The sequence below is a fragment of the Scardinius erythrophthalmus genome, assembly GCF_964197995.2.
Source record: "Scardinius erythrophthalmus genome assembly, chromosome: 5".
NCBI lineage: Eukaryota > Metazoa > Chordata > Actinopteri > Cypriniformes > Leuciscidae > Scardinius > Scardinius erythrophthalmus.
This window is the reverse complement of record NC_138225.1, coordinates 15,447,383-15,721,388: the sequence shown is the minus strand read 5'-3', so window position 1 is coordinate 15,721,388 and position 274,006 is coordinate 15,447,383. Positions and strand designations below refer to the sequence as shown.

General features: G+C 37.1%; 20 protein-coding genes and 1 pseudogene across 52 annotated transcripts; 12 read left to right on the top strand and 9 right to left on the bottom strand.

Annotated features, from left to right (window-relative positions):
• Nucleotides 1-2,333: 2,333 nt before the first annotated feature.
• Nucleotides 2,334-3,541, top strand: sox19a (SRY-box transcription factor 19a). The gene is made up of 2 exons (XM_081365529.1): nucleotides 2,334-3,057; nucleotides 3,167-3,541. Exons 1-2 carry the CDS (start codon nucleotides 2,411-2,413, stop codon nucleotides 3,411-3,413), a joined length of 894 nt encoding a protein of 297 aa, XP_081221655.1. The 5' UTR covers nucleotides 2,334-2,410; the 3' UTR covers nucleotides 3,414-3,541.
• A 7,923-nt stretch (nucleotides 3,542-11,464) lies between these two features.
• On the bottom strand, nucleotides 11,465-17,237 carry mpdu1a (mannose-P-dolichol utilization defect 1a). The gene is made up of 8 exons (XM_081365530.1): nucleotides 16,832-17,237; nucleotides 16,513-16,578; nucleotides 16,091-16,223; nucleotides 15,896-15,981; nucleotides 15,694-15,812; nucleotides 15,454-15,564; nucleotides 13,397-13,548; nucleotides 11,465-12,608 (listed from the first exon to the last, which is right to left on the bottom strand). Exons 1-7 carry the CDS (start codon nucleotides 16,941-16,943, stop codon nucleotides 13,402-13,404), a joined length of 774 nt encoding a protein of 257 aa, XP_081221656.1. The 5' UTR covers nucleotides 16,944-17,237; the 3' UTR covers nucleotides 11,465-12,608; nucleotides 13,397-13,401.
• Nucleotides 17,238-22,618: 5,381 nt separating this feature from the next.
• On the top strand, nucleotides 22,619-26,916 carry tm4sf21a (transmembrane 4 L six family member 21a). Its single transcript, XM_081365534.1, has 5 exons — nucleotides 22,619-22,957; nucleotides 23,397-23,462; nucleotides 24,545-24,681; nucleotides 24,762-24,948; nucleotides 26,553-26,916. The coding sequence occupies exons 1-5, from the start codon at nucleotides 22,781-22,783 to the stop codon at nucleotides 26,559-26,561; spliced, it is 576 nt and encodes a 191-aa protein (XP_081221660.1). The 5' UTR covers nucleotides 22,619-22,780; the 3' UTR covers nucleotides 26,562-26,916.
• slc25a15b (solute carrier family 25 member 15b) lies at nucleotides 26,804-35,144 on the bottom strand. 4 transcript variants are annotated; one of them, XM_081365525.1, is made up of 7 exons: nucleotides 34,743-35,144; nucleotides 34,036-34,120; nucleotides 32,470-32,728; nucleotides 31,114-31,251; nucleotides 30,813-30,988; nucleotides 28,384-28,542; nucleotides 26,804-28,256 (listed from the first exon to the last, which is right to left on the bottom strand). In XM_081365525.1, exons 2-7 carry the CDS (start codon nucleotides 34,088-34,090, stop codon nucleotides 28,135-28,137), a joined length of 909 nt encoding a protein of 302 aa, XP_081221651.1. In that variant the 5' UTR covers nucleotides 34,091-34,120; nucleotides 34,743-35,144; the 3' UTR covers nucleotides 26,804-28,134. The 4 variants fall into 4 exon arrangements, with proteins under 4 accessions (XP_081221651.1, XP_081221652.1, XP_081221653.1 ...); XM_081365526.1 differs by having other exon boundaries at nucleotides 26,814-28,256; nucleotides 35,042-35,125; XM_081365527.1 differs by having other exon boundaries at nucleotides 26,814-28,256; nucleotides 32,470-32,616; nucleotides 34,743-34,929.
• Nucleotides 35,145-35,899: 755 nt separating this feature from the next.
• mrps31 (mitochondrial ribosomal protein S31) lies at nucleotides 35,900-38,683 on the top strand. The gene is made up of 7 exons (XM_081365507.1): nucleotides 35,900-36,079; nucleotides 36,369-36,797; nucleotides 36,984-37,136; nucleotides 37,660-37,806; nucleotides 37,896-37,969; nucleotides 38,081-38,218; nucleotides 38,309-38,683. The coding sequence occupies exons 1-7, from the start codon at nucleotides 35,949-35,951 to the stop codon at nucleotides 38,533-38,535; spliced, it is 1,299 nt and encodes a 432-aa protein (XP_081221633.1). The 5' UTR covers nucleotides 35,900-35,948; the 3' UTR covers nucleotides 38,536-38,683.
• A 1,694-nt stretch (nucleotides 38,684-40,377) lies between these two features.
• Nucleotides 40,378-48,298, bottom strand: LOC308690814 (uncharacterized protein). 4 transcript variants are annotated; one of them, XM_081365503.1, is made up of 10 exons: nucleotides 48,065-48,298; nucleotides 47,036-47,095; nucleotides 46,265-46,927; nucleotides 45,284-45,916; nucleotides 43,114-43,244; nucleotides 42,906-42,999; nucleotides 42,397-42,445; nucleotides 41,454-41,528; nucleotides 41,132-41,284; nucleotides 40,378-40,993 (listed from the first exon to the last, which is right to left on the bottom strand). In XM_081365503.1, the coding sequence occupies exons 2-9, from the start codon at nucleotides 47,074-47,076 to the stop codon at nucleotides 41,141-41,143; spliced, it is 1,830 nt and encodes a 609-aa protein (XP_081221629.1). In that variant the 5' UTR covers nucleotides 47,077-47,095; nucleotides 48,065-48,298; the 3' UTR covers nucleotides 40,378-40,993; nucleotides 41,132-41,140. The 4 variants fall into 4 exon arrangements, with proteins under 4 accessions (XP_081221629.1, XP_081221631.1, XP_081221632.1 ...); XM_081365505.1 differs by having other exon boundaries at nucleotides 42,906-42,990; nucleotides 48,065-48,292; XM_081365506.1 differs by having other exon boundaries at nucleotides 42,906-42,990; nucleotides 48,029-48,282.
• A 2,468-nt stretch (nucleotides 48,299-50,766) lies between these two features.
• On the top strand, nucleotides 50,767-57,836 carry capga (capping protein (actin filament), gelsolin-like a). Its single transcript, XM_081365524.1, has 9 exons — nucleotides 50,767-50,892; nucleotides 54,292-54,485; nucleotides 54,652-54,806; nucleotides 55,336-55,497; nucleotides 55,650-55,799; nucleotides 56,832-56,918; nucleotides 57,111-57,243; nucleotides 57,325-57,416; nucleotides 57,493-57,836. Exons 2-9 carry the CDS (start codon nucleotides 54,293-54,295, stop codon nucleotides 57,556-57,558), a joined length of 1,038 nt encoding a protein of 345 aa, XP_081221650.1. The 5' UTR covers nucleotides 50,767-50,892; nucleotide 54,292; the 3' UTR covers nucleotides 57,559-57,836.
• Nucleotides 57,837-60,043: 2,207 nt separating this feature from the next.
• On the top strand, nucleotides 60,044-69,004 carry LOC308690334 (E3 ubiquitin-protein ligase TRIM69; the record flags this gene model as incomplete). Its single annotated transcript, XM_081364738.1, has 10 exons — nucleotides 60,044-60,068; nucleotides 60,275-60,399; nucleotides 60,553-60,633; nucleotides 66,647-66,757; nucleotides 67,174-67,305; nucleotides 67,400-67,528; nucleotides 67,957-68,008; nucleotides 68,192-68,218; nucleotides 68,308-68,334; nucleotides 68,454-69,004. 10 exons carry the CDS (start codon nucleotides 60,044-60,046, stop codon nucleotides 69,002-69,004), a joined length of 1,260 nt encoding a protein of 419 aa, XP_081220864.1.
• Nucleotides 69,005-69,796: 792 nt separating this feature from the next.
• tp53 (tumor protein p53) lies at nucleotides 69,797-80,780 on the bottom strand. 3 transcript variants are annotated; one of them, XM_081365509.1, is made up of 11 exons: nucleotides 80,328-80,780; nucleotides 79,568-79,645; nucleotides 79,274-79,316; nucleotides 79,004-79,174; nucleotides 75,966-76,149; nucleotides 75,747-75,859; nucleotides 73,842-73,951; nucleotides 72,892-73,031; nucleotides 72,684-72,781; nucleotides 71,137-71,240; nucleotides 69,797-71,005 (listed from the first exon to the last, which is right to left on the bottom strand). In XM_081365509.1, exons 2-11 carry the CDS (start codon nucleotides 79,621-79,623, stop codon nucleotides 70,909-70,911), a joined length of 1,116 nt encoding a protein of 371 aa, XP_081221635.1. In that variant the 5' UTR covers nucleotides 79,624-79,645; nucleotides 80,328-80,780; the 3' UTR covers nucleotides 69,797-70,908. The 3 variants fall into 3 exon arrangements, with proteins under 3 accessions (XP_081221635.1, XP_081221636.1, XP_081221637.1); XM_081365510.1 differs by having other exon boundaries at nucleotides 80,352-80,535; XM_081365511.1 differs by lacking the exons at nucleotides 79,004-79,174; nucleotides 79,274-79,316; nucleotides 79,568-79,645; nucleotides 80,328-80,780 and adding an exon at nucleotides 77,200-77,238.
• A 9,248-nt stretch (nucleotides 80,781-90,028) lies between these two features.
• Nucleotides 90,029-96,363, bottom strand: gps2 (G protein pathway suppressor 2). Of its 15 annotated transcripts, none has more exons than XR_014030202.1 (14): nucleotides 96,196-96,336; nucleotides 95,794-95,864; nucleotides 95,318-95,435; nucleotides 95,024-95,133; nucleotides 94,792-94,904; nucleotides 94,334-94,413; nucleotides 94,114-94,193; nucleotides 93,770-93,944; nucleotides 92,509-92,592; nucleotides 92,356-92,402; nucleotides 91,777-91,853; nucleotides 91,591-91,686; nucleotides 91,361-91,444; nucleotides 90,029-90,739 (listed from the first exon to the last, which is right to left on the bottom strand). XR_014030202.1 is itself a non-coding variant. In XM_081365516.1 (13 exons), exons 2-13 carry the CDS (start codon nucleotides 95,794-95,796, stop codon nucleotides 90,647-90,649), a joined length of 1,125 nt encoding a protein of 374 aa, XP_081221642.1. In that variant the 5' UTR covers nucleotides 95,797-95,864; nucleotides 96,196-96,336; the 3' UTR covers nucleotides 90,029-90,646. The 15 variants fall into 15 exon arrangements, 10 of the variants coding, with proteins under 10 accessions (XP_081221642.1, XP_081221640.1, XP_081221643.1 ...); XR_014030205.1 differs by having other exon boundaries at nucleotides 94,780-94,904; nucleotides 95,794-95,841; nucleotides 96,196-96,329; XR_014030206.1 differs by having other exon boundaries at nucleotides 94,780-94,904; nucleotides 96,007-96,327.
• Nucleotides 96,364-100,664: 4,301 nt separating this feature from the next.
• On the bottom strand, nucleotides 100,665-102,665 carry gabarapa (GABA(A) receptor-associated protein a). The gene is made up of 4 exons (XM_081365535.1): nucleotides 102,526-102,665; nucleotides 101,775-101,853; nucleotides 101,557-101,675; nucleotides 100,665-101,394 (listed from the first exon to the last, which is right to left on the bottom strand). The coding sequence occupies exons 1-4, from the start codon at nucleotides 102,613-102,615 to the stop codon at nucleotides 101,314-101,316; spliced, it is 369 nt and encodes a 122-aa protein (XP_081221661.1). The 5' UTR covers nucleotides 102,616-102,665; the 3' UTR covers nucleotides 100,665-101,313.
• A 56-nt stretch (nucleotides 102,666-102,721) lies between these two features.
• ctdnep1a (CTD nuclear envelope phosphatase 1a) lies at nucleotides 102,722-114,854 on the bottom strand. 2 transcript variants are annotated; one of them, XM_081365532.1, is made up of 8 exons: nucleotides 113,997-114,612; nucleotides 112,168-112,234; nucleotides 111,575-111,693; nucleotides 110,775-110,846; nucleotides 110,494-110,610; nucleotides 110,255-110,366; nucleotides 109,972-110,056; nucleotides 102,722-102,822 (listed from the first exon to the last, which is right to left on the bottom strand). In XM_081365532.1, exons 1-8 carry the CDS (start codon nucleotides 114,099-114,101, stop codon nucleotides 102,786-102,788), a joined length of 714 nt encoding a protein of 237 aa, XP_081221658.1. In that variant the 5' UTR covers nucleotides 114,102-114,612; the 3' UTR covers nucleotides 102,722-102,785. The 2 variants fall into 2 exon arrangements, with proteins under 2 accessions (XP_081221658.1, XP_081221657.1); XM_081365531.1 differs by lacking the exon at nucleotides 102,722-102,822 and adding an exon at nucleotides 108,140-109,103 and having other exon boundaries at nucleotides 113,997-114,854.
• Nucleotides 114,855-115,624: 770 nt separating this feature from the next.
• Nucleotides 115,625-129,891, top strand: pdha1a (pyruvate dehydrogenase E1 subunit alpha 1a). 4 transcript variants are annotated; one of them, XM_081365499.1, is made up of 13 exons: nucleotides 115,993-116,128; nucleotides 117,607-117,627; nucleotides 118,659-119,285; nucleotides 120,323-120,391; nucleotides 123,678-123,851; nucleotides 124,025-124,151; nucleotides 124,380-124,471; nucleotides 126,222-126,314; nucleotides 126,545-126,700; nucleotides 126,813-126,884; nucleotides 127,140-127,207; nucleotides 128,336-128,444; nucleotides 129,398-129,891. In XM_081365499.1, the coding sequence occupies exons 1-13, from the start codon at nucleotides 116,072-116,074 to the stop codon at nucleotides 129,560-129,562; spliced, it is 1,830 nt and encodes a 609-aa protein (XP_081221625.1). In that variant the 5' UTR covers nucleotides 115,993-116,071; the 3' UTR covers nucleotides 129,563-129,891. The 4 variants fall into 4 exon arrangements, with proteins under 4 accessions (XP_081221628.1, XP_081221626.1, XP_081221627.1 ...); XM_081365500.1 differs by lacking the exon at nucleotides 117,607-117,627 and having other exon boundaries at nucleotides 115,958-116,128; XM_081365501.1 differs by lacking the exon at nucleotides 118,659-119,285 and having other exon boundaries at nucleotides 115,983-116,128.
• Nucleotides 129,892-131,848: 1,957 nt separating this feature from the next.
• On the top strand, nucleotides 131,849-150,214 carry rps6ka3a (ribosomal protein S6 kinase a, polypeptide 3a). The gene is made up of 22 exons (XM_081365498.1): nucleotides 131,849-132,249; nucleotides 137,379-137,414; nucleotides 140,914-141,030; nucleotides 141,139-141,220; nucleotides 141,335-141,415; nucleotides 141,654-141,733; nucleotides 142,591-142,697; nucleotides 143,269-143,306; nucleotides 143,444-143,586; nucleotides 143,715-143,785; nucleotides 143,858-143,946; nucleotides 144,054-144,118; nucleotides 144,722-144,824; nucleotides 144,918-145,048; nucleotides 145,136-145,261; nucleotides 145,880-145,969; nucleotides 146,071-146,229; nucleotides 146,829-146,990; nucleotides 147,994-148,070; nucleotides 148,211-148,328; nucleotides 148,422-148,562; nucleotides 148,726-150,214. Exons 1-22 carry the CDS (start codon nucleotides 132,187-132,189, stop codon nucleotides 148,846-148,848), a joined length of 2,202 nt encoding a protein of 733 aa, XP_081221624.1. The 5' UTR covers nucleotides 131,849-132,186; the 3' UTR covers nucleotides 148,849-150,214.
• Nucleotides 150,215-150,290: 76 nt separating this feature from the next.
• On the top strand, nucleotides 150,291-156,352 carry eif1axa (eukaryotic translation initiation factor 1A X-linked a). The gene is made up of 7 exons (XM_081365533.1): nucleotides 150,291-150,516; nucleotides 152,073-152,156; nucleotides 153,768-153,871; nucleotides 154,217-154,267; nucleotides 154,366-154,447; nucleotides 154,686-154,777; nucleotides 155,834-156,352. The coding sequence occupies exons 1-7, from the start codon at nucleotides 150,501-150,503 to the stop codon at nucleotides 155,837-155,839; spliced, it is 435 nt and encodes a 144-aa protein (XP_081221659.1). The 5' UTR covers nucleotides 150,291-150,500; the 3' UTR covers nucleotides 155,840-156,352.
• A 1,812-nt stretch (nucleotides 156,353-158,164) lies between these two features.
• map7d2a (MAP7 domain containing 2a) lies at nucleotides 158,165-178,542 on the top strand (the record flags this gene model as incomplete). Its single annotated transcript, XM_081364737.1, has 18 exons — nucleotides 158,165-158,207; nucleotides 160,337-160,447; nucleotides 161,414-161,512; nucleotides 161,669-161,746; nucleotides 163,215-163,378; nucleotides 165,914-166,013; nucleotides 167,157-167,246; nucleotides 169,411-169,536; nucleotides 169,806-169,918; nucleotides 171,081-171,196; nucleotides 171,328-171,686; nucleotides 172,448-172,598; nucleotides 173,790-173,961; nucleotides 174,349-174,453; nucleotides 174,722-174,772; nucleotides 175,031-175,085; nucleotides 176,928-177,774; nucleotides 178,284-178,542. The coding sequence occupies 18 exons, from the start codon at nucleotides 158,165-158,167 to the stop codon at nucleotides 178,540-178,542; spliced, it is 3,039 nt and encodes a 1,012-aa protein (XP_081220863.1).
• A 3,261-nt stretch (nucleotides 178,543-181,803) lies between these two features.
• ercc6l (excision repair cross-complementation group 6-like) lies at nucleotides 181,804-190,498 on the bottom strand. Of its 2 annotated transcripts, none has more exons than XM_081365400.1 (4): nucleotides 190,422-190,498; nucleotides 189,448-189,489; nucleotides 186,298-188,050; nucleotides 181,804-184,326 (listed from the first exon to the last, which is right to left on the bottom strand). In XM_081365400.1, exons 2-4 carry the CDS (start codon nucleotides 189,462-189,464, stop codon nucleotides 182,068-182,070), a joined length of 4,029 nt encoding a protein of 1,342 aa, XP_081221526.1. In that variant the 5' UTR covers nucleotides 189,465-189,489; nucleotides 190,422-190,498; the 3' UTR covers nucleotides 181,804-182,067. The 2 variants fall into 2 exon arrangements, with proteins under 2 accessions (XP_081221526.1, XP_081221525.1); XM_081365399.1 differs by lacking the exon at nucleotides 190,422-190,498 and adding an exon at nucleotides 189,632-189,807.
• Nucleotides 190,159-210,778, top strand: arap1a (ArfGAP with RhoGAP domain, ankyrin repeat and PH domain 1a). Its single transcript, XM_081365402.1, has 29 exons — nucleotides 190,159-190,615; nucleotides 191,546-191,581; nucleotides 192,326-192,405; nucleotides 192,528-192,629; nucleotides 192,764-192,833; nucleotides 194,768-194,888; nucleotides 195,012-195,208; nucleotides 195,296-195,405; nucleotides 195,887-196,086; nucleotides 196,173-196,258; nucleotides 196,388-196,570; nucleotides 196,669-196,843; nucleotides 196,961-197,068; nucleotides 197,417-197,552; nucleotides 197,655-197,757; nucleotides 198,688-198,862; nucleotides 199,098-199,307; nucleotides 199,979-200,194; nucleotides 200,300-200,405; nucleotides 200,667-200,826; nucleotides 201,045-201,113; nucleotides 201,311-201,394; nucleotides 201,503-201,620; nucleotides 202,088-202,198; nucleotides 202,815-202,945; nucleotides 203,113-203,195; nucleotides 203,323-203,358; nucleotides 210,277-210,340; nucleotides 210,479-210,778. The coding sequence occupies exons 2-29, from the start codon at nucleotides 191,570-191,572 to the stop codon at nucleotides 210,506-210,508; spliced, it is 3,276 nt and encodes a 1,091-aa protein (XP_081221528.1). The 5' UTR covers nucleotides 190,159-190,615; nucleotides 191,546-191,569; the 3' UTR covers nucleotides 210,509-210,778.
• A 3,828-nt stretch (nucleotides 210,779-214,606) lies between these two features.
• On the top strand, nucleotides 214,607-216,452 carry LOC308690332 (E3 SUMO-protein ligase ZBED1-like; the record flags this gene model as incomplete). Its single annotated transcript, XM_081364736.1, has 2 exons — nucleotides 214,607-215,548; nucleotides 216,018-216,452. The coding sequence occupies 2 exons, from the start codon at nucleotides 214,607-214,609 to the stop codon at nucleotides 216,450-216,452; spliced, it is 1,377 nt and encodes a 458-aa protein (XP_081220862.1).
• An 8,868-nt stretch (nucleotides 216,453-225,320) lies between these two features.
• LOC308690586 (globoside alpha-1,3-N-acetylgalactosaminyltransferase 1-like) lies at nucleotides 225,321-246,848 on the top strand. 5 transcript variants are annotated; one of them, XM_081365144.1, is made up of 9 exons: nucleotides 225,323-225,358; nucleotides 225,594-225,685; nucleotides 232,757-232,792; nucleotides 233,527-233,553; nucleotides 234,602-234,649; nucleotides 237,562-237,628; nucleotides 238,627-238,656; nucleotides 238,771-238,908; nucleotides 245,948-246,765. In XM_081365144.1, coding segments are annotated over exons 6-9 (861 nt in total). In that variant the 5' UTR covers nucleotides 225,323-225,358; nucleotides 225,594-225,685; nucleotides 232,757-232,792; nucleotides 233,527-233,553; nucleotides 234,602-234,649; nucleotides 237,562-237,626; the 3' UTR covers nucleotides 246,639-246,765. The 5 variants fall into 5 exon arrangements, with proteins under 5 accessions (XP_081221269.1, XP_081221270.1, XP_081221267.1 ...); XM_081365141.1 differs by lacking the exon at nucleotides 237,562-237,628 and having other exon boundaries at nucleotides 245,948-246,817; XM_081365145.1 differs by lacking the exon at nucleotides 225,323-225,358 and having other exon boundaries at nucleotides 225,530-225,685; nucleotides 237,559-237,628.
• A 19,319-nt stretch (nucleotides 246,849-266,167) lies between these two features.
• On the bottom strand, nucleotides 266,168-268,338 carry LOC308690331 (putative inhibitor of apoptosis; annotated as a pseudogene). Its single transcript has 2 exons — nucleotides 267,803-268,338; nucleotides 266,168-267,263 (listed from the first exon to the last, which is right to left on the bottom strand). The product of its transcript is annotated as a putative inhibitor of apoptosis (transcript).
• Between the last annotated feature and the right edge of the window lie 5,668 nt (nucleotides 268,339-274,006).

Here is a 274,006-nt window from a genome sequence, read left to right as displayed (position 1 = left end):
ACATCAACACGTTTCATGCCCTACTACTTGGCTTTGCACCATCACATTCTTTTAAAATGTTTTTTACAATGGCACTTACTTATATAAACACAACAAATCTAACAAATGAATTTCGCAAACTTATATTTTACGTTCAGGCTCCATTAGCAGAATGACTTTCGGTCCCCATTAGATTTGTTGTCAATGATTAAACGGGAGAAACTAGAACAAAGGAGAAGAGAATGGAGTATAGAAACTCCTCCTTATCCTCTTCTTAGAATGCTGAGGATCGGATGAGTTTGTTCACTCATGAAAATGTAATGCCGACTATTGCTTTAAAAGTAAACTAGTAACTTTTGTAAGTTGTTAAAATGACCCTAATGAAGTCATTTTTATAACATCTTTTTTTGGTAGGCCTTATAGGAACCATTCATATGATGTGTTAGTACAAGCTAAACTCAGAGGGGGGGAGTTCATTGTCACACTTCTTACTGATGGTCAGTCGTAGTCGTAGTGTTTGGGGATGCAGGGCTCACAATAGAAGTGTGAAGTGATGCCTATAGAAACTAATGTGTATGGATGGCTGGGTGATAAGGAGTAACTACTCACACCTGCGGTCATTAGAGAAGACGACTCACTGGGGTAGAAGGCATCCGAGTACAACAGCATCAGTGAAGATGGCTAAAAGAGAATGAAAATAAATATCAGTAAAGTTTTTCAACAATAAATATAAAGGTTCCAAAGGTGATGCCATAGATGAACTACCTTTGGTTCCCCCAAAAGCTTTAAGTAATCAGTTCTTATAATAACCTTTTTTTTTCTTAGTGTGAAGAACATTTGAATAATCTAAAGAACCCTTTACCCCTATAAAGAACCTTTTTTTTGTTTTATTTTTTTTACATTGGAACGGTTCCATGGATGTTAAAGGTTCTTCATAGAACCATCGATGCCAATAAAGAACCTTTATTTATCACGAACCTGAAAATGTACTTCATGTGGTAACATCTAAAACAACTCAAGTCATGAATACAACTTTATGCACCAACAGAAGCAGTGCCCAATTGCAACAAACTTTTAAAGAAATCTCTAAAATTATAATTGGTATTTTTGTAAATATTATCAAAAAGGATTTTCTTAACACATAATATAAACATAGAGAATATGTCAGAGTATGTCTTATCACATAAGATGTGATATATACAATATATATTTATATATACTATTTTGTCCTTACGTTATGAATACCATCATAACTCCCCTTATTAGAAGACATTAGATGTACAATTCCACAAATAAAAAACTTTGTCATGACAATATTCTTTCAGAATGTGTTCTTTTCATAGACAAGTATGTCTGTACTTTTTTCAATCACTCTGGTTATATTTTGTGGGGGTTGTCAGTAGGGGATAATCTTGAGCAAGACAGTGTTACTTTGATTTTACACTAATTATAGAGAACTGGATATTTTTTGGGGGGGGGGTGGGGGGTGGACAAATAAGCACATTGTAGTGTTGTGACCTTAAACACAGCTCGGCTAGTAACTGTAAGTCCCATACTTTTTAATTTACTTTTAAATAAGCTTTATAATCCAACCTATATTGAAATTATTACATTTAGCATGATATGGCACAATGCACCATTTATAACATAGGCCTATGTAAAACATTTCCTTTAAAAATCGCCTATTAAAAATAGAATAGGAAACAATTGCGTGCAATGACCAAAATAAAAATGACTGACTGTCCAAAAGTTGCCTTTTCAACAGGTAACAATAATAGAGTATAATAGATGATGTTGTTTTGGTCAGAAAAACAAGACTGAAAATGGTATTCCTTTAAACTGTGGATAGATAAATAGTTCACAAAAAGTGTGGATAAATAAATCCAACTTTAATGAACTAAATGTTATTGATGTCTAATGATTTTGAAGAGAAAAACCATAAGATGGCCACAAAGTGTTATATTGTAAAATCAGTTTAAAGTGTTGCAGGTGAAGACAGAAACTCTTCTCCCCAAAACGGAATCCTCCTCCTGCTCTTGGCCTCTCTACATTCACCGCACCCCTTCTTTAGTGATGCTAATGTGGAGAGAAAGAAAGCAGCTGGAGGCGGACAGTGATGAAATTCTATTATCACTCAAGCACTGAAAGAGTCGCAGGCAGGACGCACAGTGAGTTCAGCTCGGACCTGTTTCACTTTTAAGAAAAACTAACGTCACTTCAGAACTTGTTGATTGTCTTTAGCCGTTTACAAACACTTCTCGCTATAGTTACAGTCAGTTCGCTCTCGTCTTTTGGACTTAGGCTACTTGTCCATGAAATAGGCGCTTAAACGTTTAGCTTCGCGGACACCGAACGTCATTTGATTTGATTTAAAGTCATTTAGCCGTTTACGGTGATACTTACGTATCACCACTAAACTCTGTGGTCAGTCATGTACAGCATGCTGGAACACGATATGAAGTCCGCCGTGCCACCGACGCACCAGAGCGCGCAGGGAATGACCCAGCTGAACGGTGGAGTGACTCACGGATCCGGCAAACCGACTGTCAACAGCCAACAACAACAGGGTGGCGATCCTATGGACAAAGTTAAGAGGCCAATGAACGCGTTTATGGTCTGGTCTCGGGGTCAGAGGCGCAAAATGGCACAGGAGAACCCCAAAATGCACAACTCTGAGATCAGCAAGCGCCTGGGCGCCGAGTGGAAGCTGCTGACGGACGCGGAAAAACGGCCGTTCATCGACGAGGCCAAGCGGCTTCGCGCACTGCACATGAAGGAATACCCAGATTATAAATACAAACCCCGCCGTAAAACTAAACCCGTGCTGAAGAAGGACAACCCGGCTGCTAAGTATCCCCTATCAGCCGGCAACTTACTGGCGGCAGCCGCGGCTCAGGGGTCAGGTGGAAGCCCGCGGATGGACAGCTACGGCTGGGGTCACACAGGTGGCTATGCTGGCATGCAGACGGACGCTCTGGGTTACAGTCAGCAGCTTCACCGCTATGATCTGTCCGCCCTGCAGTATCCATCCGCCATGGCCACAGCACAGTCTTACATGAATAGTGCCAACTCCTACACGTAAGTTTATAATTATTCCAACAGGTGTTTGTGTGTGCACTTCAATAACATGCTCACTAAATCAAATATTTGTGTAGTCTTTAACACTTTTTCTTTGATTTCTCTCCAGCCCCATGTCTTACAGCAGCACTCCACAGCAGCCCAGCCCGGTCATGTCCATGGTGAAACCGGACCAGGTGTCTCACTCTCCCACCGGAGCCCACAGCCATCAGAGGGGTCCTTTACAAGGAGACCTGAGGGACATGATTAGCATGTATATCCCTGGTGGAGACACCACAGACAGTGGAGCACAGAGAGGCTATTCCAATATCCAACAGCATTACCTCACCGGTACAGCACCTCTCACTCACATCTGATCAGGAAACTGTCATTACCTTCCTGTTTCAGCTCTGCATGGAGGGCCAGCAGTGTCGGTTGTAGATGCGTGAACATTAACTTGATATGTAAAAAAGAATGAGGGTGTGTGGACACATGGTCGAACTGGATATCCCAAGGCAGCTGGACTTCTGGCCTTGTTGAAGTGCCTCAGAATATTGTGTGGAATGTGTGTCGCCCCTTTCTATCACGTTTTTTTAAGGTCCATGTCTGTTTTCTGCATAGCGTTCGATGATTATGTCATTGAGGCCTGGTGCACTGTTGATGGAATTGCTTATAGTAGTAACACGGCACATTTTTTTTCTGTAATCGACTGGCCGTTGTTTTTAATCAATCAGCTGACTGGTTGATTACTGCTTATTATTTGCATAGTAAACCAGCTAGTTTAATATGTCACTGACTACTGACTTTAAAGGGCTGTAATTGCTAAATAGGGAAAGAAGGGAACTGAGCACACATTCCCTCAGTCGCTGCTTGTCTCGATGATCTAAACACCTCAAAATGAATCTCCCGAGTTTTACTTTTAAGCTTTCATACCACAAGACTTTGTAACATTGTGCTGCTCTTCATTGTTTAGGTAATGCAAAAATATGAAATGCACAACGGTTTAGACATTTTTGTTAGAGTAGATACATTTATGCCCAGAGCTTCGACAGATTTTTGTTGCATTAAAAAGTGAAAATGAAATAGAGATCCTGCTTAGAGGGATTTGACTGTATTTTCTATAAAAAAAAAGAACAATTAATTCTCAACTCATTTGAGAAATAGAACTTTGTGAATAGAAGTGTTGTGTGTATAAAAGGGAGTCAAAACGTTTTGAATAATGTTCATTAAAAACGAAAACTTTATGAGCTTGTTAAAAGACTGTTTGACTAAGAATGTATTGTGAAATGTTTTTTTTAAAGCCCTTATAGTAAGGGTTAATAATCTTGTATGTGACTTGACAACCTTGATAGAAAAACAACAAAAAAAAATTAATAAAGTATTTTATTATTTTTGTACACTTGTCTTTCTTTGTTGTCATTATATTCAAATATGAACCCAACTATTTGTCTTAATGTACACTGAAGTGCACAATAATGTCATACTCAGGTAAACTGTATTTCAGCATATAAAAATAATTTTGATAGAATGTTTGTTGCAACAAACATCTTGAGATATGAAAACCTTCGGAAATAACTTCTCTCAAAATTATTAGGCTATAAGAATTTTCTAAACGTAACAGATTTGATGCAACAGGCCCCAGACTAAGTCCAGGGCTGAAGCTGCAAGTTAGTTAAAACATGGCACTTGTGTGATTAGCATTTCAACCTGTTCTTTTCCACTTGCACACATTTTACAAATTCAATTCAAACACAAGATTGTGACGTTCATAAGTAGGCTACTAAACGCTGGAAAGAAAGTAAGCCTCACGTTTGTTTAATGATAACATGGCAGGTGTTGCTCTCCTATGGCGCCACAACCTACACACTTTCACGCATTAGACGATAATGTGATAAGTGCAAGACAGCCCAGCCCAAACACATCGGCCTTTATTGCGAAATTACTGAAACGAGCTTTTTCCAACGATTAATCAAAACTCATATGGACCCACTTTATAAGGCATGCCTGCCCATTTAAATGCGACCAGACTCGTTTAATTCATCGTTAATACGATAGCGGGCTTATGGTCCAGACATTAACGCATTTAAGTCGATATGACTAATATTATAATTAGCTGAAGCGCACCAAATGAAGCAAGAAAAGAGAACAATGAGTGCAGAAGACACTGATTTTGGGAGGGACGGGGTCTTAATTTTGGCGAGTGCTGAGGGGACATCTGACCTCCGTCACCTAACCCCGAGAAGAAAGTGGGTCGATCGATTAAAACTGATAAAAGTTAGGAGGATCAAAACACAGAGGTCGGAAGAATATCCCTCCCTTTCTCTCGTTTTTTTTTTTCTTCTTCTTCTTCTTTTTTTTTCATACTTTGCCCGCTTTTTCCAGGAGAGAAAGTGAGTGGCTGTCCGGCCCGTAATTGGCCGTTTCGGAGTCTCATTGTCCTGCGCTTTTGAGCACGCAGGTGCGCGCAGTAAAAGCGCGCGGTTCTCAGCGCCTCTTATGCTCGCCTTTGTTCTCCTTTCTCTCGCTCTCCTACCGGGCAGAAAATTAGCGTTGCATTGAGTGCCTCGTCTCCCCTCTCTCAGCAGTCCCGAGCTTAACCCGCTCGCTGCTCCCCGCTATTCTCATGGTAATGGTGCAGTCAGGACCGGCTAATCGGGGGTGGAGGGGAGGGGAGGAATGGGGGGAGATGCCAAGGAAGAGTTTTGAAAGGGGGATGGGAGTTAGAAACACTCACGCTCACGCATATGACGACAAATATAGTCCGCCGGACCCATAAATGCTATAGCAGGAAGCTGTACAGAGAAGGAAGACGTCCATAAAGTCAATACAACTGTTTCAAATACTTTTAAAAAGCAGAATATCTATTGAAAAACATTTTTTGGCTCCGATGACGTCATGCTTCTCATTTTTTTCCCTTTTTTTGTCAAACTGAAAAAGTTTGCTATAAAAATGCAATCCATACAAAATAAGTTGGATACATATTTATTTATTTTGTATACATACTCTATCATGAATATGTCAATTAAAATCAAAACAGATTTTTTTCTGTAAAAATATAGGTGTAGGTGGCTATAGGTGGTGTGTTTGGAGAAAAGGTCTAGATAGGCCTACTAAAATTCTTTAAAAATTATATTTATTATTTCAGTAATGCAATTTTGATTTAAAATATTACTAACATTTAACATTTGTCTGCCAATTTGCCAAATCAAGGTCAGTGTGGCATGACCAATATACAGGAAGCCATTTTGTTGTCACGTGACAAGGAAAAGAAAACACAAAGGACCCCTTTAACCTGTTCATAAAAGTATTTTATGAAAGATATTTCAACCTTTTCATAAAAGTGTAGGTTTTGTTCAGGTTAAATTAAGTAACTATAAGCAAACAACTTGAAAATTCATTATATTTGTAAAAAAAAAAAAAAAAAAAAAAAACTTTTATTAATCTTAAAAATATGAAACCATTTTTAAAATGAACGATTAAGATGTACAATCAATTACAGTGCAAAGAAACAATTTATTACGTTTAGCCTACTTTTTACTTGATGGTTAAACAGTCTTATTTAATGAGTTTAAAAATATATATATATTTTTAATGTATTATATGTTCTATATTTTGAAGATCAGTACTAGCATGTCAATAGGGAAAGGGTGGGAGATACATTAAGCCATGTAGAATATCATCCAATCGTGTAAGATTTGTTTTGATATTAACATCTTATTTTCAGAATTAATCAGTTGGCAAACTCCAAAACTGAGTGGGCATTGTGCTTGTGTGTGTGTGTGTGTGTGTGTGTGTGTGTGTGGGGGGGGGGGGGGGTCATTTGAAGGGGGAGCCAGATTTTCTTGTTGAAAGCATAAAATCTCCTAGCAACAAACAGAGGCTTCCACAGGTTGTTCCCAAAGCAACAGCAATCCCCCAAACTAACCCCAAAACTCAACCCCACACCCACCAGAGAGAGAGAGAGAGAGAGAGAGAGAGAGAGAGAGAGAGAGAGAGAGAGAGAGAGAGAGAGAGAGAGAGAGAGAGAGAGAGAGAGAGAGAGAGAGAGAGAGAGAGAGAGAGAGGAAGGAGCAGACTCCACAATTTTAGTTGAACATTGAAATGCCCATGGACTCACTCAGACAATTTGAGAAACTTTTCATGCACATTACACTATTAATTTATCCAATAAGTTCACAAACTGGTTTGATAATATCTTAATTTAATCATGGTTTAAAGATACGCTGACAGTCAAAATTTAGGAATAATTTTTCTAATGTTTATGAAAGGAGTCTCTTATGCTCGCCAAGGCTGCATGTATTTGGGAAAAATACAGACAGTAATATTGTGAATTATTATTACAATTTGAAATAACTGTTTTATATTTGAACATTTTTCATTTTAACAGCCATTACTATAATTCAGTGTCTAATGATCCTTCAGAAATCATTTTAATATGCTGTTTTGATGCTCAAGATACATTTCTTATTATCAATGTTGAAAACAGTTGAGCTGCTTAATATTTGTGTGGAAACTGATATATTACCAAGTTGTTTGTACCATTTAAAAAAAAAAATAGAAATCAATATTTCTATTCAACAAGGATGCATTAAGTTGCAACAGTATATACATTTATAGTGTAATAATTTATATTTCAGATGAATGGTGTTATTTTGAACGCCTTTATTCACCAAAAAATCCTGAAAAAATTTATCACGATTTCCACAAAAATATTCAGCAGCAATTTCATCATTGATGATAATAATAATAAGAACCATTTTAAAATGTAATAATATTTCACAATATTACTGTTTTTACCGTATCAAATAAATTCAGCCTTAGTGAGCATAAGATACTTTAAACATTAAACACAAAAAAACATTAACCATCAATATATAACTCTTTAATTTCTGATGAATCATGAATATAACAAAAAATAAACACAGTAGTTGAGAAAACTGGTTTCAAAGTCTTTTTGAACTGATTTTATATCAGTTTCCTCTGAATCTGAGCAATGTTGAGTCAATCCGTCTGTAGGACAGCTCATAGTCCAAGAGACTTTTCACAAATTGTGTTTTGCCTTTTGCAGAATGTTTACTATTATGTTTTTTCAGAATAATAAATATTCATTAGCATGATAAAGTTACCAGATAAAGTTTTTAACCAGGCAGTAAGAATCTAAGTTTGGCTCTAATGCGTGTTTTGAGGCTCGATGGGACAGGGTTGCTATGCTCCAGTTCAGAGCTACAAACAGAGCAGGACCAACTGCATACTTATGCACTGCTGTCTGCTTGAATGCCACCTAGAACATTATTATGGTTGACTTACATGCTCAAAAAAAAAAAAGCGAGAGAGAAGAAGAGCAGGTTTGTCTGTACAGAAGTCAGATTGAGGTGTGGTGCTCGTTCGTGGGAGAGTGATATAACAAACGTTTGCCACCCAATCGTGCAAGAAAAATGAGCCCGATGACTGACGAAAAAACGAACGAGCAGAATATCGTCACAATTGTCTTAACTAACGTCATACAGCGCACCTACTGTTAGTGAGTCACCAGAAACATGTCAATTATTTGAGCATCAATCATCAGTTATAATCACACAAGTGCTGATCTATCATCAGCTCACCTTTTTCCATATATTGACATTTATAGAACTACAATATTCTTAAAATAGATCAACACAAACTACGTGTAATTCAGTAAATCTGAATCAATCTTGACTTCAATAGGCAGTGACTTTCTTCAGATATCATCATTTGAGATGCCCGATATATTGGTACAATATCAGATATTGTTGGAAATTGAATATTTTTGAATTGATCAGTATTAGTTGATGTTGTATATTTATTTGTGCATGCTCATTTCCTCTGCTTTTACATAGATTTCCTTAATAACACTGTTAAACCTCAAAAAGATTTTCCGTTTTTCATACTGTATAGATCATAACGTTGCAATGCTTAAATTCACTTGCAAAATGATTGGTGTTAGCTGTTATGGCGCTTTTCCACTACACAGTACCAGCTCGCCTCGGCTCGCGGACTCGGCTTTGTTTGGTTTTCCACTGTGTAAAAGTTGTACCTGTAGCTGCTTCCAGGTACTTTTTTTCGTACCACCTCCGGCGAGGTTCTAAGCGAGCTGAGGCGATACTAAAATGTGACGTGAAAACACGGCAGACTGCTGATTGGTCAGAGAGAATCGTCACTATTCACTGCGTCATCATTGCACGCGCCAGACGGAGTATCCTGAATAAAAAACAGCAAAAACAAAAACATCCAAAAACAGCATACACTCGATTTCCTCCAATGTCCTGTGTGTGTGTGTGTCTCACGTAGAAGATTAAGTCACGGCAGTTTCCTGTGGCGTCGCTATGACGACCAGGTACTATTGTGGAGGTACTATCTGCAATGGAAAACGGAGCGAAAAGCGAGTCGAGTTGAGTTGAGCTGGTACTGGTAATGGAAAAGCACCATTAGTGTTTTCTTTTTACTTTATTTAGACACAATTGTATAAAACTTTAAAATCAGCCAAAGGCCCGTTCACACCAAGGACGATAACTATAGCTGCGTCCCAATTCAAAGTCTGCATCCTTCGAAGGCCGATTGCGTCACAACAGCACGACGAAAACTGTCCCAATTCCAAAAAAATGCGTCCTCTGTTTCCCGGTCAATGAAGGATACAACAGATGGATCCTTCACGGCCTAGTCTACCCCAGAATCCATTGCATGCTGATAACGACAGTATTTTTTTTTTTTTTTTTTTTTTTTTTGAGAAATTGTGGGATTAATCTTTAAAATGTAAGTATTAGGTTTCAACTTACTTGAATATCTAATGATACAAAAAAAAACATCAACTTTGAAGCGGTTCAAATGTTGACATAACTTACTAAAATGCAATTTTATATAGCTTATACTCTTTATTATGTACATAAATGGACCAAGGTGAACAAATTTAGACAGTTTGTGAACCCGGTTTTGTTTTCAGACAGTAGGAATATAACTTTCCAAAAAGTCCAGTACAAACATTGCAGTGGCTAAGCGACAAGAACAATCCTCTTTGATGTAAGAGCTTGAGCACTTAAAATGGCCGACGACAAAATGAAAAATTCAAACATTACTTCTCTGTATTTAAAAATGGCAAAGAAGAAATACCATAAAACACTACTGGCAGGTGATAAAAGTGTTTCGGTTTAATAAAAAGAGAGTTTAATAAAGCACCACACAGTATATATGTGGATGAACGTGTCTGCTAAAGTTTTAAGAACTAAAGCTGCTTGATAAACTGGATTTCAATTCTATTACTGAGTTCTACCCAACTTTCAAGTATGAAAACACATTCCTTTCACTAATTCTATGTGAATCCAACCTGACGGGAAAAAATTCAAGAACCATTGCAGGTATGATGGGTGACAGGTGATCTTTCAACACCTTTCGTTTGCTATCTTTCTTTAACTTGCTCACTCTCGCACACACTTTGTTTGACCATGTAAACTATAGTAATTTCATTTTTTTCAGTCAGGGTATTATTTTTGGTAAGCACATTATTTGCCAACATCTTTGTGAGCTCACGGGAGAAACTGAGGAGAAGGAGAGTGTTTTGACATGCTGCACTGAACTGCAGAAGGATTACAACACTCAGATTGGAGTATTGATCCACTGCAGCTGCTCTTGCATGGTGGATGAAGAGAGATAGAGAGGAAGACAGAGAGAGAGAGAGAGAGAGAGAGAGAGAGAGAGAGAGAGAGAGAGAGAGAGAGAGAGAGAGAGAGAGAGAGAGAGAGAGAGAGAGAGAGAGAGAAACATAATGCTTAAGTCTTGCAGTCTGATTTCTGAAATAGTGTATTTTCACTTTACTCAAAATGACTGCATCAACTTGGAGCACTATTGGCCATGTGGACCAAGAAACCAAACTTTTCAACAATATTTACACTCACACTGGTTCATTATAATTGTCTACTAAAAATGTTTAACAGTGCATACACATCACAGGGGAATTTTTCTTAAAGTCATGAACATTTCAACCACAGCCATATCTGACATGATTGTTTTTAAATGAATTGTTAGAATAAAATGCCTGACTTTAAGCCTAATTTCAAAGCAAGTATATTTTATAATTTTGCAAAAGATGTCAAAATTACAGCTTGAAAATTATGCATAATAATTTGCACATCATGTCTCTTATATCATCCATGCTTTTCTCTCATACTTTTGTCTTCTTTGGTAAACATGTATTATAACTTTTGAAAAAACTTTATTGGGGCGCAAAATTGCTGGTCATGATGGAAATATGACACCACGTCTGAGAGACATAATCATAATTGGGGTAAAAAATGTTTTATATAAAATCAGTAAAATTTTAAATCGATGTATTTAGCAAATTTTTATAGGGTACAATATATTTATTTATAGATTTTCTATAGGGTCTGGGACAAAGGTAAACCAATAAAATGTATTAATGAAAAGCATTTTAATGTAGCAATAAAAAAAAAAAAAAAAAAGACATGGCAAAAGTTCCAAAGAAAATGAATTGAAATCTGTTCATTGTAATAATAATAAAAAAAGTGCCTGAAACACCCCTACCTAAATGAGGTTTACTTCATCTGCACTCATTCATAATTGTTAATCGTTCATGTTTGTCCAAATCTCAGAACACCGTGAATGACTATCTACAGTCGGATCTGTATCATCAGCCACTCGAGTGCGGCCCACACAGATGGAAATACTCACCAAACACTATGAGCACATTCTTAAGATATACGGAAGAATTGCATCAATGGGCTGCTTATCAGACACAAACAAACAACACGCATCAAAGTGATCCGATAATACAGACACAATCAAAATCTCTAAAACTTGTGTAAAAACATATGTAAAAAGTATAAGTTAATCACTATGTTTTCAACATAACTCTTTCAAGCCCTCTCACACAAACACACACGATTCTTTCAGACTCTCATGGGCAGGGCAAACAAACACACGCACGGTGTGGCGTTTCCACACAGACACACAGATTAGATCATTATGATGGTAGATTGAGGTCTGTCAGACAGGTAGATAAGGAGCGAATCACACGCATGCACAGACGCTTTATGACTCATGTTTCAGCGAGTTTTCATTGCTCCGGAAACACACACAGCCCCGCAGAGAAGACCTCCCACAAAGCAGACAGAGCCAAGACTACACAACCAGACCCGACAAACAAACCACACCACAGCATCAACACAGCGCCTAAGCAACACCCGGGGACATGCCGTCTGTCATTTCAATACCTTTAAACTACTTGTTGACTTCACTACTAATCCCCAAGATACTTTCACCCAACATGAGTAAAAAAACTGATTATGTAAAAGGAAAAAACTACATGTTAGAGTAGCTTTAACAACATTAGAAACACCCTTTATTACAGAAAAAGATGTCTGAATATAGCATAACACTTAATGTTGAAAAATTAAATGAAATCACATCCTGAGACTTTGAAAATACAAAAATTTCATGAGACATTGGATGATTCACATCCTCTTTTTCCAGGAGTACAAATGCACAATCTGAGATGTAAATCCAAGTCAGAATGTACCTGACCAAGTGACAGAAAAACAGATCTGAAAAAATAAAGAACAACATATATTTACTGTACTGGAGAAGGTATGAAGAGTAGAAACTCAATAATACGCCATAGAAGAGTAAAAACTACTCTTCTGCCACCTAGTGGTGCCTTTTTGCAATCTTCACAAGCACTCGAGTTCATTACTACTGCCACACAGAGGCTGACTTGAAAAGCATTAAAATTTTCTCATCTTTAAACAAAATGATAAATGAGTCCTATTCATTAAAAAAACTTTTTTGGTTTGGTTTGTAATTGGTTGGTATCACTTTGTAACAGAGATGGATCAGATGACCTTATTCATCTATTCATGGCATTGACAATTAACTGAAGTGCAGCATTTGCCCAAGCAAATGAATATCAATATAGTTTGATTAGTGCTGTAAGCCAAATATTAAGATTTTGCAAAATTAACCTAATTTGTTTGAGGTTTGTGGTTTATAATAAAGCCATTACTAAAAACATACAATTCATTTGATTACCATCAGAAAGGGGTTCTATAGTCTAGATAGTCCAGGCAGCTGAAACACTCTTTCCTTTGCCACACAACTCATTCAATAAATGGAATTGTGATCTTTTTGGTAACAAAAAATTTAACTGGACTTCACTATGCACTAGCAGGTTTTGACATGCATATGATATTGCTATGACAAGAGGTTTAATGGAGATAAAACAATTCGATTTCACAATGATTTTTGGAGACATTCAGTGAATTAGCGCTCCAAAACATACTGTACTATAGGGGACACCTGGGGACATTCTGCATACAAGAAGAGTTTATTTTACCTCTTTTATTCAGCCTTGTCTTTCTGCACTTGCCCTTCTTTCTCACGGTTTGTCATGCATTTATTCCAGTACATCAGGACCTGTAAAAGCATCAGCCCACTGCCACAACAGGCCAGTGCATGCATCTGACTTGACATAGATAGGCCTGTGTCCTTTAGAAAGAGAGAGAGAGAGAGAGAGAGAGAGAGAGAGAGAGAGAGAGAGAGAGAGAGAGAGAGAGAGAGAGAGAGAGAGAGAGAGAGAGAGTGATTAAAAAAGTGAAAAAGAGATATTACAATTATAATGGATAATATTAACATTTACTACATTTATTTTCTGTATGGGAACATATCTTAAGGTCTTGGCTTAAAAAGCTATCAAACATTTTTATTATTATTGCCCAGAAAAAAATACACTGATCATTAAAGACTGATCTTTTGTGACAACATGCTCTAATACCAGAGCATGTTGTTACACTACAGCGTAAGTTTTCATAATGGAAACTGTTAGCATTAGGTTTGCAATGGAAAGTAAGTAGTGACAGATCTTTTTCTTACTTATTGTGATGTCCATATTGAAATGTACTATCAAAAAGATTGTAAAAAAAAAACATAGGGTGAAACACTATTCTATCTGAATAGGAATCTGAATTCTATTCATCGGCTGAATGATTGAAGAAGAAGAAGTCCAGAATACATGTTACCAGAGAGAGGTATGTGATTAAGTAATAATATTTTAATTAAAAATTACAATGTCAAAAGGTTTTTTTTAAACATTTGCACGGATGAATTGTTCACGATAAGATCTAAAATATGCATTTTAAAAAATCAATAAGGTGAATTTTACTTTCATGCCGACTATAGACAGTAAAACAGCCACATTTTTGCAAAAGAAAAAAATAAAGAAAAAAAATCATACAATAACAGACAATTTTTTGGTTTTGGTCAATACATATCATTATTAATCAACTGCACAAATGTTTAGAATTTTATAATATATATAAAAAAGGTTTTTTTAACTATCATTTTAAATTGAATAAAATTGTGACAGCTTGCCTGACCTGACATTAAATTACTCTAATTATGAGAAATCTACCTTCATTATATTGTTGACCACTATTTTAATGTATGCCGGTGTGTTTTTATTGTGTTCACTTGTTCACTCAACTCTCTCAGAAAAAAAGGTACAAAAGCTGTCACTGTGGCGGTACCTTTTCAAAAGGTACACCTTTGTACCTAAAGAGTGAATATTAGTCCCTCAAAGGTACATATTGGTACCAAAAGTGTACATATTAGTTCCAAAAGTGTACATATTAGTACGTAAATGGTTCATATTAGAACCCTTTTGAAGGGCACTGTCCCAGTGACAACTTTTGTACCTTTTTTTCTGAGAGTGAACAGACATAGCAAAAATTTAATTTTATGTTAGTAGGATAGAATTCACAAAATTATAATTTAAAAGGAGTTTCAGGTATTTTACTTTTGAGAGCCAACATATAAAACCACTGCTAGAGAAAACATTTTTCTCACAAGCATTTGTGTAATAGGACATTTAACTCAAAACCACAGTTATTAAGATATAGACCTTGAAACAATATCCATGTGTGACAACCAACCCTAGTCTCCATAACATTAAAATTTCTGCCCTAAACGAGTGTGTGTGTGTGTGAGTGTGAGAGAGAGAGAGAGAGAGAGAGAGAGAGAGAGAGAGAGAGAGAGAGTGTGTCCTGGTAAACCCCACATTATAGGGACAAAATCCTTGTACTAGTGGGGATATGTTTTGGTCCCCATGAGGAAAACAGCTTATAAATGATCCTAAGTGATGTCTTTTGAAAATTAGAAAGTGTGATGAAAGTGAGAAAACTTTCTGTGATGGGTGGGTATAGGGGTAGGGTTAGTGTAAGAGGATAGAATATACAGTTTGTACAGTATAAAAAGTCATTATGTCAATGGAATGTCCCTATAAAACATGAAAACACAACACAAGTGTGTGTGTGTGTGTGTGTGTGTGTGTGTGTGTGTGTGTGTGTGTGTGTGTGTGTGTGTGTGTGTGTGTGTGTGGTGTGTGTGTGTGTGTACCTGCAGGGAACTGAAGATACGCCCCAGAGAGCCGAGAAAGGCCAGGAAAACTGAGAGTGCAGACAGCTGTCCTGTGTGTCCACATTTAAAGTTACTGCCTGCCTGGAAGAACTGAACACACACAACATAAAATACAAAAAAATACAAAATGTTTGTTTTTTTTTATAAAGAAAATGTACACATGGAGATCTTTTTTGGGGGGGTCGGGGGGGGGGGGGGGGGTAAAAAGTCCTGTCTCACCCTTCCAGCAATAACCAACAGCACATTCCACTCATGCAGAGTCCAAACCACTGAAGCAGGGGTCAAAGGTGAGGCCAGGAGGAACATAAAGCTACAGTAAAGAGCAAGAAAATAGATACCTGCATGAAAAACCCAAACAAACATTAGATTAGGAAAAAGGAAATTCTCTCCATCCTCTCTGTTTAAGCCTTCTTTTTCTAACCTTTTATGGTTTTCCCTCGGTAGTGCTGGATGAGCAAAGCCAGAACAGCAATCTGGATCATTGCAAAAAAACTTTCCCCCCAGGCTCTGCACACACACACACTCATGTCTTAGCATGACTGCATACACATTTAGCACATTCTTCTCTACACAGTATATATGTTAGCGCTTGACATTAATGCAAAAGCTGTTTTACCCAATGGGAAAGTTCTGAGTGTAGCAGAAAGCTGCACGAGAAGAGATGGCCAACAGCTCCAGAAAAATAGATGTCAGACACAGTCCATTAGAACTTCCAGACCAAAGAATTTTCCAGATCTGAGGCAGTGGAGCTGTGGAAAGAAATTAAAATGTTATTTTTATTAATATTTGAATACGTTTTTTTTTTTTTACATTTTCTGTTTTCATTCGTGTTTTTGTAATTTTAGTAGTTTTGGTTGATATATTTTTCAATATACATATATTGTTTTGATTTAGATTTAGTTAACTATAATAACCCTAGGAAGAAGCAGATACACACACACTATAAAACACAGTGTCAACCGATAGAGCAGAGAAAATATGAAGTAACTCTGGAGGATATGAATATGCAGGGCTGATGTCAAATAGACTACTACTTACCAATAACAATTCCCATCAAAATCAATATTCCCATAGTCTGTTTCATGATAATCTTCAGGCAAGGTACTAGAGAACAATACACAGTGTACAGTAAACAAATATCGTGTCTACAGGCCAAACATACTCACGGTGGACACTGAATATATATGTCAGTGAAACACATTAAATATCATAACAACAAGTCATCTGTCATGCAGTATTATGTTAACTAAAATGCTACCCATTATAAAATGAATTTGTTTAGTATATTGTTTAAGACATGTTTGGATGAATTCACTAACATTTTCACATGTTTATTCGAGATAAAGCTGTCTCTCACCGTGCAAAAAGTTGAAGTAAATGAAAAAGTGGTCATAACATTTTTCTGGCATGAAGAAAGTTAGCAAAAATTCTTTCAACGAAGGCATCGTCCCTTGGTCAGACGTGTCCATGGCTCATGTATTCCTGTCGGTGGTCGTTTATCGTGTCCAAACCCAAATCTTCAAAACGGAGAATAGTCAGTGAATTATTGACAGATTCCTCTTCACCTGGCTAAACTAAATAGCCGTCTAACATTCGATACGTTACTTTTTTTGTCGTCTTTTTGTAACGTCTAAGCAGAATCTTTTTTAAACTAGTGACCATTTATAACAAAAGTCTTGGTAAAATCCACCAAAAGTGCCTCTAGTTTGACGGCAAAGCAAGCCTCACCAATGATCTGTAAGTTTTAGAGGGGCGTGCATGTCTCTGGATTTAGACTAACTTGTGTTTTTAAAGCTCCCGAATGGAGAGCCCTTTCCTAGAAGTGTTTTAATGCAACTAAATTATCTAATAACCAAAGCCTGTTCAGTTCACAAACGAAACGTTTTTGTATTTCCACATTTCTATGCTTTTATCATCAATAGCCTATATGCAGAGCCAGAGGCACTGAAATATGTGTTCATACAGGGGGCGCTCGCGGCTCACTGCCATAGAAACATATGGTTAAAAACAGTAAGAGCAGTTTGCTAGAATGAGAAACCCGGAAATGTGAAAAGGGTCACTATTCCCTATTGTGAATGTCAACTTTAACACGAATGATACTTACAAAAAAAACTGATATCAGATGTAATTATTTTATACATTCTGTAAAAAAAAAAAAAAACAAAAAAAAAACAGTTGGCTTTTTGGCCCAGGTAAGGGCCATTTAGGCTACATTCTTTTCAATTTGCCTCTGTTCTACAGCTATTTTAGAAAAGCTTCCATTTATTCCCCTAAAATAATACACAAGGCAAGAATCATGCCTATGCTAAACATGTAATCAGTACATTTATCATGATGGAGATGTTTATGTTTGGCTTGTGTTGCCTCTGTCATATGAACTTTTTATGATGCTGATTTATTAATACAGCATTTATTTTTATTTTATTTTATTTTTTATTTTTTGTTTTGTCTTAAAAGCTCTTTCAATTATTTGTGTATTCTCACAAATTTCATTTGATAATTTTTGGTGCATGCATATTAGTTTTTTTTTTTTTAATTGCTTACACACAATTTCTGAAACGGCACACAAGCCACAAAACGTGCACACAGCATGCAAAACATCATAGATCTTTTGCAAAAGCAAATAAATTTTTTTGTACAGTAATTCTACACACAAACCATCAAATGGTTAGCCATAAACACGTAAAACTACACACGGATGTCTAAAATGTAAAACACTACTATCTTGTCATTCTTGTGTCTTTTGCTTGTTCAGTGTGCACAGCAGTTTGTCACATACAAGTATGTGCACAAATATACTGTATATACAGCATTTTTAGTCACTGAACTGAACTGAATCAACACTGAACTGACTTGAGCTGAAAAATTACACTATTAGCTGTTAAAACTTACTATATGTGAAGCCACTTTGAAACAATATAAAAGCGCTATAAAAATAGAGGTGACTTGACTTGCATGCATATTCAGTAGGCTATATATTTGCAAAAGAAACTCCAATGCAAGGGTGAAAAATGTATATCATTAATCGAGTTAATCAAAAATGAAACGTTTGTATGATCGTAGGACGTAACATCGTTCTTTCTGTGTTGGCGATTAGGTTAATTGTTGCCCGTTGTTTCATCTCCGTTTCTAGATTCCGGTCCATACGTCATTATACGACGGGAATCTGATGAAAATATGTCATCAGTGCGCCAGAGAGAAGGACTAAAACCCAGTTCACGTGAATGTCATGTGCATTTGCTTAAATCTTATTATGTGCGGGAGGAACGGTTAGCCTATATCTCCTCATAAAACAGAATTGCTTTATCCGTGGATCAGAGCTCATCACGGGACGAGTTGCCTTTGACAGATTAGCTAGGAGGGGAGGCCTTGGAACCTGAGAACTGCATTACGTGTCCTCGGTGAAGTAATTCAGAAACTTTGAGAAATTTGCCAACATTCCTTGAACCCATGGTTCGAATTACGTGGGAGCCAGTGGGAGCTGAGCTCCCATAGAGAGAGGATGAGCTCCCACGAAAGCAGTAAAATCATACACCTGTGGGGGTCTCTAAAAATCATCAGCACCATTATTTTAAATTACAAATAAAGCACTTTTTCCTTCAGACTACTGTAGCATGACTTAAAAGATAGGACAAGATGCCAAACACATGGATCTCGCGGGATCTCGGATCGTCATCACACTGCGGTACATCCTTATGCTTAAATCAAGTGATAAAAGTGCCGCTGCGATCATTGGCGCGGATACTGTGTTTGTCTGTGGCTCGCGCACAGTCTTCACTCGGGCGCGCTTCAATCCGTTGTGGAGACTCTCTATTCGTTCCAGTAAAATTGCAAAACAAAATGCACACAAACGTGTCTCTGCCTGATATAGAACCACTTATAAACATAATCGGATTTGATGAAAAAAAAAAAAAAAAAACTGATATGAGTGCGGACTCGAACCCAGAACCTCTGACGCGTTTGGCAAAAGTTACACCACTGGACCACTTAATTACACGGTGAATTCTGTCGGATCTGTTTCACTCACGTGAAAATTCTCAACAAATTAAACCAAATGTACTATTTAAATTGAATTGTGTTACCAACGCTTTTTTATTAAATTTGTATTATATTTACACATTTTTATATTTTTATATTACATTATTAAGCTACCGCGCCTGCTCATAGGCTACTTTTCTTTTTTCTTTTTTTTTAAGAGACCCCCACAAAGATGAAATCATAATTCGAACCCTGCTTGAACGTCTTCCTACAGAAAAGCGTTGTGAATTGGCTGAGTTAATTCGGGAATGTTCGTCCTTTTTTCTGATGTTAGGCTACTTCTCAGACGCACAACATGACAAATTTGTGGGTGATTCCCCTCCGACGTCAGCGCTTTTGAGTAGCCTACCGTGGAAAAAGAAAACAGCTGGAGTCAGAGTGACATCCATATGCTTGGACACAGTGTACTACAGTTTCTTGTCTTCGGGTCGATACCTGTGGCTTTAGATGATCGAATCTCGGCTCATTTTGAGGAAGAATGTAAAATAAAGCTCAGATATTTTGCAATGTAAAGGTATTCGTCTCTCCTTATTTGATCCTTCTGGATTGCAACAAATGGGAGGGAGGTAGTAGGCTTAAAACAAACACCATCTAAATGTGTATATTTGAAGTTTTCTTTCCATTAGAGCTTAAGACATGGAAATTAAATTAGAGCAAAATCTCAAAAATAAATAAATAAAGTATCCTGCCTTAAACAGTAACTTCCTAATATTAATAGTAGGCTCCTCATCTAATAACTAGGCCTATCCAATCACTTAGTTTGTTCTATGCTGATAGATCTTGAAACAGGCAGCCCTCCCTCAAATGTGAAACCAAGTTCTTGTCACCATCAGTTATTGTGCGTGTGTGTGTGCATGCAAGGTGTAATTATAATAGCAATAATAATGTATTTAATCAATACATTAATGTATTCACTATTCAGTCAAGTCAGTATTCTGTTGCTTGGCTGCACAATGCCAAAAAAGAAAGAATGCATAAAAGGATGGAAAAGGAGCACCAGAGAACAGCTAAGAGTGCATGCACATTGCGGCATAGCTTCCTTTGCTGTTGCCTGCTCTTGTGATAAACCTAGTGATTATAGATCATTGTCTCTGTGTGAACTGATTATTTTGTAGATATCTGTTGAGTATAAAACAATTTTTGTGAGAGTGAGGGAATTAAAATAAATTGGTAAGTAAGTTAGAGTTGTATTATTTAACTTTTTTCTTTTCTTTTTTCTAATTAATAAATAATTATGAGAAGTGCCCTTTTTTCCCACTTAAGCCCCTGCCCCCCAAAATGTCTGTGCGCGTCCCTGATAAAAAGATATGCAAGTTATTCTCAAAATATTTTTAAATGAACAAATTAAGTATAAATGTTTTCACACATGATCACTGGGTGTAGGTAAATGGCAATGTTTTCCAAATGAAACACAAGAGCTGTTTTTTTAATGTTGTGTCTACTGTAAAGAACTGTGTTTAGAGTTTTGCAAAAAGTTAGTTTCACAATTGCAAACTGAGTGTAAAGCAGATAATGTGCTTGCAGTTTTGCAGACTTGGTCAGAAGAATAGGTATGAATGATTTCACTGAGTGGGCCCCAAGTACTTTATAAAAAACTGAGTACCGGAGAGCAAAACAAAGGAATATTTTTTTATTTTCTGAATTGAATACAATCATTATGCTGTCATGCTAATCTGATTGAGCAAATTTGTGGGAATTGTGTATGTGGAAGCATTTCATTTGACTATCACGTTAAAAATTAAAGATCATGAAAGAATACTGAGATAAGATGCCAAGATAAGAGGGCTTTTTAATCTTTATATATTGGTTCATATTCTTTTAACCCTGAATAGTGTTATTCTTTGTCTGATCTTAGGTAAACTATGTAAAACACTCCAAAATAAGGGTGTGCTATGGGGTATAAACACCTAACCACTAGCGCTCATTGGATACATGAGAGGTATATCAGATGAAACAACCTTTTATTTTTTTATTTAGCCTACATTGGAAGTTATAATGATGTTTTGTGAAGTTGGCTGCATGGTTATAGCCACTCCCAATGATGATCCATTGATTACTAATAGTTTAAAGAATGCTTGTGAAGAAGGCTATATCAATCCGAAATGCGAAGTCGCAATCTTTTTGACCGTGGTTTGCCTAAAAGGGTGTGTGTCAGTTGGTATGTTTTAGTATGCTGGGGTTAGAGGTTATGAAAAGCCTTCAAAGGAGAGGTGTGTTCTTTCCAGAAACCATGACTGAACCTCTCCTCAAACATAAACTCTGCCGAACATCAAAAACTAACTCACACTGTGTGACAAACAAAATCTGTTTTTTATCACGCATTGCAGATTTGTTCTAATCCTTTAGTGGAAATATTAGCACAAAATGTTCAAAAGTGTAGGAACTGAAATAAAACAGAGTTAAAACAGCAGAATCAGTATATGTCATAAATAAATATAGGCTGGGCACTATAGGCAACTGTCGTTTAATAATTCGTCTTTTATACTTGCAAAGAATATGACATGGATAGATTTTTAGATAACGCTATTTGTTTTACATTGTCACTACCATGGTGTTTTTGTCTCACTACGGAGACGGTCCAAAGTCCGATGCATTTGGTTTACAGCACCCTGTTCAAACATAATTTAGTCAATACAACACACACATCCCACACACACATTTCCCCACAGTTCATCATTTCTTCATCATGTCAGATCTCAGGATGCAACCGAATGATTATGTACTGTTTGTTATGACAACCAGAGTGACATTTCTAAATCTCCACAAAAATGTAATCAAATGCATATAAACATAGATTTGTATAAATGGGAAATAGACTGTCGTTTTTAATGTTTGATGGTGGTTGTTTTAAAAGCTATAAAGTCCTGCTTTGTTTGTTAAAAAAAAAGTCTGTGTGATTCCAGAGATATCTTGGTAATAGGATTTGCTTCAGTTAAAATGTTAACTATCACAAGTCTCTCATAAACAAGAGAACATAAAACAATATATTTTTATATTGTAATATTTAGTTATAGATTCTCCAGAAAGGGTGTGGTTAGAGGAACTCGATTCCATGGGCTGGTCTTATCTTAACTCAATAATACATGGCCAGCAGTATTTATAAAAACACTGCACTCTGGTAGATACACAACTTCAGGGTGTGTACGAGACTCAGGGGCAACGACCAAACTTTTCGTCAAGTGCTTTTATCTAGGAGTTTTTTATATCAAATACTCTACAGATTCCAGCCGTTATTCTCTGACTTCAGGATTAACACCCACCTCGCAGCATGTGTACAGGAAAATGTGCGTTTTGCGTCGGGACAAGTCTGTACCCGTTGGCGGTCATCTCCATAATCTGTAATATTATTCTGTTTTTTCCTGGCTGGGATGTAAAGTATGCGCAGAACAAACAAATTACAGAGGAGGTCAAATACATGGGAGGACTGGTTGGAGGGGGGATAATGGTGAGTCTGGTGGTTATGTTTAATTGTAAACTATATATCAATTCTATTTCTATTTAAACATCATAGCGTGCATAGGATCATATATATATTGTGTATATGCTTCTCAGTTTAGTTTGTAGTTTGTCAGTCACATGATTACAACAAATAAGCTGCCTTTGTGAGAATATGCAGAGTCTTAATTTGATTTGGGAAAGGAATGTAAGAAAAAAAAAGGAATGCAAGGAAAAGATGTTGCCTTGTTTTAAAAGAAACAATGAGATAATATAAAAAAATATTTATCTTTATGATCTTTATGAGTCAAAGAGTGTGATTCTCTCTATTGTTAACAGGGTGACCTTGAAACATAAATGTACAAAATGCATTTATTGTGAGTTAGAGTCAATGCAAAATGTATCAAATGACCAAAATGATTAAACACACTGCCCTTTCTGTCCTCCAGGTGTTGATTCCAGCCTTTCACATTCACCTGACTGGAAAGCAGGGTTGCTGTGCTAATCGCTGTGGGGTGAGTGAGCAATCCTGCCACTAACAAAATCTTTATTTTTAGACTTCAGTTTATAAATATCTACAATCCTTTAGAAATTAAGTTATGAAGAGGATTGTCCACTAGACCTTTTCAAGCTCAGGAGAAGGGATGCATTTTGTCACTTTTAAAATAGCAAGGGTGCCAAATCCCGTTCCTGGAGATCTACCTTCCAGCAAAGTTCCAACCCTGATCAAACACAACTGAACCAGCTAATTAAGATCTTCAAGATCTTCAGGTTAAGAATTAGCACACAAAAAGAACAGGAAATACCCAAGACACCTTTAGAATTAAAGTAACATTACAAAGAACAAGAAAACCACATCCAAAAACACACAACCCAACAAAAATGTTGCTTGGGCAAAGACCTAAATCTACAAGCCAAATGACTTTAAAATCTATTTATGATAAATAAGTGTATTTAGAATGTAACTAAGTTCATGTGATGTACATCATTTGTCATGTGCTGGACAGAATGAAGCACAGACCTGTTAGAAAACACACAGGCGATCCTCTGTTGTGAAAAAAAAAATCTATAAAAATGTGACTCATGAGCCTTAAAAACATGCCTTCGTTGTGTCTTTTTGCAAATATTTGCATTCTGTGACTTGTAAGAACCTGAACAGTTTTACAAGAGTCACTGGCTAACAACCTCGTTGAATGGTGACAAATGTGTAGGAGTTTCCAGGCATGTTGTTCTGTGATTGGGAAATCCTTAAAAATGAAATTTGGGGAAAATCATTTATAATAACTGCATGCAGTGTACACTGCCCTCTACTTTTAAATTATTAAAAACTGAAGTAGGCATTGCAGATACTAACTGTATTTAATTACAAAATGTAATAAAATAAGTGTACTTACACTACCCAGACAAAAGCTTGAAATAATTCAATATAATATTAAGAATAATATTTTTCATATTTTTTAAATAAATCTTGTATTTTTTTAATCAAATAAATGCGGCCTTGGGTGAGCATAAGGGACTTCTTTCAAAAACATAAAAAAATGATTCCAAACTTTTGACCAATAATTAAATCATTCTCATGAATCGTTTTCTATTTCAGATGTTCCTGTCCATTTTATTTTCAGCAGTGGGTGTAGCCGGCGCCCTTTATAGTTTCGTAGTGGCTCTGATGGGTCTAATCAATGGACCATACTGTAAATATGCACTTATCTTTTGGGGAACTCCATTTAAAGACGGGTAAGAGATACACCTCAGCACTGTAAAGCATGTGATAACACATTTTTCTGTTTAAATATGTTGTTGTCTATATCTCTTAGAAGCGAGAGTTACCTTAAGGACCCTAGCACGTGGGGAAAATGCACTGAGCCAAACAATGTGGTGGAGTTTAATGTGGGTCTGTTCTCAACACTGCTGGTGACCAGCGCAGTGCAACTCGTCCTCTGTGCCATACAGATGATCAACGGCCTATTCGGCTGCCTCTGTGGAACCTGCAAAGAGAAAGGGGTGAGAGGCGCCATTGGTGAATGAGGAATACACGAAAAGTTGTGGCACAATCTGATTGTAATACCTCAGAGTGAAAAAAAATGCCATTTTAAAATACACTTTTGACGACGGTGAACAGTAAAAAATATCAGAACACTGAATATCGTGACTGACCAAGTAAAATAGTAGCCTACCAACATATCTTGTTTGAAAATGTACTCTATTGCCTTGCTCTACCTCAAATTTCTTATCCTGTCTTCTTAAGTGTTTTATATATGTATCCCCTCTGATCTTTGTTCAATAAAAAAAGGGGGGAAAGTAGCCTACCAATGTGATGTAGCAAGGTTTACAAGGTTTAGGCCTGGTTTCACAGACAGGGCTTAGACTAAGCCAGGATTAGGCCTTAGTTCAATTAGGACAGTTAAGTACCTTTTATAAATGTGCCTTAGAAAAAAACATTACTGATGTGTATCTTGAGACAAAACAATGACACTGACATATTGTAAGATATGTTTGTGCAAGTTGCTTTCAGTTAAAACAGCTCAAACATGCATTTTAGTCTGGGACTAGTTTAAGCCTTGTCTGTGAAACCGGGGGTTATGATCTTTTTAAACATTTAAAACAAGGAAATGTTAAGAAGTAACATGAATAAGAAAATTGAATATTTAAGATTCTCCAGTATTTCCAGGTCAGTAATCCAGTAAATAAATTTGATCATGTGAACTCAGATGTCCTTGTAATCACAAGATGCTCTGTGGAGCTCAAATTGTGGAGTTCATCAAAGATGGACTTGGAGTTCATGCAGCCTAAAGACTACTGTAAAAAAAAAAAAAAAAAAGGCAAACAGGGGACCAACTTTGAGTTTATATTAAATTTAAAAAATATACAATTACATTAATTAAAAAAAAAATATATATATATATATATATATACACACACACACACACACACACAAGAATTTTAACAAGGTTGTCTCTTGCTTCTAAACCTCACCGTATTTAAAATAAATTAAAATTCAGTTAAGCAGCATTAGCCACATTTTATGCTGAATTAGCCATTTGTTATGCTTTTTTTTTCATTTCCCTTTCTTTTAACACCAGAACTCTGCTCTTTAATTCAATTCAATTATACGATTTAATTGTTCACAACTTCACACAACAGGTAACACTAAACAGAGCTATAACCCCTATTAAAGGGATAGTTCTCCCAAAAATGAAAATCATTTACTCACCCTCAAGTTGTTCCAAACCTTTATGAGACTATTTCTTCTGTTGAACACAAAAGAAGATATTTTGAAGAATCTTGGTAACACGACAGTTGACTTTAGCCATTGACTTCCATTTTTTTCCACCCTTGTGTGTAAGTCAATGGCTACCGTCAACTGTCTGGTTACCAAGATTCTTCCAAATATCTTCTTTTGTGTTCAGCAAAAGTAAATGATGACAAAATCTTACAATCGAACTATCCCTTTAATTACAGACCGATTCCATGTCTTCTAAAGGCTTGACTGGCCGTATGTTCATTTCTTTCACCTTAATAATGTATTTAATTAAGCTTAAGAGCATAAAAGCGCTATTGAGATTGTATTTTATGCATTGTCTTACACTTTCTTCCATGTTTTTTAGCCGCTGTAAGCCCTCACTGCTCCGGGTGCCAGGGAGATCATATCAACCATCCACATCCCAGCCTCCCTCCCTGATCAGTTAACAAGCGCCCTCTTGTGGAAGATGCCCTTGAACATTGAAATAGAGCTTAATTTGTACTTTCTGTGTGTTGTGTACACTAATCTTGTTGTCACGTTCACCGTTTGAAGTTTATTGCTGATGTTTAATACTTTTTTTCAAGTAACAGCTTATGTATAATGACTTCCAGATTGAATAATATTTTAAAGGAAAAGTACTTTAATGACATAGCATTTGTTTTGTATCTATCTGTATTTTTATAGTTTAGAAGTTAAATAAACATACTGAAAATAAAAAAAGGTTACACAATGTGCGGACTATTACTTTAATCCACATTTAATATTAATTATCTCCAGAAATCTATGATTTTGCATCGAGTTAATTAAAAAATCACTTAAAACATTTAAAATGAGTCAAATACATATGCATGTAAAAAAATACCTGGTTTTACAATTCAATTTTGTAAAGGGGGTTAGGGTTCTTTAAATATAGAATATGAAAATGTAATACTGCAATACTGTATTGGTTGCATCAGTAGTTTTAAATGATTTGAAAGATGGATGTAGGCCGGGTCTGTCTACTGTGTAAAGGTTTTTTGGCAGAATGACTGAATGTAACAAGCATAGGCTGACAAACATAAAGATCAACATACAGTGGGGTCCAAAGTCTGAGACCACACTCACTGATCATCTGGAATTCACATTTTACAAGATTTCTCTTTTTAAGCATTTAAAACAAAGAACATTTAAAATAAAAAAGAAAAGTAAAATGATAAAGAAATATAAACACGATTAGCCAGTTCTAGATCATTAACCAAATTTGTAACATTGGTTACTACTGTAAATGAAGCTAAAAATGAAAATATATTAAATTTAAAAAATGCAAACTAGAACCCTTTTCACAAGGTTATCTCAGACTTTTGAACCCATCTAAATAATGAAACACTTTAAATTATGAACATTCTCACCTCATCTCAAACACGACAAAACAAAACGCAAACATACAAAGAATGCCAATCTTGACTGAACAAAATAAATACAGACTACAAAGTGTAATCCTAAAATCAAAATATGATAGACAGTTAGCAGTCTTGTCATTCAGGTTTAATCTCAAATGTTCCCTTTGTCTATTAGTGTTTAAAAGTTAATTGCATAGTTACAGTATATTCTACAGGACTTTTAGATTTAAGAAAATGGCAAAATTACAGCGAGGTAGACTGCGAATTGAATGTATGTGGACTACAGGGTTCCAAATGCAAATAATAGGCATGATGGGACTAGCACAATGGAGACCACTTTTTCTGTGGCTCAAGAAGTAAACTAATACTGATTAAAATGATAATAATGGTAAAACTTTACAGTAAAGATCAATTTGTTAACATTGTGCAGTACATTTTTACATAAACCAAAACATTAACATTTCATGTTGTATAAATGTACATGAATGTATTATGAACAAATTAATTAACAATGAATAAAATGCTACAACCCAACAAGAGAAAAGAATGTGTACTGTTAGTGAGGGGTTAGCTGTCAAACTGGGCCATCATGATTTTGCGGCTAGCTTCATAACCTAAAAACAAAGCACCATTGGCCGGAAACGTCCGGATCATTGTGGGAGTCAAACCAGAATATAGAGCCCTTACACCTGAAAATGAGGAGACAAAAGCAAAGTCAATTGGGGGTTTCAGGTAATGCATTTAAAACAGATTGAAACAGTTGTGTAATGTTATACATAATAATAAGTAGCATACTAAAACACATCTTTCTCTTACCTTCCGTTCTGAAGATATGCATGAAAGTCTTAAAGAAGCCAGACTGCCTGCTTGTCATTGACATGACCTGTATCCTGGATTTAACACAGTCCATTGGGTAAACCACAAGCCAGAGACAAGCTCCTCCGATACCTCCACTGAACACAATGGGGGCTACACCTACAAAACACAGACACGCCAACTCATCATACATGGACACGTCACATCTCAGAATATATGCCACGCACTTTACCAGTGGTGGACGACAGTAATGCAGTATTTATATATAATTTTTGAGTACTATCTGAGTGTTTGTATTTTGGGAAACATTTACTTCACTACATTCTGAAGAATATCGCAATTTTTACTCCACTACATTTACTTGTTATTTTGATTTGAAGAAATCCTCACCCGCTCCTTGACATGATAGCAGTGTCCAATTTGTGAACAAGCTGATTCTTTTCAATTAACCTGCTAAATCAATTTGCGAATCGCACTGAACGATTCATTTGTGAACTGGACCGATCCGATTGCATCTGTTCTGGAGTAAACAACTCACTGACTCAAAACATTCGGTCAAAGCGAGTCTCCAGTTAAAGGAACACGCCGACTTCTAAAGACACAGCCATCTTCTAACCGTATACATACTGGGAACTATATTCTCAGAAGGCGAAGCACTGCTACTTGGGCGGAGTGATTTGCTCGCAGCACCTGAGAAGCCCTGTGGTGAGGAGCAGAGAGTTCGCTCAGAGTTGGAGTAAATCACTCCGCAGAAGTAGCAGTGCTTCGCCTTCTGAGAATATAGTTCCCAGTATGTATACGGTTAGAATATGGCTGTGTCTCATGTGACCTTGTTATTTGTACACGCTGTGACTATACAAATCACAACATGTAAATGGGAAAATGTTGGCATTATTTTGTCACTTATTGGGAGCAGAATGCTAGCTGGAGCCGTTTACCTCCAGTATTTGTGCTAAGCTAGGCGAGCGGTGGGTGCGTCAGACAGGGTTACGGCACGCACGGAGATGAGAAGGGTATGTATGGACTTATCTAACTCTGGGGGATACGGGGAATGAGCGTAAGTCCCAAAAAGTCGGCGTGTTCTGACTCAAAATGAGCCAAGATCCTCAGAGCTTGAGTGTACGCGTGACTTATGGCGCGAAAAGTATGTTATTTTAGGATTAATTACTGTAAATGAAAATCATATTTAGGTCACGACTATCAGTGGTTTGTGAACTAAATCTGCTGTAAAAGGGCGAGCTGTTTTCAGCATTAAATACTTGAATGTGGAAATGTCCATATTTGTGTGTATTACTGTCTGAAAGGGGTAGGTTTTAGGTAACATCTTCCTCGCTGCTGTAGCAGTTTCAAATAATGTAAAACTAATATGTTTGCTTAGCGTTCCTCTTAAAATGTTAACACATTTAGCCCTGTGACGTTTGTTTTTATAATGTATGTCTATATTTGACAACACACATTTAGTTTTTTCTCATTTGTATATACTATATATATATTTTGTTATAATCACACTTGAATTATCATTAATTAGCAGTAGTAGTTATCAGTGTATGACAAGTTTTGGTAATGAAATAAAACTTTTAGGTGTCGTCCACCACTGCACATTAAAAACATGAGCAAAGAGATGCAAACACAAGAAACTTGAGTATTACTAGAACAACTAAAACAAACACTGAACTTACACTACAGTTCAAAAGTTCGGGGTCAGTAATATATTTTTTTTTAATTTGCAAAGTCTCTTATGATCACCCAGACTGGACAGTAACAGTATGACAGTTTCATGTTGTGAAATATTATTACAATTTAAAATAACCGTTTTCTATTTGAAGATATTTTAAAATGTAATTTATTCCTGTGATGGCTGAATCAGTCTTCAGTATCACATGATCCTTCAGAAATCATTCTAACATTTGTGCCATAAACTGTTTTTCAGTACAGTTCAAAAGAACAACTTTTATTTTAAAATGGAAATCCTTTTTTGTACCTAAAATCAATTATAGGCTACATTTTTAACTGTTACTTGATCATTTTAATGCATATTTGCTAAAGTATTAAATTCTTTAAAAACAAAACTTACTGACCCCAAACTTTTGAAAGGTAGTGTATATACTGGCTTTTTACCTGAAAGAAGGGACTCTTACAGCCGAGCGTTATGATATTTCACATTAACATTCCTGTCACTATCGACCAGAATAAACTGAATGACCAGCTCTATTTAAAACAAAGAGTTCATTGTTTACTGTCTCATTTTAATGTTTGTCCTTCTCCTCCTAATGACTGACTCTGGTATGCCATTTCATTAAGTACACACCAGAAAATACCAGCCCAATCAATGAATGAGAAACAAAGTATGCCGTTAGTCATCATGTTGTCATAGACAAGGTAACTTTAAAGATAAAATGTAGAAACTGTAACTACAGCGGTTTCCGTACCCATGTCATCCTTGGCGCAGTGCATGTACTCAGCAAAGAGAGAGCGACAGAGCTCGTATGCTCCAAAGAAACAGAAATATCCAGGCACCTCACGGGCAATAGTGGGGGTTAAACCCTGGAAGAACCCTGCAGGACCCTCATTATGCATAATGGACTTTATCACCGACCAAACTGTGCTGAAAACACAGACAGATATAATGAGACAGGAGATAAACAATAACATCATGAGTAATACTAGCTCTTAAAAGTAAATGGAAAAATACGTGCGCAGTATCCGCAGAAAGGAAAGCTCAATCTTTACTTCTGACTTTGCGCGATCTTGCCGGAGGAGGTCATCTCATGCATAGCCTGCAGTCGGCACTTCACCAGCTCAGTGGGACATAAGACCAGAGAGGAGAAAATAGAGGCCACAGAGCCTGCGCACGCTTTCTGCATGTCACTGTACAGAATGGAAATGCATGGAAAATTAAAAATGTATAAAATTGTGACGTTCTTACATTTTTTGTATATACAGTACCGGTCAAAAGTTTGGAAACATTACTATTTTTAATGTTTTTGAAAGAAGTCCTCTATGCTCATCAAGCCTGCATTTATTTGGTCAAAAATACAGTAAAAACAGTAATATTGTGAAATATTGTTACAATTTAAAATAATGGTTTTCTATTTCAATATACTTTAAAATAGAATTTATTCCTGTGATGCAAAGATGAATTTTCATCAGTCATTACTCCACTCTTCAGTGTCACACGATCCTTCAGGAATTATTCTAATATTATGATTTATTATCAATGCTGGATAATAACACAACAGTTCTGCTGCATAACATTTTTTTTGTGATACTTTTTTCAGGATTCATTGATGAATAAAACGTTCAAAAAGAACAAAATAGAAATCTTTTGTAACAATATACACTACCGTCCAAAAGTTTGGGGTCAGTACATTTTATTTTCTTTCTTTTTCTGAAAGAAATTAATACTTTAATTCAGCAAGGATGTGTTAAATTGATAAAAAGTGATAGTAGGATTTATTTTGTTAGAAAAGATTTCTATTTAGAATAAATGCTGTTCTTTTTAACTTTTTATTCATCAATGAATCCTAAAAAAATATTACGCAGCAAAACTGTTTCCAACATTGATAATAACTGATAATCAAATCAGCATATTAGAATGATTTCTGAAGGATCATGTGACACTGAAGACTGGAGTAACTAAAAATTCACCTTTGCCATCACAGGAATATTTCACATTTTATAATATATTCAAATAGAAAAGTTATTTTAAACAGTATAATATCATAATAAAATAATAATCATAATAATATTTCACAATATTACTGTGTTTTTTAATCAAATAAATGCAGCCTTGATGTAAGAACCATCTCTGCATCACTTTTCAATTCAAGCAAAACAATGAAAAAAAAAGGCTATTTTAGAAACGTTTATTTTTATTTATTTCATGCGTTTGATTGTTGGCAACTATACTACATACTATTCCAATAGCTCAAACAGTAGAGCATGGCCAAATTCATGGTTAAATTTCCAGGGAATGCATGAAATGATAAACTTCAATGCAATCTAAGTTGCTTTGGGTACTGTACCGGCAGCTTCCAAAGTGCATAAATGTAAATGTAGTATTTGTGACACACAGATAGAACTTGCCTGAGCACAGCCCCTTTCTCCTGACCAGACATGTAGCGCACCACCTCTTGGCAAAAGCCGTAGCACATGAAGAGCACAGAGTTCTCCGCGATGTTGGCCATGAGGGCTGGCGAGGTACCTTGATACAGCCCTCGAAGGCCCACCTGTCTGTATGTTGACACAAAGCAGTGCACAAAGCCTCTGTACAAAGTGGGGAATGTCTGCATTTTCACTTTAGCCGTGTCCAAAGGCTGACCACTAAATACACAAGCTGTGCCCCCTAAAGTGGAAAAAGAAGCGGGAGAACAAAAAGAAGAGATCTTTTTTCTCTTGTTAATGAAAATTAAAAATAGACTGTAGGAATGACATATTTACCCTTCAGTACCCTTTGTAACAGAAAAAAAGAGCAATACACAAACAAACATATTTATAAAATGATTTTAATTGGTACTATTTGGGCATTATAACTTTGATCCCGTGGTTTAAAATGACAGAATGAAATAAAGTGTTAAAGGGATAAAATTATGTCATTAATTACTCACCCACATTTACATATATGCATTTGGCAGACGCTTTTATCCAAAGCGACTTACATTGCATTTCAAGGTACACATTTACATTCTTATCAGTTCTTGCTTTCCCTGGGAATCGAACCCATGACCTTGAGCGCCAGCGCTCTACTGTTTGAGCTACACGAATGCTACGGGAAGCTCATGTCATTCCAAACCTGTAAGACTTGCGTTCATCTTCGGAACACAAATCAAGATCTTTTTGATGAAATCTGAGAGCTTTCTGATTCTTGAGAGTTTATATGTGAATAAAAGCCTCAGTTCAATCTTTTCATCATATAAAGTGATCGAATCTCTTCAGAAAATTTGGACTAAACCGCTCAATACATATGGATTAGTTTTACGATCTCCTTATGAACTTTTTAAAGCGTCAAAGTGTCAGTTGCGTAGCTGTCTAGGGAGGAACAGAAAGCTCTAAGATTTCATCCAAAATATCTTCATTTGAGTTCCAAAGATGAATGAAAGTCTTAAGGGTTTGGAAAGACATGAGGGTGAGTAATTAATGACAGAATTTTCATTTTTGGGGGAACTAACCCTTTAAAGGAGACATAGTATCTGAGTTACAAAGCAATGATCTGCAAATAATCCACAAACAGTAGCATGTATTACAAACTTCCTCACTCCCTTAAACTTATTAGTAAGATCTAAGCTGAACAGAACAGGGCTGCGTTTCTCAAAAGCATCGCAAGCTAAGTTGATTGTAGAGACCATTGGTGACAATGGTTCTAAGATCTACTTAGGCTTATGATGCTTTTGGGAAACAAAGCCCTGGTCAGTGAGTGTGTGTATGTGTGTGTGTGTGTGGTGCAGGGACAGCTGAAACAATAGGTCTAGGCTGTGAAACCACAGAGGTAAGCAAAAACACACAGCTCAAAGGTCAGATAAGGACTGACAAAAGAGAGGGTTTACATTGTAGATGGTGGTGCAGAAATAAAGTGTGTCCTACTCTATCATCATAGGGTCCAGGACAATGTTCCTGAATGACCCTCCAAAATGAGATGATGCAATGTGAAGTTACCTATAGCTCCGGCAGAGAGGTCTATTATTGCCTGAACCACCGGATGTGGTGCCATGGTGAAATGTGCCAAGTGCTCCAAGAAATCCTGTTTCAAAAGTATGTGCAAAAGATGAGACAGAGAAAAGAAAATATGAGAATACTTAAAACTTTCATTTAAACAATGTAAATGTACTTTGATTTGTATAAAGTAGACTCCAACATAATCCCAAACTGCTTACTGTGTAACATTACCCCTCCTGATTTGTTGCAGCACGTTTAAAGTTTAACTTATAAGTTGTATATAATCAATGTATGAAAGTTATGAACAAAAGATACATAGGCAGACAAAATGGAGCGGAATCTCAAGTCACAAGCCACAATGACAGACCATGTGGCATTGAAAAACTCTCTCTCAAAGCCATGTGTTCTTTTACCACAGCGATGTTCGTTATCTTCCCGCCTCTCCAATGCTATATTTTTTTCTATGTGGCTGTCTTTTATGGGACGCATAATAAAGTAACCTTAAAAACTGCTTCCTTACAGTCTGTATACTGTACATGTAGTGTTCAGTCCTGGTGATGCAAGAACACTGGGTAACTTACAGACAGATGTGTTCTTGCATCACCAGAACTGAACACTATGGATCGCGAGATTGAACATCTTAAAAGTAAAAATGTGACAACGTAAATTTCACAATTAAAAATTCACCAAGCATAGCCCATACCTACCGTATTTCACGAAAGCGCTCAAAACGAAAAAATGTAGCGAGGTTTGATTCATGCTGGCTGTTTACTGAACTGACACACATTTGCGATCATGCGATCAGATGAGTCATGACCTCTCGTCAGGGATCCGTATGTGAAGCGATATCTAATTCGTATTTCGTATTGTTCAATTGAGTCGAATCATTTCAGTGAATCGTTTGAGCAAAACCATAACGATTCGGTCACGACCAGGGGGAAAGCAAGGTTATCTTACTGTCAAACATACCCTGAACTCTAGGTTGATTAACCCAAACCTTGCTTACTCGAGGTATACTGGTTCCAAAAACGCGTCCGGTAGGCCTACGCGTCGTGTAATATTCAGTTCCTGTGAAAAACTGTTACAATGGGTGGAATATACATTATATTTCCCCTGTTGGGGGCGTGGCCTTGAGACAAGGCAGACGAATGGAACTGAAAATATTAGTGTATTTAGTCTATCTAGTCTAGTGTATCTACTCACACCAGCCTAGCTTAGCATAATATATGGTACTATATATATATATATATATATATATATATATATATATATATATATATATATATATATATATATATATATATATATATATATAGGCTATATATTATTAGGGCACAATATATTTTTAGAGGTTTATATTCTAAACCACATCTCTGCCCAATTAGCCTCATCAATAGGGAACTCTGGAACAATTACAATGTCTAACCCTTAAACATACCCGGGTATTCACATAACCTGCTTTCTGGGATTCCTCCCTTGATGTCAAAAACGTGATGGTGTAATGACTTCATGACGTGAAAGAATCACTGAATCATTTTTTAACCATTTCTTGGAAACGAATTGTTCTAAAGAACCGATTCGCACAAATGGCTCAGATTTCCCATCCCATCACTAGAGGAATGAGACCGTGGCAGCGGCAGCGGCAGACCCCTCCCTTGGAACAGTTTTATAAGCTCTTCCCCTTTTCTTGTTGCTATCCGATTCAGTTGTTCTGTAGCAATGTATATGATACAGACTGATTAAAACAAATAAAATCACTGAATGTTTGAACACTGTAAAAAAGTGGCAAATGAGCAATACATTTACTTTACTGGATGCAAAAAGACACCCGGAACTTTTATACGTCTCAGGCACCTTGCCGGACGGTTGATTGTGCTGCACAGGGAAACGTGCATGGACGACATTGAGGTCTTATGAGAGGGGCAATCATGTACAAAAGATTATTAAATATATATCAGGTCCGAAATGGATTAATTCATACTCAGAATACACGACTACCATCCACAAAATGTAAAGAGAAGGAGCGTTTTGCTCCTGTTATCTGGTAAGTTACAGATTTAAGACACTGAGAGGTGACAGGTCTGATTAGATTGACTGGTGTTTGTGTGTCAGTTCAAAATCTCAATCTCAAATTGAAATATCTCAGATATAAATAAAAGAAGACTTGATCAACATGCTCAATTTTCCATTCCCATGTTGATTGTGTTGCTAATTATAGCTTAGTTATTAGGTTGTTTAACCAAAGTGTTTTGTTTGTTTTTCAAATTCTGATAAAAAAAAAAAAAAAGTAATGTGAGCACTCATTTCATCAGATTTTGTCTTTCTTATTTTAGGGCCATGGGTAGAGCAAGGCCATTGGGAACCAGTAGCATCTTTTTCAGTGAAAATAAAGAGAGCTCCACATCACTGTCAGAAGACAATGAAAAGAGACCAGAAGAGAATGAGGCTAATGCTGAGGTTAACAATGATGGACAGAAGAACACAAAAATGAATGAGGGCAATAACACTTCAAATGCAATGTTGACATCACAGTTAGAGACTGAACCTGTGGTTAAACTTGAGGACAGCAAAAAGTTTGACAAGACAAAAACGGGGAAGGAGAGTCTTTTGGAGCTGCTGGGGGCAATGAAGGTGGAGGTCACAACCATACGTAAAATAAGACCCCCGAAGATTCCAAGAATCAGTGAGAGGCCCGACCCAAAGCCCATGGAAAGCGTACAAAGCATGTTCCAGCATGCAACAGCTGAGGCTTCACAACAGCGGTGAGTTATACATGCATACAAGCATAATTCATAAATATGTAATGCTGGCACAAAAATGAATACCTGTGATAAAAGCACTTCCATAAATACAAAGAGCTAAATCATATGATCAAGATTTATAAATTATGGTTATATATATGGTTATATATATGGGGTTTTTTTTTTCTGTTTTTGCTTGTATTTTAGTGAGACTTTGAATCCAACACTGGTTGCTGCAGCCTCTGCCGCTGCATCTACACTGCCGAACAGCCGTCAGGCGGAGTCAGAGCTCCTTCAGCAGCTGAGGAAACATGAAGCCATACCTGACAGCCAGAGGAGAGCCGATGGACAGAACATAGGGTAGGGCTCGTTTCAGATGTTGCTTGTCTTAAAGTCGCATTAAAATGGAAATTCATCCTATCTTTTTTTTTTTTTATAAATGCACCTTATTATGAACGCTTCATTTATGATTCATTACGTTTCTTCTTTTTGAGCTTGTAATTTTTAATCAAAATGTCCATAACTCGATCTTCTGGTGAAATGACAGACCTCTCTCTGGTGACATGTTGCCGTCGGTCTTCTCCAATCGTTTTGTCAGCTTAAACTCCGCCCCTTTCTTAATATCAACTGCAATCTCGCATTTAGATCTGCCTCCATCCAATCGACACCCAATGGATAGAACCTAGAAGTCACCGGCCAAAAATGTCATCACAATAGGAAATTGCTTTAATTGCTTAAAAACACATGATTTTGTGAAAGTAAGATTTCATTTGCTGATATTGTATGGATATTGAAATGTAAATGTATGAAAGAGTCAAATAGGAAATAAAGTGTTGCGTGACTACATTTGTACGAACCATTATTTGTCATTTTTCTCTTTCAGAGACATAATTGCTGATATGAAAGTTGGAAAAAAGCAGAATGGCAGATCAAATGCCAGGCCTAGCAGCCAGATTCGTTTTGACGAGGACGGACAGGGATATACTCAAGACAGAGGTATCACTGGTGAACTTGATGCAGTTCGCACAAGGTAAAAAAAAAAAAAAACGCTTCCCTGAAATTATATTTTTGAATACAATACATTTTCCACTAACCATGTTCATTGTTTTGTTATTAAAGGAAGAGTCCTTTCACTAGTAAGAGGCTGAACATCTTCAATGCAGCTGCGGAGCAAGACTCATTATCAAATCTGGGTAAGGAGAAGTTTTATTGCATTTACACATCTGAACTGGCATATTTGAGTATCTTCGGGTGAAACTAAGTCTATTTATTTACTCTGTCCTGTGCCTTGCTTTGAATGTTAGGCCCCACCCTTTGGGACATTGATCTAGCTAATCAAATTGTCCAAGCTACAAATCAGACGCCTCGGAATGGCTTTGAGGAGATGATCCAGTGGACCAAAGAGGGCAAACTTTGGCAATATCCAATCAACAATGAGGCTGGTGAGTTCCAATGCAGGAATAGGTTGCAATCTTCTTCCTGTTTTTAATCCTGTACATAATCTTATTTTTTGGCACATGCAACTTTTTCAGGACTGGAGGATGAGGCAAGTGTGCCCTTCCACGAGCATGTGTTTTTGGAGAAGCACCTTGATGAATCGTTCCCCCGGCAGGGTCCAGTCAGGCACTTCATGGAGCTTGTAATTACAGGCCTCGCTAAGAATCACCACCTCACGGTTCAACAGAAACAGGAGCATATCGCCTGGTTCAGAGACTACTTCCAGCAGAAAGACAATGTCCTGAAAGAAGCTGAGGCTTAATTTAAATGAGAATTGGAAAAGCAATTGGAATTAATAATTGCATCCATAACCAGATTAAAAGACTGTATCATGGCTGTTGGTTCTTAATGGTTACTGTACTATTATATACAATTTACAGAGATATATTAAAGCTGTTTTTCAATAAGTAGTTTGGATGTTGTGAATGCTGCTGGTATCAGTTTACTTGTGTGGTATTTCACATTACAAGTTGTTTCAAAGCAGCATAAAGAATTGTACCCTAGTTCCCCAGTCAGAAAGATAATGATGATGAAGACCAGTATAAATTTCCTGACATGGTTGTTATGAAAAAAAATATGCGTTTCAAGAACTGGTTTTGGGTTAGGTTTAGTTTTTTCCTTAATTTTGATGTAAATTCAGATTTTGTTTCTTTTTTAAATGTGGGTGGGCAAGAGACCTATAACTAAAATCCTAAACCCTGTTGTTTATCTATGGCAGTGATACTCCTAATAGTAATTAGGCCTGTTATTACATCTAAAACCTTACAGATTGCCATATCACCTCATTATGAATGAATAACTTCAACTTGCAACTACTATAAATATATCCAGAATTATCTACATACATAAACTCATATAAAACAATATTTCCAGTACAGCAAATCTCAATTGCTAGATTGTTTAGTATCATTTCCGTATGTAAACTACTCTATCGCCAAATTTGGACTATTAGGCATAAATGTATAATAAACATTATCTGTAAAGCTGCTTTTAAACAAAGTTTATTTTAAAAAGCACCATGCAAATAAAAAAAACTGACTTGAAAGAAACTATGTAGAGATTTCAGAATTTAAGGATATCAGGGTCTTATCAGAATTACCTTCCAGTGTCACTAAGACCTCTTAAATAGTTTATTAAAAACAATAATTGTGTTGAATTTTTTTTTTCTTTAAGATCAATATAAATTATACTTATGAAGGTCAAGATGTTTAAGTTAACAGTAACAGTATGTTGTGTGTAACCTTTAAGAATATATATATAACTTTGACCAAAGACAGGGATGCCCAATCCTGTTCCTCAAAATTGACATTCCTGCACAGTTCAGCTCCAACCCTAATCAAACGCACCTGAACCAGATAAATAAGATCTTCAGGAACACTTGTGCTGCATCCAATATAGCATACTCTTGAATTGGTACTTATTTTGAATAAGTAACAAGTTCATGCCCACTAAAAAAAAAGTATGTTTTATAGAGTATGCATGAGTGAGTTTGGTATGAATGTATTCCGGATGTACTACATTCGCTATGCTGTCATTTTCATGTGACCTACCAGTGTGTTTGTGTCACTTCACTGCCATTCCTAAATCCTCTCCCATGGCCTCAAGGGATAGTCAAGTGTCCATTGTATGCACACTTCAGTATCTCGCTGGAAGTTGTAGGTCATCTGGATACTCCTTTCTTTTATGAGTACTGTAAATTCTATATAGTAGGGAAGAATGTAATTCAGATGCAGCCTTGGTAATCACAGATTGGTGTTTGGAGCAGGGTTGGCACTGAACTCAGTAGGGAAGTAGTTATGTAGGAAGAGAATCAGACTCACCTGTATTAAAACATTGCTGCAAGAAAATCACTATTATTAGACTATTGGATGACTGAAATACACAGGTGGGAAAGAACGGATAACTGCTGAGACATCATGGCTAGATCACATGAACGAGGAGGATATATAAAAGAATCACTATTTATGACCTGACAATTCATACACTTTCAAAGGTCCAAGTCACAGAATTAATTTGTCTAAAATTTGTGTATATTCATGGAGTAAGGAAATCCTTTTAAATATCTGAACTCATAAAAATTAGTATTTTGCTTCACACAACTCGACACGTCTGACAATTCCATTTTTATTCAAAGTGTCTGATTATAAAGAATGTACATATGAGTTTTGAGCTACACAAACAAAACTTTTCAGGGAAGTCATAATATCAACACATGGAGCTCAACTAATCAAACAAACCTTTCGGGCGGTTTTATCAAATGAAAGCTACTCAAAGCATTCTACATGGATCATTTCACATGATAAGAGTCTTTTAACAGTCACTTTCAAAAAGCAGCTATTTAGACACTGATGTATAAAGTTAACTACATGTGGGAAAAAAGAATCCTAACCAAATCATTTTCACAAAATTATGGCAAAGAGAGCTTTTGTACAGGTTAAAGGTACATTACAAAAATGTAACATTAATCTTTGTTTTTGAAACTATAAAAGGACTAATGCACAGAATTAAATACCTTTATCTCTAAAGCACACCAAAGAAAATGGAAAAACAACTCCAAAAAACAATGCTATAGAAGAAAAAAAAAAAGACTTTGGTGATTTTTGCCGTTTTTACAGAGATTAAACCGAACAGTTGTACAGCAGGAGATAAGGGAAGGTGAGGGTGTTGGGGAACTCCGTAGAGAGTCTCTACAGTAGACGACTTGCCTCGGCACATGCAATCTAAAAAATAGCATTGAAAATACAAAGTACATTAGCTGATGGAATTTTGGATATAATACATGTTAAATGGCTGAAAATTTGACAGTACAGTACAGAACACAAATTCAAATTAATTTGTGTGTGCAATATACAACTCACCATTCTGGTTTACCATCGACGATAGCTAGTGGCTTGACGCTGGTGGGGTACTTTATGCCGCAACGTCTGCAAGTTCTTGTACTTTGACATGATACTTTGACTCTTTTTGAAGACAGGCTTCTGATTGAAGGGTGGTCTTGGAATTAAAGAGCCCTTAGGGAACAACAAAAATATTTTTGGATTTATTTGGAATGTGGATGGAAACACCACATAAGCTAAAATGATTCAAATCAAGCCTACTACAAAGACTACACAATTAATCATGTATTATAGTTATTATTCAGCGTTGGAACCAAGACTGATACTAGCAAGCATCACTTACCATTAAGGGTTTCCTAAGAACTCCATCAGGAGCTGGTCCCCTCTTCACTCCAACAGTTGAGCGGAAATTAGGTCTCTAAGTAAAGAAGAACAATGTCTCACTACAAATTAGGAATGCACCAATACCTGTACTCGGGTGTCGGTCCGATACTGTGATCATGTACTCATAAAACTACCCCGATACAACCGCACCCGATACCACTTTAAGGTGGCGTTCACATATCGCGTCTAAAAACACATGAAAAAAAAAAAAAAAGCACGGCCACACCGCTTTCTCCTCTTTTCCACAAGCGCTTGAGCTCCCGTGGCGTCTGTCGTTGCTATGCAACCATGAACATAGGCGCGCCTGGAAAAAACGCTAAAAAAGCTTCTCTTTTGAGCGTGCTTGGCGCGTGCCTACATTTGAAATAACGCAAAAAATGCGATATGTGAACGGCCCCTTATGGCAACGAGACATTAGCCTAACCTCTCGTCAGTTGAGCAGGTAGTCGGAGGAGTAATGTCAGCCGTTTGGAGATATTGTAATATAAGCGATGATGATAAAAGCAGAGCAGACTGCAAACTATGCTCTGCTAAATTGTCAAGAGGAGGGGTGACGGGTGAGAATATGTCATTTAACAAGCAATTTGATTATACAAGTTGTATATTTACTTTGTTACAGTCAGAAAGTGAAAAACGTGATGAAAATAAAACATTGTTAGAAGAACTGTATGGTATTATTAAGTACTCATATCGGTACTTGGTATCGGCAAGTACCCAAATGTAAGTACTTGCTTGTACTTGGTCTGAAAAAAAGTGGTATCGGTGCATCCCTACTACAAATACCTATAACAAAAATGACTAACAAGGAAGAATCAGAGAGTGATTTAAAACTAGAGTAAAACAAGAAATGCTTTCACTTCCAAAGCATCCTTGATGAGAACATATTTTAAGAATTTCATTACCTGAAATGAAGCAGGCTTCCTCAGGTTTTTTTCTGGACTTCTAGAAGACCTAATAAACAAATAAATAAATAAATAAATATATATATATATATATATATATATATATATTGTAGAAGGTTGCAATTAGCACATTTGTTACAGTTTAGCAGCTGTAAACGACTATGGGTACGTTTACAAGACGTACTAAAAACTGAAAAAAAAAAAACCCCGACTCAAACGCTGTATTATGCATGCCAGGTAAGTAGTGTCAATGTCACTTTATAAAGAAACTACACGCCTATAGACTCAACACATAAGCATGCGCATGAGATCACCGTTTTCACAAATTTGCGTTTTTGTAGTTTACACAGACAAGAACGCATAATTTTCAAAAACCTCCACTTTGAAACCTGTTTTCAGGCCACCAAAACGCAGTTGTTGTGTAAACGAATATCCAAAATGCATAAAAAGTTTTCTGTTTTAACCTAAAAAAATGTTGTAACCATCCCTCAAAAATAAAGTTAATTTACCGTCTTTCTTTCTGTTCCTGTGAAGAACTTGTAGGACTTTGTAGCTTGGTGAAGCGTTCATTCAGTGTTAAATTTCCATGAGATTCTGATTCCTCTGGGAGAGGAAGAACATTTAGAACTTGTATGCAGAGATTTGATACTAGCATATTGCAACAGCATAAATTTTTGCAAATCATTCAAAACTATGACAGTAGTGTCAGACTTTTACCAGACTTGTTCTTGGGTGCCTTATTCCTCCAAGGTGCATTGTTCTTAGAACTAGTACTGGGTTTGTGCCCTGCCTCCCAATGGGAAACCACAACAAGGTCACGTGAAAGCCGCCTGTCTATTGGTGAGGAGCTGAAAAGAAAGTCAACGAGGCAATGTGAACAAGTGATCCATATCATCTGGACGCTTAAGCATGGAATAAAATGTCATATTAAACGGCATCATCAAATATTCAGAGAAAGCAGAAGGCATGCACAAATGTTATCTGATTTCAAAGTGTAATAAACTTGTGCCTTGTGAACTGAGGAGGAAAAATGTTGCATTTCAAACTAAATTACTCAAACATTCACAGTCCTCAAGAACCCAATTGTATTGTTGCAAATGCAGAAGGACCAATGATGGATTACTACATGGGTACTTACAGCAAAGCAAGCCCATCATCTCCATGCTTCAGTTTGAATTGGTAGATTAATTTTCCCTGATTCACCTTGACATTTAGCAGCCTTCCTTTCGCTAATGTGAATAACAGATATTGGCAGACTGAATGAGTGGCCTGAAGAACGCCGTGTAGGAATCATGTTACGCTCCAAAAAGTTAACTGATTGGCAGGTGAGCACTTCCTTTTCATCCAGACTTGACATGCCAGATACATTCCTCTTAACCTATCCTTTCATACTGGATTAGATGTATTTGGAGAACACTTCTTGCTGGAAAACATATTTCATGATATAAAAGCTGGTTTGCAGCTCTGGATTCTGCAGTGATATTGAGGTAAAGTTTCGATGAAAGGATCTTCCGAATGCTGGACTGATTTCTCAAGAATCTGTTGGCCAGTTGTCTTGCAAAACCTTCAAACTACATGGTCTGTGGAAAGACATTCATCAACCTCTTCCATGTGCATTTTCATCTTCACTTAACAGGTAGGCATTTAAAATTACTTGGACAATTCTTCAGTTGCAGGACTTCTAATGAGGCTCACAACAAATAAGTGGTTGGCATTTTGGTACGCATGTTTCATTAGGCATATATGGATCAGGTTTTTAACTTCAGTACAACTCCGACATGCTGCCATTTCAGTCAGTGGGTTTGATGTGGAGTAACACGTGATCCCTGCTTGTCAATGTCAATGCTGCAATGCCAAGTATATAAAGGCATTTAAGGGCATAAATCTTTCATTAATACCAACAGAGAACTGCAGTTATGGAGGAGGGATGTGGCAGGGGAGAACATCCATTTTGTTCCCATCTCGTTGATCTGTCATGGAAGAAAGTGCACGCAAGACTTCCTTCTTATAGTTCTCATGTGACGAGGCCTCTTTTCAGGTGCAGTTTCAAGGAACTTCTGGGGTTGTTGGAGATTTTTCTCTCTTTGACCATGATCATGGGATTAGATGCAGACCAAATCTTACATTATGCTATTAAGGGATGGTACATGGTGACTCGTCCAATGGAGTTCTTTTTCTTCTTGCAATCAAATCTGATTTCCACTCAAACAGTCAATCTGTTTCTTCATCCAGCCAATCATCTAAATTCTTCTTAGGGAACAACTTCTCATGATACATCAACAGTGTCTTAATGTCATAACTTCCAAAATAGAGCTTGCCTGTTTTCTCTCCATTGAAAATGTCCTTCATTTTTCCATTTTCCAAGACATCCTATCCCAGGTCCATGAGACGTAGCCATGAGAGATAGAATTTTGCTCATGTTACTGCAGTTAGTTGCATATTGAGGCAGAGCATTGTAGTATAACAGGACAGACCATCCTTCTGCAAACACTTACAGATTACGGCTTAAAAACCATTTCCCTCCCTGGAAGACATTTTAAACATCTCTTCTGGGTTAAAGTCGATCTGGATGCATCATTGTGGGACACATGGCATTTGACTTTTGGAACAAAAAGGACTGCAATTGTGAAACTTTTGAAAGACCACTTGCTCAGACTTATCTCATATTCTCTTGACAAGCACAGAGGTATTCTGGACAACGACAGGTTTAACATCATACTGTTGACAAAAATGAGGAAAACAGGCACGATTTTCTTTTTTCTCTCCTCATCCATCTCATCTGACAAGGTGATACCCCTTTGATGAAAGTTGTGCCATTGAAAAACAGGAAGCTTGACCTTCTAAACATCACGCGCCCATTGCCACAGTGTGAGGGGTAATACCATACCTGTGTGCGCTCACAGAGCGACGGGATTCCACCTTTGATTCGGAGTCCCTCTCAGGCTCTGCGGTCTTGGAGTCTGTGTTGGGGGATGACTCTCTGGATGACGGCATCTTTTTGAGCGGTATCTTGCGTGGTGGCACTCCTGAAGAATCTTTGCCATTCTTTGGAGCTGTCTGAGGCTTGGGTTTCTGGAGTCTGTCCGAGATTCTTGGTGGGGGCAGTTTGAACCGGGCCACTGACTCTGCTCTAAAATTTCGTGCTTTTAGCAGTCGACTCTTATCATTGAGGGACAAACCACGACCACGGAAGCCCCTGAGAGGAAGAGGTCTCACTGATAATTCCCTGCGGAAGCGCTTTGGCGGCCCATGCTCAAAACCACTTGATGACGGCGGACGCCTGAAATCTTCATTCTTCCTCTTGAATGGCCGCCCAATGGGCCTTTCCTGAGGTCGCAGAGGTGGATAAGGTCTGAGCGAGAAGCCAGATGGGGGTGGGCCTAGTCTTCGTGCCGGTGATCTGTAAGGGGGCCGAGAGTGTGGACTTCCCCCTCTTCCGTGTGCCCATTCCATGCTGGGGCGCCGAGACTCTCTTCCAACCTCTCCATGCGGCCCACGTTGATCTCTCTCTGCAGTCCACCTACATATCCATTACAAACAATACAAACATGTGGGTTATAATGCCAGTTTGTGCTGCTTGAGCTGTGTGGAAGCTCTTAAATTTTTTATCAATTTAGATCCAGCCCCAGGCTGCTGAATGCCATAACTTCTGTGCCAGTAAAACTTAAAGGTGAAAAAGCCTCAAATTGTTTTACAATTTCTCCAGACAGACTTTCACTTTATCATTAGATCCTGTGGTACTTTACACTGACAGAAAGCTGAAGGAAGCTGGGATTTACTCTCACCACCCTGCAGTGTACTGGACTTTGCAATCTAACACATAACCGTATATTTACTTTACCCAGCCTTCACAGCTTCATTCTTGTACCTCTCTGGATATGAACTCCTTCCATGAAACTCTCTGGGTTTTCTATGGGGTGGGCCGGAGAGCCTTGAATCGCCACCAGGAGGGTGAGGATAACCTCCTCGGCCATTCCAGTGGTGGCCACCAAGTGCTGGTCGGCCAAAGGGCCTGTCGCGAGGTGCAGGGCACCAGCTCCTGTCATGCTCCTGAGGGCTTGGGCGTCGCTGGGGACCCCTGAAGGAACTATGCGGTGAAGGAACCCGCCTGTCTGATGGAGGGCCATGGAAATGACGAGATGGAGATGTGTGGCTAGGGTGATTTCCATGAAAGAGTGGGGCTCTGTGGCTAGGCGGTCCATGCATAGGACCATGAGGGGACTGTCTGTGCTGGACTGGGGGAGGGCGGCTTGAGCGGGGTGGAGAAGGCCTCCTGCGGCCCCGCTGTGAATCCTGTGAGCCGGGATAAGGATGGAAGTGATCCTGGTTCTGCATCCACTGTCCGTGTGGTCGCTCTCTGCGTTCACCCATGAGCGAGGGCCTTTTGGGGTATGACTGTGGTCCAGTATTGTTGTTATCTCTCCAACTTGGTGGGGCTTTTCCAGGAGGTCCTCTGAAACCTCTCTGGCTTCTTGAAGGGGGGCCAAATCGCCCTTCGTGATTCATGCTTCTGTTGTTGTCAGAAAAAGGCCTGTATGAGAAACAAATGTGAAATTGAGTCACCATTATATTGATAATTAGGTAGACATATCAGAATTAAATAGTATATAAAATATAAATATCTACAGAAATGTACTACCTGTGTTTGGAACGAGGAGATCCTGAGTGTGGTCTTACCATTTTTCAGCTTTTCACCTATCTTCAGTGGGGAAAAAAACAAGAAATATTACACTTCCAGTTTATGTACACTAATGACAGAATAAGACTGGCATAAAAACAGCTAAATAAAGGGGAAAACAGAAATATTTTTACTGAGGCTTGTAAAATCAATGTAAAAATAAGTCTAGTAGTGTATCGCCAACAAGTTCCAGCATTATCCTTTGAATAACAAATCTAGCGCAGTCAAGAAATCAATCTTTCTGGAATTTAAATCATCAAAAGATACATACTACACACTGACCCAGATAATAATTTGAGGTCTTTGTTAATTTAGTCATTCACATTTTAAAAACCCTTTAAATATGTACAACATGCGGCTGTCTAACCTGATCGATATTTTTACAGACGAAACTACAATGAATTAAACTACTAAATGCGTTTTAATCCCATGATACTTTTGCCCTGTCAGTCATGTTCCAGTGACATAAAGAACGAATGAATAAATTGAAACTTAAAATGCAGGTTTTTTAGCAGCTTCATATAAAATACTGAAACAAAACATGGTCCTTGGTTAAATTATGTAGGAATCAAACGAATTTAGACTAGGTCAACGACACCACATTCTTTGGCCTACATGAACGCGTGTCTCTGGGCAGACAAGGCCTCGAGTTTCACATACAGAAGGGAAATTAGAAACAAATGTAACAACACGTTTAATTGGTAACATTACACATATAAAACAACTTCAGTTTTAAAATAATCGATGCAAGGTTATATTGAATACTAAAACACATCAAAGTTAAGTCAAACAGTCTCTTCCGTTTTCAACGTTAATGCGAAACTACGACAAATCGAAACCATTTTCCATTACAGCCTAAATAACATCAAGCAACGGCATTACTTATCAATATTAAATCCGTTTATATTTTTAATTCCGAATAAGTTGACCACTGGCTGAGTTGTTTTGACATACCCAAGGTTGTACGATACGGAAAACAGTTAACGTTACCCAATTCTAGCTCGTCGACAAAAGCTTAGCCGTGATAGCTAACAAACGTCTTCCGTTATACGTCGTTCCACATCTGACCGAAACTGAACCGTATGCTTTCAAAACTAACAACAATCCGTCTCTTTCGTCGTTACATCGAGGTCGTTCCGTCGAAATGGCCGAATCGTAAAATTACATTCACGCCGAACCGAACAGCTGCAGCCGTCAGTGACGTCAACAGAGCAGGGCGCGTTCACGTTGGGACAGGAACTGACTGGATTAATCTCGACTGTGGCCTCAGTCAGTCAGTCAGTCACAACAGACAGGAGGGGGGCGCCATTGTGCCAAAATCGTTCTTTGAATATATAATTTACAGTAATAAAACTTTCTAAATAATAAACAATTATGTAAAATTATGAAATTAAACATTTTTATGTAACTTTTTAAGTTGGATGTGGGAAGCATTCTGGGACACAGAACAGAAAAAGTGAAAAAGATAAGCTTAAAGTCCGAAACTTTCGCATTCGTTTTTTCGTCATTCGGCTGTGAATTGTCAAAACGCCTCTCAAAATACTTGCTATGAATTCGAAAACCGCAGAAAATGGATCCAAAAATGTTTTATGACGGACGAAAGTTTCGGAGGCAGTGTGTAAATGTGATTGACTTAACGTAAAGTCGTATTTATTTTTTAACGTGCAAAAATGTGTGTGCAAGGATCTTAACCTATTATTTTTCTCACTCAGAATTCATCCTGTGATGTGAAAACTATTTTGAAATTGGATGTTGCGTTACCATAGAAACGGGCTCCTACCCTTTTGGGCGTCGTCATGTGTCATAATTTATGATCAAAACCTTTTCTAATCTTGACAAAACACATACTGTATAATCAGAAAGGTCTAATTCTCACCTATGGCACCCATGTTCTTGCTTTATTAGCATTTTGTATAATTTAGTCAACGTATTATTTATAATACTCAGCAAGTATTGCTTTTTTTATATCATTAAAATAATTAAAATAATATTAAGATATTAAAATATCTTATTGGAATTGAAACAATAAAAAGTCATGGTGGGCATAACCTGAGGCATTTGATGAGAGAGTTGTCATCAAATGTCACTCTGTCCATTTCTGAAACCTCTTGTCTCTGTCAATGACATGTAACAGAGGGACATTTATCAACGAAACCCCTTTTTTTCTCAGATAGGAGAGAGTCTTTTCTCTTTATTACCACAGACCAACACACAGGTTAAAATAAGTTAACATGATATAGCCTACATTTTATTACACTCCACTTGTCCTATAGGCCTACAGGTTGTTTGACTGCCTTGACTGTGGTATATGTGGTATGAGGATATACTGTTTTAAGGTACTGGATTGATGTGAATTGACTTTAGTAAATGAAAAACAAGTTGGTATATTTTTCTTGTTTCTGTATATTGCATCATTTAAAGGGTTAGTTCACCCAAATTATTTTATTCTGTCATCATTTACTCACCCTAATATCCTTCCAAACCTGCATGACCAAACCTGTGTGTTCATCTTTGAAACACAAATTGTATATTTGTAATTAAACCCAGGAGTTTTCTGTCCTTCGGTTGAAGTGTACATGGAAAGCCAATGCAATGAAATCTTTGCAGTTCCAAAAAAAAAAGAAAGAAAAGAGAAAAATTAATGCAATCTGGACGTACTACATTCGCCATTTTGTCATTATCATGTGACCTATCATCTGTTGCGTCGCTACACTGTCATTCACAAATCCTCTCCCGTGGCCTCATGGGATTAATGCACATCGTATGCACACTTCAGAATCTCGCTGGAAAAAGTAGGTCATCCAGGTAGTTTTTGCCTACTCTTTCATGAGTACTATGAATTTGGACATACTTCTTTTGTCACATACTGTTTTTCACCAACTATAGGGAAGTATGTGATTTCGGATGCAGCCCATGAAGTTGACAGAGAAAGTTGATGATCCAACGTGATCCATGATCCATGGTACCAACAAAGCCTGATTGGATTGGTTTGATTTTGTCATCTTGAAACTAATCCTTTAACCATGAGTTTGTTGAACTACAATACCATCATGATAGGCCCCAGGTTCTTCAGGATAAATTTTTTTTTCTATAGTACAGAACCCGGTCCAGATGATTACAGATTATCAGAGAGATATGAATCCTGGTGGTTCTTTCATTACACACTTTCTTAACCTCTTACTTACAGTAAATGCCATAAACAGCCTACATTTCCACATAAACGTTGTTTTGCTTGTGTCAGTAAAAAGAGACCTGTCAAAACTCTCACTAAAAACCTCAGTGTAAACCCATTTAACAGACAATAATGAATAATGATGGAAACTACCTCTATTATAAATGAGAAATCAGCCTTTCGCATTGTTATGGTGACAGATCTCAGATATGAATCCTAAGCGTGATCTGTAGTGTATAAAAGCTCACATGACATTTGTGGATGAATTGAATCATAAAATACTGAAGTTCTTGATAAATATAGAGCTTCATTTTCAGACATTGGCCTTGTGACTTTCTCTTACGACTTTTTACCCTTCTTGCCCCTTTTCTTTCACTCTTTCCATAAATGACACAAGCATGACAGTTAAAAGGACGTTTTGCTTATGTAGTAAAAAGAGATGTGTTTGCATACAGTGTGTTTCCAACAGATGTGAGATGCTGATGAGCCGATACACCCTGCAGCATTAACACGCTTTTGCCTTCTAATAACTGTGCCTGGCCACAAAGCCAGTCAACTGTATATGCAGTAGAGGCAATTGTTCAGGCAGCTGTTACATTTAAGAGCTATCACGAGCTGGACTGACTGACTTCAAGACTATTACAAGGTAGGAAAAAGCACTCTTTACATAGAGTCTGTCATAAAATCCTTTATATTATGTTATATTTTATGTATATTTTATGTTATATTTATTGTTATTTATATTTGATTGTATGTATTATATTTTACAAATATTCTATATTAATTATATTACTTGTATTAAGAAAATGATTACATTGTTTTTATATAATACTTGTCTTAAGTACGAAGATGACAATGTTAAAAGTCTATTTCTCTCATCAAATGAATGATTCTAATTCTGTAAATTCACATTTGAATCTCAATTCAGTGAGCCGTTTTGCAGAATCTGATTTCACCAAGCACATGTTCCTGAATCAACATCTTTATTCCAATTAACCAATCAGATTTGAGGGACAAGTTTACAGTTTGTGTCAAGTTTAGGGTTACAGCCAGGGTTAGGTACTTCTACATCAGTGTTTTTCACCTATCATTTCAATATGACTTTAGGGATAAGTAATGGGTAGGGATAGGTTTAGGGGTAGGGATATGGTTGGGACTAAATTTTGTTGGGACTAAAATATGTTGATCCAAGAAACGCGTCTGCTAAACACAGCCCAGCTAAATTGGAAAAAATTGCTCTAGTGAAGTTGAAAGAACAGTTATTTTGGAGTTCTGTTATACTATTTATACTAGATTTGAAGAGAAAGGGAAGTGAAAGAAGGAGGTGTCAGCAAACATCATGCGTGCAACCGCTTCGCTACCTGCTTCATAACACAAGCTCAAGTTTAAACTCATAATCATTCAAGAGGAAACATAGACTGTCATCTCATCCTCAAGATGGTTTATGTAGAGATGGTGATTGTGTAAATGTTCAGATCATGTGAGAACAGTAAAATGACGACATCTCACTCTCAGGGGTGTTCACTGATATGCTCACACAAAAATCGCTGCAAAAGATGCTTTCCAACAGGTGTTTTACCATTTGTTGTAAAACTGTGGACCTATTTTTCCAAACGCCTCACACCCGTACATTCTTCCGTTGAGAGCTTGAATAATTTAGACACTCCAGCCCAGTTTCTGAGTAATACCGTACCTCACAGCACATCCAATACAAGTCAGTGGATTTGGACAAAAACTACGATAAAACCTGTTGGAAAGCATATTTTGCTGCAATTTTTGTGTGAGCATATCAGTGAACACCCCTGACCACTTGGTGAGTTTCACGTCTTTGTAAATGAAAGTTTAATGCGTTTTAGGAAGGATTGTTCCAGTGCACCTATACACCCATTCTGGAGGTGGGGGGGAAAGCGAAAGAAACCTAAAATTCTCTGGACAGCAGCATGTATCCAAATTTGAATCTTAACCGTTCTATTTCATCAGAAACGATCTGAAAACAGGGCTTTAAGTGTAAAATACCGAACTTGTCCTTTAAACCAAGTTCTCTTTCACGTCTTATGTCTGTGAACGAAACAGTGGGTAAAGAAATTGCATGTGTATATTAGATCTGTGTATTAAAGTGAAAGCAATTTAATTTACAATACAGTATGCTACAAAATTATTGTAAAATCAGTCACATAACCTATTTTAAATAACTCACCTAAACAGCAAATAATTCCTGCAGTAAAGCTTTAGCTTCTTGGTTGATGCTGTCACCCAGGAGTATCGCTTATAATTGCTGGGGTTGAAATGCTTTACAAAACTTAGGCTTTCTGCACAAAATTAAGCTCTGGTGTAGGTCTTCCTTTGCCGATTAACTCTTGAATCTTGAAAACTGCGTGGATAATTAATTAGCAACGATGTCCGTCCTCCTTGCGGTTTCCATAACAAATAGCGCTAGCTATTTTATCAGCTTTTTTTTTTTCAACCGAGTTCCTCACAGCGGGCGGAAAGCGTCATAAACTTACTGATTACAAGCCCCACTAATTAAGAGGGGCGATATGATTCGTCAATTTTCCTGTCATTTAAAATTCGTCTCTCGGACTTGCTAAGGCTTGACCCTCTGTAATTTCACAGCTGGACCACTAATCATAGAACTGAAAAATCGTAATATGGAGAAAACGGACATCTACACAACACAACACAACTCACACTGAATAGGCAGATTTGAAGGATTTATTTCCTCAAAAAGATTTAGATGTTTATTGTCAAATTATAAATTCCTAAAATAACATTAAAAACTGAGGATTTTTTATTAAAAAAGTTTTTACTTATTAAACTATTATTTCAAAGTTTGTAAATATATTTTTTTTTACAATAGTTTAGGCCCCCTCTGAGGGCCTAGAGGGCCCGGTTCCATTCTGATACCGTACCTACATATATGCTGTTAATGAATCAAACAACAAAAGAAAAACAGTTAATGCTCTTAATTGAATAACTTTAGTTGCTTTAATAATAATACATTTCTTACTTGAATGCTGCTGTTAAATGCTCTGGTGAGGAGATAAACATGTCGGACTTTGCACACCTCACTTAAGGGGAGGAGCTAAGATATTAGGGCAGACTCCGTGCCAGTCATGGGTGGGGCCTGTTCCAATGTGACGTCACATTGGAGCACATTCCTAAACGGCTCATTTTGAGAAACTGTTTCAGATTTATGGGGAAAATAACATTCGGAGTGGATGGTTTTTTACTACAATAAGGTGGTTGTGTTCACACACTGTAGACACATAATTAACAATATAAAAAACAATATAAAAGTGAATTTTTCATAATAGGTCCCCTTTAAGTAATCACAGTAAATGCATTGACTGTGGGAGAACCTGCTCTGTTGATCTGTCTATCTGTCTTTGGTGAGGGTGGCTGGGTGTATGTAAGCCGTGTGTCTTGTATGGCTGCGCAACAGTTGGCCTTATGAATTATTTGTGTGGGACAATTGCATCTCATTTTACAGCTCTATTATATTTGATCTCTCTGCTCTCACCTCCCACCGGCCTTCCCATTGTGCATCTCTAATGGAGCATGCAATCCCGTGCTCTGCTTCCATATCTGACCCCTGACCTTAAAGGTTCCCCGCCTCTACTGTCTGGATCAGACCAACTCCATCATACCTGTCTGCTGCTCTTTCTCTCCCATCATTTCCAAATTTCCATTTTCTGTTTCTTTTATTACCATTTCCCCCTTCCCTAAACCATTTTCTTGCTTTCTAATATCTCTAATTCCATTCATCCTGTATTTAAATATCTCATTAATCCTGTTCTCTGCTTCAGTTGCATTGCTTCTACAATATCCTTTATTCACTAATATCTGATATTTTCTTCTTTCCCATTGCTCTTTCTTCTCATACGTTCTCTTCTTTCTCTCTCTCATCCACTTCTCCTCGCTTCATTCCCCCTTTTCTTATCTTACCCCCTCCTCTCTTCACTTGTTGCCTTTCTCATAAGGCAGCCTCCGACCTCCACATACACATACACACAAACTCTTCACTCTTTCTCTCCCCCCTCATCAGGATGCTTAATCTGCGGGCAGCACAGAGCCAGTTTACCCATGAAGTGAGAGAGCCAGGGCTGTGGGTCTGGAGGGTGGAGAAGATGAAGGCTGTGCTCCTTGACCCATCGCAGAGAGGAATCTTCTACAACGGAGACGCGTACATTGTGCTCAGCAACCGTGGAAAGGATGGAAGCGACCTGCACATGTGGATGGGTGTGTAGTGTCTGTTTATTTGTGTCATTTTACTGTAAATGTAGAATGAATGAAAATGCATCTGCAGGCTGAGGACTGTAAAATGTTTTTTTGTAAACTAGGAAGGGGAAAAAAATGTTTGCATTAGTAGGTTCCTGTAGTTTTAGCATTCCCTCCTCTGATCAAGGTGAGAAGTCGTCCCGGGATGAACAGGGTGCTTGTGCCATGCTTGCCACTCAACTGGACAGCTTCTTGGGAGGAGAGCCAGTACAACATCGACAGGTGCAAGGCTATGAGTCACCTGAGTTCATGGGACTCTTCCCGAAAGGAGTCAGCTACAAGGTGAGAGAAAAGGGACAATAGGACAAAAACAAAGATTTATTTTTTATTTTTTAATGTTATTCAGCAATTATGTATTAAATGGATCAAAAGTGTTACAGATATTTATGTTACAAATAATTTCTTTTTTAAATAAATGCCATTGACATTTTTATTCCCCAAAGAACCCTTAAAGATGGTTTCAAAAAAGATTAAGCAGCACAACTGTTTTTAACATTGATGACAATAAGAAATGTTTTTGATCCCCAAATCTGCATGCCTATTAGAATGATTTCTGTAATTCGGCTTTGTCATCGCAGGAATAAATTAAAATGTAAAATATTTTCAAAGAGAAAACAGTTATTTTAACTGGTAATAATATTTCACAAGATTACAGTTTTTGCTGTGTTTTTGATCAAATAAATGCAGCAGTAAGCATAAGAGACTTCTATCAAAAAAATCGTAAGAAACCCAAACTTTTGACCAGTACTGTATGTCCAAAGGTTGCGCCACTATGAAAGTATGGACTCACTGGTTTCTCTTTCTGTCTCAGGAGGGAGGGGTGGAGTCTGGGTTCAAGAGTGCCAGGTCCAGGATTGGCCATGTTACACATCTGTACCAAGTCAAAGGAAAGAAAAACATCCGTGCAAGAGAGGTGGAGCTTAGCTGGGGGAGCTTCAACAAGGGCGACTGTTTCATACTGGACTTGGGAGAGGTGTGTATGTATAAGTTTATGCATAGGCCAAAAAAAATGTTTTGTAATATCTCTCATTGTGGTGCCATTATTTCTTATTTTAGTTGGCTAATCATGGCCAATCAATTAGTTATCATTATCACATATCACAATTATCATGTGTGTTTGCTCAGACTATAGTCGCATGGAGCGGTTCCAAAGCCAACATGTTTGAGCGACAGAAGGTGCGTGAGATAGCAATGCTGATCAGAGACACAGAGAGGAATGGCAAAGCTCACATCGTTGATGTGACAGAGGGAGAGGAAACACTGGAGATGGTTCAGGTGACAAACCTCCATTCCATTGAAGATGCTCTTTGAATCATTCTCAAATCATGTTGGACAACATGATCGTCAGGTTCAGGCTCATGCAGCTCAAGTACTGCTGTCATTAAAGGGATAGTTCACCCAAAAATGAAAATTATCCCATCATTTATTTACCCTCAAGCCATCCTAGGTGTATATGAGTCAGATATGGAGTCATTGCTCTTCAAAGCTTTATAATGGCAGTGAATGGCGGTCCTGAATTTAAAGTCCAAAAAAGTGCGTCCATCCATCATAAAAGTAATCCATACGACTCCAGGAGGTTAATAAAGGCCTTCTGAAGCAAAGCGATGGGGTTTTGTAAGAAAAATACCCATTTTTAAAACTTAAGACAGACAGCCGTACGCATCGATTTATGGCAAAAGAGTAACTCCTGACCCAAAACATGACGTATTGACAAACACGGAAGTGCAGAGGATAGAGTAAAACAAAACCAATCATGAATTAGAAGTCTAAAATGAGAATTTGTAAATGGAAATATCGAAGGATTTCAATACAAGAGAAGAGGAGCTTGAGTTTGTTGCCCAGCCCTATTTGTTTGAACCGCGAGAGGCGCCTAAGCGTACGCTACTCCTACATCCTACGTCATACATTGCGTCAGGGGTTTCTGTTTTGGCGTAAGTCAACTTGCGCAGGCCATCTGCCGGAAGCTATAGTTATTTGAGTCTTTAAAGTTTTAAATATGGATGTTTTTCTTACAAAAAGCCATCACTTTGCTTCAGAAGGCCTTTATTAACCACCTGGAGTCGTATAGATTACTTTTATGATGGATGGATGCGCTTTTTTGGAAGAGCAATGATATTTTTTAATATAACTTGTGAAAGAAGACAGTCATATACACCTAGTCATGGGATAATTTTCATTTTTGGGTGAACTATCCCGGTAAGGCAAATCAAAGAACCAAAGACTAAGAAATTCTAAAATTAATTTAAACATTCATAAATGGATTAGAAATATTAGAACTATTAACACCATCTCAAATTTATTTGAAAGGCACTTGGTCCAATCCCAGCTCTGAAGGACAGCTCAACAGAGGAAGATACTGAAGCAGATATCTCTAATTCTGCTTGCCTTTACAAAGTCAGTTCTCTCTCCTTTACAGTGTAATGTGCAGGCATCAAAATGACCTTTTAGTTTCAGTCAAACTGTTTGTCTATCAATAAATTGGTCAATTAAAGTTGCACTTTCCTGGTTGATGTTTGAAGGCTAAGAATGTTCTAGCGATAATAATAATTCACATTGGAGATAAATGTCTGAATGATTCTCTCTGAGGTGTCTAGCGCAACAGGCCAAATGACCTTGACTAAACTGTGTGACAAAGGACCTTTCGCTCAAGAGCTGCTGGAGAAAGATGACTGCTTCATATTGGACAATGGCTCTAATGGGAAGATTTACATTTGGAAAGGTGATTGCGTGTATTTGTTCATCTGCGTGTGTAGTAAAATCACACCTTTTATAATCATTGCCTTACTTTATTGGCGCACAGGGAACGGAGCCAATTTAGATGAGAAGAGAGTTGCCATGAAGGTGGCAGATGAGTTTATTACAGAAATGAACTATCCCAGGATGAGAACGCAGGTTTGTTTCATTTTCATTTTGTGCACAAACACTATGACCTCTTCTTTCAGTCATCCACATTTCTTTATGTCCTTAGGTGGAAATTCTCCCTCAGGGTCGTGAATCTGTCCTCTTCAAACAGTTCTTCCAGAGCTGGAGTTAAACACACCAACATATAGGATGTATGTAGAAAGGATGCTCATTTTGTATAATCACACAGCATACTAACCATCAGTGGTGTAGCCTGCCTGTTAAAACCCTTTGCTGTTAGCCAAAAGATTGCTTGTTTGATCCCAGGTTTTGTGAAGGCTGGGACAGTTGTAATTGTTATTCAGAAACTGCCTATTTAAGAAATATAAATAAAAAAAAATTTAAATTGTTGATTAGTTTTCTGTCACATGCAGATCATTTGCTTTAATATAAAACATCTGTATACAACCCAAATGTTTGTGATTTTATGGAGTCCAAATATGCAATAACATGATGTCTGTTAGTTTTCTTATACATATTGAGCGTCAAATTGGCCCAATATCAAATACATGCACAAACAGACACCACATACAGTACAGATGCTTATGTAACCATGTGATACTACACGGTCTTTCTGTGTGATCATCCTTTATCTTAGAGATACGCTCCATTATAAAGTATGAGCTTACGTTAATCTAACGTTTGAACCTCCGCAACCAATCAAAATCAGTGTGATGGACAAATGGCTGAGCTCTCGCCCATGAAGGTTCAGAAAATAAACACTGAACAAATAACGACTTGAGCAATAACACTTTCACAATCAAAAGCTAAATGAAGCCCCATTGACATTCTTAATGAATTGATAAACAGATTTAAAAACAGGTCTAAAGCGCATTACTCTTAAAGAATCAATGAACACATTAAACTAGCTTAACTATTTCGCATGTTCTTAATGTCTTGCAAAGCATTTTAATCTTACAGGCAAATGCTTCAAATGATTTTGGTAATATATCTACTTTAGGACTGGCTGATCAGAGTAACAAACATTTTACTTCTTAAAATCTGCAGTATGAAAATAAGAGACATAATAGAGTCATTTGGGAACTTACTGTTCTTGTGGTTTCATTTCATGTGAACAACATTTAGTTATCTTGAAATGACAACCATCGGGGTGTGGTGAGAAAAATGAGCAAGACACATATTTCATTATGTCTGTTTCTGTGCCAGTTGTTGTTTATTATGAAACTGCATATTAATCATATGAGTATAATATGAGTTTTTTCTGTATTATTTCAAACGAAACTGCATTTTAAGCAATTGCTTACATGATGTGAACAAATTCACATGATTCATTTCTGGAATTTATGGGTTTAAACGGAACGTCACAGAAAGTTTAAATCTTCAGACAGTGATGCTGAGTTTATTCATTTCAGTTTTAGTTTTAAAGTATCAAAACTTGCTGTCTTTACTTCTCAGTCAGCTTGTTAAATTTTAAACCAAACACAGTCATGCTTGTATGTTGTTTCTTTTATTAGTTATTTAGACTTTGAATTGATTAGACCTGACAATAGCCTAGCAGCTAAAGCATATTATTCAGCCTAAATGAACTGATTACACAAGCTCATAATGGCAATGCCCTTATCATTGCTCCTCCTTTATACGTTTACACCAGTTGATAGAGATATCATGTGTCTGTGACTAGGGTGGATTGAGGAGTCAAAGGTTGTTGTCTAGTTATACAGCTGACATGATTGAGAATCTGGGTCCTTATGCTCTGGTTCTGCCGGTGTGCACCACAAATCTCTGAGCTGGCCTGTTCCCGCAATAGAGAAGGTGAGGGATGTAAACTTCCTTCCTTTAATTCAAACATAATATTTAATGTAAGAGAGAGAGAGAGAGATTTTTCTATTCATTTATCTGGTTAATTCAATTCAATAGTCAGGAAGTAAAACTGTGCTTTGACCTATATTTGGGATATGTTTGTGTTAATGTACTTCCTAATCATTTAGTAACTGGTATTTTAATTAATAGCAATAGTAATGTTTAATTTATTTTGATATATTTAATTAATTTAAATAATAGTATTTATAATATAATATGATTAAATTACATAATAAATTATACATATGTGACCCTGGATCACAAAACCAGTCACGTCGCACAGGTATATACTCACTATTTGTGGCAATAGCCAACAATACATTGTATGGGTCAAAATGCTTGTTTTTTATTTTATGCCAAATATCATGAGGATTATAAGTAAAGATCATGTTCCATGAAGATATTTTGTAAATTTCTTACCATAAATATATAAAACATTTATTTTTGTGAGTGAATGCAGCACAATCACAAACATAAATGGACAACTTTAATTTTCTCAATGTTTAGATTTTTTTGCACCCTCAGATTCCAGATTTTCAAATAGTTGTCTCTCGACCAAATATTGTTCTATCCTAACAAACCATACATCAATGGCAAACTTATTTATTCAGCTTTCAGATGATGTAAATCTCAGTTTCAGAAAATTGACCCATGTGACTGGTTTTGTGGTCCAGGGTCACATATTAAATACCAGTATATCATAATTATTAAGTACTTGGGTTGATTCAGATGTTTGTTGAGCTTTGTGTTCTGTATAAGGTACTCAAGAGAAAACTGGATTTTTAAAATCAGCCAACATGAAGAGTATCCTGAAGGGCAAACGTAAGTTTAAACATTTTGATTTCAACGATAATATTATCCCCTGGTTTCACAGACAAGCCTTAAGCCTAGTCCTAGACTAAAATGCATTATTGAGCTGTTTTAACTGAAACTGAAAGTTTTTTTCTAAGGCACGCTCATAAAAGCTACTTGGATGTATGAATGTTTAAAAACTAGAAAATGTATATTTTGTTGTGTGTATATAACAGGATTTGAGGCACCTGAAGCTGGTTTGAGTAACTCTATAGGAGCTGTGCGCTGGGCTCTTCCTGATGAAAGTCTTCAGGCTCACAGCTCCGTTCCTAGCCAGAGCAGTCAGAGCCACAGACAAAAGGTAAGAAAGAAAGAAAGAAAGAAAGAAAGAAAGAAAGAAAGAAAGAAAGAAAGAAAGAAAGAAAGAAAGAAAGAAAGAAAGAAAGAAAGAAAGAAAGAAAAGAAAAGACGATAGATAGATAGACACCTAACCAATCTTTCTGTTGCTATACAGGACTTGAAAGATCTCCGCAGCCTGCAGGAATGTGTGAAGTTTATCACTCAGTGGAAACAGCAGGTGGAACATGTCTGCAAGGTAACGTGTAAAGCTTATGGATTTTAAAGACTATCATCACCATGTGATTCCACAAAGTTGCATGTAATTACATGTAATTGTGAAACTTCTTTAAACTTCCTATGAAATGCAAGATGAAAAAGTGTGTAATGTAATGACAAGCAAAACAACTTAAATTATTCTGTTTATACATTAACTCAAAAAGTCCCGCCATCCAGCTTTAAATGAATTGCACCCTGGTCACATGACCACAAACAATAAAATTACATCATGTCAAATTACTGTAATTTCGAGCTGACAACATGTGATGTGATGTTCTCAGAAGATTCACTTTTTACAGTTGAAATTACAGTAATTACGACATGGTGTGAAAGCACATTTACTTCCTTGAAGTGACCATCACATGTAGGCTACCCTTCGTTATTATAATTGTGGAAGGACCCTTTGTTAAGGGATTTAGGTGTCCACTTTAATGTGGAACTCCCCTACAAATGGTGTTCGCTGCCCAAAGTGCCCTTCAAAGGCACAACAACGTTGTTTGGTAGTTACCCACAGACGTGAGCAAGTGTGATATTGCTTTTATACACCGGTTCAAAAAAGAATAAGAACTTGGTTAACTTTAGCCCCTTTCACATAGCGCGATGATGCCGGAAAATTGCCAGAACGCCTTCTGTGTGAACAGGGGCGCTGCTAAGGATTTTGGGCCCCATGAAAAGAATCTTGACAGGGCCCCCAACACAGCTGAGACTTTTTTCATATTAATTTACATAAAATCATGGTTTATGGTATTTTGACTATCATTCTCATATATTTAAGTCAATCAGACAATTGAACTCCATCCCATGTCCACACCCGTAATTTGTCCTCTGTAATACTGCACTACTTCAGTACTGTATAATACTGTGCATAGCTGTACATGTGTCATATAGGGTATTCACGTATATTTATATTTGTATGTATGTGAGGCAAAGCCGTGCACCCGCTGCACCCTGCTCTATCGAAACGTGCTAACTTGTCGAAAAATGCTACCGTAGAGACCTGGGGCCGTATTCACAAAGAATTTTAAGGCTAAAAGTAGCTCCTAACTGGCGAATTTAGGAGCAACTCCTAAAAATAATGGGCGTGTCACTCGTAACTTTAGGACTCCTAATTTTTTTGACTAAGAGTAATTCACGAAGCATTTTAGCCCTAAAAGTAGCACCTAAGCCTGGGACAGCTTAAAAGAAGTCGAGAGGACTCCTAACTCACTAAGACCTATTCACAAACCGCTTTTTGTGGCATTTCACGTTGCGATGTTTTGAAATGCGTATGCGGCGGCTACAGGAGCTTCCAATCGCGAGGGAACAATTTTGCATTGTAGGCATAACTAGGGATGCAATAACGCCACCAACAACAACCAAAACTAGGCTACTCATTACATGCAAACTATTTGTAACGTTTCATTGTGAATCAAATTAAAATGTTCTTCTCTTTGCAAACGTAGGCAGAGGCATATAGTGACAGTCAGATTAATTCAATAATGTTGCAAAGATATTGCATCAATCCATATGTTTCATTAGGCTATAGGCTATTTGTTTGGCCTTACTCTTTATTCATTTAGGCTATTTATTCAGTTATTCATCATCTTCCGTCCTTCGCACTACTTGTGTAGCGCACGCATTCTCAGACCTGTCACCTGTCACTCATCATCGTAGGGGAGGTGTTTGGAATCATTCCCGCGTTACAATCATCAGCCAATCAAGGTGGTCACTTCAGTCAAGCTCGTGCATGAGTAATGACGTCATCCATAGCAACAAAGACTCACTCTTAGTTTAGGAATTGTCATTTTTCTTTACTAAGAGTCGGTCTGAAAGGCGTTGTGAATAACTTTTAAAGGGGTCATATAATGGTACATGCACTTTTACAAGTTGATTGCACTGAAATGTCTGTTGGCAGTGCCTGTACACAACCATCCTATCATGATAAAAATCCATCCAGTGGTTTTGTTTTAATCTCCTTATATGTTTGACCATCTCTGAAATCAAGCCGTCCGATATTGTGACGTCATAAGATCGTACGCCCCTCCCGCGATTGTGATTGACAGCCGTGTTTCAACACAAGACCCGCCCTGAGCAAGCTGTGACAGCCGTCGTCATAGTAGTCCGCCAGTGTTGATATGCTGGAGTAGAATGGCGTCTAAGCGATTGTGGTGTTCTGTTCTTAGATGTAATAAGGAACACAGCAGTCATTTGGATGTTCCTAAATCCGAGCCGTTGAAGAAGCAGTGGCTGAGTTTTGTTTTTGAAGCGATATGCCCAAAGGATTGACGCGGGGATTCCCTCACGGGGATTCCCCACGATCGTCTGTGCTTTCATGTTTGCGCGAATCATTTCACACCAGACAGCTTCACAAACGAGAAAAAACGGATCGGTACCAACGTGTTCCTGCTGAACCTCCAGAAGATGTGAGTGTAATGTTTTATTAACCTTTATATTAGTATTTATATTAATCTTTGCGAAATTTGCAAACCTTGCTGCAGGCTTCACGATGAATGCATCTAAGGTTTACACTCAGGGTACATTACGGCATGTTTTCTATGTACGACGTTCTCAATATAATTCATAATCCCACGTTTATAACGAATAACACGTGGTTATTGTGTTAGATACGGTCAGAGAATGTCTAATACGGTGTACCCACAGAACAGAGGGGTGGGGTGAGCAAAGCTCATTATCATTTAAAGACACATGCACTGAAACGGCGTGCTGAAAACAGAGCTGTTTTTGACCAGGTAAAATTAGTGTTTTCTTACAATACTAATGAGAATTTTTAATTAAAGTATATTACAAACTTTTAATTTAGACCCTAAAGAATCATATTAGCTTGTACAAAAATGGCATTATATGACCCCTTTAAGAGAAAACTCCTAGCTAAAATCTTTTAGTGCGATTTAGGAGTACTCCTAGTGGTAAGATAAAATGCTTTGTGAATACGGCCCCTGGGGCCTCATGTACAAAGCGTGCGTACGCACAGAAAAGTGCCATAGGCTACGATCATTGTCACGGGCGGTCCACTAACAATTTAGACCTACTTGCAAACCCACCTTTTCTTGTGAAATATTGGGTTAACATACTGTCGACCCTTTGCCTCTTTCCCCAGGTTTGATCACCCCAAATTTAAGACTTTTTTAAGACCTTTTTAAGACCACTTTAATGAAAATTAAGACCTACATCGCATCCATTATGCAGTCGTAAAACACCAGATCAAATCCCAATAATGACTATTACTAACAAATGTTTTAATTAAAAATACATTTATTATAAAAAAAACCTCATTCAACAACACACTGCAAAGTGATGTTTTTGGTAAATATCAAACATTCATAACAATAAACAGATAAACTAACTATTCAAATCGTCTTAGTAAAGTTTCTCTGCAATTCAAACTGCTTCAACCATTGCTTCAGAGGGGTAGACAGATAGGTAAGAGAGATATAGATAGTAGGGGTGTAACGGTTCACAAAATTCACGGTTCGGTTCAATACGATACACTTGTGTCACGGTTTGGTACGTTTTCGATACAGCAAAAATAAATAAATGCCAGAGAATTTTTTATTTATTATTATTTTTATTTTTTTATTAAAACTAACACACTTTGAGCAATGATGGAGCTATAATAGACTCTTCTTAGGAGCATAAACAAAACAGCTCCTTAGAAAAAAATGAAATGTAACCTAATATTGTAGTAGTTATAAACAAAGGTCTATTTTTAGTTCAGATTAACATTTGAGGGCAGCAATTGTACCGACGTAATGTTACTTGAAAGCATTATAGCCTACTATTCCTGCCAAACTTCCATGGTTACAGTTAGTGTTACTACAGTAAATCCATGGTGAATGTTGCTGATCTGTGGACACTATAGTTCATTCATGGCACAATGTTTCTTCCTGGCTTCCACGCGCTGTTTGATCCGTTAAAAACGGAGAAATGTGAACGTTTCTCACTAGATCTCACAGCGATGTTATTACTTCTGTGGCGAATTCAAATGATTTATTTACTGGATCTCTTATTACCGCTGTGTAACAGTGTCGCTTGATCAAGATCGCTCGCGCTGCACTGGTCCAAACTGATAAGCGGTCCTTCAACCACACAATAACGAGTAGCCCAGTTTCGTTCCGCTTACATTACGTTTGCACATTTGATGTTGGACAATGTTGTGGTCGCGCCGGCGTCTCTATGAGCGCGCTTGCCACGCGCAACGCGCATTTGAGGCATTTTCACTTCCTCTTCCGTCAAGTTGATATTTATTTGTGTTGCCTGGATACAATTTGGGCGGACTGAACCATTTTATCATAATCGAGAGGGGGAGAGGGGCCCACGGACGTTTGTGTTTCCTAAACAAATAAAAAATTTTGACACCAGGAAACAGCAAATAGAACAATTTAAAGTTAATAATTTTTACTATCAAATATTTTTTTTTAGCACCACAATTTTATTGGGGGCTTCTCTGGGCCCCCTCTTAGTCATGGGCCCCGAGAATCGTCATCGTTTACCCCCCCTTTACAGCGCCCCAGTGTGTGAACGCAAACACAACCCGGGATTGATGCCGGCATCGATGCCGGGTTGGGGAGCTAGTAACATTGCCGTGTTCAGTCCCGGAACGCGCGCTGTGAGAACAAAAGCCGTAATAATGCCGTGTCGTAGTGATGACGCTGAAGCTGGGATCGTTCGCCAGCTGTGAGACGGTACATAATGCGCAAGTTTATGATCGAATCAGAGAAAAAATGCATAAGCGAGAGAGAGAAATCGCAGCTCATAAGCAAACGTAAGACGCTGCTGAGACATTACAAGTCACATCGATGTCACGTGTCTTTTACGGGTTGTGTGTGAACGCACTCTTGATTCCGGAAAATCACTGGCAGTGTGAATGAACCAAAATCAAACGAACCGAGTCTAATCCCGGGTCACTTTATCCGTGTATTTTCCGGAATCTCTGTGTGAAAGGGGCTTTACATTTTTAAACAAAATTGCCAGTTCCTTTGTCTCTTTTTCAATAAAACTAAAAAATAACTGTTGCGAGTCTTTGTGCAACACACAGTAGGCTATTGTATCAGTGTTTTTGAACGAATCGGATAGGTAAATGATTCAGTGACTCACTGCATCTGAAATCACATACTTCCCTACTATATAGTAGGTGAAAAACAGTAGGCTATGTGACAAAAGAAGTATGACCGAATTAATATCACTCATAAAAGAGTAGGCAAAATGTACCCGGATGACCTTCTTTTTCTGGCGAGATTCTGAAGTGTGCGTGACTTTACTATCCCATGAGGCCATGAGAGGATTTGTGAATCGCTGTGAAGCGATGCAACTGATGCTAGGTCACATTATAATGACAGCATGGCAGATGTAATACATTCAGATTGCATTCATACTACACTCATTCATACTATATTGAACTTACTTTTTTAGTGGCTGTGAAGATTCACATGGTTTTGTTCCTGAATAATTCAGTGTTTTTGAACGAATCGGTTGAATAAACAATTCAATTATTCACTCATTAAGAGAGTTACATCGCCACATACTGCGAAACAGTGAAGAAAAAGTCACTGAAAAACAGGTTTGGAACAGGAGGGACCAAATGATAGAATTTTCATTCTTGGGTGAACTGTCTCTTTAATGTTATAAAGGTCGTTTAAGGCAATAAAGGCAACATCTTATAAAGTAAGTGTTTATCACCCGTTGACAAAGCTAAGTCCATAGAAGCTTCATATTCATGTATCATAAAGCTACTGATAAGACTAAATTAACTCCATGTCACTACCTTTCATGATGGTTGTATTGAACTGATGGTGAAATTCACCATGGAATGGTGAGGTAGGGTTTCTGTGTTATGAAATTGGATTCCCATCGCATCACCCTTTGGGGGTCTGGAGAGTGGGAAAAAGGAATGTGGGATATCCTGAATGCAGACTGTAATGGGTGTGTGTTTGACTACACTTACAGTATGTCTAAAATATCACAATAAATATTGACTGTGTGTGTGTGTGTTTTAGCCTGGTGCCAATGCAGATGAAGAACCACGTATGCATGCAGAGCCACGTAGTCTGGAGCAATGCCGCAAGCTCATCCTGGAGTGGGCACAGGAGTTCAAGAAAGTTGACAATGTGAGTTTATGACTAAAAGAGCCACATGTATAAACAAATGACATAGGTTACTGCTTAACTGATATCAGTTATGTCTAACAAGTTCACAAACATGAGATGTTCACTGAATTTTTTTTTTTAATATAGAGAAAATGTATAAAAGTGCATGGAGTTGATCAAAATGTTCAATCTTTTTTTTTTTACATATGCATTATAGTTCTTTCAAATATGTATGTGTAGTATATACTGTACTTCTAATATACCTATAAAAAAATTCACAAAAAAGCAGAATGCTGAAATCTCATCAAGCACCCCTAGTGTTCAAACTATGAATTACTCATGGCAGTCACAAAACTTCTGGAAAAAGAATAACATTTTTAATTGTTTTCATTAAGGTCATTGCTTAGATTGAGTTTATTATTTTCTCCTACCTGTAGTTGTTTAGTGAGAGCACATGGCGACAAGAACGAGATGCGATCTGGGAGCAGAAAGAGAACAAGGCTGATTCTGCCAAGCACATAGAGCAGAAGATCATGGAATGGGCTAAAGAGCTACAGACTGTGTCAGAGGTGAGATCAGCGTGTTTGACCCCAAGAGACATATGTGATAATGTAAAAATGTATGTACTGTATTTGTGTACATGCATATTATACCTGTGTGCAGCACTGTGGTGTGATGAGGCACGAATTAGCCCAGTTTCTGAAGCAGCTGGAACTGAAGAAGAGGAAAATCTTGACTCTGTTGCCTTTTCTGGAATTTATAACTTGGTCTCTACTGAAGCAGGACAGCCAGGTACAAGTTTAGATAAGAGACCAATAAACTAAACTTTTTTACAAACATCTAGCAAGAGTCCATAGTTTGCAACCATATACTGAATCAACAGACAATTTAAACAGTATCAGGAGATGATTTTATCATTGCTTATGTAAACAGTTTAGCAGTTTACAGACCATCACCATGCCCAAAGAAGCTTTTTTTTTTTTTTGCTTTGCGGTATTTATTCTGTAAAAATGCATTTGTGCTTTGGTTATTTGTGTTTTCGAACATCCTAGACCTTTATGGCAGTTTGCTGTCTCCTTTCCAAGAAAGAGATTCTGTTATAGAGAGATTCAGTTTCAGTTACAGAGATCCATATATATTTGTATAACACACACACACACACAGAATAATATAAGCAGTATATTTAGATGTATTTACATGTATTATAATGTATTTTTTAGGGTGTCGTTCCTCAGCTATGGCTCCTAAGCAAACATCGTACCTGGAAAACAGGTAATTTTCTCTTTCTTTTTTTTTTACTTAGACCCCATCATTAGATTGAAATACAGATTTGGCAATTTACATTAAATTCCTTTTAGGACAAAAGTTTAAAAGGAATTTAATTTAGCGATTAAATTATATTGACTACTCGTACTTATATATACAGTACAATTCAGTGTTTAATTGTTTTGACAGAGACACCAAAGTACATTCCAAACTCAGGTACAGATTTATGTATTTATTATGCATCATCATGTCATCATTACTTTAATCATCACTGTGGTAATAATGTTTATCACTGTTTTCCATAGTGTGGAGATGGATCTGCAGTGCTTCAGGTATCCCTGATTCAGACCTTCATGATTTACTCATTTTGCCAATGAAATTTAGTTTGGGCTTAAGAAAGCTTTTAAATTTATATTTGCACCTGTTCCACTTTATCATATCCTCTGTTTAGTGGACATCACACTGGACCCCATGACTAACCACCCATGGTTACAGCTCTCAGATGACAAAAAGAGGGTACAGGAAGCTCTGAGTGAAACCGAAGTGTCATTCAGTAACCAGCGCTTTGACAGCTGGCCGTGCGTTCTGGGCTGGGAAGGGCTCACTTCCGGTCGGTACTATTGGGAAGTTGATATTGCCAACAAAGGCTACTGGCGTATCGGAGTGACCACTTCTTCCTCCAAAAGGAAAGGCCGAAGTCCCATGTACCCTTCTGAGGGCTTCTGGACAATATGGAGAAGCACACGGCAGTTTTACGCATGCACCAAGCCGGAGACTGAGCTACCTCTTACACTTGTGCCCAGAAAGCTGGGAGTCTACCTGGATTATGAGGAAGGGCACCTGTCTTTCTACAATGCAGAGACACGCTCACATATCTTCACATTTACTGCAAATTTCAGAGAAAAGTTGTACCCCCTTTTCGCACCACTGGATGGACGTACGCTCATCACACTGTCCTCCACAGTCAATCCAGAAACGTCCTCTTTCGACGTCTCTCTATAGATCTACAGTCCTTGTAACGTGACAAATGTCCTCATAGGGCTAGTGAGGGCAACAGGTGGGACTAGCATACGAATACAGCTGCCAGTCATCGGGATCCAAGCAGATGATCATCTGTCAGATCTGAAGGATGAGATCCCGTGGATATTGTGAAGCTGTTTTGGTTGTAAATTTCAACTTCAACACAGTTGCAAAGTTCTGAGGATTTTCTTAACGGAAAATTATGAAATTATGAATGTTCTGCTGTCTATATGTACATAGTTTTGTGAAGTTTGAACGTTGTGCTCACAAGTCAGTTAGTCCTTATGAAGCACACTGGACAATCATTTGATGAATCAAAATTCCTTGTCATAGGTTTGCCTCAATGATACTTGCCATTTCATCCAAATCAAAAATAGTAGTACAATATATATATATATATATATATTATATAATTCATAAAAAACATTTGATTCTAGCTCACAATTCTTAGATTATAAACAATAATGTACAGAGTGTACACTTGGGTAGTGGGTAGGATTTGGGGTTTTAATAAATTTAATCTATTAAATCTGTTTTTTTTGTGAATTCAATACGATTCGCTGCTTGGAATGCCAACAATGAATACTTTTGAGACTCATAAAAATAAAATTCAAAGCACACAATATGATTGTCTACATAACCCCTAGCACAATGTTAGGTAATTGTGTTGCATGTTTTATGAATCATGTTCATGAAAATGCACGCAATTTCTTGTAACTTATTTAAAACTGCATAAACGTAAATGCTCTACCAAAAAAGAAATCAAGACACAATACATTTGTTAAAAAGCGTGTATTTAAAAAAAATTCCCCAGATACAAATAAATGCATGTGTATATATATATAAAAGGCAACTATTCGTGTACAGTAACACAAAAGAAAAACAAAACAAACAACAACAAAAAAAAAAACAGCATAAAAATCTATAGTAAATTAGAACAGTATAAAGTTTTATCAAGATTACCAGGAGGGACTCAAACATGCCCTGAGTATGTGCTCATATTTAGGCATTCAACCCATAACCACTTACACATTAACGGTTATTTCATGGTAAATCTTACTGGCCAGTTATGAGTTTTTATCTTTGTCATATTACTTGAAACGACAAATAACAGGAGTAAATCAAATGGCAGTATATGGTTGCACAAAATCTTTTTCAATACAGATCAATTTAAAGGTTTGTTAGACCCACGTTCTACTCTTTGAGCGAGAGAAATCAAAGATGGTGTATTCTTTCATACATTAAGATGAAAAGAAATTAACTAAATAAAAAGGATTCCAAATACAAAATACAGTGTTGCTTTTTTGTTATTTTTATTAGAGATTTTGGCTTGTAACCAGTGCTACTCATTTCATCAATTATTCATAATCTTTTCTTTAAAAAAAGCTGGTTACAAAATACAACAGGTTACAAAATACTGGTATTACTAAATTTGGCCATCTAGTAATTCAGAGACAAACTCCTTTACAACCTAACAGGGTGCAGAAACTAGAAGTTAGGAGGCAAGTGACCTGCACTGACCCACAACAGGAAAGAAAATCCTACGAACAGTTAAGCCTCATTGCTTGACATTCATTTATCAGGTCTGCAAAATGATGGGCCAGTATTGCTTCTCTAGTGCTGATAGAGCACAACACACCCTACAGTACCCAGCTGATACTAGCCTTACTCATACAGAACTGTTCTGGATCAGCTGACTTACACATGTCCCCGTGGAGTAAACAAGATGAAATATGACATACAGGACTGAGGGATCACATGGTTCCGCAATTCAACAAATGCTCCATCTATGACAAGCTGTTTTGGTCAAATACAAGGTCAAGGCATAACAAAGGCAGAAAAACCCCAAAACTCTCGCTTTCTTTTTCTTTCAGCATCCCACCATCTTAATCAGAATCGCTCTTTTCATCCTTTACCATCAGTTTTTTCCCTCTTTTGGGCTCAGGTGTTTGGCCATCTTTTTCTTTCTTGGTTTTGGACAAGCTGAATTCAAAATTCAAAGAAAGTTATGGATATATAAGTGTCGAATGAGCTCTATGTTGACAGTCATTGTGTAAATGCTGTAAAAGTTGATTACAACACAGAAAAAGATGCAGTTGTGAAATAACACTTACATTTTCTGTCGGTACTTGTCTATGTCACATGGAGGCACAACGTCACTAAGCTCCAAACCATCATTAATCTTCTTCAACATTTCGAATCTTTCTTTACCCCTCACCTGTGTGAAGAGGTCATGCATTCAAATAAACCACAACGGTTTTGTTTAAAGTCTTATCCAACAATATTTGTAATACACAATGCCAAGTTTTAAAGGACAAGTTCGGTATTTTACACTTAAAGCCCTGTTTTCAGATCGTTTCTGATGAAATAGAACGGTTAAGATTTAAATTTGGACACATGCTGCTGGCCCGAGAATTTTCGGTTCCTTTCGCTATGGTCAAATTTATATAACTATATCCACCATATTCCTGCGCCCCATGACGCTTTGCGCGAATTATGGGTGTAACTTCCGTCAAGCTGTAAACAATCAGTGAAAAGGCTCGCTCTATGAACGCAATACGTAAAAAAATGTGTCACAGTGAGATGACATTAATCTACTCACCCTTGAACTATCGAACATTACAAGGAAATTTCAAGGTACTTTCAACAGACCAAATAACCCCAAAAGCGCGAGTCTTTGGTTAAACATCACTGTAGTAATATATATCTGTATTATGTAACTTATGTTGCCTTAATAAAAGCCTTAATAATGCCTTCAGCATTACGTGATACTATTTCAAAGTGATTTCCGTCATTTTGGCTGATAAAAAATTGCATTTACCTGTAAAAACAAACCTGGAAAGAGACGTGAGGATTTGGGGAAAATTAACGAGAGATTCTTAGTGCATTCCAGTGAGTTAATAATGGAATATATCGTAAATTAAATTCGGGAGAACAGACCACAAATGTGCAGTATATGTTGTCCTTTTTCATACTTTTACAGCGGATTGCAAAGGGAAAAAAATAAATAATCATGAGGAAAAGAAAGCAGCGACTGAAAAGAGCTCTTGCCATATTCTTGTTATAACATGTCACGTTAAAATACCAAGTATAACGTTATTCTCATGATGTCTGAAAATAAATCATGAAGGAAAATTGACAGCTCATCTAGTCAAACTGACGGATCAGCTTTATTTGTAGGGCAACATTATGATTTGAAATGATTCGTTTCAGCCTTTTTGAATGGAAGTTCCCCAAACCGGAAGTGCCACCCATAATTCAAAATGCAGTAAGATCGTCAGGAATAAGGTGGATAAATTATATATTAAAGCGTCTTTGGTGTTTCCATGGTTTATATGGGTAATGTGGATATGACGTCATTGATAGGCGACGCAATGATACGAGTCGTTACACTGGTTAAAATAAATGTTTTCTCTGGATTGAAACATAGTTAGAGACATGTGGGATAATGCAAGTACAAAAGTCAACAAAATAACTAATATTGTTCTAGTGTTTTGGGATATTTCAATCCAAAAATCTTACATATTGTGCCTTTAAGACTTTTTAAGGACCCACAGCAACCCTGAATGAACCCCTCAATAAAGCCCACAATAATCTTCAGGAAAATGGAGAAGAATGAATCACAGAAGAATGATAAAAAGAAAACAGAAAGTGTTATCACCTGCAGAGTATAGATTTCTTCATCACTGCTGGTGCTCAGCTTGGCCTTCTTGCTGGCCTCCAGTCGAGATGTAGAAGAGGAGGATTCTTTCATCAAACCTGCCAGATCAGATTTACTTTACTATAACATTCTGAAGAAATGTATACTTTTATTCAGCAGTGTAGGTGCAATCTAACTGAATTTCATTCATATACACACGCAAACATACTTCGTTTGGTGGTAGAGGGGGTCTTGCTCACGGTTTTGGTCTCCTGGTCTTTCCTGAAGTTGCTCTCTTCAGTTTTCCTGTCTCTGCCTGGGCAAGCACAGACGCGCACCTCGAAGGATCTGCGGCCCAGCATCTGACCACTGAAGGACAAGAGTAAAACAGATTTGATGATTCTTTGTGTTAGGGGTGGGCGATATTGCAAAAATATCATATCACGATTTTTTTCAGGAAAATCAAGAAAGCCTTGGGTAACAAAATGTAAAATATCAAATATAAAATAAAGAATGGCAGACATTTTGGGCAAAGTGGCGAAGATAAAAATCTTTGTCATTATTTTCTTTGTAATTAAAAAATAAGAACAAATGAACAGTGCTTTATTTGTTCAGGTACAGTAAGTGTATTTAAAAGGAGAAATTAAATGAACAAAAAATAAAATACTACATAAACCTCACTGCATAAATTATACATTGATTCTTATTAAAGCTACTGTTAAGTGATTTTCTCCTTGTGTTTTGTTGTTTTATTAAGATTAAAGAGATAGTTCCACCAAAAATGAAAATTGTTATCATTTACTCTCTCAGGTTTTAAACCCGAACAAGTTATTTTCAACAGAAGAAAGTAAAGTTTATTTTGAAGAATTTGCTATCCAAACAGTTGCTGGTCCCCAGTGACTTCCATAGTATATTTTTTCCTACTATGGAAGTCAATGGGGACCAGCAACTGTTTGGATAGCCACATTCTTCAAAGTATCTTCTTTTGTGTTCAGCACAAGAAAGAAATTAAAACAACATTAGAGTGAGTAAATAATGACAGAATTTTCATTTTTGGGTGAACTATCCCTTAAGCGGCAGCATGTTTACTATTAGGTTTATGAAATTTAATCATCCACTATCAACAAATCGTGATATTCGACAGAGCACTAACAGAGGAATAAAACATGCACTTCTTACTCCTGAGTCTCCAGAGTGATGATTGTGAGGATGGGCCGGCGGTTCATGCCACCCATGCAGCTACTATTGCACATGTAATTATACAGAATTGTGATGAATTCTGATCCCAGCTGCAAAAAAAAACAAAAACAAAAACATGACGTTACAAAATAAACTCACAGGAGTATTGCGGCCTAACAATACATGTTGAATGAAAATTGTCATTGTACTACTTAACCTCATTGTTCATTGTAAATCTTGCCATCTAATGCCATTCAGGGGTGTGAAGTAACGAATTACAAATACTCACGTTACTGTAATGAAGTAGTTTTTTTCAGAAATTGTACTTTTTTGAGTAGTTTAAAAATTGTGTAATTTTACTTTTACTTGAGTACATTTTAAGTGATGTATCGGTACTTTTACTCCGCTATTTTCCTTCTGTTTGTGGTCGTTACTCGTTACATGCTTGTTTTAATTTTATTTTTATCCATCAACGTGACCGGATCGAGTAATCGGTCTCGTGACTGTCATCAAATCAAATTAAGCATAGAAAACTTTAACCGCCTATTCCTGCTGTTACTCGTGACTGCTGTGTGGAAGTGCATTCTTCAAGCATCAGTTCAATCCAGATAAAAGCGTCTTCCTCTAATATGCTAAGGTACATTTCATATTTCTGCTTAATATGATATTTATATAGGCTGGCCTGTCTACAGGGCCTAACATTTGGTGTGAGGTTGGGGGTATTGCGTGACGAGTTCATAAAGAGCTGTGCACTACCGCGTCTCGCGCTCGCCATGCCGCCATATTAAGTATGCAGTGCACCTTATGAACCATGGCGTTAACTTGAACTGCATTTCTGTCAGTGCGTGACTACAGCTCGTTAATAAACAACGTTTTTTTGATTCATCCATTTCATACAATCCGTCTTCAATTGGCAAGTGCACTTGTGACAGTGCGCAAAAACAAGTGTGCAAAAACATTTTTCATGTTCAACTTTTGTTTTTTTTTGTGTGTGGATGCTGCTGATAAAACAGCTCAAGACTACAAAGAGACATGCATTTGTGTGTGTTTGTTTTTTTTGTAAAAGTTTACCGGATATAACTTCCCTATTTAATGCACAATTTTCCTTACAAATTATATTATCAGCATTACAATGTGAGTAAATGTAGTCGTGTAAAAGGGATGATGCCACCCTTCTAGAACCATGTGCATTTACGTTTAAATTGTAACATATTTAATAGCATAGAATTACAGTGTAATTAGTGTTAGCCTACTATCTTAGCCTTTTTCAGTGCATTAGGTGAGGTAATCTGATAATATTAGTGATTCTCATTTATCAAAACACTAAAATTGGTACCTTTTTGGAGAGAAATTGGGTATTTTTTAATCTCTCTATTTAACCCATCTCATGGTGTGTGATGCTGAACTATTATATGAGTTTCTAAAGGTTTTTGAATTCTTTGCACAGTTATGAATATTGATGTCTTATGTGCAACAATAGCATGCTCAGGCTCAGTGGCCTTTCGCCTAATTTTAAATGATTTTTTTTTTATAATATGATTTAAATGGTGATGAGTGTACTGATTTGATGCATTTTAAAAAGATGGATGATAGATATTCTTCAACCTTTCTGACAAAGAACAAAATATAATGTGAATTACAGTATGTGCAATTTTTTTAAATGTATTAATTGTAGTGCACAGTGTTTATTATAAGGGGGTAGAATCCGCAGCTCAGTACTCACTACTCATGAGTACTTTTAAATTAGCTACTTTTTTACTCTTACTCAAGTAGTTTTTTGGACAAGCACTTTTTACTCTACTCACACTACATTTTTTGGAAAGTAATGGTACTTTTACTTGCGTATGTTTTTTCAGTACTCTTTCCACCACTGATGCCATTACAGATTCAAATATTGAGACTGACCTGAGGAGCTTCATAGGGCACCATTACACTGTGCCTGGAGGTGATGTCATCTTCCTTGTAAATAGCACGCAAGTTTCCTTCAACTCGGATTAGGTGAGCAGAAGGAGCCAATCCTGAACAGAGAGTACACAAATCTGTTAATGGCTTTTAGTAGATCAGGTGAGAGAGCTTAAAGCTCTTGTTTTCTTGTACAATAGCGCGAGAAAGATAGCGTTATACCATCAGTATCATGTGTTCTCTCATGGTGGGGGCAACGCCGGACCACCTCAGCCACATGCTCAGACTTTTTATAAATGGCTGTGGCTCTGAGCACCGAGCCTTGGGGAGGGGCAACTTCCACCACCATCTGAACTGGACACGTTTTCGCCAACTGGCAAAAGAGCTTGTTCAAGTCTGGGGAGTACTGCAATCAGAGAAAAAGAAGAGATCATTATGAGATTCATATAAATGAAAGTTACACATTGGAAAAATATTAGTACATAGTAGTAATTAGTATAAGTAATCACACAAGTTAATAGAACATTCATAACATTTGTTACAATTCATGAGAATGTTTATTGAAATTAGGAATGGGTTAAGATGGCTGACTAACTGTCCAACTATCGACTGCTAGTTGATTAGTTTGGCCGACTACTTTATCTAGATCTTTTTTCTTAGCAGTGGTGCATTAAAGTGGATGTTTCAAAGAGAGGATTTAATGGGCTGACAGTGTGCTTGCTAACAATAATTATCAGCACAGTAAAACCTGGGATATTGCATCTCTAAATTTGTCCCTTTAATCCACCACCACTACAGTTGTGACTAATTCACAGCCTTTAAAGGAATAGTTCACCCAAAAATGAAAATTCTGTCCTCATTTACTCTCCCTTAAGTTGTTCCAAACCAGATTCAAACGACTGATGGACCCTATTGACTTCCATAGTAGGAAAAAAAAAAATACTATGGATGTCAATGGGGACCAGCAACTGTTTAATTACCAACCTTCTTCAAAATATCTTCTTTTGTGTTTAGCAGAAGAAAGGAAATCATACAGGTTTGGAACAACTTGAGGGAGAGTAAATGATGACAGGACTTTCATTTTTGGGTGAACTATCCCTTTAACAATAAACTTCAGTCTGACAGGCAGATTTTGAGAATATGTATTTGCTAATTGCGAATTAACACATTTAATATGCAATATTAAAATATTAAATACAATATTAAAAAATAAAATAGATAAAATTCAAGTCTATGTTTCAACTGACCAAAAATTAGTACATAAACTGGATTTTTTTTTTTGAAAGATAAGCAAGCATCAACAACATTCTCAAATGTCACAACAAAAGCTCACAGACCTTAAGAAAAATAAAAAATACATCCAGACACAAATTAAATTGATAAATTTTAGATAAAAAAATACAGAATTTATCACATTACCAGTTGAGTTTTTTTTGGAATTTTATTTTCCTCTTACCCTTCCGATCATAGGCTGTCTTGTAGTTTCTCACAGGATCTGAAACACACCAGTTTGACTATCTTTTCCTATAACAATAGGAATATATTCTACTCTCTATCCTAAAACTGCACTATAGGACACACTTCTCCCTCAAATTGTAAGGCTGGAAAATTTTAGATGCCAAACGAACGTCCCTGCTCTGAGTCTTGTAGACTGCAGTTTCTGCTTTGGTAGAACCAGACAGTCCCCTCCCCCACTGCTCTATGAGGACAAGTTCAGACATGTTCAATCTCTACCGATAACCACTTACTAAAAAAACATTTCTGCTTATAGTATATATTTAAAAAAGAAGAAGAGAGAAATCAAGGCACAAAGACAAGAAACGGAGATTTCACTCATATAGGACTAAAAATATAACTACTGTCAGATTCAATAATGTTAGATGACTAAACAAAAAGACTAAATAAGCTAGACATATGACTCATTACTAACATAAATGGAAGTGTACACTGAGGAGAAGGTGCAAGAGCTTCTTTGACTGACGGCAAATGCGGTCATCTTATCTTTTTTCAAGCAGCCATCTTAGAGCAACACCTCTTTCTACAAACTGGATGGTCACAAGAATGTGTATAAAACTGTTTTTTTTTTTTTTTTAAATGCACAGACAAATGATCTAAGCTCTTGCTTGTTTCCTAGTCTGGCTTTCTAATAAACCTGACTTTGTACACTATGAATGTTCTTGGCACTTGAATTGGATGAATTATGTTTCACTTATGTTTCTGTATTGTAAGTTGCTTTGGATAAAAGCATCTTTAAAAGCATAAATGTAAGTCAACCGCACAGCCATATATATATATATATATATATATATATATATATATATATATATATATATATATATATATATATATATATATATATATATATATAATTTTCTTGTAACTATATGCAATTTATTTTACATACTAGCCATTATCCATTCAACAAATCGTAGGGTCGCACTACATACAAGCAAATAGGCTAAATAGTCTTGCTAAAAAGTAAGGACTTGAAAGGTCTGAATTGAACCAAATAAGTGCAAAAGAAGAAAGAGGAAAAAATATTTGGTGGGGGGTGGGTATCAGTGGGGCGGCACTTTTTTTTTTTTAACCCCAGCGCTACCGGAGAAGTTTTTGTTGCTCCACATGAGAACATGCCCATTCATGTCTTCAGACATGCGTAAGAAATTGCCAAATTCAATTTCTTATTTGCCCACTCCAGATGTTAGATCAACAATGAATGACTACAACAGCTATCTCTGAACTCAAGTAGCGAATACACAAAAGAGGGGAGGTCGGGAATGTTTTACTCGGGACAGGAACGAAGGCGATGAAGAATGAATGAAGTCTCGTGGTATCCTGGCAACATTCCGATTCAGTGGTCACCAGAAAGAACAATTTTGATTCTCTACCTCAGGTACATGTGCATCCATGTTCACACTTAAGATAAAACCTACTGCATACTAAAGTCAGTTTACTATAATATTGTCACTAAAAACTGTAGTGTAATTTATTATAACTATATATATATATATTATCACTAACATTTGTCACTAAACCCTACTTTATTTCAGATTAATCTAAAGCCAAACATAATATGAACAACTAATGGCAGTTGGAAACTAACAGATTGATTTTTCATTTATTTAGGATGCTAGTGTATAGTGCATGCATAATGTGAGATTAGAAAATTACATGGGTGAAAGTACACTAAATTGTCACATTTCATGTAAGTTTAGTACAGTATGTGTGGATGTATGTGTGCGCATGTATTTTTAACTTACCGTGCAGGTGACAGACTTGGCTGTGCCTGATTGCGGGAACTGCAGTTTAAACCCATGGTCACCAGGATAATCGGTGGCAACTGGGACAGTGGAGGTCGGTGGGGAGGTGGACGGCTGAGGCAGTTCAGTCAACAAGTTGAACAAATTTGGGTCGAATGAATTTGGAAGGTACTAAGGGCAAACACACAAGACAAAAGAGTTCAGCATTAAAAATCAGTTGTAAATATTAGAGTTTATGAGCGTGTATACGTGCCAATAAAAGAAAATAACCTCCTCATTGATGTCCCAACAAGTGCCACCTTCTGGAGCTGAACTGAGACACAAATTGGGAGAAAGAGAGTTAGATTATCATTAAACTAATAAAGCACACCCACAACAGAGTACTGGTTACTGATGACCAAGACAAGTTCAATGGATGCAAGCAAAAATAAACAAACATCAAAATTCCTTTAATGACCCACAAATTATGACAAAAAGCTGACATAACATTGCCTGCTCTCATACAAAACTGATGAAATGACCAGCACCAAGTCTCAGGAGTGTGATCCTTCCTTGCAAACTTACATGAGGTTCCGCTCCCAGAGGTCAGCAAACTCTTGACTCTCAGGATTTTCTGCCATGTCCTGTTTCAGATTCGCAAAACTACAAACAAAATAGAAAACTTTCAGTCCTCTGAACACTTGTGGGGAAATATTACGATAATATAACACTCGCTCTCAATTTAAAAACGCAATGTTGTCTCTGCAAAGAGCGTTAACGTCTTAATTAAACATCCAAAATCACGTTTGTAAATATCATCGCGATGAGTTTGATCGAATGACAACTTCGAAGAAACGTTAATAGTAGCGATCGCCAAGTCGCGAAGATACCGCTTAGCTAAGTAGCTAATTTGTTTCACATGCTAATCGCACATTTGTAGATCTCGTTAAAGTAAAGCAAACAGTTTGTCTAGACATAAAATACACTTTTCTTTAAAACAACAACAACAACAACATTAATGTATAACAGTGAAGAGCGATTTTCCCATTTTTATCAGCTAACGTTGACCCACTCCACGGTTAGCACTGACGTTTCAATAACGTTTAAAGCGCAGTCGGGCCTGTGAGTTTCCGCTAATGTTAATTCATTAGTTGAATTCTAAAATTTTAAAGCGATTTTTATCACATCGACGTCAGCTCGTCAAAATAACAATTTCTGAACACATTAAATGATTTTGCACTGAATCCCGACTTTAAAGCGGGAAAACATTTTCAAATCAAATAAACATAAATGTATGTTCTTACGTTCCTACGAATCAGCACAAGTGTCTCTCTATTAACGTTACCTTGCGACAATTTACTTTGCTGACCTCTTCTCCCAAAACGGTTATCTCGTTGCTCTCGCTGCGATGATGTTTCGAGTGACTCACCCCAACGGCCAAAACAACACAACAAAAAAAGTGAGTTTCTTGCAAACCCGAAGCAAAATCCACGCGTGGAGTTTGTGGGGATTCCCCGACAGGAGGAGTCTGCCTACGTCAGCGTCACCTGACTGACTACAGGACTCACATAGAGAACGAATTAAACGAGAGAAAAAAAAAAAAAAAACAGCAGAAAATAAACGAGTTTAATAGACAACTCGACATTACGTATCCATTTTTTCTTTAAAATAAAAAAATATCTGACATGTTTGCGAAAATCGATCCTGTAATTTCAAAAGGCGTGGAATCTCCTCAACGAGGAAGTTGTTAGACATGAAATATCTTGTCCTTTTTTTCTGCGTTGGGTCGCGGGAGCGCGCTTGACAGTTCACCTTATTTATTTTTAAACTCTTTTACATATTATATTGGACATCTATTTAACATTGTATTACGCAAAACTCACCTATCAATTTCTAGGCAAAGAAATAAGTTGTTAAAAGATTGATAATACAGAGGGATCCGAGATTCATGGGTCATTCATTTTATTAGGTTTGAAAAACTCAAACCGCGAATCTCCAGGACATGGCATGGCAGAAAAACATCTGAATCCATCTGACTGAGGTACTAATGAAAGTCTTTTTTTTTCTTTTGCATACATAATGTTGTGTATGTCTGCAGAAATTTCACCAAATAACGAGCTTCAGAGGCCTACCAAAATAACTTCACCCACATCACAGCCACAACATTTCTGTGATTGCTACCCGTGAGTTATAAAAATCATGAAACTTCTGAATTGTCAGTTGAGTCCCCACATCACTTATATGATGGAAAAAAAGGTCTTTCATGATTGAATCATCACTCAGAATGAAAGTGTTGTTATGATGTTACGTTTCAGAAATATTATTTATTGTCATGTCACACACACACACACACACACACACACACACACACACACACACACATATATATATATATATATATATACGTACATACAATATGTTTGCATTTATAAGGAACAAATTATTGTACATATATTACAAAGTAAATGGATCTTAGAGACAGTTATTGGTCTACAACAGAAACTGATCAGCCAGTGGTGCTTCAAAATAGACGTCAACATTAACACCAGCCTCTCATTAGCATTTTGTGCTTTTATAACCTAGAGAAGAAATTAAACCATCATAAAAAGTTAGCTTAGACGTGTCATTTAAAATGTATACTTATATTTCCATATGAAACAGGCTTCTGCAGGGTTCTCAGCCACAATGCAAATCACTTTTAGAATGTATCAAAATAATCAAATCTTTTTGACACAAAACCAATTAATTTGATATTATGAGTCATTCATAATGAATGTGATTTATTTTGAAATATTTGTGTGATTGGTTTTGAAATATAAAAAGAGTAGTAGAAACAAAAGTAGAATTTTGTATTTTGTATTGCATAGTCAACATGTCTACCATGTTCAGTGTTAAAAATCATATTTCTAGAGCAATATTGTGTTTTAGACCGGAGACAATTTACTTTGCTTTTGTAATAGACCCATTACAGTAAAAAGGCATAATGAAACCTACAAACTAATTGTTTTTATTTGCTAATGTATATATTTTTTAATTTAAATCATGAGCAATTCTTTATTATAAAAACTATCTTTGCTTTTACATCACTTTTTTTTTTTAACATGTGGAAACAGTTTTTCCACATCTTCATGAGCTGTAATTAATTTTTCTCCAAAAAGGCCAAATTACAAGGATCAATATTATTCACCTATTATGGACATGCAAAAAAGAAATCATTAAAAGTAGTGCCTTTTTCAAATAACTCAGAGAAGCGGAAGCTTAATGTTGTGCACGTGTGTGTGAAGGAACATTCTAGAACAGCTCTAGCAGCCACAGCTAGAAATCGCCCGATTTTGATATCTCGAAATTTCTCTTGGTTAAAAGGAAAAATCGTATAATTATGCAAAATTGACAACTTTGATGTTGTGTTCAAAATATTTCGTTTATAATGAGTGTCTTTCAATAAAGCAAATATAAAATTACCAGGAGGATACATTTTTTGTCAAATATGTAGTCACCACTCTTACATTTTTGTCATCTCAATAGGCCATTTGCACGTTTTATAGACAAAAGACACTCTTTATAGATAAAAGACACTCAAGAAATATCTTTGTAGAGAAAAGGAATAATTCTTTGTGTGAATATGTTGTGTGATGTTATTTCTAGCATATAGTCATTAATAGCATTGACTACGTTTTTTTCCACAGTATATGAAAAAAATAATTGTAGCTGATCAGTATTATTATTGTAAAGCATTCGATTTGCCAAACACATCAGTATTAATCATAAATCCAAAATTCGAATTCATAATTTTCATTTAAGGTTACAACAAATGATAAACACCACGTCACATTTACATTTCCTCATTTTCTCTCCAAAAGTATAATTCTGACACGCGGTTAATAACATGATAGCATACAATTTACCAATGAAAATCCTGAATGACTGAAAAAAATAAACCTCACATTCTCATAATAATAATGTTTAAATCAAAAGGAGACTAGAGGAGATAGAAAAAAACACTGCATATCTTCTGCATACTCTTAAAATGGCTGATGCATCACTGGATTCAGTCATTTTCCAAAATGCATATAAAATCATAAATGTATAACGAGTTGATATAATTACTCAAAATCATAATATTTCGAAGATAATGCTGAGATTTAACTTTGCATTTACTGTCTCGCATCATAGTTCTTATCAAGCACATGTCACTTAGCATTTAGCAACCAGGCACCTCTGCCCAAACCGAGGAGAATAATATTAAAAACATGACGAAATGTATCCGAAATTGCATAAATAAATGTAAACGTGAACAATATTACAGTAGATTTGCTGATCTATGCTCATCTGACAACTTTATGCAGAGCTTCTACAGGTCAGCTACCTTTTCACCCACCTGTTGTCAAAGTTTGGAGCTTCAGTCCTAGAACTCGGAATAAAATTCTCAAATCCCGAATATGAAGTCGAAGGATATGTAGGTTCCATCTCGCAAATTAATCGCTGCTTAACGGAGTGTGAACATTGTTAATATTGATCAGTTTGAGCCAGAATGGCGGCTACATTAGTTTATGCAGTGAACTTGTCAAATAAGAAGCAAAAACGTCATGAAAGGGGGGTCAAGGAACAACCAATAGTTTTCGTACGCCTTTTTAAATTAATGGATCGACCGCATACACTCGAGAATATCCGGGAATGTATTTTGACCCTATAGCATAAGTGACTACAACATTTCCACAACTAAATTCAAAACACTGTCAAAATACGACACTGAGTAAAATGTAAAGACAAACATATATGGACTCAGACACTGTCACTTACTTGATTTTTAGGAAGACAGAACTCGAAGAAAAAAACACACAAACAACTCATAACCATCGGTACCCAGTGATGCAGTGTATACGTTCCTGCCAAGAGCCGAAGAGTCAGACCCATTCATTGGTTATCACTGCACTTTCATTTTGATGCAGCTCACTTAAAAAAATATATATATATCATAAGTAATACACCAAAAATACTTTCTTTTGCTTTCGGCATAATGTATTTTTCTTGTTTTTCGAACGAAGCCCCATCTTCATGAGTCATAAGAGGCTTTCTCTCTGTCTCTCCCTCCCTTCTGCTCTCTCTCTCTCTCTCTCTCTTCGTACCGGCTCAAACTGCATTGTCAACTTCCGCCCTGCTGTCTCACCAGTAGCTGGCCTGCATACAAAACCTCCCAGCCATTTCAGTCTCTTAAACAATGTGCCTTTAATTTCCATTCAAAAATGATGGTGGAAGTCAAATGTGCTCTTCTTGTACTGTCTTGTTTGTACTCAGTTCTCACATTTTGCAGCTCGCTCATTCTCTTCCGAGCTGAATCTTCCCGCCTGTTTAGTCACATGTTGTCTCTTTCCGCCTTTTTTCTTTTCACGTCACTGTCCTAATTTGACTTAGTGACCCAGCATCACACTGTACACACTACATTAAACACACAGAGAACAAACACAACACTTTGAATAATGTGACGAACATCTGTCTTTCGTTTGGGTATGACACAACAGCTGAAGAGGTGCTAGGCAGTTTCACTTTTGATTCTTTGATTAATTTCTCGAGCTGACTAAAATGTTGCTCTGAATTAGCTCTGAGGTTTGTTTTTTTAGACAGACTGAAAGGGAAACTGTACAGCCGTTTCATTTGAAGGTTAGACATGAAATCTCGGATTATCGCATAGATATGAGCTCACTTAAGTCACGGCGAATGAGTTCATTGTTATTCACTGAGCACACGCACAAAGTTAACCCAAAGGAGTGAGTAAGCACTTGATGGGTTTTGTAGCCTATCACTTTTTTTTAGAAGCATGGTTTATGCCACCTTCAACATTAAGCACTGGCAGTCACAATCATTTTCATTCTCACTTTGGTTCAATCTTGACGGTTTGAGACAGAGAGCAGTTTGAGAAGGAAAACAGCTGAGGCCAACAGTAAGTGGGCGGGCCGGAGGTGAATCAACTGCTAAATTTGTATTCGCTCTCTTTCACTCACACACAGACACACAGACACAGACACACACACCTCATTCCCGCTCTTTTTCTAGATGCATATAATCACACATTTTTCTACCAAATATTCACTTAATTAATCCATACTGATACATAAGCACAAAAAAACAAGACTGAACCAAATTTAAAATGCGTAATTATTTTACATAAATTACTTAATATTTTAACTTGATGTCATCTGTGAGCTGCAACCACAAAAAAGTATCTCTCAGACCCTTTAGTAAATGTAATTACTGTAAAAGGAGTGGTACGGAAAAGGAGGCAGACGAGTCCCAACCTACACAACTTCCTTCATAACTTCCTGCCAAGTTTTAGCGGTTTGTAGAGGACCATTTGGAAGACTCTGATGGCTAACCACATACTTCCATTGAATTTTACTTACATTACTCTTGTCAGTGGACCTCACAACTTGACAAAAGTACAGATTACCCTGAAATAAACATTCTGTCATTATTTACTCACCTTATTTACTTCATATCATTCCAAAACTATTCTATGGAACACAAAATAAAGACAAAGGTTTTGGACAACATGAGAGTGAGTGAATAATGACAGAATTTTCAGTTCTAATTAAATGGATTTTTTTAATTATTACTTTATGTTCCTTGTGGTTCACTTATAACGTTATAACGCACACTCAAAAAACAAATATAAATGCAGAAAAAATATTATTTTCAACTCTCGATCTGACTCTCTGTCTTAAATGATCAGTTTTTAAGGGACGGCTCCTTTAAGGCTTGTTAGTAAATGACCACTGTTATGATTGGCTAACATAATTGCATAGGAAACAGTATCAACCAAAGTCCCTTTAAGGAGAGTCATTTCACTCGGCGGCCATCTTTGAAACACCTCTCGGGCAGGACATGCAAGGACAGCTCTTTGAATGGGGAAACATCAAATTCTCCAAAGCTGTTTAACAAGCGTACGATTAAACTTTATATTTTAAATCACTAATGAAAACTGACAACAACTGTCTCATTAATTTTGTTTGTAAATGCTCAAATGACAAAAAAAAAAAATTATTGTTTTTTCAGGCTGGACCACTCAATGCGCATGTGCAATCCTAAGGCTGTGTGTCCACCAAAGTGTTTTTAACCAGCTGAAAACACCTAGCTGTGTGCGCTTGAGAGTGCTTCGGTGGCTCAGCGTTTTTTCAGTTGAGACGCTTTGTTTGCTATGATACGGAATATCTGCGGAAGTGTTACTAGTATCTCATTTCACAAATAGTTTGTTTCTGCATTGTTTAAGAATGTTGATACAATGTAAAGTACTTGCTTTGGCTCTATTTTGTTCCGTTATTATGCTTCTTGTCGTCTGTTATCGTTGTACAAGCAGGATGTGGCCATTGGTCGGTGTGGTATTTTTTCCACCCCTTCTCCACTGTGATTGGATGGCTGGGTAAAAAGTGACAGTGATGAGCGCTGCGTTTTACCTAAAGTTGAACATTCCTCTTGGTGACCGGTAAGAAACGAAATAGATGCTCAGCGCATCGCCATGCTGATGCCGTTTAAAAACAAAGCGCTCCCATTGAAAACAATTGGAAATATAGCTGCAAGCAGCAATTATCGGGGCCAAGCGCAAGAAGACGATAAGACATGCCAACATGGCTGGAAGTGTCAGACCAACTGCAACAATGAGCAATTAAAGGGTTAATTCACCCAAAAATTAAAATTATGTCAGTAATTACTCACCCTCATGTTGTTCCAACCCCGTAAGACTTTCGTTCATCTTCGGAACACAAATTAAGATTTTTTTTGATGAAATCTGTGAGCTGGCTCACTCCATAGGCTGCTAAACAAAAATAACGACTTTATTCAACTATTCTTTTCTTCCGTGTGGGCCTCGAAAGCACCACGACGCATGCGCGGGAACTAAGATGACGCAGATAGGTCTCGATGTAGTGTTTAAAATGGTTCTAAAGTGTGCATTTCCTGGATGTCCGAATCGTGAGAAACTAACGAGAAAACGTAAAAGTGCCTTACCAGTGCCGCTAAATGAATAGCTTACCTTTCACACTTTCCCATCAAATGATCATGAGCGTCATCTTCTCAGTTCTCGCGCATGCGTCGTGATGCTCTCGTGAACTCATTTTAGGCAAAATGGCTGAACAATAATATATACAGTCACTAATAATATGATTTAATGGTTTATTACTTTCGACCAATAGGTGGTGCAGTTACGCAACTGATGTGATGTGGTCAGAGTGAGGTGACAATGACACATGCAAAGTTTGGTCATTTTGGCATCATGCCTCAACTTTGTCACTGCGCTATACAAAAACGGTTTTGTCTATCGGCACGGTCTGGCGATGAAACAATTAGATTTTGGTGAAAATCGGACAAACGGTCTAGGAGAAGTTAGAAAAAGTAGGTTTTGAAAGAAAAGTAAAATGGCGGGCAGGAAGTTATGCCAAACGTGGCAAAACTGGTATCTATGTTTTAAGGATGACCCAAGGAATCTATTATTATAATCATACATTGTTCGTTCATTGGCCATAGGAGAACTGGCCCCCTGACTAAGCCTGGTTTCTCCCAAGATTTTTTTTTATTCTATTCTGCCACCTGATGGAGTTTTGGTTATATATATATATATATATATATATATATATATATAAATGAACTAAATTAATAACTTTTTTACAAAAAAAATTAAACATCACAGCTGGACTGTGACGCTATTTTCTTCTGGAAACAAACTTTGTTGCATTATTTTCCTGTTATCTCTGTATAGCTGCTTTGAAACAATCTGTATTGTAAAAAGCGCTAAATAAATAAATGTGACTTAACAAGTTTCATTACGATAGGCTAATGTATTCAACCGTTATTAGCATTTTTGGAAAATTCATTATAACTTTTGACCACAACGGAGCACTGTCTCGAAACCTTTTGAGAACCTTCAGGGCATGGTGCTGATGGCACATACCGGGTTTCGTAATGGTGCACCAATGTATTCGTAAAGTACAGCATTTTATATCATAATATTGTATTGAAGTTAATGGCAATTTAATGTTTTGTTCTATTATTGTGCCACCAAGAGGAACAATCCCACTCTGTGTCCTCAGAGTGAGCCCATACGTATGTGTGTCAAATTTGGTGAAAATATCTGATTTTGTTTTGGAGTTATAGACATGTATATGTCTAAACACATAAAAATTACCCAAACCTGACTTTGTTTGCATTTTCTTGCCACTTACTATTAATATTTTGACATTTGGGCATTAGCATTTAGCCAACGACCTATGTTTCCGAACTTCCTACGGTGGTTGTCTCGATCAGTCTAATGGTTTCAAAGATATTGTCAAATTTTTTAAGCGCTAAATCACAACGCTACACAAACTGTTAGGCAAAACCTAGCATGTTTGGTATCGTTGGATGACACCAGTGAAAACAAGTCGACCACACCCAGTTATAAGCGTTTGAAATGTGTTATTTTACCACTAGGTGGCGCTGGTTCGAAACTTCTTGGGCTCCTTCAGGTACTGATGACCGATACAGAGTAACGTAACGATATGTTCATGTGTGAATTTTGGTACAAAAGTCAAAATGGAACACCTAAAATGGTCGATATGGAAAAAATGGATATCTGACGACTCTGCATGTTGCCCTGAATCTAACTTTTATGATTTTATAACAAACCATTCAGAAGTTATAACAGGGTTCCCACACCTTGGTTAACTTCAAATTCAAGGACTTTCCAGGTCCAATTTTATTTATTTCTACATAACTGTTCAGTATATGTTGGTGTGCCTTAAGCATTTATTTACAACTTAAATTATGGCTACATTATTATGTACAGTAATTATTTGATGCATTGATTTGATAATGGATACATCGTTTTACCTTTAAATACGGGACAAAAAAAGAAAAATTCTTTGTAATCTTTAGGTTTTTCAAACCTTTTTGAAAAGAAAGTTTTATGCTCGGCCCCCTCCTAAAAGCTTTTAGTAGCTTCTTTGGGGTTCCCCATTTCACGCGATCTACATATGACCATTGTTTATTTCTGTAATTGTGTTTTATGATACAATGATGACGTCTGAAATAAAGAAAACAAAACGAATGCTACTGGCCCTTACTGTTCAAAAGTTATTAGCATAAACATGAGTGAAACTTTGGACAGTTGGTGGCGCTAGAGGGATTGAGTTAGAGACTCCACATTAGCTATGGTGACTGTTCGGACTGTCCTCTATCTGTGTTCAAATTTTTATAACTTTCCCGCAAGCGATTCTATGGGCTGCCATAGACTTCCAGAGCAGAAGAAGAAGAAATGGAAGAAGAAGAAGAATAAGAACGCCTACGCACTTTCAGTGCTTGGCCCCTAAAAATACACCAGCCTTGGGAAATAACGCTTTGGTGGACACATGGCCTAAGTGTAGGTGGGGCCTATGGTGCAATGATGTTTAACTATTCATTGATGTCCTTGTTCTGCAGGAAGTCATATGCAAATGTATTTGCCCATGTGACATCACAAATTCCACAATATCAAAACGAGCCATTTTTGGAGCTTGATTAAATAAATGCTTTGTTTATAATGAGGGCGTTTTAAACTGAAACTTGCAGGGTGTTTTAATAGTACAGAAATCTTATATGTCAAAAGATCAAGGCAAATTTTGACCCCTTTAAACTGTCCATTTAAAAGTACAAAACAAGTGATTTACTCAATGGCTTCTGAATATGAGATGTTTATGAGTTAATGGGGAACCTGTAAAGTTATGTGCCTTATAATGATTGAAATAAAATACTAGAATTGGTTCATTAACTTACAATAGTATATGCATACCTGCTTAAACTCAACAAAAATTTGGGTAGGGCTGACTAAAAAAAAACTGGCATGCTTTAAAGATGACGTGAAGTAATATGTGGTACATTGCTTTGGAATTCCCCTGTAGAGAAACATCCTACGAAAAACAACAGACCAAAGTTGAATCTAAAAACTAACAACTAAATTGTTCTGAGTCAGTGCTGTCTAAACTTAATCCAACTACATAATTAAGCGACTTTTCAAAGAATAAAACAGACTAAATAAAAAGATGACAAAGTCAAAAGATTTATTTTTCTACACACCTCTTTATTACTATTTTAAGAAGTTTTTTTAAAAACAGATTATTAATAAAATTAATATTTTTAAGTGCAATTTTGTGAAATTCAGTTGGTTGGCTTTAAAATCATATGAAAATATTATTTCCCTATTCTTTGAATTAGGGAAGAGGTGCATTCATCAGTGTTAATGCAAATTATAGATGGCCCTGAGTGGGAGGTCTGTTACAGGACATGGAAATATAATCTTCTAATCTGTTTCTACATTGTTCAGTTAGTTTTTAAAACCAGATTTAACTCTAGTTGTGTCATGGTGGTATTGTAATGTTACTAATGTTGGCACAGCTGCTGTCAATGTCTTCATATGAATAACAGAAACATTCAGACACATCCCACTGTAATATTGAAATAAATGACATACCCTGTTGCAAAGTGAGGTTTAACAGCTGAAGAATAGAGAAAATGACTTGCATGTGACAGTAATACAGTCATGTGTTCTACGTGATAACACTATGATGCCAAGCGTTGTGTAGCTTTAATTCCAAAAGGCTCCAAAGTGTGAGTGATGAATCTGTTCTTCTACCCCGAATACTCTGCTTTGAGTGAAATCAATAGCTATTTGCCATGGTGGTAAAACCTCTGCCCTGATTGGCTGTGAGAGAGGTAGGTGTGGCGAGGGGTTGGTTGAGAGGAGCTTTGAAATGTAGCCTGTACAACAGAAAAAAATTATGTTACTTTCCTAATACAGATCTTAATCAGGCACTAAATGATTAAAGCCAAATTAATCTTTTTTATCAATTAAAATATAGTGTTCACACTACAGTTCAAAAGTGTGGGGTTGGTAAGATTTTTAATGTTTTGAAAGTACCGGTAGTCTCTTATGCTCACAGAGGCTGCATTTACTAGATTAGAATACAGTTTTGTGAATATTGTGAAATATTATTACAATTTAAAATAACTGCTTTCTATTTAAATATTTGTAATTATTCTTGTGATGGCAAAGATGAATATTCAGCATCATTACTCCAGTCTTCAGTGTCACATGATTCATCAGAAATCATTCATTTTGAAAACAGTTGTGCTGCTTAATATTTCTGAGTGGAAACCATGATATACCTTTTCATGATTCTTTGATGAATTAGAAGTTCATAAGAACAGCATTTATTTAAAACAAAAATCTTTTGTAAGGATGTAAAAGTCTTTAAGGTCACTTTTGAACAATTTAATGCATCCTTGCTGAATAAAAAACTCCAAACTTTTGAACAGTAGTGTATAAACGTACAAACATGCTATTAATAAAACAGTATACTTAGTTTGGACAGAACTCACTGCATGTGCTTGTTGTGAGGGCGTTCCATGCGTGAATGCACCTGGGGAAGCTGCCCTTGGTGGATGTGCATATGATAATCCAGACTGTCCAAAGAAACGAGCAAGACATTTATGCCCAAAGAACAACAAGAGCAATAAAATTCAACTATTTAAGGATGAATATCTGCGATAATGCAGCAGGTTACAATGCTGTGTTAACACAGATTTAATTCATTTGTTTTGGCTCTGACCTTTCCAGGAGGGATCTGGACAGCAATAGAGGGAGTGGGCAGCAAACCTGCAGCACTTACATGTAGAGCCTGTGGATGCATGGGCCTCAGTGAACTCTGAAAACACAAATATGAGTCATGAGTTACACAGACACTCAGCTGACCATCCTTTTCTAGTTTAGTGAGTGCACTTCCAACCCAACTTACAGAGTCTGTGAAGCCGGACTGCTGGTTGGCATGTTCCAGCTGTTTTTGCAGGGGAATCCCAGCACTGGGGATGTAACCTAGAGAGAAGGATGGAACACAGAAAGAGAGTGAATGTGTCTGCCAAGAAGAAGATGGAGGAAATTTTAACATTTGTGTGTCAAAGGCCCCGTTCCAAAACTCACTAAGCTGCCTTTGGGGGTCAGAATGATTTTTTTAAAGAAATGAATACTATTAAAATAAAGCTGGAGTACAATAATAATAAAACTATACAGCAAAGATGCATTAAATTGATCAAAAGACAAAGTAAAGAGATTTATAATGTTACAAAAGTTTCTATTTCAAATAAAGGCAGTTTAAAAAAACTTTATATTTCTGAAGGATCATGTGACACTAAAGACTGCCGTAATGGCTGCAGGAAATTTTGCTTTGCCATCACAGGAAGAAAACAGTAATAGTATTTCATAATGTTATAGTTTTTAACCCCAAAAAAAACAGCCTTGGTGAACATAAGAGATTTCTTTCAACAACATTAAAACCAAACCAACCCCAAACTTTTAAATGGTAGTGTAGGTACGGTACCTTCCTTCCGAGTAACTGATTTGAAACACTTTTTATGCGCAGCAACACTGATGATTAAAAATCACCATACAAATATTTAAATAATACTGTAATATTTCATTATAAAAGTATGCTATAGGGAAATTAAGTCATTCACACATGCATTACACACACCTGGCTGAGAGGTGAAGTGACTGTGGACAGCATAGCCCTGCTGCTGATGAGGCAGGTACTGCATGGTCTGGAAAGCTGATGAACCTGGAAACAGAAAAAGATAACATCAAATCAACATATCACAAATTTACACAACAAGGAAAAGAACATAAGAACCTTTAAATTAATTAATGAAGCACTTTTATATAGCGAATGTTTAGATACTACTGTACAGTCAAAATGCTTAACAATGGGATCAGGATCTCTGCTCAACCACACCCAGTGTGCAGCATTCAGCAGGGGTTTTCCTGCATGGAGAATTACGAGGCGGCCACCTCCGTCAAATTTCGTGCCGCCTCAGGCTCTCGACCATAGCACATCTCACAGGAACACACAGCCATGTTTCATGAACGAATCGGTTGTCAAAGATTCAATTACCCATTCATATACTGCCTCATTCTGAATAAATCAGCCGTTTGAACGAATCGTTTGAATGAATGACTCGATGACTCGCATATTAAGATGGTCACCTGCCGCCACCTACTGGCGGTTTAGTTTCAAAGTATCATTCTTTTCCAAATTCCTTATTTTTATATTCAAAAAATATTTAAAACAATCTCATAATCTCATTTAATACAGTTGTAATTTTTCGATGTAAATTATTTAATTTGATTGGTAACAGCCTAGTGTCTTGTTATTCTAATTGAATGTATTGATAAAATGTAAGAATTTGAAATGAAAGATACATTTAATAAAATTAGGGAAAAAATGCCCCCGGACCCCCCTAGAGGTACCAAGCTCCACCCACAAAAATACTGTGGGAAACACAGTAGGCTATATGATGGTCTACGAAAAAAATAAATTTAATTATCTTAATATTAAAATACATGATCAGGATTTTACCACCTCTGCCTCGTTTTGAGCCAGGAAAAACCCAGGGGTGCGTTTCCCAAAAGCATTGTTAGCCAACTATGGTCGAAAGTTCCATCGAGCTCTATTGGTAATGACGGAACTTGAGACCATAGTTGCTTTTGGGAAACACAACCCGGTTGAGGCGACGACAGCCACAGTGCAACAGTACACTCGCTGCAACAGTACACTCGCTACACACCAGCCGTAAGTGAAGAGGACAGTGATAGAGACAATTATACCCCTACTCTTTACAAGAAGTCATGGTAATTTTTTTATGACCACAGAGAGTCAGGATGAGTCTTACAAGCAAATAATCAAACATACCCGTATCTCCAAACATAAGCACTGAGGGAACATCAAAAAAAGGTACCTCTAAGTTGTGAACCACTAGCATAGTTGGCTGGCACTGGCTGACTGGAGGCAAAAGGTGATGTATGCTGTTGCTGGGTGACTCCATACGGGCTGTGACTCGCCTGGGCTCCGGAGTACTGGCCATGCTCTGCCCCACCGGCACTAAATCCCGCCGGAGACTGGAAATGACGCGACTGTGGCGGTGGCAAGCAGCCAAAAATATTTTCAATTAACACAAGCACAGACACCAAAACATACAAAACAAATGTGAGTAGTAACTTAACCATGTGTCCCTCACCATTAAAAAGTGTTGCTTTGTTTTAAACACGTATAGATTGATTTACATTAAAGTGTCACACTCACAGGAATGACTGGAGACTGGAAGAGCTGTTTACTGCGTTCCCCAAGAAGAGCACCTGGGCGTCCATGACTCACCTGACCCGCTGATAGAAAACAAGGGGTGGAGCAAAATAAAGTAATTATTGTAGGGCAATTCTAACAAAATAAAAAGCAACAAGTCTAAATGGCCTCCACAACTTTATACTACTTTAACAAATGCCTAAAAATGCCAAATAATGGTCACCTTGCATGCTAAGAAGGTGCTGTCCAGGGTGGATGGCCATGTTTGGCTGGTATGTTGCTGCAGTCAGAGTTGTCATGTCACTGTAAACATAAAATTATTCTAGTTGTAAACTGAATAACAGACAGTTTGGATAATAATGTTTTTTTCCGCCTTTTTGTGGGGAATTTTCAGTTTTGGCATTTTTTTCAGTAGCCATTATTCCAGTCTTTGGTGTCACGTGATCCTTCAGAATTTTTTTTAATATGCTTATTTGGAGCTAAAAAAAATTCTTATTAATGCTTAATATATTTGAGGATACTTTTTTCAAAATTCTTTGCTAAATTTCAAAAGAACAGCATTTATTTGATATAGAAAATGACTGACACTTTTGATCAGTTTAATGCAACCTTGCTGAATAAAAGTCTTATTTTCTCTCTTTAAAAAAAAAAAAAAAAAAAAAAACTTACTCTTTCCCGTACCTCTGTTCTTTCCGTCGTCTTTTCTCCTCCTCGTGTAGGACTTTCTTCAGCTGTAGGAAAAGCTGGTGCTTCTCCTCTTGAAGACCCTGTAGCTTCACTCCCATCTTCATAATCTGAAGATAGAGAGAGAGAGAGAAAGAGTAAAAAGATTGGTCAGGAGTCCTGTGCAATAACGCCTGCATCTTTTTGTAAATAATCCAAGTTTTAGAATGTGGCTATCATACAGACTTACCTGCTCTTTAGTCTCCTCTAAGGACATCCTCTCCTCCATCTCTTTCTTCCTCTTCCTCTCTTCCTCTTCTTTTAGTTTCTGTTCCATCATTTTGTCAACCTCTTCCTCCTCTGAGATAAACAATTGACAACTGATCACAAAGTTAATTTTAAAAAAGGCTTAAAAATTTGCTACATGCACATCACCAACAACACTAAAATTCACACAAAGCACCACCGGAATACAACATGAACATGGGAATTATTTTATTTATTTTTTTAATAAAAAAAATATGCAGGAGATTCCAGGGCTTACCTTGCCTCTTCCGCTCCCTCTCTCTCATAATGTGCTTGTGTAAGGCACGTGCCATGGCATTAGACAGTTTGGGCCTCTCCAGAAGAGCCGGCATGATGGTAGGGATTGGTGGTGCCAGCTGGAGTAGAGATGTCAGGTAAAAAAAAAAATGTTACACATAGATCATGAAACATAAATACCAGCATCTACATTTTTTGTCACTAATGAGTCCACTAATATAACATTTAATTTATTAGTGGCCTTTCCACAGCAAGAATAGTGAAGAGTGAGAACCAATTAAAGAACTGAAAGTCTGAAGATTTTTTTACCTTGTTAAATAACATGTTAAAAACATAACAGAACCAATAACATTCTTATTATTTCTGTGCAGCACAATTTCAAAATTTCAGAGGTTCAGGATGACACATCACAAACACAAACTAAGGCAGCAGTCAAAAAGTTGACAAGCCTTGCTTACGTTGTATAAACCAACTTACCATATCAATTCTAAAAACCAAAGACTACGAGTTAGAGCAAAATATAAACTAGAAGAAAGAGATGTGGTAATCTGAGAAGCAATAGAAGGCAGTAAATGAGCAAACTCCCTGCACCGGGTTAGCTCTATAATGACTTGACAAGCTAGCTGGCTATGCTTGCAGTAACCTGAATGTTTTGACGGGCTATTCAGTAAATCTGTCCAAAAAAATCACCTTTCATAAGCATGATTTTACAGACGAAACTGATTTCAATGTTTTCTTTTTCCAGTAAGTTGCATTAACACCTGACCATTAGGCTAGCAGGCTAACGGCTCAAGTGACAGCTTAGGCAGCTAGCTTGCAAAATCAGCGAACTAAATAAAACTCTTGCAGTGAAATTCGTGGAATCTTCATGTAACGCACTTTTGTCCGTTTCTGAGATTAAAAGTATGCTGAGCTTGTCTGAAGGCTTTCCTTTAAGAAAAATAAACAAGTGTATCAGTAATTAACCAAAATAAAAATGACAGGAAACCCAGTTTGGCGCACTTCCGCTGTGGGTGTGTCTTGATGACGGTAAGTGTGAACAGAAACGAAGCGGCTGCTCACTGCAGAGCCATTGCTGGAGCGTGAAATTCAGCTCCTCCTCTCTAGACGTCTAGCTCCCCCTCTCTAAATGTAATTTGCGCGTAATGGGTGGAGCTAGAAGGTCCAACCCTACCTTTAACTCTTATTCTTCCACTACGGTGGCCCAGTATGAAGGACTAAAAATGACAGAACGAAAAATAAATAAATAAATAAATAAAAGTAGAAATAAATAAATAAATGCAGAAATAATAGTAAAAATAAATACATTTTGGTAATATAAATGGCTATTTCTGTATTTTTACATGTATTTATTTATTTATTTATGCATTTCTATATGTATTTATTTATGTATTTATATATTTATTTATATATTTGTATTTATATATTTATTTATTTATATATTTATATATGTATTTATTTATACATTTATTTATTCCTACATTTATTTATTTCTGTATTTCCACATTTCTACATTTATTTATTTCTGTATTTCCACATTTCTACATTTATTTATTTCTGTATTTCCACATTTCTACATTTATTTTTCCCTGCGCATGTATGCTAATTGACCAATGGCTAACCACGCCCCCTCCACTCACTCAGTCAACATTCGGTAACAGGCGCTTTGGCAGCTGTCAGTAGGAGACATTTCACAGGAGGCAATTGATGATTTTTTGGAAACAGAAAGATTATATATCATCTCGATGTCACCAAAAGGGCCTTAAATATGCATCGGAGGGTTATATTAATAATTTTATTGTTGAGAAGGTCGATAAGCTTCAGCTCCAGAACAAAGATTTACAGTTCACAGTGTAAACGTTATAGTTTGGTGCTATTTCGCTTCAAATGCTCGCTTTATACGCGCGTCCTATTCGCTTTGGATTCAAAATGTTCAAGCGTCGAACTAGACGCGGATACGCGCGAATTTGACGCCCTATTCGCGTTTGGTGGGAGCGCAGAATAATGGACAGGCTGCGATGTCAAGATTGCATTGCTGAAATGTGTGTGTGTGTGTGTGTGTGTGTCAGAGAGAGGCACGGGCGCGATCGAACAGTGGAAACATAAAAACATACTCCATTTTGTTCATACAGGACATAATTAAAACTGCAAAGTGTTTAGCCTACTTATATTTGTGTAAAACACAACATTGTGCTTTTGTCAAACTGTAAACTCTTGTCAAACTGTAACCTACAACTGTCACCCAACCAAAATCACACACACACGCTGTTTTAAAGCCAAAATGACAAGAAAAAAAACATAAAAACGAATGAAACCTGATAACCGCAATGCATTGCAATGGACGAGGAAGCAGAGAACGTCCAAGTGTATTGGGTTAGCTATGCGTACTGTGATTGGCTCATCGCGTTTGGGGGCGTGGTTAGCCATTGGTCAATTAGCATACATGCGCAGGGAAAAATAAATGTAGAAATGTGGAAATACAGAAATAAATAAATGTAGAAATGTGGAAATACAGAAATAAATAAATGTTGAAATGTGGAAATACAGAAATAAATAAATGTAGGAATAAATAAATGTATAAATAAATACATATATAGATATATAAATAAATAAATATATAAATACATAAATATATAAATAAATGTATAAATACATAAATAAATACATATAGAAATGCATAAATAAATAAATAAATACATGTAAAAATACAGAAATAGCCATTTATATTACCAAAATGTATTTATTTTTACTATTATTTCTGCATTTATTTATTTATTTCTACTTTTATTTATTTATTTATTTATTTTTCGTTCTGTCATTTTTAGTCCTTCATAGCCCAGTAGTGCACAACACAACGAAATTCAAAAAGCAAACATAAGTTGACAACAAAACGAAATTAAGCCACAACACAATGGAAAATGTACAACACAACGTAAATGAGCCACAACACAACGGAAAATGCACAACACAGCTTAAATAAGCCACAACACAATTTCATTCATTCATATTGTTGTGTTCTGGCTTAATTTCGTTGTGTTGTTGTGAACTTATGTTTGCTTTTTAAATTTCGTTGTGTTGTGTACTACTCATAGACAGTAAAAGGTACTACTAGGCCACCGTACTCCACCCATTAGCTAGGTGGGTGGACTAGGTGTCTGGACTAGGTCAGAGGTCAGAGGTCAAGCTCAACCTCAACCCATGGCCCTGTCCCAAATGGCGCACTTCATGTGGACTTTCGTTCTCGTGGACTTAAATTGCGTGTGCTCGCCGAGTCTACGAGTCCGTAGGCCGTCCCATTCAGCATTTTAACGCTCTGAAGTGTGCTCAGCAGCGCCCCCTTTGTACCCTTGAAGAGGTCTCCGCATAGATGCAGGCTCCACACACTTTAACTACCCAGGAATCCTTGCGAAAGGCCAATCAGACAACTGATGGGAGGAGATTTCGCTTACGGACAATTGTTGACATGGCTGAGAAGAAAATATTACGTTTTTTTATGACCTAGATGTACATTTACAGTTACCTACAGTTTACACAAACATTATGGTCATTGAGCAGTGGTTGATGTCTCAAACATAATAATAGCGCGTTGAATACGATCGCATTATGATTCATTAAATAAATAGAACCGAATGTCAGGGCTTTACTAAGTCATATGTAAACATAGTATGAATATTGAAACCTGTAAATTCATCTGAAACTCATGCACATTTTCATTATGTGTTAAAATTGTAACCTTAGTTCAAATGGAACATTATGTGTTATTATGTACAACTGTATACATCATTTAAATAAGCATGATGTATTGTCTATTGGCCAAGGGCCCTATAGGTCTGCACTACATGACGTCACCAAAGTGTGGAGTGTCTGAGGAAGTCCACAAGTCCGGAGTGTGCCATTTGGGACAGGGCCCATGACGTGCAGTGAAGGGGAACTGGGCGTCACTCGGCTCTGCATTGAACAGTGAACGTGAGCACCACTTGGAAATGAAACGGACTGCATGTTTTCATTATGCCCAGCTTTCAACTAGGTTTTAAAATTGTTTTATTCATGGGTTATTTTCACTTACGACATGTATTATAAGGAATATAATTTAATGAATTTGCTACGTCTATTAGCTAAATTTAGTATACATAAATGTATATATATATGTGTGAAACAAGACTATATTTAAGTTTAGCAATACCTAAAACAATATTAAGTTTGAAAAATAAGAAAACTGTTAAATGTGTTAATATCTGTGAACAATTAAATGTTTTATTGAACTTTATTTCTGTCTTTTTTTCTCTCTTTCTGTTTATCCTAATGTACCCCGGGCTGCATTTGTAAATCTTTAAAACCAATAAAAAAATGGCCAGTTTTCTTACAAGTAATCGTTACATGGCCATCTTATCTCATGTTGTTAAAGGAACACTCCACCGTTTTTTGAAAGAGGGCTTATTCACCTTCTTTCCTACATTTAGATAGGTGGGCAAATGCATTTTTATCTCAGTGCATGCATTGTTTTAGTTTGACAGGGTCGGCGCTAGCTTAGCTTAGCATAATGAATGGAATCCTTTGTTGCCAGCTAGCATGTCCTGAGTAAAAGTGACATAAAAAATAAAAAACCCCACCTAATTACTTCTTGTGGCCTGCGTATTCACAACGAGTACAAATAGCGATGTAGATTAACACTAGGCGATTTCCTAGGCAGATATTGACTTATATATTAAGGACTATATTAGGGGGAAGCACAGGCGAAGCACTGCTACTTGGGCGTGACATCTCTGCGCCCAAGTAGCAGTGCTTCCCCCTAATATAGTTCCAAGTCAATATCTGCATAGGAAATCGCCTAGTGTTAATCTGCATCACTATTTGTACTCGTTGTGAATACGCAGGCCACAAGTAATTAGGTGTTTTTTTTTTTATATCACTTTTACTCAGGACATGCTAGCTGGCAACAAAGGACTCTATTCATTATGCTACGCTAAGCTAGCGCCGACCCTGTCAAACTAAAACAATACATGCACTGAGACAAAAATGCATTTGCCCACCTATCTAAATGTAGGAAAGAAGGTGAATAAGCCCTCTTTCAAAAAACGGTGGAGTGTTCCTTTAATAACTTGTAAGGCTTCTCTTCAGGTATTACTTATAATCATTAGTTCATGAAATAAAAATAAAATAAAATAAGGAGATCTGCAAAATCATGGGCACTACTGAGCAGGATCACAATGCACTCGACCTTTTGATATTAATTCATATCCGTAATGATGTAATACGTATACGTACCATCTATTAAGAAATATGTGCAACAGATATTCTCAGATCTGTGAGAAAAGTACAAGTCAAGATCCATTAAAGACTCACACAGGTAGATTTCTTACATCAGGTTTATAATGGTGGCAAGCTACAGATGGAGCTTTTAGGGGAAAAGGAACAAAATACACCAAACCATAATAAAAATCTCCTACAATATGACTCCTACAAAATAAACGTTTTAATCTTTTAACCAATTTATTAAAATAAACAGCAATCCAAACCCATTTCAAAATAATAATTGGCAATGATACACAAACACACTCACACTCATACACATTACGTGGTATGATAGTCCAGTATTATCAGTGATTTTGGTCTGTGCAAATATGGTAGCTAAAAACAAAATCAAACCAAACATTAACGACTGTAGAATAGCAAAGTGACTTCAGGATGCATGTTTGTGCCAAAGGAAAGTGAGAAAAGTTGAAAGGAGAAGTGTAGAACATTGAAAAAGCTTTTACGGATATGAGTACCACTAATTTACTGAAACAGACCAGGACAAAGTATCAGGCCTAAAAGCAAGAATGAGGGCAGAACTCTTAGATAGGAAGGAACAATATGCAGGCAGCATAGAGTAAAAACAAGATTTCATAAACAGACAAGGAGGAGGATATGAAAGTGCATTCAACATGTACACTTTTTGTGAACTAACGTATTGATCATTTTATTTTAAAGAGGGGTATTGTGGGGCAAGTAAATTCGTTACACATCTCTCAAAACGTCCCCATAGACGCTTTCATCACTGTAGGCAATGTAAAGGAAAAAGTCTTCTTCATGGTGCTCCTAAAATACAGAAAAAGAGACAAAGAGTTTAGAAATGCTTCATTTTTATTGAGCAAAAACATCACTTTCTCAATTCTACTGATGTGAACAAACAGGTGCAAAAGATGGAGTAAGCAAAATAAATTATGTTCAGAATTATTCACAAGAGAATGAAAGATGTACCTGGTAGAGCAGCCCCATAGTGGCTGATGTGGGAGGAATGACGTTGTTGACAAAGAAGAAGAGGGCATCTTCGGCCCTCAAGTGGATCCTTTTCCGAATGAGGAAGTAGAACTGTCCCACTTCAAAAACAAGAAAATGTGTCATTACATTCACATCCTACATATTTTAATACCATTCAATATTGAGCCAATTAATCTGTATTTTACAAGAAAATTAACCTGTGAGGTCAGAAGGGACAAGATATTTCTTCTTGTCCAGATCTCCTATTCTGGCTTTGGGAGCTTTCTCGACGATCACCTGTGGAAAACAAATGACGATGATAAAAATTAACCAGTCAGTCATGTGAGAACAACTGCATCTTTCAGTAGTATAATATCAAGGCAAGGGTATTCCCCAGTTTAGGGTTCATTCCCATTCTAACCAATTTCCCCACTGATATTTTACTGAGGACACATAATGTAATTGAAAATTAACCCAGTGTGAGGACACATGGTAATGCGTCAGAAAACTTCATTTTCTAGGCATTTTGTCCTTGACTCTGTCAAAACAACAAGGTTCATTTGAATGATTCAATATCATGTGCGGGATACAAAGCAGTTTACCGGCTCTGTATTTATGATGATTAATACCTTGATGTTTCTCAAATGTCACAAATATTTAAACCTATATCATATATTCTCATAAAAAGATATTAATTATTCTATTACTTGTACTCAAACGATGCCACAATTTCCAATTAAGACAGAAGCTAACTGACGCTAACGCTAGTCCTTTCATATTTGAAGGACAGCTTAAAAACATCGATGACAATTCATTAATTAATCGTATATATACTCTATTTCGCGTTTGTAACTATTTTCCCACGATTCCTCCATACAAATGAGCGTTGTCACTATGTTATTCTTCGATAGGTTTCCGTTATCTGTACAAGCAGGGCCCTGACAAAAACAACTCATTTGTCTGACTCACAGGCACTCTGTCCGGGTACTTCTTTCTGATTTTCTCCCCCTCGGACCGTCGCTTCTCAAAGGGATGTTCTTCTTTGTACATAAACTTCATTGTCAAGGGCTGGGAGATGTTAAAAATCTCCAAGAAAATCTGCCGTCGACGGTGTTTACAAACTAGCTTAGGTTTTTTTGACAACTGCGTCGGAGGGCGGAGGGATATCCAATAACAAGGAACAAGGGAGGCGGCACACGTCACATCACGTCAGCTGCGTAATGACGTCCTCAGCAGTCAGGAGGCCTACGTGGCATTACCTGAAATCTAAACGGTTAAAAAACAAAAAAACAAACAAAAAAATATGTTAAAGTAATACAACATCCTTTGTTCTGTAAGGAAAATTAGCATACCGAATGTAATGCGGTCTACATCACGGGTGGCCTGGCCTGGTAATAAAAAAGGTTAAAGGTTCAAATCATGCAAGACTTAATTCATGTGCTCAGGCTGATAAAAAAAAGACTCTCCCTATGAGTGCTTTGGAAAGAAATGCAAGCTAAATTTGATAAATTAGTCATTAGAAACCACAGACCAGTTTTAAGTTAAATCAAAACTACTGGTATTTAGATACTCATCAACTTACCCATCTTTGTAGTGAAAGCCTGCTTGCTAACAGTCAACTCCCTCTCGTAAGGGGACACGGGAGAGGGTTATTTAGGTAGAAATGGACAAGATATCAAACCCATGCCATAAGCAAGCAGGGAGGACTTGAATAAAACTTTAGGTTGTGAGTGGGTGCCTCACAAAGCACTATTCAAAATCATACACACTTAAGTTCTCTGAAAAGTTTATGCACTAAAATAATTTGCTTTCATTGTTACATTGTCTTATGCTTACACGACTAGTATGTACACACGACAAGTATGACTATCATGAAACTATTTACTAAAATCATTCCAAAATAAAACCAATACCTATGTTATGAAAAAGGCTACAGCAGAGGGGGGCATTGACTACCAAGCCACCCAGACACTGTCTAGAAATAGTCATGGTTCAAAATTATTTGGAGGCAAGCCACAAAGCCACAGTGAAGGCAACAATTACTTTGATGATGTCTCAGATTTCAGCTGTAAGTGGAGCAATGATGCATCAGTTAACCATCATGAGGTCTGCATAACACCATTGTTTAGTGACGGGTCAGATGAGACCAAGAGGTTTTTGACCAAATTCAAAGAATTGTGTTGTGTAAATCCAGCATTGCCTACACTTTAAGTGCTGGGCTTTATTCATGAAACACAAGCAGAATAAATTTCTGTGTAAATTATTCACAAAGCCATTCTTTTGTAAATTGCTCCACTGGATTAACTTGTATAAGAATGGTTTGGTATGATTAAACAGAAATATGTTTAGCTTGTTGTCTTCATAATGAGTGGTAGTGAAGCATTTCATCGGCAGGAACTGAGCATCTCGTTAAAATAATGGACAGAACCTGTTTTTCAGTCTGCTAAAATATAAAGATATATTGTGAGTTATCCAATTCAATTCAATTAAAAAAAAAGTAGATTCTAAGTGTATAATCTGAAAAACCTAAAAGAAATTTATTTGGAAGAATGGGCCACATCTATTCTTCACTGTGTGAAAAGTGGTACAAATCTCGAACTGATTAAGTTAAAAATATTGGATCAATCTCTTAACCCTCATGTGGTGTTCGGGTCATTTTTGACCGTAGAAGATTTTCTTTTTCCTGAAAATACTAGTTAATGTTATCGCATTGAACTGAAACTTAGTGACTTTGTTCACAGAGACTATAACAACTTGTCCAAAATGTTTTTTTTTATTTTTTTTACTTTTTTTGTGTTGTTTTTTTCACCTTGTTACACCTATGGTGTTCCCGGTCAAAAATGACCGGCCTACACAAAATAGCTTATAAATCTCTCGTTATGCAATATTATCCCCAAAAATTGGATTCAATCTTTTTATCAACTTGTTTTCTTTCAATTAGGACTGGTTTTATATTTCTATTTTCATCTGATTAATCGTAGGCCTCATTTATTTGATAGTAGGCATCTCATTTTTTGAGTAAAAAAAACATTATTTTTGAATAATTTTGGAAAAATAAAATAAAATCTGAAGAAAATTGGCAGTGTTCATCACACTAGTCTACTTTAATTTTTCACCTGGAATTTTGTTTTGAAAAACTTTTATTTTGTACAATATGGAACATTGTCACACTTGTGGTGTTCCCGGTCAAAAATGACCGGACTACCAAAAATAGCTTATAAATCACTCGTTATGCAATATTATCACCCAATATTGGATTCAATCTTTTTGTCCACTTGTTCTCTTTCAGTTAGGACTGGTTTTATATTTCTATTTGCATCTGATTAATTGTAGGCCTCATTTATTTGAGAGTAGGCATCTCTTTTTTTGAGTAAAAAAAACATTATTTTTGAATAATTTTGGAAAAATAAAATAAAATCTGAAGAAAATTGGCACTGTTGATCACACTAGTCTACTTTAATTTTTCACCAGGAATTTGTTTTGAAAAACTTTTATTTTGTACAATATGGCACAGAGTTACACTTGTGGTCTTCCACTGGGCCATTGAGGGCCATTGTGGGCCATTGTTTCAATGGGCCATTGAAAGTGAATGGGAGAGACCAATGCAATCAATGAATGGAACAACACAAAATAGGTATCATTTTAAAGCTTAGAATCTCAGCTTTTTAATGCATTTAATCACTTTGATAAAATTCTAACGAGTGCTGAGTTATCACTCTAAAACGGAGTGTACCCCCCGCAGGCGCCACCTAGCTGCCAAATATATAATCATAATATTTTTCAAAAATATTACCTTGATCAACTTAAAATAGGTGTCATTTGAAAGCTTAGAGTCTGAAGTTTACAATAAATGTAGCCAATTTGATAAACTCCTAAGTAGTGCTGAGTTATTTGCTGATAAATAGAAAAAATAATTTCATAATTTATAAACTACTTTTTTGTATTACATTCAGCAATATGTCAAATACATCATACAGCTCAGATAGTCCTGTGTCATATGTCATTTGAAAGGTCTCAATGAGTAGAATACAACAAGCATAATTGTTTCAGGCTTTTTACTAAACTCGAGTGAGGTTTTTGTAAAAGAAGCCCTTCAAGAGACCCATGTGTAAACCATATATGGATGCTAAATTTTAGACACATTTCAGCGCGTAACTTCATGAAACATACTCCAATTGTGGAAAATGACACATCATTATTTACAGCAGATGCTTACAATTAAAATGAGTCCTCAACATAATCCATCACTCAGAACTAAAGATATTCCTCATGGAGTTCTAACACAAAAAAATCCACAGACTCACGTAGCCAAGCAAGGTAGCTTAGACTTGGCCTTTTTACTCGTATCTTCATGAAACATACATCGATCATGAGAAATGGCACATCGTTATTTACAGCAGGAGCTCACGATTAAAAAGAGCCCAAACACAATATATTCCATCAATCAGATCTAAAGATATTCCTCATGGCGTTCTAACACAGAAAATACCACAGACGCACCTAGCCAAGTATATACTCATGAAGCACTCGCTATGGTTTTTGCTCATAACTTCACGAAGCATGCACAGATCGTAGAAAACTGTACATCATTATTTTCAGCAGACTATCACGATTAAAAAGAGCCCAAACTCAGCATAATCCGTCACTCAGATCTAAAGATATTCCTAATAGAGTTGTAACACACGAACCCCATCAGGCGCACACAGAGCCTTGAATATAGATGTAGCCTAGCACTAATGTCGCGTTTTAACTCATAACTCAATGAAGCATGCATAAATTGTGGAAAATGGCACATCATTATTTACATGAGATTGTTAAGATTAAAAAGAGCCCAAACTCACCACAATCCATCACTTAGATCTAAAGATATTCCTCATGGACTTCTAACACATGTCTTTCCCATTCACTTTCAATGGCCAATTGAAACAATGGCCCTCAATGGCCCAGTGGAACACCACAAGTGTAACTCTGTGCCATTTTGTACAAAATAAAAGTTTTTCAAAACAAAATTCCTAGTGAAAAATTAAAGTAGACTAGTGTGATCAACAGTGCCAATTTTCTTCATTTTTTATTTAATATTTCCAAAATTATTCAAAAATAATGTTTTTTTTACTCAAAAAATGAGATGCCTACTATCAAATAAATGAGGCCTACGATTAATCAGATGCAAATAGAAATATAAAACCAGTCCTAACTTAAAGAGAACAAGTTGACAAAAAGATTGAATCCAATATTGGGTGATAATATTGCATAATGAGTGATTTATAAGCTATTTTTTGTAGTCCGGTCATTTTTGACCGGGAACACCACAAGTGTGACAATGTTCCATATTGTACAAAATAAAAGTTTTTCAAAACAAAATTCCAGGTGAAATATTAAAGTAGACTAGTGTGATCAACAGTGCCAATTTTTTTCAGATTTTATTTAATATTTCCAAAATTATTCAAAAATAATGTTTTTTTTTACTCAAAAAATGAGATGCCTACTATCAAATAAATGAGGCCTACGATTAATCAGATGCAAATAGAAATATAAAACCAGTCCTAACTGAAAGAGAACAAGTTGACAAAAAGATTGAATCCAATATTGGGTGATAATATTGCATAATGAGTGATTTATAAGCTATTTTTTGTAGTCCGGTCATTTTTGACCGGGAACACCACAAGTGTGACAATGTTCCATATTGTACAAAATAAAAAATTTTCAAAACAAAATTCCAGGTGAAAAATTTAAGTAGACTAGTGTGATCAACAGTGCCAATTTTTTTCAGATTTTATTTAATATTTCCAAAATTATTCAAAAATAATGTTTTTTTTACTCAAAAAATGAGATGCCTACTATCAAATAAATGAGACCTACGATTAATCAGATGCAAATAGAAATATAAAACCAGTCCTAACTGAAAGAGAACAAGTTGACAAAAAGATTGAATCCAATATTGGGTGAAAATATAGTATAATGAGTGATTTATAAGCTATTTTTTATAGGCCGGTCATTTTTGACCGGGAACATCATAGGTGTTATAGGATTTTGAACACCACATGAGGGTTAACTTAACATATGACAATCTCACATTAAAGTTTTGATGTTATGAAAGTGGCAGCAGATGGTTTCTTCTCTACATCCAAGTGTAATGGATTATCAGAAAAGAAATACATGTAGGTGGGGACTTGGTTCTATCCATCATTTGTTGATTGGATGAAGGCAGTTCTGAGTGTGAGCATCTGGTTGATTTTAAGAAAGGGGCGGGTTTTGAGCAGACTAAATTATTTGATAAGACCGGCATACGATCGTCGAAAGATTGAGTTATTATATTTGAATAAAAAATTACGAGGTCAAAACAAAGAAAAATGCATTAATTGTTCACAATAAGATACATTTTGAAAACAGGGTGAATTTTCATTTCATGCAGACTTCATTTTGGAGTTTCTGTGCTTTGAAATCAAAATATCAGACAGAACGAAATATAAACCAGGATCGATAATTCAGTAAAATTGGGTTATACTGTCTGAATACTTCACTGTAAATAGTTCAGCCAATTTAAAATGTAGAGTACCCCAAAAAGTGGAAGAGACTGTAATATCAGTTGTTGACAAAAGGCTCTATTTTATTTTTCTGTAATAGCAGAGTCCTTGTTGCTCAGTGTCTTTCTCTCAGTGGCTGGTGTATCCATATCGAGGAGCATCAAAAATGTGTCCAAGAAATATATGGTAAAACCTCTCTGATTTAACCAGAGGTTCCACATATGAGCTGTTTTAAAATACACAGAAAATTAATACCATAAGCAGTAATAATGGACTGTAGTTTTCTCTCCTGCTAGTTATCTCTACCACAGCATACTATTAGTACAACGGTATTAACAGCTCTCAGCTCTTAATATAGAGAAGAGGACCAGATACCTGAGATGGCAGACAGAAAAAAACTAAAATAAAAAGAGAGGAAGGACAGAAGCTTAGAGAGAATGAGTGGATAAGACCATGTGACCATTTGTCAGGTACAGGTCATACAAAACAACAAACACAGACATTTAGGAAGGGGGAATAAGTGCAAATGAAGTGTGGAAAGTGACAGGTCGTTACAACTGATTAACTGATTCTTTATTTACCCCCCCCAAAAAATGAAAGGTAAAATTGGAATCAGAAGCTTTCTCCCAAATTCACTCAGAAACACTCCAACATGCACACGTTGAATCCAACAAATAAGGCAGAGTTTCCATTTTTTTAGGAAAACAAAATACAAGAAAAAAATGCTGGCCTCTCAATATGAGTTTATGTGTAATAGCTTCTCCATCATGTGTCTCTCTCTCCTTTATGTTCTCCCATGTCTTCTCATAGCATTTCCTCAGAGGAGTCCATGAGACTAATGGGAGCTCACATGATGACAAGAGGCTGACAACTCCAGCGCAGGAGAGGCTAAAACCTAGCAGGCAGAGCCATGTAAAAAAAACGACGGCGACCAGAAGAGAGACTGGCCCTGACAGATACGATCACCAGAGCCGATGCTGGTGGAGATTTCGACTGAGGACGGAGCGAACATCTGAGGTAAACCTAGAAAGGGAACGAAAACACACTAAGGGCAGCTTACTGAAACAGTAACATTATTCCCCGGTTTCACAGACAAGGCTTAAGCCTAGTCCCAGACTAAAATGCATTATTGAGCTGTTTGCACTGTCAGTGTCATTGTTTTGTCTAAGGATGCAAAGCAGTAATCTTTTTTTTCCTAAGGCATGTTTATAAAAGCTACTTAAATGTCATAATTAAACTAAGGCCTAATCCTGGCTTAATCTAAGCCCTGTCTGTGAAACCAGGCCAAAATGTGACAAATGAAATAGCAGTTTGATATTAGTAAGAAACAGAAAGATTTGAGGGTGACATAGTTGTCATGTGCAAAAAATCCCAAACACTTTCTCTTCTGTTCTGCAGAGAAATAAAGAAACAAACCTGTGGTATAGAAAGGAAAATTTGAAAACAATTTCTTAGAATTGTTTCTGTTGTATGTAATGCCTATTGCTTGCCTCCTAGCTCTTATATTCATAATGTTATTTCTTTTTATTTATACATTTTATATATAATACAAGTTTAAATCAAGAAAAGCCCCCAAATGAATATTGAATAGACATTACTTAAAGTTTTAAAAGTCAGTATATTGTTTGTTTATAAATTAATTTAAATATGGCACAAATATTAAATGTATTTATTTATTTAATAGGGACAGTGCTCATTAATCAACAGTCAACATTGTAAAAATGTCCAAATTATGTAATATACTAATAAAATACACAAGGAGTCGGATATGTGTAGAAATTTGCTAACGAAGGGCTTTCAAATTGTGCAGAATTTTCTGGGCATACATTTTGTGTAGGCCTAATCAAGATTAAGAGGTTACTATGACCATGACTTAAAGAAAAATTCATACCTCAATGCATCCAACATTGGGAGCAGGTTAAGAAGTGCTGTGTCACTTGGGTCACTGAACCACGACTTTATAGGTATTGCATTATCTGGGGGTGAAAACAAGTTAAAATTACATTCATATTACAATTCATCACACACACAAAACAAAATCATTTTTTTAATAGATGCACAATATTGATGTTTGTGTTCGTAAGCACAGGATCAGGATTACCACAATTTTAACATCAAATTTAGAAAATTAGAGTGGATGAGAATTTACTCTCCATAGATGTTCCATCTCTAACCTGGGTGACTTCGATAAGCTCCAGGCGAGTTGTCCAGAATAACTATACTGGAGAGATCACTGTGTACTACAGACAGATCTTTTATGTAGCTCCCTAGATCCAAAGTGCAGTGCTGCAAAAAGTGGGAAAGAGAGATTGAGACCCAGAGGTTCAGTAATTGAAAAAAGAGACATGAAAAGCTATTTCCTAGGCATAATCAATCAACAAAAGTCTGTGCTGGGCGGTGCAGCGGGTTTTACCTGTCTGTAGTATCTTCTTTTTAGGATACCCCTGTTGTTATCCAGCTTATCTGCTACGGCTGATCCATATATCTCCATACTAGCTGTAAATACTACCAACTCATACCACTGACTAACCTGACATATACAAACAAGAGGACACACAGACATAACACACGCACACACACATTAAAATATTGGTGAATTTTGTCAAAGAAAAACTTTTGTCAAAGGCAAAATTTATAAGTAAAAAAATATTTTAAATTGTTTGCTAATTTGCTCAATTGAGAGAGTTCACTCACCACTTCTAAAAAGAAATCGACGTGCGGCCTTTTATGGACAAAAAACCTGACTGGGTGTTTGTCTATTACCACCTGAAAAAGAGAGAGAGAGAGAGAGAGAGAGAGAGAGAGAGAGAGAGAGAGAGAGAGAGAGAGATCAAATTTGAACAATTACTTTAAATACATTCATTCATGCTGTTTTAAAAAGTTCTCATTGTTCCTTTATTGTAAGTCTGCACAACCAAAAGTATGGGGTCGGTAAGATTTTTAAAAATGTTTTTGAAAGAAGTCCCTCATGGCTGCATTTATCAAAAATACAATAAAAACAGGAATACACTGAAATATTATTACAAATGCTTTCTATTTAAATGTTTATAGTGTAATATATTTTATGTAATAATATAAAATGTAATTTATTCCTCATGCAAAGCTGAATTTTCAGCATTTTTTTAGTGTCACATGATCCTTCAGAAATCATTCTAATATGCTGATTTGAATGATGATCTAGAAACATTTCTTATAATTATCAATGTAAAATAAAAATTATGTGGAAACCGTGATTCAGTTTTACGGGATTCTTTGGTGAATTGAACGTTTAAAAGAACAGATTTTTTTTTAAATAGAAATCTTTTGTAACATTATAAATCTATTTACAATGAAAAGAAAAAAAAAAAAATCTAAAATTTCAATACAGTAAAAAAGTGTGATGTGCCTCCATTGCAGAGTGAAATAAAACCTGCATTTCTCATAAAGCAGCTAATAAAGAAATGTAATTAACCATCCAATTTTATTGCTGGAGTGGTGTGTTTGTGTGCGTGTACCTTGAGGATAAAGTCTGGAGGTGTACCAGGCCTAACTGTAGGTCTAAGGACGCCATCATGGTGAGAGTGAATTAAAGTCTCATCCAGATCCAACACCAAGATCTTCCTCTTCACCGCATCTAAAGCAGCAAACAGTTAACATGCGCCCCACACAGTGAAAAAAGTGTGATTCAACATCCAGAAATCAAATGAACTCATGTTATGTCACGTCTACCAAACTCTCCTGTGTTAATATGATCTCATGTCAACAAGAAATTCAACCATGAAAAGATTGAGGAACTGAGACCTCTTCCACTCAGTCTCTCTAGTATTGATATTCTTAGCTCAATTCATAATACACCCACACTATTTGTAATGCACTTACAAAACAACAACAAAAAAAACATTCTCAGTCTATTAATATTTTACAGAATGCTTTACAAGAAAATAAATTATACCCAAAGTATAAGGTACTCCTTAAAAATAAAATAAATAAATCTGTTGACTGACTTTGATACAACAGATGCAACATTGCATCCATCTGTGTGGTTAGACGCTCCCCTAGTGGATAGAACTACAAAACAAAACAGAGGTAAAAAGGCGAGGGAACTTACTGAGTCTGTTTCTGGAAACAGGGGAGAGAGGTAATGTGTCATAACGCACTGTTTGGTACTGGATTATCTGTGGAAGACAGAACAGTGGACAAAGACAGAGTCAATGATGCAAGTGAACCAATCTAATCTTTTCCTTGCTTCCAAAATGAACACTCAGACATTCAGACAGACAGGACCGACAGAGGTCTGTCACTTTTCATGATAAATTTCTCTTTCTGATATTTCATCTTTTCCCCCTTCATCACCCTGGTACAAAACTCAGATGAAGGCATTGTGTAGCAGACATCTATAAAGTCACTCACCTAGAACGGCCCCATACTGCCACGATTGGACTATTAATACACACCCAAAACAGCTGTCCAAAGATGTCACAGACGTGTAAGGCAAGTAGGAAAATCAGTGTACTGCTCGTATCTACTTAAGTAATGTGACTTTTATTTAAAAAGTACAAATCTTTTTGTGCGATTATAATAAAACCTATGTATATGTGTAAAATGAAATTTCACTTAAATGTTGGTGAAAAAACAGAGCAGCATTAAAGGGATATTCACTCAAAAATGAAAATGTTGTCATCACTTACTCACCCTCACGTTGTTCCAAACCTGTATAAGTTTCTTTCTTCTGTTGAACACAAAAGAAGATATTTTAAAAATGTTGGTAACCAGACAGTTGACGTCGATAGCCATTGACTTTTATAGTTTTTTTTTTTCCTACTGTCTGATTACCAAAATTCTTTAAAATATCTTCTTTTGTGAGAAACTCATACAGGTTTGGAACAACTCGAGGGTGAGTAAATGATGACAGAATTTTCATTTTTGGGTGAACTATCCCTTTAAGACAATATGAATGGCAGTAGCCATAAAAAACAATAGACTGGGTAATCGGGCTTAGGCTAACACTCAACACACCACTTTTGTTGGTTCATGTAGTTATGAAAACAACTCGAGGTCATTTTTGTGTTGTTTTTTTCAGAGGAGCCTCCAAAAGACTTGGAACCAAATTGACTTGGATGCCGCAATTAGAACAGTTTGAACCATACCACAGTATGCCACAGTGCGTGTATGAAATTATAGCTGTCATGAGGTTACATAATAGCTGTATTATTCCGAGCATTTATTAAGTGTTTAAAATTGTATTTATTTAGCGAAAATGCAACATTTAACAAAGCATTGAATATATTATTTTTACATTAAGGGAAAAAACATGTATAAAAATGATTTTATTATGGGGCATCTCGCCAACTCAAAAAAAAAAAAAAAAAGCTTTTGGATAAACATATAGGAGGGGTCCATAGTCCAATGTAATTAGGGCATTCATCCTCATAAACACACTCCCCCAGGGTTACAGAGGTGCAGCTGAAGCAGTGACAATCTGAAACCTACTGTACAAAAGTTTCATTAAACGTTTTTGATACAATGAGTTACTTTAACACAAATCAACAATTAAAGCAAAATATTACAAAGCTAAAGCACTCGTATTTCTCATCATTTATTTTTATTTAGTACAGATGCTACAATGGCCCAGCTGAACTGTGTGTTTGTTTGCACTGAGTGGAGGGCCATATACAATCTAACAGCTCAGTAAATATATTCTCGATGGCAGGAAACTTCAATAAAGTGTTACAGTAAAACTATAGGACTGGTGACAACAATATCCAAAGTCAAGCCTAAGTGTTACAAAGTGTCAAACATATATCAGCAATACAAGCAAGTAGCTGATCTTTTGAATATTATTTGAATACAGGCGCTCTTAAATAAAGCACAACAGATTATTTACAGGTGACAGGTCGGAATATAAAGAGACTGACAGACAGATGTTGAAACTCTCACCGTTCGTAGATGCTTCCTGAGGATGTATAAAATGAAACTCCATATCCTAGACGTCACTCCAAGGAAGGTGCGAATCCCGAGTAAACACTGACGCGTCTTCAACATGCTGACAGTCGATGAACGGCACGACGGAGAATCATAAAGAGACTGGCACCATCCACTAGAGACCAATGACTTCAGGAGAGCTGGAACTACGGCTACAGCTAATCCGGTCGGCTAACCACTTCCCGCCGCTTCTTTGCTTTAAAAGCAGCGCAAGCGACGCGAGCCGAACTAGAGAAAGCAGAGACTCTGCTGCACTTGGACCAGCAAGTGTCACAAAACTGCTAAAATGTCAAACGTCTGCCACGCACACAAACAAACCTCTGCGATCTCAGGCTAGCTGGACTTGTTTTTCATTGGCAAGGCAGCTAGCTCTGGATCTGGCGAGCTCTACAGCAAACTATCCCTCCTCGAATCGACGACTCTTGTGATTGACAGGTTCGATGTTAATCTCAAGATTTCAGACAAATGGCCAAGTGTGCAAAAAGTCCAATCAGACGCCATCAGATTCGTTTTAGTACATATCCGGGAGCAAACTGTGAGCCGCCATCAGTGCTGTGGTTTCGTCACTTCCGAGAAACAATTTAAACGTGTCCTCAGTGAAGCTGGGTCAAGAGAGTGAGGACAGGAGCTCTGGACTGGAGATGCAGACACACACGAGGAGACTCTCACAGATACATTCATAATCAAACTTTAATCTTACATTATAGAAGGTCAATAGGGCGAGATAAAGAAACAAAACATTTTTGATTTTTAAATGCCGCTTGCTTGTATAGGTATTTATGGAATAGTTATGATGACATGGCACGCAGACACACTTTGAAAAGCTGTATGTTCAAAATAAGTGGAATTCATGGATCTCCATTCTTCTTTTTTTCGAAGATGCACATATTTAATACATATATACTCAATATAAACACACATGATAGGTTTCCACGGTTTATGGGAAGTTTATGGGACTTTCCATGAACATAATGATTTTTATACTAAACAAACTGTGTATTCTATCCTCTAACCTTTAAACCTACCAATCACAGAAAACTTTCTGCATTTTACATTTTTTAAAAACATGATTTAGAATGATTTATAAGCTGTTATAATCAAAGATTTGTGGTATTGCCATCCTTTTGGGACAAATAATCCCTAAACCACACACACACACACACACACACACACACACGCACGCGCACGCGCACGCGCACGCGCACGCACACGCACACGCACACGCACACGCACACGCACACGCACACGCACACGCACACACACACACACACACACACACACACACACACACACACACACACACACACACACACACACACACACACACACACACACACACACACACACACACACACACACACACACACACACACACACACACAACAATGATGTACCCATTATATTTTATTTTGTGTCTTGGTTTAAAACAGGCTTCTATCTTCTGACTAGATTGTTGTTTTTGCTGTTATATTGATGCATTTTCTGTGCTTCGTATACTTTACAGAATTACCTAAACAATACAATGCTATATCTCCTGGCTATACCTCCTCCAATGATAAATGTTCGTGTTAACACACACAAGTAGGCTAAGTGGGCCTTGTTTGTGGGTCACTTACTTTCTGAAGTTTGATGCCTTGGTTAGAAAATAAACGTATTGACAAACACATTTTTAATGTGAAGTAGTGTAGGCCTATGACTGACTGGAAGCAGAATACATTTGAGATAGTGATAAGATTGAGAAACGCTGTTCTTTCTTTCTTTCTTTCTTTCTTTCTTTCTTTCTTTCTTTCTTTCTTTCTTTCTTTCTTTCTTTCTTTCTTTCTTTCTTTCTTTCTTTCTTTCTTTCTTTCTTTCTTTCTTTCTTTCTTTCTTTCTTTCTTTCTATGGTCCAGGAATGTGTGCTCTGGCCAGCAGGGGACAGTATTTCCAACCCTTGAATCTGTTCGCTCGTTCGCTGGTCGGGTTGCTTTGCTTTCTGTTGAGAGGAGGACTGTAGGAGATCATTTTCTGGTTAGCTGTGAGTTAATATTATGCGAAAGATGCTAACCATTATTTCTAACGTTCTGAGGGGCAGCGCCAGCAGGAACGTAAGTATTTTATTCATTTGAATCAATATTTCCGCTATGATTAGTAAGACAAATTCACGGCTGTTTTGACGGCTAACGAAGCGCAGTCATACCATGTTGACCTTGCAGGGTACACAAGGCCCGGCTGACACCCTACTAGAGACACATTGCGGTTTAATGCGTATGTTGGTGCTGTTTATTTAACGTAAACCAGTGTAGCATTTCCTTTTATTATAGATGTAAATATAGTCAGATATCACAATTCTTTTGGCTAGCTTGGCTAGCTGGCTAGCTGCACAGGAATGGTAACGTCTAAACTGGTTTAGTCAAAAAGCTGTCATTCTAATAACTTATAAAAGACTATAACAAATTAGATTTGAAATGTGAATATGAATATGCTGTTCATAAAAATTGTTAAGTCGTAGTCAATTGCTTTAATTTTCTTTCACTTGTAAAAGGTGACCTCAGTGAGATAGACAGTGGGTCTTTCATCACTTTCACTGACCAGTGGCAGAAGTCCAGATGGACGATGTTCTGCTTTATGCAACATTAAGTGGAAAGAAACGGGAAAACATGCCCTAATATACACTCTGTATTTTAGTATGGTTAGAAAAATATGCCCTCATATTTACACCAGAGTCTTAGTCATTTATATATTTTTATGTATAATAAGTTTTGACACTCTGTCTGGCCTAACCTAAACGACATTAATGCCACTCAGTCCTTGTCGTTTAGGTTAGGCCAGAGTGTCTACTTAATATACATAAAAATATATAAATGACTAAGATTCTGGTGTATGTATGAGGGCATATTGTTCCTAAACATATTAAAATACAGAGTGTCACCAATTTACCTCAGATAATTATTGTAATAAATTGTATATTGTAATTTATCTTAATTTTAATCCACTTTAATTTTTTTACAATTGGCAAGTCACTTTTTTTTTAGTTTATACACCTCTAAGCTCTATTGCCAAAGTAGAGTTTGATATTTGGATTTGTCTTGCTTCCTGCATTTTCAAAGTTGATTTAACTTGTGAAAAATACTCCAAATGAGCTACACGTTCATACTTTGAGATGATAAACCTTCATTAATCCCATAACTACATTGTCCTAAAATGTAATAAAACATCAGAGGAATTCACAGTAGGGGTATTTTTGGTGCTTTTTGTTTTGCCCTGAGTCCTGATTAATTTTCCTCCCTGTATGGTTCAAAGCTCAGACAGAGTCCATTCCTGTAACTGTGACCTTAAGTCTAATAATAAACGATTTGTTGACACAATTAAATCAATGTCATTGTTTTGTTGGCACAATATAATGAATGGAATTTTGCAGAACAAGTCAGGCATCTTTCTTTTCCTTATAATAATTGACCCCTCATCTTCTGTCTCTTTCTCTCTATCAACATCTTTCTCTCTCTAATTCTCTCTCTCTCTCACTCACTCTCCTTCTCTTTCTCTCAATATCTCCTCCTTACTGCTCTTTGGGCTGCCTTTAAAGGGAGCCGAACTGGTATCAGAGGTAAGAGATAGTAGTTTTAGGAATGGGCTTAATGATGACGTCCATCTGCTCTTTTTTCCATTTTTTTTCTATCCTTGGTGGTTATAAACATGATCATTATTATTATTTATTTATTTTTTGCCTGAAATTATTCCATTACAACGGCCTATTTTTTTTTTTAGATGATCTTTTCTTCCTCACTTATGACTTTTAACATCACCTCTTCCTCATTGAGTTTCCAATCACTTGTTTGGTTCTGGCGTATTAAACACGTTTTTGCTACATGCTTTTTATTGCTCATATATCGTGGCTGTTTTAGTTTGCTGTGCTGTGAGCTTGAGGGGAATAATTCTGCTCCATTTACCCAAGCTAGTTACTTACAGCTCACATCTTACCTTTACATCTCACACACACACACACACACACACACACACACACACACACACACACACACACACACACGTTAAAAGCACTCCCATGGAATGGAAAGTACCCATTTTTCCTTTGCTGGTTTTAGATTTTTTTTTTATATAACAGGAGACATCAATTGAAACCTGTTTGAGATATGTTGTGGCTTTCTGGTATTTGTCCATGTGACCAACTAACCAAAGTGACTGTCAGTTTCAACAGTTGAAGTAGTGTATGACTGTTGACAACAACTTTGTCAATGGATACAATTTTAGTTAAGTCTGAGTAAATATGTTCAATTCATATCAGTGTGCATCTAATTTCTGAGGATAAAATTGTATATGTATGTATCAGCATTATATTGATTATTGGACACCTTGTTTTCTAGATATTGGTATCAACATTGGCCTTTGTGACCATTTGAATGTGATCTGACCAGTAGCCATCAACAGTTGTTTACTGCCTGTGAGTAGGTATAGTGTAGGTTAGCTTAGATTAGAGTTGTATTGGTTTAGTAAGTAAAATCCTTTTTGTGGTCTCTAGACACTTAAAAGTCTCGCCTTGCTCCTTGGTCTTTAAGCGTTCCCTTTTTATAGCCATCTAAGTCTGAACCTCTGGAGTGACGTGTGCCCTTCTTTTTGCAGTCCTCCACTCTCCGGGCCGTTCTGCAGCTCCTGGCGGTCCAGGGAGAATATGCTAATTTGACCGCTCCACATGACCATGATCCCGACCCCTGTTCACTCTTAAAAGATCCACAACCCCACAGCCCTTCAGTTTCTCCCCCATTAACACAGATACCTCAAAACACTTCTGTAGAACACAAAGCTTTAGGACACACCACCAGTGGCCAGTCAGGAGACTCTGGGTCATGCGATAGACTTCTGACTGATGTCGTTCCCACAGGTGCTATAGCTCAGAAAGAATGTTATGTAGAACCGGTAGTGGCCAGTGGTTCATCCACCTCAGAAGAATTAAGTTTAGGGCCTTCTGTTACAGTAAGAAAATCAGTAAGAGAAAAAACTATTATTCCATTTATAGATGTTCCTCCATCACCTGCCCTAATTACAGCTGAGTTGCCTATTAACCCAGTCCCCCATCCAGCACAGTTAACCCCTGCAGTAGCTAACAGCAGCTCCGACGTAACCAGCACAGACCCCCTCACGTCCAATTGTCCCCCACCAGCCGGGAGCCTCCAGGGCCCTGATAATTCCTTCCCAGAGATCACCCACAGCCTGGCTGAAGAGACTGCCTTACCAGAGCCACAGCTTGCTGTGAGTACTGGCAGCCCCTATATTAAAATGTATATACTTTCTCTTTCATATATACACAGCTTTACCCTCCTAATGGAGTGTTGCATGCCCCTTCCCTTTACCCAGCACTTACATACTTCAGAGGTTTCTTCCAAATCTCATTGAGATGGCCGATGTCTCTTCGATCACTGAACAGATTATTCTTTATTTTTATTATTATAATTTTTTTTTTACTTTATTCGCTCATTGTCCCTGTTAGTTACCTGAAGCAAAATAACTGTTTTATACACAGCAGGGTTATTAAAGTAAAATAATAATAATAAAACTATTTAAAAAATTGTTTCTCGAAATAATAATAACATGAACTGAAATTGAAAAAAAGTATTTTAAACCTAATTTTATTTCAGTTAGTTGCCAAGGAAACTTCTCATTTCCATTTAAACCAAAAAAATAAGAAAAATACATTTAATTAGTAAAAACAAAAACAAAACAAAAAAAAAATGACAAAAAAATATATAAAATTACTTAAAATTTATAAGAAAATGAAAATGGAAAATATAAAAGCTAATTCAAACTATTGATTCAAACTATTATAGTATCACATTGATACTATAATAACACTCTGCATGTTGGTCCCGCATCTAATTGTGGATGAATTCCTCTTGATGTGCCAGTTTATTACATCCAAACCTGTAAACAAAGAGATGTGCAAAGTTAGTGCAGATTATACAATGCATCTAGGTCTGTGTGTTGAATGTTGATTTATTGGTATTAGATTGCAGGTCTGTCGATATGGTTGTTGAGTAAAATTACACTGTGGTGATTCAGGTGGGATTATTACGGATATATTTCATTGTGTCTGGGTTTGCTTCCTGCCTCAGACAGAGTGCTTTTGACCAGGGTTGTTAACATTTCAGTTCCCGTCAGACGTGTGTGTGTGTTTGTGTGTTTCAAATGGACTGCTATTTTTTGTTACCATCTTCTCTTTTTCTCAGTAGAGGTCATATATTAATTTATTTTCTATTATATTTTATGTTTTTTTTTTTTATGTTTCATAGGGGGCAAGAGTGGTGGTATCTGCAAGGACCTATGCTGACTTTACCCCTCAGGCCACCTTTGATATTAAGGTGAGTTTTATCAGATATTTATATATTTTAGTGCATACACTATTTAAAAAAATGTTGGGGTTAGTAACATGTATATATACAACCCCATTTTAAGAAAATGTGGGACATTATGTGAAATGTTATAAAAATCAAGTATCTGTAAATTGCTAAGGGCGTGTTCACACTTGGTGTATTTTTGCATCTGTTTTACATTATAATCCTATGGATTAAACGGTGTTTTTAAAAAAGTCCTGAGCGCTTTTATAAACGCCACCGCCAATGTATTTTTCTGTAGCTCAGAGCGTCTTTTCAAGTTGAATAAAGTTAAACTTTTATGAGAAAAAAAAAAACGCCCTACGTCACGCACCTTTTTGACAGCTGACCAATGACAAGCGAGTAGCGAGACTTGTCATTTCCATAATGGCGAAAAGAATCCCCAGAAAAAATGGCGAAGGTGCCAGTAGATGGACTTATTGTACTAGTGTCGGAGCACAAGGAGTTATAAGCACAAGCACAAAACTCGAACAGAATATACACTATAAAGAGGCTGTGTGGGCACAGATTGGACGAATGCTTGGTTGTTCAGGTAAGTGTATCATCTACTACGTGTCGTTAACAAAACTTTCTCACCTGTTTATGTTAACTAACATTAACGTTCACTCAGTTTCAGTTATCAATACCGTAACCAGCTGATAACAGCAGCTGTCAACAAATGTCACTCCCTTTTACCGGAACGTGGCGGGCATAGGCTACTGTAGCCCAAACAAAAGACGCCCTCGGCTGTTATGTGGAACCAAACACTGCCAGCTTCTTCTATTTTTACTAGGGCTGGGTATCGTTCAAAATCTTTCGATCCGGTGCCATTTTCGATACCTCAGTTTCGATACCGGTTCCTAACGATACTTTTTTCGATACCGATTTTATGAAATCCATTTTAACAAGATTACATAACACATTACCTCAGAAAATGTTGGTTTTATTTTTTCAGTTTGATTCATGCTCCTTAGCCAGTGCACAAAGGAACAAAAAATGTTTTATAAAGAGCTCATGCTCTCCAAAGTGATTTTTTAAAAAATAAAAAATACAGTAAAACTTGTAATATTGTGAAATAGTATTACATTTTAAAATCTTATTTGAATATATTTCAAAATGTAATTTATTTCTGTGATGTCAAAGCTGAATTTTCAAAATCATTACTTCAGTGTCACATGATCCTTCAGAAATATGAAAACAGTTTGCTGCTTAATATTTTGGAAACTATAATACATTTTTTTCATGATTCTATGAATAAAAATGTCAAAAGAACAGCATTTATTTAAAAATGAAATATTTTGTAACATTACACGTTTTAATGTCAATTTTGATAACTTTAATGCACCCTTACTGAAAAAAAAAAATTCTGACTAACCAACACATTTTTGAACGGCTGTGTACACTCAGTAGGTTATTATTGCAATATAAACACTGTCAGAGTGATCAACAAGGTACCTCTTCATTTACGAGTTGAAGGCGAAGCAACTTTCTGCTATTATGTTTACTCCGTGGCCGTGCACTGTCAAGGTCTTCATCATATTTATCGTGGTACCGGTCTTTGCAGCAATTATTTTACCGCAAACACTGCATCGCGCGCTGTTGGCATCGAGCCTGGAGAAATCATGTACCCACACTTTTGATCGACTTTTCCACATCTATAAGGTATTATGTGTGTGTGCTCGCGTCTCATGAATATGTTCGCGGAGAGTTTGTGTGTGTGTGCTCGCGTCTCATTGAGTATGTGCGCGAGTTTTGTGTGTGTGCTCGCGTCTCGTATGCGCGTGGAGAGTTTGTGCGTGCACGCGCGTCTCATATGAGTATGTGCGCGGAGAGTTCCGCGCTTCTCGTGTGTGTAGAGTTACGCAAACTCTACACATGTATGTGCGTGAGCAACTTTATGTGTGTCGTTGTGCATTTCATATGTATTTGAGCACTGACATTGACGAGTTAACCCCTTAGGTATCGAAATCTGGTACCGAACAACATGTCATTTTTCGATACTCGATGGTATCGAGGCAATTCGATCGGTACCTAAAAAGTATCGAAACTCTGTACCCAGCCCTAATTTTTACAAAAAAGTGCCCTTGTCAACTTTTTCTTGGCAAAAAAGACGGCAAGTGAGAACATGCCCTAATTCTGTTTAACCTTTATTTAACTCGCAATGTTTGCCCAATCTCGCCTGATATAAGACATCTGCTCAACAGTCCATGGTCATTGTTGTCTGATTCTCCTTTTCTTGATGGGCCATACATTTTCAATAGGAGACGGATCTGGACCGCAGGGAGGCAGTCGGGCACATCCACTCTAGATGTAGTGTAGTGTAGTGTAGTGTAGTGTCTAGAAAGCACATGCTGAATGAGGCCTGGCATCTGAGATGAGCTCGGGCACAGAGAACTCACCGGCATCTCTGCATAAAACTGATGAATAGATTTCTCCTTGCGTAACAGAGATTCAAGTGGCATTTCTTGATGCAGCAGACTGTGTAAAGTGAAATTGTTTTCCCAAAGTACTCTTGAGCACATGTGGCTGTATATAACATAGTAGCATGTTGGTTTCATGCAGTGCCATCTTGGGGCTTGAAGGTCACACATATTCAACAAAGTTTTCCTGTTTTGCCATACACAGCTTGAGACTTCTCTGGATTCCCTGAAGTTTTTCTACAATATTATGTATGGGAGATGGTAAAAGACCTAAATTCTGTGCAGTCTTGCATTGAGAAATGTGATTTTTGAATCTTTTGACAATTCTCTGAAATTTGTCACAAAGTGGTGAGCCATGACTAATCTTTGGTTTCAAAGACTGAATCTTTGGTAGATGCTCCTTTTATACACAATCACGATTCCCTCATCTATCAATAGTTCACCTACTTATTGCGGGCTGTTTCAAAACAGTTTAACTTGGATATTCTATGATATTTTTACTTTAATTTTGCTTTTGTCCCATCTTCTTTTGGAGTGTTGCAGCCATCAAAACCCAATTTTTTTTGTATTTACAAAATACTATAAAGTTGGCCAGTGAAAACACTGGACATCTTTTCTTTGTACTTTTGTCAGTTAATTTAATGAATTCAAACATCAAGCAGCACATCCGTTTCAACATTGATGATGATAATAAGAAATGTTTCCTGAGCACCAAATCAGCATATTAGAATCATGTGTCACTGAAAACTGGAGTAATGACCCAAACTTATAAACAAACTTATACTGGTATTGTACTATGCATTTAACTGTATCGTAATTAATTTGAAAGCTTGAAAATGCACTTGTTTTGGTAGAAATGTGACTTGCACAAGCTGGAGGAGGGCCCACCACTGCAGGCTATCCTTACAAGAGAAGAAGGGCTTCAGTACTACCGCACAATGCAGACAATCAGACGCATGGAGCTCAAAGCCGATCAGCTCTACAAGCAGAAGATTATCAGAGGCTTCTGTCACCTTTATGATGGACAGGTGACACATACATTGCAAACACACAGACATCATCTTTGCTAGAAGAAGACTAGTTCAAAATGCTCAAGTTAAGTTGTGTTTTTATTTACATGGTTGGAAAAGTAATTTGTAATTGGTTCAAATGTTGAAAGCAAAGACTGAAACTCTTACAAGTGCATTGTGTCGTCTAACAGGAAGCGTGTGCAGTGGGTATTGAGGGAGGTATTAATCTATCAGATCATCTTATCACAGCCTACCGTGCCCATGGGTACACTCTCACTAGAGGCGGCACCGTTCGTGAGATCATGGCTGAGCTCACTGGTGAGAACAACAAAATGGAGTAATGTAGTTTAATATTTCAGAGGCTTCTAAATAATTTTTAGGCTTCTAAACTTTTTTTCATAATTTGTTTTTTTTATTTGTATTTTTTTTCCTTTATTTATTTTCGATCTCTACTATTTTTCTGAATTTTTCTTTTCTTTAGTTTGTATATCTATTTATTTATTCTATCTATTTATTCCCTCTTCTATGTGTCTGTTTCTCCATCAGGTCGTCGAGGAGGTATTGCCAAAGGAAAGGGAGGGTCTATGCACATGTACACTAAACATTTTTATGGAGGAAATGGAATTGTGGGAGCACAGGTATTTGAAATCAATCAATTTGAGTTTTTTTTTTTTTTTGAAGTGCTGTTGTGAAGGGTTTACTAAATCTGCATTGATATCCGTGTTATTTTAGTATCATTGACATAGAATCAACTGTCCATTAAACATATTTTACTGGATTGTAATACTTCTACCCCTTTGAGCAACTTGTTTTATTCTGTTGATGATTTTGAAAAGGTTTTTAACCAAGTAAATCCAAATTTAGTTGTACGATTTTCAGAAAAAAATAATTTTTGGATAACTAAACCTGGGTCTCGCAATGAACATGGCCATAGAAGCTGGCATGGCATCAATACAAAGTTTAATTTAGATACTATTATAGTAACTAAGAATATTCTGAATCAGTTTTTATTTTCTTATTTCCACTTTATTGCAGTTAAACTAAATTAAAATGAGAAATGTTACCTTGTTTATTTTTTTAAATATTTTTTCAGCTAAAGGTGCATTGTGTAATATTGAGGAAGATTGGATTTTACAGAAATGCAATATCATATACATAACTATGTTTTCAGTGGTGTATAAAGACCTTACTTAAAGGTACAATATGTAAGAATTTTGTATCAAAACATTAAAAAGCCACTTGCACAGTGTTATATATTTCTTTCAATTGTGTACTTACATTATCCTAAATGTTTCCAAGAATTTGTAAATTCAGAGAAATTCACAATTTTAAAAAGTGCCCGTCCCTTGTAACTTGTCAATGACGTAATATCCGCGTTATCCCTGATTTCTGCTTGTATTGCCATAGTAACCATGGCAACAGACGTGGACAACTGCGTAGTGCGTAACATCTAGCGGCACGCTGTTGTTGCTTCGTTCAAACATTATGGATCATGGCAAGCAGACTTTGGGACAAAAGGAGAACTAAAACGAAGATCAATATCAGCGTGGCGTTTTCGAGATGCCGAGAGCTCCACGTCCGCGACAAAACTTTGACTTAACAGAGCTTCACGACTTGACAGAGATGCCGCTCTTGTATGTAACGTTGCTTTACTAGACAGATGAGCAAATGTACATAAAACAAATCAATGTTATATAGCTCAACATGATGAAATGTTAGAATATGATCAGTATGTTATTCTAGCTTACTGCTAGTCTCATACAGCCAACTGATAGTGTAACGTTAGATCAAGTAAAACCGCTGCATTACCTCAAGTTTAATTCGTCAAATAAACTGAACTGTGTGAGTAGTATTTCAGCACTTCAGTATTTCAGTTCGGTAGAATTAAATGTCCTTATTTTTTTATATCGCTCATATCTGTCTCTCATTAGCAATTGCGATCTGCTTCATACCACAGTCAAGTTAAAAACATAAATATTTTCACTCATTCATAAACATTATTAGATCCATCAGCATGACAGCAAGTTCCATCATTCCACTTATCACTGCGTCATCAACCTACGCCTTTGTTATTGTAAGAGGTTAGCGACCCCTAGCGGCGAAAAAAAATTACATATTGTAGCTTTAATGAACTGTTATGTTTTTATTACCCAAGAATGAGCCATTTCTATCTACATACATATCTGCTGTCTCAGATGAGGACATCTTTTCCTGTCGGCCACCGTAACTTTTGTTGGTTTGTGATTCGCAACCTCACCACTAGATGCCGCCAAAGATTACACAGTGCACCTTTAAAGTTTATTTTATTTAAATTAAAGAAATTGTGCTTGTTTGAGTTTTATTTAACTATAATAACCCTGATTTATATTTTACGCATGTGTATCCCAGGTGCCACTTGGGGCAGGTGTAGCATTGGCCTGCAAATACCAGGGCAATAATGAGCTGTGTGTCTGTCTCTATGGTGATGGTGCTGCAAATCAGGTAAGTCACTTCCATGCAGGTCCTAACAATCATGTGTTTACCCACTGCAAGTCCTAACAGCCGATTTAGCTACTAACTAACATCTGAACACAGATCTGTCTTCTTTGCTGTCCTTGTGCTGCTTTACATAACCTTATAACCATCTGAACAACTTGTGCATTATAATCGGAGCATGGCTGTGGCTTTACAGGAAGGTTTCATACACTTCTACACTTTTTTTGTTTCTGCAGGGTCAGATCTTTGAGACGTATAATATGGCATCACTGTGGAAGCTGCCCTGCATTTTCATTTGTGAGAATAACAAATATGGCATGGGTACATCTGTGGAGAGAGCGTCTGCTAGCACTGACTACTACAAGAGAGGCGATTTCATCCCTGGTTTGAGGGTACGATGCAGGAAGGACACCATCATGCTTTTACTTGTGTCACGACGCACATAGTGCACTGAAATTACTCTCCATGTCAGAATGTCTCCTTACCTGTTCTCTGGCTTTGTAGGTCGATGGCATGGATGTCCTTTGTGTGAGGGAGGCCACCAAATTTGCTGCTGACCACTGCAGATCAGGAAAGGTGAGCTCTGGTTAGAGTGATGTGCAATTGTAGGGATGGGATAAAAAGATTATTAGCTCTGTTAGGAAGTATGATTTTTGATGATGTGTTTTATGCACTATAATGATATGGATAATTCCACAGTGGCAACTTTACAATAAATGTTCCACTGGTTATGAAATGTCTGTTTCAGTTCCAGAAAACAGATAAATATTCTCATGGGATATTTATCAATTATGTAGCAAAAAATAAAATGCCTGAAATTTATAATTATAGGGTCCAATTCTGATGGAGCTGCAGACCTACCGTTACCATGGACACAGTATGAGTGACCCAGGAGTCAGGTAATTATCTTCTATCATCTCAACCAAAGTTATTGTTATTGCTCTTGCTCTGAGCACCAATGAGCACACACGGACGTGAAACTGAAACCAAACTTTTAGATACCAGTGGAAATTCACAATTCTCTATTCCAATTTTGATACCACAGCTAAAACTACTAGCTCAACTAATATACACAGGTTCGTACATGGTGCTTAAAGTTGACTTTTTGAAATTTAAAGGGATAGTTCACCCAAAAATGAAAATTCTGTCATTAATTACTCATCCTTGTGTCGTTCCAAACCCGTAAAGCCTTAGTTCATCTTCGGAACACAAATTAAGATTTTTTTTATGAAATCCGATGGCTCAGGAAGGGCTCCATTGACAGCTATTTAATTAACACTTAGAAGGCCCAAAAACGTAGGAAATACATTGTTAAAATAATCCATTTGACTACAGTGGTTTAACCTTAATTTTATTAAGCAACAAAAATAATTTTTGTGCGGCAAAAAAAAACAAAATGTCGACTTTATTCAGTCATTTCTTCTCTTCTGTATCAGTCTCTGACGCGTTTTCACGAGAGTACCACAACGCATGCGCGTGGTGATGACGCAGGAGCTGGCGTTCTGACATATGACCTACAAGCAGAGGAAGACGCACGCGAGGTCACGCTGCTCCTGTGAACGTGCGCCGGAGACTGATACAGAAGAGAAGAAATGACTGAATAAAGTCAATATTTTGTTTTTTTGGTGCACAAAAAGTATTCTTGTCAAACACAAATCATTTCTCCGTCTCCTTGAGTGAAATAAATCTGTCATGATTATACAGTTCAGTGTGGCTCTCACATTATATGATGTGGCAGACAACTAGTCCAATGCGGTTCTGTTCATTCAGCGTGGGTTTGTTAAGAATGCAGTTGTGAGTCCTGAAGATGTGCAGGTGTCAGTTCAGTTATAGAATGCGGTTGTCACGCAACGCTGTGTGAACGCAACCTTATTAAGCGGCGCTGCAATACTAGCCATTAGCATCTGCTCGAGACTTTTGTTTTGTGTGAAACATGACGGGAATTAGGGATGAGCGTAAACAGTATCTAATGCATCTTTTTTCTATTAGCACTCATATGTGACAACCTTTGCTCTCCATCTCCATAGTTACCGAACACGTGAGGAGATCCAGGAGGTGCGCAGTAAGAGCGATCCCATCTCCCTGCTGAAGGATCGCATGCTGAGCAACAACATGGCCAGTGTGGAGGAGCTTAAGGTGAGACTGCTTGCGCTTACCAGAGACACATTGAAGTAGGAAACAATCACTGAGATGGTCACAGTTGCACTTGAGTATGAATTTTCGGATTCAGTCCCATTGGCGAATAAGATTACTCAAGTATACTTAAAGGAGAACTCCGGTCAATTTTAACATTGAGCTCATTTTATTGTACATTTGGAGTGCTGTCAATACAGAGAACAACGACAAAAATCGGTGTTGCCTACACCGAGTTATTCTATTTTTAAAATTTGCACCCTGTTGACTTCAATGGGGCAATGTTTAAACCTGCTTTTAGCCTCTTAACATCCTTGATGTGTCATTACAAGTGCACAGAAAATGTGAGTGATTCCTTCTGAGTGAACACGAGTGGATCTGACTGCGGTAGATTTAAAAGATATGTATAAAAATGATGTTATTTAAGCCAGCGCAAATACCTGTTTACATCCTGTTTTTCGGTTGAAGTCCAAAGTAGTCGATTGCCGAGTTCACGCGCGTGATCATTGGTAACTAAACCTATGCGCGTGAACTCGGCAATCGACTACTTTGGACTTCAACCGAAAAACAGGATGTAAACAGGTATTTGCGCTGGCTTAAATAACATAATTTTTATACATATCTTTTAAATCTACTGCAGTCAGATCCACTCGTGTTCACTCAGAAGGAATCACTCACATTTTCTGTGCACTTGTAATGACACATCAAGGATGTTAAGAGGCTAAAAGCAGGTTTAAACATTGCCCCATTGAAGTCAACAGGGTGCAAATTTTAAAAATAGAATAACTCGGTGTAGGCAACACCGATTTTTGTCGTTGTTCTCTGTATTGACAGCACTCCAAATGTACAAAAAAATGAGCTCAATGTTAAAATTGACCGGAGTTCTCCTTTAAGAAGGTGAAAATGTGAAGCATGGGCATTTCTGCAGTTTCACTAAACACTGACACCTTTCGCAGGAGATTGATGTTGAAGTAAGGAAGGAGATTGAGGATGGCGCTCAGTTTTCCACCACAGACCCTGAGCCTCCACTGGACGATCTTTGCAACCACATCTTCTACAATGACCCACCTTTGGAAGTGCGTGGCACCAACCCCTGGACCAAACTCAAGTCCGTCAGCTAAATCGCCTTCCTTATCATCCCAAGTCCCCTCCACTTCCTACTAGTTGACCCTCTCTTGAAGCGCACAGCAGAAATTGTCACCTCCAATATGGCTATAGGTTTCATAGACAGTTGTTGGGAAACTCATCCAAATCTCTCAGCCACATTGAGACAAGTTGCCTCATTTTACATTTTATCATTACCTTGTTTTCTTGTTGTCTCCATCAGTTACAATACTGACCTTCACTATAAATTTTAAAAGGTTTCAGAACTAAACAAAAAATGCTATATTTTTCCATCTCAGAAATAGCATGTAATGTGTGAATAAACATGGTGGTATTTGGCTTGTAATTATTGGTACTTTCCAAATGTCTCCAGTGCAACTATTGCCTATACCCAGTGCCCACGCAATGACAGAGCATTTACCTAGTGTCCATGCAGAAACACCTCCCATTGTTGCTCTGTGCAGTCATTATAGACATGCGCTCATACACACACACACACACTTTATGTATCAGTAGAACGTGTTTTGGTCGAGGTGTCAGTGAAATGCAACAGTCTTGCAGTCCTAATTTGAAAAAATATTTTAAGGGAAGATGTATTAACTGATAAAATGTAAATCTGTTAGAAGGCCATACTACAAAAATGTTTGTGTAATATTTATGGGGTGTAAAATGGGATTTTTTTATTTTCTGTCATATCTAAACACTTCCGTTCATAGGCTTTAAAGTGTTTAAATAAAAAAAGTAGAATGGGAAAAGGTTAATAAGTTCTTTCATTTGCTTTAACTCTCCTTAACTTTTATTTTAAACAGGGTTTTTGTTGTCATATTTATTATAAAAATTTTGCTTTTGTTACAAACAGCGTTACAGGGGGTATAACTTCAAATTTGGCGATTCCAGTTTATTAATGGTTGTATTAATAGACTGTTCATTTAAAATCACTTGGGAAAGAAATCATTTTTTCAATAGATGATAGGATGCTGTTGAGATATTGAAGAGGGCGTTAGGGACACAGGTTAAACAATTATGACGTGTTGACCAGGATGAGGAGTCAAAAACATCAGGCAATGTATCCAATGTGGTTTTTATACCATGAAACTACAAATAAATATTTCAAATACCATTTTTGTGTGATTGGATGTCTTTATGTTGTTCTACCACAGAGACAGTTGTGGATACAGGCCTTAACCCTACAAAGCCCACTGGATCATATTTGATACATTCATTTCTAAATTATCAACATAGTCAAAAATTGCACAAAATCTACCTGCTTTCTAATTGATGGTTTATACCTTTTTAGTAAGTAAAAGGCCTTTTAGTATAATTCAAAAAATGTCCACCTTTAGGTCATGGTGAACTGTCTTTTTACCATAAAATCCTTATTGATTTGTACATTTAAGTTAACATAAGAATAACTTTAGATTCTTAGTAATATTTCAAGATGAACATTTACTATTTTTTTTAGGGAAATTCTGATACAATCATATGTATAAAATTGTATACATCTTGTTTTAAGAAAGGTTTAATTGTCTCTGAATCATTATTGTATTGCAGTGTATTGTTTTGTCTCCCACAATTAAAACTAAAAACTTTTGATCATACTTTTGATATAGTTTAAACTGTTTCATTTTAAAAAACAATTGGGGGGACCTCACCTGCCATTAGTACTCAAAGGGACCATGACAAATTATTAAATCTTTTCATTTAATGTGGCATGTGAACATGAGGTGAGCACTTTCATTTATAGGATGAAGCTTCTTTTGCATTTTATCCCGTTCTATGCATGATCGTCACACTAAAAATAACTATTTGGAGAATTGGGTCACAAATAAACTGGGTCTCATAAAAAAAGAGAGAGAGAGAGTGTGAAAATAAAGCACAATCCTCAAATCAGCTTTATTCTAAGCCCTCTGGTACTGCTGGATGAGTGTTTTAGCAGCTGTGGTGTTGTGATTCTCTTCTTCCCTCTGCAGTGTTTTTGATTGTGCACCTAATTTATTGTCACGCGTGTTTTTCTTATGAGGGACTGAATAAATGAAAACATGTGGATTCTACGTAGGGAAAAGAGATTTCGAAAGATTTAATAATCAAAGGATTTAGAGACAGAATGTTCTACATGATCATAAAAAATAAATCATAACCAAGGATGTGATTCACACTGCGTTGATCAAAAAAGCAGTCAAGATGAGTTTAAAGGCTCTGAACAGGCATGATAAATGCATTTAATATCTTAAATCAAAATATCACTAGGCATTCATTCCTCGACTCAATTAAACTTTACCTGAGTACTAATGTGCAGGGTCGGTACCAGCGGGTGGCCACGGTGTCCTTCGCTCTATGACGCATGATGACGTATCCTCCTCCTCCAGCCTCGTTCTGACAGACAGGTGAACGGGGCGACGACGCCATGTTGAGCGAAAACGGAAGTGTATTACTCTGCTGTTAAAACATATTTCGAATGTTTGTGAAGAGGAATCGGACACGTTAGAAGTAAAACAAAGTGCATTGGAGGCAATTGAACGGAATTCCTCTTTTATTTACGGGACCGTTATTTTTGTTGGACTCTTTTTGTGCAACTTTACACTGACTGACAGCGTCAAATCACTTCACGGGGTGATCGTAAGTTAAAGATCGGGACTTAAAGATGCCACTGGCGCAGTTTGCAGACCCCTGGCAGAAGCTGCCCGTGGGGCATGTGGTGAATGAGGTAGGTTATATTACGTTTACGACATTGAGGAGTGCTATTGTATGAAATCACGTTTAATCCGATGCTTCGTGTCACAGAGGAATATCAGTGTTCAGTCTTGAAGTGCATATTTTGACTAGTAGTTTACAGATTGGTAAAGACTGAGTTAAAAAAAAGAAAGTTTGCGTTTCAGAATGTCGCTACTTTTCAAACACATAATGTTAACTGAATGCAGAAAAGTGCGCGCTTAATAGTTATACGCCGACATTAAAAGGCAACTAAATGTTGCTATCGATATTACGTTTGTCCTTTAACTCTTATCGTAGAAATTTCATTGGACCAAAGTGCCTAGTTACTTGGTAAAGCTAGAGAATGTGTAAACCGTCGAAGCAAGACTTGACCAGACAAGCACAGTATGTGTTTGTGTGTCTGTCTGTTTGTTCGATGTAACGATAAGTTTACTTGCTTCATTCTTACTTAAAGTGGACACTTGTTTTCCTTTTTGTAAGTGTTTGAAGTTTGACTTGAGTATGCATTGGGCAATAAACTCAGGGTGGGGAACTAACTTCTCATATACAGACTGACAGGCTGTTTCTCCAAACCCAGTGAGCTGCCTACATACCTAGACAGCATTTTTGGGCGTCACAGGCTATAACAATGTCAGCATGCTATAAATGTGCTAAAATACAAGATTATGATACCCCAAATGCGGTCTCGGAGTCGGAAGGTAGATGGCCCATTAGCTTTTGAGATATAGCCTAGTCAGTGTGTTACTTGGATTATGAAACAACAACCTCATTAATGGCATTTTTGTATTCTGGACCTGGGGTAATTTCTTTAAAGGAACACTCCGACTTTTTGGAACTTTAGCTTATTCACAGTATCCCCCAGAGTTAAATAAGTCCATACATACCCTTTTCATTTCTGTGCGTTCTGTAAGTGTTATTTAACGCACCCACCGCTAGCCTAGCTTAGCACAAAGACTGGATGTAAATGGATAATGGTAGCATACTAATCCCAATAAGTGACAAAATAATGCAAACATTTTCCTATTTACATGTTGTGATCTGTATAGTCACAGCGTGTACAAATAACAAGGCTATATGAGACAGAGACCATTTTTAATCGTATAAATACTGGGAACTATATTCTCACTAGGCGTAGGAGCACAGCTACTTGGACGGAGTGGCTACTTGGGCGGAGTGATTAGCGCAGCACACGAGACGCCCTGTTGTTGATTTAGCTGTGCTCCTACGCCTAGTGAGAATATAGTTCCCAGTATTTATACGATTAAAAATGGTCTCTGTCTCATATAGCCTTGTTATTTGTACACGCTGTGACTATACAGATCACAACATGTAAATAGGAAAATGTTTGCATTATTTTGTCACTTATTGGGATTAGTATGCTACCATTATCCATTTACATCCAGTCTTTGTGCTAAGCTAGGCTAGCGGTGGGTGCGTCAAATAACACTTACAGAACGCACAGAAATGAAAAAGGTATGCATGGACTTATCTAACTCTGGGGGATACTGTGAATAAGCTAAAGTCCCAAAAAGTCGGAGTTTTCCTTTAAGGGGGACCTATTATGCAAAATTATCTTTTACATGGTGTTTGAAGCTTTGAACATAAATGTGTGTCGGCAGTGTGTGTGTACACAGCCACCCTATAATGATAAAAATCCACCCACTCCTCTTTTTTTTAATCCCCATTAATCATAAGAAATGTCTCAGAACAAGCCATTTGCAGTTTCTGTGCAATGTGACGTCAAAAAAGGCCTAGGCTATTGCTTAGGCCCCGCCCATGACTGCTGACAGACTCTGCCCTATTAGCATAGACCCCGCCCTGAGTGAGCTGTACAGTCCACCATGTTTATCTCATGTTTGCCAGAGCATTTAATGGCAGCATTCAAGTATGTAAATTAGGGATGCTAACGATTAATCGACGATCGATTAATGTTGATAATAATTAAATCGATAAAACTTTGATTCAAGGTCATGTGCAGCCCATGTGTGCTGCTCAACCGCGAAACACGCAAAGCAGATACAAGGAAAAATGAAGTGAGTGCGCCGGAGTTATGTTTGGGACCATTTTACGTTACAAGGCTAGAGTTAGGCTACACCTTAATGACTAAGTTTGCATGTGCATTCGCAGCCTTTTGTTTTGTGCAAATGTAAGTTGTAATATTACGTTTATTTTGTGTAGACATATATATATGATGTATCTCATATACGCATTTGGTTAAGAATTAACGTGGAATAAAGCGTACCGGTGATCAACTTCAGCATACGCAGCTCAAACAGCAATGCGCAACTAATAATAACTATATTTGGGACTGTCATAGTACATAACATTATAAAGAGAACAATATTGTAATAAAACTTTGTAAATTATTTGGGGTTAGTTGCCGTACAGCGCGTCGCTCCAGGAGGAGCGCATTCACAACAGGAGTTACACATTGACTGGCATTTGTGCAAAATGACGTCCCTAATGTAAATGTAATTTGGCAGCATTCATATTATATTGTTTTCTTAATATTGTTTTTAAGAAAATTAAATCATAAACAACCTCTTAAAAGCATTACAGCTTAACACTAGCTAGATATAATAGCCTACATATTACTACTACTAGAGATGTGCACAAGTTATCTGAAGTGACACCAGCAATGATTGATAATGTAAACGTTGATCAGTGATGATGATTATGTGTGATGTGACACTGCTAGATTTGAAAATCTAATGCAACTCGACAAACAAGTAATAAAAACTCGGTGAGTGTTTTAGCGCAATTTTCTGACGTCATGGGATCACAACACTAAGAGATAGTAAATCTTTTCCTGGATTTTATTTGTGCGTTCCCGAGATTAGACCTTCCTTAACATAATGCCGAAAACCCGAAGTCTCTAGGTGGTCTGGTTGAGGAGTAGATAGAAGTGCAAGATTGGTGCGCACAGATGCACAGAACAGAAATCATAAGTTAACAAGCGCAATTTGTCCGGTGGAAAATTGCGCTAAAAACAAGTCAAAAATAGGGACCTCGTTTTTAATTTTAGCCTAATAATGACATTTTTGGCAGCATTCATTCAGCACATATAAGAGCGGCCATTTTTTTTCTTGTCCTTTAAGAATGTTCTTAAAAAATATTAGAGAATTTCTCAAGAATTTTAGAAGAATTGCGCTCAGGAACATTCTTACGAACTACTTGGAATTTATCTTAAGAATTTTTTGTTTAAACTTTACTTCTTTCTTATGAAAGTTTTTGTGAATCCAGCTTTTGGACTGGCTGTTATCAGAATTTGATCAAATTAGACTTCCTTATTTTACCTCAGGTTTGTGTCTTTCTGTCTATGTTCTGTCTGGATGTTTTTTTTAGTTTTTTTTAAAAGAAATTAATACTTTAATTTCGATTCATTTAATGCACACTTGCTGAAAATAGTAAAAATGGTAATGTTACAAAAGATTTCTATTTCAAATAATTTTGAGTTTTCCATTTATCAAAGAATCGTGTAAAAAATCTATTATGGTTTCTTAAAAAAATATCCAGCAGCAGAACTGTTTTCAACTATGATGATTATAAGAATTTTTCTTACGGACAAAATCAACATATTAGAATGATTTCTGAAGGATCATGTGACACTGAAGACTGGAGTAATGAAGAAAATTCTGCTTTGCCATCACAAAAAAAAATATATATACATTTTTTTAAATATATTAAAATTGAAAAAAGTTATTTTAACATTTAATAATATTTCACAATATTATATTTGATCAAATAAATGCAGCCTTGGTGAGCATTAGATAGGCTACTTCTTTTAATAACATTAAAAAAAATCTTACTAACCCCAAACTTTTGAATTGTACTGTATATACTTTATGAATATTCAGTGAACTGAAGAATGTATGATGCAGAAATATATTAAATATTAAACGGAGGATGGAGTACTATCTAAAAGTACTATTAAAACTATTTTGAGAGTACATTATTATGATTATATAAATTTGAGAATGGCACAGCTCAAGGGGACAGATTTAAGTGCTGTTTATTTTATGATAAATGTCGTCTGAGTTAATAAATATTAACAACAAGTATTGTCTCTCTTACTCTGTTAGCCCTTTATCCTCTGGTACTCTTTCCCTATTAACTTCCTTTTGATCCAGGCTAATCCCGTGGTCTGAAAATAGCTTTCCTACGCTGCTTGTTTTTAGTGCCCTGTTTGTGTGTGGACCTAAAAATAATCACTTAGTCTGTGACTTTATGTAAACAGCAATCTTCCACACTGCCATTTTACTCATATCAACACATGGTCTGGTGAGTTGATATTTTTTTAAATAGAGATCACCATTCTCCTGCAATTTAGAATAGACAACTACATTTTTATTATTATAATTATTATTAATAAATCTGTTTAGATGAGTGATTCAATGACTCAGTTATGAAGGCCCTGTCCCAAATGCCTCACTTCATATTACGGTTTTGTGGACTTAAAATAGGTGCTGTGTGCTTGTGAAGTTCATGAGAATGTAGGGTGTCCCTTTTGTCATTTTAGTTTTCAGAAGGGCGCTCCTGAGTGTTTAGGGTCGTTTGGGACAGGGCAAAAGACTTCACTTGTTTAAATACTGGATGAATACTTAAATTAATCTCTTGAAAGAATGATTCAGTGACAAATATAAAGAAAAATGTATTTGCGTGTCGCCCACCTACTGGCGTAATGATGTAGTTGATAAAATCTTTATTTAAAGTGTCAAGTTACAACCACTCTTTGGGTCAGCGGCAGCACCAAAGCACATTTTAGGTTTAATAGACAAAGCCAAATCGTTAATTTTGAATCAAGATCACGATTTTTTTTTTTTTTTTTTTTTTTTACGATGATTCATGCAGCTCTAGCATATACTCATCATCATAATCCTTTGTGGATCCATACTATTTACAAATGACATTAACAAAAGATTTGCAGCAGTCCTTTAAATGAATCCTCTTCCCTTACTAGACTGCATTTGCAATTTTCTGTATGTCTTTTCTGTTCCTTAAGATGCTTTGTTTTTCTGTAATTGTTGAAGTGATTTTAGTCCTTGCTTGTAATAGTAAAATGATGCAACAAAGTTTTTTTACTCTGTTTTGTGTTAACATCATATTTTTTCTATTTTATAGGATGACTCCATGGTAGATGATGATGGTCCTGTTCAAGTAAGTTCAACACTATGTAAATGTGTATGTTTTATGTGAACATGTAATCTTTCAGTATGTGCAGTTGTATGTAGTTTGGGTGTGTGTGTCTGCAATCTGCATATTAGACAGCATGTCTGTTAAACTCAATTAATTATGTTGACAGATTACAGCCGTTCAACTTTGGTTCCTCGCAGTTTATCAGACAAGCTCTTCGTTCACAGCTTGAGGAACAGTTTGATGTACTGTAATGCCCCACTGTCTTTCAATTCAAAGATGTGTTTCCTATGTAAGCTAGTTGTCTTTTAACATCACATTTCCTGTCTCAGAGGACAGCCTGGTTTTATTGGTTTCCTGTTGGATGAGTGACATGGCAAGCAGCCAGTAGGAGAAGAGGATGTTCAGCATTCTCTTCAAGCAGAGCTTCATTTTCCACTAACCCAGCAGAAACTGAAAACAGATATCATTTGATGGGGCTGATTGTGACCCAAAGCAGTGTGTTGACTTATAACCATTACACTACTGTTTAAAAGTTTGGGGTTGGTAAGATTTTTTTTAAAGGTTTTTTTTTTTAAATAAGTCTCTTATCCTCACCAAGGCTGCATTTAATAGATCAGTGAAGCAGTAAAACAGTAATATTGTAAAAAAAAAGCTGAAAATTTAGCAGCCATTACTCCAGTCTTCAGTGTCACATGAAACTTCAAAAATCATTCTAATGCTGATTTGGTGCGAGGAAATATTTCTTATTATCAATGTTAATAAGATGTTCTTATTAACTGCTTAACATTTTTGTGCAAACCGTGATAGATTTTTTTGCTGGATTTTGTGAGGGATGGAAAATTGAAAAGAACAGCATTTATTTGTAAAGACTTTTGAACAGTTACGTTTTTTTTCTTGCTGAATAAAAGCTTTTAAAAAAAAACGTACTGACCCCAAACTTTTGAATGGTATTGTACATTTTTAGGCCTGTCCATTGTATGTGTGCGTGTATGTGGGAAGGGGGATTGTTGAGACATTGTGTGTGTAAAAACACCCACGCCACACACACTTCCTGTTCCTGTTGTGATGTGTCCCTCAGTCACCATCCTTAGTCACACTTTAGTTAAAGTCCTCTTTCTTATATAAGGCCTGCTCAGTCATCTCATCTGCTCTGAAGCTTCTAGAATTTAAATCCAGAATTCAGAATTTTAGATTAATTTGCATAGACTAAAGCACCATTATTTAATTTAATTTCTTTTATGCAAATCCCTTGTTGTGGTTGTGGCATGATTATAAGATACATAGGAAATTAATTTAAAATGGCATGTCAGAAAAATTCACTTAAAAGCTACCAAGAACAAACATTAATTTCTGGGTCCTATACAATGACACATTACATTTAAATCTCCCTCTTTACACATCCAAGCATCCAAGCTCTGTCCCTGCTTGACGCATAAAAGCCAGACTAAATTATGTATGCTCTGTCAAAGTATACAGTTGTAAATGCATTTGTCACTTAGTTTGAGCAGCATTAAACAGTCTGTGTAAATATACCTAAATGCCACATCAGAAGCGCTTTTGTGCCACTGTAAATTTGGCATAATATTATTATTACCTTTATTTAACCAGAAAGAAAACTCATTGAGATTAAAAATCTCTTTTCCAAGAGTGTCCTGGCCAAGACAGGCAGCAGCACAATTAACAAAGTTGCAGACATAAAACAAATACATCAACATTTAACATGTAACATGTAACGTATTACAAATAATCCTGGTAAAAAAAATAGTGAATTACAAGGTCATGAAGGTAAAAAAGTTGCAAATATTTAACTGAAGCAATAAAACAACAGCGATGCTCGCTGGGATCGTCCGGATGATCAGTCATAACATTTACAGGTAGTTTGGGTAGCCTCCAACTCATTTAAAATTGCTTTAAACTTAAAAAGTGAGACCAGCTCCTGAAGTTTTACTACATTTTGTAGCTCATTCCAAGCACAGGGGGCTGCATACTTAAACGCCCCTTTTCCTAGTTCGGTCCGTACACGAGGGACAGATAAAAGCATTAAGTCCTCGGAACGAAGAGAATATCTTCCTATGTTTTTCTTTATAATGTAAGATTGAAGGTATGGTGGAAGCAAACCAAGAATTGCTTTATAGATAAAAACGTACCAATGGTTAAGTCTACGAGTGGACAGAGAAGACCAACCAACCAGAATAGAAATATTCTGAAAATATAATAGAAAATTTCAAATGAATATTTCTGATTTCTGGTCTTGTATGCAGTTTGGTCATTACAATGTTTCCGCCATGCTAAAATGCATGATGCATTGACCTCTATTAACACATTATTGTGTGTTATTAACTGTTATATAACTGCTGTTGTCTACATATCAGTTACCATATCATTTAGCGCTTAATGAATTTGCTTAATAGAACATCCTTATCCTTGTTTATGAATCAAATGATACGGTCTGTTATTTGATGAGCTTTTAAATATTCAGTCATCTAGAACTGCTAGTGAAAGCAGGTCAGGAGGGAAGTGTGGATTATTAATGAAGTATGCAGTCTTCCAAAAAAAAAAATATGGTTACTGCAATCAAATAACAAGGCTGCAAAAAAAAAAAAAAAAACAGCACAAAAAACAATGTGTTGTTCTATGCGCTGACATAAAGCGACTTGCATGCCACATCAGTTGCGAGTGCTGTTTTACACATGCACGAACACGCTTATGTCCCATCGCTTTCTTTGTGTCATTTTTGACCTCTGTGGTGGATATTGATGTCTGTGGTCTTTTTCCACCATCAATAGATTATCAGATATCGTCCACCATTCAGTCTCATTCATGTTGGCAGACTGGTATGTGGCATTCATTGTTCAAAATATGTGTGGGTGACTAGATTATAAGTCACTACCTCCCTCATTTCCATCAAGTTTATGTTAAGAATAAGAGAGAGCAAGTGGGAAAGCAAAAAGAGATATGATATGAAGTCTAGCGCTCTATCTAACCAATATTACCATTAATTAGCATTTTAGTGTCCTGTTGATGATTCTGACATGGCACTCTTGCTCTGTTTCTGAAGATCAGTTCTCCCCTTCCTGATCTCTTCTTCTGCTCATTTGTGGGCATTCAGTCAGCTATTTGTTCATTTTGTCAGATGGGCCTGGTTTAACCCCCTCACTACTTGTTTGTGGTGTTTATTCTTTCTCCTCCCACAGGCTTTGGCACGCTGCTCCTCTGCAGAGACACCAGCCATCCAGGCTTCTCTTTAACATCCTCTCATATTGTGTGTGTGTGTGTTTGTTTGCCTGACCTTAAGTACATTTTTTGGGCATGAATTTGTATTGATGTGATGAAGTGGTGTTGGTGTATCCAGACATTTGATTTTAGTGTTGTTGTTTTTTTAAGTTACACTGCTGTCATCACTATGTTTAGTGCAGAACAAGATAAGTGATCTGTGTGCGTGTGTCTGTGTGTTTGGTGTTGCATTGCATGTTTTGTGGGTCAAGCAAGCATGCTCATTTGTCATTTGTCTCTTTCATAGGAGGAGGGCTCTGTTAAGGAAATCAGCATCACTCACCATGTCAAGGAGGGTTCGGAAAAAGCGGACCCACGACAGTTTGAGCTCTGCAAGGTTCTGGGCCAGGGATCTTTTGGCAAGGTCAGGTGAACTGCAAAGATATGAGTAAAATAACTGAAAATGATTTGTGTTTACATTTAGAAGCATTGTTCTGCTGGTTTCTGTTAATAATGGTGCGCGTTCGTGCAGGTGTTCCTAGTCAAGAAGATAACTATGCCTGATGCAGGACAGCTCTATGCTATGAAAGTACTAAAGAAAGCTACACTGAAAGGTGTGTGTTTTGTATGTTGTTTTATGTTATTGAACATGTACACACTAAAAAAGAAAGTTTATTAAGTTATTATTTATAATGTTTGTTTATATTTGGGTGTGTGTGTGGTTTCAGTACGAGATCGAGTGCGTACAAAGATGGAGAGAGACATCCTAGTTGAGGTCAACCATCCTTTTATTGTTAAACTGCACTATGGTAAGTTATTGACATCCCATCACCAATCAGATTTTTATGCTTCACGGTTGTGGATTTCTGTTGAACTCTAATTGAACCTGCAGTACATCATCGTATCTTGTTTTCTGGATTACTATTAAGTTCTTGTTTGGTAACTAAATAGTTTTTTATGGTTCCGTTGCCCAGCCCAGCGAACTTTATCCAAATTACATTTTAGTACCCTTGTTACAGACTTGCAACTTAAATTTTGATTCCTCAGCATTTCAGACGGAGGGTAAACTCTATCTGATTCTGGACTTCCTCAGAGGAGGAGATCTCTTCACTCGCCTGTCGAAAGAGGTGAATTACACGTGTAGTACAGATAAATCCAACATTAACACTACCGTTTGGGATTGGTAGGATTTTTTTTAAAATAATTCTCTTGCAATCACCATTTATTTGGTCAAAAATATAGTAAAACCAGTAATATTATGAAATATTATTATAATATTTAAGGACTGTTTTCTATTTTAATTTTAAAATGTAATTTATTTCTGTCAGCAGCCATTACTCCAGTCTTCAGTGTTACACGATTCACATTCTAATATTCTGATTTGGTGCTTAAGAAATCTAAAAAAAATTTTTGCAATATTGAAAACAGTTGCGCTGCTTTTTTTTTTTGTGTGGAAACCACAAGAATTTTCTTAAGTATGCTTTGATGGAAAGAAAGGATTTTTAGATAGGTATTTTTAACAATTTTGCAACAATGTAAAAGTCTTTACTGTGACTTTTAATCATTTTAATGCATCTTTGCTGAATAAAAGAATACATTTATTTTAAGAAATAAACTCTAGGATTCTTTATTTTACTTTGATACATTTATTTTTATGAGATTAGTTGTAGATTATTGTAAGAAACTACACTTTGCTTTTATTTGTTGGTTATACATAGTTTAGTTGCTTATATATTTACTTTCTAACTTTATCCATTTTTTTTTTTTGCCATGAATAAAGCCGTGGTAGTTGGGGTGGCGCTTTTTTCAACAAAAAAAATTAAAGTCTTACTGACCTCAAACTTGTAGTGTACATTAATCTCATTTAAATTGTGAACAAGCATTTAAAAATTAAGAATTTAAAAAAATTAAGAATGAATATTAGAATAGGTTAAGTTCTGCTAATTCTGCTAATTCTTCTAACACTCTTTTATGTCTTTTTCAGGTTATGTTTACAGAGGAGGATGTAAAGTTCTACCTTGCAGAACTGGCTTTGGCTTTGAACCATTTACATGGACTGGGAATCATCTACAGGGATCTTAAACCAGAAAAGTGTGTTACTCACAACCCACATATTACATAAAATGTGATGTTAGGGCTGTCACAGTAAATGAATTTCCTTTGCGGTGATTGTGAGTAGCTCGATATTATCGCCATTTTATAATAATTATTTATATTTTGTTTATTTATATATATATAATTTCTAACTATTAATATATTTATAACAGTTTTGAATGTTCTAATCTTGACTGGACAAGAGGCTAAACAAGGTGTTTAAAACGCTGGGTAACGCTGAAGCTGATGTATCACTTCATAGAGATCAATGGCATTGATTCAGTGCGTTGAACAGCGCTGACTCTGGCCGTGGGAAATCCCCTCAAACATTGAACGGAAACTACACAAAGTTATCGCTTTTATTTTCTGACAACTGATGGCAAACTGATATTTTTCACAAATAGAAGGACAGATGCTGGGTAACTGCATAGTAACAACTACATGTTTAAGAACACATCATTTACTTGTAAACAATGACTATATACTAGACCGTGTATAATTACAACACTTTGACTAAGCCAATGCATTGCACATTTTCATGAGTGAACCAAATTTGGATCTCTTACAGTATTCTTTTGGATAATGATGGACACATCAAACTTACAGGTATGTGTGTTTTATTACTGCATATTGATTAGGGCTTATATTAGTATAAAACAATCTTGGGTTTACCTAGGAAATCTCACAGTGATAAATGTATCAGTATGTATGTTTTTGATTTGTTGTCTATGTGTGTTACTTAGACTTTGGGTTGAGTAAAGAGTCCATTGACCATGAGAACAAGGCTTATTCGTTTTGTGGGACGGTGGAGTATATGGCTCCGGAGGTGGTCAACCGCAGAGGTCATACCCACAGTGCTGATTGGTGGTCATATGGCGTTCTAATGGTGAGAGGGGCGGGGCTTCAGTTTCACTTCAGTTTCAAATAAACTCAAACATAATTTATCTTCAATGAAGTAAGTCAAACATAATATGTGTGTATCAGTGCAGTGATTGTGTAATTCTACCTCCTTAGTTTGAAATGCTGACTGGAACACTTCCATTCCAAGGAAAAGACCGCAAGGAAACCATGACAATGATCTTAAAGTGAGCCTTATTTCCTCAGTATTGATTTTCATACCTGAGTTTTTGCACTGACATTGTTTTTTGTTCCTCAAGGGCTAAGCTAGGAATGCCTCAGTTTCTCAGCCCCGAGGCCCAGTCTCTGCTCCGCAATCTGTTCAAGAGGAATCCTGGCAACCGCTTAGGTGAAAAAGATCGTTGTCAGCTTGTTTCAAAGAACAGGTTGTTCATGCTGAGTAAATTTGGTGCATTTTTCAGTCTGTTCGTTAAATACTTGGGCTTGAAATTTCAGGAGCTGGGCCTGATGGAGTAGAAGAGATCAAAAGACATTCATTCTTCAACACAATTGACTGGAATGTAAGTTAATAAGAAATTGAATAAATCACGAATTAAAGATATAAGTCCAAAAATAATCATTTACTTATCCTCATGTCTCTCTTACCATGTTTATTTTTATTTTTATGTGGAATACAAAAGGAGGTTTTCTTTTTTTTTTTCGTTTATCAGTATCTGTCAATATCTGTCAATATTGGTTAATTATCAGCCAATATTAGACATTTCATTGAGCATGTGCATTTCCTTTTTTATTATATATATTTTCATTACCTTTGTTGTTATCTATTGTTCACCTAAAGTTAGTTTTAAAAGCACTAGTAATTTAATTAGTTAAATGTAATAGTTATAGCAAATCTCCGAATTAATATCTTTTTATACTGTACATTATAATATTGTGATGCCTAAATTCACTTGTAGCATTTAAAACGAGTGATTTTTATTGTTTAGTGTTGTATTTTTAAATTCATTTAGGTGAAATAGTGTAGCATTTTCTGTATCAACCATTGAACCTTTATTGGCTATACATGCAATTAATTATTGGCTTATAAGTATCAGCCAGAATTGTAATATCAATGCATTCCTAATTTGTATGCTTAAAGAAATTAGTATTTGTTTTACCTCTAGAAATTATTCAGAAAGGAATTGCCTCCTCCCTTTAAACCAGCCATCCAGAGGCCAGACGATACAATCTACTTTGACTCAGAGTTCACTGCCAAAACCCCTCGGGGTAAGCGATGCAAACATTCCCTTTCCTAGCAGTTGATGCATTTCTAGGCATAATAATTGGATGGTACTCACTTCCCTTTTTCTTTGGTCCCAGACTCTCCTGGTATCCCTCCAAGTGCCAATGCTCATCAGCTCTTCAGAGGGTTTAGCTTTGTTGCTACGGGAGTAGAAGAGGAGAGCCAGCCGCCCATTCAGAGCAACATCAACTTGGGTGGAATACTTCAGGTATACTCGCATCACTCGCACGCTCCTCTCAAACCCCTTTAACATCTGTGCACATGGGAATAAAGTGCATGTGTGAATGTTACACAGCAACCCCACCGGAGTGCGCTTCAGTTCACGGATGTGTATGATGTTAAAGAAGACATTGGTGTGGGCTCCTATTCCATCTGCAAGCGCTGTGTGCACAAGAGCTCAGCCATGGACTATGCAGTTAAGGTAACCACATACTTCTTTATCTGTTTTATTGATGTGTTTAAGGTTCTATCAGTTTTAAAGAGAGCTGTATTGGCACTTCTGATTGGTTTGTCAGTTTTAGAAGAGGTTTAATCATTTTTAAATGTTTTTTTTTTTTTTTTCAATAAGTATACACTACCATTCAAAGGTTTGGGGTCAGTAAGATTTTATTTTTACTTTTGAAAGAAGCCTCTTATGCATTGCTCACCAAGGCTGAATTTATTTGATCAAAAATACAGTAAAACAGTGATATTGTGAATATTATTACAACTTAAAATAACCTTTTTCTATTTTAATATATTGTAAAATGTCATCTATTTTAAAGTGTCAGATCTTTCAGAAATCATTCTGAAAATCAAGTAACATGTCATATTGTTTTCAACGTTGAAAATAGTTGTGCTGCTTCATATTTTTGTGGAAATCGTGATGCATTTTTTCAGGATTCTTTGATGAATAGAAAGCTCAAAAGAGCAGCATTTATTTGAAATCTTTTTATTTGCAATAATGTAAAAGTTTTTACTGTGACTTTGGATTAATTTAATGCATCTTGGCTAAACTGAAAGTATGAATTTATTCAAATAATTCTTACTGACAAAACAGATTATCAATAAGGAAAAGAGAGATCCAGCAGAGGAGGTTGAGATTCTGCGGCGATATGGACAACATCCTAACATCATTACTCTAAAGGACGTGAGTGACTTTTGTTTGTGTGCCTGTCTGTTGGAAACTTGTAACTCAAATATCCCTGGTGGTGTTGTCTGCCGTTATTCTGAGTCTGTGTGGGGTTGTAGGTATTCGATGATGGGCGATCAGTGTACCTGGTCACAGAGTTGATGAAAGGTGGAGAACTACTGGATAAAATCCTCAGACAAAAGTTTTTTTCTGAGAGAGAGGCCAGCGCTGTCCTTCACACCATCACTAAGACTGTTGAATATCTGCATGCCCAAGGGGTAAAAGCATTTACACACACCAAATATCACAGAAAATATTTAATGTGTCCAGAATAAATTAATACACAGTTAGATCCATTTAAACATTCTTTTAATGTGCCCTAAAAAATCTGCATTTCAGCTTTTGCAATGTATTGAAACTTAATATATTTATATCTTATTAATAGGTAATGTACCTGTCAAAAATTTGGAAACATTAACATGTTTTTGAAAGAATTCTCTTATGCTTACCAATGCTGCATTTATTTAATTAAAAATTCAGTAAATACAGTAATATTGCGAAATATTATTACAAATTAAAAGAATTGTTTTATATTTTAATATATTTTAAAATGTAATTTCCTGTGATGGCAAAGCTGAATTTTCAGTAGCATTACTCCAGTCTTCAGTGTCACCTGATCCTTTTTCAATTTGAATGTTTCCGAACATTTGACAGGTACTATGTATATATATATGTATTGTTATTTTTTGTTTATTTTTTTTATGAGTTTATTAGGGTTAATAGATTGGCACTTTGGTTATCAATGCATTTATTTATTTAAATAAATATTTTATGTTCATATATTATTATGGTTAATATATTGGCACTTTGGTTGCAGGTAGTACACAGAGACCTAAAGCCCAGTAATATATTGTATGTGGATGAATCGGGCAACCCAGAATCAATCAGGATCTGTGATTTTGGTTTTGCCAAACAACTAAGAGCAGAAAACGGGCTGCTGATGACACCATGCTACACTGCTAACTTTGTGGCTCCAGAGGTACCTGTTGACCAGTATTTGTTTTAGATGGGAGACTAGATACATCTAGATTTTGTGTATGTTCTAATATATTATATTTAGTGTTGTCACAATACCAGACTTTCCAACTTTGATACCATACCTTGAAAAATATTGATTTTCGATACCACGGGAAAAACTGCCATATATACTGCCATACAGATATTTTTTATTATCTCATATTTTTGTTGCAATAGCTTACACACAGGTTTTATTTGAAACCCTGAATTAAATGTACAGAAAAAAGACAAATAAACAGCCAGTAATAAAATTAAAACAAATAAACAAACTGCAATCAATTGCACAAATAAATATAGAATGAAGAAACAAATGAACTTTCAGGTGGGTCTAACAGTAGTATTCAGGTAAGAAATACAAAATAAAATAATCAAATGTAAAATAACACTGGATATTCTTCATTGTAAAAATTAAATACAGATTATTGCTTACAATTAAAGTTATAAAAGTTATAGTCAAAAACAGTGAGTGATTTTGTCTATTGTTCTTTGATTAACATGACAGACAGCGTAGGAACATTGGACTGCTGTCACTTTAAGAGTTGATGCACTGATCCATTATACATGTTTACTTTCTCAACTATTTACGTTCCAAAGCTGACTATTTTTACCTGAATACACGCCACACGCCAAGGTTGGCATTTTGACAAATTTGTGTGTATTTGAAGCGCAATAAACCATGAAAATTTGGTACTCGCAAACTGTTTGTGAGGCGGCTTTATGTGCGTGCCACATGTATAGATCAGTGGTACATGCGGGAATTAGTAAAATGGTGCGCAATACAAGCACAATTCAACCAGAGCTAGTGAGGCGAGTGAAAGAGAGGAGATGGATGTGCGTCAGTTCGTTGTTGGAAGGAAGAGAAGTATCGATACATATCGAAATATCTACATTTTTGACAACACTAATTATATTATGGTATTGTTATTGTAAATTTATTTGTAAATTATTGTGTGTTATCCACTCAGGTCCTGAAGAAGCAAGGCTATGATGCAGCTTGTGATATATGGAGTCTGGGAGTTCTCCTTTACACCATGCTTACAGGGTACATTAACTAAATAAAAAAACAATAATAATATTCCAAATGTTGCAGATCTTCTGAGAAATTGGATGATTTAGCATGATTTAGCTCAAATACAATATTCATGTCCGTTTCAAAACTCACCACTCTTGTCCATCCTTCAGGTTCACTCCATTTGCTAATGGGCCGGAAGACACACCGGAAGAAATTCTGGCTCGGGTTGGCAGTGGGAAATTTTCCCTGACTGGTGGATACTGGAATTCTGTATCAACTGAGGCAAAGGTTGCAGGCTCTCTTTTTGTTTAATACACTTCTTAGCCAAATGTAAATGTTCTATCTGTTTGATCTATGATCTTTAAACTTCTTTGTTGACAGGACCTGGTATCAAAGATGCTTCACGTTGACCCTCATAAGAGATTGACCGCTGCTCAAGTTCTTCGTCACCGATGGATAATCAACAAGGACCAGCTACCCAAATTCCAACTCAACCGCCAGGACGCCCCTCATCTAGTGAAGGTTTGCATTGTGATAATAGTTTCAAATGTGAAACTAACAATATCAGAAACATAATTATGGTTTCCCTATCAGCCCAACTGCCCTATCATTACCCTTGCATTATAATACTTAATGCTTGTGAATGACTTTATATTCTTATTCATATTCTGCCCTTTTATCTCAGGGAGCGATGGCAGCCACCTATTCAGCCCTAAACAGAAATGTTTCTCCCGTACTGGAGCCGGTGGGTTGCTCCACACTTGCTCAGCGCCGTGGTGCCAAAAAGCTGACCTCTACCGCCCTGTGACCATTCAGATCTAACCCCAAACTACAAATGGCACATAAGTTTGTGAGATATCTGGTAATTCTAGCGTTGTCATGTAATGGCAGTCCATCATCGCTGCATCACCATGTAGAATATTATACAACTCTTAGGAGAATGTTAAATTCATGTACAATTGTTTTATGAAAATACTCTAGAAATTTACTTCATATGGGATTATATATGAATATAAAAGTATTTCTGTTGAGTCTGTGTGGAGATTATCATGTATGATGTTAAGAGACTCTGATACAGTTTGTTTTCTGTATTATGGTGATAATGTCATGTCTAGAGACTGCATGGAACCGTACTATTGCTAGCATCACCAATCATAGCTGTGCCCACCCTCTTCAAGACAGACCTCACATGCTGAAATGGCTTGCTCAAGCTTTTCTTTTTTAGAGAAAGAGCAATCAGTTAGTGATGCCACTATATGCAACTTCAGATGGTTTAAACATGGCACAGTGTTGAAACCATTTGTGAAATCAAAGAGAACTATGCAAGTAAACTTACAATCCTTATTGTATGTCCCTAGAAACGTAGAGTGAATGTCACAAACCAAGTATTTTGTGTTAGTATAGTGTTTTAATTGGGCAAAGTGGTCCAAAAACCCTTTGTCATGCACATGTGTCTTAAAGGGCATTTGATTTACAAAAAAGGGCAATCATATAGCGACCTTATTCTTGGAATATTTTTCCTCTCCAGCAGACCAATATTCGTCATATAATAGCTGTTTATCAGAACTAATATATGAGAAATTGTATGCTGTATCTTTTCTTAATGGACATGGTAAGATTATGTAGAAGGTGACTGTAGGTGGCTATATTACAAAAGGACAGGGTTTTTTTTTCCACGGGGAATGACCAATATATTGCTGTCTTAGTGATTTGTAACACTCCTCTTTTTGTATTTCTTTGTTTATTCTCTTCATGAAATTAAAGGGAAATATGCAGGCTGTATCAACCAAGATTACTCCATTTTTTTTAATCAGAAAAAAACTTTCAAGAATGTATTATTTTTATACTTGTTGATGAACTGTTCTCTATGTTTATGTATGTTTGTATGTGAGGCCACGTGTTTGGGGAGACTGGGGCCACAGGCAGTGTCCTCTTGTACTGGAATTAATTTACAAGAATTAGTCGAACATTCTTTTTTCTTTTTTCTTGTTGCTGCTGTATTTTTAATAATCACGGTGCAAGTGAGAAATATGTCCTTGTGATCTCTCCTGGCCTCTATTGTATAACAAAGGCCATACTTTTTTTTTCCAGCACATTTGTGCTTGGGAGAGCAGTTTTTAATTCATGTATTAAAAAAATAATCAAGTTTTAACAAAATAAATCTTGCAATACAGTTTTATGTTTTTCTTTGAATGACTCAACAGCATTGAAACTTTGAAAATATATTGTCCTCAATTAACACGATTGTTTACTCATTGTATTCCTAGCACAATAAAATGATCTCTTGGATTTTATAAATAAAGTTTTGTTGGAAAGTCATGCTTTGCGCAGTCGTAGATGGCTTTGAGCTGAAGTCTTCGGAAAGACAGAGGGAGATTTTTTTGACGTCCTCCTCGAAATTTAACATTTATTTTTTCAGCGACATCACTGAACAAAGACTGCAGTCTTTGTAATCCGAACATGCCAAAGAATAAAGGTAAGGGAAACAGAACACCCTTAATTGTGACAAACAGCTGTTAATGGAACTGAATTTAGCCTAGCTCTCGAGCTAACCACCCGGCCTTTGCGAGCAACGTGACCATATGAGCCTCACATGCGCTAAGCTAGTTGCTGCTTGTCTAATGGTAGTAACGTTAGCTGGTTGAGGGCTAGTATTAAGATACTGACACACACGAGTTTAACCAGACAGTTTGTCTCTTTTGAAAGATTTGTTAAGTTACCCTTTCTGCGAATTGCGTCATTACGCCGGTGTTGTGCCGAGTTCTGACCCTTGCTAGATTATTATTACCCCCTGATTCCCCAGGTTTAGGATTAGGTGTGGTGGTTAGGATTAGGCAACCTGTTGCGGCCTCAACGAGGGTGTAATAATTTGTCAGGGAATTAAAATTCGGTGTGTCTTTTGTGTGTATTGCCTTGTGTAATGACTGAATAATTGAGTAATTAACTTAACTGACTCGTTAAAAATAAGTCGACCCAAACAAGTCGTTTTATCCTGCGAAACAAGTCGTTTTTATGCTGCGTAACAAGTAACGTTACATTTACCTTGTAAAGCCTGACGTACGTTTTTTTTAAATAGAACCGTTAATTGAACCTTTGGACAAAATATTAGTTAAAAAATCTAAAAATGTTTCCCATATGTGTTTTATGGTTTGTATTATATTTGATACATCAGGCTTTTATGGCCCATATAGTATGATATGGTGAGAATATGGAACTTTCACACTTGAGGAGTCCCATACCTAGCAAAAATATGCAATTGAGTGTAGTTGTTATTTATATGGCCGAAAAGAATGAAGATGAAATTCTGACAGCTTGTAATGTAATACCAGACTAAGATAAAATACATATACATATCAGTTGTCACTCTATGTTTCCCAATAATATATCTTAGTAAGAGGATATTTAAATTTTCAGTTTTATGATCAAAGCTCTGTAGATTTATTGTTGGGGGCAAAAAAATAAATAATGCAATGCAATACAATGATGGCTGAGATCATTGTATTGCAATATGATGAAAAATGATTAATCAAGGGAAATCATAATCAAGAAAATATAATGTTTAAGCAAGTAAACACAAGTTGCTTCAGTCCATTAAATGTTCATAACACTTTAGAAGTTATTCATACGTTAAATCATTAATGTACCATGATCTGAAGGTGAGCATTTTTATACTAATAGGCCTTTTACTTACTTTTTTTATATATATATAAATGATCATTCAGAGGGCAAGTTTCATTCATGTATCAAAAATGCAGAATACAGTAGGCTTTATAATGTGAATATTCAGAGAGAAAATTAACCACAACAGTTACTGTGAGTACAACACATTGTGAATGTTAATATAATAATGGCAAGAAAAAAACTGTTTAGAACATGCACAGTATGCCACACATGAATGTAAATAACTGTACAGGTGTCTGTTGGTTTTCAGACGTTTTAGATTTTGGAAAATGTGATAATCTGGATGAGAGAAGGAACTCTCTAATATCTGCTTTTTACAAACAATATAATTGAGATTCTTCTTTTCTTCAGGTAAAGGAGGTAAGAATCGGCGGCGTGGTAAGAACGAGAACGAGTCAGAGAAGAGAGAACTGGTTTTCAAGGAGGATGGCCAGGGTAAGTAAATATCAACATGAATATCAAATCCACTAATAGTTACGCCCTCTGTATATATGCAAATACATTTTCACTGCATAATTTTGTTTCTTTACTTTTTTTTTTTTTTTACTTTGAGTTTGAGGTCAGTAAGACTTTTATGTATTTTATTTTTTTAAAGAAATTAACACTTTGATTTAGTAAGGATCAGTGGTTCTCAATTCCAGCCCTGTGACAGTCTCGCTATGTCTATATTAAACCAGATACATTTGAAAAACTGCATTTTCATTTCAAACACTCTCGTCCACTCGCATTAGCACTTTCCAAAAGTTTCTCGTTCACACTAAAATATCGGAAAACGCGTAAATCAGCTCACTGCCAATATTTAAAACATAATAAAAGATCACTGAGATGATGACAGGGGACCAGACATAAAGTTCTCACGCTATTCTTATAGCACGATAATTCTTTTAGCAAGATATCCCACTATTCACGTGTGTTAGGGTTGCACTCAATCACCTTTCCATGTTTGGTCTAAAATGCAATGGCCCTCATGTTTTGGTGGATTAGTGTTTATCAATGGCCCTCCAGGACTGGATTTGATCAGTGTAGATAGGCTATCTCTCCTAACAAGCTTATGGTCTGAATCAGGTGTTAGATAAGAGACATACAACATCTGCATAGCAGTGGGGTGCTAGGACCAGAATTGAGAACCACTGTGAATCTTTTTACAGGGTTTGTACAAGGTGCTTGAAGTAGTTGAATTTGACTTTTTGAAATTCAAGTCCTGGAAAACCCTTAAAAACAGCCAGGTTATGAAGAGTTTGTTGAAAAGTGTTTGAATTATTGAAATACAATATATATTAAATTAGTGTTTAATTTATTATAAGGTGATGTTCAAAGTTAAAATAATTTCCTTGTTTACAACCTTGTTTCTTTCCAGAATGAATCAGCGTTTTTTTAATGAAGGTCTACTCTCACTCTTAAAGTCAGTCCCTTGCCGCCACCTACTGGCTTAACTATGATAAATCTCTATTATCAACAGACAGACTGTTTCTCAATATGAAGTACGCCAACATTCTAATATAAAACATGACTTATGGAACAATAATAGCCATTATAATATATTTGTATTTGTATGCCGCAACAATATACATTATTAAATAAGATGTATGTTATAAATATTTTGTTTGATTAGAGCTGATTGTAGCCCTTGTGTTTTTTAAAAAAACAAAACTTTTTTTAATTAAAATAATTAGATTATAAATTTCTTCACCATTTTAAATAAATGCTGTTCTTTTAAACTCTATCCATCAATGAATCCTGAAAAAAAAAATGTATCTCAGTTTTCAACATTGATAATAATAAGAAAAGGTGGACCATGTGACACTGAAGACTGGAGTAATGGTTTCTGAAAATTATATTTTAAAAAATATTAAAATAGAAAATTTTAGTAATATTTATTTCACAAAATTACTGCTTTTGTTTTCTTTTCTTTTTTTTTTCTTTTTTGGATCAATTCTTTCAAAAAAGTCTTATCGACCCCAAACTTTTGAATGGTAGTTAAGTTGAGCCAAAACCAAAGCCAAGATGATCTTCTGTTATATAAAATCTCCCAATGTCTTGTGCTAGAATATGCCCAGGTGATAAAGATGCTGGGAAATGGGCGGTTAGAGGCCATGTGCTTTGATGGGGTCAAGCGGCTTTGCCACATCCGAGGAAAGCTCCGGAAAAAGGTATGATAATGTTAATGACGACAGTCTCTTCTTTGTATTGGATTTTATTGTCCCAATGGGGAAATTTTGGTTCAGCATGTTTCAATAAACATGCTGTTCACACATAAAAAATTTACACAAATATAAAATCAGATCTGTGGATTTTCTGTAGGCTTATGAAAGTCTTTTTTCTGTGGCTGGATGTTATAGATGCTTTCATATAATTTAAGTTTAATTTTACCTCTTATTTCTGCATGCATAGAAGACGACTTAAAGGACACTGCTTACCCAACTTTTTTTTTTTATGGTGATCATTAGACTTTTCTTCTAGCCAAAGTATTAAACACATTGTCTCATCTCCTTTAGGTTTGGATCAATGCATCTGACATAATCCTTGTTGGTCTTAGAGATTACCAGGTAGGTGCTGTTCTACCCCCCTGTAATTTTTATTTAATGGACACTTTATTATATTATTATTTGTCTGTAATTTTTTTATTTTTGCATGTTTTTCACAGGACAACAAAGCAGATGTAATTTTAAAGTACAATGCTGATGAGGCTCGCAGTCTTAAAGCCTACGGAGAACTTCCAGAACATGGTAAGTCTCAAACTGGAATTAATCATATTTTTTTGTCTTTTTTTTTTTTTTTACTCTTTAGTAGTTTTAATGGAAATGTCATGGTACTAAAACAAATTACCCACCACGATTAAAAGTGCCAGATGATGTAGTATACACAAGTAAAGCTTACATAGCACAAGTTTTATATCCTCAAGGACGATAGTGTGTTCTTAAGTACAAGACTTTTGGCTGATCTCTTGTTGTGTCTTTCATGCAGCTAAAATCAATGAAACAGACACATTTGGACCTGGAGATGATGATGAGATTCTGTTTGATGATATTGGTAATGACGATGAGGAAATTGATGACGTAAGTACACAATTCTTTTTTTTTTTTTTTTTTTTTTCATGACAGGAGCAACGGTGTCCTATTTGTTATAAATATCAAAGTGCTGGAATTAGTTTCTGTTGCCTGTATTAGTGTATGTCCACTGTATACAACTTGGATACATTTGTTCAAAAGTTGGGTCAGCATTTTTTTTTTTTCTCAAAAGAAACCAATACTTTTATTCAGAAAACACACATTCATTTGAAGTAACAGTAGAAATATTTATAGTTCAAATAAAGTTTTCTAGAATCCAGATAAACAATCCAAATTTTCTACAAAAATATTTAGCAGTTTTCATCATTGATAACAATAATAAATGTTTCTTGAGCACCAAATCAGCATATTAGAATGATTTCTGTAGGATCATGTGACACTGAAGACTGGAGTAATGATGTTGAAAATTCAGCTTTGCCACCAAAGGAATTAAATGCACTTTAAATATATTAAAATATAAAGGTTATTTTAAATTGTAGTAATATTTCACAGTTTTACTCTTTTAATGTATTTTTAATCAAATAAATGTAGCCTTTGTGAGCAAACGAGACATCTTTCAGAAACCTTAAATCTTTAGGTTGTTTTAACAGTAGTATAGAAGCATATTACAAGCATATTATGTTCTGTCATTGATCTATTAAAGGGTTAGTTCACCAAAAAATGGAAATTCTTTCATTAATTATTCCACCTCATGTCGTTCCAAACCTGTAAGACCTTCGTTCATCTTCGGAACACAAATGAAGATATTTTTGATGTTTGTTTTCTTCATTTGTGCTCCGAAGATGAACGAAGGTCTTACAGGTTTGGAACGACATGAGGGTGAGTAATTAATGACAGAATTTTTATATTTGGGTGAACTAACCCTTTAAATACACACAGTAACTAAGTAAACAGAATGTAAACGGTTTAGTGCTGTAGTGGATCCCTTTAGGCTGTTTATCTGCATAAAACAGCCTAAATCACATCTTTTAAGGTTAGAACATCATACTGAAGTGTTTGGGGAAACCTATACCTTAATGTGTTTGTTTCTGCCCTCTTACACAGATCTGAGTCACGACTGCTGGTGGGCTGTACTGTTTACACTGAGAAGAGAAAACGCTTCCTTGTTGGGGAAAAATTGCAACTTGGGCGTAATTGATGCCCTATATCCTACTGCAACCTCCCTCAGAGAAACACTCGGAGGCTTATTGCTTAACTCTATCTGTTTCTCTCTCTTTAACACGTAATCTGACTACCAGTCTACTCCGAGCATTCTGACGGTCACGTAACTCTCTTTCATTCACATTTAATGACAACAACAAAACTTAGACTGCATATTTTTGTTATGGTTTTAAAGTATTTATATTGTATTCCACTGTATGCGGTGGAATTTAAAATGCAAGGAAATCCAGAATCTACAATAAAAAGTCGAGCCTTTTATCTGTTTGGACTGAACTTTATTTCTTATATTGTATATTTGCTTTGTTTTTTCTGTATTTTTATTTTCTCCATATGCACTGTCTCTTCCCCATGGCATTTGCATGCATTTCTGCTGTGCCTAAAAAATAAAAATATATATTTTAATTTTTTTGTTGTTGTTTTTCCACTGTCAGTTTGTATGCAGTAGAAGCAGCAGTAACATAATTTGACCTCTATTTGGCAGTAAATGCGGGAACTATCATGATACTGAATGTAAAAATGTAGTTTTTGCAGACATTAGTTTGTTCACACAATTGTAAGTTTCCTGGATGTTTGGAGACGATCTTTTCAAGTGTTGTGCTCCTTCTCTGTGCACATCGCTTTGTATGAGAAGTTATACTGACCCATTTCATTTGGACTCGTTAGTTGCAGTCCTGCTGCCCCTCTGGCTGTTTCGGACTGCCACGTTTAATCCATATCACATGGACCGTCTCCACAGAACAAACGTTTGTTCACTACCCTAGGAGACCTAGTAATAACCTCAAACTTCCCTTATACCTGTGATGCAGCGTTTTGTCACTGAGTAAATGTTTCTTTTAACCAGTTTTGGGCAATTTTCGAAGTGTAAATTATGCTTTTCACGCTTAAAATGGTTAATCCTGGGAAATAGTTTTGTGTTAAACTGCTCATACTTCACAGTGGATTAGTAATTATCCTGGGGGAGGGGGGGTTACGTTTATTTCCAACAAAATATACATGTAACATTTCAAAAGATACAAATGTTTCATATATAATGCTGCTATAAAATATAATAAAATGTCTAATTCCATAGAATCATTAATAAGATTTTTAACATCTGGTATTGTTAAGGATAACATTCATATCAAAGATATTATGATAAAAAATATATTCACATGTTAAGAAAGAAGAAGAAAAAAAAATAACAGAAAAGAGTAAACGTGCGTAATCAAAATAAAAAAGGAATTTAATTCTTTGCAAATGTCCACCATTGTTCTGACTGCTTTGCAGCTTGAAAGTCCTCGTGAGGTTTCAAGGTAAATCTTCATGTCAGCTTTGAAATGGGTGATATTGGGTATTCATTCATACATTCACATGTAATGTTTATGTATCTATAACTTACCAAGTAATATAAGATTTAACATTAAAATGTGACTCTTGTCTATTTTTTTTTTTTTTAAATGTCATAATAAAAAAAAGCATCTCTTTCCTCTATGTTCATTTTAATTAGGCTATTATTCAAATATGTACAATCTAAGTTACATTTGACCGTGACGTTCGAATTTGCATATTTTTGAGGTCAGTGGAATTGTAGTGGACGCGTAGCTCGCGCCAAAACCTACGTAAAATTTACACACGCTAACATTTTTACTGCTATTGTTCATCGTTTTCTCTGTTTTCTCTGTGTATACACCAACACAAAACTGGATTTTAACTATTTTAATTTGTACTATTGTTGCTTTCTTTAATTCGCCCTAAGTATAGGCTACTAAAAATGTGTAATTTGAAAAGTTTTGGTTGTGAACATGTGGACGTGGGCAGTCGTTTCTCGAAGATCGAAATCGGTTCTCTGCCTCTGTCGATGACGTCACTCAGTGTTTCAGCACTACTGCGCTGTCCAGCCTCTCTAACCAGACTCTCTCCACAAACGCTATTCGGGTGTTAGTATCCCCTTTACGGGACAGCTGACAAAAAACAAAACAAAAAAACTCCCGGCTGCCGCGCGAGACTAACTTTCATCTCAATCGATTCATCACTGCAAACCTAACAATCTGTGATAGCGCCACAGAGCGCATTCTGCTGAGATTGTGGAAAGCGGTTCGGTTCCCGGTACCGCAGCAGCAGTCCAGGAAGGGGCTGGCTATGCTTTTTCTCTTGGCCTGAATTTTTGGGGATAGCGTTTTGCTGCGTCGCTGTCCGTGACATTGCGGTTGGGAGAGCCGCCGGTGGACCACGAAGATGGCGGAGAACGCTGTCAACACCGCTGTCAGTGCAACGACAGGTGAGCGACTTGCGCAAAGGTAACATTCTGTCTGTCAATAATTCAGTAAGGGTACCTGCGGTGTTAGCGTGGTACTGGATGAGTAGGACAATGATTCACTCAAAGATATGTTTATGCTTATCTAGCATGCATACTAGCTTACAGTGTGGCGATGAAGAACAATGACTGACGTGCCCAGTTGAATTATTTCCTTTTCAAAATGCTTCTGTCTGATCTTGCCGACAAAAACCGCTAAAGCTTCTGATTTATTATGCTTTCACATCCTAACTGGCCGTGCTCTACTTCTTTCATTTAGTCCTATTACCTTTTGCTTTTTTCAGATTTTTTGTTTCATACAATTGCCGGTGCGACTCAGGTCTTTATTGTTTGTACGTTTGTCATCCTCAGATGGGGCAAGTAGCTAGCCTACATTATTTTTGTACTGCGTTGCATTTTCATGGCATGGGAGGCTCTCGAAAGTTGACGGGGCGAACACCGCCCAACACTATAAAGTCAAAACTCTGATGAGATTAGAGCCGGTAAGACTAAACCACGTCCATTTGCCAAATTAATTTAATGGAAAATCGATGAAGAGAGCAACATCCGGCTCAGGAGCTCGCTTCAGTCTAGCTGTGTGAGTGAATGCGTGTGATTTAAGCAGCATCTGCAGAACTGTCCCTGTCCTACTGCATGTTACTTCAGTGTCCTTAACCAAATCTAAATAGATCACTCTTAAGTTTAAGATAATTATTTAGACTTACTACTGTATATACTATAAAGTTATGTAGACTTTAAGAACTGAGTTTACAACAGTTAGAGCCACATCTAAACATTTCGGTTCTATGATATAGTGTGTTATAAATGTGACAGAGACCAGCTAGTAGGAGCTGTGCAAGTAAACCTTACTCCTCTGGCCTCAAGAGGCACACTAGCGACTGAAGCTAGAGCCTGTGGTCTTTAGCGCCCTTGTTAGCTCGCCCGCCTCTCATGCCGGCAACCTGGGTTCAGAGTAAGGGCGAGTAGGACCTTGAGGGGTTACATTGGTGCTGTGACCCGGATGGGAGTGAGGTTTAGGGGGGTGAGTGTAACAGAGGCCAGCTAGTAAGAGCTGTTGATAAACCTCACTCCCCTGGCCTCGAGCTAGAGGATATATATATATATATATATATATATATATATATATATATATATATATTTTTTTTTTTTTTTTTTTTCATTCATGGTCTTTATTGTAGTGCTAAGTAAAGACATCCAGAGAACCTACAAAATTATTTATTTATAATTATTTAAAATTATTATAAAAACCCAGAGTAGTTGTAGTGCTGTGTTGCTTTATTCATTGTTCTTTATAAGATTGAGCTCACACATTCTCAGTCAGCTTTTTGTGCACTCTCTGATTCTTATAGCAGAGCGTGTGTGTATACTGGCCTGGGAATATAGATTTGGAAGCAGAGAGAAAGGAAGGAGACAGAGCCAACAACGGACACCATCATGATTGAGCAATTTATTTAAAAGAACCGTCATGCAGAGGAAGGAAAGAAGATCGGAAACGGAACATAACTGAACTAAAAAGATTTCAATGCTGTCAACAAGGAAATAGAAAATAAAGTAGACAATTTAAGAACCATCTAGTTATTTTTAGAGCCCACTGCACTTTTCAGGTCACGAAATGTAATTTGGTTCTGTGCTTAACTGCCTAATATATTGATTGTCAGTGGATTGTTTATTTCAATGAGTGTTGTTTATGTGTTTCCATGGGTGCAAATCTTTGTGGATAAATGATATAATGTCTGACTCTATTAAGTGACTGTGAAATGACTGATTGTGTTTGCATTTAAAGTTTGGGAATAGATGAAGCAGAAGTAACTAGGCCACAGCTTCAGATTTATAATCTAGTCCAGAAGGAATCAATGGTCTCTTCTTTCTGCTAGAACATAAACAAACTGTTTAGCCAACCTCAGTTTGTTTAACAGTAATTCTGTAATGCTCTGTCTGCCATTTGATATACTTTTATGTGTGTGTCTTTATAACTCAAGTACAATATCTCTGTTTAACAAGGCCAGCAATGTATGTCAAGGTCTTCTCAAAACTGAAGCTTGCCATTTCAATCAATTTTCACCACGATTGGTGTGCTCTCTATTTCTCTGCAGTTACTAAAGTCATGACATCACCTTTAACTCCGGAAAAGAAATCTCAAAGCAATGGCCATGCCTCACCAACCTACCAGAAAACCAACCCAGGCAGCCCTTCTATGAAACAGAGTAAGACCCTCCAGTAACCAGTTGCCCAGTGACATTATGTTTCGTTTTTGTGATGAATCAAGTAGAGTGCAGACAAGTTTATGTAAGCCAAACTATCAGTTTGTTCAAAAAATTGCAGATAGGGTGGTTGAGGTGTTTGGAAAATCAGTTTAGAAATAGTATTTTTTTTAAAAGATAGGACAGTGCAGATATGACAGAAAAGCGTGGGACAGAGAGAGAGAGGGGAACAGGATCGGCAAAGGACCTCGATCCGGGAACTGCGCTATATGTCGGCGCACTACCCACAAGGCTATTGGCACAGACGGAAATAGTCAACATTTTTTACAATTCTCTGTTGCTATTGATCAAGCGGCAACCTCCCTATCTCTCTTTTGAAACCAACACGGAAGTGATTTCAACGGCAATTCATCGACTGGCCGCTTGAGGCTGGGTGCAGGAGTCAGATCTGTATCTCTCCCATGTTAAAATACCCAACTTTACAGCAGAAAAAAGATGGCGACGGTCGGCCACGCCCACTTTAGGCTTCAAAAACGGTTTTCAGAAACCTACGGGTGACGTCACGCACACTACGTCCATATTTTTGTACAGTCTATGCTATTGATGCAGAAGTTGTACACGGCACCTTTATTAAACTATTAAAGTCAGTTCTTCATTTCTCTGGGAATCAAACCCATGACTTTGGTGTTCTGTATTCTGTATTTTTTAAGCTACAGGAATGCATTTATTATATTATATTATATTATATTATATTATATTATATTATATTATATTATATTATATTATATTATATTATATTATATTATATTATATTATATTATATTATATTATATTATGTCTGATGTTTGGACAGATATCATATTGTTGAAAAGAGGTTGATTGCAGATTTAACAATGGCTACTAATGAACTTTGACTGACAAGGTTTTCTTCTTCATCCTCCTCATCCTTTATCTTCATCCTGTCTGAAGCTGATGCACTGGCCCCACCCACTGTCACAGAAAAGAAAACTCAGACCAATGGGCACGCTTCACCTTCACGCCATTCGGCCAATACCAACGCATATGCAGGTAAACAATGTAAGTCCCACCTTTTCTGTTTGTTGAGTGGACATCTTCCAACTCACCTGACTGTTTTTCTAAAAGCACAGGCAGTGTAAAACCTGTTTAAAGAGATAAAGTGTCTATTTTCCTTTGTTTTTATGTTTCCCTGTCACTCTGTCAAAGATTTGGAGGGCTATTTGAAGACAGATGATAGGATGAGGCTTGCCAAAGAGAGACGTGAGGAGAGGGAGAAGAGTTTGGGTAAGCGTGTCTGTTTATGTCTCTGTATGTGTGACTTTTCTTTAACGCTAGACGCAGTGCAATGCAAATATCTTGAGATAGATTTTAAAACAAGTTTAAAAAATAAAAAAACAACAACTTTGAAGCCAATTGTGAAGCTGTGTGTGAAATGGAGCACCGGCATTTGTTTTATTTAAGGAAACTGTCCAATTTTCACATTGATATAACCTTGATGACCATAATATTTGATCATGCTTTCATTGAAACAATTCTATCCTTTTCCCTAGTGTTTTGGTTTGGAAATAAATCTTTAAAGAACAGAAACAATTTGAGTCAAATTGTTAAATGGTCTAGTAAAGTAGTTGCCTAATGGTTTGGCCATGGGACCAATATTTTCCCAAGGTCATTAAACCTCGACCCAGATTTGTAGGAATTTGAACCAGGCAAATTTATTTCTAAAAAATGGTCGACACACACAAGTGCCTTCCCACTTTACATAACATACATATATACATACATAAGAATAACACTGATGAATGAACATTAAAAGGTAAGGCTAATAAATAGCAGTCCTAAACTAGTTTTTGATAATACAATAAAGTAAGTTACTATGAAAGTAAGTTAGTGTGATCATCAAAAATATAGAAAATAACATGAAGTGAACATAAAGTGTTTTTTGGGTCAAGGTTATAGAAGCTAGTTACACTGGTATATACACAATACTAACATGAACTGTTAATAAAACCTGCATTCAAAAATCCTTCACAGCAAACACAAGATACGTAAACGTAGATACGTACCAGTTACGTAATTTATTGGTACTTTTTGGTCATTTCATAACTTGCTAATTGACAACATAACTAAACACATGCCCAAAATTTCATGTGATATACAGCGTGTGCAACTAAAGAGTGCGTGCCGCGAGCACAGTATAGAGTATGACAGGACAGAAAAGTTTGTTTGACTGAGGTAAGAGACTTTTTATTTTGTAACAAGTTACGAGCAAATAATTCTAGAATAATGACACTGACATATAGCCTGACAACATCTCATACTGAATCTGGACAATGTGATTTTCTCATCTGATGGTCTAGTAGGCTGATTGGGGAGACACAGCTTTCCCCAGTGTCTCTGTGTATTAGACAGTTACAGCGGATGAATGGTTTGATATTTAATGATGACTCCCATCCTTTGTACAGTTGTTTGTAAGAAGTTTGTTAAGATGTATGAACTTGTCCACTACAAACCAAATCTACCTAAGGGTACAATTTAACCCATAGTAACCTGTCCTGATATCTAAACAACACAATGCCAATTGCCAAAGATGTTTGTCCAGTTTCTACATAGACCAACAATTGAAAAAATAGTGAATGTACACAAGAACATTCCCTGTGAGAAGCTTTCAGTAACGATGATGAGTTCTGAGTTGGATGGGGTTTTTTCATAACAAACCAGAATGTAGTCAATAGTTTCTCTCGCTCTTTCTCAGCTGCACGGGAGCAAGCTATAAAGGACAAGGAGAAGCGAGCACAGCTGCAGTATGAGAAGACGGTGGAAGAGCGATGGAAGCGGCTGGACGAGCAGAGACAGAAGGAGGAGCTTCGCAGGGCAGCCGTGGAGGAGAAGAGACGACAGCAGCTAGAAGAGGAGAAGGTCAGAGATCTCTAGTCAAATCCACCAGTCCTAGGTTAATGAGTCACTGGAATTATAGATACTGTTTTTCTTTTCATTTGAGAAGGACACAAGATAATTGTGCTCCTCTTCCCTTGACCTTTCGAATGTAATTTTCTCACTGATATGCCTGATATGCCAGGACAGTAATTTCAAACATCCCTTGTGATTCATCTCAAATAACTGCAGTACACTACACAGCCTGTATTGTGAATTAATTTAGGGCTGCATTGTGATTAAAACCATCTGAATTTAAGAAGAAAAAGAAAAAAAGAATCATGACTTTTTATGTTGTGTGAAATTACATTTTCAGCAAGTGCACTGTATCTATGGCAATGAATAGCCACCCACAGGGCAGACACGATTCTTACACACTCGTTTATCTGTTATGAGCCTGCGAGTGTTTACTGGGTGTCGTGGCTTGTGATACTTCTCCAATCAGAGGGATTTGGCCAGATCAGATCAGACTTTATTTTAATCCTTATCTCTCGCTGGGCTGTGGATTCATTATTCTTCTCAAACACGGCCTTTATCTACCACACAGTCAGCTTTCACAACTATGTTCATTTTGGAAAAGCAGATCCTGAAAAGGAGTAGGCAAAGAAAGAAAGAGGAACAAGGTGGCATGCGGGGGAGGTGATGATGGTCTCAACAAATGTTGCTGGAACCATTTTCATAGATGCAAAGCAAACACAAATGAAAGCGTAAATAAGATGGCTGAAACTTGCTTTCTGAATAGTCATGTGAATATTTGTGTACACGACTTCCTGATCATGTGGTGCTTATTGGCGCCCTTTCTATGGAAGGGAATAAGTTCCAGTGCTAATCTTTACAACCTGAAATCCTAGTAAAGAACTTAATGAGGGAAATTTAAATTAAAGGCACAATATGTAACTTTTTTGCTTTAAAAATAGCAAAAATCACTATATCTATGTTATATTTTTTGTTTTGTTGTGTACTTACATTATCCTGACTGTTTCCAACAACTTTCAAACCAGGAGAAATTTGTAATTTAATTAGAGAAACGTCCCGTTTCTTTATTTCCGTTTTGTCGCCGCCAATGCCGTCATATCCGCGTTGTCCCTGGTTTCCGCTCATGCTGCCATGGCAACCAGAGCTATGAACCAGAGCCGTCTGATAGTAACCAAAGCGACTGATGCGGACAACTTTGTAGTTCGCAATGTCTATTTGCACGCTGTTGTTGTTTCGTTCAAACATTATGGACCATGGCAAGCAGACTTTGGATAAAAAAAGGAGAACTAAAACGAGAATCAATATCAGCGTGGTGTTTTCTAGATGCCTAGAGCTCCCGTAGACAGTATATAAACAAAAGCTCCTACATGTACTTTATTAAACAGGTGCGCACATTTACATAAAACTAATCAATGTTTTATAGTTCAACAATAATAAAATGTCAGAATATGATCTGTATGTTATTCTAATCTAGCTTACTGCTAGTCTCATACAGACAGACTAACACATACATTTCAACACATTCAAATGCAGTTTAGTGTGCTAGTGTAATGTTAGACCAAGTGAAACAGCAATGCGTTACCTCACAAGTTTAATTTGTCTAATAAACTGACCTGTGAGTTGTAATTCTGCGTGTAGTTCGGTAGAGTGAAATGTCCATATTCCTTTTATATCCGCGGGACTCGCGTCGCGTTTGGAGCTGATAGCTGTCTCTTAGCAATCCCGAACTGCTTCATATCACAGTCATGATAAAAATATCAATGTATTCAGTCATCCATAAACATTATTAGATCGGTCGGCTTGACGTTGACGACAAGATCCATAATTCTTAGCAAATGTTGTGTCATCAATCTACGCCTTTGTTATTGTAAATAACTAGGTTAGCGACCCCTAGTGGCGAAAAATGGCATACTGTACGTTTAAGGTTATAGTTAGTATCTTAGTCGGTGATGTACCATTCTTTAAAGATTTTTTTAAATGTTTTTGAAATATTTTTTTTTTATACTCACCAAGGCTGCATTTATTTGATCCAAAATACAGTAATTTTGTATTTTAATATATTTTAAAATGTAATTTATTCTTGTGACGGCAAAAGCTGAATTTTCAGCATTATTACTCTGTCTTCAGTGTCACATGATCTTTCATAAATCCTTCTAATTTGGTGATAATTCTGGTGCTCAAGAAATATTTGTAATTAATCTCAATGTTGAAAACAGATGTACTGCATTTATAAAAAATTATATTATTAACAGAAAGTTTAACAGAGCAGAATTTATTTGAAATAGAGATCTTTTATAACATTATAAATGTCTTTAATGTTACTATTGATCAATTGAATGCATCCTTACTGAATAAAAGTATTTGTTTCTTTCAAAAAATAAAACATCTTAGCCCAAACCTTTGAACGGTGGTGCATATGAGCACTCATATGGTTCTTTCAGTGCATATATTTGTTCATAGAGTAGTTGTGCTAATATTGTTGGTGTAAATATCCATTGGTGAAGTGAGTGTCTGGTGTTTCCTGTGCTGTAACGGCACACACAGGAGCGTCTGGAGGCTCTGATGAGGAGATCACATGAGCGCAGCCTGCAGCTGGAGAACAGGAATAAACGCTGGGTATGGGGTCCCAACGGCACCGCCCAAGGTGAGTGTAGTAGAGTGGAGGAGAGTGAGTAGTGATGGAGTGAGAATGGAAGGAAGGCACTACTGCGATTAAAATCTTTCATGAAATGGTGGATTGAGACCACTCATGAAAATGCTTTTATTTTGCATTTTTCTAAATTCAATTTAATTTATTATTAAAATTTCCATCTTCATTTTATGTCATGAACGTTATTTATTTTTACATAGTAGTTAAATACAAGATTATTGGCTTTAAATGTTTTTTTTGTTCCAGATCATTTTTTGAGGTGACATAAAAAAAAAAAAAAAACTGTAAATTTTCCACGGAGCAGTTGTATGTTAAGAAGATGTTGTGCAGCTATAGTGCTGCGTCTTTGCATTTGCATGGTTTTGTCTGGGGTTTAGGACACAGTGTTACTAGAGCTGAGCTCAGGTTTCATAATTCAGCTCATCAGAGAGGAAAGACAAGCAGGCATGAGTGAATCAGCACTTTCTGTGAGCTGCGCTCCGTCCTTTTGGCTTGATTTAGATACAGGCTCATTAATTGGTTAAGAAATTGGTTATTGATTTGGAGCCTTAGATTTAATCATTTAAAAAGCTAGGGAAGTTCAAAAGGAAAAATGTGTGTTTGTGCAATATTGAGGTCATTGTTGATTGTAAAATAAAATAAAATTTCAACATTATGAAATTATTTATTTATTTTAAATTGAAAAGACATCTTAAATTAAAAAGTTACATTTATTAATTTAGTGTTTGCTTTTATTCACAGTGATATTTCAAAGATTCATCTTAAGACACAATCATCCTAATTCCTGTTGCTTTATGTTTTCCCCTAGAAATTAAGTGTGAATGCTTATTGAGAGCGCTGAGATGATTTCAGGACTTGATCATAAAAGTGTGTTCTGATTTGATGATTGCAGTGTGTATGTGTGTGTGTGAAGGACACAGATTTTGAGTTTGAGTGTGTCTGAAGTCAGATCAGCCCTGCTCATTGTGTCTGGCTGCTATGCTTGGAGAGCGCCAGAGGATGTGGTGAAAGTGTTTAGGTGTGTGTGCTAAGGTACACACACACCAACCCAAAAACACACACTTCACCTAAGGGTGCCCAGTCTGTCCATAACGCTGTGCTGTTTCTGCTGTGCTCTGCCGTGACCCCATCGCCCAGGTGACTGGGAGAATGCCCCGCCTCCTCTCTCTGCTGCCCTCCCCCATGACCTCGCTGCCCCCTCTCCTACTGCCATCGAATCAGGCAACGGTATGAACCCTAAAGCTGGCCTTTTCTCACCACCTTCTGCCTCCTGTCCCCTCAGATTGACACCATTCTTCTAGTTTTTGGTTTCCATCCCAAAACTCTAAACCAGCCTGCTCTCCTTCCCTGGTTCCTGCTTGAGCACTTACGGGGCTAAATGGGGTAAACGCTTGCATAATATCCAAATGTGACCCAGTTGCATTTAGGTCTCAGACAAGAGACTGCCCATTAACGCTATGTAAAATTAGCTGCCTTGAAAATGTTTTTAGATCAAGAGCCAGCAAGATAAGGGGATGACAAGAGAAGGCTGCTTTCAAGTATGAGAATGTCCAAGATTTTTGTTTTGCTGAGCAATTCACATGCTGCTATACCTATTCTGAATGTACAGTGCCTTGTAAACATATTCAGGCCTTTAGCACCTTCTCTCAAACACTGAATTACAAACCCTTTATTTAAATTCACTTTAATGGGATTTTTATTTTATTTTTAACCACTGAAAGCCAAAGTAAGTTTAATTAGTGGTGCATGCTATGGCAAATACTAATGCTTCACTTATGATTTTTTGCCTGCCGGGTGATAAAACAGGTAAAAAATTTTAAATAATCCTTTTACACTAAAGGAGGGATATGAGCCATATCTAAGGACCAGACTAACACAAATATTTAGGAAAATTGCATATAACATTTCCATTTTTGAAAAAAGTTTTAAGAAAACAAATAAATGTGATGCATATTTGCCAGTCATACATAAATTAAACGGTTAAGATTTTGGACTGGAAAAATCATGCCAAAGTTTAATTTTAACTATTGGCATCTAGTTGGTTTTATGAAAAACATAATTTCAAAATTTATTTATTCAAATAGCTTAGAACATGATCAGTTTATAATCATGTTTATTCAGTTAAAAAGTATGAATATGAATCAAATATGGCTAGCTAAGGAACAAACTATATTCAATTATAGTTAAAATATATGAGATTGAAATAAATAAAATGTATTGATGATAAATATATAAACTTGCTCATTGTGTATTTAAAACACATTCAATTTGCATGCAAGGGTCAGAAATTTCATTGCAAATCGAATGCATAAATCTTAAATTTAGAATTTAGGCCTAAATATTTTTAAGTGTATCACACTTGGGGATGTTTTTCTTTTTTGCTTGTGTCAATACAAAACCACATAGAAATCACCCAAAAAAATCTAGGAATTGCTGAGCAACATGCTAGCAACCACATAGCAACACCCTAGAATCGTGACAGCATGTTTTGCACAGGCTTGCAATGTAAAAATACCCCTTAAGCAAATAGAGCCTTGTGAAAATCGCATCTTTCTGATAATCTGTGGCACTATTTCAATATGGTGGTAAGCTAAATATAAATATAAATATAAAAAAAAAAAAAAAAAAAACGAATGGGAGAATTGTTGAATTGTGAGTCTGAATTCTTTAGCACGGCACTGTATATTTATTGTGCACTTGCTCTGCTCAGTACTTGGTTGGTGAAAGTCAAAGCAAATCTGAATGTCAGTGTGCTGCTGTGTCTTCTTGTGAGTTTTGTATGATTGTGACTATACATTTTTTTACTAACAACTTCATTTGTGTGAACCAGTTCTTTAATCACAGCTATGGTTATTTCAGTGTTGAAGTGTTGTGTGTGCATGTATGTCTGTACATAGGTAGTTTTTCTTTCTATTTGGATCTCAGCAGGCATGGTCACAATAGACTTAACTACACAGGCAGACACACACACACACACACACACACACACACACACACACACACATGCACTTCCATGCGTATATTAACCCTCTCAGAACCCCTTATTGCCCTTCATCATCATGTTTGCTATATATCCTAATTAGGTTTGTTAGAAAAGATGCAATAAACTATCCGAATTACCTTAAAACAGTAGTTCACATGAAATAGATTTTCTGCCATTAATTGTTCAACCTCATATCAAGGTCAGTTTAAATCTGTGGAGCTGTATGCTTCTGTCTCTTTAACATAAAGTTTTTAATGCATGTTAAAAAAAGAGTCTTTGGACACACCTATCCAAATACATCCCTCCATCTCTACATTCATATTAATGTTATGTCAGTCCCATCAATCCAATTCATCCCTACCTTTTTCCCCTTCATTCTCTGCATTCCTCCATCCCTCTCTCTGTCAGCCCGTCATGGTCATCTGAATTCTATGGACAAACAAAAAGTGAATCGCCTCCTCACACACACACACTCCTCACTGGCTCGCTGTAACAGTGCTGCAGAGATGCATCTGTCCTGCCTGCGCTGCAAAGGTAACACACACACACACACACACACACAAACACACAGACACACTCCGCAACAGGTGTATTGTGTTGTGAAAGCTTGGAGCTGAATTACATCTGTGTTCATTTGTGCCACTGAATGTTTTTGTTTTCTTTGTTTCAAATAACCAAAGAGTATGAATGTGTGTACACGTGGCTTACTAAGTGTTTAATGTCAGTTTACGCTGTGTAGACAAAATGGTAATATTGATAGATCTATTCTGACTGAGAAATGCTCCTATGTCTCTCCCATTCAGTGCCCCCCAGTCCTCACAGGTCACCTTACCGAGGGTCACCGAGCCGCCGCAGAAACAATCCTGTGCCAGCAGAAGAGTCCATTGGAGCTGTCAGTGCCCCCAACACCCCCAAGGTCAGGACATACAGTATCTGTTACAAACTCAAAAGAAGCTCACTTCTTCTGTTTTTAGCTACTGTTTTTAGCATACTGTCCATACAGACATGCAAATACAGGCAATAAAACACTTTTATCCTTCTATTGTATATTATTTTCATTATCACTATCTATTTTTTATGTTCATTTTAATTAAGAAGCTTTTTTAATTTGATTTTTAACACTCTAATGACAATTTGAAAGAAAATGGAAGAAAATTTGCCCTATGGTATCACAATAGAAAATAGAACAGAAAACTATTATTGCTTAATGTTTTATTAATTACTCCTCTGATTAAATGAATTTATCATTACATGTCTCATTCATTAATGCAGAATTAACATTTGGTGATATTTTATCAATATTTTGTATAAATGAATCTACCGTTTTTTTAAAGATATTAATACAAGGACACATTTAATTGATCAAAAGTGACAGTAAAGACATTTATAATGTTACAAAAGATTTACATTTCAAATACTGTAAATGCTGTTCTTTTGAACTCCATTTATTAAAGAATCTTGAAAAAATATATCAGTTTTTCACAAAAATATTAAGCAGCACATCTGTTTTCAGCATTGATAATAATATATATAAAAAAAGTTACCTAAGCATCAAATCCTCATATTCGAATGATTTCTGAAGGGTCATGTGACACTGAAGACTGGAGTAATGATGCTGAAAATTCAGCTTTACCATCACAGGAATAAATTACATTTCAATATATATATATATATTCAAATAGAAAACAAATGAAATTGTAGAAATATTTCATAATATTTATGTTTTTACTGATCGAATAAATGCATAAGAGACTTCTCTCAAAAAAATTAAGAAATCTTGGAAATGTATGTCAAACCAATTTGATCTTTGAATAAAAACATCAAATTAACTTCAGAACCAAATTAGACCTTCAGAAATATACAGTAAGGTTGATATTCGGGAAAAACTTGGAGAGGAAATCAATAGTCAAGTGGGTTAAAACAGCACATTATTGGTTACTTTAAAGACTGCCCTTTTGACTTCACCAGTGGATTAAGATAGTGTTTGTGAAAAATGACAAAGCGAAGGAAACTGGTATGTTGCCATGTGGCAGCTGTGTACCATAGAGTGTCATGTGTTATTTGTGTTTTTTTTGCAGAAGGAGAGATTGCGTAGAGACAGGAGGACTGGCTCTCCGGCCACAGGTTCACCAGTGAGGCGAGCGAAATCTCCTGCTGATGTTACCCAGCGCTCTGCCTCACCTGCCACACCCAAGTAACATACACACACTTATCTATATTTATTATATAGGATGCTAGCAAAGTGCTCTCCAATTAATTACATTTTTATTCAGTACTCTGCTGACTATAAGTATCTGAATCAGCTGTTTGTTTGTATGGTTGAAGGTTAGTGCCTAAGAATCGTACTCAGTCACCATGTACAGTGCGGCAGTATCCACCCTCCCCTATGAAACACAGACCCGCTACACCAGTCAGTGACAACAACAGGAAGACACAAGACAAAAAAGCAGAGGACGTCAAAAGTCAGGATCCGAAGGCGGGCCCTAACGATGAAAGTTTGGATAAGGCACCAAAAATGGAGACGTCTGTTTCCGGCACACCTCCTCCAGAAAATCACATTAATGGGGCAAAGGAGAAGAAAAGTGTTTTGGAAAACCAACAAAAAATTAATGACAAGATGGAGACCCCTGAGAAAAAACATCACAAGTCAAACTGTAATGATGCGACTGCCAGCAAGTGTGCAGGTGGGTCTGAAACCTTTAACACAATATGACCTGCTGCTTCAGTACAATAGTGCAGACTCACTCGAGCCATTTTTTGTGGCTTTTCATATGTAGCTTATTTATAATATTTTAATGTGCTACTTTTTGTGTGTTTTGTTTTTTATTTGAGTTGCATTATGTGCTGTTTTGGCACCGTTGACTGGATTACCATTCATTTGTTAAATTAATAATCTTATTTTTTGGTGTGCATCGGTCAGTTCATCTTAAATTAATTGAAGACAAATATAAAATACAAAAAATACCAAATACTGTTCAGTTAAAATAAACTAATTAAGATTAAACAAATCAAGTAAGAGGAAGTTGTATAACATTCATTTGTAAAGATTTTAATTAACTGGATTATCAATAGCCATTAATTACTACATGATTGTGTAATATATACATTTTTTGATTAAATTTAAGGAAAAAAATAATTATATCATGATATATACTGTTGCTGTGATATAAGATTTTGGTCATACTGGATACCACACATGGCCTCCTTAGTATAAAATAATTACTATAGTATCTAAATTAGGAGTTTGGCCCTAGAAAAAGGGCCTAAAGGGATCCTGTTTTGTGGTCCCTGAGCTTTTCAAAGTTGAGTAGTTTTAGACTAGTGTCTCGCTTGTTAAAACTCATTTTAACTGCAATTTTATGTCTAATTTGTATTTATGCTCTTCTCATTCACAGTGGCTTTAAATTGTGAAAATGGTTTTACTCTTGCTTTCACTCTCTGACAGATCCTTCACCGGTGAACTCTGCTGGCAAGGTGGTTGCTGGAACGACAGATGCTGAGGAGGCGTCTCGTCTGCTTGCAGAACGCAGGCGTCTGGCCAGACTGCTGAAGGAACAGGAGGAGAAACAACGCAGGGAACTGGAGGAGCAGGAAAAGTGTGTGTCTGTGTGACTGATGCTGTATTTGTATGTGTTCCCTTTCTGCCGCTTGTTGAACGTGACTCAGATATTTAGGGCTCTATCATACACTCGGCGCAATGCAGCGCCATGCTCAAGTGTTATTTGCTAGTTTCAGCCCGACGCAGTTATCATTTTCATGTCCTGCGCTGCGTTGTTTCATTTGCGCCCATTTGTGTGCCCATGGGCATGCTGGTCTGAAGACGAGGTGTGTTCAGGCGCATTGTTGGCGTGTTGATATTTTGAGGCAACTGAAATAGACTGTGCCATTGACCAACTGAAACCTGGTCTAAAGTCAATGGCGCAATATTTGTTTTGTTATTTAAAGAGCGTGTTAGTAATGTGCGCCCATAGGTGGGCCCACAACGCGTGTACACTCTGCTTATTACACACACAGGGATGGACAGCAGCACACAAACATGCCAAATATTAAAAATAAAAGGTTTACAATGTAAAAGATTATTATTGTGTACATAAAGATATGGTGGAATCCGGCTTGTCCCAGGCATAGATGGTCTGCTTGCGCGCTTTAACCTCGTGCACGAGCAGATCCGTTTCCTCTCTGGAGAAGCGTTCAGTCTTTCCGTTTGCAAAATCCGCCATGGTGCTAGCGTAACTGGCTTTTAAAGGGAATGAGAGATGAGACTCTGGTTGGTTTATTGCACGTTATGCCCAAAACACACCCATTACTCATTAAGAGAATTGGGACAACCTTTTTAGACCATGCGACGGGCACGCCGACCATTTTTCCCATCGTTAAACTAGCAAAAATGGATTCGGACTTGCCCTAAGTGCACTTGGGTTGCTTTAGACCATGCACTTAAGATTGTTAAAATAGGGCCCTTATAATGAGTATGCGTTGCATAACAATGTTATCAAATGCGCTACAAATTTGTGTTTTTTTTTAATGCTTTTCAATTCAATTCAAATTTATTTATAAAGTACTTTAAAAATCACAAAATACCAAAGTGCTAAACAATTATAAGAAACTGAAAGATATCTTATAAAAAGAGAGAATTAAAAATAAAAGAGAATTAAAAATACTTAAAAGAAAAAAAAATTGTTAAATACTTTGCCAGAGTGATGTTTGAATGTCGCTTGAATACAGTAAAGGAGTGAGGTTTTAGTGATGTTAGAGTGACATTTCCTCATGATGTGTTTGATTTTCAGGCTTAAGAGTGAGCAACTTAAGAAGAGGCAGCTGGAGGAAAGAGCTCGACAGGAAGAGAAGACTCGTCAAGCAGAGGCGGAGAAATGTAGACAAGAGCAGCAACTGAAGAAGAGAGAGCAGGAGGAGAAAAAACAGAAAGAGAAGGAGCTCCAGGCCCAGATGGAGAAAGAGGTCAGACGATTTAGAGTGAAATAACTCTTTTTAGTCACTGGACCAAAAAGCATTTGCTTGCAGTTAGATTCCAAACTTCTGAAGAATGTAAAATCCTGTTTGCAACTGCATTTTCAAAACCAAAAACAACTATCTATCTATCTATCTATCTATCTATCTATCTATCTATCTATCTATCTATCTATCTATCTATCTATCTATCTATCTATCTATCTATCTATCTATCTATCTATCTATCTATCTATCTATCTATCTATCTATCTATCTATCTATCTATCTATCTATCTATCTATCTATCTATCTATCTATCTATCTATCTATCTATCTATCTATCCATCCATCCATCCACCCATACATAATCTTTTCAGTTGTGTCTGTGTTCAATAGAAAGAGGAGACAGAGATTCGTGCTCAGAAGGACGCTGAGCGTCAGCGGCGGGAGAGAGAACATTTCAAACAGCAGGAGGAACAGGAGAGACAACAGCGAAAAAAGGTAGTACAACCAGCAGCAAGCCACAGTTAGCAGTTTTGTAAAGATCAGCTGTATACTACACAACCCAGTAAAAGAGCAGAAGCCGTAGAAGGAAAGATTACACCACATGTAAACACCAAACCTCACTGACCATTTCATTCTAGTCGGTGAACGTGATTTCACCAAGTACAACATTTACTCCTTTCACTCTTATTTCTTGTATTTTGCAATAGGAGTCAACATTAAAAAGTGCTAACATTTTCTTGATATCTGCTTAAATTCTTTGCAGAGAATAGAGGAAATAATGAAGAGAACCAGAAAGAGTGACGGCGAGATGAAGGTATCTGTGAGAAACAGTCCATCCATCAATTTTCAATTTACAACTGTTTAGCGTGACATCTAAGCTGAATACTGTATATGCACTCTACTGTAGAGCAGGAACGTGTGACTTCTAATCAATTAGGTAAAGCATTGTACAGCTACATGGGTTACCATCCAAATGGATGTGATATGAATAGCCCTTTTTCAAGTAGAGAAAGTAGAGCGGAAATGATTGGTCTGAAAGGTAAAGTAACAGAATGACCTAATATTCACACAGAGAGAGGATAGCCCAGAGCCCCTATCTCCTGTCTACCACCCTGTCTCTCCACCAGGTAGGACTCAACCCTGCTCTCTCTCACACTCATTCTCACACACCAACATTATTAAAACCTATATTAATAACTACATTTTAAATTATGATAAAAAGTGGGTGTTGTTTCTATTAGGATATCCATAGAAATGTGTTACCCATGCATGTGGTTTCCTTGTTTTGTGAATGCAGACTGGGTATTTACCTAATGTGTCAGGCAGGCCTGCTGGTATTTTTCCATCACTGCAGTATCTACCGCAATGTCAGGAGAGGGCAGTAGGGGATCATATTCTCTGTCATGGGTTGTGTTCAAGGTGATCTATTCAAAGACTGCCCAGACTAAATTTAGTCTGCTCTGTTTTACATTGCAGGCATCTGTGTGGTTCTGTGACTTTGGTTAAAGGTTTAAAGACCCCCCCCCCCTCATTGAATTAATCAAGTGTCAGTAAAGATGTTTAAATCATTTCAAATAAATGCTGTTCATTTGAACTTTCTATTACTTAAAGAATCCAGAAAAAGTGTATCAGTTTCCACAAAAATATTAAGCAGCTCTACTGTTTTCAGCTGTGATAATAATAAAAAATGTTTCTTAAGCAGCAAATCAGCAAATTAGAACGATTTCTTTTAATTACAGATAAGTACAATGCAAAATGTACAATACAAATATAGGGCATTGGGGTACAGAGTATGTAAAACAGAGAATAACAACAACTAAAATATAAGTTAATAAATTATTTTTTTTTTAATAAGCTTTTTGTTTTGTGATCTCATGTTTGAAAGGGTTTCAAAATACAGGGTGGGCCATTTATATGGATACACCGTAATAACATGGGAATGGTTGGTGATATTAAAGTCCTGTTTGTGGCACATTAGTATATATGAGGGGGCAAACTCCTCAAGATGGGTGGTGACCATGACATATACTAATGTGCCACAAACAGGACTTTAATATCACCAACCATTCCCATGTTATTACGGTGTATCCATATAAATGGCCCACCCTGTATATTGTGAGATCAGTATTATAAAAGGTAATATATGAAGGTTTCTTTTTAGTTATTTTTGTCATATGAATATAAAACTTTGCAAAAATGTGTTAATGTAGTTTTTCAGAAAAATATGTGTTTTTAAAAAACAAAGTAAAAAGTCATGAGGTTCTAAATTAAGAGTTCTGTTTAATAGAATGATTTCTAAAGGATCATGTGACACTGAAGACTAGAGTAATTGTGCTGAAAATTCAGCTTTGCCATCGCAGGAATAAATAATCTCATATATCATATATTAAAATGGAAATCAGGTATATACTGTGAAAGTGTAATATTATTTCACAATATTTCTGTTTTCTCTGTATTTTTGATCAAAGACTCTTTCAAAAACATTAAAAATCCTATTAAATATGTGTATTTTATGTATATTTTTCCCCATCTCCCTTTAAAAGTGTGCCTATGACTCTTACGGCCACAGCCATAACACAAAAGAGGGACATCATAACATAATTTATCATCAAATAGAAAATAAACATAATTGTGGAAGGAAAAACAATCGGGGATAACAAAAGAGAGCGCAACAGAACCGCCGCCGAAATCCTGCCACCCAGACATGGTTCAGACATGGCACACTCACATGGTTCACAGGTGCAGGAAATCAGTTCCTAATAAACAAGAACCCTTCCGCCCCCTAAAGGACAGACAAATCATTACGCAAAACAAATCAATCAAAAATACATGCACATGTAACAATGACATTAGTTAGTATCTTGCTGGTTTACTAACATGAGATTGCTTTCCTGTCTTTTGCAGACTAATATCAGGCTAAAAATATGATTCATCATTATAAGAGTCTCCAACACCTCTTTTATTCTCAGGTGGTAACCATTTGACCTCAGGTGCTGAGGTCAAACCTCAGGATAACATCATGCAGACAACCTCTGTGCATGGCCAGACTTACAAACTGGCGAGTGAAGGGAAAAGACCAGAGAATGACTGTACGAATAAACAGATGAAGTCATGCTCAAATCCCTCCTCGAACGGCCAAGTAAACATCAACCATACTGCAGTGAAAACAGAAGAGAAAGGAAAGGTAAGTGAAGAAAATGCCAAGACTATTAGACAAAAGAGTGAACCGGTGAAGACCCAAAGTTTACAAGTGAAAGAAGAGGTAAAGCGAGAAGACACAACCACAGCAACGGTGCAGGTAACCCTGCTGAAGAACTCGCCTGAAAACACAGTAGCAAATATTACGAGTGTGTTGACTACAGACAGCAAACCCAAAGTTTCCACCCCAGTGAAAGTACCTGCAAATATGCCCACTCGCAGCGTACAGGAAAACAGCCCGACCAGTGGAAAAAGCCAAACTATCACTCAGTTGGCCAAACAGGAGGCCAGTAACCAAGTGAAAACACCTGTAACTGTGCAAATGAATGGACAGGCCACAGCTCAGGGACCCAAGAAGGATATCACTGTGAAGAAATCAGACATCCCTCATGCCAATGGACAGGGGACCTCAACGGTAACTGTCCCACAAGCAAAGACTCTCACTCAGGCTGGTGGACATATGATAACACAGGTGAAATCAAAGGATGGAGAGAAAGACCACCCGCCCTCTTCCTTGACCCCATTGCCAGAGTCAAAACCGCCTCTGCCTCTTATATATCTGGACACTTTGGAAGGGAAGAGTGGAGCGGCAGATGAAGTGCAGTACATGGAGGTTAGGTGAGTTTGACACAATTACTGTGTCAACAAACCCTGTACACTGGACTGCCCTATACACTGACCAGGTAGGAACTGCATCACAGTAAAACAAAAGGTTCAAAAATGAGAAAGAATAGAATAATGTATGTCCACTTTGTGATTTTTATTCACACATAATAATACTGAATCTGAAGCAGCCTAAAAAAACAAAACAGCAAACACATGTAAATCAAACAGACAAGCAGACAGGAGATGCATAATACACAATATGTTATTTATACATAAATATTGAGTCTATTTTGACAAAATATTGTTTCAAAACAAATTTCAATGTAAAAATATCATTCGTGATATGTGAATTTCATAGTTTTATAGTTGATATCTTTGGTATCCATTTATTTGTTTCTGCTTTTTTACATACAGCTGACATTATTCTGACTAAAACATCTGGAGGTATGAAGCACTTCAGATTTACTGGGAACATTGTCGTCTAATTATTATTTTTTTATGTTTATTTTGTGTGTTCTCAGCCCCGTCTCGAAGGAGGAGTTAATCTCCATCCCAGAATTTTCCCCACTGAACTCTCCCCAGCAGAATGGAATGAGTAACATGCGTGCTCTGGAGGACCTGTTGGATCTGACGGGGCAATTAGCTTATCCCAGACTGTCTCCTGCTGCCAGCCTGGGCGACTTCAACAAGAATCTCATAGAAGGGGTCTGTAGCCCTGGATCTGACTCTAAACTCATCCCTAACAACCCATCAGCCTCTGACAAACACCATGTACAATAAGGTACAAAATCGGTTCAAATAATTAGTGTACTCATGCATACAAATAGACTGTAAGCAAGAACAGATATTCAGTACCATTCAAATGTTTGGGGTTGTTATGATTTTCTTTATGTTTATTTTTTAACAAGGGTCTTATGCTCACCAAGACTACATTTTTTATATAAAAAATGACAATAAAAACAGTAATATTGTGAAATATTATTACAATTGAAATTAACCATTTTATAATTTAAAATATTTTATTTTGATGGACAGCTAAATTTTCAGCATTATTACTTCAGTTTCAGTGTCACATGATCCTTCAGAATCCTTATCAATATTGAAAACAGTTGTGCTGCTTAATATTTTTGTGGAAATTGTGATGCATTTTTTCTTCTGGATTTTTTGATGAATAGAAAGTTAAATAGAACAGCATTTATTTGACATTATAAAAGTTATCACTGTCACTTTTGATCAATTTAAAGCAATCTTGCTGAATAGTTTCACGATTTTAGAGATTGACCAGTTCCAATATTTTCATATAGATACACCCTTATAAACATGATATATTATTCTGCTCATTTAACAGGTAACGGGACAGACTACATTGGCGCATCTGACTGCAAAGGGATAATTGCTCATCACTTTCAACAGAAAAGGAAAGAGTGGAAATGAAGATGCAAAGAAGGGAGAAACTGCTGGGCATGAGTGTGAAATTCGTCTAGTTTCAATGTTGTCCTCGTTAAAAATGATGTCCTTCTGCCTTTAATCTTTACAGCACAAAAACCAAGTGTATTGAAGCCCTGGTTCAGTATTACGTACAGAATTTAACTCAAGCGTGAAGTGTTCGCTATATGCGTGTTGTGTGTATGTTTATATACAGATTTGGATGGCCACAATTGCTGGTAAGAGGGTTTGGACAATACTTTGAAGGTATCTTGGTCTCTCAGGCCAGAGTTCAACATTTTCCAATAACATTGTCATCACTGGATAGAGACAGAACACTGATTGGTTACTCATACATTTTAGGCATCAAAAATGTATGAAGTAATAAATAGTGTGTAATATTAACTCTTTGTAGTTAGAAATACTTGATAAAATGTTTCTTTGTCAGTCGACTCTTTCTCATTGGTAACAGTATTATTATGAAATGTTTTGTTGAGTAATTGCTGTATATTTTAAGCTCAACTAACATCTCCTGCATTGCATCGCACAACCTGCATTGTATTGAACCCCCAGTTTGCTATTGAATGCTTATAACACAGGACATTAGTACATTAGACAAATATGACCATCGACAAATACAGCATGTATATAAAAAAGTAAAGGCAGAAAGCCCATTTTAAAGCCCTAGTTTACCGGTAATGAACTCAATATTAGTGTCAGATTCTTCCTCCGGTGTCATCACTGTGCTTAACAATGTAGTTTCAGTTCTTTTGACAAATGTAAACCAGTTAAATTGGAGTCCTGACTTTATTCCTTGACATTGAAAAAACAAAGTGTTGTGGTCCAAACCAAAAAAACATTGGTGTGCTTTTACTTGCCTAAACACTTCAATAGACTATGGGTATTTCAGGTATACATGTGTGGAGTGGGTGGGTATGAGAGTTAACAGCTTTGTTGTTTAATTGTTCTATATAGTGTGGATGCACAGAAAAAAGCTTACTTGAAAAACTGTATGATTAGCCTGCAGGGAACTTCTAAACTTCTCCAAGTGTCTCCTCTTCAATCTCTAAATACAGTACAGCAGTGACTTCAAGTTGTGATTACTGTAGATGATGTGCATGGTGGCATGAGCATCAAGCCATAATTATATGCCTAGAAACCAATAAACTGTCTTTACCAGGTCATGTGTCTCCTGAGATGTTTTTTTTTTTGTTCTAGTATTTAATATATTTTAAAATGGTGTATGACCATTTCATGATTTTATGCACATGTAATAATAATAGTAATTATGGAGACCTATTTTTAGGCACACTTTGAATAAGACAATATATTATATTTTGTTATGTAATAAATGCAATGATAAGATGATCATCTTTCACGGGGTAAAACCTTCCCAATAAGCTATCAACACCCTATACAAGTAGACCAGTAATCTTAACCTAGCCCGGTTCCAAACTGTATATTCTCTTTAATGTACATCAAGTAAAGTACATGCTAAATCTGTGACACATTAGTCCAGTCATTTTAAGCCAAAATGGGGGTCAACCTTGAACAAATTGCAACAGAATCAAACTCAACTGATTTTGTATCCTCCATATGTCCTGAGTAAGGAAAAAAAAGCCCCGAAGAATCCCATTAGGGGAAAGTTTTGAAAAAGACCAAAATATAGCCTATTCATATTCTTTTTCTTATGTGAATAGGGTAAAAATTTTAACCTTTAGATATCACCATGAAAATTACTGAGTTGATTACTTACATCAAGACAAACAAAAATTGTATTGACTGACTCGTCCCCCAGAAAAAGTCCCACAGACCCAGCCCCAAAATTAATAAAGGCTGGTTTCTAAAGTACTTCTTCCTGCCTCTATGTATTAATGCTCATGGGTAGCCTAAATGGGTTCCATTCAGACCTTAATATTAAGTATTTTACTGCTATGTGTCAACAAGATTCAACAAGACATTTTCACCTGGCTATACCCAATGTTTAGACCTGTTGTGGTATTTATGCAAATTAGTACATACATACGTTATTAGATTATGCACCGTTTGTCCATGTTAACAAACAATTTCAAAAAACTTGTAATACATTTTTTGTTTGTCTTGATGTAAGTAATCAACTCAGTAATTTTCATGGTAATATCTAAAGGTTTACATTTTTACCCTATTCATGTGAGAAAAAAAATGAATAGGCATATGAATGGGGTATATTTGGGTCTTTTTCGGAACTTTCCCCTAATGGGATTCTTTGGGGCTTTTTTTCCTTACTCAGGACATATCGAGGATACAAAATCAGTTGAGTTTGCTTCTGTTGTAATTTGTTCAACCTTTTTTTATTAAATGACTGGACTAAATAGTTAATTATCACAGAAAATAACTACTTTATGAGGTGATAAACAGCATTTCACAAATGCTGTCAATTAAACTGTATTTAACCCTGAATGTTCCTTTAAAACAGAGGACTTTTTAGTCAAGAGCTTCAGACTGAGGGGCACAAAGTTAGAAACTCTTGCCTGAAATGAAGTTAATGTGGGGGAAAAAAATAAAATTAAGAAAACTTAAGAATATAATGTATACATAAAATGTAGATTCATATCTGGAATGAAGCATGCAGGAAATAAGCTATTAAACCTTTGAGAATTTATTTTGTTTTCTTCAAATTGAACAGTTTTTAAACCAAAGAAATGAAACGTACAAAAAAACAAAAAAAGTCCATGAACCATAGTTCCTCTGGTCAGTTATGGTTCAGTCACATTCAGTCTGCAATTTCTTTTTAACAACAGGCAGAGAAAAAAAAGACATGTCAAACAGTTTGTCAACAAGATATGCAAGATATACAAAGATATGATAAAGTCTTAAACGGCTGTGTGCATTTTAATTCCCCTATTGGCTAAGTTGCCTGTACAACTGAATAATCAAGAGTTGGATTTCAGCGTCACCAGTATTAATGTCTATTGCCTTCAGAAAGAAATCCAGAGCCTCCTGCTTTCTCCCCTCTGCCAAACTCTGTTTCCCAGACAGAACCAACGACTCATACGTGTTCTCAGAGGCTTTAGCAGCAGTCACGTCACTGATTGTGGAGCTAACAGGAAGAATGTGCGTTTCCATAGGGAATGTTTTGGGGGCACACTGGTCCATCATTTCACTAGAGTCTAGCTCAACATCAGCCGTGGATTCAAGCAGGGCGCTGTGCCATTCCTGGTCTCCTCTTGACTCCACACTCTCTTCCACCTCCTCAAATTCCTCATCACTTTTAGACTCTTCTGTGTTTAAAGTCTCTCCACTGGGCTCCTCTTCTTCCTCCACTGATTCATCTGCATGTGTTTCACTGGCTTCAGATATCTGATAGGATTCGGTTTTATCTCCACTGGGCTCCTCTTCTTCCTCCACTGATTCATCTGCATGTGTTTCACTGGCTTCAGATATCTGATAGGATTCGGTTTTATCTCCACTGGGCGGCTTCTCTTCCACCTCTGATTCATCTGCATGACTTTCATTTGCTTCAGATATCTCATAGGATTCAGTTTTATCTCCATTGGGCGGCTCCTCTTCCTCCACTGATTCATCTGCATGACTTTCATTTGCTTCAGATGTCTCGTAGGATTTGGATTTATCTTCACTGGGCTCTGCTGACTCTTCATCGGATTCATTCTCCAGCATGGACACAACGAAGGACCTTCTCGATGCCACAGAAGTGTTCAAACTGCGGCGGAGTTGAGCTCTGTCAGTCAAAGTGGATTTTGGTGTGGAAGAGGCCAACCTGCTAAGGCCATTAGCTAATGGACTGCTAGTTAAACATGGCTTCTCTGATTCATCCTCATCTTCTTCTTCTTCAGTGTCAGAGATGACCTGCCTTTTCTTTCTACGAACAGAATGCAAAAAGGAGTCGTCAGCAGGTGTGTCCGGAGCAGATTCATGCTTGCTGACCTCACCGTTACAGTTACTGACTTCAGCATTGTTATTGTTGCAGAACTCACTGTTGTTATAGGTACTGATTTCACTTTTGTTTTGTTTACCATCCTGTCTGCTGTCATGGATACTTGTTTCTTCCAGTCTTTCTCCACTGATGTCCATCTGAAGTTGAAACTCAGGACTCTCCTCTGCTATAGACTCCTCCACTTCACAAACTTCTTCTTCAACGGAGAACATTTCTGCACTGTCCTCCAGCTGCAGGTTGAAGTTTCCCTGAAGCATTTCCACCTCTGCTTTAAAAGACTCTCCCGCTGTGGCCTCATGTCGAGGAGGGGGTGAAGAGAGAACCGTTGAATGTGGCTCGTCTGCCTGATCCTCTCTATTATCAAGAGTACCAGACGCTACAGAAAGTTCTTCCAACTTTGGAAACTGGTGAGAAGGACTTGAGAGGCTGTGCTGTGAGTATTGATGCTCAGATGTTGCATTACCGTACAGCTTGTCAGCCTCATCTGAACTGTCATCCAGCGTGATCACATGGCGAGCTAGCTTGCCGGCATCAGGGCTAACCTCAGGCTTTAGAACATGAACATTTCTTTCTCCACCAGAACGAGGAGACTCCTTTTCCACTTGCACTTCTTCATCTACAAATTCCACTTCTTCACCTACAACTTCCACCACTTCCTCAACTGGCGGAGAGTTTTGCTCATCTACCTCCAGTTCAGCCTCATCGAAACTGTAATGAGTCAAATCCACAGTCACTGGCTCGTTTTTGATACGAGGAGGGGCCGGCCGGTCTCTACCAGCAGATTTCGGTTGCCCTGTTTGCCTGAGCCAAGCCGGTTCGGTGTTCTGGGCCACGCTGTTCATGAGCTGGCCGTGTAGTTCTGATTCTGCCTGCATGAGCTCTTGTGCTTTCTGGACACGCGTTTGTATGTACTGATGGGACTCTGCATCCTCAGGATTATCTTCATCAGCTGCCGCCTCTTTAGAGAACATGAGGTCATGGTCGGAGATGCCGAACATCTCCATGCTGTGAAGGCGAGCGATGTGCTGGTCCAGGTTGGTGTCAGAGTGGCGGTTTTGTGCGTGCATCGCCTGAAGCTGCTGTTGAGTGGAGGAAGAACGTGTGTCTTCGAGTTTAAATAGTTCACGTAGCTCCTGCTTGCTGAAGTATCGGAACGGGTTCTTCTTATCTCCGGTTGTCTGCCGGATAAGAGAGTCTTTAAACACCTGCAGATATAGAAACACAGGGGGGGGGGAAACTGTTACAGGTACTGTTTTACTGACATCAGAATAGCAGAAAACTAGCTTTTAGTTCTCATTACTACATGAAACCAATTGCTTGCCAAAAGCTGAATTGTTGTACTTAAAGAAAGATTATGCCTGGAAGCTGCATCAACACTTTATCTATATTTTTTTGTCTTAACAGTACAATTAAAAAAGAAAAAAGTATTGTGATATAGTTTAGTACAATGATTAAACCACAACAGGATAAGATTTAAGAAATACAAAGTCTACAGTGAAGATTCTGAAATTGACCGTTCGCAAAACCCTGCCCTCAAACGGTCCTCGTCCAATCCTAGCTCAGCAACTGTAACTAAGGAGAAGGACCTCCGTCAAACATTGCGATTTCAGCACATGGTGAAACGATCCGCCTATGGCACCTGCAAGTCTGACACTAGGTACCCCAAAAGTTTAGAGGGAGGGGTCGTTTTTTTCCGCCTTTCCAAAACCCAAGACCCAAGCGGAAAGATGCCGACAATGGATTAAGCAGTGTGGGAGACCTCACTCACAGCTAAATGCCTCAAAGATTAATAAGCATACATATGTCAGCGTATATAATATATAAGCGTCAGTCAAGCCCGTTTCACATATACTCCATAGTCCGTTTACAGTGCGTTTTTTTTAGGCACCCATGTTAACAGGTAAAGCTTTCACACTGCACGCGGATGCTGCAATCGTTTCTGCACCGATTCTATTTTTGCTGTGCTGCACGCGCTGAATTAAAGTGACAGCGCATGGTTCTTGGTCAAAACGAACACAGACTGACATGAAAATATAATAATCTCACCATAAATGCATTTAATAAAATAAAATGTAGTAAACTCACCATAGCCTAAATGTATTTTTGGACTTGCAGACTTGGAGGAGTTCCGTTTGCACACAAGCACACACGACTTGTTTAAATACATTTAAATTGTTAATAAATAACAATAAATTGTTGTTGTACCAGCAATATCTTCAAGTTTTGTTTTTCACTGTATTAATCTCAAATGTCATGATTTGCCAATGCAAGAGAGTAACAGTTAGCCTACTGGCACCTTTTTCCCCCACTTCAAGCACTGGCCTCGATTGTTGTAATATTCCCGTCTCTGCTTATTTTAACATTTTGAACATATCCCTCCACTGCATATTGCAGCCCTTTCTGTCGTGCCCTGGAGGATATGTCTGCTGCATTACTCCAAAACCAATCACTTATACCGGTATGGAGCTCAACCCAGCCATGTGTCTGTTTCTCAATTGTTTGACGGGCGTAGTAACAATAACTAGGGGGCGTGGCTTTTGCGAACGGTCAATTGGGTTATTTAATATGATCACTTTTTTTTATTTCAAAGTTCAATTGTAAAATTACAATGTTAATATATGTCTGCCTTAATTTTTAGAATTAACATACAAATATTACGTAATATAATTGAGGGTGATTGTATTAAATAAAATAAAAAAAACAGCATCATGAATTTAAAGTCTAATTAAGTGACTTTAACACAACTAACACTAACACAACTGAAGTGGACTAAAAAGAAACCGGTACAATATGAATGCAGAGAGTACTTTTTTTTTTACTTGGTCCATATTTCCTTTTAAAAAAGTTTTTCTACCAACCTAACAACTTTAAAAAGTGATTATTGGCAAAACATGTATTTGGAGACATTAGGCAATGCTTGTTAGTTTGTAGGTTTTGTGCATCAGTTTTAGTGTGATTCAAACTTTTCTACTTCTTTTTGCCTGGATAATATCCAAGCAGCAGCAATATGAAAAATTATGTGTTTATCATATCGCATTTCAAATTACAATCACAATACATGATGATGAAATAATTGCAAAAGCATTTCTTGGCCAAATCGTGTAGCCCTGAAACTTTTTTTAACCCTGAAAACTACACAGTTAAGTGAAGGTCCTAAAGTTAAGATTTTTATTTACCTGTCTGCGGTAGATCTTCTCCTCCACAGTGCCACAGGTGATGAGTCGGTAGATGAGGACATTTTCAGTTTGGCCAATTCGATAGGCGCGATCTACAGCTTGAGCATCTGTCGCAGGGTTCCAGCTGGGGTCAAAGATCACAACACGGTTTGCTGCTGTTAACGTGATCCCGACTCCACCCACCTGAGTGGTGAGGAGGAAGATTGTGTAGCGTTTGTCTGTCTGGAACAGCATGATACGCTTCTCCCTTTCTGCCAGTTGTGTCACTGTGCCATCCAAGCGCAGCAGGCGAAAGTTTTTGTTACGCAGGACACGCTCCATGATGTCTAACATCTTCCGTGACTGAGAGAAGATTAGGGTCCGATGCCCCTCTTCACGGAGACATTCCATTAGAGACACAAGAAACTGCAGCTTTCCTGATTCTCTAACCAAAGTCTCATCTGAAATGTGGTCGATCTGACTCACAGCCGACTCGCTCTCAATGTCTGGATGGGTGGAGTCAAAGGAGGAACCTTGCTCCAGGCCTAGTTGAGCCACGGCTCGATTCGAGAGGAGTCTGGGATGGTCACAGAGCTTCTTCAAAACTGTGAGCTCTGCGAGCGGCGACCTGGTAGCCATCATCAATTCCTTAATATGCTCCAGTGAGATGAACTGGTTATAAATGTCCTCCTGGACTGAACTGAGGTACGTCCACACAATGAGGTCGTTTTTTCGTGTGAGCGATGGCATCTCTGCACCTTCGTTGGCATTTGGACATTTGTTCTCTTGATCTTCCTCGTCTCGATAGCCTTCTTCATGTTTTTGCTTTTTGTGTTGAACATCTGCCTTGGTCCGCCTGCAAAAGTAAGGTTTGATTATGTCCATCAAGTTCTGAGAAATCCTCAACCCAAGAGCTTTCTCCCCAGGTGTGGCGTCTTTCTCCCTTGCACGTGTGATTGGATTCTCATACTCAGTTTTGAATGTTTTTGATGTTCCCAGCAGCGACCCCTGGCAAGCGAAGTCAAACAGTGCCCACATCTCTCGTAGGTTATTCTGTACAGGAGTGCCCGTAAGTAGCACACGGTGTCTAGCAGGTATGGCGTGAGCACTTTTAGCCGTTTTAGTAGATGAGGTTTTGATTTTGTGGGCCTCGTCCAGGATGACATAGTCCCATTTGAACTCACGCTGGTCATATGATGCAAGATGCTCATAGTTGTTGATGAGCATCTGGTAGGTGGTAATGATAACTCCTCCTCTGCGTTGGATTCTCTCCAGATTCCTGTTCCGCTCAGCTTTGTTTGTGCCGTGAAACTCTTTCACCCTCATTCCGGGGGTCCACTTGGCAAACTCACGCACCCAGTTCTTTATGAGCGAGGTTGGCATGACTAACAGGGTATGATTGGCCAGCTCTGCATCATACATCCCTGACAAAAATGAAATGACCTGAATGGTCTTTCCGAGGCCCATGTCGTCAGCCAAGATTCCCCCTTTCCTTCCATCTCGGTGGAGACTGTACAGGAACGCCACACCCTCTTTCTGATGGTCATACAATTTGTCGTAGAGCCCTTTATAAAGTTTCAATCCACTATTATTCACGTCCACAAATTCTTCCTCCTCTTCATCTTCCTCTTCATCTCTCTGAATGAGATCCTGTATGGCCTGGACCCGTTTCTTAAGCTTGTCACTCGGCTGCAGCTGGTAAGCCAGCTGAAACAGCTCCAGGGCACGAGGCAGCTCACCACGCATGGCAGCTTCCTTCCCCTCCTGCCGGTACCTGCAAAAATAATACAATAACTGTTACAACACAAAATACACCCAAATACTAATATCAAGCACAATAGAAAATGCTTTTTGTCAAACGCAAAGTTTGTAGGTGGCATATATTCAACACAGTTTTTATTCTGACTGAGAAAAAAATAAACATATATCTGCACGCTGAATTTTTTTTTTAATGTTAATTACAAATTTGTTAATCAATACCTAGTCAGTCAGAGCCAGAGGTGACTGTACACGTGAAGTTGACAGTTAACAGTTGAAAAAAAAAAACAGAGCACAAGTAGTCAGATTAGTTTTAAATTCAATTTACACTACTCATATATGAAATTTATTGGCCAAAACAATATGTTTGTATGTTACCAATACATTTTAGCCTCGTTTCACAATTGCTATGCTTACAGATTCTATTGACAACTTACCCCAAGTAATGCAACATGTCACAAAAAGTCAACATGTTCAATAAACTGTATCTTTTTTCAATACAATTAAGGATAAAATGTATAATTACTTTTCTCTAGCCACAACTTTGAGCAAACCTGTGCTTATAGTTCAGGCGTTTTAGGAAAAAAGGGTGAACAAATTGCAACAGAATCAAACTCAACTGATTTTGTATCCTCCATATGTCCTGAGTAAGGAAAAAAAAGCCCCGAAGAATCCCATTAGGGGAAAGTTTCGAAAAAGACCCAAAAATACCCCATTCATACGCATATTCATTCTTTTTCTCACATGAATAGGGTAAAAAATTTAACCTTTAGATATCACCATGAAAATTACTGATTTGATTACTTATATTAACAAACAATTAAAAAAAAATTGTAATACATTTTTTGTTTGTCTTGATATAAGCAATCAACTCAGTAATTTTCATGGTGATATCTAAAGGTTAAATTTTTTACCCTATTCATGTGAGAAAAAGAATGAATATGCGTATGAATGGGGTATATTTGGGTCTTTTTCGAAACTTTCCCCTAATGGGATTCTTCGGGGCTTTTTTTTCCCTTACTCAGGACATATTGAGGATACAAAATCAGTTGAGTTTGATACTGTTGCAATTTGTTCACGGTTGACCCCCATTGTGGCTTTTAACGCCTGGACTATTAGGTGTTTTCACCAAAAAGGTGACAGCTAGCCGGGTCTCCCAATAGGTATTCATTTTGTGTGGGAGGGTATACTAAATAAATATCTACACCTTACATTTTAGTATGATAAAAAAAGAAAGAAAAAATATACACTGTAACAAATTATGTGGTTGTAAGGTAACGTATCATTTCACATGACATCAAATCAATATGGGCAGTAAAATACATATTCTAGCTGGTGACACTGTCACCCGAGATTAGAACTTTATATTAACAGCAGTGATGGACAACTACATAAGGCATGGTGTTTGAGTACCTGTCGAATTTGTCCATCTTTTCCGTGTCTAAAGACAGATATCTGCAATAAGGGAAAAAAACACACAATCAAAGTATGTTCTACATGCTAACTTACGTGCAACAACAATTTTACGTCGTAATCAAAGTTCTAATGTATTGATAAAAACTGCAAGATGTACATATGATATAATTTGATGACTCACCCTTCTAACTTGTTCGTAAGTTCTTCAACTTTATTGCTTTGCATATTTGCATTTATTGTTTACGAATGTTGATTGAAAAACACCATGTGTCTCACCACATCGATTGCGGAAGCGGCTTTGAGTTTTGAACAAATGTTTTGATGTTCGCGCGCAGCTCTCCCCCAATCGCTTGCTGCACTACCGCGCATGCGCAGAGTGTTTAAGCATTAAGAAGTGGAAACTGTGGGGGACTTTCAAATTGTAGCCTTCGTGCTTGCTAGCTTTCTTCTTTTGTCTAAAAACGCGCTAAAAAACTCAGAATACCACATTTTTTTTTCAATGCAAATATAAAGATCTAGTTAGCCTACATTTCTTACTTGCAAAAACACATCTTCCATCGTAAATAGTTAACACTAGAATTGTGGTACAATTTTGAACTCTATCAAAACTCTAATAACAACCCCTGCTGCAGCCATTAGAGGGCAGTAAGTACAGACTACTGTAGAATGCACATGCACACATATACACGATCGTTAACGTCAACAAATAGTCTAAATCTACATAATAGTTTATCAGCAGTTGCTTGAGACTAGTGGCAGTCAGTAGGGAGCATGAGACCGAAAGCAACAGTTTGGATCTATCCTCTGTCTTCAGAAGTAGCTTATCCAACATTGTGCCCTTACACGTGTGTTTCAAAGATTAAAAATAAAAAAATCAATTTTAGAAATTCAACATTTATAAGCTTCATCTAGTTTCAAAAAGTTTCAAAAAATGAGTTTGGCCAATAAATGTTGAGATTAGCTGGACTCACAGGATTGAAAGCAGTGCTTTTGAAGCGAAAATAATAGTTTTTATAAAGTTATCTGAGGAATTGCAGGTATGGTTCTGTCATCGAGTCATACTTCCTCATTTTCCAAATAGAGCTATGTGAGCGCGCGTGTGTACGTTTATAAATGCCCTGTAGTCTAATGCAGTAGGGCTTGGCACAGATTTGACTGCACACAGGTAACTTAATCTTATTTTATCTGTTACTAACATCATAAACTGTAGCACAATTTGATCAGACATCACTATAAGTAATGGTAGTAGTAAGGATGATTATAAATCATAATCCTAGATTTTTCAAGAATAATGTGTTGGTTTGAGATTGGCGCTTGTTCATGTTTTACATAAAATGTTTCTTAAACACTAGCTCTTAAGTAAACCATTCAGTAGTTTAAATCTATAAAGTGTTTTTACTCTGGTTGTGATATTTGACCAATATCTGATATTAAACTAATCTTTAATCCTCTAATATTCACATTAAAGTAGCCTATGAGTGTCTATTTCTGCACGTGTGCATTTTTGTAAATAGTTTTACTTTTTTACTTATGCTTTTTATTGTTTGTGTTTTTGCACATAAGCGGAATGGTCGAAGTGGAAAAAATGTTTTAGCTATTATCTTGGTTTCATGAAGAACACCAATCTGAGCTTACTTCCCAAAATCTACCACAATGAAGAAGAGCATTATTGTGTACACTGAAAGGACTATTGTTCCTTCTGATACCTTTCAAAGGTTGTTTGTTTCTTAATGTCTGAGCTTGGGAACCTTTAGAAAGGCTGTGCATCAGGTTTGGTGGCTTCAGATCATTGTGTGTTACAGTAAATTTGGGTGAGGCGGAAGAGATGTTTTTCTATTTCTGTAATTAACGTCATAGCCCTACATCAGGGTTATAGGTCATACAGTCACTTATAGAGTCACTTATGTAACCCCCCCCCCCCCCATTATGTCAAGACTCAAGATGGTTTGAAACTGTGCTAGGAAAAACCTGATTGTCCTGTATTTTATAGATATTTCCAATTATATTAAAGAAGCCACATGTTATGTTCTTCATTGTTTTTTGTTGGTTTATGTTTTGATCATTTATTTATTAATGCGTTCTGCATCCTTCATAGGTACACACACCACAATCCCAGAAAATGGCTTCAAAGGTACATTTTGTGTCTGTGACTGAGTGTGTATATTGTTCTGTCAATGTGAAAGTTGTTTAAATAGCCATTCTATTGGGCCTATATGGTAGAGGAAATTTACCACTCACTCTCACAGCTGTGCCATCAAGTTTATCATAGTACATCTTTAGTTTTTGTCTAATAAATATTCTTTTCTACAACAAAGTTCTTGCTAAATATATATATTTCAGTTCAAAAGTTTGGTGTTGGTAAGGTTTTTTTAAATAATTTTGGAGAAAGTGTCATGCTCATCAAGGCTGCATGTATTTGCTTTTAAATACAGTAATATTGTGAAATGTTATTGCAATTTAAAATGACTGTTTTCTAATTGAATATATTTTTAAAAGTAATTTATTCCTGTGATGGCAAAAGCTGTATTTTCAGCATCATTGCTCCAGTCCTCAGTGTCACATGATCCTTCAGAAATCATTGTAATATGCTGATTTTGTGTTCAAGAAACATTTATTATTATTATCAATGTTGAAAACATTTGTCCTGCTTAATATTTTTGTGGAAATCGTGATACATTTTTCACGTGATTCTTCGATAGAAAGTCAAAAGAACAGCATTTTAAATAGAATTTATTTGTAACATTATTGAAGTCATGTCACTTTTGATAAAAATATTTTCCTATTATTGAATTTTCCTATTCTTAGTGACCCCAAAATTTTAAACAATGGTGTTTTTATTGATCATTTTCATCAACGGTTGTTTGTCTTCCAACAGGAGGATCTATTGCGAGACATGCAGAAGTGTTTCAACAACCTGAAAGTTGAAGAGGATAAAAAAGAGACTCAAAGAGAGCGGTGTGTGCATGAAGCGCAAAAAAATATATAATTTTATTTTGTTTTGTGTGTTTACTTGAGCCTGTAGTGGAAGAGAAATTAGAATTATTCTGTTGTATTAATGCAGCATTTGTTTATCTTAGTGAGGACAGTATTGATATCCGATGTACAGAGTTTCCTGATTTCTCAGAGGAGTTCCGTCAGATTATTAAAGCTGGCTGGCTGGAGAAAACTCCTCCAAAAGGGTAAGAAAGAATTGTGACTTAAGTGTCTTTTATGACTTTATAACTAAGCCTCTTTTCTGAAATCTGTGGTTTTATTTATATTTATAATTATTATATTAATTTATGTTTTATAATATTTGTGTTTGTAATTTCAGTGGCAAGATTTACCAGCGTCGATGGGTGCAGCTGGACTCAGAATATTTGAGATATTTTCAATACATCAAGGTAAAATAGTTGAATAAAGCAATCAGTCAGTTTTTTTCTTCTCTATCCATACATCCACTCTGTAATCTTGTGAGAAAATATTTTGCAATATCCTCCTGGTAATTAAAATCTTGAATAACAATTAGATCCTTCCAATCAGAATAAATATATAGATTTCCTCGCTCACCAGACACATTCATTTCCTTCCAGAATGACTATAAAAAAGTCCAGTCTTGTTTTATTTAAGGAAGTTAAGTATTTATTGTACAAACAAGCTAGAAAATGATCGGAATGGAGAGAGGGGATGATGATAATTGCTAAATGATGATGCACACTAAAAACGAGAAGATATGAAAGCTGGAATGTATTTCTGCCTGGTTTCAGTCACAATGATTCAATCTAGACTTAAAGTTTCTGGAATTTAGAAAGTTTATCAATTGCCTGATGTTTTTAGAAACCTTAGTCAAGTCACCTTTATTCATATAGTGCTTTTTACAATACAGATTGCTTCAAAGCAGCTTTACCGTGAAAACAGGAAAATAATGCAACAAAGTTTGTTTCTGCTGTAGATCTAGAAGAAAATAGCATCATAGTCCATCTTAAATTCAGTGATGTTTCATTTTTGTTGTAAAAAAGTTATTCATTTAGTTAATTTATATATATACTGTATATATCTAAATATATCTATAGCCGCTCTGGAGAAAACAGTGATGTCATCGTCCAGCTCAGTTCAGTTCTCATGTAATGGTGTCAATGCAGGTAGATCAATAATATTGTTGAATACTAAGTGTCCCCAACTAAGCAAGCCAAAAGCCAAAGGCGACAGTGGCGAGGAACTAAAACTCCATCAGGTGACAGAATGGAGAGAAAAAAACCTTGGGAGATACCAGGCTCAGCCAGTTCTCCTCTGGCCAACAAACTAACAGTGTATGATTATGATTCAGGCAGCATTACAGGTCAGAAGTCAGAGTGGGATCAGAACATTCAGAATATTTATCCAGTTCCATCTGGTTGGAGATCAGAGTCATCACACCAGTATGGAGATGCCGGGTTTGTTGAGGATCTGTGCCACTGGCTGTCTTGTCGATGAGGCCTTCACAGGGGAGAGTGTATTGACACAATCTCTGCTGACACTTTAGGGATGCGTTGTGGTCGTGTCTAGGCGCAGATCCTCCATCTGATCTGGACACGGCACAGATCCGGCCCGGATCCGGCTGACTACAGTAAACCTCCGAAAAACAGAAAGACTCGCATTAGCGTAGATGCCATTCTTCTTATGATGTAACGAGTGCATCGGGTGTTACAGGAATTAGGAAGTGTTCCTGGTTCCGGCTGACCTAGTCTATGCAGCCTAACAGCACTTACAGTGTTGAAAGTAAGACTGTAAAAAAGAAAAGAGGCATATATTTAAAGTTGTACACTCGCTCTGAGATAGTAATAATAAAATAATAATTATCAAGAATGACATTTTTCTCCACTGCCAGTCCCCTGCATTCCAACTCTGATTTATTATTATAACTGCCACTACTACTGTATCATTACTCTATAACTCTGTCAATTTTGGCCGATACTGATTATCTGATAATGTTTTGTTTAATTAAAAAAAAAAAAAAAAAAAAAAAAACACGCTATAAACTAAAATATAATTTTAAATACTACAGCTGAATTTAGGCACCACCACATTATAATGTACAATATTATACTTAGTGAGCAATAGATGGCGCCAAAGGCAAATGAATAGTAAAAAATAAGCTATATGTATCCCTGATCCCTTTTGTTTTTATATTTATTTATTGAGTGTAGCGTTTATTGTTTACAGTATAGCATTGTTCATTGTGTGCCTTTCTTGTCCTGTTTGCAGACCCTGTGAAACAACATTTGAATGGAATTTCAATAAACTTGACTCAAGTGTAATACAGAGTTTTAAAGAATTTCTCTTTCTCTTTGTATGACAGGAGGTGTACTCTAAAAGAATGGTGTCTCTGGAATCTGTCGATAAGGTGGTCAGTGTCGGAGAATTACGATTTGAGCTCCACAGTCAGAGCCGGACTTTCCTGTTTCGAGCAGAAAGCACTCGTGTGTATTTGTCAATGTTTTCTTCTGACCACCTTGCTGGATGTCTCTGACACATCTGATCTTTGTTTTTATATTCAGGCTGTGAATGATTTTCATACATTTATATTGTGTGTATTTTCACAGAGGAAAGAAATGACTGGGTGGGCTGCATTGAAAAGATTCTGAGTGAACGCAAAAATAGTCTGGAGCCCCGGAATCTGTTCTTTAAGAGCGGTAGTGTGAATATTTGTTTCGAGGGCAACCTGGAGATGTTGTCACCGCGCACCAAAGTCTACACACTTATCAGCAGGGACAAACTGTTCCTCTTCAGAAGCCACGAGGTGTGAGTCTGAATGTGAATAATTTCCTTTCTAAATGTTTTGGGGGGGTTATTTGATAGATTAGTTGTGTTTGTGTTTTGTATATAGGAATATTTTCAAGGTGTAGGCATCACTGACATAGACATGCGAATGGCCAATGTGAGAGATGGAGAAAACAAGCGCTCTTTCACGCTCACCACTCCATACAGAGCATTCAGGTAAACGCTGCAACTTTTCACTTTTTGCACACAAAACTGGAAAGCATTTGTTCAGTTATTTTTGTATTATTTATATACTACTAGAGTATTTATTAATATTTTGAATTAGCTTTTAATTTTATATTTTCAGTTTAAAAAATATATATATATATTTGTATCAGGCCCAGTGCCACGGACCATGACACTGTTTTTCCAGTGTGTACCATTCAGAGAACATGGTTTTTATTTTGAGAGGAACAAATGCAGTGTCATAGTTTTATTCCCTGAAGTTTCTTCAAACAAATTTACTGAAGAATGGATGTCGCAATTTACAATGTGCTTTAGATAAGAGGGTGGCATTTTGTATGGACATGACATTAATCAGTGTTTTTTACCTAATTAAGCCAAATAGACCATAAACTCATTGACGAAACTGTAAACTCCCTACATCAATTAAAATTGCTTTAACTTCATTTGTATGCTTCTCTCTCTCTGTTTGTAGTTTTGTGGTGAATTCAGTGAGTGAGAAGCAGAAATGGTGCGAGTTACTTAATGAGTGTGTGAGTCGCTCTCTGTCATGTGATGGAGTGTGTGAGAGCATTTGGCGTGTGCCATCAAACCGTTTATGTGCGGACTGCGGCTCTTCGATGCCAGAGTGGGCGTCAATCAACCTGTGTGTTCTGCTATGTGAAAAATGTGCAGGTACATACAAATATTAACAAATGACTGCAGCAGCTATGTACTGTATATGTCTGCTCATAAATGCGTATACATTTGTGTGATAACAGGTGCACACAGAAGCCTGGGCCAGAACGTGTCAAAGGTTCGCAGTCTGAAGTTGGATGAACGAGTGTGGACTGATGACCTCATCAGGGTACAATGAATGTGATGCATCTAGTCTATATGCTGCCTCAGTTACATCTGAGAGTTATATTGATAGTTTGCAGTTGCAGTTGTGCCGTTCTCTTTCTGGATGATGTCTGATCTCATTTTGCGTTGCCAGGTTTTTCTGCTGCTGGGTAACGGCAAAGCTAATCAGTTCTGGGGAGCGAATATTCCCCCGAGTGAAAGTCTCAGTGCGAATGCAAACAGCGAGCAGCGTCTCCAACACATAACAGCAAAATACAAGAATGGAAAATATCGCAAATACCACATACTCTTTGGTCAACAGGAGGCGCTCAACAGAGTTAGTCAATTCTATCTAATTTCCAAATAAATGACACAAAATGCACATCGAATGAATGTTCTGCTCGCTCTCATGTCTGGTTTTTCTGCGTTTCTTAGGCTCTGTGTTCAGCGGTGCAGTTTTCTGATTTGTTGGATACTCTCTCACTGCTGAATTGTGGTGCGGATATCAAGTGCAACACTGGTATCCCAGAATACTCTTCTCCATTGTCTCTGGCAAAACATAGTGGCCAAACAGTACAAGCGGAGCTACTTATGCAGAACTTGAACTCAGGTGCACAAATACATACAAAACTCTAATTTATGTCTATATGTGTTTAGATACACAGGTTCAGACGTTTCATGGGTTCAGCTTTTATGTTTAAACTCATCTTGTTTTGTTCTTCATCAGAGTCTTTTACGCCAGTGGTTAAAGATGTGTCCAATCGATCCCATTCTGGCTGCCTTTTTAAGACTGCCTCATCAAGTCGGCCAATCACAGACCACAAAACCAAAGCAGGTGTGTGGAGCCCTCGTAGTTTCATTGGTTTAGTAAATTGCTGTATGATGACTAGCCAGTGAATCTCAAGGATACTAAGCCTTGTGTGCTGGTGAGGATGTGTTTGTCTTCCAAAATTAGATTAAAGTTAAACTTTCATATCATGAAAAGTCATTAATTGACATTTATTGTAATGTCATGAATTGTAATTTATAATTACATTTTAATTATACTAACCTTTATATTATTTTAGGACATTTTCAAATGTAATAGCTTACTGTAGGCTTTTTAGGCTTTAGTAATCTATAAGTTTTCATGGTGTGTGTGTGCGTTTGTCTGTGTTTATGAACCTTTGTGTGACTATTGTAGATTTCACTCAGCGTTGGTGCTGTCTTGGTGATGGAATGTTTAGCTACTTTAAGAATGAACAGAGCCACAACAAGTGTGGTGGCATGAAGACCAGTGAAATCATCTGCCTCTCTGTCAACAGCCCAGGGAAACATGGGTAATAAACCATGAACTTCAACTTTAACTGAGTTTACTGTACTTTTACCACATGAATCCTTTTGTGCGCTATATTCATCATGTTCTCTTTAACTGGCGGCAGCTATGAGCACACCTTTGAGTTGTACTCTGAGGAGGGGAAAGTCTATCTGTTTGGAACCGATGATGGCAGCATTGCCAAGAACTGGATTCGGGCTATTGCCATGGTGATCAAATGATTTATTTATTTAGTTTTTTAAACACATTTTTTACCACTCATTTGAAAATACCATATTGTGAGGACAAACAAGAGCAGTAGACTATGGGTTTTCAAACTGGACCAAAAGGGGGGTGCTTTTTTTATTTAAAAGATATTAATACTTTTATTCAGCATGGACACAATAAATTTTCATTAAAGGGATAGTTCACCCAAAATTGAAAAATCTGTCATCATTTACTCACCCTAAAGTTGTTCCAAACCTGTACTTCTTTCTTCTGCTAAACACAAAATATGATATGTGGGTATGTTATGTTTTTTCCATAATATGGAAGTCAGCGGGGCCCACTGAATATGGGTAACCAAACATTCTTCAAAATATCTTCTTTTGTGTTCAGCAGAAAAAAGAAATACATACCACAGGTTTGGAACTTGAGGATGAGTAAATGATGACAGAATTTTCATTTTTGAGTAAACTATCACTTTAAGCCGTTAAGACATTAATAATGTTACAAAAGAGTTCTATTTCCCATTTGTCAAAGAATCCTGGAAAAAGTATTATAGTTTCCACAAAAATATTAAGCAGAACAACTGTTTTCATCATTAAGTTTTAATAAGACATGTTTCTTTTCCATCACAGGAATAAATTACATTTTATGTCATTTCATATTGCAATAATATTTCACAACATTATACCGTTATATATTATGCTATTATACTACACAATATTAATGCTGTTTTACTGTATTATTATCATATAAATGCAGCCTTTTGTGAGACTTTTGTTTCTTTCTTTTTTTCTAAATGTTAATCTCTACTTCCTTGCAGCCTTCCATGCATTGTTCTGTAAAGCTTTATATTATTAAATAAAATGGTTATCTTATATTCTAATATGTTGGCAAAGGAGAAAAATAAACTGATCCACTTTCTTCTTATTTAGGCTGTGCTGCCTCCTGTACTGTTTGATGTGTGTGGAACCTGTGATCGTCTGGGTCGCCTGCGCTGCACAGAGGGCAGCCATGGCATTGGTTGGTTTTGCCTGAGCGGATTCAAACTGCAGGTGTTACTGGAAGACAACGTACAAACAATCGACCTGCGCAAGCTGGTCACACTCAGTGAGTTACAGCACACAGTTATAGCACACAATCATGTGCCGATCTGAGACCATATGAAATGTAGATTTACTATATGTTTATATATATATATATATATTATATATATATATATATATATATATATATATATATATATATATATATATTATATATATATATATATATATATATATATATATATATATATATATATATATATATATATATATATATATGAATGCGTGTGTGTACGTAGCTCTCTCTGACAGTTCTGGCTCCTTGGTGATGGTGTGGCGGGGTGGACCCCTGCATTTGCTTGCTGACCGCAGGCCTCATTTTGTGGGCTGGCAGACCTACATTCAGCAGAAATCCGGTGCTGGAGATCAACCGCTATCCCAGCAGCAACTCACTGACCTGGGTGTCCCTGTGACTATTGACCGCTGCCTGGACCATGTAACACGTTACGGTATACAAACACACATTCACATTACAGAAGAAAGCACAAACATTCTGTTGTAGAAATTATTATTTTTTTAAATATGACAAAGCAAGCATTAAAATAAGCTAAAACATATTTCTAGTTATGTTAAGCTCTAAAGTATTTAATTGGGTGAAAATTGTGAGTGGGTGAGCCTCAAAGTCAAAAAGGTTGAGATACACTAGTCTATTGTTCTTTGTCTATTAAAGTCGACATAAAACAGAAGTTGTGCTAGTCTTTTCTTCCCTATTGTGATGTACTTTCGAGTGGAACGGCTTCTTGAACAAGAAAAATGAAGGGCAGGACTTGATTTTGTCCATCGGACCACCATTGTGGTTTGTGGTATCTGCAATCTCATATGAGTAAGAGAGATGTAGCTGCAAGAGATGCTGCTGCAAAGAAAAAAATGATGTGCAGGGATAAATAATTTATAAAAAATACTGAAATATTCCATAAAAAAAATAAGAACTGTCCATTTTGAATTCATGGTGACTTTAAATTCTAATTAAAGTGTACTAAACTGGATACAATTATTTTTCTTCTTGCTGCCACCAAGTAAATCACACTCCTAATAGTAGGGAAATAGAATTTTATAAAATAAATGGCAAGATTTGGTATACTCAAAACACAAACATAATGTCACTTTTTTTTATTTTTAGGACTGTTGTCATCAGGAATCTACCGAAAGAGTGGCATTAATTCTCATGTGACCAAACTGCTGGAGAGATTTCAAAATGATGCACGGAGTGTAACGTGGTGTGAGTCTGAGTATTCTGTGGATGATGTGGCTAACACGCTAAAACGATTTATCAGGGAGGTCAAAGACGGAGTGTTAAACGGACAAGAGAACAGCGACAGCTGGCTTAGAGCTGCAGGTGAATAGAAATTGGAGTAATGTAAGATGAGATGTTTAAAACTGCTTAGAAAGTGGGAGTAACCCAACACTACTGTAAGAAGTAACTTTTTTTAACACTCTGCAGGTCTGGAGAACAGAAGTGAGAAGATTAATAGATACAACATTCTCCTCTCAAACCTCCCAGATGTTAACAGAGAAACACTCAGAGTCCTCATACACCATCTGGTTTGGTATATTATATGACATGTGACCTGCTCAGCTGTCTAAAAGCTACAAAGTACTAACCAAATCACTATAAAATAGTAGTTTACTTTCTGATAACTTCTAAGCATCCCTAAGTCTAGATAGGATATATAGTGTTTAATATGCTTTAAAAATATTTCTGTGACTACAACTGGTTGATTTGAATTGATCATAAGGAATGTAGTTGGATATGTAGTTATTGTTAGTAGTACATCCAAGAACTTGACCTGAAATTTCTGCTTTGTCAGTGTTCAACACCTGTCTGATGAGAATCAGATGACTGTACAAAGCCTTGGTATCGTATTCGGTCCAACACTTTTTGAGATAGATGCAACAGATGTATTTGCATGTGCAAAAGCATCTCAGGTGGTGGAGGAACTGATCCAAAACTACTGCAGCATTTTTAATGTGAGTCTGTCTTTAATGTTGGTACTTATCACAGTAGTTAGTTACATTGATGATTGTTAATTATTTGTATTATTGTATTAAATGTATATTGAAATTTGATTCAAACACTGACATAGAGATCAACTGATGCACTTATCAATTAAATATTAATTAGGTATATTTCGAATATGGTGTTAATGACCTGAAGAATGGTGACTGAGATGAAGCTTCTTTCACAGGTGTCAGAGTCTGACCTTCAGAGGCAGCTAAACATGACGTCTGTCATCCTGAATAAACACAAGTCCGAGGTCAGAGTTCACAGGACACATGGCATTATTAAGGGCATTTCTAAATGCTGTTAATAAGGAGTTGTAAAATCTGTGTATCTGTGTAAAGAACTCCTTGTGTTGATTTGATGGCGACTGAATAAAGTCTTTGATGAATTATTTGAATTATTGTATTTCTGAGATATTTGACATTAATTGCTGACTTGATTATATTTCAGAGGACCTTGAGTCGAACTCCATCCAGCACCATTTGTGCTGTTTACCTGGAGAAGAAAGAGGAGGGTGCAGTGGTTCTTGTTCAGGTGGACATTTAATCCTAACTTAAATTTATGTAATTATGTACTTTACCTGTGTGGACTACACCTCTGTTTGTTTCAGATTAGTGTAGAAGTTTTCTTTGTGTGTACTAGGTTGCGGCGGATATGACAGTATTCAAGTTGGTTTCTGTGGTTCTGGAGCTTAAAGGAATTCAGCAAGCCAATGAAGAGTTCTGGAGCTGCTATGAGATTCTAGAGAAAAGGGACATGGGTGAGATTTTATCCTATTCTGAAAGTAGCACTGATCAATGACACATGAAAATAAAAATTACCTTTCTGTTTTTTAATATTTTAGTTGTTTTTCTGATTGATTCATTCATTTTAGTGCCATGTTGATTTGCTTTAGTTTACTGCTTTAGTTCTATGTTTAGATGCAAAAATTACTGGTTTCAAATTAAAACACGACACCTAAATGATTTTAGATAAACTTGGCCATGAAACATCCCCTCAAACAATTGACTGCTTTTGGTCCAGTGCAATAGGGAACAATGACAAAAGCTTTAATTCATCTAACATTCTTGGTTTAAATTAAAAGTGCATTTTAACATCATAGTTTTTTGTTTAAAAAAAAGCTTTCTCTTTTGGACATGACTCTGAATGTGGTAACTTGACTTTGATGTACTTGGTGATTAAGACACTTTTTTTGATGTGTGGGATTTGACTTTATTTTTATAATAGAGAGAACACTGCATTACCAGGAAAGAGTCTTGCCACTCTATTTCTCACTTGGTCACAGCCACCTGTTGATTAAGAGGAATCAATATATCATCAGCATCATGAGGTACCTGGGTATGTCTTGTCACACAAACACCAATGCATAGTTTCTTTGAAAATCTATTTTATTCATCATAGATGATGTGAAGGGTGAAAATTCAGTGAAATTCAGTGTGATACATCACAAGATATTCCAAGAATATTGAAAAATACAAGTTTAAATTCTTGTTTTAAATGATAATTTATCTGTTTGCGTTCAGAAATAGTTTAAATTTAATATCCGATATTGTAGCTTCTGAGATCATTTTTAAGTATACATTTTAATTTTGCAATGAGATTCATACTTTGGCTCAATGTTTCTGTCTACAAAACATCCATACATTTAACAATATTCTTTTTTGCTCAAAACGTTAATAAGGTCACAATAAACATTTTTTTCTAGACTCCAAATCAAGTATGTCCAAACTTTTTTTACTGGTAGTGTAGTGTACATAATATGGTGCAATAAAGAATGCATAACAATTAAATGAACAAGAAACCACATCCTGAGTTATAGTCTAGTGCATTAACATTGCTTAAGTTGTTTTAGGAGCAGAGCAGTAGTTGTTTGCTAATGTGTGTGTGTGTGTGTGTGTGTGTGTGTGTGTGTGTGTGTGTGTGTGTGTGTGTGTGTGTGTGTGTGTGCACGCAGAGAATAAACTGAATCTATGTAAGAGTGGGCCATTGCATGTCTGTGAGGTTAAAAGTGAAAGAAGCAGAAACTTCCACCTTCGTCATTGTGAGCTTTCTGGCAACACCTTCAGACTGCACAAGGAACTACAGGTGTGTGCAAGTATAAACATTCATACTGTATGGTTACACACCAGCTGCATTAAGCATAAGAAATTCATAAACAAATCTGAAGCAATAAATACACTGAGAGACTGCATGAGTGAAAAACTAAAGAGAATGAATCGATCTTTAATCTCTGAAGGCTTCTGCTCTTTCAGGGTTCTCAGTGCGAGAGGGAATATCCTGCCAAAGAGCTCAAGCTCTATCATGGTTGCCGGAGCAAACTGCATCCACCCACCCCGTAATGAACCAAGAGCACTTAAACACAACATCTACTCCAGAGCTTATCTCACTTATCTCATGAGTATAAACTCATGTACTGAGATGCACTTTGTTTTGTGTAGTAATTTATTTTATTTTCTTTACAGATGGGGACTAATGCTGATTCATGACAAGCAGCAGTGGTGAGTCTGTAGCAGAGTTTTATTTTATTATTTTATTTAGTCCTCAACATTGAACATTCAGTTGCATATGGACCTCAAACATTTCCTTTTTTTTTTTTTTTGGTAACACTTTATTTTGATAGTCCGTTTGTTGAGACCTTACTAGTTATTAGTAGCCATTCAGTAGCTTGTCAACAGTGCATCAGTTGACATTCAACAACACTGTTTCAACTGACAAGTAACATACGTTCAACTGACTGCCTATAGACTATAAGGTACAATTCAAGTGTTAAGCTACAGATTTTACGAAAAAGTGCCTGTTGGCTGTCAATGTTATTTTGCAACAGGTTATTAACCAATTGTCGACTAACTTTCAATTGTCAACTAACTTTCTGTAGATTGAGTACCAACAACTCAAGATCAATCTGTCAGTTAAAAGTCAACAGTCATGTCAGCATATGAAGTATATGATACTGTATATCCTACTCAAGGGGTCTCATATGCATCAAATTAATGATTATTTTAGCTGATTTAAAATCTGTTTTTAAAAATGTTTTAACCATTTGTAGATAATTTGTTGATAGTAAACTAAAGATTACATGTAGTTGCTTATTTGTTGCTTGTCAACAAAGAAATTGTCTATGATCAGTAGACTATTAATAGACATTCTCAACTAAGCGTTAGTAGATATATTTTAGGACTATCTAATTAAAGTGAAAAACAGTTTATATCAGTAGAAAGTCTATAACCTATCAACAGATTAATATATTGTTTATGATCAGTTGACTATCAATAGACATTATCCACTAAGTGTTAGTAGATATCTTTTAGGACTATCTAATTAAAGTGAAAGACAGTTGATATCAGTAGAAAGTCTATAACCTATCAACAGATTGCATACCTAACCTGACTGAAGTAGAACAAACACTATGGCCAGCACATCAGAGAGAAAAAAAAACAAACACTTTTATTAAATAAATAAAAAAAATACAACCCATTATTTACTAGGATATCCCGATCACATCTGAACCATCTGATTATGTGAAAAAAATTATATTAAGCATTCCAAATGAGAAAACTCTCAATAGTCTACATCAAATGCCCGAAGCCAAGATCAAAAGTTATAAACAACAAATAACAATAATTATTAATTAATACATTTAGCCTTTCATGACAGTAAGTTTTACAGAAAATCACAATTATTAAATGCAGTTTAACGTTATAACAGTTACTCATTTAAGAAATAATCTCTGTTCCTGCTGCAAACTCGATTCGGAGGATTAACGGACAAGACTATAGTTTTAACCATTAACAATACCTTCTTTAATGGTTTAACCATTTTGTAACATTTAGTTTATTTAACGTTACGGTGAGACACAAAAGGCGTTTTATCCCATAGAACCATAATACACCAAACACAATAAATTAACAAAATACATAATTTTTATTAGCTAACGTAACGTTAGATGTAATCCAAATCTTTATAATCCATATGCAAGCAAGAAACAGATCCAAATTCAGCCCTTCATCCACATCCAGCGATCTCCATCTCCATTCTCGCGCGCGCGCCGTCTTCATGCAGAGGGAAGCTGGGTTAACATTTTCATGGATTAATAACTTAAATTCTGCTCTGTCCCTTATACAAAACTATTATATACTGCCAGAGAGGACTGCAACACATCGTCATTTGTTGTTTTTCTTCATAATGGTTATGGGTAGGTTTAGGGGCAGGAGTAGGAGTAGTGGCTCAAAATATATTTTAATGCTATTAATAAAACTGCCATTACCCTACACATCTCTGTCCATAAAGTGTTTTATTCTTTTTATATTCTGTATAAAATGAGTAATTTATATTTAGGTTTGGCTGTAGGGTTAAGGGAACTTCCATTTATCTATAAAACAGTAACGTTATAAGGGAAATGATACAGATATCTTTATGATTCGTAAACGTTTTGTAGCTGCGAATTCGTAATAATCCTACGTTGCAGACATGTCTGTATTCAATCTGTTGATAGGTTATAGACTTTCTACTGATATAAACTGTTTTTCACTTTAATTAGATTGTCCTAAAATGTATCTAACACTTAGTGGATAATGTCTATTAATAGTCTACTGATCATAAATTTATTTGTTGACAAGCAACAGATCTAATCTTAAGTTTACTATCAACAGATTATCTACAAATATGTAGCCCTATGTGCCCTAGAATGTGAAATTGAATTTATCTTGGCATAGTTAAATAACAAGAGTTCAGTACATGGACATGACATACAGTGAGTCTCAAACACCATAGTTTTCCCTTTCTTATTTAAATCTCGTTTTTGAAAAACACCCCTGAAAAACAGGCTAATCTCCACATAACACCAACTGTGACGCAACAGTTGGGATCATTAATATGTACGCCTCTAAAAATTTGCATAAGCCAGCCCATGCTCAGTGCCAGGCGAAACTGCACAGCCGAATCATCAGAAGTTCTGCAGGTGAAGAAACAAGCAGGAGGAGGATCATAGGGAAAATGGCAGATCTATCTATAATCTGATACCGCTACAGTTTAATTCGAAGTTGTTAGTTGCTCTGCCCGTTTCACCACGGACTGTTTTTCTAACCTGGAACATATATCAAGCAGCCAGGCTTCTCTCGGCGTCTCAAACGGACGAAGGGGGCAATTTCAACTAACGTTATATTCCCGCAAGCGGTAAGTAGTGATTTTATTAACAATAATTAACACTGTGTTATGTCTAGATCCAGCGCGATATTGTTTTTTCCTCGAGAGACATCGTGGCTTGCAAACGAGCGAACGAAGCATGGCAGTTGCTCAGTGTTTGGATGTACAAATGAACACAAAAGTCTTTTTTTAGTTCCTTCATCCGAGCCTCTGGAGAACCAGTGGGTTATGTGAATTTCTGATGTGTAATTGTTCAAGTTCAGACAGATAATCTTTCTCTCAAAGTCGTTCAACACTGTTTATGCATCAGTAGATCGCGTTGCAGTGAAAAGATCTTCATTCACGCGATCAACAGGCTGTCATCTGCTCAATGCTGGAATAGATCTAAATACTTAAAAAACTTCTCATGATTCGTTAATCCCGATAGCTGTAATAGTAAAAACGTATAAAAGCTGTAATAGTAAAAGTTTTCCAGATAGCTCTACATGTAATGCCAGATATTTCATATGCAAGCATGTCAGCCAATCACAGCAGTGGGCAACAACACTGAAGTCTCACAGCAGACACGCCCCTTCAAACAGAGTGTTCAATCCAGGGAATGAAATCAGGCTAGGAAATATGCCTTTTATTTCTAAATTATAACAAATTTTGATCTAAAAAACATACTAACATTATAAGGGCACCCCAGGAAACATTATAAAATAATAAAATAATCCATTCTACGGCACCTTAAACATTTTTTAAAAACAGTTTAAATCAGCTAAAATAATCATTAATTTGATGCATATGAGACCCCTTGAGTAGGATACATACAGTATCATATACTTCATATGCTGACATGACTGTTGACTTTTAACTGACAGATCTTGAGTTGTTGGTACGCAATACCAGTACATAGTTAGTTGACAATTGAAAGTTAGTCGCCAATTGGTTAATAACCTGTTGCAAAATAACATTGACAGTCAACAGGCACTTTTTTGTAAAATCTGTAGATTGACACTGGTATTGTACCTTTAGTCTATAGGCAGTCAGTTGAACGTATGTTACTTGTCAGTTGAAACAGTGTTGTTGAATGTCAACTGATGCACTGTTGACAAGCTACTGAATGGCTACTAATAACTAGTAAAGTCTCAACAAATGGACTATCAAAATAAAGTGTTACCTTTTTTTTTTTTTCTCTAACATTTCCATCAAAAGTATTCACCAGACATATCAAGCAACATGCAACAATCTAATATTTATGGAGCCCCTAAAGGGACATGGTTGTGGAAAAAATATGGGATGGGAGGAACATATATAATTTTCATATAACATTTTATTGCTTAAAAAAAGGTGAATTCTTTTTTTTATTTTTGGTTTGTGGAGTGATAAATAGAGATCCCAAAATCCCATCTGTAAAAATTTTTTTTTTGAACCTGACTTGTTCCAATGACCAGATTTTTATTCTAGAAATGTATGCAAGTTAGTGCACATTTAATTAGAGAACACCTCATTTGCATATTTAAACATAACATTTCAGTAAACTTGTTAAATCATTTATACTTACTTACATACCATACTTTTTGCAATTATCAATGTAATCAATCAACTGAAGTATGGTGATATATATCAGGTTATCTTTTTGACCCTATTCACCTGGGGTGTCTTGCCTTAAGTTTAAAGAAATACGGTCAGTGCTTATTTCATGGAGTTCAGTAAAGTTTCTCAAACACATATTAAGTCCCTATTTCATTTCTGGAAGCCGGGCTAAATAAGCAAGTACTGTTACTGCATTCAGATATCAAATACTCATTATTAAAGAATAATGAACAATAATCCAGAGAAGTTATTCAACTCATTTGATATTTAGAAGGAAAAATATTTATTAATACCTTGATTATAATCACTCATTACATATACATTGAAGCAGCAGTGGATTCCAATCCACCCCTTCAGAACCTAATGAATGTGGAAAGTCTTTCAGTACTATATTTGCAAATAGTTCAAATGCATTACTTTGTTAAAAAATTCTAGCTGTTTTGCTATTTTTATTTGTTGTTTTTTATTTATTCTATAAAATCCATTAAATCCCTTTAACTCTGTAATTGCTTTAATTAAAGCTGCAGTCCGTAACTTTTTTGGGTTAAAAATGATCCAAAATAAATTTTTTGAATAAATAAATATCGGAAGGGCATTAAATGTAGTCACGCAATGCTGATGCTGTTAAACATTAACAATTTGAGAACAAAGTATAATTTGCACGGTTTGACGTGATATGATAAGCGATCGTTAGATTTAATCAGCGCGATTTACTGTAATGCTTTTTTTAGCGCAATTTTCCACCGGACAAAATTGCGATTGTTAACTCATGATTTCTGTTCTGTCTGTGCGCACCAATCTTGCACTTCTATCTACTCCTCAACCAGACCACCTAGAGACTTCGGGTTTTCGGCATTATGTTAAGGAAGGTCTAATCTCGGGAACGCACAAAAAAAAATCCAGGAAAAGATTTTGGATTTCCTGGAAATTCCTTTTGCACATTTCTCGGCAAACAATAATAGCTATCGAGTTGAAACAAATTGCAATCGATAGCTTATAAAATTTTAAATAATATTAGAAAAAAATAATTAATCAAAAATCTTTCCTTTATGCTTCAAAAATTAATTAAAACTTTATATGAGGGGATATTATGTAAAAATTAATGAGCTAATAAAAAAAAATGATGTTCAACTAGTCAAGTGATTGTGCCTTTTTTATTATCCATTGCTGATTTGATTTCAGAAAGCTCATTTGAATTTCAAGAGAAAGTTATATTCTCGAGCAACTTATTTTCTCTTTCATTTACTATCTCTTAGTGTTGTGATCCCATGACGTGAGAAAATTGCGCTAAAACACTCACTGAGTTTTTATTACTTGTTTCCGCTTAGTTGTTCAAAACAAAAGTGGATGTTACTTACTTGTTCAGACAACATTTTCCGGTGAAAATTCTTATGTTGGTCATACTTCCAAAGAGTAGAATCTGTGATTCCGAATGACAGTCTCCACACCGCGCGGTGACTGACAGCCGCACACTCTCCTCAAAACATTGGGATTTATCCGTGCTGTGCCGAGGCACTACCCACGTAAAGTTGATAATTCCACGATTAACTGCAATTGCAGATTTCAAACAGAGATGGCGACAAAGAGGAAAAACTACGGACTGCAGTTTTAAAGGAGAACTCCGGTCAATTTTAACATTGAGCTAATTTTTTTGAACATTTGGACTGCTGTCAATACAGAGAACAACGACAAAAATCGGTGTTGCCTAAACCGTGATATCCTCTTTTTAGAATTTGCATCCTGTTGACTTCAATGGGGCAAGTTTTAAACCAGCAGCAGCTTTTAGCCTCTTAACATCCTTGATGTGTCATTACAAGTGCCCAGCTAATGTGAGTGATTCCTTCAGAGTGAACACGGGTGAATCTGACTACAGTAGATGTGAAAGATATTAATAAAAATGGTTTATTCAGCCAGCGCACATACCTGTATTTTCTTCCTGTTTTCGGTTGAAGTCCATAGTAATCGATTGTCGAGTTCACGCACGTGATCATAGGTAACTAAACCTATGCGTGTGAACTCGACACTCGATTACTATGGACTTCAACCGAAAACAGGATGTAAATACAGGTATGTGCGCTGGCTGAAATAATATCACTTTTATTCATATCTTTCACATCTACTGCAGTCAGATTCATCCGTGATCACTATAAAGGAATCAATCACATGACTGGGCACTTGTAATGACACATCAAGGATGTTAAGAGGCTAAAAGCTGGTTTAAAACTTGTCCCATTTAAGTCAACAGGGTGCAAATTTTAAAAAGAGGATAACATGGTGTAGGCAACACCGATTTTTGTCGTTGTTCTCTGTATTGACAGCACTCCAAATTTACAAAAAAATTAGCTCAATGTTAAAATTGACCGGAGTTCTCCTTTAAATAGCACGAGTATATTTGTGACAAGACCCCACAAATTTTTTTCCCCCAATGTTCCAAAGCTTACAGCCTTGTAACAATGTACTCATTCTCAGTAAGAACATCATATAATCATTTATAAAATATCGTTTTGCATATGACAGGAAATTTTATTGTACATCCTTGTTCTGACCTGTTTTGTTATAATAAACAATGACTAGTTACTAGTTGACCAGTTAGACAATTTATTTTACTAGTTGCCTACATCCTTGAACATTTAAATTCTACCACATCTCCATGTCCCTAATCACCTTACTTTGTCTCTGGATCTTTTTTCTTTAAGGTATCTGTGTTGTGAGAATGAGGATGAGTTGACTGAGTGGACAGCCACATTTTACAGCATCCAGGTATAACCTCTGGCACACAAAGTCTTATTTGTTTGAATTCTAGTTAAATATACATTCTTTTTTTTTTAAATATGTAGAACAATATGCATTTAATTAATTATTGAACCAACTAAAAGGTTTTTAATTTCTTATTCATAGTACAATGGTGACATCTGGCCCTCCTGGTGAAATAACTTCAATGCAGCTGATGGGTTGGATAACAGCAATTTATTCTGATGGAAGAAACTCAAAAGAAAAAAAAATGAAACCACATAAAAGTGTTTCTAAACAGACTGTGCCCATCTCAGATTCTGAATAATTACTAGCAGCACACTGACCTCTTGCATTATGAGTAATGTGACAATGATAAAATTTCTGTATCTTTGATTCCTTTATTTTTGGCATCAATTGCCAAAAAAAAAGTACTGTACTTATGCTGAGTTAAATACATAATGTTTTAAACAACATTTCCAGTGTAGATTATGCAAGTTATTTTTTGTTAAAAAAAAAATTGGTTTGGAACAACATGAGGATGAGTAAATGACAGAAATTTCTATTTTGGGGGAACTATACCTCCAAGCTTTGGTGTATCTGAGAAACCTGCCATTTTGTTTTAAGAGGAAACAATGAAATCTTTCCTTGATGGTTTTGAGAGGAAGTCTTATGACCGTTTTGATGACGAGGTGTTAACAACTGTGTGTAGGCTACATTCATGCATTTACCAGGAACCTTTATCTGAAAGACATTGCATTAAAACTATATATTTAGCATTCCTTCAAAGTGAGCTACAGGAACACCACAGGTAAGTGTAGCTGAAGTTGGTTTGCTCACCATCCTACTTCTGTCACCACAGACACTACTTCCTACTTCGGTCACCACAGAAACTACTCGGTTACTAGCGTAACCTCAGTTCCCTGAGATAGGGAACGAGTATTGCGTAGCTATACGCAGTGGGGAAACTCCTTTTCCTCGATTTACTGAAGCTTTTATGTAAAACGCATTTGCAGCTGCACAGCTAGCACCTTGAGCGTCTGGCTTGCTCATAGGCTGTGCTGCAGCAACTGCACATCCAATGGCGTGGGCGCCTCTGACGTGTAACCAATGAGCATTATCACATGTCAGAGCTTCCCAAGGGGGCGTGGCCTTTGCCTATAATAGCCCCCCGAATTCGCCATTATAGCAGGTTTCACGACTGAAGCGACAACTCACCAGGTTCCTATAGTGCGGCCGGCTACGCAATACTCGTTCCCTATCTCGGGGAACTGAGGTTACGCTAGTAACTGAGTAGTTCCCTTTTGAACGGTCACTTCGTATTGCGTAGCTATACGCAGTGGGGACGCCATGCAAAACGCCGCACCAGAAGTAACTGGTTGCCACTGAACTCAGGACCCCTGAGCCAATAGACAAGCCGAAACCATTATATATATCAGACCGGACACCGTCGGGTCTTATAAATAAATATGTCAGTAACAATACCAACATAATATACTAATGAACCCAGACACCGTCGGGGCTATCAGCATAATACTATATAACAAGCAAGCAGGTTTTATATATGTGTATGAATGGTTATGCACAGTAACAGTGTAGACAAGACCATACATCGTCGGGCCTTTTTCATACCGAAAATACCTTCGCTTGTAGAGAAGGCACTTCCATGTTATAAAATTTCATAAATGTGGAAGGCGAGGACCAGCCGGCCGCATCACAAATATCTTGAATGGGAAAGCCAGATGACCAAGCCCACGACGAAGCCATGCCTCTAGTCGAATGGGCCTTAATACCTATGGGGCAAACTTGACCCACCGAGGCATAAGCCATAGATATGGCGTCCACAATCCATCTAGACAGTCTTAGTGACTGGATCACCCTTGGATCGGCCACCAAAGCAGACAAAAAGCTGTTGACTGTCTAAAAGACACAGAATGCTCCAGATAGATTCTCAGCGCTCTGACAGGGCAGAGAAAAATTAACCTCCCCATCCTCAGCAGAAGGGGGAAGAGCTAATAATGTAATGACCTGTGCTCTGAACGGCGTTGAGAGCACTTTGGGTACATAACCATGCCTAGGTTTGAGGTAGGGGTGTGCTCAAAATATCGATTCTTAGATACATACCGATATAATAAAAACAGATACAGTATCGATATTCTAGCCCTTAGTATCGATACTCCGCCCAGCCATTAGGGGGCGCAGCGGCGCCCGCGAGTTTAAAAAAACTGAAAATGAACTCAAAACTCAAAAAACTAACAACAAGAAAATGTCGAAGATTTTAGAAGCGCCGTTGTCCCTAAAGGCAGATGTTTGGACACATTTTGGTTTTAAAGCAAAGGAAGGAAACCAAGGGATCGATAAAACAAATGCAATCTGCAAGCATTGCCAGGCTTCTATACGCTACACCGGTAATACAACTAACCTGCGCGCCCATCTGCAAAGACACCATGCAGACAAGCTAGCTTCGCCGCAACCCAAAAAGACGCGGGACCCCACGCAAACTACTTTGGACAACACAACATCCAAGCTTCCATCTAACTCAGTCCGTGCACAGAAGATTACGGAGTCTGTGGTAAAGCCCGACCGATATATCGGCAGGCCGATATTATCGGCCGATATTAGGCATTTTCAAAACTATCGGTATCGGCATTTATAACAGCTGATAAATGAATATTTCAAAAATAAAATAAAAACGGACGAAACACCCTTCAACCATGTTATGAGTGTTGGCGTTGTATAGTTTGTCCACCAGAGGGCACTCTACACCGTCCCTGTTGGCAACACTCGTGTATAACGCGCCACACATTCAGCAACCTGTTGATCCAGCCAGAGTCGGGCAGAGAGAACCGCGAGTGAGATCAGCGGTGAAGTGTGTTCATGGTGAGTTGGTCACGACTCACGAGACACACATTGCTTGAATAACATCCCTATCAGTTCTCTTAACTCAAATAAGGATGACAAAATTCGTGACTCATGTCCAGTTTTGCTGCGGTTAAATAAGCCGAGAGTGAAGCGGAACAACGCGACGTAGGCTATATTCACATAAAATGTTAACACTGCAGTTCACAAAAGTTCATAATGTGCATGTGCTTTAATGCTTTGTCGGTTAAACATTTATTTTTAAATACTGATGCGCTGTTCTAACGTGTGCGTTTCTCAGCGCGTACATGTGAAGCTCACATGCACTAAAAGCCTTTCTACCAGCGCCTGGATACTGGACTAAGTTATCTTTCGAGTATTATTGTGCTAATACTGTTAAATACACACAAGACTTACATAAACAAAGTCGGTTGTCTAAAGTAAAGGCAAAAATTGAGAGAAAATCTGCTTGTCAAATGCGTGTACATTAGACGTGTCGTGCTCAGCTCTTAAAGAGACAGTAGCAATTGTAAACACACTGCCGCTTGTCCTTAAAGGGATAGTTCACCCAATAATAAAAATGATCTCATTATTTACAGGCACTCTAATGTTGTTCCAACTGTATTAATTTCCTTCTAATATTTTACTAATATTAATAGTTTGAAGAATGTGGGTAACCAAACAGTAGCTGGTCCCCATTGACTTCCAAAGGAAAAAAAATATACTATGGAAGTCACTGGGGTACATCAACATTTTGGTTACCCACATTCATCCAAATAACTTATTTTCAACAGAAGAAAAAAACAACTTGAGAGAGTAAATTATGACAATTTGAATTTGTTGTCAATTTGAATGTGAAATTGTTGTTTTTGTTCAAAGGACTAAACGTTTAGTCTTAAAAAAAAAATCTTAAGTTTGTATTTTTATACATTTTATTTATCAGAACTTTAATATATTTTGATGTTCCTCTGTTCTGTTGTGACAATAAAAGAAACAAGTTTCTTTTTAAAATGCATTATCATATTATTTTAGTTAAAACTCATAACTACAAATAACTAATGTTAGGGAAATTTGTTAATGTTTTGTTGCGCGTTTCTGAAAAAAAATTTAAAATAAATTTAAAACCAACAAATATTTGTACCGGTATCGGCCTTCAAAATCCTTTATCGGTCGGGCTCTAGTAGCCATCAAAAGTTTGTACACACCAATTGTAAAGTGTCCAAACTTACTGTACTATAATACACATAAATAATATTGCTACTGTATTATAATATACACATAAATAATATCGGCCGATATATCGGTATCTGGCTTTTTTTTATCGGTATCGGCATCGGCGCCCAAAAATCCATATCGGTCGGGCTCTAGTCTGTGGTGCATTATATTTGCAAAGGTTTATGTCCCTACAGTGTTGTCGAGAACACAGGCTTTCGCTTTATGATCAACACTTTAGATCCCCGTTATGTGATCCCTACCCGCAGCTACATGACCGACATAGCAGTACCGAGGATGTATGACAAAGTCAAAGACAATGTTAAGTCAGCGCTGAGTTCTGCCCAACGAGTGGCACTGACTTGTGATGGGTGGACATCGCGAGCCACGGAAGCTTTTGTTACAATCACTTGCCATTACGTTAACGAGGAGTGGGAACTGATGTCGCACGTTTTACAAACGCGGGCCCTGCACGAGAGCCATACGGGGTCAAACATAGCAGAGTTACTGAAAGCGGCGCTGGAGGAGTGGGACCTCGTATCCAAAGACCCAGCTATTGTGACTGACAATGCCGCAAATATGAGCGTCGCAGCGGAGCTTGCCGGTATGTTGCATTTCAGGTGCTTCGCTCACACTTTAAACCTTGCCTCGCAGCGTGCACTGAAGCTTCCTGCTGTCGCTCGTTTATTGGGACGTGTTAGACGGATATCCACCTTTTTTAAGCGCATTACCACAGCCAGCCACGTACTTCGACAGAAGCAGAAGTTGCTCGAGTTGCCTGAACATAAACTGATCACTGATGTTGTGACGCGCTGGAATAGCGCGCATGATATGCTCGAGCGCTTTCTTGAGCAGCAACCCGCTGTTTCCGCTGCTCTTCTGTCCAGCGAGATTAGGAAAACCGAGAAAGAAGTTTGCACCCTATGTGAGTCGGACATTACATCTGCGGAGGAAATAGTGGATGCAATGAAGCCCATGAAGATTGCTACTCTTGTAATAACAAAAGAAAGCTCTCCAACACTGTCAGTTGTGGCCCCTCTTCATGCTCAGCTCATCCAGGATTTCCAAGAGAGCAGAGCAGATAGTGAGATAGTGAAAGAAATCAAAGCGGCTATTTGCCAAGATTTGAGCAAGAGGTACATGGATCAGCAGAAAGAGACCATGTATGTATGTTTAGCACTCGATCCAAGATTCAAAGCTTTGCCCTTCCTTCCTGATGATGAACGAGGAAATATACTTGAGAATTACTGCAGAAGCTCGAAGAATTCAAGAAATATTTCAGGTAAGCCCTTTCACTGTCATTAACATTAGCATTACATGGTTAAAAAACATGAAAAACACACACACACACACACACACACACACACATATATATATATACACCAAGTGTAATAAAACGAAATATTCAGTTCATAATTTCAAATTCATAATAGTATGTTAGAGCTTAAAAACTAAATGGTTTCAAACATATAATTCATGGTAAGCACTATACTAGCAAAACAATATATTGTAAAGGTTTGTCAGTTCATCGCATTAAATAAAAGGCAAACTAACTATTATATGTCTTTTGAATATGCTCTTTATAGAATTAACTATGGGTTTATTGATTAAAAAAAATCTGTATTTTGCATAACAGGAAGAGGCTGAAGTGATACCAGGAGAGGAGGACAATCATGTGGAAGACAAGGATGACATTCCTGCCAGCCCACCACCCAAGAAGAAAAAGGACTTGTGCTGTTTGGCTGATCTGCTTGGTTCAACTTACAGTGCAGGTCCTGCGGTGAGACACAGAACCACACAGGCCCAGGCAGAAGAGGAGATGTCAAGGTACAAGGAAGCACCACCCCTGTCTCTTGCTGAGGGAAGTCCACTCAGTTGGTGGAAAGAGCACCAGAATGAATATCCACTAATGTCACGCCTTGCCAAAGTGTACCTGTGCATTCCAGGGACTAGTGTCTCCTCGGAGCGCGTTTTCTCTACGGCAGGCGATATTGTAACCGCACAGAGAAGTGTACTAAGCTCAAAGCATGTTGACCAACTTCTGTTTTTGAACAAAAATCTTAAGTCATAGGATAAAGCTAGCATTACCAAGAGTATCCTCAGGTTATTGTTTTGTTGCTGCAGTGATTTTTGGTTATTGTTTTATTGCTGCAGTGATTTTTGTTCAACCTGCCTTTTTGAGGACAAACCTGGTTTAGCCTTAAGATTTTAAAAATCCATCCTGTTATGATGAGGTAGATCTGTTGTTGTTAAAGCAAGATGTAGCATTTAAGTGATTTCATAGTGAAATATGTTATGGCAGTACATGGTGTCACAAAAAGGAATTATAAGAAGATTTAATAAGAAGTTAAGAATAAGAAGAATAATAATAAGAATTAAGAAGATTTTGTGCTTGTGTGAGCTCAGACTGTACCCTTGGAAAGTTAAATGTTGACTTGTGGTAATTTCCAGATTAATACAATTTGTGTACAATTAATCAGAGCACTTAAAGTTGCAAATATTTAAGCAAAATGCACTTTGTTATAATGCACTTTTGTCTTTAATAAATTTAAGAAAAATGCAGAGTTCTGTTTGTTGAGTAAATGTGTTCAGCATTAACTAATTGGCTCTGGCCCATGTATTTTTATTGAATGTACGTATCGTACGTATCGAATCGTGACCTGTGTATCGAGATATGTATCGTATCGCCAGGTTCTCCAAGGTATACAGCCCTAGTTTGAGGATGATCTTAGTGTCACCTGGACCAAACTCCAAACCTGAACGGCTCACTGAGAGAACCTGCAGATCTCCTACTCGCTTGATAGATGCCAGTGCCAACAGGAGAGCAGTCTTTAGCGAGTGAGGTTTAAGATCAACCGACTGGAGCGGTTCAAACGGCGGGCCCTTTAAAGCCCCCAGGACCATGGACAGGTCCCAAAGGGGCACAGAAGGGGGTCTGGAAGGGTTGATTCTCCTAGCATCCTTCAGAAACCGCACCACCAAATCATTTCTTCCTATTGATTGGCCAGCCACCAGAGCATGATGCGCTGCAATAGCTGCCACATATACCTTGACCGTGGACGGGGAGCGGCCCGCGTCCAACAGCTCCTGCAGGAAGGAGAGTACCACAGATACCTCACATGACTCAGGGTTCACACAGTTTTTCGAGCACCAGCTGGAAAAACCTGCACATTTCAAAGCATATAGGCGCCGAGCAGATGGGGCCCTGGCTTCAGAGATAGTCTTTAGGACCTTCCCAGGAAGGTCCCTGGGTACCCGTTTAGGGGCCATACATGGAGGGCCCATAAGTCGGGTCAAGGGTACCATATCGTCTCTTTGGCCTGAGAGAGGAGGTCTTTCCTCATCGGAACAGGCCAAGGGACTGTGTCTGATAGCTGAAACAGCTCCGGAAACCACGGTCTGGATCTCCAGAGAGGGGCCACCAGCAGGACTGGGCACCCGCTCTCCCTGATCCGTTTGATGACTTGTGGAATCATCGAGACAGGGGGAAAAACGTAAAGGGGACGGTTGGGCCAGTGATGGGACAACAAATCCCTGCTTTTCGAGAAGAACATTTTGCAATGGGCGTTGGATCTCGAGGCAAAAAGGTCTATTTCGGCCTCTCCGAACACACTCCATATCAGACGGACCGTTTGTGAGTTCAAGGACCACTTGCCTAGGGGAGTGCCCTGTGAGAGCATATCCGTGCCCAGATTCTGAACGCCCGGGATATGCATTCAGATTGGTCTGTGCCCATATGAGGAGGTCTCTCGCCATGGCATACAGGTTGCCTGACCTGATGCCGCCTTGCCGATTTATGTAAGCTACCACTGACATGTTGTCCGTGCGGACCAGGACATGGTGACTTTTTAAGTTTGACAGGAATGCTTTCAGGGCCAAACCAACCGCTTTCATTTCTAGAGAGTTGATGTGTAAGCTCTGCTTCGTGCTCGATCAGAGGCCGGAGACAGGCTTGCCCTCGTGCAGCGCACCCCAACCCAGGTTGGATGCGTCTGTAAACACCACTTTCCTTCTGGAAACTACCTCCATGGTCACACCCTTGAGGTACCTGTCCTGAGCCCGCCAGGGAACCAGGGCTCTTAAACAACCGTGATTCACCATGATGCGCAGGCTGCCTGACTGCCATGCATAGGTTGGCACCTGGCGTTTCAGCCAGTGCTGCAGCGGGCGTATGCGCAGTAGTCCCATACAAAGTACTGACAAATGCCGCTGCCATGAGACAGAGAAGTTTCTGAAATTTTCTCACGGGTGCGCGCTCTGAACGAGGCTGCTAGCGTCTGCACTCTCATGAGCCGCGCTGTCATCGCCACAGAGTCTAGAACTGTGCCCAGAAAGACTACGCTCTGGCTGGGGGTCAGTTTGCTCTTGGTAACATTGATTGTGAGACCCAGGCATTTCAAATGGCCGAGAATCAAATATCTGTGAGCTATTAGCTCGGTTCTCGACTGTGCCAGCACTAGCCAGTCGTCGTGATAATTCAACACGCGCACTCCCTGATGTCTCAGGGGAGAAAGCGCTCTATCCATGCACTTCGTGAATGTACGGGGTGCTAGGGATAGGTCGAAAGGCAGAACTGTGTATTGATAAGCTTGACCCTCGAAGGCGAATCTCAAGAATGGCCTGTGATGAGGGTTTATCTGAATATGAAAGTATGCATCTTTCAGATCCATCGTGACCAACCAGTCCCTCGGGCGAATTTGCGCGAGGATGTGTTTGATAAGTCAACATTTTGAACGGCCGTCTCATGAGAGCTTTGTTCAAATGTCTCAATCTAGTATGGGTCTGAGACCTGCGTCTTTTTTCGGAATTATAAAATAACGGGTGTAGAACCCCGAGTGTGTTTGCGCGGGGGGGGGGGGTTCATTTTATCGCCCCTTTTGCTAACAAAGTCTGTACTTTGGTGCGAAGCACGTAACCCACGTTGCTTCTCACTGAAGACTCGACAACCGCCTGAAACTTTGGGGGTCTGTGAGCGAATTGGAGCGAGTAGCCTCGCTTTATAATGTTTATGACCCAGCTCGACACATCGGGGATGGTTTGCCAGGCCCACATCCGTGTGGCCAGGGTTTGATACACAGTTTGGGATGGGCCGCCTAACACAGGGGGACCTGATACCCTTACATTGTGATTTGTGCACATACTGAGTGTTGGACTGACTGTACAGGCTTTTGTATGGGGAAAAGTCAGTGTAACAACTGGGAGGGGGCCGCCTAGTGAAGGGGGACCGTGAACCCGTGTGTTGTGATTGTGAAACATACTCTTTTTGTGCTTTACGTGGGTCGCCGTGAAACGGCGTTTGTTTGTAGAGGCGCGCGCAGTGCAGTGGGCCTGTTGACAATAATAAAATCTCCAGCCGCCTGAATTAGACAGGGAGCTGTGAGAAGTGTCATGGGGTTTTGAGCAGTGACTATTTGTGGCGGCGCACGCTTCATAGCGGGCGTGCTGACTGCAGTGATAGTATGTGGCATGAGTGGCGCGCTTGTAACAGGCCTAATGACTGATTTGAGAACGTTCCCAGCTACCTGTGAGCGGGAGCTGTGGGGGAACATTTATTTCTCACTCTGTTTGAGCTGCTGTAAGAACAGCGATAGTTTGCAGCGGTGCACGGTTTAATGGGCCCGTAGACTGCAGTTATAGCTCTGTTAGAATCGTGATTTAACATGACTAGCTGGCCATGCTTCGTCCAATTGCACTCCTGCTGGGTTTAGATGGGGGGCGGGGACAACGTTGAGCCCTACCAACCTATTTCCCGGACGTTGCCAAAGATGGTGAGTCACGCGGGGGCGGAGCCGGCATGAACTTGTTCGCTTTGATGAAAAGATTTAGTCCAGTCAAGAGGCGCGAGAGTCTCAGAATCCACCACTGACAGAGGGGGGGATTGACAGAGAAGAACTCTTATAATACTTAGAATGGCAGCTAGTTCTTGCAGTGAGAGAGAATGGTTTCAGCGTGGTTGATTCCATGCATGAAAACCGCGCTGTTGTGTCTGAATAACGGGAGAAGGTTCTGCGTGATGAACAGAATTGTAGCGGTAGCTCTCGTGTCGTAAAGAGAGATAGTGCACATCTGACCGCGCGCTTCTTCCGTTGCTGCTCAATGAGGGAAGGAAGCAGGCAAGCGCATGAGAGAGCATTTTCAGAGAAAAACGCGCTTCTGTGTGACGTGCAAAACAGAGGGCGGGGTAGCTCTCCTATGTTGTAAAGAGAGCTAGCCGCGCGAACATCTACCCGCGCGCTTCTTCCGTCTAGGCTCGACGAGGGTAGAAAACGGGGGGAGCGCGAGAGGCGGTTTGCCGTCCAAAAGGAGAGCTAGCCGCGAGCGCATGATGTAATAAGCCCGTAGGCCTCATGCAGATGCATCCGCACGTGGCACACATCCGCCGGCAGAGTGCATTTTGCGTGGAGAACTCCCAGGCACGAAATGCAGCTCGCGTGTCCATCGGCCTCGTGCAGCTTACCTCTGCACGTGGCACAAGATGAACCAGGCATATTAGAAACACTAAATTGCCAGTAAAAGGATATGTATCGACGTCGCCGGATAGCCACAGGTGAGACGGCGTCAGGGGAAAACGACAGAAAGGGTGTAGTCCGCTGAAATAGATGCTCGCTCAGGCTGAAGGGCTTGTTCAACGGCGAAGCTCAGTAAAACAGTCAGAGACATGAAGTTGTCGCTGAGGGAGTGATATCAGCTATATTGGCGAATTTGGGGGGCTATTATAGGCTAAGGCCACGCCCCCTTGGGGAGCTCTGACGTGTGATGATGCTCATTGGTTACACGTCAGAGGGGCCCACGCCATTGGATGTGCAGTTGCTGCAGCACAGCCTATGAGCAAGCCAGACGCTCAAGGTGCTAGCTGTGCAGCTGCAAATGCGTTTTACATAAAAGCTTCAGTAAATCGAGGAAAATGAGTTTCCCCACTGCGTATAGCTATGCAATACGAAGTGACCGTTCGAAAGGGAACTACTTCCTACTTCCGTGATATGCATATACATATTTGATCTAGTATCTGAAATTCAGCTCTCCAGAGACACAAGATCAATGGCAGGACTAATTTTCTTAGTCGATCGTCGGGACAATTTACGATCGACAATCGATTAATCATTAATATTTTATATTAAAAATCATTATTTATTTAATTTTTTATCATTTAAAAATGCAATGAAAATACAAAAATACAGCGTGTTTATTAGAAGAAGATCAACTTGTGGCTAAAGCAGCGGAGCCTGCAGCTGCGAGCCGGCGTTCTTAAACAGTAGGGCTCAAGGGCTGTAACGATATGTGATATGAAACCGAAATTGCGTCACAGATCCAAAAACCCAGTGATGTAGTGGTGCCTGCAGAAGTGGGTATACCTTTAATATATGCCCCCACTAGTTTTTTAAGCGTCCCAGCAAAGGATGAACGTTCTGTGTTATAAAAAGTGACATTAAGACTAGTTTTGCATATTAGTTCACCCCAAAATGGGCCAGTAGTATTTTCACATTATCACTTAACTTTTGCTGCATGAGATAAAGGATCATTATGAAATTAATATTAGCCACAGAAGAGGTGCAGTTTTTGCAATTAAAACTGGCTTTTAATTATTTATTATTACTAAATTCCTTAGTCCATCCACACATGAAAATTGGACAATAGCCTATTCAAGGGATCACTGTATGTTGTTGTGTTACTTTTGACCCACCTGTGTGTCGAAAGTAACATGAGCAGTCTTAAGTTCAAAGTGAAATTATACTGAAGTCCTTCTACATTTTTACAAAATACCACCTGGTATTGATAGACCACAATTATGAGTGACTGACCACAGCAAAAATATATCTGTCTAAAACATCTTTTCAAATTGTTTTTCTGAAAAATGGTACTTTCGCCCCTGCTCTCCCCTAGTTCAAACAGATCATATGCATATAAACGGTGTGAATTCATCAGGGTGTTGCTTCTCATAACACCTAACTGGTTTTAAATTTCACATGCAACTGGTTTGGATCTTTTTTCTCTTCTTCCTGTCAGGCATGTTTTTTCTATCTATTAGGCTATTTCTTGACTCCTTTGAGTTGGCTTCTGAGGTTGGTTTCACCTTAGTTTTACAACAAATATTTAATTTTCAAGAGAATTCACACGTTTTTATTTTTTTTATTACATCCAATGAGTTAAAATCCATAATGAATATTCGTGAGTTTCACAGGATATATTTTTTAATTCTTGTTCTGTTCTGAATACGATCAAAGGTGCAGTGTGTGAGATTGACAGCTAGCGATTGAAATGGGTACTGCAGTCCAAATCCAAAATTTTGGAGAGAATGGTGTCCACCGCCTCCTCCTGCTCGGACACGCTCACGCGGGTTGCCAGATTGAGGATACGCAACAAGAACGAGCGCAATTGACAATGGAAGGCGAGGAGATGCACACTATTATATGCTCAAATAGTAAAATAGAGTTTTAATAGTCCTGTCCCTGTGAAGACTTTGGGGCTTATTGTATATCGACTAATGGCTTTGAGATTGTCAGAGAGTGTTTGCTTTGTATTGAGCATTATTTACCTGTGCTCTTATCCAGGGGCCCGTTCTTCATACGTCGCTAACTCAGTTAGCTGGATTTGATTATTGGCGATTTGGCATGATCTTGGATTGTTTGGTTCTTCGACGCTCATCCTGGACTTGCTGTCATAGCAACATGTGCGCAATCTTAAACCTGCTCGGGAGCAGGCTTATTTCATGTTAACAGGATTAGACCGCGGCTTCATAAGCGGAGCTGATACGGGAAGTCCAGCGATAGTGCACTTTCTGAGATATATATATTTTTTTTCTCGTGACTCGTGAGATTGTCGTTTACATTATTAATTTGTTGGAAACGCACATTTATTTTTCAACATGTCGGAGTCGGGCTTTAACTACAGCACAAACTGTTTGCATTGCCCTAAGATTATTTGCGAGTGGCTCTTTCTTTTACATATTGGAGATTTTGTGGCATTTCCAAGCCATTTTTTAAGAAGATCATGCAATCATGACCATGCCGATTACAGTATATGTCACTCAGGCATCACTACGTGATTGGTAGACTATTAGGCTACATAGACTGCCACCAAGGCCTCAATGAAGGGGATTATGTGAACAGAAAGGGGATTCACAATGTAAATGTGCAGCCCAGTTACTAGTGTGATTCTTAATATTCCAGATTAGTAATATTATATCAAAAAAAAAAAAAAACAGTTGACTAAAATCTTCCATATCACAAATGTGAAAGAAAAATGGCCAGGATCTGTGCATGACTTAAGAATTTTCAGAGATTCACATTTATGCACATTATTTGAAAGTGGTAAGGAAAGTTCCACAATTAAATATCAAGCTCACTGTATTACATACACTTATGCTGATCCTAACAGAACTGCATATTTTAATAGGTGATTATGACATGTTCCTGCCTGCAGACAGGTGTTTTATGACCCCATTCCTTGACCCAAACCAGTTACAATGCAGCTCCAGGACAAGGGCACACAATGAAATGAACTTTGGCTAACTAAAGGGAAGATTTCAGTGTCTGAGGGTTGCACACCTGACAGGGCCTGTGACATTACTGCATGTGCCATATTACACAACATTGCCAAAAAAAAAACACTTTTCATTAAATGTTTATAATAAAAGACAAATATGCTTAGTTCCTTGAGTTTTATTTCAATTGTTCTTTGCAAAGAAAAAACAGTGGTCAAGTGCCTGCAACAACAGATATTAGACGCATGCCTCATGCAACAAATAAAAAGGAAAAGTTGGTACACTGCCCACCTGTAGGCCTATGTCTCCTCTGTCTGTGCAGACTCTTCTGTAGGCCTTTTTGTAGATGTGGAATCCTGCAACTTATATTGCAGCCATAAAGCATACAAGTATAAATTAAGTAAAGTTATTTATGCACTTGCAGGTAGGCTAGTTCCTCCATATGACAGTTATCTGAGAGGGTTTATTCACTGTCCAGTGCAATGGAACCAAATGGACATTACAAAGTCTTATACTTTCTTTCCTTTGGAAAGTTATAAAATGCCCACTTACTGCACATATTTCAGCCACCACTTTCTTGGGAACAGATACAAGTGTTGGTGTATTATGTAAAAGTGCTCAAAAGAGGAAAACACAATGTCATTACAATGAACTACACTCAGGAAAAATGTGATCAATAACTCATGGCAAAATATTTTTACATAAACATATGTTTATCAGTTTTCACTTTCACAAGTCAAAGCAATTCATCATTACTCAAGATTTAACAGTTGAAATGACTATACGGCCTTAATTTAATGCAGCAGAAAATATTTTACAGTGTAAGACTAAGATCTTTTCTTTTTTTCAGCCTTTTTCTTGGTTGCTTTTATAAACAGACAACCATTTATTTAGCAGTGCCTTTTAGAAGAGACTAGCCTAATATAACTAAAAATTACCATTATGTAGAATATTTTTGTACTTCAATTTTATTTGCTCCCATGCTCTAGTGTGGTGACTTTACAATGAACAAAGTAATTATGCAATTGTTAAAATACAAAAATATAGGTGATATTAAGTAGTAATAAAAGCATATATGGCCACTTCTAACGGATTTAAATTGTCTGCTACTTTTTGCCAGCCCTCTCTCCTGGCTTTTGCAGACTTTGAGGTGTTCCCTGGCGTTTTGATTAAACATTAAAATTCCGAATAAACTTCGACTATTAGTTCTTGCTGTGCTGAGGAGAAAAACTGAGCGCGCTCTTTGGCCACGCTGAGCAGCCAATAGCAGCGTTGCTGATCAATGTTTCTACTATCGATAGCCTATATATCCCCTTTTAAAACCAGCGCATGAACGCGCAATTATCTCAGGTAACTCAATCCAGCTATACTAATCACAAACAACAGGTGAGTTCGAAGAACCCAATTAGCCGGATCATGTTTAGCACGATGATATCATCTTGGATGTGTCATTTGATCTCGGATGTAATAAGCAACGTACGAAGAACGAGCCCCAGGTCTGAAACCACCATGGCAACACACTCCTCCTACCTTAATCCAGGGTTCACCAATCTCGGTCCTGGAGGGCGGCTGTCCTGCAGAGTTTAGCTCCAACCCCAATTAAACACACCTGAACCAGGTGTGTTGGAGCTGGTTGGAGCTAAACTCTGCAGGGACAGCGGCCCTCCAGGACCGATATTTGTGAACCCTGTTGTAATCTCTCTTGGTTTATTCCTCTCGCTTAACCTCCAGTTTGGACACACGTAGGCTACTCCAGGAATAATGCCACACAATAAGAATCTTGTTTTCATGACTCTTGTAGTCTTTGGAATTGTACTGAGTGGGTATGTATTTACTCTTTATCACTATTTGTTGGTTTGACTTTCTAATTTGTTTGTGAATTGATGTGATAATACCTCAGTATTATATAAAATATTATTCTGAAATATTCAAGGATAGTCTGTTATCTTCCCAGTTGTCAAAAGTACCGGTACTTCGGTAGTGAATTTTTTTTAAATATGAGATACCAGCATTTCTGCTGTAGCCTACCAGTAACGTTAGTACAGAGTAGCCTACCGGGTATATTCGGTACCCATTAAGTTCTTTGCTAATAATAGGCAGCTGCTTTCAGTCGCTTCCGTGTTTATCTAAGCGAGGGGCTCCAGGCTAACTTTTTTACTCTTAGCACTGTAGCCGATATATACCATGTAGTGTCTGTGTACATTAAACCGCTAAAAGACTATATTTAAATATTCACTGCATGTTCTGCTGGTCTCTGTGTGAATTAATGGGGAAGACGCGCGGTTTCATTTACCTCACACACACACACACACTGAAGCACGAGTGATGCTCTCTACTGCCTCACTATATGACGACATGATGAAATTCATCTCTCTAGAGCCGCTCAGAGAGTCACTTCATGAGCATTTTACCTTTTCATTTGAGAAAAACTATCGTCACGTCACATCATACACACACAGAAACTCAAAGGTCTTCACGGCAACCGTCAAAATAAATGTTCGGTTTAAGTTGAAGAAATTGACAGAAATAATTATATTAGGCAACTGCACAGTAGATTTAGCTACGTCTCCATGTATTAAAAATCAGTGGCGGCTGGTGAAAAATATCTTGGGTGGGGCTGTGTCATATTCAAATCATGGGAGTAGGCTAATAGGCCTACTTTCTGCCCTTGGTAATGTTATGTGTATTGTGCTTTGATGTTTATTTTGTTCTATTCCTTAACCCACTCCCAGTGGTTCTCAAACTTTTTAGAGTTGTACCCCAAGAGGCTTAATATCCTTCTGCGCACCCACACTCTTCAGTCACTCCTTTTTCAGTAAGGGACAATATTTGCCCCCTTAAATCGATTTTTCAATTTTTGCATTTTTACCTTTACAAATACCTTTATAAAATAAACAATGCTTTAAATAATAATAATAATAATAATAATAATAATAAAAAGTTAAATAGATAAATATGCAATGATGGTAAAAACGAAGTGATGCTTTTAGATATTAAATTAAAACCGCCAGTATGTGAGTCATCCAGTAATGAAGCAAGTGCCAGTATTTATGAATTAATCATTGAATCATTGACTCTAATGATTCGTTCAAAGCCGCAGATTCGTTCACAAACACTGCTGTGTGCTGCAGATCTGCTGTGGCTTTCGTTGGAGGTATTATTTTATTGTAAAAATACTGACAACTGTTGAAAAAGAACATCACTTAATATTAATATTTCGTTTGTTGAACTTTTGTATAAAATCAATGTGACATTTGCAATCTTCATGGATCTTCACATAATGTGATCAACATTAAACACAGGAACTCACACAGGGTAACGTTATGTGAGAGAGTTTGAATCTTATATCGATCTCCATGCACAGCCTGTGTCTATATTTGTTCTTCATGCTATAAGTGCTAAATCCCTACTTTACAAGGGTAACGCGTACATTGTCGAGAATGGCAGTATAGCGCGATTTGCCGAGGCAGCAATCTGCACGAGACTTGTCATATATAGCCTATACACGCTGCTTAAACGCATACAGTTTTGACCGCAAAAGATGAGGTAATTTGATCGGATGTCATGTATACAGCATTTAACCTGAGGGAAATGCATGCTCAGTTTAAGGAACGGCAAAATTCAGCATTTTGTTCACGCACCCCCTTCTGTCACCTCACGAAACCCAGTTTGAGAACCACTGTCTTTACATATCTTTGTAAAGCAAATACTACTACTACTACTACTAATAATAATAATATTACAAATAATTATTAGAATTAACCACCCAAACACATTTTAACACAAACTGCATGATACCAGTGCTCTGTCAAAAAGTCATTAATTATTTAATGGCATATTACAAGACTGAGGCATTCTTACACAAAAACAAACAAATTGCACAAACTTTCCATTTGCATTTTGCATTTGCCCTAGCGCCCCTGAAATACTACTACTACTACTACTACTACTAATAATAATAATGTGTGCATAGAAGGTTGCTTATTTTTCCCTTGTTTTTTTTATAACCAATATTTACGTTTAAACAGCCTTCAATGCTTATGTATTATTTACTTACCATTACTGTCATACATAATAAAGTCATTGAATAGAATTTAATATACATACTTTTTTTTTCAAATAGTTAAAGGGATGGTTCGGAGTAAAATCAACCTAGGGTCCTTTGCACCATGACCTCGAGCCAAACTTTTGATATCGTGACATCTAGGCCGTCAATGTCACATAAGTTCTTACTCCATGCCTTCTGCAACAAAATCAGATTGTCTACTTTGTGATGGCTTATCATTGAGTAAAATTGGGATATGAATTGTTTAACTTCAGTAGCCTATCTGTAAGAAGAAAATCTAGCTATTCAAGACTAGCATGTCTAATCTGAACGAAATTTAAAGAAATCCTTTTTGGGGCTATTATGTTACATGTTACTCATCAAATTACATAAAAACACCCGTATATAGAACAAGTCATATATCATGTAGATTATGCCCACATCAGTCTACTCTATACCAAACAGTCCAGCTACCAAACTGAAAAAAAACATATAGTCCGGTGAAAATTTGTGTTACCAGTCATCACTGAGCATGTTTATACACCATTACGCTGACAAATCACAAAAATCGGCTTATTGAAATAACCTGTTGGCCTGGTTTACATGCAAACCAATTAAGCCGACAACGTAGGTAAATGGCATTTGCAAGCCTTTGTCAATAGGCTACATCAGGCTATTCGTGGCAGTTCCTGTCACATTGGGTGCAATAGGGAAAACATTTGCTTTTCACTCCTCCCTAAGTGCATGACTGCAGAAAAAAAATGTTTGTATTGACTGATGTAGCAACAAACTTTGTGTGAAAATGAATCATAAAAGTGGTTCATTTTGTTGAAAAACCCACACACGCAGTAAAAGGCTCACCAGCATGGGGCAAAAGACACACAGTATTGATTCAAATACTTTAGATAAAAAAATGTTTTTAATAATGTCTAAGTTAATACTTGTTCAAAACAGTCACTTTATAGTAAATTATGTACTTTTTTGTTAAATAAATATACTGTAATATTATTATTAATATAATTATTATTATTATTTATTGTTGTCGTTTAAGATTTAAATTTATCAGTAAAATATACTAAATAAATGTAAGCCTATGTATACTGAATTTTAAATATATTCACTGGATCCATTAATACTAATGCTTTCTTTTCTCTTCTCTTCTACTTTATATCTTTAAAAAAATAAATAAAAAAAATAAACCTATACTGCATCAGATAAAACTGGGAAGGGTCACAGCTATTACATATTGTTAGTTTATCTGCTTCTGTTGCTCTCTTCATTTGTAAGTTGCATCGGATAAAAGTGTCTGCTAAATCAATTAAATGTAAATTATAGTGGCCTCCAGATTCTGGCTTTTACATAAGAGATCTTCCAGGAACCACTTAAATGTTAAGATCTTACAGTAACCCTTTTATAGAATTCAAGTTCCTCTATTTTCCCCCAAAGCACTTCGAGGTCTCATTGTAATGAAAAGGTGACTCCAGAACCTCTGACTTGAATACAAAGTGCATAAAGGATCCCATAAGTTCCAGCAAGAACCGCAAAGATGGTCAATGCTCCACCAGTAACCCTACTATAGGAGAAAGGCACTTAAATTACATTTTTAAGTTCATTGAGTATCCTTGAAGTTATTCTCCTAACGTGAAGGAAGAACCAACTGTTAAAAACCAATGCGATCAAATCCCGTTTTTATGGTGTTGCTTGGCATCTTACTGAGTGGGTATGTAATTACTTTTTGAAATATGATGTTTGGGTCTGAAATTAATGGCCCAGTTGAGAGGCAATTTTCATGTAATAGATTGGAAGTGTGTGAAAATTGTACTTTATCATTTGTTTATCAATTATCAATATCAATGGATTTTTTTTTTTTTTTTTTTGCATTACTACTCCAAGAATTCTCTCTAAACACGTATCATATGTTGTTAGGGAGCTCATGTAGCACTTCACCAATTGTGAAACAACACCACAGATGTTTTCCAGCATGCTGAAACATTAGACAGACTGTAAAACTCCCAGTGTAATTTAATACTTGGGGTTTTGCAGTTTTATTGTGTAAAAAACAAAACTTGTTTCAGTATTGCCTGGATCCCATTGCAACAGGTGCTGAAGCAGTTTCTACTAATCACAGCAATCTTGAAATTATTTGGAAGTGAAAGAGAATGTGAAGTAAATAGGGTTGCAAAATTCTGGGAATTTTCAAAGATGGAAACTTTCCATGGGAATTAATGGGAATTTAAGGGAATTAACAGGAATTTATGGCAATAAATGGGAATAAACTGGGAATTTTGAGGGTTGGCTCTTCATAGGAAACTTAAATATAGTTGAGGAAAGTATATTTTAGCTTAATCTTGACTAAAACAAACAGAGGCTATTGTGGCTATTGAGACCACACCCCCTACTGGCACTGTTAATGCCTCCATCTATCACATGTACATAATCCCAAAGCACAAGACTATTGAAGGCACACATTTGAGCCTGTGGACTAAACAAAGTGAAGTAAGTTTTGATGATATTATGGGGAAATATATTTATTAAATGTTTAAATTGCAAATATCACATACAAATGTATTAATCTAGTAGATAGCAAGCTGATAAGTTAGATGTTAAATAAGCTAGCATAACTTTAGCATAACGGTATGACTTTATTTACCACATAAGTAGGGCTGGGCGGTATGACGGTATATATCGTTACCGCGGAAGAAAATGTCAACCGTAACAGATTTTTTATTCCGTGTATAGAGCTGGTAAGTCCCGCCCATCCGTAAAACCACAAGTGGACCTCTAGGTTGAAAAATCATCAATGCAAGTGAATGGGAGAAAATAATTATTTTCTGATCCCGTTTGAATTGTTCCATGAATGTGAACATGTTGTCTGTGAATTTTTTATATAATGTTTCATGTTACGAGTTTGACAGTATATTGTACGATTCTTTGGCTAGCAGTTGTGGAAAAGACATAACGAGAAAGACTACATGTCGCCTATGTGACGTCACCCTATAACACATTTCCCTCCACTTGTCAAATCACGGTGCTAATGCTGCGATAATCTATGGAGACAGATCGAGATGCCTGTGTGTTTTGTACCCAAATGTCACCATTCAAACCAAATGGGCTGTTCTTTCTTCAGATTCGTGTCGAAAGCAGCGAGGAGTTGTAGTCCACAAAGTGCTCTCACACAAAGTCTAACCGTATCAAACTTCTACCAGCTAAATTGTAGCATTCTTTACACGAAACATTATATTAAAAATTCACAGACAACATATGTCACATTCATGGCAAAATTCAAACGGGACCAGAAAATAATAATTTTCTCCCATTCACTTGCATTGACGATTTTTCAAGCTAGAGGTCCAGTGGGGTTAGCGGAAGGGGCGGGACTTACCAGCTCTATACCGCGACATGTAAATAAGTAGGCGTGGAAAGTTTAGAGAGACGCACATGCTCGCAACGGGGCTTACTTGACAACGGGGCTTACAGTTCATATATCAATATTCTAATGAATAGAAATAACCTTAAATAATGTATCTATCCGTCTCTTATGTGTACAGTTACTTTCAGAGAGGACGCACAAGCGGTTGCCGTGGTAATGAATATTTCCAAAATTCCCCAGCTTAACTTCCCATGGAAATTTTCCAGAAATTTACTTGAAATTTTGCGCCCCTTTGCAAGAAGTAATTATTGTAAGTCACTTACATTTCTAGCTTGTCAGTTATATCCTCACTATTTTTCATATTTTATCGATTCGGGTTTGATTAGAGTTACATTGAAATAAGTAACAATGATGACACAACAGTAGCTCCTGAAAATTCACCCCACAGTCTTTCTGTTGGTCTGCTGGGCAATATATAGGGACAGATTCAACCTTTCAACTTTTCTATACAATAATGTATTTTTACTAGGCTACATTATAGATCACTGCAAAACCTAATCAAACTGTGACAGTATTACAGTGCAATGCATAAGTGAATACACCCATGCTAAAGTTGACTAAAAAGAGGAATAAAAAATCATATTTTGGAAATTGAACTTAATGCCTTAATTTAAAAAATTAGGAAAAATCCAACCTTTAAGGACACCAATTTTCTTTGTGAATGAATAATGTATTGTAAATAAATAAATGTTCTTCCTTAAAATACATGGTGCATAAGTGAGTACACCCCTATGTTAAATTCCCATAGAGGCAGGCAGATTTTTTTTTTTTTTTTTTTTTTTTTTTAGGATACTATGCATCCTGATAAAGTTCCATTGGCCTTTGGAATTAAAATAGCCCCACATCATCACATAGCCTTCACCATACCTAGAGATTGGCATGGTTTTATTTCAGTTAGCCTAAAAGCTAGTTTGATTTGCATTGAGAGATGATTTTATGGAAAGTACCCCATGCCAAGCTCTAGGTATGGTGAAGGCTATGTGATGATGTGGGGCTATTTTATTTCCAAAGGCCAAGGGAACTTTATCAGGATGTATAGTATCCTAAAAAATAAAAATAAAAAAATACTTAAAAATAAAAATCTGCCTGCCTCTATGGGAATTTAACATAGGGGTGTATTCACTTATGCACCATGTATTTTAAGGAAGAACATTTATTTATTTACGATACATTATTCATTCACAAAGAAAATTGGTGTCCTTAAAGGTTGGATTTTTCCTAATTTTTTAAATTAAGGCATTAAGTTCAATTTCCAAAATATGATTTTTTTATTCCTCTTTTTAGTCAACTTTAGCATGGGTGTATTCACTTATGCATTGCACTATGTGTATTTGTGTATTAAATCAGATAATTCAGTTGAGAAAATATATGATCTGCTTTACTTTATCATTCATGATCTGTTATTGTGTTTCCTCACAGACTTATTTATTTGGCCTACACCTCCAACTCACAAAGGTAAGTGTTTTTCAACTGTGTGATAACTACACCCATCAAAACATTGTGAGCAAATACCTCTAAAACATAACCAGTTATTAGCCTACTTCTAGAAATGAACAGGATAGCCTACTCTGCTTCACATTGGTTACATTATTCATTAATCCTATATTGAATTAATTTCTATAAGTCAGCCTACACCAAGCAGTTCATACACCATTCATAACATCATAAAACGATCACTGACACGGATCAGTGGCCTAGTTAGCATGTCAGATTTGTTTGTGTTGTATTTATTGAGTGTCAATGTATAGCCTACTTAAACTTTAAACATGTTTTTACTACTTTATAATGGCAGTCAATCGTTTTAATCAAAATAAATTTACTTTTGGACGTTACACTTGCCCTTTTTTTACTTTTTGTTAGGCTACTTGTCGTTTTTTTCTTATTCCCGGTAAACTGATAAATGGCATTATCTGGTGAGTCTTTAAAGAATAGCGCCTATAAAGAGCCTGTACAGCACCATTCATCAGGGAATAATAATGTTGAAATACTATTACGTAATTCAGCCATTCATTAGAGACTAGTTGCATGTCAGCCTTGCAGTAAGACAAAAAAATTAAATAATTAATAATAATGATGATGATAAAAATAATAATAATGTAAGAGTAATCCCTTATTCCTGAATTCCTGAAAAGGTAATGTATATTGTGACCATGTAGTATTTCAGCATTATAACCTTATATCTGTTTCAGATATAAAGAGCCAGGATTCTGCCTTAAGTAAGTACTGCCACTCTTAATACACTCACTGAGACACATGCTCAAATCATACACTTACACATACAAAAGCGCATTCAGAAGCATACATACATTTATATGCACATGGCCTACACTATAGTGCGAGTTCAAACTTACTGTCAGCATGGCCAAGTGACTATGTAATATTTTTCCCCCTTAATTTATACTATGTATTTTATCTCTGCCTCTCTCCTGTTTTTGGACACTTTTGCTTAATTACCCTAATGACCAGTAAGGTATTACAGTAATCTAGCCTTGGGGGTCATGAATACATGAATTAACTTTTCTGCATTTGACACTGAGAGTATAGAGACATTTTTATGATGGAAAAATGAGGTTTTACAAATTCTAGCGCCTGTGTTTTGTCAGGCCTAAAAAAATATGGAGCTCAGTATCATCAGCATAACAGTGAAATCTAACATGTTTCCTAATGATATCTCCAAAAGGTATAAGCAGGTATAAATGTATAAACAATGGTTTTAGAAATAGGCCTTGCAGTACTCCATATCAAACTTGAGATCAATATGTAATCGAGTAACAGTGTTATGCAGGCTTAGCAAAGAGGATGAGAGAAAAGGTGGAAAAAATCAAAATTTACATTTTATGTGGACCAAGTGGAATACATATTAAGACATTTCATCTTTAAAAAATTTGTATTCTGAGTAGTTTTTGAGAAGAGTACTTGGTACTTAAGTATTTTTTTTGACACCAGTACGTTTACTTGTAATTGAGTATTATTTTAGCAATGTAACATTACTTGTACTTAAGTAGACATTTTCAGTACTCTTTCCACCACTGAATTCGGACCATAGAGGTTTAATGAGGTAGGTTACATGTTAGTTGTAATGTGTTTGTAGCTAAATCACACGTTCTTCTATCTGGTAGATGCATGTTATTGCAGTTGCTGATGATGCATACTGTGCAGTAAGCCTGCACACACATGCATCCACGTGTTAATAAAGAAACACAGACACAACATATGTTATATTACAGAACATAATAATTCACTGCTGTATCTCTTATTTCTTAGTGTAGCAAAAGAGCACCAGGAAAATTCTCTGTTGCAATCACCACATGGGTGAGTACAACAGTTCATTCAACAGTTTTGATCTAATTTATTGTGACTTGTGTGTTGGAAACAGGATTTTATTCAGAGCCCAGGAATGCAATCCATTAAACTCATACATTTCTGTATTTTATGCAATGGCAGTCACTGAACTTTATTTTGCAGAAGTTTTGTTGTGGTGGCTTCCTTTAACTACCACTTTAAAACTGTAACATCAAAACAAGATTACAATCAAAAGTACAAAATCAGGGGTATGGGAGTTGTAGAGGAAATATTAGGATTTGACGAAGTCAATGATCTAGATTGTCTTAACATTTTGTAAATTGAAACATGACAATATAGGAAATCTGTTTTTAATATTTCATATTATATTTCCTAAAGCCATTTCTTTGGTAACTACATTGATATTGTCAAATAAGAGATAAATGTATTGTTTTTTGTGTATGAACAAATATTACTTTATTGTTTTATATAATTTTCCTTTAAATGGAAAGATGAGTTTTATTAGCTTGCGTTCAAAGGTAATCTCTAGTTCAAACCATTAGCCTTACAGAAAGGCTAGACTGCCAAAGAATTAAGCATGTGAACTGCAAACAATAAATGTTTTGTGATTCATTTTACATTCATTTACAAATAAATACATAATTGTTTTGTAGAGAAGATTATTTTCATAAATTAACTTTTTTTTTAAAGAAAACAAAACGCATGCAAACCATGGGCAACACAAGCTAACCTTGAATGAAAAAAACGTAACAATTCTCAATGTGGGCACAATGAAAATTATGATACTTAGTCCACAGTATATTTAAGCTCCCTGCATGTATTTGTAAACATATCTGACATTTTTAAAGGAAAACATTGTCTTTTTTCACCATCACTCACTGTGGAACCATTTAAGCCCACCTTATGTGTTTCAATGAGGAATCCCTCTAATTGCAAACTTTGATACATTTTCTGAAAGTGTTTAATGATAACATTTCGTTGTGTGCTTTTACCTTACTAACCTTTTAACCTTACCTTAATTTACAACTATATTTAGATAGGCCTACAAATTCATTCAAATGAGAGAGAGCTTGTTTTGTCCTAAAGTCCTTTATGTATAACCGGGCATAATTCGGGAGCCAAGCTGAGTTAAGGCTTGAGATTCCGGGCATGAAGAGGTCCCAGAGGGACCCTACATTCCCCTCAGTCCTGAGCCCCTGGGGCCGTCCGGCTCCGAAATACTGCCACTTTCTGTTCAGCTTTGACCGGGCAAAACTCGGAACCCAAGCCGAGTTGGGGCTCCGGACTCCGGGCATGGAGGGGTCACCCAGTGGGCCCCCTATGCCGTGAGTATTGAGCCCTAGCTCTGCTTTCTTCCCGAGATATGGTCACTTCCAACTTTGATCAGGCATAACTCCAGAGTCATGCCGACCTAAGGCTGCATACTCCCGGTGTGGGGGGCCCACTAGGAGACCCTCCGAAACCCCAGAGTCTGTATTAATACATTTTCAAATGAGAGATAAATCTTGCATTTTAACAAATGATTTTTCTTATAAACTATGTCAATATCTATGAAAAAAAACTACACTTAGATTTTGGTGGGCTTAATAGGTACACTTACCCTTATGTAAATGGTATTGTACACTCACCTAAAGGATTATTAGGAACACCATACTAATACTGTGTTTGACCCCCTTTCGCCTTTAGAACTGCCTTAATTCTACGTGGAATTGATTTAACAAGGTGCTGAAAGCATTCTTTAGAAATGTTGACCCATATTGATAGGATAGCATCTTGCAGTTGATGGAGATTTGTGGGATGCACATCCAGGGCACGAAGCTCCCTTTCCACCACATCCCAAAGAAGCTCTATTGGGTTGAGATCTGGTGACTGTGGGGGCCATTTTAGTTCAGTGAACTCATTGTCATGTTCAAGAAACCAATTAGAAATGATTCGAGCTTTGTGACATGGTGGATTATCCTGCTGAAAGTAGCCATCAGAGGATGGGTACATGGTGGTCATAAAGGGATGGACATGGTCAGAAACAATGCTCAGGTAGGCCGTAGCATTTAAACGATGCCCAATTGGCATTAAGGGGCCTAAAGTGTGCCAAGAAAACATCCCCCACACCATTACACCACCACCACCAGCCTGCACAGTGGTAACAAGGCATGATAGATCCATGTTCTCATTCTGTTAACACTGAATTCTGACTCTACCATCTGAATGTTTCAACAGAAATCGAGACTCATCAGACCAGGCAACATTTTTTCAGTCTTCAACTGTCCAATTTTGGTGAGCTCGTGCAAATTGTAGCCTCTTTTTCCTATTTATAGTGAAGATGAGTGGTACCCGGTGGGTTCTTCTGCTGTTGTAGCCCATCCGCCTCAAGGTTGTGCGTGTTGTGGCTTCACAAATGCTTTGCTGCATACCTCGGTTGTAACGAGTGTTTTTTCAGTCAAAGTTGCTCTTCTATCAGCTTGAATCAGTCGGCCCATTCTCCTCTGACCTCTAGCATCAACAAGGCATTTTCGCCCACAGGACTTCCGCACACTGGATGTTTTTCCCCTTTTACATCATTCTTTGTAAACCCTAGAAATGGTTGTGCATGAAAATCCCAGTAACTGAGCAGATTGTGAAATACTCAGACCGGCCCGTCTGGCACCAACAGCCATGCCATGCTCAAAATTGCTTAAATCACCTTTCTTTCCCATTCTGACATTCAGTTTGGAGTTCAGGAGATTGTCTTGACCAGGACCACAGCCCTAAATGCATTGAAGCAACTGCCATGTGATTGGTTGATTAGATAATTGCATTAATGAGAAATTGAACAGGTGTTCCTAATAATCCTTTAGGTGAGTGTATATATGCTATTCAGTGTGTGAAAAGGTGAGGTATTGATGGGCAAAACTGTAATGAACTTTGAAAGTTATCGTTAGCAGGAGTTGACAGGTGACCAGGGGGACTGGTTTTGGTGAAATGCCCTGCTGAGATTTGAAGGTGCTGTATGTAAGCATAAACATACCATAATATGTTTGCAGATATTAGGAAACATGCTAAGTTCACATACTTGTTTCTCTGACAAACACTTCTACAGCCAGTTATTTTACTTGTCAGTCGGTTTTTGTTTTGGTTTGTATGATCTCGCCCACTGCCAGTTCACCCGATAGTATTTCGACACCCTGGGGTGTTGGCAGAAAACACTGCGTATTAATTACAAAGCCTTGGAAACGAGCAAACAAACTGGGTCAGAGATTGCAGATTCCACACAACCTAAAAAGCCTCAAGCCATCTAAAAATCTCTATGAACGAGAGCATATTAAAACACGGATAAATCAACTCATTAACTCAGTGGCGTAACGAAGCCAACACCGGGCCCTTATGCAGGAATATCAAGGCAGGTCCCTCTACTAGCACTTTGATTGCCGAGTTCACGTGCGTGATCATAGGTACTAAACCTATGCGCGTGAACTCGGCAATCGACTACTAAGGACTTCACCCGAAAACAGGATGTAAACAAAGGTATTTGCGCTGGCTTAAATAACATCATTTTTATACATTTCTTTCACATCTACTGCAGTCAGATCCACTCGTGTTCACTCAGAAGGAATCACTCTCATTTTCTGTGCACTTGTAATGACACATCAAGGATGTTAAGAGGCTAAAAGCAGGTTTAGTACTTGCCCTATTGAAGTCAACAGGGTGCAAATTTTAAAAATAGAATAACTCGGTGTAGGCAACACCGATTTTTGTCGTTGTTCTCTGTATTGACAGCACTCCAAATGTACAAAAAAATTAGCTCAATGTTAAAATTGACCGGAATTCTCCTTTAACAATAATAAATTTAGATGTTAAAATCCATGTTCAGCCCACTGTAAGACACATCATCTACAACAGAAATTTTAAAAGTCAAAACAGTCTAAAATAATGAGGAATAACAAGCTTTGTGTGTAGGAGATATTTACAAAACATCACAACTGTTCACAATTGATTTTGTTTTTGTGCAGGCTTTCATACAATCAGCCCAATGTAGTGGGGTAAGAACATAAACAGTTCTTTTTGTATAGCCTACATATATTTTTCTTTTATACTACTATGCATTTGGATTTGGATTTCATGCATATGTGTGTGAATTTCTTTCTTTAAAACAGCCCAGATGGCAAATTTGTTCCCTTGACCCCATGGTTAGCCCCAATTGTATGGGAAGGAACTTTTGATCCCACGTTGATTGATTCAATCTACAAACAACAAAACATCACCATAGCAACTACAGTCTTCGCTCTTGGAAAGTGAGTTCATATCTCTCCTATTTCTGATCTGACTTTAAATTGAAACAAAATAAACTATATTAAATAATAAAGAATGACCTCTCAGCAACACACGTATGCTACACACGGGCTAATTAAGACAGTACTGGCTTTGACTAATGCTAGACTAAGACACTCTCCTCAGCTCTATCGACACTATTCCTTGTGTATTTAAGCCCTCGTGTTCAGTGTCAAGTCTTTTTCTTGCATGGATGTTCTGTTTTTTGTCTGTATTCTTTTATTATTATTGGTTTTAAATAAACATTTAGCTGCAATTGGACCCTGTGGGGTATTCCAGAAAGCAGCTGCCTTTCTGGGTAAATTTATGGATAAAAAATTAATGGATAACCTTAAAGGTCCCATTCCATGGATTATTTTATTATTTTATAATGTTTCCTGGGGTGCCCTTATAATGTTAGAATGTTTTTTAGATCAAAAATTGTTGATAATTTAGAAATAAAAGGCATATTTCCTAGCCTGATTTCATCCCATGATTTGAACGCTCTGTTTAAAGGGACGTGTCTGCTGAGAGACTTCAGCGTAAACCACTGATCTATATAGAATGACTGGATAGCTCATGACGTCATAATCTGTGAAGCCACCGCGCCGCCATATTGGTATTCCCTAGTGAGTTCGCGCGTTCTATTGAATCAATAGGAAATTTTATGATTTGACTGAGAAAACATTGCCTATCGAGACACAGTTTTTAAATCTAAAGTCTCCCTGTATATTCTCACAACGCAAACATCCTAAGCATTTAAATGGGTATTTGTTTAAAGTCGGGAAATTTTTCCTGCTTATTAAAAAACGGCAATTTCTTTGCAAAAGGAATAAAAAGCTGTACGAGAACACTAGTCGGCCTTCACTGAAGAGCTAACTTCACAGGTAAGAAAAACAGTTAGATAATAAATAGTGAATGCTAAAGACCTATATTTTTGTGAATTGGTGAATATTCAGGTGAATATTGTTTCGTGGCCACTAATTATACCTCAGCACGTTATCTTGTGGCCACGTTGTAATTCGTGAAATCAAAATGAGGGAGGGAATTAGTTCAACGTGTCCACGATTTATTAAAACAAGGGAACAAATAAGTCGTCGTAACAACGAATTATTTAGATCAGTGGACAGGGCGCATAAGAACAAGCAGAACAAATACACTCACCTAAAGGATTATTAGGAACACCTGTTCAATTTCTCATTAATGCAATTATCTAATCAACCAATCACATGGCAGTTGCTTCAATGCATTTAGGGGTGTGGTCCTGGTCAAGACAATCTCCTGAACTCCAAACTGAATGTCAGCATGGGAAAGAAAGGTGATTTAAGCAATTTTGAGCGTGACATGGTTGTTGGTGCCAGACGGGCCGGTCTGAGTATTTCACAATCTGCTCAGTTACTGGGATTTTCACACACAACCATTTCTAGGGTTTACAAAGAATGGTGTGAAAAGGGAAAAACATCCAGTATGCGGCAGTCCTGTGGGCGAAAATGCCTTGTTGATGCTAGAGGTCAGAGGAGAATAGGCCGACTGATTCAAGCTGATAGAAGAGCAACTTTGACTGAAATAACCACTCGTTACAATGCAGCAAAGCATTTGTGAAGCCACAACACGCACAACCTTGAGGCGGATGGGCTACAACAGCAGAAGACCCCACCGGGTACCACTCATCTCCACTACAAATAGGAAAAAGAGGCTACAATTTGCACGAGCTCACCAAAATTGGACAGTTGAAGACTGGAAAAATGTTGCCTGGTCTGATGAGTCTCGATTTCTGTTGAGACATTCAGATGGTAGAGTCAGAATTTGGCGTAAACAGAATGAGAACATGGATCCATCATGCCTTGTTACCACTGTGCAGGCTGGTGGTGGTGGTGTAATGGTGTGGGGGATGTTTTCTTGGCACACTTTAGGCCCCTTAGTGCCAATTGGGCATCGTTTAAATGCCACGGCCTACCTGAGCATTGTTTCTGAACCATGTCCATCCCTTTATGACCACCATGTGCCCATCCTCTGATGGCTACTTCCAGCAGGATAATGCACCATGTCACAAAGCTCGAATCATTTCAAATTGGTTTCTTGAACATGACAATGAGTTCACTGTACTAAAATGGCCCCCACAGTCACCAGATCTCAACCCAATAGAGCATCTTTGGGATGTGGTGGAACGGGAGCTTCGTGCCCTGGATGTGCATACCACAAATCTCCATCAACTGCAAGATGCTATCCTATCAATATGGGCCAACATTTCTAAAGAATGCTTTCAGCACCTTGTTGAATCAATGCCACGTAGAATTAAGGCAGTTCTGAAGGCGAAAGGGGGTCAAACACAGTATTAAGGCCCTTTCACACCGGATGCGTAACGAAAAAGCGAAACGAAAAAGCGAATAGTTCGTGTGCGAATAGTTCGCATCAAAACCATTCACATCAGCCGCGACGCGAATTTGCGACGTCTGTGACGTTCAGAGAGCTTCAACATTCCAAAACTTTCGCGCGAATCGCGCCGACAGCTGAGAAAACATGCACACTTCATCATCATCATCATCATCATCCAGTCATAGTCATAGCAGTGAAGACGAGTTCAGAGTTTAAATTTTCATTTTATTTAAAAGACAGAAAAGAAGGTTTTGGGTGCACCCAATCTTACAGAACAGAGAGTCTGAAGGGGAGTATGCTTATGTGCACAGTTTTTTTGCGTCTTCAACTAAACACAGTGCGTTTTGTAATGTAACTACACATTACACTTAACACACAAAGTAAGTAAGTTAAAAATCATTCGACTAGAAACTGTAGATATCACACAAAGAATAGTATACTAAAAGCAGCCCTAAATAGTCTCACTACATTTTGTTACGTGTTCAAAGTAAACACGGTCTCTGTCTCTATATCTTTGACGATAATAGTGTTAGCTTTCTATCCAAAATGTAGTTTGGACTGCTAGCCTACACTGCACAGGACTATACAACGACTAAAACTATCACACAACATACTCACAGTCAAGATAACCGAGTTGGTTGGCAATGCTACGCCACACATTGTCTTTCAAATCGTTGTCCTTATAGTGTGTGATTGGCTGAAGCCTATTCTGTCGCCGCAAAAGTAAAAAAAAAATCGACATTGAAGCGAAAAAAATAAAAGTCGTTTTTTCGCCGCAGCACATTCGCGTTCGGTGTGAAAGCACTCATTACACAAACAGCTGATCAAAAAATAAACCCATCGCGCGAATTATTCGTGCGTCAAAATCGCGTCCAGTGTGAAAGGGCCTTTAGAATGGTGTTCCTAATAATCCTTTAGGTGAGTGTATTGCATCACAATAAGTGTAATTGTGATTGTCAAAACATTTGGTAACTAAATAGAATTTTATGAAGTTTGGTGACAACATTGTACAATGACTGGTAGGATACAGTTTTTATTATTGCTTGACAAAAAATTCAAGATTTCAATTCCATTCTTGTGGTTTGATTCTGATTTGGATTCAATATTGACTAATTTGGATACATGTTAATTTTAAATTTTATTTAAAAAAATAATCTCACCTAATGCTGTAAACATAGAGGGCCAAATCTGCTGGTATTATTAAAGGTTACAAATAACAAATTAAATTAAATATAATGTAGTTTTTGTTATAATAACAATTATTTAATGACATAAATAAAAATATAATAAATATGTAATATACTGCTCAGCAAAATCTCCTCTCTAGCTATTTTTTCTATTCAATTAACATGCTATGGTCATTAAATGGCTTTCCTGAGGTAAATGTAACGTTATGTGACATAATTGTTCTCCTGCTATTATATATTGACCTCTTTCCGTGTTTGAAAAACACTAATTGGTCGATATTATGTATACGTTCGGTAAGTTGTACTGCATCTTTAAATAAAAAAGTAACAGATGATCGGTTCACGTGCACTTGAACTGAGGCGCTCAGCGATCTGTCACGTCACATTTACAAGCGCCAAACGTATTTTTGTCTGAATGTCGTAATAAAATTGACGGAATCTAAGAGCTGAGAATTAGTTTAATATTACCTCTTTGCTCCGCAATTTTTCTGTGCGTGAGAAAATGGATGTGTGGCGTGAGAGCGTGTGAAAAGTGTCAATTGCGTGAGTCTCACGCTCAATGCGTGAGAGTTGGCAGCCCTGCTGTAATATAGTTGAAATTGTCCCCTTCGTCAGTATGAAACGCTGAGAGAAGCCTGCTTGATATTATCCCAGGTTAGAAAAACAGTCCGTGGTGAGATGGACAGAGCAAACAAACAACTTCGAATTAAACTTTTGCGGTATCCGATTATAGATAAACATCAACCACGTCTGTTGACATTTCGCCATCAATACGCCTGTGTTCCTGTGGGCGGAGGTTAGTCAAAACACGGTTTTACTGACGTCATTAAAGAAGGAAGTAGAGGGGTGTAGTCCAATCTAGCCGTTCGATGTAGTCAACTTCTGTTAAATAAAATATCTCGCTTGGCATTGAACTTTGAGCTTTATGATTTTACAGATATTATTTATACTCTAACAACAACATTACACACTAACTAAAGTTTGAAACATGGGATCACGAAGAACGGGACCTTTAACTTTCAGTTATAAAAACTGAGGTAACTCAGGGTGTGTAACTACATAGCTATATAGCAACTTGTTCTCTTTTTGCTTCAGAGGTATTCAGCGCATGAGTGCTTTATTGATACAATATTGCTTTACATATAATGTTTGTTTTATTTTACTCATTTTATTACCGGTAGTCACACACAACATGGACCTGTATTCAAAGGGTTTTAAGTGTGTTTGTTTGTTTTCAACAGTATGATTAAACAGTGTATTTCTATAATAAAAATACATATGTGAATGTATTTTTCAAAATGCAAAGCTTAGGGCTGGGTAAAAAATATCGATTTCTCGATTTTAATCGATTCTCATTTTTACGAAACGATATCGATTCTTAAATCCCAAGAATCGATTAGTCATCCTGTTTTCAGTTGATGAATGAATGTAACATTGTTGCGTGCATCCCATCCAATAAATCGCACTAATCTTTGTGCTTTGATATTATTGATATGAAGCAAAGTCTCAGCTTCAAATTACGTCCATTTTATTACGCAATTCAAAAACATAAATACCGTTTTGGCGCTGTGGTGAGATCGCTCTGGCGCAGCTCAGCTCAAGAGAAGCAGTGCGGAGCGCACGTGATCTTCTCTTCCGCCTTAATAACACCAGTTACAGCGCGGAATAAACATGAATGAGCATCTGAAAGTGTGTTAAAAGATAGTGTACAACTTATCGAAATCCGTATCATGTGACATGGAATCGCTCAAATCAGTGTTTCAACCGTGGAAAGACGTCAGTAAATCAGCTTGTAAACAATCATATATGTTTATATCTATGGTAAACAATGTCATGTAACGTCACATTTACCTCAGAAAAAACATATCGTGACCATAAACTTGTTAGTCAGCTAGAAAAATTAACTCTAGAGAAAAGCATTTTGCTAAATATATGCACCATATTACATATTCATTATAATGTTCTTCTATTTTAATGCATGTTTGAATAAATCTGGCAGGTTTTTTATGACAGCCACCATTTAAATGTTTGTATTTCATTTAACTTTATTATTATAAAAATAAATAAAAGTGTCATTTAAGTGTTTGTATACAAATCAGTTAATTTTTACCTTATTTTTAAGCTATATTATAGTAGGCTAATGAAGCCTACAGGCTAACTGACTCCCATAGTTTACAGCATTAGTTAAGAGATTTTTTTTCCTTGAAAAAATTTGCCATGTATTGAACCTGATATCCAAAATAATCGATATTGAATCGAATCGAATCGTAATCGAAATCGAATCGAATTGCAAGCTTGCGAATCGAAATCGAATCGAATTGTGAAATTTGTGTCAATACCCAGCCCTAATAGCTAAACATAAAAATGAACTTATACAGCCATGTTATCTTTGCAAGCACAGATAATAAATTATTTATATAACAACAATGATAATTAAGTTTTAATAATTATTCATGTTATATGAGAATAGGTAAGTCTATACCACAACTATAGTAAGTGTTTGTATACAAATCAGTTAATTTTTACCTTATTTTTAAGCTATATTATAGTAGGCTAATGAAGCCTACAGGCTAACTGACTCCCATAGTTTACAGCATTAGTTAAGAGATTTTTTTTCCTTGAAAAAATTTGCCATGTATTGAACCTGATATCCAAAATAATCGATATTGAATCGAATCGAATCGTAATCGAAATCGAATCGAATTGCAAGCTTGCGAATCGAAATCGAATCGAATTGTGAAATTTGTGTCAATACCCAGCCCTAATAGCTAAACATAAAAATGAACTTATACAGCCATGTTATCTTTGCAAGCACAGATAATAAATTATTTATATAACAACAATGATAATTAAGTTTTAATAATTATTCATGTTATATGAGAATAGGTAAGTCTATACCACAACTATAGTAACACAGAGTAACAATATTGTCCCAAGGTTCTAACCACTGCTTTATGGGGCAGTATGGACCCAATTGGCAGATAATCACAAGAGGCAGGTTTAGAAGGAAAAAACATATAGTCTTTACATAGTATTCTGCTTGAGCAAACACAAAGGATCTAGCATCAGTGCTGGGTTGAGCAAGGTACAAATCCACACTGGATGATGCAGGAAAAAGAGTCCAAAAACATAAAACAACATTTACCAGAGAAGCTAGGCAAAAAGTTCTGAGCAAAGTCTTTCAGGGTTGACCAAACGGGTAAACACAAAAGCATAGGCTAGGCAAGAGACCTTCAAGATTGAGCTAGAGTACAAGCAAATGCAAGTCTATACACCTGTTACAACAAGCTAGGCACAGGTAATTTCATTGAACCAATAATGAGCAGTGAATTAGGAGGAAGATGTGGAAGGTCTTGTGCTCTGTCTCCCTCTGCTGGACAGACCGTGGTGTGACAGATGTGTTTTGCCAGTTTATTACCGGTACTTGACATTTTTGTCACTCTCCCTCTCTGTTTTTCAGGTATACACAGTTTCTTAAAGATTTCCTTGAGTCTGCAGAGCAGAATTACTTTGTTGGACTTCGTGTGCATTATTATGTGTTCACTGATCAACCAGAACATGTTCCTGCAGTGAAACTGAGTGAAGAACATCATCTGACGGTGTTGCCAGTCCCTAGTTCTAATAGATGGCAAGAGATCACTTTGAGGAGGATGGCAAGACTGGAGGAACTGATTGAGAGTCGATTGGTCAATGAAGCCGACTATGTTTTCAGCCTTGATGTGGATACAAAGTTCTATGGTCGCTGGGGGGTGGAGACTTTGGGTCGTCTGGTAGGTGTGATACATCCTGGTTATTATCAAACACCTCGTGAACAATACCCATATGAGCGCAGACCAGAGTCTCAAGCTTTTATTCCTTCAGCTGAGGGTGATTATTATTATGGTGGGGCTGTGATCGGTGGCTTAGTGAAAGACGTACATGAGATTGCTAAATCCTGCCGGGAGCGGCTGGACATTGATGCATCTAAATCCATCGAGGCAGCATGGCAGGAGGAGTCTCATTTGAACAAGTACTTCCTTTATAACAAACCCAGCAAGGTGCTCTCACCCGAATATCTGTGGCAGGACTTTAAACCTCATACAAACGAGGTCAAAATCATTCGCTTTTCTCAAGTTATTAAGAACTACGCTGCTGTCCGACCAAACCCATAGCAGCTGTTAACTGAAACATGCAAAAAAAAAAAAAACCTGACAAATATTTTTCCATCAGCTACACAACATTTGTGATTGAAATTTTTGTCCTTCACTAAAGTGCCATAAAAAGCATTTTACTGATCTCAAATGCTGGTTAAAAAAATCAATTCATCAACGTTTATCAGCACTTGCATAGGTGAAGGGGGAGGCAAAGAAAGGCACTTTGCTAAAAAAAAAAAAGGTGAAAGATTGAATATATATGGAGGTGAATGAAAGGTGAATATATATATATATATAGATATTGTTTTATGGTGCTTAATTTAACACCTTATTTGGGTCTTAAATATAGACACCTTATTTTATCTTAAATATAGACAGAATTATTTTGTTTATTCTCAGGTTAGGTAAAGTCAGTCGGATTCGTTCTAAACAATAAGTATATAAATTTCCATACTTACAATTCAGTCGAAAGACTGCTCCGTGGTTTAGTTCAGCTCAATATTTTGTAAAACAGAGACTTAAGGCAGGCGAGCTTCTTAATTTTAATTATATGTGTTTTTTTTTTATTAAATACAGGTTAACTAGTTTACATAAAAGGTACTAATATATAAAATAAAAATAAAAGCAAATCCAAACCAAATAATTTACAAGCTTTCATCTTCATGAGGCGCAATGGCAAGGCATCTAACACCGGAGAGGCCGTCCTTGGTGAATCAGCGTCTGACTGGACATGTCATTCCAGCTCTTTTAAAGTCCATCAACTTTTGGACATCTTCAGAAATCTCCTCCTGGAAACTCCCTATAACTTGTTCATTGGAAACCCCCTAGGATTTGGTTATAAAGCCTTTGTCTCTCCGTCCTCCTTCTTCTGGACCTTTTCTTCATCGCTGTATCTTCTGTGTCTCGTCCACAGCACAGACGGTAATGATTGCATTTTTCTTCTTTGTTTGGTAAAGCTCTTTCTAATACATTTTCAATTTCTCTCTACTCTGCCATATGCTTAATAAATGCTTACAACATTCAGTGTGGTCTGTTTTTCTTTATAAACCATCTTCTCAATAAATGACTTTACATCACCAATTGCAGTGTCTCTTTTTTATAAACCATTTTCTCAATAAATGACTTTACAAACAACAGTTGTGGTGTCTTTTCTTAATGACAATTTCTTAATAAACGTTTATAAAAACAATTCTCAGTGTCTTTTCTAATGAACCAGATTCAATGGTTTCTTATAAAAACTCATTACAGTGTTTTTCTTAACAATAAGGTTTCTTACAATAAGGTTTCTTATAAAAACCTTTTACATTGTTTCCATATAATAAGGTTTCTTATAAAAACCTTATGGTGTTTTCATATAATAAGGATTCTTATAAAAACCTTATACAGTGTTTTCATATAATAAGGTTTCTTATAAAAACCTTTTACATTGTTTCCATATAATAAGGTTTCTTATAAAAACCTTTTACATTATTTCCATATAATAAGGTTTCTTATAAAAACCTTATACAGTGTTTTTCTTATACAACACTTTTCTTACACAAAGTTACAATTATACTTAATACCCTGTCCCTATTAGAAGCCTATATATTATGAGGCATAAACGAATAAATTGCATGTTTTACACAACAATATATATATATATATATATATATATATATATATATATATATATATATATGTGTGTGTGTGTGTGTGTGTGTGTTTTATTGTGAATAACAAATTGCACATATTTATACTTTGCAGGAGATTAATTCATATTTATTTTTTTATCACTCTGGGTTTAGGTTTTGTCATAGACTACTGAAGGGGGTGGATTTTGGAATCCACTGCTGATTCAATATTTATCTAATGAGTGATTATAATTAAGGTATTAATCAATATTTTTCCTTCTAAATATCACATGAGTTGAATGACGTCTCTAGGCTTGTGAGATTTTACTTTGTTAAAGCCTTACTTTCCAGTTACACTAGTGTAGCTCTCCTTGAGAGAAAGAATGTATTATCTTGATGTTTTGAGAATACTCTCCTGTTTATAGTTAGAGCCTGGCCAAATCGAACCTTGAAAAAGCTGTGTCAGTGTGTGTGTTAGTCTTTTTGGTTACAGGTTAAGAAACCACTGGCATTATTGGAGATTGACTGAGTTGTTGTTCTGGACAGGCTGGTGCCCAGCAACCCAAATCTGCGACCTGGAAGGTCACAACGTACCTAACTTCAGGGTCCGAGTGTCAGCTGCATAATTTACTGCAAAAATGACTATGTTTATCTATTTCTTAGCCAATGAGAATCATTTAACCTGAAGCAAGGACGTAGCTTAGGCTAGACCTTGGTGAAGGGTATTGCTGTGATCTTTGTTACTGTATGCGGGCCGGCCTACAAACTGCGTGTGAGTCTTGAAGTTGACTTCTGCTGATGAAACTGCAAACTATCTTCAGTAAAACTTTTCAATTTATTATAATTTTGACTCCGGGTCTTCATTCATCATATATGGTACTACTCTGTATTTGAGTGTGAATCCCCTTATGGTCATATGTGTTCTGTCTCTGATGTCTGTCTCTGATGATGTAAACATTCCCCCATGTTTTTTTTATTTACAACGAGGCTGACAGAGAGAGAGAGAGCCAACAGAGCGGAGAGAGCGAGCGGGTATGGATGGTATAACCAAATCACATGTAATCTGGAGCCAACCCATGTACTGCTTTATAGGTTAAAATCAGAATTTTAAAATCAATACGTGATTGAACTGGAAGCCAATGCAGATGCTGGAGCACAGGATAATGTGATGGCGTGAAGACGTATAAGTCAAAACGCGAGCGGATAAGTATAGTCCTATTGCAATTTGCAACCTCTTAATAGACCTTGCTGGTAAAGCCGCAAAGAGAGAATTACAATAATCAAGCCTCGATGTGATGAAGGCATGGATAAGCCTCTGCATCAGGCCTAGAGAGAAAGGGTCTAATAATGCGTGCAATGTTTCGCAGAGGGAAAAATGCAACCCCTGGTAGCCTGTTTTTTTTTAAATAAGAATTAAAAGTCAGCTGAGCATCAAAGATCACGCCCAAATTACGCACCTGGCCAGAAGGGGACATTTGGGTATTGTCCACTGAAAGTTTAAAATCGTTACATAATGACATTAGATGGATTGCCAATAAATAAAATTACAGTTTTGGAACAATTTAGTTTAAGAAAGTTGTGTTTCATCCACACCTTGATTTCCAATAAACAGACAGAGAGAGTCAAAGAGGAATAATTGAGATCAGGCTGAGAGCTATATAAATCTGGGTGTACTCCGCATAACAGTGATAGCTCACTGTTACTTACATAGCTCATGTAAACAGTGTTTATGACAAAGAACTGCAGATGCTGATATCATGACAGTTTATCTTTAGAAAATTAGCAGGAATTTTATTCTGATTTGGCTATTGCTACTGGAATGACTTGACATACGAGTAGACATTTGTCAGATGGTGATGGTAACTGTTGGTTCTAAAACCCATAAACAAAATGGAAATAATTAATAGAATACAAACACATTTGCAAATCTTAAAATCATACATCTGAAATCAGCTTTAAAGGTCCCGTTCTATGCCCCTTTTCACAAGATGTAAAATAAGTCTCTGATGTCCCCAGAGTGTGTATGTGAAGTTTGAGCTCAAAATACCCAACAGATCATTTTTTACAGCATGTTTAAATTGACATTTTTTGGGGCTCAGAAAAACGAGCCGTTTCAGTGTGTCCCCTTTAAATGCAAATGAGGTGCTGCTGGACGACACAGGGGGCGGAGCTTCATGCGCTCGCGCTCAGTCTGTCAGGAAAAATTCATCTCACGGAATGATGATAATATCAGAAACTCTCAGTAACGGCGTTCATTTCGAGTCGGACAATAATGCCTACAGAGTCAGATTGCTGTATAGAGATAAAACAGGTATGGTTTAGTAGTTTAATTACGGTTATTATAACGTATTTGTCATCTGTTTGTAGGCTGTGTATCCATTATTTATTAATAGCCTACAAGTCTGCTGTCTGAATGATGATCAAACATGTAACGTACTGATGAGTTTAATAAAGTTTATTGTACATCACACAAAAGATGAAGCGTCAGTTTTACTTCAGAAAATCACCGTAAGAGCTGAGTAAACATAGGCTAAGTTATAAGAAGTGCGCAAGTAGCCAGTAGAGTTGAGGGAGCATTCCTGTGGGCGGAGGTTAGTCAAGAAACGGTTCTGGTGATGTCACTAATGCAGGATGTAGAGGGGTGTAGTCCAATCGAGACGTTTTTTGTAGTCAACTTCTGTTAAATAAAATATCTTGCTTGGCATTGAACTTTGAGCTTTATAATTTTACAGATATTATTTATGCTCAAACAGCCAGAGGTGGGTAGTAACGAAGTACATTTACTTCGTTACATTTACTTGAGTAGTTTTTTGTAAAAATTGTACTTTTAAGAGTAGATTTGAATGTGGGTACTTATTACTTTTACTCGAGTACATTTCTAATGAAAAAACGGTACTTTTACTTCGTTACGTTGGGCGACGTTCCTCTCGTTACTTTATTTTAATGCAATATGTGTTGTTAAATGCGTAAGTGCGATGTATTTTTTTCTGGGCTTGAGCGATGCTCAATTCACAAATGAATGACTCTTTTGAGTCGATTCTGTTCAAAGACTTCATCAAACAAGTTGGCAGATCTATGGGCAGATCTGTCTAAATCGGTTCGCGAATCAGTATTGAATGAACTGTTCAGTTCCTGCACGCACTGAATCGTCTGAAGCGATTTCAATTCACACTGGACTCGGAGTCGTAACAGGAAGATTTAAGCACATCAAGAGCGTTAGATAAAGCGGCAGTGGACCTACAGTACAGTCAAGCAAAATGATAGCACTACTAGAAAGTATGACATTACCCGTTTTTTGGACATATACATTAATTTATACATTAAATAAGCTACCATTGCCCACAGTTTATGAACACCCGCCATCCCGCGGTAGTTTGTGTGTATTGTTGCGCAGTGGCGTGCGAACTCGGCTTGAAAACGAATGCCTTTAATTGCCTGCCGTAGACACCGTTAACCAGTTTAAACATGCTTGCAGAAATATACATTTGATTTTTGGAGAACCGACAGAAGATGATTCGTCGATGTACTTTTTTTTTTTTTTTTTTTTTTTTTTTGTGTGTGTTCAGATGTTCAGTAGCAGTCATGAGCGCGAGCACATGTGAAGAGTTTAACTCTTTCTTCTCTGTGTCAATTGCATGCCTTTGAATGCAACACTCTGCAGATTCACTTTATTTCGACATTGTCTAATAATCCAAATGTAGTTGTATAAGTTATATTACTATTATACAAACCAAAGGACAGGCAATGATTTTCTTTTTCGGGCTACAGATGGGAGAAAATGCTTTTTGTTGCAAAGAGAGCCAGACAGTCTACTTATGAAAATAATTGTCATTTAAATAAAAATAAAAAATTTAAATAATATAATTTTATATATATGACGACTTCAGATGCAAAAGCCTCTAAGTACCATCTGAAATTTTCTTCTAAAAGAGCATTTTTATCAAGCTTGTACGTTTATGTTCAGTTATTTCACTTAAATGGCAATGAAAAGTACCTATTGATTGTCATTAAAGTGAAATTACTGAACTTAAATATACAAGCTTGATAAAAATGCTTGTTTTAGAAGAAAGTTTCAGATGGCACTCAGAGGCTTTTGCATCTGAAGTCTTCTTCATATATATATATATATAATCCGAAGTAAGTTACTCGCTACTTGAGTAGTTTTTTCATTGGATACTTTTTTACTCTTACTCAAGTAACTATTAAGATTATTACTTTTACTTTTACTTTGAGTAAATATTTCTATAAGTACTTGTACTTTTACTTGAGTACAGTTTTTGGGTTCTCTACCCACCTCTGCTAACAGCAACATTACACACTAACTAAAGTTTGAAACATGAAATCGCATGCAACGGGACCTTTAACAATCAAATGAATGTAATAATAATAAACATATCTAGATAATAAACATATCTAGAATTCAATTTATCATATCAAACACATAATCCTTTAAACTAAACAAACAAAAAAGAATTTACATAGTCAACAACGCAACAATTCCACACAGTCCATATCTGAATGGAGTGAAGGCTTCTTGCATACATTTTCTGGGTAGAAAAAAGGCCTAGTGAATGATGCCCCTGGTACTGGCAACATGTGAGAAGTGCCTACATAAAGTAAGGGTAGCCTACGCTACAGCTTAAAATATAGAAATGCCAGTGCTGCGTAGCGGTGAGCACAGGCAAAAACAAGAACATACTGACTATAACTGTAACAACAACTAAATAGGAAAAATTAAATCTGACCCCACTTTTAATGATGAAATAAACTAAAAATATCTAAATAATACTACTGTATCATTCAATCACCCTAATACACTACACATCCTTATGCATCGCTTTCTGTCAGGACTTTTACGTGCTTTTCTCAACGCACTGAAGTGACGTCGACGTCCAGGTTAGCAGTAGCATTAGCCACCCGTCCCGCGTAGCGCGTGCGCGCACAGCGTTTGAAGCCCAATTCACGCGTCACGCAAATTGAGACCGTGTCACGCATAATCATAATCATAATCATAATCTATGCTTGCTCAAAAAAAAGTTGGTCGCTCAATATACTCGAGCCCCAAGCAGACAAACGAACATTACTTGACATTTCAGCACGCTATACGCTGATTTCACGCAGCCGTTATTTTGAAATCGAAAGCGAGCTGCGAGGCTCCGGTGGGAAGAAAACCGGAAGTGTCGCCTTTAATCATAGGAGAGTCTTGAATGCGATGGCGTATTGTTGTGTTTAATGATGTTGTGTCAATTCTAAAACTGTACATACATTTCTTTAATACTTTAGACTATACAGTGAAATTCATTTATAAATAAAATATTTTTTATATAATTCAGAAAGTAAAAAAAGAAGCAGGAATGATATATATATATATATATATATATATATATATATATATATATATATATATATATATATATATATATATATATATATATACATATCCTATATTGGATATTAACATCCAAAAGTGTAAATCGCGGCAGCAGATTCAGGTTGGTAGTCCAAAGGCATTGTTGTTTATCTTTACTTCCGGGGTTTTTCCCACCGGAGCCTCACTTTCGATTTCAAAATGGCGGCTGCGTGAAATCAGCGTATTGTTGCCACACCCATAGACATCATGTCTATGGCCACACCCACCCCTCAGTTGAACTCATAGACCAGGGGTGGGGAACGTTGATCCTGGAGGGCCATTGTCCTGCAGAGTTTAGCTCCAACCCTAATCAAACACACCTGAAGTTAATCAATGTCTTCAGGATTACTGAAGTTACAGGCAGCTGAATGTTTTTTTCAGGGTTGGAGCTAAACTCTGCAGGACAATGGCCCTCCAGGATCAACGTTCCCCACCCCTGTCATAGACTCTAAAAAAATAGTGCGGCACGCTTGGTTCAGGTTGAACTGCTGACTAGGTTGTTGTCAACTTTTTCGTTGTTGTCATGACAGCGCACGCACGCGCATACCAGACACACTGGGAAGGAAGGAACTTTTAGATGCGCACTTTCCAATTCGAAAAATTCGAGAAAGAGACTGTCTGAGAGCCAACGCCATCATCAATTAAAAAGAGAAGGTGTTAAGTGTAAGTACAAGAAACAAGAATGGGGAAATTAATATTTGTGGCTTAAAAAGGTGTTGAGGGGGATACCGAGAGGGCTTTTTGTGACCTTTGCAAAACGTCCTTCTCAATCGGACATGGAGGGAGGGGAATACGAGGTCAATCGTTACATTTTTTTTAAATACTTTTTTTTAACTGTTCCTGTGGTGTTGAGCAACTACAATTCCGTTAATCCTATAAATTTATATTATAATTTATTAATTTATTTAAAGTAAATAAATTGTAATTAAAAATAAATAAAATTAAATATTAAATCTTTAGTGGAAGTACATCTGTCAATTCATTGAATTGTATTGAAAAGTATTATGAGTCTTTATTTAGAAAAAATACACATTGGTTGGCCTATTCATGAGCATACATCAAAAGTTACACGTTTAGGAGAATAGGGCATTATTAATACTATGCAAGGTGGTATGTGCTAGAAATGGGTAAACCACTATAGTAGTTATAACCCTATGGCAGCTGTCAAAATGATTGATGACTTCCGGTCCCGCCCCCAGATAAGACATCTGGTCACCGCCCTCCCGGTTGTCCGTTGACTTGTCCCGCCCTTTCTGTCGTGTATAGATATGGATATGGATTGTCCTATCGAGCGTTCGATCACGCGTTTTGACAGTTTTATCTACCGCATATGTTGTTTTTTATCTATTATCTTTCCGGCATATGTTGATGTTATGGTTTGCCCTATCGTCCTAGCTAGTCGTAGATCATGTGGTTTTGACAGAAAGTTTGAAGACTGTGTCACACCACCATTATCTCTTGTGCACACGAGTTGGGTGTATTTTCTGTGTTTGTGATCTGTTTTTGACTGAAAGTTTGAATTTGCGGTCTGTATTCACAGAATCGGCCATAAACACTGATATCTCTGCTACGCAGACGTCCACCCTCACATTCCTGAGGTAACAGCAAAAGTGAGAAAAAAAGAGAGTTGTCCCTAAACATGTTTTATATTTCACACAAATGATATACAATAATATCTTAGCAAAAATCTACTGAAACCATTTAATTCAGTTTTAGAGAAACAAAAGAATAAAATGAATAAGGATTTTACTAAATACTAAAACCTATCACAAAAAAAGAGTTGAAAACATACTGTTCTTTAAAAAGTATAAATGAAAAGATTATAAAATAATTTAACCAAGGTTGAAAACCATTCAGTTCTTTATAAAAGTATATAATGAAATGCTTATAAAATAAATATCTTATTGATCCAATTGTTTTAGATAAACAAAAGAATAAAAATCATATTACATAAAACATTCTGTTCTTTAATAGTATATACAATTAAAAATCTACTGAAATTTCATTTTTAGATAAAAATAAAAATTAATCTAAGTCTGCTGACTGAAGATTTCATGAAGCACCAGCCAAATGGTGTGTGTGTGTGTGTGTGTGTGTGTGTGTGTGTGACAGGTTCCGGTAAATTAGCGTGCCGCCATCTTTCTGAATTTATTTCAAAGCATAATCGTAAATATAATTGTGGCGAGCACGACGAGGTCGAGGGCCGTGGGAGGACGGCGCGAGGCCGGTGGCGCGATTGATAATGAGCGACACGTGCGCGACGCACCGGTCTCGCATCTCTCACGGAGGAGCGGAAGCATAAAGGAGGAGCGACGACAGTGAAGAGCGAGAGAGGACAGGCCTGATTTTATTTGATGTTGTGTTTTGTTTTGTTTGGTGTTGCCAGCAGTCGTCCGTGAGGGGCTGCTGGCTTTTACTTTCATTTTGTATTTGTTTTATTTTGATTAAAAATGTTTAAATGTTCGCCGGTTCCCGCCTCCTTCTTCCCGTACCAACATACCCCGTTACATTGGTGCCGAGACCCGGGAAGAGGGAGGGACACGCTGTCGGAGAGCCCTCGCTGCTGGGAGGAATCGCGGTGCTGAGGAGGTCGGGCAGCACGAGGGAGCGTCGGCCGCCGATTGCTGCCCGAGGCGATGGTGCTGGATCGAAAGAAGATCAGGTGGGACGGAGAGCTCGCTGCCGTGCTCCTGGGTCGAGGAGGGGTGGCTGCCGTCCGAGAGGGAGCGGAGGAGTCGCTCCCGTTCGCCGTGGGCCGGAGCCTGTTGCCGTCGGCCATGATGGGGGCGGAGCAGGGAACGGGAGGCTCGCTGCCGGCTGCCCTCGATCGGAGGAGCCATCGCCGTCCGCCAGGAGGCGGAGGAGCGTCGAGCCGTCCCCCAACGGATGTCCAGTACCATCGCATGGCACCGCGAGTGACTCTCAGCTGGTTGAGGACCGAGCGGCAGTGTGTCCGGGAACCGGATCAAGAATTTTTTTTTTTTTTTTCCTCTCTCCCCTCTCTCGTCTCTGTCGCTCCTCGTGCTTCCGTCTCCTTTTCCCTCACCTCGTCTATCCATACCTCCAGCCCAGGTACCGCAGCCGCCGTGATCGGTCCCCCCGGGGAGGGGGGAGGGGGAGTAAGCGCAGTCTCGTGGGTGCCCCCCGGCCTGCGAGGGGCGATGGGGGTATGTGGCGAGCACGACGAGGTCGAGGGCCGTGGGAGGACGGCGCGAGGCCGGTGGCGCGATTGATAATGAGCGACACGTGCGCGACGCACCGGTCTCGCATCTCTCACGGAGGAGCGGAAGCATAAAGGAGGAGCGACGACAGTGAAGAGCGAGAGAGGACAGGCCTGATTTTATTTGATGTTGTGTTTTGTTTTGTTTGGTGTTGCCAGCAGTCGTCCGTGAGGGGCTGCTGGCTTTTACTTTCATTTTGTATTTGTTTTATTTTGATTAAAAATGTTTAAATGTTCGCCGGTTCCCGCCTCCTTCTTCCCGTACCAACATACCCCGTTACAATAATCTTTTAAAAGACTTTTTAAATCTTTAAAGTTTGAATACATACACATCTTCTATTTAAGATTACTGTAATGATTTTGTTTAACGGTGTTGGATTACATTTTTATTAAAAGTTTAATTTAGTTTTTCCACTGCAATAGTATATAAACTGATAAAGTTAAGTAGACTGATTTCAGATGATTATTGAGTCTCCAGCAAAGAGTCTCCTTTCCTGCCAGACCTGTTTTCTCTATTGTGTTTTAAATAAGTCAGATCACTTGATTCTCACCTTTCGGAGCCCAGACGTTGAGTCGTTAGGTTGATTGACTTTCACCTATTGTCTTTAATGGCTCTGGGATGGCTTTTGGAATTGGAGTTCCTGGCCAGTATCAGCATGTGAATAGTTATGCTGATTCAATTGGACTCAGAGTAGGGTGTGTTCCCACTTCATTTGCATGCTTTATTCAGAGTTCCCGCCTCTATGTAATCCCTCCCCCTTTGGAATGTATATAGCTACAATGTATAATGTTTTAGTTAGACAGATCATGTTGGAAGTTTCTACAGCCGCGTACGGAGGAGTTCTCAATAAAGAATAACTTCCGTTGAACGCGATCCCGACTGTCTCCTGGTCTCTGCTTTGAAGAAAGAAAAACTTTACAACAGATGGTGCCTTGTGACCCGGATGGAGAAGAAGGAAACTCAAAGAATTTTAAGCTCAAAGAACTGCATCTTGAAACTTCAAGCTCAAAGATCTCAACCAAGCTGACTGAGTTCCAGACTGAATCTTCTGAATCCAGATTGAAAACTTCAAGCTCCAAAAAGATCTCAAAGACTGAATTTTTCCAGACGGAATCTTTCTCTACAAATGAAAGACTCGGTGAGTTTCACTCCATTAAAAGAACCAATGCAGACCAGTACAAATGTTTTCCTCTGCGCCGTTCAGAGAAGAAGTTAACAAACAGCTGTAGAGTTTGGTTAACTAAAGATAAGCCTCTAAAAAAGTTTTTCTTTTAGAGATGAAATTTACCCCCTGTTGTTGGCAGGGAAGATTAACAGTTACATGTTAATATTGTGTGTATGCTCTTGCTAGAGAAGACCTATCTGTAAGCTAGAGAATTAGCTTTAGAATTAGATTTAGCCTCTTGAGCTAATAAGATTGTACCCTATGTTTGCAAGACAGTAGAGAGAAGTTTTTTTTAGTGTTTGTTTGTGGTAACAAAAAATTCACAAAATGTTTAGGAAAAGTACTAGACAGATTACACCTTTTTGGACAGATAGTGAATTCAAGTCTTTGTTATCAGAGCACATGGACTCCATCGTGACTAAGCCAGTCAGATTGAATTTAACCAAGAAATTTGGCATTGATCCAGAGAAAGTGTGGTCAATTGAAGATTGCAAGAAAGTGTTGAGTGCATGTATCAGGAAGAAAAATCTGAAAGGCATCATCGGTTGTCACCGAGAATTTAGCTTATCCATTGCACAAGAACAAGCGCAGTGTATTGCTAAGTTGAAAGAACAGATCAAACAATTGCAGACTCAGGTGTCCTGTCTCAAGACAAACGTGGGCCATAACAAAGCCTCAACCAAATGTGATTTAGAAGACCAACAGTCAGAGGAAAGCTATCCTGATTTACAGTCTTTTGATAGTATAGAGGACAATGTCAATACAGATGTAAATGCAGTTGAAGTGTGCGTAGCTAGACAAAAGCCTCAGGGAAAAGGTGTTGATTCAGTTCCATTTGCAACCCCCATATTGCAGCCACAAGCAATCAAAACATCTTTAGGTCCTAAAGAGATTGAGAGAATTGCTGAAAGTTTGCCATCAGTGCAAAGAAATTTTTCTGAGTTTAGAAGAGCATTGATCAGCAAAATGCGGCTCTATGATATGACTCTAGCTGAAGTCACCCAGCTAATATCACAGATCTTGACTGAGTCAGAATTCAATGATTTTGAAAGTGCTGTAAATAATTCTGAACTGCAACAGGCCAGTAAAGATGAATTTAGACAGGAAGTTGTTAAAGTGTTAAAAAACATTGTTGGACCGAAAGTGGACTGGTCAAAGCTCACTAATTGTGTACAGAAGAAGGATGAAACTGTTTGTGAGTACACAGAAAGATTTTGCCAGACCGCTGCCGCTTACAGTGGAATTGCCGACACTCCAGAGAAAGTGTTAGGTCATAATGGTCCTCTAGTTCGTGCATGGTCCGATGGTCTTTTGTCAGAACATAGAAATGCATTGCCTTTCTTAGATCTTACATGGTCAAATAGAACCCTGCAAGACAACTTGGACAGTTTAGCTATGTGGGAAAGAGACTTTGATGTCAAGGCAAGAGTAAAAATTGCAGCAGCATCCTTTAAGGTTAACTCAGAGAAGCCAAAGAAACGCAAAAGTCCTAGAGAAGCCAGTTGTTCTTACTGTGGCAAGCACGGACATTTTGGAAAAGAATGTCGAAAAAATAAAAATAACTTAAGACAAGTTAACAATGTTATGCAGCTCTTGCTACATTTGTTTGCTACTTTGAAGCAACCCCTCCCCTCGTCACTGGACTCGTGGGTAAGCTTTTTGAGGTGTTAACAATTTGGGCTGTGATTGCTTAATCTCCCCAGTAACTTACAACAAAGATGAAAGACTTATTTTTTTTGTTTAATAGAACAAAAGGAAAGTGACTGTCACAGCCTTTGTTTGGGGGACATTCAGAAAACTCACAGCCATAAATGTTACACTGCAGAACACTACAATCAGACCTCCATGCTCTATATGATGTCTATTAAGACTGATGTTTCACTGGAGAATGAAAATGTGCCAATTTTCTCACACACTGTACAGTGTGTGCACAACACAGGGACAGAATAGGACACGGTTCAGTGAGGGCCCTGGAAAGAACTGACGCAACAGGCGTCGGGGGCCAATCCAGGGTGAAGACACTACCTCATAGGCCTTTCCTCATTTAGTCCATCCTTACCTCACTGGTCCATAGGTGTCAAATCAATTAAGAAATAGGGAAAGAATGAAACGACAACAGTACACTCTGAAAACGATAGAACCATTGTGTTTAAACTGCTACAAACGTAGTGTTTTGAAGAAATACTGCTCTCTGTTTTTCTGTTTTCTGTCTTACAGTGTGCAGATAAAACTTGATGGCTTTTTCAAGATCCATATGCAACGACCGTCTCATCTGCGTATGAAGCCCCAACCTCAAGAAGACAACCAGACCCACTGCTGAACGAACTATCACCAAAGAAAAAGAAAAAAAATACACAACGCAGAAAATTCACAGACCCTAATTGCATGTTTGTTTCTGTGTCAACATGCAATTACAGATGAACAACACAGAGCAAGTTATATGTGCCTGTAACTTTTTCAAGTTACAAGAATGAACTTTTAAGTGTACTTTGATAAAAGTTAGACTTAAAACCACTATACGATCAAATGACTTATGGAAGGATGAAGTCTATGCATGAATATTGCTGTTCTGCTGTTACTCGTATGTGTTGATGTCTTCGCAAGCAGAAACCTGGTGTAAAGCATCACCTCAGATTTCCATGAACAAGCCTCATGAGGGACGAGTCATCAGCATTTTTTGTCCATGCGGGGTTTAAATTTTTATGGTGTGGGCTTTCCATAGCCATAATGATTTTTGTACCTTAACTGCATATTCAATCCCGTAGGCATACACCTAAACACAACCATCACAGAAAACTACATTTGTACATTTTCAAAAATGAAATAAGTAAATAAATAATTTAATAAAATGTAAACAAAGTTTTAGCTAAATAAATATATAAATAAAAAACTTGCATTTCCAGAGAGGTGAATGAACTGAAGCTTCAGGATATAGATATACATATGTAGGATATAGATATAGATATACATATGTAGGATATATGTAGGATATCTATTCAGGATATAGATATACAATGTCACAGTAAATCTAGTCTGCGTTCCAGAGTACATCCAGAGTTTATACTAAATTCATTTAAAAGTTTAAATGAGATATTATAAAATTAAAAGACTGTTTAAGTCAAATCTTTAAAGTTTTATTGAAATCATATCTTCTATTTATCTTCTTAGAAGACTTATGTATTATTTTTACTAAACATCGTCTGTTCAAAAACTTTAGATTGTTAAAAAAGTGTACTTAGGCATCTTAAATCTTATTTATACAAAATATTTCAAACAGTATTTTTGTCCATACAACATGTTTGTCACAATGCTTTGTTGTTGTGTTGTTTTTAAGAAATCCTAGGACTCCACGTTGCTCATATTTAGACTAAGTTGTATCATTTGAAAAATCACCACACAATTTCAGAGACGCGATGTGTGGTAAAGTTGGTCTTGAGTGAATATTTAATTTTACTCGTCTTCATAGCATGATCTTACTGGTAGCTATGATCTATTACACGTATGATATCATTTTTACTTGTATCTCCCGAACTATCCTTAATCAGTGCAAAAACATTTATGAGAATATACTATCGGTTATCTACTCAAAATATATGTAGAGGTTTAAATCCGGTGTTTAAAATCTGTCTGGTGGCTGCATGAACAGTCTTTGGGTAGAGCTAAGTCAGGAAACATCCCCTTTGACCTCCTCGATTTTTTAGGCTTTTTTATTTTATTTTTTTATTTATTTTATTTTATTTTTTTAAAGACCCTACAAGTTAGTCCTCCCAAAAGAATTTCTCCCATCTAGCGGTGAAATTCTATTTTGCATTTAAACGAATATTGCTCTCTAGCGCCTCGCTTTTTCAAATGCGGTAGCACATCATTGAGTTTAACTATACATGTTCTACCGTTATGCTGCCTATATAATGATTTACACAGCCAAGCAATACAAAAAAGCTTGTCATTTAGACCGTAACTTTGACTTACCTGTCGAGAAGAAAGCAGGCACCCTTTCATTAGCTCTTTCCACCTGGGAAAAGCTATCCTGATATTTATTTACATCCCGATAAATTAAATTTTTGCTTTTTGGCGACGAGGATTCCTTCTCCTGCATAACTATGATCCATCATTATATTGTACCGTGCAGTGCAGCCTTTCAAATGTGCCGGGGCAGTATCAACGCCTCTCATATGGTCTAGCGGTTAGGATTCCTGGTTTTCACCCAGGCGGCCCGGGTTCGACTCCCGGTATGGGAAGACCAAATATTTTATATTGCCAATAAAATTCAAGTTATTCAAGTTCATCAATAATCATTTTTAGTTATTCATAGTCTTAGAGGCCTACACGAACTGCAGAAACAAGCAGTTTCATTAAGATTCAGTACTGAATCATTTTCACAAATACAATTATATTGAATTCAGAAAATTTCACTATGGAATATCTATCATAATTTCAATTTAGTATGTCATCATTTCAATTTTCCATCTCATAATTATCTATCATAATTTCAATTTAGTATGTCATCATTTCAATTTTCCATCTCATAATAATGACGCATTGTCATAATTTTAATTTCAACTTTTTAAGTCATAATTTCAACTGTTTAAGTCATAATTATTACTTAATTCAGAATTACAATCTTTGTCAATTACGCCTTTTTAATGTAATACTTGAAATGTTTTTAAGTCATAATTTGGTAGTACTAATGTTGATGAAATTGTCATTTCACTCTACAGATAAGGCGTTGTCGGGAAAATTCGTTTCGCGTTCCTACCCCGAAGTGACAAAATAAAATAAAATTCTTTATCAAAATTTATAAGGAAAGACAAGTACTTTGTTTAGGCTTGGCTTTGTTGGGAATTCCAAACCTGTGCACATATATTCAAACGCACATAACTATAGAACCAATTCTAAATGCGCATGTGAACGCCATTACCGTTTCTCACAGGTTTGCGTTTAAAGTCTGTGTAGACTTAAATGATCGTTGCGACTAACTGTAAAGACTATGTGTTGCGACTAACTACAGTGTTGCGACAAACTGTTAGCTGGAAAATAACTTTATTAAAGAACCGCTATAAAGCCGAAACAATCACTGTTACCTTAAATTATACGCTTATCTCTGTAAAGCTGCTTTGAAACAATCTACATTGTTAAAAGCGGTATATAAATGAAGATGACTTGACTTGACTACTATTTTGATGGCCCTTTTGAACGTGCTGTTGACTATAGTAGTGTCGCACCTGCATGTCCACTAACTCGCTTTTGAGAGTCAGAGTGTGTAAAGTAAACTCTCATTATTGTTAGTAGACTATTAGTGGACTGGTAGGGTTAGAATAAGTTGAGATATAGTTGAGTTACTTATAGTCAGTAGAATATCTGTTTGGGAGCATCACAATAAAGAGTTAGCAGATATTAAGCACAGTCTATTTTTTCAGATGTTTAAATGACAAAATACCATTTTTTCAACCGAGTGAATCTAGGCCTTCAGAAGTCATAACTTCAGGGGTAGGCCAGTTGGCGAAAACACTGCGCGTGTAAAAATCAAATACTCTATTACACTTTTCAAAGGATAATCTACCTTTAAAGTTAGAATAAAAAGTTAAGTGTCACAAAGTCTGACACAAGGCCATTAACTGGTTCTTTTTGTTTTATAAATGTATTTTGCTTATTTATACAAATATCAACCTGAAAAATGAAAAATCAGAAAAAGAAGAAAAAAAAACAGGGTTTTAAAATACAACTAAACCATGATAATGTTTAGTTTAGATGTTGATGACTAAGCTTCTGGCATATAGTGCAACCACGCAACAAGAAATCTAATATTGGTGTAATCTTTGCTAGGTCTCACTCACGACGCACAACTTTAAAAATAAAATAAAAATATTATGGAAGTCATTGTACTGTAATTTAACCATATTTTATTGATTAATATTATGGCTTCATGTTGATTTAAAGTTTTTAATTGTTATTAACTAATACCTTTATCTTTTAACATCCGGCACAAAATGAAAGAGATGTATTATTTGGGAAAAAAAAAATTGAATGTTCACAATCACTATGCGTCAAAAACAGTATGCGTGTAAATAGTCGTGCAAAGTTCCACACCCTATGGACTAACTTTAAAAAACAAAACAAAAATACACATACATAAATATCATAAATATCAACATCACCATATATTGTGTTTTCTACCATGAGTGTAGTAACTATTGTCCCACCATTCTTCTGGGCAATTGTTAAGTTAAGCTGATTAGGGTTCTGAATTAATGGCTGTCCCAATGATGTAGAAATATTATGCTGTCGTCGTTGTGGAAGGTTGTTAGGCTGTTGATTTGTCATGTTTCCAGAATGTGTTTGAACGCTCAGCGTTTGAACGTCACCATCTGTTAAAAAATTAACAATTAAATACACAACCAAAACCATGTAAACATTATAGTAAAGCTTACTGAAGATTGAGAAACATATCGACTACTAACAAAGTAAATTATACATATTTCCTACGTTCGATATTCTTTTTTCTGATTTTTTTCACTATGGACTTGATCCTTTTTAATGCTGTTTTCTCTCCATATTTATTCTTTAGTTCCTCTACTGTGTCTTCCAACCTCCCTGTTGTTCTTCTCCAGCTGTGTTAACCAAAGACAAACAGTTAGAAGAATAAAATGTATGTACAATAGCAAAAATAAAGTTGCTCATTAGTTGTTAGGGTTAGATACACCTGTAGACCCATTCATACGCCAGTTCAAAGTCAATGAACCGGCTGATGCTGCAGGTGTTAGAGCACATGATGGACAGTGAACAGATGCACAGCAGGTTAAACCAGAGTTAGAACAATAGTCTATGTTAGGACAATAACAATAATAGTCTATGTTAGGACAATAACAATAATAGTCTATGTTAGGACAATAGTATGTTCACAGGAGCCGCTGAGAGCGAGTTCCAGCTGATAAAGTGCGAAATAAGGTGCAAGTAGCTAAACTAAACATTTCATATTTGACAGCTGTTTTGAGAAATGTTAAACAATGACAAAAATAATCAGCCAGGCTAATCAACTTTTTTTCTAATTTCACCATTTTGAACTTAAAATAGACCTATATAATACATGTGATTTAATGTGAGAGGGGAAGAAACAAATAACAGCCATTTTCAGCATATTAGGCATAAGATTAATAATGAATGTGTACACATTGTGAATTCATTTAATAAACATTTACCTAACATCCATAGCCTTCAGTAAATTAAGGTTAGGCAAAGTTCCTTTTTAACTCTGCCCCCCCATCCCCCCCGCTCTGGTTAGAGCTTTGGAGCGCTTAAAAGTGTGGGGCTCAAAAATAAGTGTCATTTGGAACTGTTTATAGTTATTTTTATCAAAAATATGTTGATAATGATTAAAACCTTCAGTGCCCTTCGAAGGCACCATTTTAGATAGTTTGGCACTCATGGGATCTTTACACTTTCCCCCGGATATCTGTTTCCTACTGTTAGCTGTAATGTTAGTGAACTCTAGGTCTTCTCTTTGCGCATATACGACAGTATTCGCATGAATTGGCTTGATTTCATAAAATGATGGTTTAAACCATCATCTTCATGTGAGACATTTACATTATATTATTATACCGCCCTAGTTTTAAATAGCGCTAAAATGTATATTTTAACCCTTTATGCGGATATGCCGCACAAGGTTCTCTGTTCTCTGGTTCTATGTTTTTAAAAATACCGCGAAACAAAGACAAGGACGCCTCTTTCTATAAGCGACCCTCAAAATCTGTGCATACAACAAAACACATGTATGTGTACGATGATTTATCAGAAAATTACTTTTGTTTGAAGAAAAACTTAAATCAGCTGGTGCTTGATAACTATTGAAGTTATTAAACACCCCTGAATTTGGTAATAATTTGTTTAATGCGATATTTATTTTAATTTTAACTCTAATTTGAACTTTAACATCTTCATAGTCGGTCAAATTAACTTAAAGCATGCGCAAAATGAAATACATCCTAGCTACTTTCTAAATGTTAGTTACAGAACTTATGGTGAACAATTCACCTATGTTTAATCAGATTTTGTCACTGGATTGAGCGAAAATAATAAACTTCTCCTTTGTTTTTATTCATTAAGTTAAATGTAAATTTGCAAATCCAAATGATAGGAAAACTTTATGATAGGAAAGTACGGACAGCGCCTTTGACCAAGCCTCTACATATGGGACACTTGCGCAGAGAAGGCGCACATTCTTTGCACACAACTAGGTGACCACAGGGGATGAAGACAATGTTCACTTCCTTATCCATGCAAACTTTGCATGTGCGCTCCTCTTGAAGTCTTCTTAACTGTTCCTCCATAGACAAGTCTGAAAGATCTTGACTCGGGGATGCTGCTTCATTTGTCTGGGCCGTCAGGCCACACTCAAATTCCATCTCTAAAGCAGACTTCACCACAGGATTGTTCTCTTGTTCTCTCACAAATTCTCATGAGTCGCTGTCTCCATTAGTCAATAGCTGTTCAAATAGTCTTGGAAATCTTGCTTGAATCTGATGAACAAACTCTTGGCCCTTTTCTTGCAGGAGGTATTCACATCTTGGAAACCACTTGGCATGTTCTACCCATGGATCATCACCAGACTCCCAACATCTGAGTCCACCATCGCAACAAAAGCACTTCACGTCATCATTACGACCAACATAGTAAAAACCAGCCTTAGCCAATTGGTCTGGTCGAACAATTATTCTTGAGGGCCAGTTGACAAATGTGAGCGACCTTTCTTCACACTGTTGCATTGCCGAGTTAGATACATTCGAAAGACCGCCACCAGATTATTGGTACATACATCGTACATTATCTGCACGGTCACCTCGAACGAAGCGGCAGTGGGGGTAATGCCTCTGGTGTTCTGATACTGCACGATCTCCCGGTTCCCAGTTGCTAAGCTGGCCTCCACAACTGAAGCAAGCCACTCTGTCGCCCTGGCCAAGGTAGTAGAAACCACTTTTTGCAAGCTCGGCTGGAGTTACTGGTGCAAAAGTCCAATTCTGAAAGGTGTCAAGGCGTTCCTGTTCCTGACGCATGCCAAGATTGTGACAAGCCGGAGGGTGCTGGTGAGACATATCCTCAACTCCACGGTAGGAAATAGGACTGGAGAGGGCCAGGTTGCTGAATGCCGTGTTTAAGTAACCCACCTTCTCCTCCGTTTGGCCTGAAACGGATGCCGTGGTGGTCGACGTTACGGGTGTCGCAGGGGTGGAAAGAGGATGGCTTCGTTGTGAAGCGGGGAAAAGGATGAAGACATAAAAATGGGACCACTCAAGCCCTTCTCTCTGACGGACATCCCATGACTAGTGTCTAGTCGTCCGAACACATAATCTTATTAAACTTATTAAATACCCTCTATGATCCAGGACCTGATGCTAAGAACAAAATCAAATTTTGTTCAACACCACAAAATGTAATTTTTTCTAATGTAATACACAGCGGGGCAAATTAGTTGTATCATTTGAAAAATCTCCGCACTATTTCAGGTATTCACATCTTGGAAATAGTTGCCACTTGGGGAATACAGTAATTAAAATGTAGAAAACAAATATTGAAATATTGAAATATTTAGTCTTTTAAATCATGTAGTATTTTTAATTATTCTAAATATTATTATTATGTATACTATTATAATACTATTTTTTATGAGCCCAGACATTACCACAATAGTCATTTTTGTAAAAAAAATTTATTTCAACATTATACTTTCATACATTGAAGAAGAAGACATTTGAGTGAAAGACATTTACAGATGGTCTAACCAGAATAGAAAATCTCTGCAGGCTATCATGTTTTGCTCCAGGGTATAGTTGACCAGACTTTCAACTAATTCACCAACGTCAGTTTTTGCATTTTTTGACACCAGTGACACACAGAGATCCGTTACAAATGTCCATATAGCGAGAATTTCGTCAATTTCAAATTCGTCACAACATTCACGCAACACTTCCAGAACTTTTCTGAGGATTACGCCGATCGGCTCTTTGCCGTCAAAAAACATGGGCGTTACATCAGGCCATGACTTCATCAAGCCTCTTACGTCATCCATTTCATTTTTGAGATTTGTCACACGTTTGGTGTCCTGCGTACAATCTTTTTTCATACCACACGCAGCATCGATGATCCTGTGCATCAAGCCAACCATTTGGCCTCTAAAATAATCTTTAAACATAGAGTCCAGCATAGCTCTTAAACAACATTCTTTGCCCGTGGCACACTCACACGCCGGAGGATAATTGTGCCCCGCATCGCCAGAACTCAACGGGGAGTCGCTCTCCATCTGGTTTTGCGTAGCCATTTTTCAACTTTTCAAAATTTTTCAAATTTTCCTGGAATGTCCTGAGTGAGTCCTTGCGGGACAGTCGTCCAGGGTTTGTGCGTTAATGCTCGAAGTTTATGGGTCAAAACTCGTAGAAGCGTAGTTTGCGTCAGGTTCAGGCAAACAGGACTTTCAACTTTTGATCACTGAGATGTCACAGTAGCACAGCAGTCCGCGGCTAGTAGAGCTAGAGCGTGTGATGTCCTGAAATATTTATCAGGACAACGACTGGGGTCCGCCCCCTCGCCCCACTGTTGTGTAGAATGTACGGGGGGGGGTTGTCATCAGGAAAGCTTCACATCTCCGCGCTGCTGTTTTGGCGCGCATTATGGAAGTTTAAATAGTTTTTAAAAACATAGAACCAGAGAACAGAGAACCTTGTGCGGCATTCTATATCCGCATAAAGGGTTAAGATATAAAATATACATTTTAGCGCTATTTAAAACTAGGGCGGTATAATAATATAATTTAAATGTCTCACATGAAGATGATGGTTTAAACCATCATTTTATGAAATCAAGCCAATTCATGCGAATACTGCCGTATATGCGCAAAGAGAAGACCTAGAGTTCACTAACATTACAGCTAACAGTAGGAAACAGATATCCGGGGGAAAGTGTAAAGATCCCATGAGTGCCAAACTATCTAAAATGGTGCCTTCGAAGGGCACTGAAGTTTTTAATCATTATCAACATATTTTTGATAAAAATAACTATAAACAGTTCCAAATGACACTTATTTTTGAGCCCCACACTTTTAAAGGGGGGGTGAAATGCTCATTTTCACTCAATCTCCTGTTAATCTTGAGTACCTATAGAGTAATATTGCATCCTTCATATCTCCAAAAAGTCTTTTGTTTTATTATATTTTTAATTGAAAGATAGGCTGTACCGAGTCTTTCCGGAAAAAAACGAGCGGCTGGGGGCGGGCCGTGTGGGCGAAGCTAAAGCTGTGCTAACGCGCCGAGCTAACAACACACAGAGACAATAGAAGTAGTTTTACTCACTGAACCTTTATCATTGTGACTGCTCAATCCTAAAGCATTAGACGATCTGCAAATCCGATCTGGGCTTTGTTTATAAAACAATCATCGTCGAAATGCAGGGAACAACAGTCTTGCACAACTCCGTTTATGCTCTGGAAAACAAACTCCATCCACGGGTGCCTTAACGCCGGGTTCTTTGGGAATCTGTGCAGGGTTGTCTTGCCCTGGCAACCAAAAACACACTTCTTTGGTGACATTGGCTTCCCAAAAGCCGGGCAGGGCACTTTGATGGCGAACTGCTTTCACTCTCTTGCTCTGTTTTACGAGTGCGCGCGCGCCCGCGATCTTACCGGAGAAGTGCCCTTAGGACCCATATAAGGAAATTCCGCCCTCTCTTACGTAAGACAGAGCCATACCCGAAAGAAACTTTCCGAAACTTGTGACAAACCGGAAGGACAATTTTTGGAACAAAAATACTCCTTCAAACGTACAACTTAACTTTTGAAACTTTGACCATGTTTAGCATGGGAATCCAACTCTTTAACAGTGTAAAAAACTCAGTATGCATGAAACAGTAATTCACCCCCCCTTTAAGCGCTCCAAAGCTCTAACCAGAGCGGGGGGGGGGGGGGGGGGGCAGAGTTAAAAAGGAACTTTGCCTAACCTTAATTTACTGAAGGCTATGGATGTTAGGTAAATGTTTATTAAATGAATTCACAATATGTACACATTCATTATTAATCTTATGCCTAATATGCTGAAAATGGCTGTTATTTGTTTCTTCCCCTCTCACATTAAATCACATGTATTATATAGGTCTATTTTAAGTTCAAAATGGTGAAAGTAGAAAAAAAAGTTGATTAGTCTGGCTGATTATTTTTGTCGTTGTTTAACATTTCTCAAAACAGCTGTCAAATATGAAATGTTTAGTTTAGCTACTTGCACCTTATTTCGCACTTTATCAGCTGGAACTCGCTCTCAGCGGCTCCTGTGAACATACTATTGTCCTAACATAGACTATTATTGTTATTGTCCTAACATAGACTATTATTGTTATTGTCCTAACATAGACTATTGTTTTAACTCTGGTTTAACCTGCTGTGCATCTGTTCACTGTCCATCATGTGCTCTAACACCTGCAGCATCAGCCGGTTCATTGACTTTGAACTGGCGTATGAATGGGTCTACAGGTGTATCTAACCCTAACAACTAATGAGCAACTTTATTTTTGCTATTGTACATACATTTTATTCTTCTAACTGTTTGTCTTTGTTTAACACAGCTGGAGAAGAACAACAGGGAGGTTGGAAGACACAGTAGAGGAACTAAAGAATAAATATGGAGAGAAAACAGCATTAAAAAGGATCAAGTCCATAGTGAAAAAAATCAGAAAAAAGAATATCGAACGTAGGAAATATGTATAATTTACTTTGTTAGTAGTCGATATGTTTCTCAATCTTCAGTAAGCTTTACTATAATGTTTACATGGTTTTGGTTGTGTATTTAATTGTTAATTTTTTAACAGATGGTGACGTTCAAACGCTGAGCGTTCAAACACATTCTGGAAACATGACAAATCAACAGCCTAACAACCTTCCACAACGACGACAGCATAATATTTCTACATCATTGGGACAGCCATTAATTCAGAACCCTAATCAGCTTAACTTAACAATTGCCCAGAAGAATGGTGGGACAATAGTTACTACACTCATGGTAGAAAACACAATATATGGTGATGTTGATATTTATGATATTTATGTATGTGTATTTTTGTTTTGTTTTTTAAAGTTAGTCCATAGGGTGTGGAACTTTGCACGACTATTTACACGCATACTGTTTTTGACGCATAGTGATTGTGAACATTCAATTTTTTTTTTCCCAAATAATACATCTCTTTCATTTTGTGCCGGATGTTAAAAGATAAAGGTATTAGTTAATAACAATTAAAAACTTTAAATCAACATGAAGCCATAATATTAATCAATAAAATATGGTTAAATTACAGTACAATGACTTCCATAATATTTTTATTTTATTTTTAAAGTTGTGCGTCGTGAGTGAGACCTAGCAAAGATTACACCAATATTAGATTTCTTGTTGCGTGGTTGCACTATATGCCAGAAGCTTAGTCATCAACATCTAAACTAAACATTATCATGGTTTAGTTGTATTTTAAAACCCTGTTTTTTTTTCTTCTTTTTCTGATTTTTCATTTTTCAGGTTGATATTTGTATAAATAAGCAAAATACATTTATAAAACAAAAAGAACCAGTTAATGGCCTTGTGTCAGACTTTGTGACACTTAACTTTTTATTCTAACTTTAAAGGTAGATTATCCTTTGAAAAGTGTAATAGAGTATTTGATTTTTACACGCGCAGTGTTTTCGCCAACTGGCCTACCCCTGAAGTTATGACTTCTGAAGGCCTAGATTCACTTGGTTGAAAAAATGGTATTTTGTCATTTAAACATCTGAAAAAATAGACTGTGCTTAATATCTGCTAACTCTTTATTGTGATGCTCCCAAACAGATATTCTACTGACTATAAGTAACTCAACTATATCTCAACTTATTCTAACCCTACCAGTCCACTAATAGTCTACTAACAATAATGAGAGTTTACTTTACACACTCTGACTCTCATAAGCGAGTTAGTGGACATGCAGGTGCGACACTACTATAGTCAACAGCACGTTCAAAAGGGCCATCAAAATAGTAGTCAAGTCAAGTCATCTTCATTTATATACCGCTTTTAACAATGTAGATTGTTTCAAAGCAGCTTTACAGAGATAAGCGTATAATTTAAGGTAACAGTGATTGTTTCGGCTTTATAGCGGTTCTTTAATAAAGTTATTTTCCAGCTAACAGTTTGTCGCAACACTGTAGTTAGTCGCAACACATAGTCTTTACAGTTAGTCGCAACGATCATTTAAGTCTACACAGACTTTAAACGCAAACCTGTGAGAAACGGTAATGGCGTTCACATGCGCATTTAGAATTGGTTCTATAGTTATGTGCGTTTGAATATATGTGCACAGGTTTGGAATTCCCAACAAAGCCAAGCCTAAACAAAGTACTTGTCTTTCCTTATAAATTTTGATAAAGAATTTTATTTTATTTTGTCACTTCGGGGTAGGAACGCGAAACGAATTTTCCCGACAACGCCTTATCTGTAGAGTGAAATGACAATTTCATCAACATTAGTACTACCAAATTATGACTTAAAAACATTTCAAGTATTACATTAAAAAGGCGTAATTGACAAAGATTGTAATTCTGAATTAAGTAATAATTATGACTTAAACAGTTGAAATTATGACTTAAAAAGTTGAAATTAAAATTATGACAATGCGTCATTATTATGAGATGGAAAATTGAAATGATGACATACTAAATTGAAATTATGATAGATAATTATGAGATGGAAAATTGAAATGATGACATACTAAATTGAAATTATGATATATATTCCATAGTGAAATTTTCTGAATTCAATATAATTGTATTTGTGAAAATGATTCAGTACTGAATCTTAATGAAACTGCTTGTTTCTGCAGTTCGTGTAGGCCTCTAAGACTATGAATAACTAAAAATGATTATTGATGAACTTGAATAACTTGAATTTTATTGGCAATATAAAATATTTGGTCTTCCCATACCGGGAGTCGAACCCGGGCCGCCTGGGTGAAAACCAGGAATCCTAACCGCTAGACCATATGAGAGGCGTTGATACTGCCCCGGCACATTTGAAAGGCTGCACTGCACGGTACAATATAATGATGGATCATAGTTATGCAGGAGAAGGAATCCTCGTCGCCAAAAAGCAAAAATTTAATTTATCGGGATGTAAATAAATATCAGGATAGCTTTTCCCAGGTGGAAAGAGCTAATGAAAGGGTGCCTGCTTTCTTCTCGACAGGTAAGTCAAAGTTACGGTCTAAATGACAAGCTTTTTTGTATTGCTTGGCTGTGTAAATCATTATATAGGCAGCATAACGGTAGAACATGTATAGTTAAACTCAATGATGTGCTACCGCATTTGAAAAAGCGAGGCGCTAGAGAGCAATATTCGTTTAAATGCAAAATAGAATTTCACCGCTAGATGGGAGAAATTCTTTTGGGAGGACTAACTTGTAGGGTCTTTAAAAAAATAAAATAAAATAAATAAAAAAATAAAATAAAAAAGCCTAAAAAATCGAGGAGGTCAAAGGGGATGTTTCCTGACTTAGCTCTACCCAAAGACTGTTCATGCAGCCACCAGACAGATTTTAAACACCGGATTTAAACCTCTACATATATTTTGAGTAGATAACCGATAGTATATTCTCATAAATGTTTTTGCACTGATTAAGGATAGTTCGGGAGATACAAGTAAAAATGATATCATACGTGTAATAGATCATAGCTACCAGTAAGATCAAGCTATGAAGACGAGTAAAATTAAATATTCGCTCAAGACCAACTTTACCACACATCGCGTCTCTGAAATTGTGTGGTGATTTTTCAAATGATACAACTTAGTCTAAATATGAGCAACGTGGAGTCCTAGGATTTCTTAAAAACAACACAACAACAAAGCATTGTGACAAACATGTTGTATGGACAAAAATACTGTTTGAAATATTTTGTATAAATAAGATTTAAGATGCCTAAGTACACT

Bases quoted from the DNA above. Each gene is read 5' to 3' on its own strand.
- sox19a (XM_081365529.1), top strand. From the start codon at position 2,411: ATGTACAGCATGCTGGAACACGATATGAAGTCCGCCGTGCCACCGACG. The intron at 3,058-3,166 runs GTAAGTTTATAA...ATTTCTCTCCAG, and splicing joins AATAGTGCCAACTCCTACAC to CCCCATGTCTTACAGCAGCA.
- mpdu1a (XM_081365530.1), bottom strand. From the start codon at position 16,943: ATGGACACGTCTGACCAAGGGACGATGCCTTCGTTGAAAGAATTTTTG. The intron at 16,224-16,512 runs GTAAGTAGTAGT...TTCTTTCCACAG, and splicing joins TTTGATGGGAATTGTTATTG to CTCCACTGCCTCAGATCTGG. The intron at 15,565-15,693 runs GTGAGACAGGAC...GTGTGTGTTCAG, and splicing joins TGTTGGTTATTGCTGGAAGG to TTCTTCCAGGCAGGCAGTAA.
- tm4sf21a (XM_081365534.1), top strand. From the start codon at position 22,781: ATGTGTACAGGAAAATGTGCGTTTTGCGTCGGGACAAGTCTGTACCCG. The intron at 23,463-24,544 runs GTGAGTGAGCAA...TTTCTATTTCAG, and splicing joins GCTGTGCTAATCGCTGTGGG to ATGTTCCTGTCCATTTTATT. The intron at 24,682-24,761 runs GTAAGAGATACA...TATATCTCTTAG, and splicing joins GGAACTCCATTTAAAGACGG to AAGCGAGAGTTACCTTAAGG.
- slc25a15b (XM_081365525.1), bottom strand. From the start codon at position 34,090: ATGGCACCACATCCGGTGGTTCAGGCAATAATAGACCTCTCTGCCGGA. The intron at 32,729-34,035 runs GTAACTTCACAT...TTTCCACTTTAG, and splicing joins CCTCTCTGCCGGAGCTATAG to GGGGCACAGCTTGTGTATTT. The intron at 31,252-32,469 runs GCAAGTTCTATC...CATTCTGTACAG, and splicing joins GAGAAAGGGGCTGTGCTCAG to TGACATGCAGAAAGCGTGCG.
- mrps31 (XM_081365507.1), top strand. From the start codon at position 35,949: ATGAGAGGGGCAATCATGTACAAAAGATTATTAAATATATATCAGGTC. The intron at 36,798-36,983 runs GTGAGTTATACA...CTTGTATTTTAG, and splicing joins GCTGAGGCTTCACAACAGCG to TGAGACTTTGAATCCAACAC. The intron at 37,807-37,895 runs GTAAAAAAAAAA...TTGTTATTAAAG, and splicing joins CTTGATGCAGTTCGCACAAG to GAAGAGTCCTTTCACTAGTA.
- LOC308690814 (XM_081365503.1), bottom strand. From the start codon at position 47,076: ATGGTAAGACCACACTCAGGATCTCCTCGTTCCAAACACAG. The intron at 46,928-47,035 runs GTAGTACATTTC...TTTCTCATACAG, and splicing joins TCTCCTCGTTCCAAACACAG to GCCTTTTTCTGACAACAACA. The intron at 41,529-42,396 runs GTAATGAAATTC...TTCTTTACTTAG, and splicing joins GGAAGCCTGCTTCATTTCAG to AGACCTAATTTCCGCTCAAC.
- capga (XM_081365524.1), top strand. From the start codon at position 54,293: ATGCTTAATCTGCGGGCAGCACAGAGCCAGTTTACCCATGAAGTGAGA. The intron at 55,800-56,831 runs GTGACAAACCTC...TTTATTTGAAAG, and splicing joins AAACACTGGAGATGGTTCAG to GCACTTGGTCCAATCCCAGC. The intron at 56,919-57,110 runs GTCAGTTCTCTC...ATTCTCTCTGAG, and splicing joins ATTCTGCTTGCCTTTACAAA to GTGTCTAGCGCAACAGGCCA.
- tp53 (XM_081365509.1), bottom strand. From the start codon at position 79,623: ATGGCAGAAAATCCTGAGAGTCAAGAGTTTGCTGACCTCTGGGAGCGG. The intron at 75,860-75,965 runs GTATAACGCTAT...CTCTCTGTTCAG, and splicing joins GAGAACACATGATACTGATG to GATTGGCTCCTTCTGCTCAC. The intron at 72,782-72,891 runs GTATGTTTGCGT...CTGATCTGGCAG, and splicing joins CCCCTCTACCACCAAACGAA to GTTTGATGAAAGAATCCTCC.
- gps2 (XM_081365516.1), bottom strand. The intron at 94,414-94,779 runs GTAAGTTTTTTT...TTATGTTTACAG, and splicing joins GAACAGAGGTACGGGAAAGA to TGACATGACAACTCTGACTG. The intron at 91,854-92,508 runs GTGTGTGTAATG...CCTTCTCTCTAG, and splicing joins TCACTTCACCTCTCAGCCAG to GTTACATCCCCAGTGCTGGG.
- gabarapa (XM_081365535.1), bottom strand. From the start codon at position 102,615: ATGAAGTTTATGTACAAAGAAGAACATCCCTTTGAGAAGCGACGGTCC. The intron at 101,854-102,525 runs GTGAGTCAGACA...TGTTTTCCACAG, and splicing joins AGTACCCGGACAGAGTGCCT to GTGATCGTCGAGAAAGCTCC. The intron at 101,395-101,556 runs GTACATCTTTCA...TCTGTATTTTAG, and splicing joins CTATGGGGCTGCTCTACCAG to GAGCACCATGAAGAAGACTT.
- ctdnep1a (XM_081365531.1), bottom strand. From the start codon at position 114,101: ATGTTGAAGACGCGTCAGTGTTTACTCGGGATTCGCACCTTCCTTGGA. The intron at 110,847-111,574 runs GTACACGCACAC...TCTCTTTTTCAG, and splicing joins CTCCAGACTTTATCCTCAAG to GTGGTAATAGACAAACACCC. The intron at 110,611-110,774 runs GTGAGTGAACTC...TGTATATGTCAG, and splicing joins TCGATTTCTTTTTAGAAGTG to GTTAGTCAGTGGTATGAGTT.
- pdha1a (XM_081365499.1), top strand. From the start codon at position 116,072: ATGCGAAAGATGCTAACCATTATTTCTAACGTTCTGAGGGGCAGCGCC. The intron at 120,392-123,677 runs GTGAGTTTTATC...TTGTTTTGGTAG, and splicing joins AGGCCACCTTTGATATTAAG to AAATGTGACTTGCACAAGCT. The intron at 126,701-126,812 runs GTACGATGCAGG...CTGGCTTTGTAG, and splicing joins ATTTCATCCCTGGTTTGAGG to GTCGATGGCATGGATGTCCT.
- rps6ka3a (XM_081365498.1), top strand. From the start codon at position 132,187: ATGCCACTGGCGCAGTTTGCAGACCCCTGGCAGAAGCTGCCCGTGGGG. The intron at 132,250-137,378 runs GTAGGTTATATT...TCTATTTTATAG, and splicing joins TGGGGCATGTGGTGAATGAG to GATGACTCCATGGTAGATGA. The intron at 142,698-143,268 runs GTGTGTTACTCA...GATCTCTTACAG, and splicing joins AGGGATCTTAAACCAGAAAA to TATTCTTTTGGATAATGATG.
- eif1axa (XM_081365533.1), top strand. The intron at 153,872-154,216 runs GTATGATAATGT...CATCTCCTTTAG, and splicing joins GAGGAAAGCTCCGGAAAAAG to GTTTGGATCAATGCATCTGA. The intron at 154,448-154,685 runs GTAAGTCTCAAA...TCTTTCATGCAG, and splicing joins CGGAGAACTTCCAGAACATG to CTAAAATCAATGAAACAGAC.
- ercc6l (XM_081365399.1), bottom strand. From the start codon at position 189,675: ATGCAAAGCAATAAAGTTGAAGAACTTACGAACAAGTTAGAAGG. The intron at 189,490-189,631 runs GTGAGTCATCAA...CCCTTATTGCAG, and splicing joins CTTACGAACAAGTTAGAAGG to ATATCTGTCTTTAGACACGG. The intron at 184,327-186,297 runs GTAAATAAAAAT...CTATATCTGCAG, and splicing joins AGAAGATCTACCGCAGACAG to GTGTTTAAAGACTCTCTTAT.
- arap1a (XM_081365402.1), top strand. The intron at 196,087-196,172 runs GTACATACAAAT...GTGTGATAACAG, and splicing joins GCTATGTGAAAAATGTGCAG to GTGCACACAGAAGCCTGGGC. The intron at 197,069-197,416 runs GTGTGTGGAGCC...TGACTATTGTAG, and splicing joins AGACCACAAAACCAAAGCAG to ATTTCACTCAGCGTTGGTGC.
- LOC308690586 (XM_081365142.1), top strand. From the start codon at position 225,624: ATGCCACACAATAAGAATCTTGTTTTCATGACTCTTGTAGTCTTTGGA. The intron at 232,793-233,526 runs GTAAGTGTTTTT...TATCTGTTTCAG, and splicing joins TACACCTCCAACTCACAAAG to ATATAAAGAGCCAGGATTCT. The intron at 234,650-238,626 runs GTGAGTACAACA...GTTTTTGTGCAG, and splicing joins CTGTTGCAATCACCACATGG to GCTTTCATACAATCAGCCCA.